At 39.5% G+C, this 288358-nt stretch overlaps 3 protein-coding genes and 1 long non-coding RNA gene across 10 annotated transcripts in view; 2 read left to right on the forward strand and 2 right to left on the reverse strand.

The window, feature by feature from the left end:
* CCN3 (cellular communication network factor 3) overlaps positions 1–1598 on the forward strand; it is a 6974-nt gene extending 5376 nt beyond the window's left edge. Inside the window, exon 5 of the mRNA XM_002929527.4 lies at positions 796–1598. Within this exon, the coding sequence (XP_002929573.1) occupies positions 796–1092 (297 nt within the window). The 3' untranslated portion in view covers positions 1093–1598. The remainder of the gene's footprint in view (positions 1–795) is intronic.
* A 50888-nt stretch (positions 1599–52486) lies between these two features.
* LOC109491302 lies at positions 52487–79235 on the forward strand. The gene is made up of 3 exons (XR_002144646.2): positions 52487–52594; positions 52787–52954; positions 79209–79235. It is a non-coding gene; the product is annotated as an uncharacterized LOC109491302 (long non-coding RNA).
* Positions 73696–218225, reverse strand: ENPP2 (ectonucleotide pyrophosphatase/phosphodiesterase 2). 5 transcript variants are annotated; one of them, XM_034668560.1, is made up of 26 exons: positions 218205–218225; positions 150706–150808; positions 140371–140526; positions 136697–136822; positions 134634–134694; positions 132584–132681; positions 132279–132358; positions 131150–131269; positions 122935–122990; positions 117773–117838; positions 117016–117088; positions 110309–110417; positions 107387–107512; positions 103712–103743; positions 102890–103017; positions 100747–100834; positions 100493–100580; positions 99186–99370; positions 96745–96796; positions 87449–87523; positions 86007–86143; positions 84883–85018; positions 84136–84213; positions 81077–81209; positions 78852–79008; positions 73696–74294 (listed from the first exon to the last, which is right to left on the reverse strand). In XM_034668560.1, the coding sequence occupies exons 1-26, from the start codon at positions 218208–218210 to the stop codon at positions 74124–74126; spliced, it is 2640 nt and encodes an 879-aa protein (XP_034524451.1). In that variant the 5' UTR covers positions 218211–218225; the 3' UTR covers positions 73696–74123. The 5 variants fall into 5 exon arrangements, with proteins under 5 accessions (XP_034524451.1, XP_019665777.2, XP_002929571.2 ...); XM_019810218.2 differs by lacking the exon at positions 218205–218225 and adding an exon at positions 183644–183846; XM_002929525.4 differs by lacking the exon at positions 218205–218225 and adding an exon at positions 151024–151158.
* An 8746-nt stretch (positions 218226–226971) lies between these two features.
* The window catches only part of TAF2 (TATA-box binding protein associated factor 2), a 90976-nt gene continuing 29589 nt past the window's right edge, over positions 226972–288358 (reverse strand). The window contains exons 6-28 of one of the 3 annotated variants that reach the window (XM_034668557.1): positions 287076–287307; positions 284757–284941; positions 283383–283496; positions 282147–282246; positions 280462–280547; positions 277718–277853; positions 276524–276678; positions 275729–275843; positions 275055–275164; positions 273209–273274; positions 271780–272032; positions 270247–270387; positions 267035–267145; positions 262684–262877; positions 261901–262040; positions 259101–259170; positions 252534–252643; positions 243159–243388; positions 241718–241873; positions 241127–241232; positions 238412–238534; positions 229308–229463; positions 228341–228433 (exon numbers count right to left, since the gene is read on the reverse strand). In XM_034668557.1, coding sequence (XP_034524448.1) covers positions 229342–229463; positions 238412–238534; positions 241127–241232; positions 241718–241873; positions 243159–243388; positions 252534–252643; positions 259101–259170; positions 261901–262040; positions 262684–262877; positions 267035–267145; positions 270247–270387; positions 271780–272032; positions 273209–273274; positions 275055–275164; positions 275729–275843; positions 276524–276678; positions 277718–277853; positions 280462–280547; positions 282147–282246; positions 283383–283496; positions 284757–284941; positions 287076–287307 — 3055 coding nt within the window. In that variant the 3' untranslated portion in view covers positions 228341–228433; positions 229308–229341. Of the gene's footprint in view, positions 228434–229307; positions 229464–238411; positions 238535–241126; positions 241233–241717; positions 241874–243158; positions 243389–252533; positions 252644–259100; positions 259171–261900; positions 262041–262683; positions 262878–267034; positions 267146–270246; positions 270388–271779; positions 272033–273208; positions 273275–275054; positions 275165–275728; positions 275844–276523; positions 276679–277717; positions 277854–280461; positions 280548–282146; positions 282247–283382; positions 283497–284756; positions 284942–287075; positions 287308–288358 lie in introns of all 3 variants that reach the window. The other 2 variants (XM_034668556.1, XM_034668558.1) reach the window with 2 other exon arrangements.

Consider the following 288358-nt stretch of genomic DNA (forward strand, 5'->3'; position numbering starts at 1 on the left):
TGTGAGGGTCTCTCATCAACCATTATTAATGGCATATTGAATAAATTCTCCATTTACCCTGCCTTCATGGAAAATAACCTTAAATCCTATTGTCTTAGATATTCCTGATGTTATAGTATAATAAAAGGCATGGGCCTTGGTCAGACATTCAATAACTAGAAGTTTCTGGTGACTTTAGGCCTTTGAGACTCCATTTACTCATCTGTAAAACTTGCACAGTTGTTCCTTCCATGAATAATTGATCCTTGTAGGAGTGAATGTTGTTAATAGTGTTAATTGAGTTAATGTTTGAAAAGTATTTGAAACATTAGGAGGTGTGCAATGCTACCAGGTATATTCCCTTCCTCTTTATAATGCCTAAGAATGCATTGTTCCAGTGCCTTGAAAAAATAACTTTCTTTATATACACTTTCAACCTCATTCTTATCGCCACAAGGTCTAAAGACCGTTGTGTACCATTAGGCATGGTTTCCACATTCTAGGCAGGAAAGACAATGAATGCAGGAAGCAATAAAGAGCTGTACCTGTCTGAAGAGCAAAGGGTTTCCCAGAATCCCTTGGTTTATGTATCATTGGCCAGAACTTGATCATAAAGCCATTCCAAGCTCCCAGATATTCTGGAGAAGCAAATACTAGTAGCTGACCAAATTGCCCGAACGCAATAATGTCATGTTAGCAAAGAAGAAAGAACAATGGATAGGGGGTAGGCAGCTAGCAATTTATTCCATATCCCTAAAATGGTCCCTCGGAGGAATGGTAGCCATTCCATGAATCTCTCATTTTCTCCTTTCTTAGAAAGGAAAGAAGTGTCTCCGCACCACAAAGTCACTGAAAGCCATCCACTTGCAGTTCAAGAACTGCACCAGCCTGCACACCTACAAGCCGAGGTTCTGTGGTGTCTGTAGTGATGGCCGATGCTGCACCCCCCACAACACCAAAACCATCCAGGTGGAGTTCCAGTGCTCCCCAGGGCAGATCATCAAGAAACCAGTGATGGTCATCGGGACCTGCACCTGTCACAGCAACTGTCCTCATAACCATGAGACCTTCCTCCAAGAGTTAAAACCAAACACCAGCAGAGGGGAAATGTAACATGTAATCCTTGAGACGCATACGTACAGAGGCAAACTGTAGCTACCCACCATCAAATGAATATAAGAAAAATTAGGAAGAATTATTATTTTACCCCTGAGTCCTATGTATTTTCTGTGGTCATATGAGGTCAGTTATATCTGTCTTTTTTTTTTTAAATGAAAGATATGATTAACTGTAAACTTGAAATCAAGGTAAGCTCAGGATAGTACTTAGGGATGACTTACTTTTCTGTGGTATTGACTACAAATGAAAATTTGTATAAATTCGAGAAATCAGCTACATGTTTTACTGTGTAGACTATCACATTACACTCATCTTATTCTGTTATACACTACTGCCATATCAAGAAAATGTCACTGTCATGAATGTCACAGTGAAGTTCAATATCACACTGAACATATTGTCATATGAATATTTTGCCACATAGTGAGGTTTGACTTGAGTCTCTGTTGACCTCTCTTTTTGAATGGCTCAACGCTGAACTCCCAAGTTCAAGGTGTGAGGAAATGTGTAGCTCTTCAGTTTGAAATCCAGAAACGATTAGTCTTCTGTTGCGTTGCACACTAGGAAACAAGCTGTATCTACAGGAATGGAATGTTTGTTAGTTAAGTGAACTGGTGTGATAAACTTGCTCTATTGCAGACAAGTTGACTCCTTTCCAAAGAAAGAAGCTAAAGAGAAAACTCCCCCCTAACATAGAGATGACTAGGCCTCTGAGCCCTCATACATTTTTATATGCCGGAGGCTTTGGGGGCTCACTGCTTTTTCATCCAGAAGAAGCAGAACATATCAGCAGAGATTTTCTTCATCTTACTGATGAGTAAACTGGGGCCCAAAGCACCTGATTACAACCTTCAATGACTTTCAAGTGTGCTGGTAATAGATTTTAAGAAAGAAGAACAAAATCAACATGACTGTGGTGGTAAAATAGCACAGATTTTATGGGAGTTCAGAATTATTGTAGACATGCCCAAAACTTATCCTTGAGCCCTAATTATGCAAACTCATGAACAAGATATATGTGTATACATATGTGTATCTAATTTGTCAGGCTATAAGATAGGCTGCAAACGTAAATGTATACATTCTTTTAATGTCACCACGTGTTCAGCTTTTCTCTTTTAAAGTATTTATATATAAGTTATACATTTTTTTAAATATTCTTTTTACTTTCTGTACTTGTGAGACATCACTAAATAAACATGATTTTATCAATGTGTGACTGCCATTATTTATGTGCTTATGAGTTGCTTACTGAAAATATAAACAATGGATGGATCTAGAGGGTATAATGCTAAGTGAAAGAAGTCAGACAGGAAAGACAAATGCCATATGGTTTCACTCATATGTGGAATTTAAGAAACAAAATGAAGAAAAAAAGACAAACGAAAGAAAGCAGACTCTTAAATACAGAGAACAAACTGGTGGTTTTCAGTGGGGAGCTGAGCAGGGAGTGGGTGAAATAGAGAGAGGCGAGTAAGAGTACACTTCTCTTGATGAGCACTGAGTAATGTACAGAATTGCTGTCTCATTATATAGTACACCTGAAAATAATATACCACTATATGTTAATTATACTTCCATATAAAAAAGGAAAATAGAAATAAAATTAAAATATACAAATTAAATCAGACACCAAGCAATAGCATCTATTGAAAGCAAAGCAGATATTTTTAGATGAGCTTACAATTTCTTATCAGAAGAGAAACAAAAGACAGTTCTGAGTTAGGTGATCTCTATTGCCAAGGTCTCAGATAGTCTCCACACTGTTTACTCAAGCCAACATCTTGAGCCCTGATATGTTTTCCTGGACAACCAGCTAGACACATCTATTTATTAAAAACTGAATGTGGGCCAAGCAAAACGTGCCTCCCAGGCTTCAAATTGCTCTCCATCCTCCCAGTTACCCAGCTTAAACCACCACCATTATCTTGATCAACCTACTTTTACTATGTGCCTAGAAAAGCATATTTCTGGCAATGCACAGCCGAGCAGTGAACAGGGCTGCCATATGGGCAGTGTGAGGGTCAAAGTTAATATAATCTTTATGTTAAAGTTTCTGACTGATGCGGTAGGTCTATAGTTCTTGCACAGTTTAAAAAAAAATCTTATCTCCCACTTCATTTCCCCTACGTGCAGCCTCCTGCCCAGCCCATGTATTTAACAAGTTTCTATTTGTCCCTTAAGATTAATTGGAAAGCCAATTTGATTTCTAGAGTTTAATCAAAGGACATTGTTAAGGACAGCTAACATTTATTGCACACTTTTTTGTGCTGAGCACATTACCCTCATTAACAGCATTTAATTTGCCCAATAGCCCTGTGAAGTAAGCACTCCTCCCCATTTTACACATGAGGAAACTTAAAAATTTTTAAACAAATGGTTAAAAGAAACCAGTGGATCCAGGACTCAAATCAAAGTCCTTTTGTTTCTAATTTAGGCTATCACGGGAATCCATGCAAAGACAATCTCTCTGTGAGGCTGTTCAGTCCAATATTGTCCACAATGGCAAAGCGGGAACATCCAAAGGTCCAATGATGTATATTTGGCTAGATAAATCCCAGTACAGCCATTATGATGAAGAGCAAAGCGATCTTTAAAATGAAAATATAAGAAAATACTTACCTCCCACAAAAAGTATAGAACTGTGAAAAAAAAAGGGGATTCGTCTTTGTTCAAAAGTATCTGTGAACACAAATGTAAAGAGAACTAGGAGACAATATACACTAAAATATTATAGTGTTATGCTAAGTTGGGCCTTTTTGTTGTTTGTGATTTCTTTACCTTTTTTCTTTTCTATTCTTTTCTTTTTAACTGAGAACATACTACCTATAAAGCAGGGAGGATAAAAGGGTAAGGCTAAATTCAAGTATCACTTCAAGCAAAGTTGCCCTCATACCTCTGCTCATTCATGTTGAGTTGGCTGCCCCTTCCAGCATCCGAAACACTTGCTAATTCATTCCTTTTGTTCATTCAAAAAACACTTACTGACCGCTTCTGGGTGTCTAGCATTGTTTTAAATTCTGAGAAAATAAAACAATAAAATAAACAAGTCACCTCTCCTTCCTGGAATTTATACTCTCTCTGTTGGCATTAGCAGGCAAAAAGCAAGTAAATGATCAATGAAGAAGAATATCAAATAATGATAAATAAACCCGATGAAGATCATCAAAACAGGGCAATCTAATAGAGAATTTCTTGGTGGCCAACTGAGCTGGAGGTGGTCAAGGAAGAAGAGGTCACATTTCATCTTAGATCTGAATGACCAGGATTAGGAGAAAGAATCTTCTGGGCAGAAGTAACAGCTAATGCAAAAAACCTAGTGTCAGGAATAAGCTTGGAACTTCATTAGAGAAGATCTGCATGGCTTGAGTGTGAAAGGGGAGGTGGGAATGACGGAGGGCTTGCCCCACAGTACTTTACAACCCATACTTCAAATTCCATTACATTAAGCATCTTGAGGCCAACATCTTAATCTTCTTTGTATCTGCCCCAGTATCTGGCACACAGTAAGACTTCACTATATACCTGTTGAATGAATGAATGAATGAATGAATGAATGAATGAATAAACAAATGAATGGATAAAATGAATGAATGGACAACAGATAGAACGTTCTTTGAAATCAACGTCAGGCTTTTAAACTATCATTTTCGTTATCACTGTCACTTGGAGAGCAATTCCCCCACTTTCAGGCCCACACAAACACACACACATGCATGCATGCAGTCCTGAAATGATAACTAAAGACATTTGAAACAATGTGATCTGATCTATAAATATCTGTTAGGTCCAGAATGTTCTAGGACTATGGCAAGGAAAGCAATATTTACTGAGCAGGGCTGAGGGCTGCACAAAGTGTGCAGGTTTGGGAGTTATTCAAGCCTAGATTTGAATACCAGGCCTACTCTTTCCCAGCTGTGGGATATTGAGCAATTTGTACATACTCTCTGAGCCTCAGTTTCCACACCTATAAGAGGAGACCATAATGTTGGTAGAGTGACCAACCACCTTCTTTTGTCCGGAACTGAGAAGATTTCTGGGACTCGGAACTTTCAGTAAGATCGGACAGTCCCAAGAAAACGGGGCCACATTGGTTACCTTAAGTATCAACTACACATTGTTGTAAGATAATATGTGTTCATAAGCACTTGACTGTGCCAGACACATAGTAGGCCAGCAAATGACAGCTATTATAATAAGTATCCAGTAGAGCCAAGCTCTGCCCCTTATTCTCTGCTTGTCATGTTCAAAGGTAGACATTACTGACCTCATTTTTACAGGGAAATATGGAGAGTATAAAGGAAGCTAATTGCCTATTAAGGACACAGTAAATGAAGGAGCTGGGGTTCAAACTCAGGGTCTGCCTGAGCTCAGAGCCAAAGCTCTTTCCTTTCCTCAGAGCCACAGCCATGAGGCCAAGTATATTTTCAGCAACCAAAACAATTCCAACAGTTTTCATTTTTGTGCTATTTTCCCAAACTATAAATGTTCTCTTTTAGAAACAGCATTGCAAAGTAGTGAGATTGTTGAGATCGTTCTGTGAATGTGAAATTTTGAAAGCACTTAATTGCTTTTTAGTGATAAGGCACAGTCCATTGAAAATTATTTGGGACTTTTTCTTCCACTTCACAAGGATTCAGTTCAAGAATGTGGCAAGGACGCCTTTACACAAGGAAATAATTTGTCACATACATATCTGTGCTTGATGAGATTATCAATAGAACTTTCAACTGGATTTTTCTTCTAGGATCTTCCTGTAGGTACACATTGTCATGCTTCTGCATGACGGGTTTCAATCCAAAATGCTCAATATCATAAATCAAATTATCAAAACAGTATGTCCTTCTGGCTGTGTGCTATCGAGCTCAGTTTGAAGATTCATTATTGTTGGAAACGTATTCATCTTAAGCACACTGCATGGTTCTCGCTGGCAGTGCTATGCTGTCTGGACCACAGAGGGTTCACCAAATTCAATTACCACTTCAATAACACTACTGGCACTTGCTGAACTCTGAATAATGACAAATTCTCTGTAGCCAGCCAGCTGAGGACTGTGAATTACTGTTACATTAAGCCAGCTGTTCTGGGATAATGAAGAGGTACAAAGGGTAAGGATGTCACTGTTGTACCATTCTTCCTAAAGGATGTGTATCTCTCCTTAGGACAAGAAATTGGAAGTCTGAATTTCAGCCCGGGGAGCTCTACAAAAGAAGACATAGTTCCGTTCAAATGGCAGAATTTCACAGAATGAACTGACCACCGGTTCTACTGGAAGGAGCCTGGAAATAAATGTTTTATAATCCAAGAAGAGGTTGTTGCTTGGACTTATATTTTATTAGCAAAATCTGAGAAGCAGGCTTTGCTTGTAGCAGAGGTTCAGAAGTCTGGAAGAGGTTACAAAGTTCTTTGTGTGGGTTAAATAAGGGTCAGTCTGCTCCAAACGGACCCAGATTTGTCCTGCTGAAGCAAGGCCACCCACTAGATCCTTGGAGGACCTTGGCCAGTAAATGCAAATTCTAGTTCCTCTAAAAATTTCTAAATTTCAGCAGTGAGAATCTTCCCTGATACTTTGCAGAGTATCTCAGGTCCCAGAAAAAAAAAGGACAAAGACTAAAAGTGTCCTGTTGTGTAGGCCCTGTCAGCTCCCCAAACTCCATATCCTTGTTCAAGAATCTACTTTAAGATCATCTTCTCTGAGAAGACTTCTTCACTGGCACCCTTTTCCCGCCACCAGAACTAACCAAGCCCTCCTTTGTGCTCACCTGCTTCTTGTAATAATTGCTATCACAGCAGCTATAACACCCCACCTCTGTTATTAGTTTTCAAGTCTGTCCTCCACTAGACTCCAAGCTCCATGAGGGCAGAGACCTTGTCTGGTTTTCTCACCACTGCTTCTCACTGTGCTCCTCACACTTTTCCGTCACATTACTCCAAGCAGCTAAGCATAACAAACACCTACAGTAGAAATCCAGCATTTCAGGCCAAAGTTTCTGTGGCATGCTACATTTTTCAATTAAAAATTCAGGTATGTTATACGCAAGTAATGAATCATGGAACTTTACATCAAAAACTAGAGATGTACTGTATGGTGACTAACATAATATAATAAAAATTATTATTAAAAAAGTAAATAAAAAATAAAAGTCAAAAAAATTCAGGTAAATCTTGACTTCTCTTTACTATATCCATGTTTGTTAAGTATAAAAAAATAGCATTTAAAATTTCTAATTGGGTAGTGCATTCAACTTTTCCAATCCAAATCTTCAAGTAAAATTGATGCCCCTGAATGATGTACAATGTCTACACTGAAGTTTCATATCTTCTTGCGTACTTCACATAGTCAAATTAGCAGTAACAACAATAATTTCCAATTTTATCTCATTTTGGATGCCATCAATTGTAAGATGTATTATTAATTCACATAGCAAAAAGAAAATAAAAATTATGCCAATTCACTTAGGACACACCATCAATTGTGAGATTTATCTCACTTTCATAAATATGAAATATGTTAAATGTTGATTGTAGATTATATGCAATTTAAAAAGAAGATTTTTTTATAAGGGACAAAGTAGAGGAAAGAGAGAAATAATATTTACAAGATTATTTAGTACCAGGCAATAAGCAAAGTGCTTTACATAAATTAGCACATTTACTTTAGTCCTTATAAAAATCCTATGAGTTGGGTACTGTTACGTCTCAAAATTACAGATGAGGAAAACAAAGCTCTGGGGAGATAAATAGCTTACACAGGATCATAAACCTATTATGTGACAAAACCTGGATCTAAACCCTCATATTCAGCATCCAGAATTTACACATTTAATCCCTCTGTGTTATTGTCTATCCTCTGGGAGTTACATATGGTCCAGTTGAGGAAGTAGGTAGTCCATGTTCAAAAGAGTCAAATGGATGAAGAGTTATTACTAAGCTCTGAGAATCTGTGCTCTGGATACTGGTCACCCTAAGGAACTTCCCTGACAGAAGGAAATGGGGGACATATACAGCTCTTTGTGAAAAAAACGCACTGAATTTGGGTAACAATTCTGAGACCAAGAACTGTCAGGCATGTGGTCCTGAGCTTTTCACCAACCACTGGAATGAAGGCAAGAGTTTCTTCTTTTATGTGTTAATAAATTAAGTAATTAATCAATTCAACAAGTATGGATTCTTCATCTACCACTTTCCAAGTAATGTCTTGGAAGTGGGAATAAAGCAGAGAACAAGGCAAATACAGTGCTTGCCCTCAGGATGCTTATACTCTTTCTGGGGGTGTGTTAGTTTTTCCTCAGACCTCAGTTTTTCATATTAAATTATCAAGTCTTTCTAGCCTTTCCTCTTCTGCTTGCCATTTTGACTAATTTTGTGACCATGAGTTCCCTAGAGCTCAGTCCCATATTGGGTGCCCCGCAAATTCCAGAAAGGATTCAGAGAAAGTAATGTCCCAACACTGAGTCTGAAGCGGTCCAGACCCCTGTTCTTACATAAGCCAGTTTCTCATCTGAAGCCTGTTTAGAAGGGAGTCTCTCATGCCTACTAACCATATACCTGGGAGATTTCATGACAAAGAGAGATAAGAGTTTCAGAGGTCTCCCTGTAAGCCCTAATTCATTAAGAGAACTACCTATCCTCCAAGCCTATGTCTAATAGTTTGTTCAGAGGGATCATGTGATCTTTTTTCCCTTTGGCAGAAGGGCTCAAGTTTTATTGTGTCCAGACTCTTCTTGTTGATATGTCATCTACCTGGATGTCCTTCTTTTATTAGCTTCACCTTTTGAAATCTAATCTATCATTAAAGGCCCATAACAAAATGCTATCTACTAAATTTTTCCCAATTTCTCTTCAGGCCTCCCTTATCACATTCCTCTTCAGCCAAGGCAAAAACATAGTAGCAGAACATATTGGAAGACACTGAACTTGGAAAAAACCATGTTCTACTTGTGTGGCTTCTGGACTTCTATGTCCACAAAACAAGGATATTGAATTCCCCAACTTCTGTGGTCCCACCCATATTGACTTATAGAGTAACTACTGTGTGCCATGCACTTACACACATCATCTTTACAACCTAATATTTCTTCATAACAGTGCTACAAGAAGAGTACTATTGCTCTATTTTATAGATGAGACGGGTAAGGACTCAAACCCAGTGGCACCCGGCTGTGGAGGCCAGACTGCCTGCAGAATGACTTACCACCAGTCCCAAAGAGCTTGAAATGCCCTTCCTCCTTCTTTTCTCTTTTATTATAACGGGCATTCTGAAGGCTGAACTCATTGCAATAAAAGCACTTCTGGTTTCTGGATTAGAAAATAACAACCATAGCCTTCAGATTTATTCTGGTTTCTCTAGGCACTGTGGTAATGAAATGAGCAATGCAAATATTAATTAAAACTGTATTTATACAACATCCCTCAAAGTGATAGAGATATGAAGAAGTCAACCAAGAAACCAGCTATAAAACTACATCCTACCAACCTTACAGCCAAAGTAAACTTGAGCAAGAGGAACAAAGCTGGAGGTATCACAAACCCAGATTTCAAGATATACTGCAAAGCTATATAGTCAAAAGAGTATGGTATTGGCACAAAAACGGACACATAGATCAATGGAACAGAATAGAAAGCCCAGAAATAAAGCAGCACTTATATGGACAATTAATCTACAATGGTGAAGACAAGAATATACAATGGAGAAAAAACAATCTTTTTAATAAATGGTGTTGGAAAAACCGGACAACTACATGCAAAAGAATGAAACTGGACCACTTCCTTATACCACACACAAAAATAAATTCAAAATGAATTGAAGACCTACATGGGAGACCTGAAACTCCTAGAAGAAAACAGAAGCAGTAAGCTCTTTGATATTGGCCTTAGCAACATTTTCCTAGATATGTCTCCTCAGGCAAAGGAAACAAAACCAAAAATAAACTATTGGGACTCCACCAAAATAAAAAGCTTCTACACAGTGAAGGAAACCATCAACAAAATGAAAAGGCAACCTACTGAATGGGGAAAGATGTTTACAAATGACATGCCTGATAAAGCGTTAATATCCAAAATTTATAAAGAATTTATACAACTCAACACCAAAAAACCCACAAATTTTCCAATTTAAAAAATGGGCAGAAGACCTGAATAACCTTTTTTCCAAGAAAGACAAAGATGGCCAACACACACATGAAAGGATGCTGAAAATCACTAATCATCAGAGAAAAGCAAATCATAGCCAAAATGAGATATCACCTTACATCTGTCAGAAGGACTAGAATCAAAAAGACAAGAGATAACAAGTGTTGGCCAGGATGCAGAGAAAAAGGAAACCTTGTGCACTGTTGGTGATGCACACTGATACAACCACTGTGGAAAATAGTATGGAGGTTCCTCAAAAAATTGAAAAATACAATTACCATATAATACATATACCATATAATTACCATATAATCTAGTAATTCCACTACTGGGTATTTACCCAAAGAAAACAAAAACACTAATCTGAAAAGATATATGCACCCCTATATTTATTGCAGCATTATTTGTAATAGACAAGATACAAAAGCAACCCAAGTGTCCACTGAAAATGAATGGATAAAGAAGATGTGATACATATATGTATAATGGAGTATTACTCAGTCATAAAAAATAATGAGATCTTGCCATTTGCAACAGCATGGATGGACCTAGAGGGTATTATGCTAAGTGAAATAAGTCAGACAGAGAAAGACAAATAGCATATGATTTCACTTATATGTGGAATCTAAAAAATACAGCAAATAAACAGAGAACAAACTGTTCTCTTTGTTAAATGCAGAGAAAAAACTGGAGATTGCCAGAGGGAAGGTGGGGGGGGGTGGTGAGTGAAATAGATAAAAGGGATTAAGAAGTACAAACTACCAGTAATAAAATAATATCATGGAGATGTAAAGCACAACACAGGGAATAAAGTCAATAATATTGTAATAATGTCATATGGTGATGGACGGTGACTATATCATGATGAGCACTGAGTAATGTAAGAATTGTTGAATCAAGACATGTACACCTGAAACTAATAGAACATTGTACATTAATTATACTTCAATTAAAAAAACAGTTTTTATTTTTTTTTTCATAAATAGCTATAAAAACAAACTATACCAACCAATCAATGAATTTGACTTGTTTTTTTAAGGGGACCGCTTGCTTTGTCAGGCTGCTCAAATAAAGTATCAAGGTGCATCTATAAAATACAAAGCTTCATAGACAGAATCATCGAATTCGATGATTTTTTGAAATGAATGATTTCATTCAAACAATTTGTAACCCAAGTTACTCACTAGTTAACACACCTTCAATATATTGAAAACAATTCATCCATTTGGTAGGCCTTCACTGACATTTTTTTATAATAATTTTTTATTATATTATGTTAGTCACCATACAGTACATCCCTAGTTTTTGATGTAAAGTTCCATGATTCATTACTTGCGTATAACACCCAGTGCACCACGCAATACGTGCCCTCCTTAATACCCATCATCATACCCATTCACTGACATTTTTAAATCAATCTATACTATATATCTAAGAAAAATGCATTAATTAGTTAATACTTTTGCTTAACTGAAGCTTGGGATTGTCTAAGGTCTGACTATATACCTCTTGTCATATTGGATTGTTCATCACAGATACATCTTACAATGTTGGACACGGATTCTTTAACAGAACAGCTGAACTTCAAACCACACCAGGCGGTTTCATGCAATACAGATTTCTCAGACTTGGAACAAAAGTAAAGTACGAGTACTATTTCCTAAAAGCTCTGCTGTTTAGTGGGCACCTTTTTCTTCCAAGACTTTGTATGGATTTACACATTTCTTCAATCCTACATAAGTTAACTGTGGATTTACAAGGGCCTCAAATTTCATAAGCTGCATACCATTATTTTCTTTTAGTTTTGTGCCTTTCTCTTCTTTGATGAGTGAATAGCTTAGAAAATGTCCAGAGAATATATTTTGTGGCATTCTGATGGCGGGAGTGACATTATTTGACTTGGGTGTCCCCTGAACTCTGCAGTCTCACTCTGAAATATATAGTAACAGCCAAGACCCCCTGACTTTTGCTATGGGCCCCCACCCCCACCCTGGCTGGCTAGGTGTATGTAGCGTGTTGTACAGGGGCAGTAAACCCGGACGCAAATGTGCTCTTATTGATTATATAGAGCTCTTGTAGGCACTTGGCCAAATTTTAAACTATTTATGATTTGTGACTTCTATAGAATAAAAGCCTATTTAGCTGTTCTTTGCCATTTCAGACTCCTCTGCTAGTTACATAATTTGCTTTTAAGGGGGAGTTGATACATCACAACTCATGAGGAACCTCCTAGAGGAATAGTAAAAGGGTGCTGATTTGTTTCCAAGCTTTTATGCTTGCCTCCCTCTCTTCTCTCTCTCCAACTTACCAGTTTCTTGCTTTATTTTCTTCAAAAGATTTTTGGAAAGTACAAGCACTCCTTAGTCCATTGGTCCACTGGGATGACAGTGAGTAGTAACATCTGCTCTGTGTGCCCACTGATGACCTCTTTTCTAGGCTAAACCATCAAACTGCCTTTATTGAGTTTAGGAAACTATCTTTGGCATCATCCCTAAACTTAAGAGGTGGAAAGCAAACACAGGATAAATCTCTACGTAAGCACAACTAAGAAAAAGCCTTTATCCATCCATAATAGAGTCCACTGAGCTGCCTCATGCTCAATCTGAAATTATGATAGCCATGATTATGGGTCATAGATAACATTTTATGGGCTGTATTTAACCCTCTTCACTCCTCTATGAAATATCAAGCAATAATTCTGCACAAGATGGGTACTCAATAAATGTTGGATAAAAAAAAGAAAAAATTGATGAGAGGATGGAAGAATCATTAGAGAGATTAGATGAATGGATAAAGTTATTAATTGATGAGCAAACAAGTAGATAAGCAAACAAATAGAACTGAAACCTATGACTGTCAATCTCTGACCCTTGAAATAAAAACAATTTACCTTTATAAAATTGATGCTAAAATTCTGGAAAGTCCCATCAGTGATGATCTCAGGAATCTGTCCAAGGTTCACACCTGCCACACCTACTGCTCCATGCTCCCCTTCCTAGTTCACAGCAAAGCTCCTTTTAGTTATATGCCTTAGTTTGCACTGTTCCTGTTGATTCTTGTCCCTAGCCATAACCTGGCCCAATTTCTGATGTGTGTCCTCCAAACATGCTCTCCCTAAATTTGCCTTTTCTGTCTCTTTGAGCCTGGCCAGCAATGTTGGCCTGCTATCCCCCAACCTATCCATCAAGGCAAGACATAGGAATTGGATAGTTTACTTAAACCATTAGACTTAACACCAGCACAGTCTTAAATGATATTGTTGATTTCCTTTGTCCTTGCCTGAAAAACAAAAGACTCTAACACCATTGTGTTTTAAAGATCCTTCTTGGCCACCAGACACCTAATTTTTATCAGGACTAAGGCCATAGTGGCTTAAAGAAGGTACCACTCTCTTCAACTCTAGGGGGGAAATGTCTGTAAAAATAATCTGTAAATTCTTAATTCCCACTTGGTGTAAGTTATTATTAGGGATCATTAACTGTCTATACAACTCTAAGACATTTGAATATAAATTCAAATTTTTCATCATCCAGATGCTTGAAATTTGAAAAAGCCCATTTGGCATTCTATCCCCAACCCTCTGGATGATTAATGGAGCAATAAGGAGGGAAAGTCAATGTTTGTCATCTTGTAGACATTTTCCCTATAAAGTTTAAGTACCTTAACTGTGCTGCAAACAGAAAAGGAAATATCACAGCTAAGCTTCAAAATTTTTGACCATATGCAAAAATGGTCAAGCAATGTGAGTCATTTAGCTAAAAGAATCAATGACCACTAGCAGATAAGACAATTATCTTGGTTTTGGTTATGTTTCTGTGCTTTGTGGAAGATCATATCAAATGTGTTAGAGTGTAACTCCTGTTACAAGTATTCTTTATGGTGGTGAGAAGATGAGGTGTCACCAATAATACCTCTCTATCTTCATTCAGTTTAACAAGACAATAGTTACTAAGCAATCGGTGTAGGTAACATCATTCTCATGAAGGTGATATGCAAAATGCCCTATGATTTTGATGTTTGGAATCCCCAAATTTAATTCCATGAAGACATGATCTATCATTATGTGAGAATTAATTAACCTAACATTTATTGAGCACATGTGAGACTCAAACACAGCAAGAACCTCCTTCTCTGTTGCAGAAGATACTCATTGCTAACCTATGTAGGGTACTCAGTTCAGTTTTATTTTCTCTCCACCTTGGAAGGAACTTTCCTGCTATTATTACCAGATTCTGGGCCTCCTACCTGCTGCCATTATGCCAACACTCATAAAAGCTTCATTTGGGGGGCGCCTGGGTGGCACAGCGGTTAAGCGTCTGCCTTCGGCTCAGGGCGTGATCCCAGAGTCCTGGGATTGANATCAGGCTCCTCTGCTATGAGCCTGCTTCTTCCTCTCCCACTCCCCCCTGCTTGTGTTCCCTCTCTCGCTGGCTGTCTCTATCTCTGTCAAATGAATAAACAAAATCTTTAAAAAAAAAAAAGCTTCATTTGGTAATCTAGGGTAAAGTGAGGGATGAGATAGAGGAAATGCGTTCTCCCAATTAAATTACCACACGTGTCCACAGTATGAGTGGGAAACTAATACCTTGTCTTCCCTGAAAGCCACCTTACCTTTCTTCCTTATACCAAATATTTACTAGGCTATGATGGAAACATACAAAGGGATAGGTAGAGTAGATCTCAAAAGAAGAGTACAGGGTAATAAAGGAGAGGTTAATTTTGTCCAATTTGGGCATTCCTGTGTGCCTCACTAGCAAAGGAAATCTTTGAAAGTGCTCCAAATGAATTCTTTATATTTCCTTAATATTCCTTATTTTTTTCACATAACATTCTCTCAAGCCCTCTACTCCAAAGTCCAGGATGTTTTCTCAGATAACTCCACCCCTTCCCAATAAAGTCCCTTTAGGGCTACTTTTACAAACTCAAGCGCCTGAGGAATTAGCCTGAGGCTGATAGAGTCCTACCCAACTCGACCTGTTTGAGTTGAGTGTAGAGCTGGATCAGAGTCCTGTGAATGAGGCAAAAAATGAATGTTCTGAGTTTCACCTTTCATCCTCAAGAGATTCAACTGATATCCTCAGGAGTTAACCTAAGAAGGGAGAGTATCTCAGGGCAAGGATTGATTTTTCCTCAAAAACAAAACAAGCTCAAACCAAAAGGAAAAAAAAAAGTCTATTGTGATACATGAAAACCGATATATTTCCTTTCAGCATGACTTTGACCTCCCTTTGTGGAAACAATGACCGTGGAATTATTGAGGGAGGAGCCTTGGGTTCTTAGGTCTGATATATGCTCCTCCATCCTAATGAGATAGCTCCAACTTTAATTAGATTGGTTCTCATTCCAAATTATCCTTACATACATTATCTCATTCAACTCTCGTAACTACTCACTGAGGTACTGATTTTTTTGCCCATTTTACTTGCTAAGATCCCTTGGAGTTCTAGTGTTCTCACATTTTAGTTAATGATGCTGGCATTTGAAAGAAAAATATGCAGTCTGTAAGCGCAGAAGAAATAACTTATAATAAGTTCATTTGAACCATCAGTCATGTTTCCCACAAATGAGGTAAGCTTTTAATTGCCTAACTTTTCCAAAGGAATAATAAAGAATCTTGCTGGTTTTGTGGCTTATGGCCTTTTCTGGAAAGCTCTTAAACAGTATCCATTAGAGAACTTGGAGAAGACAATCTTCATTAAATGGATGTTACCCCATAGTCATACATAGGCTGACTGTGAATATGCCTATTTCTCTGTATTGCAAGGCATAGCAAAATACATTCTACAACACTACTCTTACAGACTTTATAAATCATAACCCATTTTGCAGATGACAGATCTAGCCAAGAAAGAGAAAGAAGTAAGGGTGAGATTTCTATTCTCCCTGAATCATGCTTCGTTCCAATTTATCCTCAATATCAGAGAAGGATAACCGATGCTATTTGGATGAACTCATTTAAACACGTCAAACTCTTTCCACACAAATTAATTAGGGCATGTCAGCTACACTGGTGGCAAAGCCATCTTGTTTTAAATCTGCAAGAAGTAATATACAAAGTAGGATTACAACTGCACAATCTTTAGCATGACATACATAAAATCAATATTTCAAGCTCCTTTGGGAGGTACAGCCCAACATGCTGCTAATGAATCGTCATAATGACCTCAGCCAGCCCCTCCTGTCCAGTGGGGAAATGGGATTACTCAGCCTTCAAGGAGGGACTCAAAGACTGGGCAGTTCACAGGGGCTGTGGACAGGCAGATGGTTTTCCAGAAGACAAATATCAGATGTACAAGTTTCCTAGATGCCATGCCATTATCAGTCCCAGCTGCTCCAAACTCAGCCAGCCAAACTCAGTCATTTGAAAACCTTTGGGGACAGCAAAGCAGGGACATGTTCTGAGACCATCCTGAATGACTTCTCACTAAACAAGAGATCTCAAGAGCCTGACTTCTAAATATTCCATACAGAAAGAGACCTCAAAATTTCCTATGGGAGATCTTCTCTTATTTCTCACTGAATGAAAGCAGTTCCTGTTTCGTGATCTCTCTGGGTTTATCATCAATGTTTTAATTTCTGAATTTCTTAACTTTGCAAAAAACTGAAGTTCTCTTTTGCGATGTGAACAATCTAGAATCTCCAAAATTTCTCCCATTAGTGTTTTGAAACTCGAGCTCTGCTTGAGAATGCTGTAAGAATAATCTGAAAAATATGTATGTATGGTTAAGCATTGACTAGCACAATGTTTTCAACTGAGGATAATTTTGCTCCCCGGGAGATGTTTGGTAATATCTGAAGACATTTTTGATCCTAATAACTGGGGTGCTGCTACTGGCATCTAGTGGATAGAGGCCAACGATGCTTCTCAACACCCTGCAATGCACAAGACAGCCCACACAGCAAGGAATTTCCACCCAAAAATGTCAATGACACCGCTGTTAGAAAGCCTTGCACTAGCATAATGACAAAAGCTTAAGTTTAATCAATGACAAAACACAAATTCAACCACAGGTTAAAAACTCCCTCAGACCGTGGTGCAGGAGGCAAAGAAAAAGGCAGGCTAATTATTCCAACGTCGACTAATAAGAAATCTCTGAAAGGAGGTGTTGCAGAAACCACTTCTGTGAAAAGAGCAAGCAAGCCAAAAAATGCATGTGGCCTTACAGTTGGCCATGAGAACACAGTGTAAAACAGTACATTCCAGGGATAACTGGAAAAGAGAATTGATACCCGAACAGATTTCCCCCTTGTGACATATGCTAGCTGACTTAAGGACCCCTAAGTCCCCAAAGTGTTAATTTCCAGAAAAACCGAAAAAGGAGTTAAGATAAACATCAGCTGTGAGTTGTTCTTAAGCCACAAAGAGGGATCTTGAAATATATTTTTCATTCATTTTCTCTCCGTCTCTCCCTATGTGAGAAACATGGCACGCACAATTGGCGCCTATATTATCCTTTGGCCAATACTTTATCCCAGTTGCCTTAGCAACTGTCAATATTTGTCTGGTATGTCACAGTCCCAGTTGGCTGATGTCTGGTTCCACATTTACTTGTAAAGTTTAGGGAAGAGAGACACCCAGTGGTCTAAATTAACTGAGCTGCTGAAAATCATCTCCCGCTTCATTTTATTTTCACTTGAGAGATGTTTATTAATTCTTAAATCTGATCCTTTTTTAATGATCAACAATCCCCACAGTTAAACTTGTGGAAACAATAGAAGAACAGAGGTTGGAACACTTGCTTTTTCTATAAAGGATGAAACAGTAAATATTGTAGGCTTTGTGGGTGATGTGGTCTCTGTTGCAATTACTCAGCTCTGCCATTGTAGCACAAAAGCAGCCTTAGACAACATATAAACAAATAAGCATATCTGTATTACACTACAATTTTATTTACAAAAGCAGGCAGCAGACCAGATTTGGCCCAAAAGCAATAGTTTACCAACCCTGCAAAGGAAGATAGTATTTCTATCCTCTTTCAATCTGTACAAGCAACAGTCACCTCCACCCACTCCCTAAACTTCAAGACACTTGAAAGAATCACTACAAAAAGAAACAACATCAACATTTAATCAGTAACATTGGTACAACTATTTATTGCATGTGTACTGTGTTCTGGTCACTGTTCTAAATACCAAGGTAACAGCAAGACAGTCAAAAATCCCTGTCATTGTGGAGCTTACATTTACAGTCAGTAATATAATCTATAAAATAAAATGTCTTGTATGGGAAATGATAGGAAGTGCTACATAGAACTTTTCAAAGGGAAATCAGGTAAGAAATATTGTGTGGAAGAAGTATTACAGGATGATTTGTGTCCCCCAGAGACATAGACTGAAGTCTTAACCTCTGGTACCTGTAAACGTGATCTTATTTGGAAATAGGTTCATCTCAAATGAAAGCAAGTTAAGATGAGGTCATTTGGGTGGGCTCCCATCCAATATGACAGGTGACCTTATAAGGAGAGAAAATGCTATGTGAAGACAGAGACACACTGGGAGGACCATCAGTGATGACAGAGGCAGATACTGGAGTGATGCAGCTGCCAGCCAAGGCATACCATGGCTTGCCTGCCACCACCTGAGCTAGGAATAGACAGAAAGGATTCTACCCGGAGTCTCCAAAGAAGCGAGGCCCTCATGACAACCTCATATGAGACACCTAGCCTCCAAAACTTTGAAAGAATACATTCCTGTTGTTTTAAGCCACACAGTTTGTGATACTTTAGTACAGTAGCCCTAAGAAACCCATACAGGAAGGAAGGGACTCACCATAGGGAAAAGGGTGGTAAGGAAAAGCTTCAGTGAGAAGATGAAGGAGTGACTCACAAGGATAACTGTGTGATGGGAACCCAAACAGAAGAAATAGCAGTATGAAGGCCCTGAGAACACAAGGATGCCCTTGTGCCCTTGTGGGCAGAGTGAACAATGAGGAGAAAAGGAGGCGGTCACATCAGAGGAGTAAAGGAAGAAAATAATAGCAGGTCTGTAGGTCACTGCATGGAGTTTGGGTTTTATGCTGAGATATGATATTAGAGAATTTTGAACAGAAGAGTGACATATGCTATGACTCATTTGTGAAAAAGATTGCTTTGGATGTTCTGTTGAGAGTACATCCTGTGGAAGCAAAGGCCTATTACGAGGATACCACAGGTATCCTGGTGAGAGATACATGCGGAAGCAGTGGAGGAGGGGAGGAGTGTAGGGTTTGCTGTTAGAACAGGATCTGATGATGTATTGGATGATGAGAGACAATGAACCTCAAAGTTTATCAAGGTGTTTGTTTCCTCCAAACTGTAGTTGGTACTTATGATGGGGAACATTGGGTAAGAACAATTTTTTTGTGTGGGAGTAGGTCAAAAGTTCACTTCCGGACATGTTATGATTGGGATGCCTTCGGTTAAATAGATATATGAGTCTGAAGCTCAGGGGAAAATTCTAGGATAAAGATCTAAATGTAGGTGTAGGTAATACATAAGTGGTGTTTAAAGCCAAAAGACCAGATGAGATTAACAAGAGAATAAGTGTAGATGGGTAGAGAAGAAGAGAGTTCAAAGGATTGATCCCTAGGGCGCTGCAACGCTAACTGGGGAGATGAAGAGGAACGAGTTAAGGACACTAAGAAGAAGCTACTAGAAAGATAAGAAGAGACAAGAAAGACAAGAAGAGAACCATGTGAGGTCCAGGAAGACAAGTGAAGAAAGAAGGATATGATAAGATGTGTGAAATGCTATTAGTTTAAGTATAATGAGCATTGAGAAGTGCTGTGTTCAGCTGGATTTATCAGTGTGGAGGTCACAAATACGACGAACATGTAATTTATCATCCAAATCAAGGCACTTTGAGAGTGAAAAATTATTCCTGGAGAACAGGCAGAGGCCAGGACTGTCTGTACAAACTGAGACGTGAGTCACCCAAGTCATGGAAATATTGATAAGAGAAGTTTCATGGATGTGATGGGTGTGATGGGGTGATTGCCTGAATGGATTGGGTTCAATAGAGAATGGGTGGAGATAAATCAGAGATAGCGATTCCAGATAACATTTCAGGGAGCTAGCAAAAAAATGAAATAAAGAGAATGATATTGGGTAAAGAGGTTATTTTGTTTTGTATTTTTTTTAATACGGAAGGCATTATAGAATTTCTATGTGCTGATGGTAATGAACTAGAGAAAGAGGGAAAAAATTCCCTTAATCAGGGGTTGGAGGAAGAGAATTGCTAGAACTATGGCATCTAAGAAACAAGCAGAAGAACTGGCCTTAGATACATATATAGACATTTTATCCATAATAACGGGAGGCAAGGCAGAGAAAGTAAGCACAAATTAAGGCAGATGGATAGATAGTGTGGTGAGAATTTTTTTAACTTCTCTCATTGCCTAAAATTTCCCACCCTGGTGAAAGTGAAGAGGGGCCAATAAGAAGGAGGAGATGGGTGTAGGGTGGTGGAGCACAGTAATACAACAGGGTGAGTGGTTGCTCTCCAGCTAAGACTGGGTGGATTCGATAAGGCACCATCCGTTGCGCTGGGGGTATGGTCGACCCAATTCGAGGCAATCCATGAACTATATGTGGGAAAGCACTGATTTCCCAAGAACAACTGGACTGAAGTAATACTCAATAAAGGTGAATGAATGTTAGCAAGACAAGCTTAATAGGCCATACGTTCAGGTCCTAGCTCCTCCATTTATTATCTATGTTAAGTTTGAACAAGTTCCTTAAACTCTTTGGGCCTTTGTATTCTCATACACAAAATGCAGATCATCATATCTACCTCACCAGTGAATGAGATAGCTGTATGTACAAACGTCAAATACCATTCTTTTCATAAGGTATTTTGAATTTGGAGGATTGCTTAATTCTGTTGCTTTATAATGACAATAACAATTACTATCATCATCATTATTATAAAGCAACAGAATAGGTGATGTTTTAAATTCAGAAGCTATGGAAAACAGTATTATGATTAATTCATAGTCAAATTATGAAACTATGTTACGATAATAGCATACTGTATTATCATTATTATTATGCCTCCAAAATATTAGGCCACGGTCTATAACCTGAGCTTTTTTATCTCAAATTCCAGTTAATGTCAGAGAAATGTGTGAGAAATGTTCATAAAATATTTGCATTCTGTAAGAAGGCTACATTTTGAAGAAAATATAGAATATAATTCTTTTTATCATTCTGAGGCCAGGATGAGGGAGATGATTGCCTTTCTTACCAAGGAAAGTGTTCAAATTTAAGACAGAGGGCTAAAGTCTATGACCTCTAATAGTCTTCTAACTCTAAGCTTCTATATTCAAGCCTACTCAGGTTTATTCAAATCGATGGCTTATCAGTTCTGCACAAATTACTCCCTGGATCAAGCACCGCTGTAACTCAGTCACCAGATCCTTCTTGTCTGCAGATACAAATGAAGTGACCTTTTCATCCATAATCAAAGTTTCTGTTCTTGACCTTCAACTACATTTGCAGAATCCTTCACTCACACACACACACACACACACCCACACCCACCCCCAGATTTTTCCCTCAAGCATTTTGAGAATTCTCCAAAATAAGTGTTTGTGTATCCCCACGTTCAATCTGTTAGCTACTGACACCATTTGAAAATCCTCAATATTCTTTCTACCTGGCTCTGATTTCCTTGAGTCAATACTTGTCCATAAAATTGCTTGAACTAGGTTTTCCATTGTCGTTGTCAACAACCATCCTGAGAATATGAATGTAATAGCCAAGGAAGCTGTCTCTGGAAGCTCCGAAACTGGTCAGGTTGGAAGAGTCAAAGAGGTACTGGGTTCTGAGAGGGGATGGGAAATGGACTTAGTGGTTAAGAGTAAGGACTTTGATGTCAAGCATACCTGTGTTCAAATCCTACTCTAGCTTTGTAAGCTTGGTCAAGTCCCTTATTCTCTCTGATCCTCAGCTTATTTTTCTGCAAAATGAAAATTTAATAGACCTCTCTCCTAGGTTTATTAAGAGAGTTATATATGATAATATATGTAATGTTGGGACCATGGACAAAATAGAGCAGCTTTCATCCTCACCTATGCTCCTGACATTAGATAGTTCTGGGATGCAATCTACATTACATAACTGCTACATTGGGCTGTCTTAAATACACCCAACATGCACACTCACGAACCAGACCAAAGCCAATCACAGAGGTCTATAAGTAGGTTTGAGAGTTACTCTGACCCAGTGTCCTTTCCATTCATTTCACACACTGGCTTCAGAATGTCTTCATCTTGTTTGGCTTCATACTTTGGCCTCTTTCCTTTGTCTGGATGCTTTTGAGGAACGGTGAAAAAGTTTAATCCTTTCCTTAGTCCACTCATCTTTACTACGTTCAAAATACAGTTTGAGTTGTCACCTGTCTCTGCATTGCCTCCAGCCTGGCTCATAGCAGAAGCAACTCTTGCCTGAACTATCCAAAGGGTTTCTGACACATCTTCCCATTTCTTCTCTAACCCTGCTCTCTTGTTTTCGTAACAAAGCATGCAAATTGTCCAACTCCTCTGTCCATCTAACAGTTTACCATTATATTTTAAATATAATCCAAATTAATTACCATAGGGTGGAGAAGACAATTCAGCTTGCTATCTATGGAATCTGTTCTCCTCTACAGTAACAGAGTTGTAAAAGAGATGCAGCTGCCTAGCCAGGGATAGTGACCCCTTGTACCTGCACGTGGCCTTATGTGTTAGTCATCTAATGAAGCATAGCAAATTATCTTCAAATCTAGTGGCTTAAAAACATGCATATTTTTAATTTTTGCCGAGTTTCTGTGGATCCGGAATTCAGGAGCAATTGAGCTGCAGGGTATTTCATACTTCATTTCATGCAGTCCAAATCTTGGACAGGGCTGCAGCCATCTGAAGGTTTGATTGGGACTGTTGGCAGAAAGCCTCACTTCCTTGTTATCTGATGGCCAGAGGATTTACTTCTTTGCCATGTGGATTTCTTTACAAGTGAGTGTCCTCATAAGATGGCAACTGGCTTCCCATAGAACAAGTGATCCAAGGAAGAAAGCAAGCAGGAATCCACAGTGCCTTTTATAACCTAGTCTTTGAAGACACTATTAATTCCATTCTTTTCCACTCATTAGATGTGATTCCTAAATCAACCACATTCAAAGCATGGGGAATTACCTCATAGATATAACACCACTCTAGACCTCTCTCTCTTGAGCTCCAGACTCATATTTCCAAATGCCTGGTAAAAGCTCCCTCAACATGTATTGTAGATGTCTCATACTGAACCTATTCCCAAATAAATTCACTGTCCTTGTTATCATTGGCCTCTGCCCAAGTCTGCTTCTCTCTTTATATATTTTCCTCTGGGTTAATAATATTTTATCCGTGCAGACAGGTAATATCTTCCACTGTTCTTCTCCCCTCCTACATTCAGTTGGTCACCAATCCTGTCCAAGTGTATAACAAATTCTCTCTGGAATTATTGTCCTGCTCTCCATCACTACTCAATTCTGCCAACGTTCTGGATAGAAACCTTATAATTTCTTTACTGGATTGTTACAACAGATTTGTACTACTAAGGCCCCTCCAAACCCTCCTCCACACTAATACCAGAGATCTTTCACTAAAACCGGAATCTGATCACTGTCCAGATTAAAATCTATCTGTGATCTTCCATTTCTAACACATAAACCCAAATTCCGTCATATGCTGCACATGTTTTTGCATTATTTGACTCCTGTACTCATCTCCTTCCAATACTTTCTGCCAGAGCCTCACATGTAGCCCAGGTGCAAGCCACTACCAGAAAGTGCCTGAGAAGGTGGTACCTTTTGCCTCTCCAAGCTTTTGTACCATGCCGTTCACCTGCCTGGAATGCCCTTCTCCTACTGCTTCACTTGAGAGAGGCACACCTACCCTTCAAAGCATGAATCAAAGATCAATTCCTCTTTAGACCATCCTCAATCTACTCTCTTTCCTCTCTTTGGATTTTGTGCAAACCCATATTATTGAATTTGTTTCAGTGAGTAAGAGCTTTTATTTATGTCTGTATCCTCACAATACTCTGGTCTTTTTGGAAGCAGGGATCATGAGTAATTCAACTTGCTGGCTGTCAAAGAGCAAAAGTCCATATGTTGGTGGGGAAAGAAAGATTTTAGCATGTCAAATTGTTTTTTAAAGGGGGATAGTTTTTATTTCTTCAGCAATTGAAATGTTTTATAGAGAAAGGAAGAATTTTTAGATTTCTGCATAGGCAGTTTTGACTTAAAAATATTAAAGCTATCTGTTAACTAACTAGAATTTAACTAAAAACTTGAAACATGAAAGAAAATATTATAGTCTTTGCATTTCAGAATACCCAACACATCTGTTTGTTGACTACAATTCTTTTCTTTGCTCTGGCAGAAAATGGCCAGCAGGGAGCATTATAGTTACATATACTTTGTACAATTTCTAGTGATTTACTTTAGGGCAAAAATCAGTTTTGATAATGAAAACTTCTTTTAGGTCCCAATTTGTTTAGCTATTTGTGGTTTTTCAAAGAAAATCAGCATGTAAACTTCCTAACCCTTACCTCCATTCTTCATGCCACTCAGAAATCTTTCCACAAACAGTCATATTTGGAATATTTCCAATGAAGAAAATCCCCATTTTTCTCTAACTCTAGCAAACTCTTTATTAAATAAACATCTCCAAATCTCCAACTATATGCAGGTAATTTAATAGAAAATATGGAAGGTAGAAAATTTCAACCAACTTTTATTAGAGGCAAGCCCCTGTACTGGAGTATAAAGGTACAAAAAAAGTAAGAGGCAGTACATATCTACATTCAACAAAAAAAGATAAAAGATAAACAGCTGTTTACATTTTAAAGAGGTGAGTAATATAATAGAAGAATATATATGCAAAAAAGGCAACAAAGAACTGTGTTGAATCCATTAGAGTTGGCCAAGCTTAGGGGAGGGGAAAGCCAGTTTAGAATTTAAAAGGACAGGCATGAATTTCTACTATTTAAGGCCAATTTAAAAAAAAATTAATTCTGCATATAAATGTGCTTTCAAAATGAATGAAGAAAAGGAAATTTCCAAGACTGCCTTTAAAGAATAATAAAAGAGAAATGTAGAATAGCTTCGAACTAGTTGAGGGACAAATAAGTAAAGACAAAAGCTAAGGTTGCCTTAAGGATATATTTTCAACGCAGGTCAGAAAACTAGCTTTTAAGTCAAGGATGCCCACTCTCGCCACTATTATTCAACATAGTACTAGAAGTCCTTGCAACTGCAATCAGATGACAAAAAGGGGTCAAATGTATCCAAATCGGCAAAGAAGAAGTCAAAATGTCTCTTTGCAGATGACATGATACTCTATATGGAAAACCCAAAAGAATCCACTCCCAAACTATTAAAAGTTATAGAACAATTCAGTAATGTGGCAGGTTACAAAATCAATGCCCAGAAATCAGTTGCATTTCTATACACGAATAACGAGACTGAAGAAAGAGAAATTAGGGAATCCATCCCATTTACAATAACACCAAAAACCATACGTTACCTTGGAATTAACTTAACCAGAGACGTAAAGGACCTATATGCTAGAAACTATAGATCACTTTTGAAAGATATTGAGGAAGACATAAAAAGATGGAAAAATATTCCATGCTCATGGATTGGAAGAATTAACATAGTTAAAATGTCCATACTACCCAGAGCAATCTACACTTTCAATGCTATCCCGATCAAAATACCGAGGACATTTTTCAAAGAACTGGAACAAATAGTCCTTAAATTTGTATGGAACCAGAAAAGGCCCCGAATCTCCAAGGAACTGTTGAAAAGGAAAAACAAAGCTGGGGGCATCACAATGCCGGATTTCGAGCTGTACTACAAAGCTGTGATCACAAAGACAGCATGGTACTGGCACAAAAACAGACACATCGACCAATGGAACAGAATAGAGAACCCAGAAATGGACCCTCGGCTCTTTGGGCAACTAATCTTTGATAAAGCAGGAAAAAACATCCGGTGGAAAAAAGACAGTCTCTTCAATAAATGGTGCTGGGAAAATTGGACAGCTACATGCAAAAGAATGAAACTTGACCACTCTCTCACACCATACACAAAAATAAACTCCAAATGGATGAAAGACCTCAATGTGAGACAGGAATCCATCAAAATTCTAGAGGAGAACATAGGCAACAACTTCTATGACATCGGCCAGAGCAACCTTTTTCACGACACATCTCCAAAGGCAAGAGAAATAAAAGATAAAATGAACTTATGGGACTTTATCAGGATAAAGAGCTTCTGCACAGCCAAGGAAACAGTCAAAAAAACTAAGAGACAGCCCACGGAATGGGAGAATATATTTGCAAAGGACACCACAGATAAAGGACTGGTATCCAAGATCTACAAAGAACTTCTCAAACTCAATACACGAGAAACAAATAAACAAATCATAAAATGGGCAGAAGATATGAACAGACACTTTTCCAATGAAGACATACAAATGGCTAACAGACACATGAAAAAATGTTCAAAATCATTAGCCATCAGGGAAATTCAAATCAAAACCACACTGAGATACCACCTTACGCCAGTTAGAATGGCAAAGATAGACAAGGCAAGAAACAACAATTGTTGGAGAGGATGTGGAGAAAGGGGATCCCTCCTACATTGTTGGTGGGAATGCAAGTTGGTACAGCCACTCTGGAAAACAGTGTGGAGGTCCCTTAAAAAGTTAAAAATTGAACTACCCTATGACCCAGCCATTGCACTACTGGGTGTTTACCCCAAAGATACAGACGTAGTAAAGAGAAGGGCCATATGCACCCCAATGTTCATAGCTGCATTGTCCACAATAGCCAAATCATGGAAGGAGCCGAGATGCCCTTCAACAGATGACTGGATTAAGAAGCCTGTGGTCCATATATACAATGGAATATTACTCAGCTATCAGAAAGAACAAATTCTCAACATTTGCTGCAACATGGACGAGACTGGAGTAGATAATGCTAAGTGAAATAAGTCAAGCAGAGAAAGACAGTTATCATATGATTTCTCTCATCTATGGAACATAAGAACCAGGATGATCGGTAGGGGAAGAAAGGGATAAAGAAAGGGGGGGTAATCAGAAGGGGGAATGAAACATGAAAGACTATGGACTATGAGAAACAAACTGAGGACTTCAGAGGGGAGGGGGGTGGGGGAATGGGATAGACTGGTGATGGGTGGTAAGGAGGGCACGTATTGCATGGTGCACTGGGTGTTATACGCAACTAATGGAACATTGAACTTTACATCGGAATCTGGGGATGTACTGTATGGTGACTAACATAATATAATAAAAAATCATTTAAAAAAAAAAAGAAAACTAGCTTTGCAGCAGGAGGGTTCCAAGGATGGAGATAAACTTTAGACCCTACTTACCAATGACCGTGGAAGATCCCAAGTGGGAACTGACTTTTGCAGTCGAGCAGAAGCAAATACAAATCATCTCTGGAGGGTAGCACCCTTCATTTCCACAAATTCAAAGCAGCCCCTATATGATATGATAATCAAAGGTCACCAAGCACAGATTAGCCACCATGAATGAAAGCTACCAATGATAACTAACAATTTAGATCTCCTAAGACTTTGGAGCACAGAACTATCAGGCCTAGAATATAGAATAGCTTAGATATAAACTGTTTAAATAAATTACAGCTTGGTGTGAATCCAATAAAGCATGTCTGAATCTGTATGCTGAAAACCATACAATGAACGGAAAGACATACAAATTGAAAGACTCAACATAGTACAGATGTCGATTATCACCACATTGATAGAAAGTTTTAATGTAATTGCTATCAAAATCTGTGCAAGATTTTTTTATAGCTATAAACAGATTACTCAAAAAGTTATATAGTAAGGCAAAGGAAATAGAATAGCTAAAACAATTTTGAAAACCAAAAATAGTATTTGCTATAAAGCTCCAGTAATCAAGACTAGGTGGTACTGGCAGAGAAGTAAGTATATAGAACTAATTTTTTACAAAAGTGCAAAAAGCAATTAAATGGAGGAAAGATAGCCTTTTTAATAATGGCGCTGGGCCAAGTGGACATTAACAGACAAAAAGATAAACCTTGGCCTAAACCTCACACCTTAAAAAAGAAATTAACACAAAATGGATCACAAACTTAGATGTAAATGTAAAATGATGAAACTTTTAGAAAACTGTACCAGAAAATCTTCAAGATGAAAAGCTGACTTGACACTAAAAGCATGACCCATAAAAAGAAAAACTGACAAACTGGGTTTTTTCCAAATTAAAAACATTTGCTTTGCAAAAGATCCTGACAAGAGGATGACAAGACAATCTATATAGTGATATAAAATATTTGCAAACCACAAATTTGACCCAGAAGTATTATCTAGAATATATAAGGAAACTCAAAAAACTCAACATTAAAAAGCAAGCAATTCAATTAGGAGTTAGGCAAAAGACATGAAAAGACACTTTGCCAAAGAGAGCATACAGTTGGAAAAGAAGCAGCTGTTCAACATTAGCCATAAGGGAAATGTAAATTAAAACCACAGAGGGATCTTGCTACACTCCTTTCAGAATGACTCATAAAAAGTAGTGACACCACCAAATGCTGGCGATGCAGAGAAACTGGATCACTCAGACATGGCTGGGTGGAAGCAGTCAATCTGGAAAATCATGTGGAATTTGTTTTAAATATTAAATACGTAACAATCATACAGCCTATAATTGCACTTCTGCTCATTTATCCCAAAGATGTGAAAGCATATTCACATGAAAACCTGCACACACGTGTTCATAGAAGCTTTATAGACACTACTAAAAGTAATGCACTATTTACTCAATGGGATGCTACTAAGAAATAAGGGAACTGTTCTGCAAGTTCTTGGTAGTAGATACATGATTTTATGTGTTTTTAAAAACTCATAAAACTATACCTCACAAAGAGTGAATTTTACCATACACAAAATTTAAAAACTCAACCAGGATAATGAAGAGAAACCAAGATGAAATGCAGAGTGTAACACAGAAATCTAACTTTACTACAGATGAAGGACATCACTCAACTGGAGCAGATGGGGAAGAAATGAGCTGACCTAAATAACTTTGTAAAAAAGCATTTGGGGCTGAAAGGACGCATCTGTTAAAAAAAAAAAAAGTGTTTTGACTATATGCTATACGTTAAAGACAAAAAGCGTATGCAAACATTTTACTCTAGTTGGAGAATTTGTTTTTCATGGGAATATGGACAAACATTCTAAAAGTACTTTACATGTATGCTAGGAATGAACAATTTCTTGAATAAGTTGTAGCTAATGAGAGCCTGGTTTCTCACTGTTGGAATGCCGCTGGATTGGGGTCAGACATACAGCGTGACCTCATGTTGTTCTGATGTGTGTGTTTATATTAGGATCCATATAGCCACCTGTACTAAGTACATACAGATAGATAGACACAAAAATAAATATAGATATAAGTGTATACATGGGTTAGTAGAAACACATGCATTTCCTGGATGTTAATAGGGTTTATAGGAACTCTTTGTAATCTTATTGCCACTTTTCTGTAAGCCTAGATTATTAAAAAAAAAAAAATTTAAAGAATAAGTTACCCAAATTTACAATTAAATGTGGGGCGCCTGGGTGGCTCAGTCGATTTGGCATCTGACTTTTGATTTGGGCTCAAGTCATGATCTCAGGGTCATGAGATTGGGCCCCACGTGGGGCTCCATGCTCAGCAGGGAGTCCACTTGAGATTCCCTCCCTCTGCCTCTGCCCCTCCCCACACGCTCTCCTTCTTTCTCTCTCTCTCTAAAATAAATAAATAAAACTTTAAAAAGACTTACAATTAAATGTTATATTAACAATGAAAAAGAATAATAATGAAATACTGATAGACGCAAAAAAAAGGGTGAATTTCCAAAAATTTGTCCTGAGCAAAAGAAGCTGGACCTAAAAGGACACACTGTACGACTCCAGCTATATGAACTTCAAGAATAGGCAAAAGTAATGGTGATAGAAATCTCATTAGCAATTTCCCCTAGACTGAGTGAAAATGACCATGAAAGGATAAGAGGGAACTTTCTGGGCTAGTGGAAATATCCATTATCTTAACTGGAGTGATGTTTATATGGGTGTTTACATATGTAAAATCTCATCAAACTGTATTTTCAAAGGTGCATATATTGTATATAAATTATACCTCAATAAAGTTGCTTCTAAAAAAAGATTATAGGATGGAAAATGAGTAACAAAGAAATACTGATAAACTATATGGGACGTAAATAAAATAACATTAACCTGATCAAGGAAAAGATCCAGGGATAAGCTCAGGTCTGTTTAAAGGTTTGAAAATAGCTATAACTTTCAAATTGACCCTAAACTTCTAAACACTGAGAATGGAAAATGTTCTAAATTTTCAGGAAGCAAGGGTAAAAGCAGTCTGTTCCCACACCTCCAGCTAGTGCTGGCCTCCATGTATATCTGAGATTAATTTACAGCTATTGAAGCTCAGATAAATGATCAGTGCTCATGGCACTGGCACCAAGCAGGAGCTAACTTTGAAGTTTGTGCCATTTCCTGTCTTTGTTTAGAAGCACCCAGGCCAAACACTGCTGTGTTATCCAGAGTCTGTGAAACTGACCTGAAATGAGACTGGGCAGTACACTCAAAGAGTTAATCCAAGCACACCCCAGTATGGCCATCATCCACACCTCCAACCCCAAAAAAGGAGCCCCCAGGGAGCTGCCAAGTCCAGGAAGCCACGGACAGAGAAAAATCTAGCTGAGAAAACTACGAAGAAAAGACATGGAAAAAGTTGGCATTGAGAGCTTTTGCTTGGACCATTAGTATCGTCGGTGTAGACGGGGGAAGAGATGAATCTGACATGGAGAAAGGATCCAGGGTTTAGGTGTCAGAATGGCCAAAAACTAGAAAACACATAATTTTTTTAAAAGATTTTATTTATTTATTTATTTATTTATTTATTTATTTATTTATTTGAGAGAGAGAGAGAGAGAGCACAAGCAGTGGGGCAAGGGCAGAGGGAGAGGGAGAAGCAGAGTCCCTGCTGATCATGACCTGAGCTATAAGCCGACGTTTAACGGACAGAGCAACCCAGGAGCCCCTGGAAAACACCATTATTTAAACTATCCAGGATTTAGTTTCCTCATCTGAAAAAAAAAAAAAAATGAGCATATGTATGTCATAAGGTGAACCCACATTATGTTAGTAGCCCTGCCTGGAAGTCTATGGAGTACAATGAATCTAGGCTAGGGTTCTCATGCCTCCTAATCCAATGATTTGATTTAAATGAGTTTGATCTATACATATATGTCTAACTGATGCACACACAAACACGCACAGGCATGTCTATGACATTTTATTCATAATTGCCAAAACTCCGAAGCAACCAAGATGTCCTTCGGTTTGCAAATGGATAAAGTGAACAACTGTGGTACATCCAGACAAGGGACTCTTATTTAGGGCTGGTATTCAGCTGGGGCAGCGGTGGCTCAGTCGGTTAAGCTTCCAACCCTTGATTTCAGCTCAGGTCATGATCTCAGGGGCACGAGGTGGAGCCCCTGGTCAGCTCAGTGGGGGGTCTGCTTGAGATTCTTGATCTCCCTCTGCCTCTCCCTCACAGCTTATGCTCTTTCCTCTCTCTCTCTCTAAAATAAATAAAATCTTAAAAAAAAAAAAAGAAAAGAAATGGGTTATCAAGCCATGAAAATACATGGGGGAAACTTAAATGTATAATCTAAGTGAGGGAATCCAAACTGAAAAAGCTAAATACTGTATGATTCCAGCTATATGACATTCTGGAAAAGACAAAACTGTGGAGACAGTAAAACTAGTAAGTGTTGCCAGAGATTGGAATGGGAAGAGAGATGAATGGCCCAGAACACAGAGTATTTTTAGGGCAATGAAAGTACTCTGCATGAAACCACAATGATGGCTTTTCCAGACTCAGGGAATGTACGGCACCAGGTTCATCGATTGTAACAAAAGTCATCATCTGGTGGGGAGTATAATGGGGAAAATTGTGTGCATGTAGGGCAGGGGGTGTATCTCTGTACCTCTCCTCAATTTTACTGTGAACCTAAAAATGCTCTAAAAAAATAAAGTTATATGTGTGTGTGTATATATATATATATATATAGTTTTTTTATTTTGGAAAATCACAAACTTACAGAAAAACGGCAAATATAGTACAAAGAACTTTTTTAATGAACCATTTCAGATTCAGTTGCAAGTATGACGCTCCACCCTGCCAAGGGGGCATATTCTACAGACAGGGACGTCTATATGACCACAGGGCAGCCATCAAAATCAAGAGGGCATGACCCCTTCCTACCATCACTCTTCTGGCCTCATTTAACCTTTACTGTTTGTCCCAATAAGATCGTCTCTGCTGAAAGGAATTACTTATTTCATTAGTTATCAAGTCTCTTTGAGACTCCTTCAATTTTACGCTTCTCTGCTTTTTTTCTTGACCTCAACTTCTCGGTTTTTTCTCTTGGCTTTTATAGCCTTGCCTTTCTTTTGAAGATTACAGGCAAATCACTTTGTATAATATCCCTCAATTTGGGTCTGTCTAATAATGGATCCTCATGATTAGATTCAACTTACCCACCTTAGGCAGGGATATCACAAATGTGATGTTGAGAGTTTTTCATTGCATCTAATCAAGTAGCACATGATTTCCATTTGTCCCCTAGTGATGGTGTTCCCCTTATCCCTTATTTGGAATGGTGTCTTCCAGGCTTCTCTGCTGTTAAGTAATTCTTTTCCTTTGAAAATAATAGATATTTGGGGGGAAGGTGGTTTGAAAACTATGTAAATGTCCCATTCCTCAGCAAACCTTCAATTCATTCATGTATTCATTTATATATATTTATATATATGTATTTATATGGAATCTAACTCCTTCTTTTACTTGAATTCAGCCATTACCACCTATTTATGCAAGTATATACATTACCACTCATTACCATCTTGATCCCACCACCCTGAGATCATGAACTAAGCCGAAATCAAGAGTCAGTCACTTAATCAGCTGAGCCTCCTGGGCGCACCCAAACTCAACTTTTTATGGATCCATGTGTTCCCAGGAGGAAGCACTTCAGACTGGCTGCTCCTTTCTTTGAGGAGCCTCCATCCCCACTTCAGCATCTCCTTGCTTCCTTACAAAAGATTTTCTAGTTCTAGGCTCACGTTGCATTTTCCCTGCTCCAGACTTGGAATCAGCCATTTCTCTGAGAAGTCCTGGTTCTTTTTAGTGGAGAACAAAATTTAGAAGCCAAGATCTAGGTGCTAGGTATGCTTCCTGCTACAGGGATGTCCCTACTCCCAGGCCTTCTGAATGAACAGAAATGAAGAATGGATACACACACACCCACACACACACATTGTATTTCTATATACTTATATATTGAATGCCATGAGTTCACAATTATACTTCAAGTCGAGTTCAACACCATCAAGTTAATTTGGATATTCTTCCTTTCCATATTTGTTAACTCCTTTTTCTGACAGAGAAAATTCTTGCTCCCATTATATTTACTGACATGATTAATCCCATTTTATGTAACAAATTTTCCATCTTCTCAGCAACCCCTCTCTCAGATATTGCCCCATCACTTGGAGTCCCCATAGGTCACTCCACCTTGGGATGTCCTTCTCATTCCGCCCCATGCATGGATAGACTCCCCCACCCAAGCAGACAACACTATCTCTCCGTTTGGATGCTTTTGGGCCACACTTTGATAAGTTTCATTAAGATTTCAGTATCCAGCCTGAGTTAGGTTGGAGGTGGGGGTGGGGGTGGGGGATAAGAGGGGTGTTGGCATTTGTAACAGTTGACATTTTTAGCATGAAATCAACCCGAACAGAGCTCCTAAGCTATGCGAACACCAGCTATAAAAAGTCATGATGGATATTGCTGATTCCACTCTCAATCCCGGACCAAATCATGGGCTTCTCTGCTTTCTTCTTCCTTTAGGGAACACCGGTCACTTAGAAAAATGGGACACGAAATTTACATTTCAATTTGCAATTCAATTAAAGTAATAATAGCAGCCAAGGAACACATTTCCTGCTACCCTTGCCAGGTTTTATCAGTGGCCTAAGACCAGACCACCCACTACATGTATTGACTTTCTGCTTCCGTGAAAAATAGAAAATTCTTAGTACTCTTTATTTTATTTTTATTGAAATATAGTTGACATGCAATGTTATATTAGTTTCCATTGTACAATATAGTGATTCAACAATTCCATACATTACACAGTGCTCAGCACACTAAGTGTAGTAGCCGTCGTCAGTCACTGTACAACATTATCACAATATTATTGACTATATTCCCTAAGCTGTACTTTTCATCCCTATGGCTTATTTATTAGTACTCTTTTATTAAAAGGCACACAAAATCAACTTTTTTTTAGAGAGAGAGTGCAAGTGGGGGAGGGGCAGAAGAGGGAGAGAGAGAATCTTTTTTTTTTTTTAAAGATTTTATTTATTTATTCAACAGAGATAGAGACAGCCAGCGAGAGAGGGAACACAAGCAGGGGGAGTGGGAGAGGAAGAAACAGGCTCATAGCGGAGGAGCCTGATGTGGGGTTCTATCCCATAATGCCGGGATCATGCCCTGAGCCGAAAGCAGACACTTAACCCCTGCACCACCCAGGCGCCCTGAGAGAGAGAGAGAATCTTAAGCAGGCCCCATCCTCAGCGCAGAGCCCAACATGGGGCTCCATCCCACCACCCTGAGATCATGACCTGAGCCAAAATCAAGAGTGGTATGCTTAATCAACTGAGTCCCCTGGAAGCCCCCCAAATCAACTTTGTATGGGCCCCATTTGCTGTATTTCCTAAGTAACAGTCCTGTGTACGGAAATGAAAGAGTGGTGTCTGTCTGCCCCTGGTCATTGGTAAGACGCTCCTAGACACCCCACAACTAGAGAAGTGTCTGAAGATGCCAGCAAATATGTCACAAGAACCAAGCGGGCAAGGAGCAGGAGCTGAGAGGAAAGCACAAAGCAAAATAACCAAAGCCCGAGGTGGGGGTGGGTGGAAATGGGGGGGTGGACAGCAGACAGTGGATGACACACGTTCCAGGACCATCGGCTCACCCATCTGTGCGGCTCACTGGGCCAGTCTTCCCCCTCTCCTCAGTAGCTGAGCCCCTCATCCCTATGAGCATTTTGCCAACACACCAACATTTCTAAGCCTCTTCCAAGTTTAAAAATCTCTCCCTTCACCATGTATAGTCCTTTCATTATCAGTCTTTATCTCTTATCCACCTTACAGCCAAACTATCTTTAAAAGGGTATTCGGACTCCTCGTGCCACTTCCTCACCTCCATTCACTCTCCTCAGTGTTCGGCCAGCTTCTTCCCCCACCATCCCCAAAGTTGCCATTGCCAAGGTCAATTCTGACCACGCTGAGGCTAAATCCAATAGGCAAATATTTGTCATTCTGCACAGGTTAGCCTTTCAACAGCATTTAGCTCCGTGCAGCGCCTCCTCCTTCAGTCTTTCCGCAGGGGTTTAGCAGAGCATCGCCAGCCCTGGTCCTACTACCTCGATGGCTGCTTCCTTTCGATGCCTCCGCTTTGACCTACCATCCCCAGCTGCTGTGTTCACCAGGTGCCGTCCTCCATCCTCTCTGTGACCGCAGGTCTTCCCTCCCCTGCCTGTATGAAGCCAAATCCGCACCTCCTGCCTGGGGCTCGCTCCTCCAGCCCCGTCCTCCAGAAAACACTGCCAGTGTGAATCTCTGCCTGTTCGCCTCAAACTCAGCCTGTCCGAAACTGCACCCCTGAGCTTCAAACACAGCACAACCTCTCTGGCACCTCTTCTCTTCTTTCAGGGCACCATCGACTGGGTCCCCCAAGCCAGGAACCTGGGATTCTTGCCAAACTCATCCCCCTCTCTCCCCTTTCTCATCAAGCCCCACTGAGGTGACCTGCTAAATATCATGTCGATCTCTCTTCTGGATTTCTGTTGCCACTGGTATCATTCATTATGTCTCTCTCAAATCCCTGAAAGAGCCTCTAAAGAAACACCAAACTTACCCACTTTTGCCCTTTTTCCATCAGCATAGTCTTTCTAAACCACACATCTGATTCTGTGAATCCTCTGCTTAAACTTGTTCAAAATAAAGGGCGAAATCCTTAGCAGGATGTTCAAGGCCCTTTGTGATCTGAAACCGACTTAGTTCTCAAGCTTCATTCCTCAGTACCCCCTAACTTGCATGCAGCCATCATTTCCTCTAAATACGTCCAAATCCGCCAGCAAATCCTGCCCCATGCACGCCCCTGACTTTGGACGTGCAGTCTCCTTAGCCAAGACCTCACGATCCACTCCCTCTCCTTCTCACCAGCCAGGACTGTGCAGACACAGTTCACACCCCCACCACCTCCTCTGGAAAGCCTCTCTGGACTTCCTATACGGGGATTAGTGCCTGCCTCTGCTCACACAGCATCTGGACCTTCCCTACCATAACACCCATCAAACTGGGGTAGGATCACTATTCTTTTTTTTTTTAAGATAAAAAGTTTATTGAATACACTGCAAGGGAGCAGCAGGCAGGACAGCAAAGGACCACTATCCTTCTTATCTGTCTCCCCTTGGAGGTCACAAAATGATTTCTCTCACACTGTACCCAACTTATATATGTGTTTTATTTTTAACCAAACAATGCTTTAAAAGAACACTTTAGATGAGTTGATAACATTAAAAATCCGGAGATTTTCCATAATTTTTTTTAGAAATGGGATTTTTAGTATTTCTTAAAACATCCGGCCAGACTGTTCCACCCTCCTGAACAGCAACAATGTTCCGTAGTTGAGTTGCGGATGCCCCTTCACATAGAGGAATTGCTCTCCCAAATCCCATAGCCCCCACATGACTTTCTTCCCTCACTGACCCTACCTGCCTGGGCTCTGTGTAGGCATTGGACTATGTAATCTCCCCAACAGCCTGTGTGCTCCCTAAGAACAGGGATGGCATTTTATGTATTTTTCTATCCTTAGTGCAACTTAATAATCTTCCTAGGTTTGCTCCCACTTACCACGGGGGGCCCAACAGAGCCCTCAGCATTCAGTGGGCACTAACTAAATGCTGCTGCTCGCTCAAACCACCGCCCCATGGAAGTGACCAAGATGTCTGGGCCTGGGCCTCCAAACATGCTGGCCAAGGGGGCAAGAGGGTGGAGCTGGGGCCATGGCGGAGGACCGTAAGAAAGAAAGATGGCAGCGAACGCATTCCTGCTGCTGTGGCTCGGGCGTCCCACTCCAGGAACACTGGGTGTTTGGTGAATGAAAGGTTGCCCCCCAGCTTCTAAACACAATCTGGCAAAGGAAAACAAACCTAACTCTCTGAGGAGATGACATTTTTCTTTCTCTTTGGAGAACAGACCAAGTTCGACGATCAGTTTCCTCAAAGAGCTGAAGTTTTGGTTGTTTGGTTTTTGTTTGTTTGTTTATTTAGTAACTGTTTCATGCTGAATCTGTAACAGCAATCCGTCTTATTCCATTGCCAAGTTAGTCTGTATTACTGAAGAGTAAGACTCCAGGCTGTGGCTTTCTGGGAGGAAAAAAAAACCCCAATTCCTAAGAATAACAGAGTAACGGTTGAAGGGGAGCAGATGTGATGACACAGGTGTTCCACATCACCAACCGTACAGCCCAGGTGAGTGTGTGGTTCTCTACAGCAGCCCCGGCGTGAACGAGTCAGCAGTTGCCCCCTGTTTGTCTAAGGGGCGGCTCGCTCAACCCTGAGCTGCAAATGCATCGAAGCCTTAATTCCAAAATGAGGACGCTCTTTGTCCCTTGTCCCTTGGTCAGCTGGGCCAGGTGAAACTTATTTTACACTTCTTATTCTTTATCACACCCAACACACACAAGCACATTCTTTCTTTCCCCAGCTGAGAACATTGGCAGTTTCAGATTTATGCCCTATCCTTGCAGAGTTGCCTCTCCTTCTTTGTTTTCCTTATGGTTCAGAGATAGAGATTTGGGGTAAGTACAGCACAGTTATTTCCTCTTTTAGGCAATGTTGTATTAATGGCATGAGTTTTGAGGTCAGGGAGAACCATGTTCATATCTTGGTGGCAACACTTCCTGGGTGACCTAATTCTCATCACTGAATTTCACATCCTAAATTACATATGATACGTCAGTTTGGTAGAATATTGCACATTAGACAGAAAAGTATGAGAATTACGAAATGGGAAAAGTATTTACAATACTATATGACCACAAAAGTTCTCTCATTATTAGTAAAACTAGCGTTCATAGAACGTTTTTTAATTTACAAAGTCCTTTACACATAGTTTATCTAAATGAGGTAGTAAATAATACCACATACTGATCTTAATAGGGGGATACTATCGTCAATTTTATATGACAGATCAAGAAACCCAAACTGCCAATAGTTAGGCAACTCGTCAAGAGTCATACACTTAAGAAATAACAGAATTCAGATTTGGCTTCTGGAATCCATGTGATAGCTTTCATCTTAAAGATAGTTTTAAAAGTAAAACAATAGGGACGCCTGGATGGCTCAGTCCTTTAAGAATCTGACTTTTCATTTCAGCTCAGGTCATGATCTCAGGGTTGTGAGCTCCAGCCCAGTGCCGGTGTCCAGGGCTGGACATGGAGCCTGCTTAAGATTCTCTCTCTCTCTAAAGAAATAAAAATTAAAGTATAAAAGTCAAAAAATAATATAATATAACATCATTACAGAAAGTCTGGAAGATTCAGAGAAATTATCTCATGTCCCTTACTGTTAAAAAAAAAAATGTTTTCTCTCGCTGACGTCTCATCCACCCCATTTATTTCATAGAGCAGAAGACTGTTCTGCTATTCCCCCGCCACTATCTAACAATCCTCCCTGGGTAAATTCATGCCATCTTCATGAACCATTCTCTTCCTTTTGGGCATCTATCAACCCCAAAATTTTAACTCATTTTTATTAAGGGATACATATTTTTTATGTGGTGATAGTGTGATGAGAGTTGGACAATGTTCTGTGAATCTGGCTTATGATTTCTTTGTTATCCCATTGTCTGCCAAGATATCATCATGTACACATATGCAGACCTAACCCTTGCCCGTTTCTTCGAACTTTGGTGACGGCATGCTACTCCACTGTAGTCATGCACATTCAAGGCTACTATTTCTTGAAATAAATTCTCTTTTGGAATCGTTCCATTTTTAAATGGTGGAAAACTCGGAGCCTATGGAGTCAACAACTGAGTTCAATCCTTAAGTCTACCACTTACCAATATTATGACATGGGAAAATCAGTTAATAATTGTTATCCTCAGTTTGCACATGCAAATTGGGAGATGATTATAATTAATATTTGATCCTTAATGGATCAGTTTGAACTTACATTCAGTGATAGGATTTCTGTATCTTGAATGAATCTCAGTATGGTCCAGTCTCAACTAAATGTAGTAATCAAAGCAACAGTCCAATTATAAAAACCATTACTAATATGATTCAGTGAATTATATTCATCTCTTAGAGAAAATTTAGTTAACAATGCAAGGCAATTTTTTAAGTCCCCTTTCCTCTTTTTTATTCTCCCAACCTATAACTATTTCAAAAAAAGGGTCTCTCTCTCCCTTTTTCTCCCTCCCTCCTGCCATTTTGCCAGATTTTTCTTTCTCCTTCCCATATTGCTCTTAGCTCTTTAAAATGCACTTTGGCCTAGCTTCACTGATATTTTCTTTTGAGTTTCACTGGCTGCCTGACCTATCCCTCAGATTCTCCACAACAAAGGAGAGTTTGAAGAATTACTCTTTTCCATTTCCTTCCACCCCTCCAGGCCTGTCTGTCTCTTCTTATTTTCTTAAGTATGCCTTAAAAAAAAAAAAAAGAACCAGATCGACCAGGATAAAACTATCCCCACTGGGCAGGGGAAGGGGTAGAATTGATGAGCTCATACAGAATTTTGGATGTATGGGGTAGAGAAAGAAAAAGTTGGAGAAATATATATATGCCCTAAGGGAGGGACTTCCTAAACTTTAATTATCCATTTTAAAGGTAGCAAACTGTGAAATTGCCCTCTCTGTCCCTAGTGTCACATCTTGACAGCTCTTCTTGCTCTGTGCTCACTGTGACCACAGGCACTCACTTCTTCCTATTTTCCCATATTTTAACCTTCTCCTGGCTTCACTGGTCTCCTAAAATGCCCTCTCCCTAGAACCTTAGAATCCTTATTCCTTCAAGTTTTCATTTCTCTTTCTTGTTAAATCCAAGATCAAGATGCTCCTGGGCTCCATTCTCTCTCTCTCTCTTTTTTTTTTTTTAGAAAATTGTGGTAAGAACACATAATATGAGATCTACCCTGTTAAATTTTTAAGTGTATAGTACAATATTGTTATCCATAAACACAATGATGTACAGATAGCAGATTTCTACAACTTATTCATCTTGCATTACTGAAACTTTTACCTGTTAAACAAAAACTCTCTATGTCCCCCTGCCTCCAGCCCATGGCAACCACCATTCCCCTTTGTGTTTCTATGAGTTTGACTATTTTTAGATACCTCACATAATTTGAAACAACCTAAATCCATTGACAGGTGAATGGATAAAGAAAATGTGTGTGGGGGTGGGGATGGGTTTATTCAACCATAAAAAAGAAGGAAGTCCTGCTACACGCAATAACATGGATGAACATTGAAAACATTTTGGTAAGTGGAATAAGCTAGGTTCCATTCTTATAGCTGGCCTGCGAGTGCAGAAATTTCATGGAGAAGTCTTATTTGTCTTTGTGTAACCATACATAGAAGGCACTTAATAGTGTTGAACGCATACATGATGGGATGAATGAATTTGACTCTACTAAAATTCCTACCACCAGACCTGTACTAGAGGTTGCCTGATCGATGAGAGTATTTGTACTCATTGACAACCAATTCCTTATTCAATGTCCATAGCAACTGTTTCAACCCTTTTATGTATCCCTCCATCCTATGCCATTTCCCCACCACTATCAACCCTCTTTTTGCCAACCTATTCTCTCCTCTGAAGGTGAGAAGAATCTTTGCACATCAACATTTGAGGCTGTGCTTCAGAATCCCCAGCTATACACTGGGTTTTCTGCTGATAGAAACTTCTTCCAAATCACATTATTGTGATGAAGTCCACACTTTTTTCCTACTGAATGTCTAAAAAATATTTTGAACCACATGGAACAGTTTTTAAACCCAATGTTTTCTCACGAATGTCTTCATTCCTCTTCAAGTTACCAGCCTCCAGAACTTGCCTTATGAGAAACCAAAGAAAGAAGAAAGAAAAATCTATGCAAATATGTCAACCTGTTTAGTCTGTTTAGTCTTTCCTTCTAGAAGCCTACCAATTTCAAAAACAGGCTCATCCACATCAAGAAATCTCACACATTCTTTCTGGGTTTTAGATAACCTCTACTTTCCTAACAAACTGTAGATGGGTAGAAGTAAAATGGCATTCACAGAGAGGCACAGAGGTATCAACCCTGCAGAGGTCATTCCTTTAAACAAATAAGAGACTGATTTCCTTTGGGTGAAAGGTGGCTGGTAATCAAACACATTCCCTGGGGCCGTGGCAGAAGGGAGGAATTCTGAAATGACTCAAGATAGAAAAAGACACTTAGGCAGTTTCTGCAAGAATTGTCAAAAGATTTTAAGGGTAATTATTTTATCTTGGGCCCTTTGTTAAGTATCTAAGGTCTGGATCTCTAGAAGCAGGAATTGAGGTGGCCAATAAATGTGATTTATAGGAGGAACACTCTTCAGGAAGAACCTCTAAGGAAGCAAGGAAAGAAGAAAGAATGTTGAGATAAAGTCTAGTCTTGGCCTTACCCACAGTGGCCCCCTAGAACATAAATTGTATCTCAGAGAGTAATCCCCCATGAAAGCCAAGGTCAATCTTTTGTACTGCCATATCCATCAGTCATTGGCTCCAGTGGTATGTACCCTTCTGGTCTAGGTGGCTTTCCTTGTCTGGGAAGGGGGCAGGCAGTTGTGAGATGTTTACAGTGCATACTCACAGTAGTTGGGAATGAGAACAAGGAGAACAGAAACTAATGTGTCTGGACCAGCTCTGTCAGTCTGTAATCTTCCCAAGCCTATTATAGCCTCATTCAACAAATAAGTAAACTGAAGTTCAGAAGAGTTAGGTAAATAGTCTAAGATGATTAAAGTGGTTGCAGTAGCCGAACTGACCTTCTAGAAAGTTCCAGAATCAATCTCCTCTCTAGATTTTAGGACCCAACTCAGTCATTGGCAGACCTCTGAATAGACAAAGATGAAAATACCCTTTAAGAGTCCATTTTTTCCTAATTCACATCTCAGAGGTAACTGAAACTTCCTGCATTAAAGAGATGAGAATGCCACAGTCCCACAAATAGGTTGTAACTCTACTGAATGAATATTTTCATGCTAAAATCCTTTAAATTGGAAGTTTACAAAATTAGTCTGACTTCCCCTGGGGTTGAGCACTGATTTAATGCCTATCAATAATAATTATATTAATGCCCTCAACAGGTTTCTGAATCCATTCAGGCTGTCATAACAAAATACTATGGACTGGGTAACTCATAAACAACAGAAATTTCTTTCTCACAATTCTGGAAGCTGGGAAGTCCAAGATCAGGGCACTGGCAGATTCAGTATCCACTGGGAATCTGCTTCCTGGTTCATAGACATCCTTCTTGCTATGTCCTCACATGGTAGAAGGACCCAGGAAGCTCTCTGTGGCCTCTTTCATAAGGACATTAATCCCATTCATAAGCTCTCCACCCTCATAACTTAATTACCTCCCAAAGGCCCCCCTCCAAATACATTGGGGATTAGGTTTCAACATCTGAATATTGAGGGGACACAAATGTTCAGTCTATAGCAATTGGCAAAGCTTTGTTGACTGATTTCTATCAGTGAAGCATTATGCTAAGCCACCACACACATTGTTTCATTAATTTTCACAGTCATCCTATGAGATAGGTTCTAACATTATCCCCATTTTATCAATGAAGAAACTAAAGCCCAGAGAGATTGAGTTTTCAAAAGTAACAAATAGTGGGAAAGTCAATTAGCAAGAGTAGCAAAAAATCCATTGAAAATTGCAACCACCTTGATTGTCTATCTATCTCAGAGTCTGAGCAGAAATGTAGACTTTCTTTGCTTTTTCTACTAGGTTTTTAGAAGGCACCACCTTTGTTTGCTGCTCTGGGAGGTATTAGAGCAGAAGTAACTATCTCTAACTATCAAACCCCTGAATCCTTCTGTTCTTACACGCCTATATTTTTGCATTCTATTATCAACCTTGTCCAACTTAGCTTTTTATAGATCTAGACTCTACTGAGGTTAGCCAGATGGTTAACATGAACTCCATGTTCATCGCTGACTGCAATCACACAGTGTTCCAAAAGGCTAGACATGAAATTTGCCAAACCAGATGAATGTGGGCTATGTCTAGAACTGGTGTTACTCCTACCATATTCTCTTGGTCAAAGCAGTTGCAGGACACTGTCAGATTCACCGGGCAGAAAACTTAATTCCACCCTTTGTTGGGGGGCTTAGATTGCAAGGTCATGTTGCATGTGGGATGGGACTTGTTGTTGTGCCATTTTGAGAAACTATAATCTGCTACAGTTATTATTATACATATGAAGTTAAATGACTTGCTAAAGGCCACAGACATGGTAGGTGATGGAACCCTACTTCAGACACAAGCACAAAATCCCTGCACTCTACTGACGATGCATGGCTCTGGCACTTAATTTACACAGTACAATGCAAACATCTCTTTACCTGCCTCTCTCTTCCAGGAGACCGTGACCTCCCGTGTCTAATTCCTCTTTATATTCTTCCTGGTGTCTGGTACAAATCCTGTCACGGAGTTCTTTTGCCGAGATACTAATTGAATCATATAATGTCACTCATCATCAGTCCCACCAAGCTAGGATGAAATTCTTTTCTGGGATGACTTGTTTTCTAGCCCTTCTGGGTATAATGCTCCTAACAAGAAAGGGATTCCAGAAGCAAGCAACCAGTCATCCCTTTGCAAGTCACAGTGGAGCGCAGATATGACCCCATACTGAAGAGTTTGTAGTATTTTTATTTGTTCTTATTGCAAATGTTGATCATAAAAATAAAGAGCTAAAAAAAAAATGGACCCTTTGCTGAAAAAAACCCCAAAAAACAGCTTTGCAAACTACTTTAGTTCCATGTGTATAATATTATACTTTAAAGTAACATTTACCTTTTTCACTCAATTCCTGAACTCTAAGAGTTGCACTATATGCTACCATATGCTGTATGTTCTATGTTGTTCCATCTTGCTCAGAGGCCAAAAAGGCTGACCATTGTCAACAGTATCTTTGAGTTTCCTTTCTCTTCAGTTAGTATCAGCCAATGGGAAGCAGCAGCAGGAGAGGAAATGACAGGAAAAGAATGAGGTTAGGACAGTTACCCCCTAGAACTCTTTCCTGGCAGGCCATGGGTAGGTAGGGGCCAGGTTCCTCTGTTGAAGCCACTTCACTGTTCTAGACAGTCAGCCTTCTCCTGCTATAGCCCCTTCTCCGGGTTCAAGTATTGGCTCCCACTCCTCCCATTCTACCAGCTTACACTGTCTGCCTCAGTGCTGCCTGGAAGGTGAACTAAGAATTTCAAATCTATTCAGTTAAGTAAAGGCGGAATCGGCATGCAAATAGGATTAAAGTTGTTTAAAATAGTGTAACTAACTTTCTTGTACGTAAGTATTTCTCTCAATGACCAAAAAATCAAATAGTGCTGACTGGTTGACGGTGTCTTGCTCCTGCCTCCTGAAGGAGACGGTGCAGCGGTGTGCTTAGCCTCCATCGGACCTGCCCCCCTTTACTACGAAACAACCACTTACCTCCAAAGAACACCATTTCCAGCATGGCTAAGGCACCAGCTACGCATCCAATCCGGAACCAACTACGCATCCAATCCGGAACCAACTACTGCAGGAAGAGATATGGAATTATATCCACCGACTTAAGCCAGTCTGGACCCACTCTTGGAGCTGGTAGGGTCAACCTCTTCCAGTTCACGCGGCAACCACGGTTGAATCATGGATGTACTCATGTCTAAACTGATCATAGTTATGCAAAGGACTTCGGTTAGATGATGGAGAGAAGATTCCCTTTTTCTTTCCCAGATGTAAACAAGAAAGATTTGGCTTGAATTGCTGCCAGCCAGTTTAAACCATGAGAGGACATTATAATGATGTTAAACCCTTGGAAGGCAAAACGGAACAAGAAAAAGAAACCGATGCCTTGGTTCCATCATTGAGCACTGGATCAAACCCAGACTGGACTTTACAAAAGTTACTTAAATTAATACATTTTCTTTATGTTTACAACAACTTGAGTTTATTTTTCTGCTATGTGCAACCAAAAACATCCTAAAAAGTACCCCCTATACACACATACCATCTGTATGGGCCAGATCTTTTAAAAACATCAAAGTTGTATTCCCTGCCCCCCCCATAATGTTGAGAAAATCTGGCATTTTCTAAAGTACCTTAAAGAACGTGTCCCACTCAAGGGAAGCAATGAAGAAACAAAATCTGACCTGAAGAAGGAAGTGAAAAAGAACCAAAACCTGAACCATAAAGACGATGATGGTTTTTCTTAGGCTGACATCGTCAGAGGGCATTACAACAGCAGGGATGTGCTCTATGCCAGTTTTATATTTTACTCACTCAGACCCTGTTTCCTGGCATCTGCTTTTCTCAGAAGTAGGAAAGGCCACAGACAGAGTTCTTGGTATGTCGTAAAACTCCTCAGCAGGGCAGGTCCTTGTCTCCACTGCTAATAAGCATCACAGCCCTCAGCCAGCAACACCGTTCTGTGTGAGGGGAAGTCTGTGTTTGTTAAACTCATCTTCCCTTTGGCTTCCCGGGTTACTAAGTTTCACCCCACGTTTGGTCTGAAAAAGCACACAGACACCTCCAAGCTCGCCCAGAAGGCTTGGAGACCACGGCTTGGCGGAAAGGCTGGAACCTGGAGACGGTTTGGCAACTTCTCAGCAAGCGAGCACCTTCAGCGGCTTCTAGGTGGAGACAGTTTGGCTTAATGCGATGAGTGGAGTCTCTGGAGCCAAACACTCCTGGGTTTGAATACAGCCTTTGCTTCTTACTAGTTCTGGGACAGTGGACACATTTCTTAACCCATGAGTACTTCACACCCTCATCTGTAAGTGGAGATGATAATAATACCCACCTCCTGGGGTTGTATGGCTTTGGCAAAGTGATCTCCCTACATTTCTTAACATGGTGCCTAGCAGGTGGTGAGGACTCAAGAAATATTGGCTATAAAAATTGGGGGAGGGGCGCCTGGGTGGTGCAGTCAGTTAAGCATCACACTCTTGGTTACGGCTCAGGTCATGACCTCAGGGCGGTGAGAGCCCCACTGGGCTCCATGCTCAGTGGGAAATCTGCTTAAGACCCCCTCTCCCTCTGTCTTACCCCACCCCCCGCTCGAGTGCACATGTGCACATGCTCTCTCTTTCTCTCTCAAATAAATAAATAAGTCTTTTTTTTTTAAAGTAGGGAAGTGGAAATAATAATAGAAATCTCCAGATCCACTGAAATGGTTAATAATCTGGGTAAGAGTGACTTTCAGATGAGTAACAAAAAAATAGGGAGTACAGATGTTTAAGAAGTATTACCCAGACCTCCTCATAAGAAGTCTCTACTGACATTTTCTTGCCTCATCCTTTGCCAATTCTTCCACATTATCAATAATGAATTTGCCTATTCCATATGTGAACAATCAGACCAGGGCAAAACCTTTCAGGAACTTCCCTCCTCCATCAATAAGCTGAAATTGCTTTTCCAGTGCCCAAACACACACACACACACACACACGCACGCATGCACACACGCACGCACATGCACACAGAGTCAGCAGTTTATTGAAGTATATTTTGTGCATGACAGTGAGTAAAGAGAAAAAAGAAACTATTACTTAAGATCAAACATTGTTTTCAAGTCTAGGTTAACATTCCTGGAAAATCCATCTACAGTATTTTTCAAGCAGGTTAAAATCTCTGAGCTGTGATCAAATAGTGTGCCAAGAATATGGTTAGACAGAAAGGCTTGGAAAACTGGAAAGGAAGATTTGTTTCCAAATAAAAAGTACAGCACAGTCACAGCTGGTACTCTGGCATGAAGAGCTCTGTGGGTGAGACCATGCCCTGGGGAGACATAAATCAGTTTTGAGCCTGGGGCCAGATCACTATCAGGGTGCTACTTGGTTCTTCTCTCAAGGAGGACTCACTCTTCTCTCCTTCCTCAATTTTTAAGGACTAGCTTCCTTATGGTGCTTTTGCTCCCATGGGAGTTCGGTAAAATTGTCAAATTTGAACCAATAAAGATGGCACATCTATGCCCTGTTACTTAGTTTTGCTTTTTCTGCCTTAGTTCAGACTTTGATTCCCATGACAAATGCTGTCCCCAAAATCCTATGAATTGGATGTACCCTCCACATGAAGATAGGCTTCTATGTCATCCAGGAGCTTTTTCAGAAAAAGCTAGACAGCTAGACGGTAGGGCTGAGAAGGCTTAGTCTTCCAAGAGGCATCACAGAAAGGAACTAGGTTTCAGATTTGGTATACAGGACAGATCTTACTGAGTAGTGATTTATGCTAGAACCTGACCAGTCCTCCCCTACCTGGCAACCCAAATGTGCCTCCAGTCCTAGGTTTTTGCTTCAACAACATAATTTTTAAAAAGTACAGCACGCAATTTAAAATGAAACACAAGAATTTGACTCCTGATTCTCCGTTTGCTGGCTGTGTAATTTGGGTTGGAAAGGTTACGTTCTCTGTCAGTTTCATCAACTATGAAATAGAAATCATAAGAATGGCCTCATAGCATAGTAGACATCAAATGAGAGAGGGGAGGTCATTCTCCGTTGCAAAACCAAACAAAATAAGCACAGCTAACATTGAGATGGTCATGATTATTACTCGGTACACTTCCAATTTCTAACATTTTCCCTTTGAGAATAGCACTTTATCCACACTGATTATGTGCACTGTAACGTGAATGAAGAATCAAAGTAAGGGGTAAAGAGGTGACTGAAGAAGGACTCTAACATACAAAAATGTGAGACTACACCAAGAAAGCAGAGAAGGGGGTGCCTGGGTGGTTCAGTTGTTTAAGCGGCAGACTCTTGGTTTCAGTTCAGGTCATGATCTCAGGGTTGTGAGATAGAGCCTCACATTGGGCTCTGCTTTAGATTCTTTCCCCCTCCCTCTCCCTTCCCTTCTGCCTCTCCCCCTGCTCGCACGTGTGCGCATGTACTCTTCTTTTTTCTCTTTCTCTCTCTCAAATAAATACATACATACATAAAATCTTAAAAAAAACCAAAAACAAAAACAAAAACAAAAAAAATCCAAGTGCCTTTGGAAGCTTAACATACATCTTCTTCTCTTCAAAACTTTTCCATGAAGTACTAGGTTAGCTCTCTTTTCCCCAACAGAGAAATGTAAAAGATATGAACTTGCAGCCAATAAAATTAGTATTTATTGAGCGGCTACTAAGTGCCAAGCACTGTCACAGATGTTAGGGTTATAACACACAGACTTGTCAACTGACCATCAAGCTGACTCATGTTGGTGGTCGACACCATCTAGAAAAGATGGCCCAGGACAAAGCCCCAAGGTACTCCCCTATTTAAGAATTGGGGATGTGTAAGAAACTTGAGGAAGAGAGTGAAGAGACGTCTGCGGAGAAGCAAAAGTTGGTGGGAAGAGATGGGATCCAGAACAGGAGTGGCCATTCAACTTAGGTAAGAGAACGGTAGCCTCTCTGTTTACAAAAGGAATCACTCCATTTTTCAGCAAGTATGTATTAGCACTTACACTAACCTAGCCCAGTTCTTCAATTCAGTTATCAAAAGACAGTGTTTCCCAGGAAATAGACTCTGAGATGGAGATCTGCATGCAGGAGGCTTTTTAAGGTGTGTAAGATCAACACCTGATAAAGGGAGAAGGTTGGGAGAAGCAGGGTTGGACAGAGACAGAGGTCAAGCTACAATGCATGGCCAGTGACAGCCTCATCAAACCTCACAGGGAGCCCTGGAGTTAGAATGGCCCTTCAGACTTGTCTCCAGCAGGGCTGAGATAGCCACATCCACCAGTCCTTGGCAAGGTGGCTCTCTACCAATGAGGCCATCACTAAAGGGGCTGACAGCTGAAGGTCATCCATCAACAGCACTCCCACCATCTCAGGGAACAAATCCTTCATTGATGGAGAATTGGGGGAGACACATCACAGTGCTCACCCCACAAACAGTACAGTTTTCTGCTTCCTAGAGTTCATGATCTCCCTGGAAGTACAGAAGGGAAACAACTGGTCCAGCAGATGGCAGCATTATGACTATGGTTGGCCAGCCTGGATTAAAAGATTTTGTTGGATCAGGGTTCTTGGATCCAAAGGACCAAAATGGACTCTGGTTACCTAAAGCATAAAAGGATTTATGGAAGGGCATGAATTCATTCAGAAAATGGATGGGACACCCCAAGAAACAAGCTCAAAAATGGGCAGGAATATTGGGACAGCTGGGTGGCTCAGTCAGTTAAGCGTCCACCTTTGGCTCAGGTCATGATCCCAGGGTCCTGGGATCAAGTCCCGCATTGGGCTCCTTTCCCAGTGGGAAGCCTCTTTGTCCCTCTGCCTGAGCCTCCCCCTGCTTGTGCACTCACTCTCTCTCTGTCAAATAAATAAATAAAATCTTTTTTTAAAAAAAAATGGGCAGAAATAGCAAAGAGAGGATCTCAACCACATTTCTGCCACAGAAGTAGCCTGGAATTGGGGGCCACTTCTGATGCCAGTGCACAATCTGGGCCACCACCTCTGCCTCTGCAATAGATTCTGACCTGTTCCCTGCCACTCTGAATCACTGGCTCCAAATGCAGAGACCCAGGCAGAAGCAACTGTTTGGCCAAGTGTAGTAGGTGTCCATCCTCTAGCTGCCAGCATTGAGGATGTGGGAACATATGGCCTGTCAGCTTCCTTAGCAGGAGGTGAGGTTCTATCTCACACCTCAACTTATGAGAAGGAGTATCATCAAAAGCGAGAGGATCAGATACTAAACTGATTTGAAAAAAATATGCAAAGAACAAAGACCTGACTATCACCTTGGCTCCCCACTTGTGAGAAGTGGTAAATGAGTCATGCAGATGTCAGGGTCTACCCACCCACATATGAAAGGGAGACAGATAACGGGCTGATAAAGCAAAACAAAACAGAGACAGAAACCCTACACACCAGACCATCTCTTGGTGAGGAGTTAATGAGATTTATGCAGATGGCGGGCCCAGCTGCACAGATGGGGTGCTGACAGAAGACTTCACTCTCAACCAAGTAATGGAAATGCACTCAGAAAAGCAAGGTCGAGGCCCAGGCAGAAGGTGGAGAGTGGAGAGGAGAACTAAAGCTCAGAGAGTGGGCCAACCCCCATGGCCCACAACCCCCGCCCCCAGCACAACACTGGCAACAACCCTAATTCCAAGTTCTTTTCAACAGTAAGGGGTGGACCCTTAAAATACGGTCACATTTGGCCAAGACCAAGTAGGGGCTCTGTCTCTGAGTTGAAAGCTTTCTGTTCCAGCAAATGAGTGGGGCTGGAGAAGGCGACAGTAGGAAGATAAATGACCCAGGAAGAGCCTTGAATAGCTTTCTTCTCTTTATCTCCATCTCCTTCAGAGCCCTCCCCCAAATAAAAAGCAAGCAACGTTTCTTTACTGCCAACAATGCTAAACCTGTGCTAAGTATTTTTGCAAATATTCTCCTTTAAAATCTTGCTGAGAACCTGTGATCCTCATTTTCCCCAACGCAGGAGCTGAATGTCATAAGTGTTAAACAACTGTCCTGACTCTTACAGAGTCAGGATGCAAATCTAGTCTACCCAAAGACAGCGTGTGTTCCTTTCCTATCAGTTAGACTCTCTCTCATCCCTTCCTTTATTCCAGAGCCTTCATTCCTCATGTGACTCTGACGGCACTTCATCCTTCTTAGAGTCATTCTTCTCAAACTGGAATTTATACTCTTATAATGTTTAAGGTTTTTTTAGGTCACAGACTTAGCATAAAGCACATTCCTACAATGACAATTTTACTTGAGGATTTTGCAGGGCTGGGGTAGCAGGCTGGGGGATGGTGGAAGTTTGAGTAGTTTAATTGGCGAATGTTTAAAATATTTTCTCACTTAAACAAACACAAGTGCATTTAAGATATAAATATTTAAGGGGCGCCTGGGTGGCTCAGTTGGTTAAGGGTCTGCTTTTGGCTTATGTCATGATCCGGACTCCTGGGATCAAGCTCCACATTGGGCTCCCTGCTCAGAGGGGAGTCTGCTTTTTCCTCTTCCTCTTCCTCTGCCCTTCCCCCCACTCATGCTCTCTTTCTCTCAAATAAATAAAATCTTTTTAAAATATATAAATATTTCAGACAAAATAGGTGATGTCACAGAAATCTCAAGCTACCTTGGACTACCTGCAGATCTGTCTGATATGTGTTCGCTCCTCTGTCATTTTGCATATATTAATAGCAACTTCTAAGAAATACTAGTAATGAAGAGAAGACCTGGGGAAAATTCAGTTAGGCTTGCCACCACCTCCTGAGCCCTCCTGTGTGTCAGTCTAGGGGCTTCATGCTGGAGGTTCCCTAGCTTAAAGAAGGTGGCTCTCTGATGAACATTCAAAACAGCCGGGGCGCTGGGGAAACTCCCCAGGCTGCCAGCCTTTGGGAAGAGTGGAAACTGCTTGAGACAAAGGAGTGAGTCAGAGGCCCAGCAGCATAAAGGAAGAATAATTAAATGAAATGGAGCAAAGGAAAACTTTGGCTTGGGGTTGGGAAAATTTCCAAGTAGTAAGAACTGTTCAGTGGCCGGCTCATGGAGGAGGGAAACGAGGAGTCCCCCAACACTTGGCTCATCGAACTCCTTGGAGCTAAGGCAGCCTCATCCACAGGGAGCCATCTGTACTGGGTCCGGAAGGGCAAGATGGCCAAGCAGGTCATTTTCAGCTCTTGTTTCTGTGACTCTATGGAACAGGGGTGATTCAAACCGTATGTCTTTAAAACCACTCTTCATCTCAGTGGCTTGGTTGTTTGGGTTCTTTTAAGGTACACGTGACAAAGGCCCTTGTGACAAAACAAAGCGCTCTCACAAACAGAGTTTGTTTCAAACCTAACTCCCTGATCTTCTCTTCCCCATGCATGTAAAGTACTGTGCTTTCTTTTAGAACTCATTCCAGGGTAAACTGGATTGATGTTGTGCTTTATGTAAACCGTGAGGCCAAAGAACAGAAGAATATGAAAGATCCCACACTGGGTAGGATCAAATTTCAGGGCAGCCTGGGGTTCTGAATCTGACAGTGGTACCCAGGGACCTGTGGTAAAAAGGGAAAAAAAAAACACAACACACTGGTTGTTGTTAACCTCAAAAGGGCAGGGATGAGCTCTGAGCAGACAAACATGCCTATCTTGTGGGCGACGTTTCATGGATGTTTTGCTCCATCTCTAGTGAAAACAGCCTGGGCTGAAGAATCAGACAAAACTGGGTTCTGACGCACCCTGTCACATAGAAAAAGAGACTTTGACGAGTGACTTTATCTTCTCTGAGCCTCATCTATGAAATGAACACAAGTTAAACCGATCCGGGAGCACGGCTGAGAGAATGAAATGAGAAGAGGTACGTAGAGCATCGAGAGCGGTCGCTGGCATAGAGCCGGGGCCCAGTGAATTTTGACAAGCAAAGTAATGGCCGTTCTGTCTACAACTCTCCTCAGACTGTGGGTTTTCTCAGTTCCTGGTAGTTGAGTTGTAGATGTGATCCGAGCCATTACTATAATCACATGCCTTTAATGAATGGCTTCTCACCTTACCCAGAGAAACCTGCTGCCTTCTCAGTCAGAAGCTGTCTGAGTCTTTGTCTGCTTAGGCTGCTATAGCAGAATATCATACACTGGGTAGCTTAATCAACAATTATTTATTTCTCATAGTTCTAGAGGTGAGAAAGTCCAAGATCGAGGTGCTGGCTGGCTAGCTTGTTTCCTGGTGAGGGCCCTTTCCCGGTGTGTAGATGGCCATCCTCTGGCTGTGTCCCACATGGTGGAGAGAGAGAGAGAGAGCTCTCTCACGTCTCTTCTTAAAAGGGCACTAATCTCATTCATGAGGGCTTCACCCTTATGACCTAGTGACCTCCCAAAGGTCCCACCTCAAATACCAACAGAAGTTAGGGCTTGAACATTTGAATTTGGGGTGTGGGGGGAGGGGGACACAAACATTCAGTCCATAGCAGAAGGGAATATTAGTGTTTTGCTGAAAGAGCCCCAACTTTAACCTACAAAGGAAACTCTGTTCTGTTCATTTTTGGTCCCTAGGATGGTCTCTACAGCTCAGACTTCCTTTCTCAGCCCCTTCCTGGATCCTAAGGGATTAACTATCCAGGACCTTTCAGGTGCTATGAATTAACTTGTCCCTTTTATGGATTAACTGAAACAAACATAACACTCTCTAACATCATCTGCCTTTTATATAAGAGGAGATGTATTATTCACCTGTCGCAATGAGGATGTGGTAAGAGTTAAGAAGAAATGTGTAAGAGTTTGTGGTTGCCTTGACAGCCTGATGGGGTCTGCCAAGCAACCTCTTTTCTTGCCATTGCTATGGTTTTCATAAATCTGACCTATAAATTTGAGAATGCATCTAAGTGAGAGAATTAGGGGATTGCTTTGATGAGAAATTCAATGGCTCTCAACTTCCTGACTAGAGTATCCAACACATTTCGTTGTGTCTGCCAGTTTTATAGCTGTGGCAGAAATGGAAAGATGGCCCTGGGCCCCTCACTTGGTGACCAGTCCTAGTCTATGTTACAGCTGCTCTTCGATTCACCGGTAATCACTCGTAAACAAAATCAGGTTTCATTCATTTTTAGGGAGTGGGGGTATCTGAGATGTAGTCCTGCAAACACAAAATGTCCCAGTGTCACATATAAACAGGGAAAACAGAGAATAAAGACTACAAGGAACAGAGTTTCTGTCATTTATACTCGCTGGTCTATCATTGAGGCATTTCCTTCACTGCAAAGCCCCAGGCTGCTTAGGGCAAAGAACAGGGAAGCGTTTTCATGCGAGGGTCTCAGTAGTGCAGAAGTGCTCATTCCCTTCTATCTCCAGCTACCTTGCACTGATCTGCCTTAGATAGAGTTCAAGTGCCTGAACTACTCAACCCCATTAGGTATCTGTACTCCTAGGACTTACGAGTGCCCAGGGTCCTGCCTAGAGATAATCTGCCTAGAACACCACCCTTCTAGGCGGAATGTTCCTTAGCCTCCAAATTCTTGCTATAATGACACTGGACTTGTGAGTTTGCCACAGTCTGCAGAAACTATTGTTAACTGACCATGCTACTTGCATCATTCCCTCAACATTTAAAGCTTGATGCTAGAGAATCTCATTGGCTACACATGGGTCACAGGTCACTGCCCCAGCTCTGAGCTAAGGAAAGGATGGTCCACCCGTTTCAGTTCTGTAGAGAGAATCACCCCCCTCCTCTCTCAGGACTTTCCCCCAAAATAAGAACGACATTCTTAGATTCCAAGCATCCAAAATGACTAATGTTCATCAAGATTTAATTTTTTTAAATTTACTTTTCTATCCCATGCATTCTAGGAGCAAACCTTACAGACAAAATTCAATGAGGATGGTAGAGAGAGGACAAAGGGAGAGTTGGCTTTCCCTTGCAAGAGTTAGGGAGTTAGTCACAAAGGCTTCCAGCAAGCTTGGAAAGGGGGGCACTGTTTCAAGTGAACATGAAGGCTCACTTCAATTATACCAAATTCTGCAACATATTTCCATTCTAATATAGGAGTCTCTTCTTATTTCATTGTCCCAGTTTTAGGAGAAGTCTAATAAAATTTCGAATTGAATTGATTGTAATTTGTCAAACCACAGAATGAAATTGGTTTTTGACCCTTTCAGTCCTAAGCCTCCAAGAGATAAGGTATTCTTTATTCATAGTCATAGAAAATTCCTCTCTTTCAGGTTGTTCATTGAGCCAAGAATGTAGGAACTTGAATTGGTCAATCTTTTCAAAGCTATCTAGTGTCATTAGAATTAGTCACCCCGTGATGTTTAGTCCCCATTTGCCCATCCTGATCTACACTTCATTTTTTTCCCTCTTTGCTCTTTGACACAGAAAAGTGATCGTGTACTGTATCAATGAGGTGACCTTAACTTTACGGCTTCAGGTTGGGTCTGGACAATGAAATGCATGAGGGGGAAAATCAGACGAAGACATGGGGCAGTTTATTTCCCGACCCCCAACCTGCCAGACCCTGAGTTAGCAGTGGCTGGATTCTTCTACCAAAGTCCATAGTTCCTATCAGAAAACCTTACAGCTACAGCTCCAACTATCCTTCTTTCTAGGTTCTAGGAATTGCACCTTGCTCTTTCAGGCATAGGGGGCAGTAAGGGATCTTGTAGTTCAAATCCCTAAGATTCTTGTTGATTTTTCTTAGCCCTGCCCACAATATTGTACATAAGCCCTCTGTTAAACTCTCCTCAAAAATCCCGCTTGAGTGTACCATCTCTTTCCTGCTGAGATCCCAAATAATACCCACCCCAACCCATAGTTCTCAAATTCCTGTGGGTCTTTATTCCATTGTAGGGCATCAAACTACCCAGTCTACCAAATTCTTGCCTTTAATGTACATTTCATTCCAGATCACCAGGGATAGTAACTTCATTGGCAGATTCCCAACTGTGTGCCATGAACTTCCAGATTATCATCCCTGAATTCAAACTGAACGTTGACTGCTTTTAATTCTAATTGATTCAGATTGCCCCATATTTGTCACACTTTCCTAAGATACACCTGCATGTACTCATACCAGTATCTGCACTCGTCAGGATTCTTGTTTATAAATGACAGAAGGTAACACTGAATAACTTAAGCAAAAATAGTAATTTACTGGAAGAAAATTGACACAGAATTGACAGGAAAACTGGAAAATGATGTTCCAAAGAAAATAAAATGAGACAAAACAATCAGAACACCATCACCTCTACCCCTGATGTCGCTGCCATACTCACTGTCATCATAGATGGCACCAATGCCCCTGGACTTGAACCCTTCTACCATTGACTACTCAAATCCACTGCAGCCGTCCCAATAACCTGTAACTTCATGGCAGTTCTTTCATTAGTCCATTGGCCCCAACATTTTCACATCAGCCACAGATCAACCCTGGTACCCTTCTTGGACTCAGAGCTCCATTGCCTTTCCTGTCACCTCATTTTTGTTCATTTCTTTTCCTTTAAGGCATTCTAACATAAGACAATTTATTCTATTCTTTTTCTCTGACAATAGAGTGAAATATAGCCTGAGTAGGTATTTGTAAATCAGGTGTTCATAAATTCATTATTCCTATCTAATTATTTAGATTTCTTTTTTAGATCCATTCAGTATTCAAATGTCAGAATAAATGTCTGTTCTCATACAAAAGGCTTATTCAAATATTTGTGTCACACTAGGCTTTCAACTTTTTCAATAGTTTGTGACACTGTTATATCAAGTTACCTTGGCAGGCAAACATTACTTCATTCTTAGTTTTTGCTATGTAAAAAATTTGAGGACATATCTTCTTACTTCTTGATTCCAGGAAGAATCATTTAAAATGCCTCTCTAGGGGCGCCTGGGTGGCACGGCGGTTAAGCATCTGCCTTTGGCTCAGGGCATGATCCCGGCGTTATGGGATCGAGCCCCATATCAGGCTCCTCCACTATGAGCCTGCTTCTTCCTCTCCCACTCCCCCTGCTTGTATTCCCTTTCTCGCTGTCTGTCTCTATCTCTGTCGCATAAATGAATAACAAACTCTTTAAAAAATATATAAAAAATAAAAAAAATAAAATAAAATGCCTCTCTAGGATATAAAAAGGTAAGGTGAGTGGACACTATTAAATGGAATAATTTGAGGATATTTGCCAAAACACTTCCCCTCCTGATACTCTGTTATATCAAAGACATTGCTGTGATTAGGTTGGAAGGTTTGCACAGAGCTTAAGGAACTTTTAGATACACAGGTGGCAGAGGTTTCATCAACTTCCATTCTGATATTCAACATTAAACCCTCTTTGATAGATTACAATGATGTCAACCTAAGTCCACCAAAGCCTTTAAAAGGGGGCTCACAATGAAGAAAGATGGAGTCTGGACTTAAGATTTAGGTTCAAAGCCAAGGTCTACTGCTCATAGGAAGAGCACTGATTTTTGCTGATGTCAAATTCTTCCTGATCCAAGAGCCATTGTGAGAACAGTGAAAATAGAGTCTTCCCACGAGAATAAACCAAAGAGCTATAACAATTGTAAATTCTTTAGCAGCAGATCACAATGGGGGTTCAGATTGTTCTCTCTTGGAAAATTCATTGCGACAGGTACAGGAGTCTAGACCAGCAACGCCATTCTGCTGAAGCAACTTGAGATGCAACTAATTTGAATATCAAAAAAAATTAAAGAAGGAGCTTCATTTATACCATTAAGCTGCTAAGGCAGATCATCTTTGTTAAATGAAACTTCTACCCATAAAAGATTTCCATCACAGTCGCTTCTTATTCTTTATAGAGACCCTCTGTCTTGGGAGGAGATGCCTGGAATATATATGATAAGGTGATACACATTTGGACTAGTGGATTGGTAAGGCCACCACTGTGCTGACAGGCAGATACACCAAAGTTCAAACCTTGAAGAGCAAAGTCATTGTCTTTTGTGCCTTTCTATCCTCATTATGACTGCTTGCCTAAATCTGTCATATGGACATTATCTGCTGCAAAGACTGAATTGTCATTTGTTCGATGAGTATATTTTAAAGTTTTACCATGTGAGTCCTCATGGTTAAGTATAATAAGCACGAGGCTGGGAATGAGTAGACCAAGTTGTTTCCCAGACCTCATAAACATTTAATTATCTGTGCAAATATGGACAAACAAATTACTCTCTTTAAACCTAGTCCTCATCTGTAAAACCCATAAAATGGAAAAGGCAAGGCCATTCTTGACTACAACCCAGGTTACTATGAAGATCAAATGGGATAATGCATGTGACATTACATTGCAAATTGGATTAAACAATGTATAAATGTGAGAGATGACCTAATTCATCCCCAAATTTTAACTGGTGAATTTGGAATTGGCAAGTACTCATTTGAAATAATATTTCTCAGAGGAGTTTGGGGCCTCTTGATCATCAGTTCCCCAGGGCTTTTAGAAAGAGTCACAAGGCTAACCCTCCACCACCATGCTCAGAGTATGAAAAGCCCATTTAGCTGTCATCCCCTGCTCTTGGCAGACTTTCAGGGAATGCCAGCAAAAAGTCTGAAATTGGAACGGCAACCCACCAAGTACATCCAAATCTTTCATCAAACTATGCCTAGTTTAGAAGCAATATTATGTTAACATTACCCCCACCGTGGATTATTTCTAATGAAACCAATCTGCCAAGGTGAAATGAGACCATGGGTTACGGAGAAGCATAATTGGATTGACCTGAAAACTGAGTTTAAAAGTAAATATCCTTTCAGTTAAAGATGAGCAGAAAGATTCCAGAAAATATCAAGACCTCTGACTCCTTTAAATCTGTGGCCTGTCCCTTAGACCAAAATATAATCAAATCTTTTAAGGTTTCTGAACGTAATTAGAATAGAAATTTGCAATTCGGCTTATTGAGTCAGAGTCGCCTGATGGCTAAGCTCTCCTAATTGCAGGCTAGCAAACTTCAAAGGCAGTGCCAGCTCTTTCGAGCTAGCGTGGTGCCATTCAGGATGTGGAAGATACCAAGGCAGCCTTTAAGTCAACCCTGGAATTGACATCGTTTCCTTCCTCTCCTTCATTGCTGCATCATCTGCTTCCCTTTGTAGCTACCTCCTGCTAGCGCCCAGCATTTTCTAGACACCATAAGGGTTCCAGGAATATACAGGTGATTAAGAGATAAGCCTTGGCATTGATCTGCTCTCATTCCAGTCAACTCCCATGCTCATTCTTTAAGTCTCCAGGTCAAATACCTCCTCAATGATGCTTACCCTCCGTCACCCAGAAAGACTTAAAATTTCCTTCTTTATGATTTAAATGCTCTTTGAACATAAGCCCATTCCAATATTTATGTTGTGTTCATTACAATTGTTAATTTACATAGTTCCTTGAAATCAATAACCAAGTCTTTCCATCTTTGTACCATGAGACACCACATAATATCTGGCACAAAATAGGTATTAAAAATATTTGTTGAGGGGCGCCTGGGTGGCTCAGCCATTAAGCATCTGCCTGCGGCTCAGGTCATGATCCCAGGGTCCTGGGATTGAGCCCCAAATCAGACTCCCTGCTCGGCGGGAAGCCTGCTTCTCCCTCTCGCATTCCTCTTGCTTCTGTTCCCTCTCTTGCTGTCTCTTTCTGTCAAATAAATAAATAAAATCTTTAAAAAATATATATTTGTTGAATAAATCACTCCCCCATCCAATTATTCCCCAGTCACAAAACATTCATTTCTACCTCATGGTGGTTTTGCTTCCCAAGTCCCTTTTCTTTACTGCTGTCAGTGACCAACTTTGGCCCTCTGTCACCTTTTACTGTATCTATTCCAAGTACATTTCTCATATACTCTTCTTACATACCTCAGATTCATGTCTGTCCTACAGAATTATTGAAAGTACGTGTTTCAATCATCTTACTTCATTCATTAAATATTCTCTCCCAATTAGACAGTAAAAAGATATGGTCTAATTTGCATTCTCCAATCAACTTCTGCCCTGTCCTACCAAATTCCCTGTGATCCTAAATATGCATGTTTGATGTCTCTATGGCCTTGTTCATATGTCCCTTAATCTTAGTGGACCTTTCTACCCATGTTGAAAACCCAACCTACCTTTAATAATTTAGCTTGAAGATCCCACAAAAATCACCAAGCACAGGCTAGTAAGAAACTCTTCTTTCAAACTTACTGAAGTAACTTGCCATAATCAAATCTAAATTCAGAACTAGAACTAATATTGAAGGCTCCTAACTCCAGACCTTTTTATACTGGCCCTGTTGCCTTGCCTATAAACACGATCTCCAAATGATGTGTAGTTCAATGTGGAACACTTCTGAGAGTTAAAGAAGGCATGATGAACAATCACACTGTTATTAATCACACCCAGACAACAAGCATAAATCAGGACCTAGGTCAACCTACATCGAAGCCTCCTTAAGCTATGGCAAAATTTCATGGTCCCTGTTTAACAAAAAGCTCTATATTATCTAGGTTTTTCTCCTAATGACAGCCCATGGGATAATTAAGATGATTTGAGCCTTTAAAAAGTTATGTTGTGTTCTGCTTCCCTATTTTAAAACAATGATAACAATAGACACACGCACACATGCACACACAGGGTGCTTTGAATAAAGCTGTTTCCCTAGTAACTGCACAAGCTATTGTATACCAGGTATTTCTTGGGTTCTAGAGTCAGATACACCCATGTTAGTGTACACAATTGTATCACTTATTCTGTAAGCCTCACAATGAAGACAATGGGGCCTAATAGGACTTCTGGTTCATTCATTCTACAAATACTTGTTGTGTGCTTAACAAATTTGAGATAGTGGGCTGGATACTGGGGATACAATGCTGAGCAATCCACCGTGTTCCGTTACAGTCTAGTCAGACAGACAGGTATGAAGCCCAAATGAATGTGTTATCCCAAGCCACACTAATGCTGCGATACTACACTACCACATAAGAAAAGACTCTGATCCATATTGTGAGGTCATGAAATGCTTAAGGACATGATGTTTATCTTGTGAGCTTAAGAGTAAATGCAAACGAACAAGGCAGAAGAGGAAAGGAAGTTTTTTCCAGGAACAGGGAATAGCATGTGCAAAAGCCCTGTGTCTATGTGGAACCCAACCTAATCAAGAAACACAAGAAGGGCCCATGTGACAGAAGCACACAAAGTGAGGAAAGAAATGGTAGGTATTGGAGCTGTAGAGGGTGGCAGGGACCGGTACCAAAAAAAAAAAAAAATGACTCTGTTGGTCATATTAAAGGTCTCTGTTTTTTGGCAAAGAACAATGTAATATTAAAGACTTTTAAGTAGATAGTTGACACATGGAAGAGGAAGGAGAAGACTGGTACCCATAATTAGATTTGTGTTTGGAAAGGTCACTCCTGTTGTTGCATGAATTATGGGTTAGAAGAGGACCACAACACATGCAGGGAGACCAAATAGGAAGATCTTACTGTAACTCTGGGAAGCAGCAAGGGTTAAACAAGCATGGGATGAAGGCAGACAAAGTGCCAGAAAGAAAAAGAAAGAGGGGTAAAATTGACAGGTTTAGTGATAGTGGAGTAGATCAAAGATAATGGCAAAATTGACTCAACTTTCTGCCATTCTTTGAAATATCAAACACTACCAAAAAAGTGGGCTTAGGGAAATTTTATACATTGTCTTGGGTATCCTGAGTCTAAGGTGGCCTTGAAACATGTGGGTGGTGATATTGAATAGAAATGTGGATATAGGGGAGTCTGGGTGGCTCCATTGGTTAAGCATCTGCCTTCAGCTCAGGTCATGATCATGCTTAGCAGGGAGTCTGCTTCTCCCTCTCCCTCCACCCCTCCCACCCCAGCTTGTGCTCTATCTCTCAAATAAATAAATAAATAAAATCTATTTTTAAAAAGAAATTTTGATATACAAGTGAAAGGCTCTGAGGTAAGAGCTGGACTAGAGACTAAGTGGGAGGCTGTCCTTGGTTACATGCTAAAGGAAGCCACATAATCAATGAGATTCCTCAAAGAAAAGATAAAGAAGAAGAAAAAAGAAGAGGGGGTGCCTCAGATCAAGTCTTGAGAAAATTTAATATTTAATGGCAGGTTAGAAAAGCAACATGCAGGGCACCTGGGTGACTCAGTTGATTAAGCATCTGCCTTTGGCTCATATCATGATCTCAGAGTCCAAGGATGGAACCCTGTGTCAGGCTCCCTGCTGAGCAGGGAGTCTGCTTCTCCCTCTCTCTTTGCCCCTCTCCATGCACTCATGCTCTCTCTCTCAAATAAATAAGTAAAATCTTAAAAAAAAAAAAAGCAACATACTACAAAGAGAAAGAAGACTCAGCCAAAGATGAAGGAGGCAGTCCAAGAAGGTGTGGCATTTCAGAATGATGGTGAAGGAGACAGGCCGTGGTATCAAATACTGCTGAGGGGTCAAGAAAATGTGAACTAAAAAGTGGCCATTGGATTAAGTAGCATAAAGATCATTAGTGGACTTAGCGAGCTATGTCTGAGGAGTGAGAGGACAGAAGCCAGGTGCAGGGTACAGAGGAAATGGAGGCCCCAAGTGTAGACAGGTTTTTTTTTTTTTGAGAAGTTTGGCTCTGAAAATTGGAAAGGATTAGACCATTGGAAGAAAAATAGTAAGAAGAAGCTGTAAGAGAAGACATGTATAATATAAAAGGAATTTTAATTTAATTTAATTTTTTTTGCAGGTTGAAGAGAGTTAAACATGTTTAACTATTTATGAAAAGATCTCATTGTGGGGATTCTTTAGTGTAAAGTCTCTGTGAAGACGGAAGAATGCAGAATCTAAAGCACAAGGGGAGGGTTTGACCTTAGGAGGAGGGACACCCCAATAATGTAACTGGAAGTAAAGTTGGGTTCTGCTATTGGGCAGGTACAGATTTGCTAATCTGAGTTTAAAGATATTCCAATCTGATGGTTTCAACTGCCACTGAAAGTAAGAGAAGGAATCAAAAGCTCAGAGCAAAGGGGCTTGAAACATGCTCAAATGTTGGGGCAGTGTGATGGTGGTCGTTGTAGAAGGTCGTTAAGAGTTGATGGGCCAGATGGAGGGCCTATATGAGGAATGATCATGAATGTTGTGACTCCACTATGTCCCTGTCATGTGGCTTTCTCCAGGATCACCACACTGCTCAGACATAGACCTGGAAAAGCAGAAGTAAGGTTCGGATTTTGCCATATCAATGTGAGACAACGGCAGGTGATCAAGAAAGTAGGAAGGGGAGAGGAGCAAGTCTGAGGACTGTCACTGAAGCTCTCTTTTTACATGTAGGTGTTACAGGCACTGACTAGCCCTTTTCCCAGTATCCCAGAGTTGCAATGAAGGCCAAAAGCTGAGGCCCCAATTACCACTTGTAAGCCACATTCTAAAGGGAGTGTCTACCACTGGCTGCCAACAACTGGGACCAGGCTCTTGTCTCCCTCCCTTTCCCTACCTCTACCACCAGGACTTACTAAGAGAGATAGAACAGACCCTAAGACCATGGGACCTCGTTCCTAAAACACCCATCACTACCACCAAACATACACAAACATCTACACACACCTCATCATTCTTGAAAAGAATGAATGGGTGAGGTGTACACTTTCTGGAGGTTGCAGAAGTGGTCAGGAAGTTATGGTCTTTGCTCAAGAACATTAAAAAAAAAAGAAGAGAGTCATAGAAAGTGACTTCACCCCTCCCCCATGAGTTATCTCCACTTCAACACATCAGTTACATCAGCCATACCTGTGACCTGTAACATGCAGGTAGCATGAGTTCACATGAAACAAGTGTTACATAGGGAACTGTGTGCTTTGTTGAAAAGCCCCATCCATTGTTTTTTTTCCCTTTCTTGGGCTTGTGTCCCTCTCTCATGCTTCTGAGTCAATAATTGTGTTTTCTTACTTCCCAAACTCAGCAAGTGGAGCAGAGATATGGGCCAAGGGGTGGAAACGTCTAGCAAGATTCTCTCTTACAGCTGCTTTTCATCTGCAGCTCACATTTGCCCAGATTAACCAAGTGACGGATGCTCTCCCCACCTTTCCCTTTGCCAGGGTGGTGGGACAGAAGGTGACGCTGGTCCCCTTTTGTCGTAAGGGAATTGAAGCTTCACTTCACAGACAGCATCTTGGTCCTTGGAGGCACAGGAGGTGTTACCTTTGGAAGACTTATGCTCAATATTTTCTGACTGCTAGTACGTCACCCCACTCCTGGATCTAAGGGGACATGGCACCTCTCCCGGGCTCAGAAAAGAACAAGGGATTACTGCCAATATTTCAGTCCCACTGGTGTGATGAGATCTCACCTTAGTGCAAATCCATCACTGAGCTCCAAAGCAGTGACTTCCTCTCCCTTTTCCAAAACCAACACTCGACTATTTGATGAGTCATTGGTTCCCTGACATTTGTAGAATACGCTTGAACTGCTCCCAGCGGGAGGAAAATTATACTGTGATCATACCGCACTCTCACTCTCCTTTGCCTTCCCTTCTTCTCCAGCCTCTACAAATGAGGAATCTACAAGCTTCACAGTCAGAGCCCCTGGAGCCCCTGGAGCCCCTGGAGCTCCTCTCATCTAATTCAGCTGAATGAGCTGGTCTGTGGGTTTACAAAAAAGAAATGAACTAGTTCTCTCACCAGCTTCACACAGGATCTGGACACTCAAGTTTATCCTTATACCTGAGAAATCTCAGAAGGAATATGATTGAACCAATTGCTAGATTAGTATGGGTTATGTGTTTGTTCATTGCTGCACTTGAAGGGTGTAGGAGGCCAGGTTAGAGTCAAAGACCAGTAGGCACTGACGAGGGAGCCAGGCACTGGGAGGGAGTTAGTAGGAGAGTATGATTGTGACCAGGAAATAGATGAGATGAATTAATGGAGGTGGAAGTGTGGCGAAAAGAAGTTGAAACAAGAGCTTTGAGATGAAGCAGCTAATGATGGTAGAGGTGAAAAGGGGCTATGTCACTAAGACTGTTTTCTGAGTCTGGGATTGATTCATATACCTTAATCTGGAGAAGGCCAAAACAACCAGCTCCTATGTGAGTCTGAACTCTTTCAATTATGTGTCAAATTCAAGCCCAAACTAACTGAAGTAAAAAAGATGTTTGTTGGCCCATGTTACTAGAAAGGTTAGTTGTAATGCCTACCTAACATGCTTGGCTTAGGCAGGGACCCAGGTTGTTTCTCTTTACCTCGCTCTCTGTCTACTATAACACACCATACCTGGACTAGTCTTCTCTCCAGGGAAAAACAAGAATATCTCGATCCAGCTTTGCACCCTCCAGGGTTCAAGTCTAGTAGGAAAGAGAATCTCCTTTCTGGACGTTTCAGCCAAAGTCCCACTGTGTCTCATTGGTCCTGATTAGGTCACATGCCACTCAGAACTACACTGTGCCCAGGAAAAAACAAATCAAAATTGGTCAGATCTGAGTAACATGACCATAATACTGGAGTGGATCCTTATCACTCAAATTGCATGAACTCAGAGAGGGATAAACAAAAGTGGTATCTTAGAAGGAGATTGCAGTGCTGCTACTCAAAGGGGTAGGGGTGGATCCCAGCAGCCAAAGCCACTGCAAATGTTCCTCACAGGTTACTGAGTCTTTGTGATAATCTCTATATTCTGATAGCTTCAAAGATCAACAAAATAAGAGTCAATTAGATAGTCTGACTTATGTGACAGTTTAAATTGTTTGGATTTTGTGTGTGTGTGTTTACAGTAGACATTGCTAATCTTCATGCCACCTTTATCTCCATTATCTAATAGAATTCTTATAATGATCCCCTGAGGTGGGTGCTTCATTAACCCAATTTTACAGATAGGAAAGTGAGGTTTGGTGAAGTTAAGGGACTGTTGCAAGTTCTCATTGCTAATAAGTAGACAAGTCAATATTCTCAACCAGGCCAACCTAAGCTAGAGATCATGCTTGAAAGTTAAAAATCATAAAATCTGGCCCAGCACTTTCTCTTTAGAGATTCTTAAGAGAAAATCCCTGGAGGACAAAATGTTTTGCCTATAGTCAGGTAGGGAAAATGTGTAAAAGAATCTATCCAATTTAAAATCACATATTAAGAGCTATGGTGCCCAGCTCACTGCTAAGAATCCCTTGCATTTATTTTGTCTCAAAGTTAAAGGAAAGCAAAAACTTGACTGCAAAGACAAAATGTCACTGGGTTCTAGAATTTAGTCCATCTCGCTGGGTGAGTGAAGTCTCTCCAAACAGCCAACCAGGGAAGAAGAAATACAAAAGGAGTAGGGGTCAAAAGGGAAGTGTGAGGAGAGATGAATATTGAAATGCCCATCATTGGCAATGGCCATGGGCAGCAAAAATCTAAAAGCAATTTATGTTTTACATATTTGGTTAAGTAAGGTAATTTGAGGGTCGCCTGGGTGGTACAGTCGTTAAGTGTCTGCCTTCGGCTCAGGGCATGATCCCAGCGTTCTCGGATCGAGCCCCACATCAGGGCTCCTCCGCTAGGAGCCTGCTTCTTCCTCTCCCACTCTGCCTGCTTGTGTTCTCTCTCTCACTGGCTGTCTGCCTCTGCCAAGTAAATGGATAAAAATCTTAAAAAAAAAAAAGTAAGGTAATTTGATGTTCTTCTATCCTTATGAAAATCATTTAAAACTCCTTGTTCTTAGGCATTCATTCATCCTGGGACCTTTATCAAGTTCTAAGTGGACAGTAGGAATACATCAATACATAATGGAGATTTTTTTATTTAAATTCAACTAGCCAACCTACAGAACATCACTAGTAATGGAGATTATGATCCAAATAGCCCCCAGCCAGAGAGAAACCAGTGGCAAACAACTCAATAAAAATTGACAAGATAAATGTCATCTCTTACTTGGATAGATTGTGATGGAAACACAAAGATGGGAATATATAATCTTGACTTTGGAACAAACTATTGGTAAAGGTTATATAAAAAATTCTACATTTAAATTGAGTAGACAAAACAAAATTAAAAAAAAAACAAATTAAGTAGACAAAGATTCAGAGATTAGGGGTGGAGCGGGATGTAGAGTTTAGAAACTCAAAATTAAAAAATTCTGATCATTGAATTAGGCTAGAGAGATCATCCAATTTGCTTTCCTTTTATGTTTGAGACAAGGCACGTAACTCCAAAAGTTAGTGGCAGCATAAGATGAGAACCCTGGTTTTCAAATTCGTGATTTAACCTGGGACTTACCTTGCTCCTGATTCGTTGAATCAGACATAATACTCGGTGCTGTATATTCATTATCTCTAGTTTTCACGATATTCAAAGAGGTACCTATGACCATCCCTATGTTACAAATGAGGTGGCCACAATGTGAGAAACACGTCAGAGAACCAGCACATGGTGGAGTCCAGACCTGAACCCACATCTGATTTCAAAGCCATACGGTCTTTCCTCATGTTGCCATTTCAAGCTGTTTATGCGAAAGGGGACAGTGGAGAGGCTGGACTCATTTGACCAAGTGGGCAACTGAGTTTCAGTGAAGTAGGGGAACAGGACAGAAGAAAAAAAGAAAAAACAAAAAAACCCAAAAAAAACCCAGAAATGGCTGGGGTGTTTTCATGGCCCAGAGTGGATGTTATCAACATGGAAAAGAAACAGCTCTCATTTCAGGATGCCAGAGGTCGTGAGTAAGTTGCCAGCCTCGAGATTACCATTAGATCTTCATCTCAGCCCAGTTTTTCACCTATAATGAGATTATCTCAGAGCGTGAAGAGAGAATAAGTTTCGTGAGTCACTCATCTATCACTTGATGATAATGAGACCAAGCTAGGTACTATGCAAAGTGCTCTGAATAGATAACGAGACAGCCACTTTGGAGATGCGGGAGATAAAGAGATTACAGTACAACACTGGTTGAAGTTACTACCGCATGGCAAAAAAAAGCCCTATGGAAGGAAAGAGATAAAAGATTATTGAAGATTATTAAATGAGTTATTTAAAATGGCAATGCTTTTCCAAAGGCAAACTAGAACAGAAATGTAAAATAATGTAAACCAGCTCTTCATGGTTTGCCCAAGACTTTCCTGGTTTTAGTACTGACAGGCCTTCAATCCAAGACATCTGGTCACCCTACATGGAGGGTGGTCAAAGTCAAATGCCTAAAGACAAGCAAAGTAAATTAATGTAATAAGGCAAGTTGGAGAAAAACAAATGTACAAACACAATAAAAAATGGAACTTGTACTCCACCTAGAGTGGAAAGAACAATGGGAAAGGTGGTGATCCAAAGCAGCAGTTAGGAACTATCCAGCCAGTCACCTGTTTCTATCTGGCCAAAAAACTAAGAACAGTGAAAATTTTTCATGGTCGGGAAAAAACCCAAAGAACAATATTTCTCGATGCATGAAAATGAAATGAAATTCAAATTTCAGTGTCCAGAATAAAATTTAGTGGAACAAAGCAAAGGTCTTTCATTGATGTAGTGCCCATGGCTCCTTTTACACTACGATGGCAGAAATGAATAATTAGAGACTGGATGGCAAAACCTTTTATGGAAAATATTTATTTGCCAACCCCTGTTCTAGAGAATGATTGCCCTAAGGGCAGCCAAATAGGCTTCCACTGATTGTTGACAGAAACAATAGTTTACAAGGACTAACTAAAAAATTCTTAACATTTTAAGAGAAGTCAAACAGCTGGATTTTTAAGTGAAATTTATTGATTTTCAAATTTGGCATCTAACTCATTTTTTAAAAAATATCCCATGGATACAACGAAGCAATCTGTGCTTTGTGTCCAGCCTTCAGGCTACCATTTTGCAAAGTGTAATGTACATAGTGTGTTCCATGCTAACACTTACCCCAAGATGTAATTCTAGTAGTTCCTTAATTTGAAGGCAAATCTACTACCCCTGACTCTATCAATTGCTTTCAATTTCAAATTTGTTTGCCTTGCAACTCCTTTACCCATTAGTGCCTTTCCAGGATTATGAAATCTTCTCAACAGCCCGTAAAGTTTTTTCCCATCCCAAATAGAAGCAAATCCTCCCTCAACTCTACCCCAGACTGCACTATTGTCTATTTATCCTATTTCTTATTTCTTCAAAGAGTAGTCTCTCCTCACTGCCTGCAGTATACTCTTCCATTCTCTCCTCAACCCAGTGCAATTCCGTGGTTTTTCAGGCCACTTCATTGAATGTGCTTCCAGGAAGGTCAAGTTCCTTGACCACCGTCTTTCAAAATTCAATGGATGCTTTCAAATTCCCATATAACTGCTCTCTGGCATTTGATGTCACTGACCACTTTCTTCATTTTGAAAGTGTCTTTCTCCTTGGGTTTCATAATACCCACTGTTTCCTACTTCTGAGGCTGCTCTTTCCATGTTTTCTTTTTTCCTAACTTGATTTTGTTCAACTAGTATTTATTGAACACCTGGCACATAGCAAGCATGGTGCTAAGCATTTCCCAAATGTAGCTGTCATATATCTCACTGCTCAAGAAGTAAAACTTTATTTCCCTAAAATAAATTTCATTTCTAATTTGTGTATCCAGCTTACATGGCTTAGTCATGTTTTCATTCAGTCTTCCTTGAGGTTCCCATCATCCCCCCCAGGGTCATACCAGAATCTAATAAATGAAAAATGATATGAGAAGTTCAATTGGCATGCATGTCTTCACTGTGCATGTGTCTAGGGCCTTTGAGGTTTGCTGATCTCCTGTTTCTAAGTTCTGGCCAGGACCCCCAGGGCCTAGGGTCCCAACTCCCCAAAAGTATCACATAGCACATCCTGGAGTGTAACCACATGCTCAGACCCACAGACTTCTCTCCAATTCTGAATCTGAGGGAAGGATTCCCACCCTCCCCCCGGCACTCTAAAGGCTATTTCTTTTCACTTCTTCAGTGGATTCCTCTTTCACAAAAGACATGAAATCCATTCATTTCAGACTGCTTCTGCTTCCCAACCCTACTCTGCAAAAAGACCCAAAGCCAAGAAAATACTTTAAAAGGGTATGTCTGCCTTGGTGGGAAATGGAGATAAAAATGAACGGAAAAATTTACCAAATTATGTTTCAGCGAGATTTCCTGCCATGATTCTTACACCAACTCTGAGAAATAGGTGTAATTATCACTGTTTTACAGATGAAAGCATTTAGAGTTTATGTTGCCCAATACCATGTAAGTGCAAATCTCCAGCTTTAAAAAGAAAAAATGATTGTATTATTTGTTTGAGAGAGAGTGCAAGTGGGGGAAAGGGCAGAGGGAGAAGGAGAAAATCTCAAGCGGTCTCCCCAGTCAGCGCAGAGATCCCACTTGGGGCTTGCCATCTCTACCCTGAGATCATGACCTGAGCCTTTGTGGGAGGAACTACCCAAGGCAGGGAAGGAGCCACCTGAAGGAATTCAAGGGAGCAGGGCCCAGTGTCACACAAGTACTGGAGTTCTGCCTGCTCCCAATAGCCAGAGTGCAAAATTTCATAGGGCAGGGGCATCATTTCCGTTTTTATATTCCAGCCAAAACTGAATATCCCTGCCAAGAGGGGTCAAGAACATGTGCTTCCTAGAAATGCAGCCCAAACAGGAACTTCCGCCACTCTTGGTGGGGCCTCCAGCAATGCTCTATTTACCCCAGGCTACAAACTCGAACATCTAAATCTGGTTCCTCACTGTCCCATACAGTCCCTCTGCTCAGAGCCATGGGAGAATTCCCATTGCCTCTACCACTTCCCACCCACAAGGCAGCCCGGTCCTGACTCAGCAGACATAGTGAGAGACAGTTGAAGTGAGAAAAATCCAAACAGGAGGAATCATCTGGACTTCACCATAGCCACCCTCTTCCCAACCGCCACAAGGAATAATGGGCACTGGATTTGGGGGCTGTGGCTCGTGGGCAGTATACAAACCCAACTGGCCCCAAACATTACTTTTGTTCAGAGATTTTTTTTTTTTTTTTAAAGTCAACTCTCCTAAAAACAATTCGGAATGTTTTTGCTCTTGGGAAACTATGTGGCTGCTTTCCTGGTTTACACTATTTACAATGAGCTCATTTTAGAGAGGCAATTTCTGAATCCATCCGCTAGCACAGGACCACCATGCTAGCGAGCCATTGGCAACTTGCTCAATGAAAGCATGAATGGACTAAGGGCTCAATATAAAAAATAACAAATACCCAACTTAAAATAGTCTTTCAGGCCTCATTTTAATAGAGCCCCTGTCCATTCAGGGACTTTTGTAAATAACCCCACAATTAATGACATGTGTTTATCGGCAAAGCCACTCACCTGAAATACAGAGTGGTTGATGTTCTCTCTGGGGATGAAGTTTATTTATGAGAAAGAAAGATTTGACCTAAGGATAAAAATAGAGCAGCAGTACTCAACTAAATTTGCAATTGCTCACCCAAAAAGCCTTGAGTATAACCTATTTTGAGAAGAGTTCAATTTGAGGTGATCTAGAAATCTAGCTAAGCAAGGAGATTGCAACTATTGCAATTAACAAAAGCCAGAATTGACCCTTCTCTTATAATGTTACTGTTGGGAAACAGCATTAGGGACCTTACGAGGTATCAGGTGTATTTTCTGCGGAATTCCGGTTAGAGCACACTATGTAATTATTGCATATCTATGTCAATCTGCTGAAATCGTAAATCAGATTCTATCACACCTCTGCTTGACACTTATTTCCCACTGCACTTAGAACCGAATCCAAATGCCTCAGTGGGCTTCTAAGGATCTACTCGCCTGGTCCTTATCAACCTTGCCACTATGCTCAGATACACCTGTCTCCTTTCAGATCCTCACACGTTTCAAGACCTTTCCCACCCCCAGTCCTTGGCCATGCTCTTCTCTCAGTCCCTGTGCCTCTCATCCTCCAAGTCTCGGTTGTAATGTCATCTACAAGGCTCTTCTCTTTCTAGCCCCTTGTCCCTCTGCACCTAATTCCTTCACAGCACATACCACACTCATGACATCTGAGACCACATCTATCTTTTTACAGTGTTATCCCCAGTAGCAAGTAAATGTACCGGGATGTAGCAAGTGATCAATACATCATTATTGACTATTAAACAAACAATGAGGGGCACCTGGGTGGCTCAGTTGTTAAGCGTCTACCTTCGGCCCAGGTCGTGATCCCAGGGTCCTGGGATAGAGCCCCACCTCAGACCCCCTGCTCTGCTGGGAGCCTACTTCTTCCTCTCCCACTCCCCCTGCTTGTGTTCCCTCTCTCACTGGCTGTCTCTCTCTCTCTGTCAAATAAATAAATAAATAAAATCTTAAAAAAATAATGAATAATGAGCCATATTCCAGTTCATTTCTACCGTACTTTCATACTAGCCCAAACTACAAGGCCCAATGCACACATTATTCCCCATTGCCGTCCTCATTTTTCTCTTTTCCATAAAATCTTCCCTGAGCTCCTCATTTTTCAGTGTTTAGACACAAGGCATATGAAGGGCCAGAGACGTGCCTGGAACATAGTGGGTGCTCAGTAAATCCAACAGTCTTTAGAATCGTGTTCACTTCTTCCCGGGGATTCCAACAGCTGGTTTCCAATCATCACTTTTTTTTCTTACCACTTTTGTGATGTTTCCCACATCCCAGTAAAATCTCTCCTACTTCTGTTGTAATGTGTTTTTTATTTGACACAGTGTCTTCCTTCTTAAACAAATTTATTTTTATTTTATTTTTTTTTAAAGATTTTTATTTATTTATTTGACAGAGATAGAGACAACCAGCGAGAGAGGGAACACAAGCAGGGGGAGTGGGAGAGGAAGAAGCAGGCTCCTAGCAGAAGAGACTGATGTGGGGCTCGATCCCGTAACGCCGGGATCACGCCCTGAGCCCAAGGCAGACGCTTAACCGCTGTGCCACCCAGGCGCCCCAACAAATTTATTTTTAAAGGGAACTTTATAGAAATTAAACACCCATTTCACTGGCCATAAAAGAGGCAACTGTAAAAATTAACGTAATGAAAACAAAGCAATATGCTGGCCTTTTTTTTTTTAAAGGGGGATTAGTAACTATTAGAGATAGAGGACACTAATGTGATCCTTTCTCTAAGACACAATCAGAAGAACTGAAAATCTCTGAATGACTTCCTCATTCTGTCCTTCATTACTTAAAACTGTGTCCATCTACCATCACCCCACCCACCATTCAGACCCCTGTCATATTGTATTATTACTAACACTTTTCACTTGGTGTTTATTATTTTCTACCTGAATGGGTTAATTACACTTTTACAGCTAAACCCCATCCCACTGTCTTCTCTTTCTACCCTCCATAGTTCTTAGGTTGACCTTATACGGAATATATGCCTAAGACAGTCTCAGTTGAGTTTAATACTTAGGGCTTTGAACCAACTTATCAAAAGAACCTACTCTTCCAAAAGTCAAAATATTTTTAAAAGAGATTGGTGAGAGAGGGTATTCAGGAGGTCTTGTTCCTCTGGTCCTCTGCCCTCCCGATTTCCCAGAGATGTGTACCTAAACTATTTCATCCAGGCCACTGTGGTTGAATATCATGGATGTTCCTTTGACTATATGCATTCTATTCAGCGATGAAGAGGGCTCAATACAAAAAAAAAAAAAAAAAAAAAAAAAAAAAAACCATACCTTTCATGCATGAATATACCAGAAGCAAATACTCACATTTGTAAGTGAAACGAAGGCCAAATAAACCAGAAAAAAACTGAATGTGTGATTTATTATACTTAGGATTGGTCTATAAGGCTTAAATATATCTGTCATAATTAACAGTAAATGAATGCAACTTTACAAAATCAGTATTTCGATACAGTACAGGAGTAAATGTGGCAACTGTGCATTGGAAAATTAATATTTCCTCAATGCAAATATCAAATTTGCAGCACCATTTAGAAGCGTCCACTAAAAAGCAAGCTGCAGTATTTATTACAAGCTCTACTCAAAACACAAGACTACCTAAATCAAGCATTAGAGGCAAACAGTGGAGTCATTCAGGAGTACTATGTCAGATTTGGTACAGGATTAAAATACTAACATTTTTTTTAATGTCCGGGTTTCAAATTAATAAATACAAAAACAATATAAAAATATACACCAGTTGATAAGACTGCGCTGCAGATGATGAGAGAGTTAGATCTCACTCTCATATGTATGCAGGTATGTCTTTAGTGTCAGAATTTCTGGATAGCTGCGGCTCGTCTTCCGGAAGAAATCCAGACTGGTGAGCTGTTCGATGTCCCGCACGCGAGCTGTATGCATCTTTATGAGTTCTTCCACCCACTGTGACTCGTCCTCTGAGCTCTGCAGTGGAAACAGGATACAATCAGAGCCAGACTTTCCCAGAGAGGTTCTCCAAACGGTCAGTTTGCTTCAAGTCCGCAAATGAGCCCGCCCTCCATACCCCTGCACCCAGAGCCAGTGTGTCTGATTCCTTCCTGGCCTCCCTGGCTGCTCTACCACATTCCTGTTGGGAACGTGCCACGAATACCTGCCCTCGGCTGTAAACGTTTTCAACAGCAATTAGCTGTACCAAATAAATGAGACATGTGGTGTGAAAGGGCATTTGACTCAATAGGTTTTCAGAGCATAAATCAAAACTACAAAAACCAAAGGCCCTGGAGAACTCAGCAATGTATTTCTTTACCCGCTGCTGTCAAACTGCAAGGGGGAGCACAGAGCAGAAGTCATTTGGAATGTTCTTCTGGCTCCTAAGGAAAGTGAAGAGCTCATGCCCAACGCATAAAATGTCATGCGTGTGTTCCCGGTCTTTCGGAAGAACCCGCAATATCAAGTACGTCGTCTATCAAATTGCAATGAATTGAAATTTGAATAATGAGTTCAATTGAAAGCAGCTCAGTAGCTACACCTGGAGTTTTGGAGCCCAAGGGGCTGGAATTGCGGCTTTATGACTTTCTGGATAGGAGACCTTGGCCAAGCTACTTAACCTCTCTAGGCTTTCTCCATTGGTTCACAAGGAAAATAATACTTACTTCAGCAGCTCCCCAGACAGTAGAAAGAAAAATAGAAGAGAAAAGGGGGGGACAAAAGATAAGGAAACAAAGTCATGGAAAAAAGAAAGGAAACTTCTTTCTGTCTTAGCTACTTGCCACGATGGCCTCATTGGCACAAATTCCAATGAAAGACATCCAGATGTCTTATGTGTATCTAAGTGTGAAACTAAAAATAATCCAAGAGGAGTAGTCCTTTACATTTTAAAAATATCTTTTTTCACTTTTGTGGGAAGTCGAGAGAAAGAATGAGATCTGAGAGCCCTGAGAATTCTGGGGGAAATGCCTACCTTCATCAGCAGACCTGAGGCAGGAGGGCCTTTGCAAATAATTTCATTCCCAAATGCCCCCAGAATTGGCATGGCTCCCAAGAGCCATTCTACAAGTTGAAGGGTGGCTGTGTGTCTGAGGGCTGAGTATGTTCAGAAATGCCCTCGCCCAGCTCCTTCACCGCTCGTGGTCTCAATGAACTCCCCACCAAAGCCCGAGAACCTGCAAAGGGTTTTCTCGGAAAGCTCCAACCCACACAGACCTGGACAGGGAGCTACAGCAGCTTCTGCCGGTGCTAAATATGTACCACGAGGGTGTTGGCTCAGGCAACTGATGCCTGGCCATCCCGGGCAAAATGAAGAAATAGGAAGAAATTGCTTTGCCGGCTGGGGAAGTAAGGATTTTAACCCTCCATGCCCCACCCTCCTAACCCAAGCTAACCAAGTTCTCCGCGATTCACAGGAAGAGACAGACCTAAATATAACTCTGCCCACAACGGTGCTGACCGATCCTCCTGTGACCATATAATTAACGAAGTAGGAGGTCTCCAAATGGATCGGGACCCCCTCAGAGTAAGCAGAGTACGCACAAAGCTATATTTTGGGAGAATTTTCATATTCAACTCTTTGATTTTTTTAGGGGTCTAATTTTTCTTTTGTCAATGCAGTCATTTGAATGTACAGACAAAGGGGTTAAATTTTAAATAGTGGCCAGCTGGGATTATAAGAATTCAAAGAAAAAAACTGTCTTTTGCTATTTCTTTCCTTGGGAAGTAATTTGCCAATTTCATTTGAAGGACATTTTCTTCTGGTTCTCACATGCGAGAATCTCGCCTGCCACTAGTCATTAGGAAACACTGGCCACGCAACACGGGACGAAAATATCTTCTGCCTGACGCAAGCTGGCAATCCACAAAGTCTTTGGTGGGGGAGACTCTGGTGTGAAACGCAAAACTAATAACATGCAAATACAAGTTCACGCTCACCAAGGGAAGGGAAGGAAACACTTTATAAATAATTTAGAAGATGAATGCAAACAAAAAAGCCCACCCAACAACTTGCTTATTGTCTTTCTTGCTACGGACATTTACTTTTCACCGGTCTTTTCCTCCTGATTTTCTCCTAAGTTTGTGAATTCAAGCCCCAGCAGTTATAAAGTGACCTTCAAAGCAAGGACAGGTGTCTGTGTAGGCAGAAGAAGACACATGCTCACCATGAACCCTACCAGAAATACCTCTAAGTTCTAAGCAGAGTCAGGAGCCAAAGAGGGGAGGAAGACCTGTGAGGACATCTGTGGATTTCCTTTGTCAGTTCTACAATCTGGGATGACTGAAGAATGCCTTTGAACTGACTTTCCCATCACCAAATTCCCCTACTGACAGAGAAACTTGAACATATACTCCCCAGGAATCGAGGTGCACCTTAAGTGGCCTACTACCAGGCTGGAATGTCTTTGTAGTCTTCTGTCTTAAAAATGCATGGCAATTTAGAATTTCACTCCATAATATATGGGTTAAGATTTTTTGCAAAAATTTTCACCTCCCCATAAGTTTTTAGTAAAACCGAAGTCCAAAAAAAAGTATATCATGCTTTACAGAGGCATTACATCTCCCGGCTACACCACTGGCTACTCTCATGGTTATGAATAATCAAAATGGAGAAGGTCAAGCCAATAAGTTGATGACAGCCTGCCTTTCACTTGCAGTTCCCCTGCTTCTCCACCTCCCATCAAATTATTGACAAGATCTGATTGATCCTTCAGTATAATACTGCTGCCTCCTACCCTCTTTTTTTAAATTTCCAAGACTATCACCTCCTTTCCGGTTCTGTAACCTCAGTCCTGTGAATCTTGCCAAAGCACTTTGAGTGCCATGCTTGACTCCTTCCAGCTTAAATTTATCTCCCTAAAGCAGAGCCCCAAATGCTGCTCTTATGAGTCAGCATTTTCCATGGCTACCTAATGCCTGTGCGATTGGAAAAGTTTCTAAGGTCCCAAGGTTCTGCTACGGAAATCTGATAAACTTTAAAGAGGATGGGCTTTTGAAGTCAGAAGCCTTGAATCTAAAGTTCTGCTCTCCTACTAACTAACCGGGTGACAATGTACTTTTCCTTTATTACCTAGAGTTTTCAAAACAGTTAATAAAACAGGAGTAGGGGAAAGAACATACATGCCTGCCTAGTAGAGTAAAGCGATGGTTAGAAATAATCTGTATGCAGGACCTGCACGGTTCTGGGCAGGCAACACGGACTCAGAAAATAGTGGCAATTATTACCTCTGCCACTAGGGCTACTATTACTATGACTTTTATTTTGAATCTTTTAAACCTTATGTCCCACTGTTACCCTCATTCCCAACATTCTGGTCAAGCTTCATTAGCTTTCTTGGCCATATTTCAAATTTCCGTTTTTCCCCCTGTATTGCTTTCCTGTATTCACCCACAGCTGAAGCCACAGACCAATAGCTACCTTGCCCATGAAGCCAATAATCTCCAGCGAAGCGATTTTTAATTCAAGTAAGCCAGCGTGTAGTACATCATTAGTTCTTGAAGTAGCATTCAATGAATCATTAGTTGAGTATAACACCCAGTGCTCATTCTTACGGCTTTTTGCCTTTTGTAGCAGTTTCTGCACCTGTTGGATTCGCTGGAGCCCACGGCAGACCCCTAGAGTAGGAAGTATGTTTAACAGACTGCTCTTTCTCCCAGAGCGCCTTACTCAATTTAGGAACTGGGTAGGACGTGTGAGTAAAACCCTCTTTGGTAGACTATATACATCCCTGCTCCTTCTATTCTATAAAGCAAAACCATGGGGACTATTACTTCTAAAACCAACCTTGGAGCACAGCTTTTCTAACACATTGAAGAGATCTGGGGAAGTGATGAGATCTGTGTAGGCAAAATGCGTACAGGGCCAGGAGCCCAGTGCCTCGCTCCAATACCTGCCCAGGGCTTTCTCATGACGCCTTCCTGCTCCACGGACAAGTCATCTGTGCTATTTGAGAATGGGGTGACCTGTCACAACTGCCCTCATAACTTGTAGCAGGTGAAAACTATGATTTATAAAGTATATATGCCTGTGTGTGTGTATCTTTAAAAAAAGTTTTTATTATAGACATTTTCAAACATCCACAAAAGTCGAGCCTAATATAAAGAACCCCTGTGAATTCTTACCTAGTTCCAACAATTATCACAATGTTGCTCCTTTTTTCCTTTACCAAGTATATCTCTTGCAAAACCAAAAACATTTGGGCACTTTGATCACTTGACAAAATCGAACACATAATGAGAACTACAATAAATAAATAAATAAATACACACACACACACACACACACACACACACACACACACACACACACCCCATGCTCCTCTTCCGCACACCCTTACACTGAAAATTAAAAAGCCATTCAAACACAAAGTTCCCAGGTGATAAGCAAAGTTTTGTTTGGGTCTTTTCTTCTTTCTACTTGGCTACACCGTATAGTCCAAATGGCTCATAACAAACGTGTAAGAGTTTACCAGTGGGAATTTAAATTACAAAACAAAGATGACTCGTGTTAAAGGACTCTGTCCTTGAACTCACGTTGCAGCTCTCCTCATTGTCTGGTCTGTGAGGCAGGATAAAGGAGGAGACGGAGAGGGGGCCGTCACACTTGTCGGCGGGCTGGGTGAAATCCAGGCAGCTGGTGGCGATGCTGTAGTAGTGAGTTGGTACGGGGACAGCACTGCCCTCCACGTACCTGCAGCGGCAGGGAGAAGTAGGATGACCGTCGAGGTAGTCGCTTTCTTTTGCAAATGGTGACCAATGAGTATCACCCAAGTCACTAAAATTAATTCCCATTCAACTGAACCATTTTCCACGTCTAAGCACTAGCCTACTTCTGTATTTTGAACATAATGCTTTTCTGCCTGAAATCGCCTCTTTCTCTTGACCTGACAGAGTGAAAATGATATTCCAGGTAATGAACACAGCTTGAACCAAGACTGAGAGGCGGGACATGATGAAGAGATCAAGACAGCAGAAAGTAAGGCTGGAAGAGTCAATAAAAATCCATAATGTGGAGCGCCTGGCGGGGGCTCAGTCCATTAAGCGTCTGCCTTCGGCTCAGGTCATGATCCCAGTGTCGTGGGATTGAGCCCCATCTTGAGCTCCCTGCCCTGCCTCTCCTCCCCGCTTATGCTTTCTCTCTCTCCCTCTCTCTCTAACAAATAAATAAAATCTTTTTTTAAAAAAAAAGCCATAATTTGGTGGCTTCTGAGGGCCAAGTTGTGGGACTTGGGCATTATTGTTTAGGGAGTAAGACCTCATTGAAAGTTTCTGTGCAAGGAAGAGTCATCATGAGATCCCATGTTTCAGGAAGATAGCTTGCACAGAATTGTGTGAAGTGGACCTGAGGGAGAGACCTGGAGCTAGGGGAATAATAAGCCCTTTCAAACCACAATGAGATGGGGACTTGGTACGGAGGACTCATTTACTCAAGGAAATACTAAGGACTGATGAGTCAGTGACGAACTTAGAAATTAAAAAAAAAAATCTTTTCCAGTAAATTGAAGTACAGAAACTCATAATTCCCTACCTGGTTTTCTATTATCTTAATTTTAATCATTTTCAAAATATACAAATGAAATGATAACTTAATTCTGGTGAAAAAATATAATAATGATCAGCAATAAATAAATGTACAATTAAGATGAAATGTCTCTTATGGATGACGAAAAAGGAGTAAGATGACTCCTATTTTATTAATTATATATATGAAAAAGATAGCTTTTTATTCCTAATTATCTATAAAGCACAATTAAACCTTCTCATATTTTGTTCCACTCTCTGTTTCATGCACGTATAAAATTAAATGACTTCTAATGAGTGGCTGGCTCTGTTGGTTAAGCAATCGACTTTTGATTTCAGCTCAGGTCATGACCTCAGGGTCCTGAGATCAAGCCCCATGGTGGGCTCCCTGATCAGTGGGGAGTCTGCTTCAGGATTTTCTCTCTCCCTCTGCTCCACCCATCATGTGCTCTTTCTCTCTAATAAATAAATAAATCTTAAAAAAAAAATGACTTCTTATGAATTTGTTGTATTTGTATCTTCTTGTTTTCCCCACCAAACTTTAAGTTCCTTCTGAGCAAGTATGCCTTATCCTTTTTATCTCTGCAACAGTATCATGAAGAAGGACAGAAACAACTAGATTTGACCAAGTCTATATGGAATTTCCTATGAAGATATACTGATCCCCGGGAACCTTAGTGGCTCAGTTGGTTAAGCATCTGCGTTTAGCTCAGGTCATGATCTCAGGGTCCTGGGATCAAACCCTGTGTCGGGCTCCCTGCTTAGTGGGGAGCCTGGTTCTCCCTCTCCCTTCACCCCGCCCCCTCTGCTTGTGCTCTGTCTCTTGCTTTCTCTTTCTCGAATAAAGTCTTAAAAAAAAAAAAAAAGACATACTGATCCAGAAAATCTAAGTGATTCCAAAAGCCCCACCCCCAAAAAAATGGAGATGAAGGAAAATTATCGTCTTTCCACTGAAGAGCTATTAAAGAATAAATGACAAATTTTTAAAAAATTTTTTGGTACATTTCTCACATGGAATGAAAAAGTGCATTTATTTACCACAAAACTCCATTCCATTCCAACCACCATTACCACGTTTAATCAAAGGTCCAAAAGCACTGAAGAAATCACAAGGAGATTCAAAGAGCAAAAGATTTCAGGGATATCAGCTCTTCTTGAGCGTGTAAATATTTGAAAAAGAGCCCTGAGTGAACTCTTAGAATTTAAAAGCACACACTGAGTAGAAATGACAAACTTACTGTTTGATTTTGTCCTGTGTGTCATGTAAGCCATCATAGTCATAGTCAAAAATTGGTCCACTTATCACATTAACTCCATTTCTTTCTGAAGCGTATTTCTTCACCAATACCCTTTGGAAATAATTCCAGATTCCTGTGGGGGGAAAAATCCATTCTTCATGAACAAAAACTCCTTGCAGTGGTCAAATTCTCGTTAGGATGCATCCTATGAGCCAAATGTCCCAAGCCAAGAGACAATAGAGCTGTTGCAATTCTTGAAAAGAATTCGCCCTGAAGTACAAGCTGTGTGTGTGTCGTTTATGAACCAGCGAAGAAAAAGTTCAGAGACACTGGTGGGGGAGTTTAGCTCACCTAGCCCAATAAGTCAGGGAAGGGTTCCTCACTGACATGGCTCCTGAGCTGAGATCTGAAGGATAAGTGGGTGTTTTCTAGGCAAAGGGATGGAAACACAACAGGCAAGGGGAGCCATGTGTGCATAGGAGGAAGTACAGTGTTTGTGAGGAACTGAAGAAAGGTCTTAGTCTACCTTTTCCTCCTTCGTGATCTCATAGACATGCTTATTTCCAAGTTCGTGTCTCTAGCCCTGACACTACCAAGGAGCTCCAGACATGTTTTCCAACCAGGCATTTCATGGTCCTCTTGAATACCTAATAATCATGGCTAGCAAAAAATTATCCCAAGAGAATCCTTGGTCTTCGTTCCCAACCCTGCTCTAACTCCCAGCTCCTCCGTCGGTTAATGGCACTCGCTCACTCACATGTTCAAGTCCAAATCCTAGGAGTCATTCCTGACGTGGCTCCTTCTTTCATATGCATGTGAACAAGCCCCGCCAGGGTTACCTGCGGCATCCTCTCCCACCATCCAAATCTGACCACCTCTCACCGTCTTCACTGCATCCAACCTGTCTCAGCTACTATCTTCTGTGCAAGGAACTACGGCAGAAGACTACGTCCCAGGTCCCAGTGAGAAACTCTTACTTCGCCACAGCCCATTAAGGTTTAACTTAACTACACTCTACTCTACATGGGGGGTTGTGAGGTTCGGGGTGCTATCACTTCTTATCTCCCCTTATTAAAAAGCACTTGGCTGTTTTTCTCACGGTGCTTCTACTGTTCTTTATACCTTCTGATACTCTACTCTGAACGAGAAAGACAGAGCAGCCTACCAGAGCCAAAATGCCACAGATATTTGTAGGAGAGAAAGGAGGACAGTGGGAGAGAAGTTTAAATGTGAAGCATAAAAACTGGAAAGGCAGAGAGGGAAAGAAGTAACAATGAGAACAGTCAAAAGGCCAAACCCACAGACATGTGGCATGTGAAAACACCATTCCCCTAGGGAAGAACAGCGGGCCCTCTGTGAAAGGCCTCTTGCCATGCCAGCCTCAGGGTGGTACCGTGTGTCTCCTTTATTACTGCTTGGTCAAAAAAGCATTAGTACAGAATAAAGAAATCCAGGAAACCTCGATTTGTGGAAATTAAATGAAGATGCATTCCATGTAATATTACGACAAATGTATCTATGTGGGAATCTGAAACATTTCTCAATCGGGCCTAAGAAAAAAACCAGGAAATCTCCTTTTAAAAGCTTACTTTAATTTTCACTCATAAGCAAGGGAGTCTACCTTCGAATAAACCTTCATTTACTAACTAGGACATCAAATAAACATTTTTTTTTTTTCCCTCTAAACTATGTTGGTCATTTGACCGATGTCAAGCTGGGGAAGCTTGCCACTGTTGATGACACTCCACAATCACGTGCTCGGATTCTGAGACTTTATTTCAGCCCCAAGAGTCCTGTAACACAGCCAGCACTCCTTTGCCAAGTGGAAGTAGGTAAAGATGCTTCCTTTTCCTACCTTTCCCATAAGCATATAAGTCTCTTCACTGTAAAGGGAGGTAAAAGTTATTCCAGAATGCTTTCTCTATCTTTGAATACATGGATGGATGGATGGATGGATGGATGGATGGATGGATGGATGGGCAAATGACTGAATTCTTTGTAATCAGAAATAGAAAATGGATTATTCTGGCCATTGGACAATTAAGTCATAAATCCATATAAGCCAAAGAAGTCATGCAATCAAATCTCATAATTTTAAAAATGAGAGGTTAAATGACATTTTTATGATTACATAACTAGTGGTCATACTCTGGGGACTAGAACTCAGTTTTGGGGGCAGGGCTCACTGGGCCTATACCATTCATAGCATCACTATTATCCACAAATATTTATGTCATATACGAAGAAATTATGGGTGTTCAAAGAAACTAAAATAATTTGCAAAGCCCTAAGACCATCTGAATTTAATACTCTCATGATTCAGAAAACCCTTTAAGCTCTTTCTGGGTTTCAAGGTCAACATTTAGAATACATCATCACCATCTACCCTAAAGGAGAGAAGGGCTAGTGGCTTTTAATTTAACATTCAATAAATAGATACAGGTATTGTTAAATGTCAGGTGGCCTCCAAAGCACAAAGAAGACCCTTCTTACACCAACACAATGAACACTGAAACAGAAGGAACGCCAGTTTAGAAGCAAAATACAAACTTGGTTTAGTACAGTTTCTGTCATTTATGAATCGGGTCATTTCTTGTGACTTTCATTTTTCAATTACAAGCAAGGGACAAACAACCTATCAACCTCCCTCACAGATTCATATTTTGGATTAATGGTAGAGAATTTACATGAAAGTTCTTCAAAAATTGGGGCACTTGGGTGGCTCAGTTGGGTGCTTGGGTGTATGCCTTTAGCTCAGGTTATGATCTCAGGGTCCTGGGATTAAGCTTGCTGCATCTGGCCCCCTGCTCAGCAGGGAGTCTGCTTCTTCCTCTCCCCTCTGCCCCTCCCCCTGACTTGTGCGCTCACATGCTCTCTCTCTCTCTCAAATAAATAAATAAAATCTTAAAAAAAAGAAAGTTCTTAAAAAAATATAAAAGCTAAACACGTGAAAGATAATATTATTATCAAAATTAATATACAGGTAGAAGAGGTAAGTGGTAAATTTAGAAATATTTCTTTTCATAAGGAATAGTTTACTAGGTAAATATCAGACTTACGTTTGAAAGCAGGGTACATTGGAACCATATTGGTTACAAGGAATGCATCATATTTAGCTTCCGGTGAAGAGCTCAGATCTAAACATTAGGCAAACAAATAGTGTCCATTACTTACCAAAATCTACATCAATGAAAAATCAATCTTCTAAGATGGTCCAAACAGCATGAAGTGCATGGTGAATGGATCTACTCCTTCATTTCTACTCGTTCCCTACTTGATTTAGCATTTCCTCCTTCCCCTCCTACCCAACCCCCTTTCTTCACCAAGAGCTCTCTCCCCAAAATTTTTACAATGCTTTTTCTTCCTACCTAGTCTTGGGTCAACTAAGTATTATGTACAAGAATTCCTTGATTTTACTAGCTTAATTTGGACTTTAAAAATGTCATCAAGCTACTGAGAAATAATAAAAGAGCTTCCCATATTCTTAAGCAATCACCTGTATAGTATTTAAAACATTAATGTCTTAATGATACACTTTTCACTTTCAGATTCCCATTTAATGATGTAAGAGGGCACACTGTATTCCCTTGTACTTCAGAATTCTCCTGGAGAACAGGATTTGTGAAAGGTGATCTCTCTTCTGACTGATTTTTGGGAAGGATCCCACAGAAGTTCACCTCTTCAATCTCTTGAGAGCCTCTCTTGAAGAAAACCTGAAGACCACTGAAATCCTAATGGATTTCAGTCCAGATTCCAGAAAATAACATCCCTCTAGAATGGTCAGATCCCGACATTCTGTAACTTACAAGGAGGGAAGAGGAATCCATAGGACATCTGTTTATCATTTTTGTAGGCCAAACAGCTTTGACTGAAACTCGGAGACACACGGACATCAGGCCGGACGCAGTTGGTCAGGTACTCAGGGACGCTGGAGACCTCGGCCTGCATGTGAGTCAGAGATAGTTAGGAATGCCGTCGCAAAGACCATGCTAACGCAACGGGGCAATATGGAAGCCAGGCTGCTCTGTGATGACCAGCCAGAGCCCAAACCCCTCTAGCTTTTACTATAGCTCATACTGATATCCTGACTCCAAAAACAAAGCCTCAGTTTTAAATACAGTAACCCAGGAATTTTCCAAGTCCTGTATTTTTTAATGGCAGAACTCTTTTATCAAAGTCTTAAGGAAAACAATGATACAAAAAGCAGAAATTGCACTGTTGAAATAATGGATAGGATTTCATGGGAGACAGCTTAAAAATAACACTAAGAAATAATTTAGACGGGTCGTCTACAAAAAGAGAGAATGCGCATACAGCTGTGTACCAAGGCGTGCGCACGTGCACACGGGACAACCGGACAGGAGGCTGGGTTTGCAGCCCTGGATGTATTCACTTGTAATCGGAAATCAAACACATGCCTCAACTGCCAAATATATTTTTCTTATTCCAGATATAAATACACCTATCTCATCTTCACAAAAACTGAAACCCCAGTGTAAAATCTTTATTAAAAAACAGGATGTGGACAGTCAGGGAGGCTGTGCAGGGGTGGGGCCGGGGGGTATATGGGAGCTCTCTGGCCCTACTCAATTTTGCTGTGAACCTAAAACTGCCCTCAAAAAATAAAGTCTACTAAAACAAACAGCCAAATCTGGGTGGCTTCAGGAACTATTGGGCCACGGCAAGCAGAGAAAAAGCATTAGTAAACCCCCTTTGCTGTGTGAATAATTTAACATATTCCCATGAATGTTATCAGAACATTGAATAGAGTCTAGTTCAAAATATCTTGCAATCTATTCAATGTAAGATTTCTTTCACCACGAAAAATTAAAATCTTTTCTAAGACAAATTTCCTTTAAGCAAGCAATCACGACATTAAAGCAAGGAATGCAATCGCATGAAGAATATAAAACCCAACTTTTTCAATGACCTGTTTGGAAATAGTGTATGATGTCCAGAGTGGCATTAGGAATATTTCACTATAACCACTTTCAAAGTCAGTGTGATATAAGATATCATATCTAGTCCGATAAAGTACCGCGGGCCGTCCATAGAGGAGATGTCTCTCTAGGAAAGAGAACATAAACTGTGTTAAACACACATTAAACTTTACAACAAATGTGAAAGAAATATTGGAAGAGTCAAGTTGTCCAAAATTTGCTTGCTTACTTATTAATAGTGTAGTTCCTTCTTCTTAATTTAATCAAGTTAGTTTTCCTAACACTTTGTGGTTTATCTGACCACCTAAGCATGGGCCAAAGTTTATAAGAAAGTATAATGTAAAGGCCGTATTTGTTTTAACGCTTTAGTTGTAAAAAATTTTAATCTGTATAGGAAGGAAATACATAAATATTGAAATGATTCACCTGAATGGCAAGTCTATAGGATTGATTTTCATAAAATTCCTTCATTTGACCCCTGAAAAGGCTCATCAAATTAACCAATGACTTAATTAAGAGGAAGGCACTCTTTGATCATTATTTGCAAACTGCAACTCAAATAATGCATTATTCAGCATAAACAGTGAGTAGTAATGAGCATTTAAAGTAAGCAGCTTTGTCACATGGAGGAAAACTCTTTAGGTAAGAACTTAAAGGAACATGTATAGATAAAATAAGTGGGCATTCAAGAGGGTCCTTTAACTACAGAAGAGGGGGCATCATCAGATACTGAAGAACTCAGTTAAGACCCGAGAATGTGGACCTCTAAGAGAAAACTCTCCTCTTAAGCGGGGGAAGAAAAGGTCTGAAACCTTACTCTTTTAAGAAGAAGCGATGGGAGTTTAGTGTGCAAACCTTCATTCCACACCCACAATTAATGTCTAGAGCTTGAGCTGCCCGTTTTGGACAGGCTAAAGTCAGAACTTCCATAGATTCTTGGAAATTGGGGTCCTACAGACCAAAATATTTAGAGATTGAGGTTTAGGCAATTCACAATTCCCTAAGTGATAGTCAAAAAAATTTTTATGATTATTTTTATTAGAGAAAAATCAGTTCTGGCAATCACTTATTAAATTATGTATACATGTTGCTTTAATTAAAGTATTACCATTCTATGCAAGTAACAGAGAAAACCCTTGTAGAATATTTTGCAAGACTTTCCCAAGTAGAACTGCTGATTTGAGGCAAAGTGACCCACACGGCTATCACAAAAGCCTGTTCTGGGTCATTTGGCTTCTTCAGCATTGCAGTAAATAGAGAAGCCTTGTTTAAGCTGCCAAATTTGGGGACCCACCCTAAGAATTAGAACATTATATGATAACCTTATATAAATGAAATATAATGAACAAATAAAAAGCCAGCAAATCATAACAGTAGTACTTGGGGGGGGCAGTTAACTAAGTCAGACTTTCCTTCAAAACTCAGACCAAACCTTTTCTAGGTTCAAAATTTCCATTAACGTTTTCCTTGTTTTCACTTTTGTTGCCTCTGAATTTCCTGGTTTCAGCTGGAAGCAGAAGTATCAAAATTCTTTGAGAAGCTATTCTCTTTTTATCATTCAAGTTTTAATGCTTACCAAACACATTCCTCCAAATTCAAATGCAAACCTAGCATCCAATTTATTCCATTAAGAGACAACAAAACAGCAGCCACGTTTTTCCTTGCAACATCCCTCCTAAAAGCAGCCACCAACAATAGCCTTGGGCAACCTAAAGATTCCACCAAATCTCTCCAGTCCTCATTGACTTCTGCAAAGGCTGGTTTATTTAGAACACTCTGCTCATTATCATCCTTAGCAACTCCATGCTGACTCCTTTTCTTTCTACCAGGAATGGCTTCTCCAACAGTCCTGTCACCCATCTCCCTTCAAATTTTTCATGAGTGTATTCTCCCTCATCCAACATTTACTGAGTACCTTTTTGTGCCAGGCCTTGGGCTATATATATATATTTTTTTTTTAAGATTTTACTTATTTATTTGACAGAGACAGCCAGCGAGAGAGGGAACACAAGCAAGGGGAGTGGGAGAGGAAGAAGCAGGCTCCTAGCCGAGGAATCTGATGTGGGGCTCAATCCCAGAACGCTGGGATCATGCCCTGAGCCGAATGCAGAATGCAGACGCTTAACGACTTCGCCACCCAGGCGCCCCAAGGCCTTGGGCTATAGTAGAGAGATACTGGGGAAAGATAATTATGCGAGAGTTCTTACTGATGTAGGAAAGATGTTAGGGTTCAGAGCCGAAGGCCAAAAAAGAATTCTTGAGACATCTTTGGTGCAAAAAGGTGGTTTTATTAAAGCATGGGGGCAGGAAGAAAGAGCTGCCCTGGGGTCATGAAGAGTGGCCCCAATTATATACTTTCAAGTTGGGAGGGGGTTAGGGATAGCATAAATCTCTAAGGAATTTGGAAGCAAGGTTTCCAGGACCTTGAGGGGGCTAGCTGTTGTTAGGAAAAGGTCATTTACCTAATAAAACCTGAGTCATGAGACCCTTCAGATGTATATCAGTGGGTCATATGCTTGGGGGATGATGGCCAACATGTATCTTGGGGGAGTAGAGATAAAGGAAGTTTCCAAAGGAATTTTTATATGTTAAAGTGGACTTACAGGATCCTGTGGGTCAGGCTAAGATTGCCTTTTGCCTTTAGCAAAGTATTAACTTGGAAGCAGCTGAGTTCCTAGAGGAATGTCACTCTGCCTGTTTCAAGGACTTGTCAATGGGCTATAAGTAATAAGGAAATTTAATTTTTCTTTTGCCTTTGTTTCCTACATCATTACCTTCGAAAAGTTCACAGTTCAATGGGAGAGATCAACATGGCACAAATAACTCAAGTGCAATATGGTAGGCACGATATCAGAGATACCTGCAGAGTGCAATGGGAACACAGACCATGACGAATGCCATGGATGGGGACGAGGTGGCATCAGTACAGTCCTTAAAAAAGGCAGGGAGCTAAGCCAGGTGGACCCCAGCCTCATTTATGCCTGCTGCCCTGGCATAATTGTTAACAGAGCCCCTTTCCACACTCAAATGTGGATGACAGATGCTCACAGAGTCCAGCCCCCCATGGAAAAGAAATGAAGGAGACAGGGACAAAAGGGAAAGAGACATCTTAAGATTCACTTTCTTCTGAAAGATTTCCCCAGTTAAGCTTCTCCATCTCTATCCACTCTTCTGCTCTGAACGCATAGACATGTGCACTTCAGGGGCACCTGGGAGGCTCTGTTGGTTAATGGTCTGCGTCTGGCTCAGGTCATGATCTCAGGGTCTGGGCTGGAGCCCTGCATCTGGCCCTCTGCTCAGCAGGCAGTCTTCTTCTCCCTCTCTCTCTTCCCCTCCCCCCACTTGTGCATGCATCGAGCTTGCTCTCTCTCTCTCTCAAATAATTAAATAAAATCTTTTAAAAAAAAATAAAAAAAGAAATGTGCACTTCATAGCTCTTCAGAAATACGCACTTCATCATAGCTCCCAAGCTAAGCACAATTGCTGTTTTGGGCACATAGCCGAAGCACAAATATATCATTATGTGACTTTTTCTTAACTGTTAACTGGGCATATATGCCACGAAGAAAAAACAATACAGTGGTTTTGACAGTTTCCTAAAATCCAACCAATTTCCCCAGTTAACCCAAAGAATTTACCCGGGTCTTCCTAAGGCATAATTGTTTCATCTAAGAAAGATTTGAAATAATCTTTGCAGTAAGAAACACAAATTTAATGGTCCAGAATCAAAATTTAGATTTTCCTTTTTCAGTTTGTCAGCATATCAAAGAACCACTGATTCTTGGTCTGCCTGACTCTGCTACTCTTTGTGACATCTTGGGCAAACCATCCATTGCATTTCTGTTTAGCAAAGAGTTCCTGCTTGAGCCATAAAAGTGTACTTGAATCTCAGGTTCTGGACACATAAGCTCTTCCTTTTGAGACCAGCCACCCCAGAGATGAGCCTGCAAACCTCTACTTTCAAAATATGTTCCTCGTGATTTCTTGATATGAGTCCAAGTGTACTCCATGTCTTCTCAGGCTGGGTTCCTGCTCCATGGGATTCCAGACACAGTCTTCATTCCATACCCCAGTTCCCTGTTTACAGTAGTCTCTGGTATTTTGGGTACATGCCAAGGTTCTCCTCCAGATACCACATTTGGCAAAATACTGTGAGGCAAATCTTTTTAAGTGGCACAGACTTCTCAAGACTCATTCTTTTGTCTTCCAAAATTTGGTCATCCAGACGTTGAGTTTGTATTTCTTTCCTCTTCTCAGCTTCCTGATTCATATTCCCACAGATTAGCTGGCTGACTTGAGAGCCACATGAAAATCTCTCTTTTTTGGTCTTTTTTTTTAAACCATTCACTCCCACATAATATGCCGTTGAATTTTACCACATAATCTCTACCCAAGTTCTTTCCTTTTCCTTCATCCTTTCTCCTCCTTTCCCTTGCAAGTGCTGATATCATTTATTGCCATGTCAACCTCCTCTGAGATTTGATTCAATGACTGTTAATGTCCTGTTCTCTCTTATCTTAACCCTTGAGACACTATGCTGTAATTCATCAACCAGCTAAATCTCATGATAAAATAATAATTTAATGAGGATAGAGATTTTCTCTGTTTTATTCATCATTGTATCTCTACCTCTAACAATACCAAATGCATAATATCTATTTGGTAAATACTTGTTGAATAAATGGATGGTTGTATTCGTTATTTAAAACACTGCACTTTATGACTCTCAAGAATTGACTTTCTACATACGACCGGCCTGATACAACCCCGAGAGATACACTAGACTGATCAATATCATCTTCATTTTACAATGAAGCAGCTGGAGGTTCATGATTTGTACAAGATAATTCAGCTACAGAGCAGTACCCAGAATCTAGGCCTCTGTCCTCCTGGTCCATCATTCTTCTTTAGCATTTTGGGCAGTCTCCAAGTGCATGCTAACTGCTGGGTTACCTAAGGGAGGGCATACTGGAATGAAGATCCAACTACTCCCAGGCATGAGTTCTGCCTGAGTCATGCTTGGCGAGAAGCTAATAAGAACAGCCATGTGTCTTGAAAAAGAAAAGCAAAGCTGGAGGCATCACACTTCTGGACTTCAAGTTATACTCAAAGCTGTAGTCATTAAAATAGTATGGTACTGGCACAAAAATAGACACACGGATCAATGGAACAGAGCAGAAAACCCAGAAATGAACCCACAACTACATGGCCAATTAATCTTCAACAAAGCAGGAAAGAGTATCCAATGGAAAAAGTCTCTTTAACAAATGGTGCTGGGAAAACTAGACAGCAACTTACAAAAGAATGAAACTGGACCACTTTCTGTCACCATATACAAAAATAAATTCAAAATGGATTAAAGATCTAAGTGTGAGACAGGAAACCATTAAAATCCTTGAGGAGAACACAGGCAGTAACCTCTTTGACATCACCTGTTGCAACACTTTTCTAGATATGTCTCCTGAGGCAAGGAAAACAAAAGCAAAAACAAAATATTGGGACTTCATCAAAATAAAAAGCTCTGCACAACAAAGGAAACAATCAACAAAACTAAAAGGCAACCTAAGGAATGGGAGAAGATATCTGCAAATGACATATCTGGTAAAGGGCTAGTATCCAAAATATATAAAGAACTTACACAACTCAACACCCAAAAGACAATTCAAATAAAAATGGGAAGAATACATGAATAGATATTTTTCCAAAGAAGACACACAGATGGACAAGAGACACATCAAAAGATGCTCAATGTCACTGGTCATCAGGGAAATGCAAATCAAAACTACAATGAGATATCACCTCATACCTATCAGGACCTATCAGGTCCTATCAGAGTGGCTAAAATCAACAACACAAGAAACAGGTGTTGGTGAGGATGTAGAGAAAAAGGAACCCTCATGCACTGTTGGTGGGAACGCACACTGGTGCAGCCACTCCAGAAAACAGTATTGAGTTTACTCAGAAAGTTAAAAATAGAACTACCCCAAGACCCAGCAATTGCACTACTAGGTATTTACCCAAAGAATACAAAAATACTAATTCAAAGGGATACACGCACCCCAATGTTTAAAGCAGCATTACCTACAATAGCCAAATTATGGAAAGAGCCCAAATGTCCATTGACTGATGAGTGGATAAAAAAGATAGAGTGTGTGTGTGTGTGTGTGTATATATATATAATCAAACATTACTCACCCACCAAAAGTAATGAAATCTAGCCATTTGCAACAACACAGATAGAGCTAGAGAGTATTATGCTGAACAAAAAGTCATTCAGAGAAAGATAAATGCCATATGGTTTCACTCATATGTGGAATTTAAGGAACAAAACAAATGATCATAGGGCAAAAAAAGAGAGAGACAAAGCAAGAAACAGACTCTTAACTATAGAAAACAAATGACGGTCACCAGAGGGGAGGTGGATGGGGAGATGTGTTGAATAGGTGACGGGGATTAAGGAGAACGCTTGTGATAAGCACCAGGTGTTGTATGGAAGTATTGAATTACTAAATTGTACACCTGAAACTAATATTACACTGTATGTTAATTAACTGCAATTTAAATAAATTGAAATAAATCAATTAATTTTTAAAGAAAGAATAGCAATTTGTATCAAAGCATCCAGTACTTCAGAAACAACTTCTAAACCCTGATAAGCACAGAGATGCTCTTGATATTTTCTCTTCATATCAACCCTCAGAATAAGAAGCATTTACAGAGAAAAGCACAAGGGCTTTAGTGCCGCATAGAACGGGAGTCAAATCTCATCTCAGCTTTTGAAAGTTCTGTGATTCTATAACTTAATCTCCCAAAGCTTCATATCTCACTGGCACATTGCACTGGTTAGAGACAAATAGGTAAAGCACCCAGCTCAGTCTTGACCCAAAGTGGTTGTAGTTTAACTGCAGTGATTTTGTAAATGGCATATGCCCTACTTCAATAGCACTAGGAATATTAAAATTCAGTGACTGTTCCATCTAATTCATCTTGAATCTTACTATAAATCATAAAGAATTATACTATTTATTGATTTTTTCAAAATCTTCCTCAACACACACATAAGGATACACACAGAGAAACACAAGCATATCTCCTTCTTTCTCTAGCATAGCTAACATCTCCAGAAATAAAAATTAGAAAGATCTCAGCATTGAAAAGAGCTACATAGAAGATTCCCTGCTAGTATAGTCCCTTCCTGCTTTAAACTTCACAAGAGTTATTAGTGTTTCAGTCATTTTTCTATCCAAACTAACTTCTTATTATATGTGATAAAGGGTCCAATATATTCGGTGTTAAAATGATTTTTAATTCCTTTCTTCATGAAGATGATAGTGAATGTTAACCTAGCAAAATATAAAACATTTTTATACCAATGTAAATAGAGGAAAGACTAAGGTAAAAATAAATAGTCTAACCATTCTTAAAGTGAAAAATTATACCTGGCTATGGTGCCCAAATCGCTTGCTATGAGATACTTAAAATTTTCCATTTGTTCATTCATTCATATATTGACTCAATGGCTCAAAGAAATAAGTTTTCATTGCACAGCAAATTTGCTAAGACGTGAAATATATGTGATTTGGAAACAACAACAGTCATGCAATTAAAATCCAGAATTCACCACAAATCTAGAAATAGTAAGGCTTAAGCAAGCTGTTTAGATACCAATTTTGAAGGTCATGTATTTTTTCCTCCTCATTTTAGTGAAAGACTCGATCCTATAACAGTTTGAATATTTATAGCAAAATACTGCCCAAGATTAATTTACTAGACCTCACGTATCCCCTGGGTTGTTTCACTACCGTGATGTACAACTTGTACAGATTATGCATGCAGGGGTTTGTGGCATATGACATTGACATAGCCACACATGAGGGTAACAAATGGAATGTGCCCAGCACGTGGTTTCTTATGAAAAAAAATCAGCTATCGATAGGTGTTTTAAAAACAAACAAACGAGGGATTAAAAAAAAAAACTAGAAATAAAAATAATACAATTTTACATGTGTATAGAATTTTAGGTCTACAAAATGCCTTAAAAGGCTCAATATATATTCAAAGATATCCAGAAGGGAGAAGTCATCATCTGAACATAGCCTGCGCATGCACTTACACGCACAGCGACTCAAATTCATGCAGCTCTGCTCTAGCGGAGCAGACATGCTGTATTTCAAGTGGGAGATGAAATTTATGACCCAGGAAACACCACAAAGACCGGAGATAACTCTGACCAAGAAAACGTCACTTGGTGGCTTCATAAATGACTGAGATAGGACCCTTAAGGAGATAGCCAATGACCAAGAGACGGAGATACAGGAAGACAGGGAAGGGAATACAGAGGCTTACACATTACCCAGAATCTACACAAGGAAATGCTTTGCACATAATAAGACAACGGTATATAATTATTTTTATTCCGTGTAATAGTTCTAAAGTCTCTCTTGCACCATTAAAAACTCTCCCACTAGGTCAGGAGCAGACCAAAAAGACAGGCTACCGTGATCCTCCCCTAATATTTTCTGTCACCATTGTGATGCCCATATGCAGGAAACTATCAGCGACACAGCTGACGGAAGCAAATGATGTCTCAGAGAAACCAGTGCCCAGTCCAGAGTAGGCACTCAACTCACACCTGTGAAGGTCTAGTTCAATGAAAACATATCAACGTTAAGCCTCAGTGATGTGAAATCATCTCGAAATAAGACACTTTCAGGGGCGCCTGGGTGGCACAGCGGTTAAGTGTCTGCCTTTGGCTCAGGGCGTGATCCCGGCGTTATGGGATCGAGCCCCACATCAGGCCCCTCCGCTATGAGACTGCTTCTTCCTCTCCCACTCCCCCTGCTTGTGTTCCCTCTCTCGCTGGCTGTCTCTGTCTCTGTCGAATAAATAAATAAAATCTTTTAAAAAAAGAAAGAAATAAGACACTTCCGTTCACCTGTGAGCAGAGCAATGGGGAGGAACAGTCACTAACTACAGCTCCTTCCAGCCCTGAAAGTCGGCGCTTCGCCTAGAAGATGCTTCTTATTTTCACGCTCCGAAGTTTGAGACTACTGTTTGTGCTGAGCTGTGCGATTGAGTTTGTCACACGAGCGCATTGCCATCAAGTTAAATGCAGGATTTTTTTCCAAAATGGAAATGCCTTAGTATCATGAATAGCCAGAGCCTGAACCAGCAAAAACACAAGAGTCCATTAGAAGTTATCATAATTAACTATTTTATTAGTGCCCTTCTCCCTGCTCGTGCTCTGTGTCTCTGTCCCTCTCTCTCAAATAAATAAATAAATAAATAAAATCTTTTTTAAAAAAAAAAAGGGAAAATAAGGGGCACCTGGGTGGCTCAGTCGGTTTAGCGTCCGACTCTTCATTTTTGCTCAGGTCATGATCTCCGGGTTCTGAGATCAAGCCCAGAGTGAGGCTCTGTGCTGGGCATGGAGTCCACTTAAGATTCTCTCCCTCCTTCTGCCCCTCCCCCAAGCTCTCACACTCTCTCTTTAAAAAAAAAAAAAAGGAAAATAAGTCAACTAAATAAAATCTACTGGTTTCCTTGTCCTTTACTTAACCTGGCTGAAAACAACACATATGATGAATGGGGCCCTATAACAAGCTGATAACTCAAATAATGCTCTCGGCAGAATCTGACAACGTGCATCTTTGCTGCCTGACTTGGAGCCTCTGTGTTTGAGTTCTGTCTGCTTTGTAATATACTTCTCGTCATTCCTTTGCTGCAGCAAGATGCTAGCCCATCTCCCTCGCCTTCTATTTTCTTCTCATTTTCTGGAATTTCAAAACCAGAAGGAAGAGCTTGTGAGGTAGACTGCATTATTGTTCCTTCTTCCTGACTGCCCTTCCGTAAAGGAGTATATACGACCACCCATTGGCATGTGTCTTGCAGGACAGCATCCCTGTGGAAAGAAGACTTCCCTACTCCATTGGTTCCAAGTGCTCTGAAATCAGTCAACCGGGAATGGTGATGACAAATGCCTCATAAAAGCAGGAGCCCTGAGAGCCACTGCATGGTCCTGCTGTTCCTCTCTCCCCTCTGCCAGCAGAAGGGCATGCCCCAGCTAGGGGCTGTTCCTTCAGCCTGCATCCCAGAATAAAGAGAACCTACAGCCACACTTGGCCTATGGTCAATACCAAAACGTGAGCAAGAAATGCAGCTTTCTTGGTACAAACCACTGAGACTCTCTTCTTTAGTCACAAGCTTGTAAAAGTTGACGAACACACGCAGGTTATCATTGCACGTTGTACTTGTGTACATACAATAAGAGGAGAATAGGTTAGAGGGCTCAAGATGATCCTTATGTAAAGAGGAAGTTCCAATTTGGTTCCTTCGGTGCATCTCTCCCCACAATATATCCATTGCCTCTCCAGGTACGTAAGCTTCCTCACAGGTACCGGCTGCTACTATTTATAACTGTGACTTCCAGTCCCTTCATAGAAGTCCCCATCAGATCACAGTGGTATGACTTTTTTCTTCAGAGAGCCTAAAAGCTACTGAGAAACAAAAAAGCTAATGGAATTTTTCTGGCTATTAAAAGCTGGCATCTTGCATAGCCTAAAATAAACCAATACCCTTTGCCAGATGGATATGAAAATCATGTCACAACCCAAATCTTCATTTTAAAAAATATTGTGCTTACACTATGAAGTAAATAAGAAGTCTCTTCAATTTCTGAAAACTAAAAACAAAAACTTATCTGATTGTTTTTCCCCATCAACTCCTCACCTTCTGTAGACCCTTTTATATGAAGGCGTCTGTTGAGTTCATCCAATTTGTTCTTCATGTGTGAAAACCAGAAAAGGAAAGGAGAAAAAAAAAAAAAAAGCAAATCAGAAATGTCCTGTCTTTCCTGCAAGCTTCTTTCTACTTGGCATCTTGTAAATTCAAAACAGGATCCTAAATTCCCTAAGTTCTGCAGAGGAATTACTATTTGATCTCAAATTGACATTCCAGGTTCCACCTGCTAGGACATCTATGGTCACGAGCCCCTTCTTTAATCTCTCCAGGACTTTGTTTCCTTTCCCTCAAACTGTGGATAATCACAGAAGCAAGTTCCAAACTAGCTGGTAAGAATGGTTCTTTGGGCACATAGATCTGTAAACTAGTTAGAATGCTACCTCAATATCTCAGATTAATCCTAGGTACGCTAAAGTGATTCCCAAACTAATTAGTGAAAACACTTTTCCCAAGGTTGGGAAGTAATGGCTCGGCAACTCTCTCCTTTACCGTATGTCCTACAGACACTCTAGCCTACGTGCGCATGAACACCGGCCATAATGTCTACCGCGGCATTGTTCGGAGGAGCTAACCACTAGATAAATCTCAAAAATACAATGACCAAAATAATTGCAGGATACATAGAGTGTAACGGTATTTACATACAAATGTATAATATGCAAAACCATACCATAGGTTAGTTTAGAGGACTATTTTAAAGATTAACTAATATATTATGTAAGAGATACACACGTATGGAGCAAAAGTTGAGCGACCTGCCTGGCAATTACCTACACTAAGTTCAAGATACTTAATTACCTTTGGGGTAGGAATGAAGTGGGATTGGCAGAGAGAGTGTACGCATAGAGCTTCCACTGAATCTGTAACATTTTTGCCTCGTGATGTGTGTATTGTGGTATTTATTTTATTAATCTGTATACCTTCTCAGGATGTCTGGATTTTTTTTTTTTTAAGAAAAAGAATGCAGTCTTTTGGAGAAACCCATAGACAAAATAAAGATAATCCAGAATTTGTCTAAAATGGTTTCAGATAACAAATCCAAAATATTTCTTGTTTTCCAGAAGAAAGGTAACTCAGAAAGCAGGATACAACTACAAGATTCCTCTAAAGTTATATTTGGAATCTACCTCAAAGGCCACTTCCTGTTGACCTTGGCAATGCACGCCTCCAGCTGAGGTCTGAGAAATTACCTGCCTGAGAGTAATTAGCTTTGTTGGCTCTTGTCAGGAGCAAGAGTAGGAAGGAGAAATAAAAGGGGTTGGGGGAAGAAGAGCAAACTGAATTCCTCCGGTGGTGAGCTTTTCCCATCCTGTGGCTCCCAGGCCCCTAGGAATCCTGGAAGGTAGCAAAGAGTAGAAGGGGACAGGGCAGGCAGGAGAACTATGTGCCATTTTTTCAAGGTCTAATCGAAGGTTCACACATTTACCCATAATAAAACCACACATGCAAAAATAACAGATTTTTCTTTTTTTTTTTTTTTTTTGCTTTCTGTTGGAATCACATCAACTAAGTGTGGGAACACTGATTATTTCTTGCTGTCAGAGCACTGATTGGTAACTATAAAGGTCTTCGATCAATATAAAATTCAATAAGCAAATTATCGCTTAACACTTGCAGTTTGGTGTTCAACAACTGTCCAAACACAGCGTGCTGGGTGGTGTTCTATTAGCACCACCCTCCTCCCCATCCATGCTGCACCCTCCTCTCCCCTGCTCTGCACCCTGGGAGACTGACCTCTAGGGACTATACCAAAGAGCCAGCTTGCCCTCCAGCTCCCTGCTGGCCCCCACCAATGCAAGGCACCAGCGGGAATTAGAGGAGAGATGACAGAGGGTATTCACTCCCCCAGGTTCCTCCCACCTACCAAGTCCCATAATTCCTCCCTATACAGTTCTCTCACTATGTTCTAGTCCCTTTATTGTTCGGGCCTAGGACTGACACCCTGCTAGCCCCCAGGTGCTATACCATCCCTCACTGCCTTGCCTCTACCCTGCCCTGCCTGTGTAAAGAGCCCTCTCAGTAAACAGGATTCACATAATCCCTTTCAACTCTCTTTAAAAATCTTTTGCACATAGGCCATCTGTTTCCTATTGGGACCATGACAGATAGATACACGATCCAGGTTGAAAAAAAGAAAAAGCCTTTGGTTGGGAATTGTGACTCTCCAGAGCAGCATCAGGAATTCTCCCTTTTTGTCCCTTGTTCTCTGTACCTATGCTACCCAAAATGGTAGCCACGGCCACATATCGCTCTTTCGATTTAAAGTAATTAAACAAAATTTAAATTTTCATTTCGAGTGCTTAAAGACCTTATCTGGCCAGAGGCCAGCACCGATATAGACCATTCACATCATCACGGAAAGTTCTAATGGACAGCGCTGCTCGGCACCCAACAAGCTCCTCCATGATAAACATAAAGGTTATTTCTACCTTCAGTTCTACTTTTTCATCACAGTTACAGCCCAGGTCAAAGTCAGACTGAAGGTACATAATCCCTGGATAGTTAGGTCTGGTAACTTCCTCTGGCATGGTTGGCCTGAAGGTATTAGTGCGCAGGAGATGATTCAAACTTCCATGGGTCCCGTTATTAGGAGCTGGCTTCAAGCCCAGGAGATCTGGTGAGAAGAAAGAAACGAAGCCAGGTGCTTTATAAATATTTTTTGATGAGATACAGTAAGAGTCAAAACCATTTACATTCCAAGGGTCTGAAAACTCTGAACACAAATCCCAACTGGACAAAGCCAAAATTAGTTGTAGGCACTCCTATCTTAGTTCCTGAACCATGCTAGCCCGACCGTGACTTGCCACAGCTTTCTGAAATAGCTACGGTCATTACCCAACCATAGAGAAAGACATTCCCTAAAAGAAAGAGGGAATGAATGGGGCCCTGCCTAGCTACTTCTTATGTCTGTGACCGCTACAGGGACTACCAGCGTCAGAGTCAATGCCTTTCTACGGAGGTGAGACTTTTTATCCCACCTTTTGAAATGAGACTTATAATCAATAAATAACCTCTCGCCTGCCCTCTAATGCACTCCACAAAAGTATGGGGAGAAGAGGAGGCTTTGGCCTGGTGCCTTGAAAGGCTGCTGTGAAATGAACAGGCTGATTTCATAGCAAGTGAACGGTTGCCAAGCGGGCACACAGTGACTCGCCTAAGCTGAGAGGCAGGACAGGAGAGAGCTAGCAGCCAAGATGGGAAAAGAACCCAGGAGACCCGACTTTCAGACTCCCCCTCTAACCACCAGACTGGCACTCCCTTACTAAATAGGAAAAGTTGTCCTCATTCAGCAACTAGAAGCTCAAGGAAGAAAAATAATTAGGAGCACATAAATAGCTGGCCAGGATGCAAGCTGGCAACGTTTTAACTGGGCTGCAACACGAGAGATGGAGGTGGGAGAAAGCTCCGTGAGGAACTCTTCTTGCTTCACCGGGTCTCTGACCAGTGGTGTCAAACTGTAATGTGATGTGAGATCAGCCAGAGGCTTCCAACAGCAACACTATGAAAACGCCCCATTAGTCAACTGTTAAAGGAAGACAAAGAAGCCTTAGAAGGGGATGACATTCTGTCCTTCAAACCAATGGGCACGTTACCACCATTTTTTTTTTTTTTTTTTTTTTTGCAGAGAGGCGAAGTGGTCCTAGAAAACAGACACCTCAGTTCTTTCTCTGACCCTGAGGAAGTTCATATGATAACTCAGATTGCTCCATCGGCTTTGATTAAATAAGTGACTTACCACACATCACATTGTAAAGTTCAATGTTTTCAAATGGAGGCACTTTAGTCTTGTACTTAAACGTTGGGCCATAACCTACAAAAACAGTCTTTCAAAAGAAAAGAAAATAAACAAAAACAATTAGACATTGCTAATATCCAGTAGCAACCCTTCCCCTGTTTATGAATATTGTACAGCTTCACTCACGCCCCTCTTCTCTGGCGCTTCCGAGAATCACTAAAATACATTTTCCACTCACAGGTCTGTGTTCGTACCTGCATGCTGTTGACTTTGTTATCAAATCCATGGTCTCCCTGGAAAAAACATTTTCCTGATGGTTTCTTATATACATCCAAAGGTTTCCTACATCGAAATAATTGTAGGATTAGTCAGGATTTCTCATGAAATCCCTCATAAAAAGCCAATTTGGGCACAGAAAATCTCTCTAAGAAGTGGATAGTACAAGCATATTTGTCTCTATTTCAATTGTGTCATTCCTGCAGTGTTGAAAAGATGATACTATTCATTTTCCCCAAGTGGCTTTATTTTGACAATTGGCCCAGGACAAGAGGGGACCTCTGAACAGAAGTCAGGTACCCTCCTTGTATCTCACGCTTGCACTGAGCAAAGCATTTGTCACAGGTAATGTTCTGTCTCCTGTGTGCTTCACTAGCTCCAAAACTGTAGGAGTCTCCACTCTGGGGCCATGTTTGTTTGGGATATAGGAGTGAACAATGCCAAGCCCATACTAGGTGCTTTTTAAACATGGGATCCTTCATCAATGAATGGAGATCTGTATTTTATAAAAATGCACACAAATTTACCTATCAGTAGAATACAGCTAGAGAATATAACTGAGTGGTAAACCTAACATATAATAGTGACATATTTCACAAAAGCCCAGACTCACCTAGACAACATCTCTACTTAGAAATCGAAAGTGAAAACATTGCTCTCTAGGCAATAAAACCACTTGGCCTTCCTGCTGTGACAGGAAGATGCCTTTTGCTTAAGTGTCACGTAGCACTTTTCCAAAAACACTTTCACGTTTATTAATACAAATTTTCCCATGGGTCCCATTTCTATGGATCCTTATAAGTACTTACAAGGTCTACTGCCCTGAACTAAAGTGCTTGGTGCAAAACAAATTAAACATTCGGGGCCCCTCTATTAGGAAAAGTACTTTCTGCCTGGGATAATAAGATCTGTGCATATGATAACTCAACAATGCAATTAAAAAGATTAAAAGATTTAATGATGATTAAAATACCTGGCTTTGGTCTCCGCTAATTTGGTCAACTGTCACCATCTCTTGCTTCTACTCAGCTCCCAGTTTTCCTTCATATGGACCTACCAGCTGTGCCGAATTTGCTCTCTCTTCCAAGCTACCGCATATGTAAAAGGCCCTCCAGAGGACACAGTCAGCCAAGCCCATGTCATTCACATCTTTGTAACTATTCCATGAAGACATCCCATGTCCATTCTAAGTGATTTCAATAATTTCTGGTCTTCATACAACTCTCTTCATAATCTTACATATTTAATGCTGTGTAGCACCCTAATAATTACAGTGGGATATTTATGTAGTTGTCACATGTGTCTCGCCGGGTGTTTCATACTGATGTGAGTTTCTAGAGAACTGCCATCTTCTCGTCATCTTTGCTCCCTTGTAAACTCATTGAAATACCCAACTGCTCTGCAGTAGTTCAATTATTACCACAAACCAACTCACGAAGCTTTTCTTAAGGAGAAAGTCAGAGCAAGAGTGAACGGAAAAGGGCTTCTGCCGGGTCTGTTTGAGAATGGGTAAACTTTTAATGATTAATTCTTTGAAAGTGCTTAGAATTTCCGGACACATTCGACACCAGAGTCAAGAGCAAGAAACAGCCTCTTAAATATTGGAAAGCCCTTTATAGTTCAAAAGAAGGCAAACATCTGAAATATTCAAGGCAGTATAAAACGTGCCCACAGTAACAGAAGTGTTAAGATGAACAACATTTTCTAAACTCCTCTACAAACGTTGTTACAGGGTAAGTCTTGTCAACCCAGACCAAATCAGTCCAGGTGTGGTAAGTCAATGTCCCAGGCGTACTTCTGACCTACTCAAGTAATAAGAATAGAGGCTAAGATGTAAATTTAAAAAATGAAAGGAGAGAGAAAAAGAGAGAGAGACCACACAGAGATGCATTGAGAGACTTCAAAGAGACACCAAGAGGCTGGGATCCAGAAAACAGAGATGTGTGGGCTCAGCACTAATTGCTTATCTAGCATAAAGAGTCTTTGCAAATGGTGGGATTTCCAACTGCGATTTCCTTTTTTTTTTCTCTCTCTTTTGATGGCTAAGGACCTTATAGCACTCCAGTTGCCAAAGAGGTGGTTATGAAGATCAAAAACAGTCCCTGCCAACCCCCAAGTCACCTTGCAACGTGCCATCTGCGGTCCACCAGTAAATGGATGTCCTCAATTCTTCTGTTGTTGGCGTAGTGCAAGCGTTTGGGAAGGTGTTGTTTCATGTAAGGCTTAAAGTGCTGATCTGGTTTTTTACACTGAAATAGAAATGGAAATTGGACTTTATATGGACTATTTTCTAGAAAAAGCCCTAGATATTCTCTCTCTAGAAAGTCAAAGGCAGGTTTAAGCCAAACAAAAGGCTGGTTAGTGAATAAATAGAATTTATTCTATCCCCCTACCAAATAATGCAAGCTGAAAATGACTAGGTTCAAAGGGGATTTGATAACTTGGTAGATGACATGGAAGGTTATCAGAGGGTAGTTAGGAATTTTCAGGATACATTCCTGACTTGTGAGACTATCACTAAGAGCAACTCAAACTCTCAAGCCTTTTCCAACTACTTCAAGTCAAGGGATGGGAGGTGGGGTGGGAAGGGAGGAGGACGCACACTTGGGCCTGGGTGATTACATCCTGCATGGGGGGGACGATGAAACAGGGTGATGGGCAGATCCGGTTCAGAGAGCGTAAGGATTTGTTTACTCATGAATGAGTACTTTTCAGTTCTAATGGAAAGATCAAATATTCTCAGTTTGTATCACTGCCAAGACCATTAGGGAGCCTGCAGCTGTCCACAGTTTTGAAGTTTTGAAAATTCTTAGAGAAACAAATATATGGGATTGCAGGGCAGTAAGTAAAATGTCCCTCCCGCTGCACAGGGAAGGGGAACCTAGCAAGTGAGTGTGTGGAAGCTAGTCTGAGGGCAGAGGCCGGGTGACCTGCAATACTTACTGTGAGATTAGCAATAATGGCCTTAGGGTCATCTGTTCAAAGAGAGAGGGAGAACAATTTCAAAAGAGATGGCTATAATCACTGAGAGAAATAATTTTTACAGCAAAAGACTCAATTCTTTCTCTCCCCCCCCCAGAAGAGCTATCACTTTAGGCTTTGTTTAAAACATATGCAAAATTGGGGTACCTGGGTGACTCAGTCGGTTAAGCATGTGACTCTTGGTTTTGGCTCAGGTCATGATCTCAGGGTCCGGGGATCAAGACCTGCGTCAGGCTCCCCACTCAGTGGGGAGTCTGTTTGTCTCCCTCTCCCTCCCCCTGCTCTCTCTCTCTCTCTCTCAAATAAATAAATAAATAAATAAATCTTTAAAAAGATTGCATGTGAGTATTTAATATTTTGGTCAGTGAATTGGAGCTATGCAAATGGAAATACTCCTGTGGTAAAGTTCCCTGCTAGATCTGGTTCTCCTCTTCTGGAAGGGAATTCCTCCTCCCAGGGCACAAGGATAATGCTAGATAAACATCTTTAAGTTCCCCCAAACTGTCCCTCTGGATCTTGGCTTTAGTTTGTTTGCAATTTGACATCAGGAACCAAACTGGACACTTGGGGCTTTTAGCTTAACTTCCTATTTATCTGCAGATCTTGGAAACAAGTTATCATCCACTTTAAGATGAAACTTCTAGTCCATTGAGTTCTTTTTCTCTACGGGGAGTTTTGTTTTCTCAGGAACACCACAGGTCTAATTCCTCAGGTAGCCATCCCTCCCCAGCCACAGACACACACACAGATGCGCCTCCTTTATTTTCACTACGAGCGAACAAAAGATATTTCAGTCAGTGCCCTGGACGAGCTAAAAGCAAAACTATGTAAATGATGGCTGTACATAAACTGTGGACAGGATTATATTATCTGAAGGCCCCCTTTGGCGGGGGGTGGAGAGAAACAGCAGATTGTAGGTTGGCTGGATTTTGTTTTGTTTTCAAAAAATTTGCTTTAGTGTGTCATTATGGAATCAGCAGAAGAGGAAAGCAGGGTACAGAAGACATAGCAACCCTCGTGAAGCAGTCCTCCCTGAAATTTAACTGTCAGAGGAGTAGGTCATGTCTATGTCATTTCCTGCTGTATCCCCAGGGCCTCGTTCATACCATGCGCTCAATAAGAATTTGTTAATAAATACAAATAAATATTTGTTCTTATTTGTTGAAAATGCACGACTAAGCTTACCTTATAATGTAAGTACACACTCTACAAAGACAGTTTTCAGAATCTTGGTTCTAAAGCTATGCAATCCAAAGCTAAAATGTGGATCCCATTCTACTTCAATTGGGGCTAAATTTTAGGTGCATCTTTTTTTTTTTTAAGATTGTATGTATTTATTTGAGAGAGAGAGTACAAGCTGGGGNGGGGGGGGGGGGGGGGCGGTGTGAGCAGAGGGAAAGGAAGAAACAGGCTCCCCACTGAGCAGGGAGCCTGATGCAGGTAGGGCTCGATCCCAGGACCCTGGGATCATAATCTGAGACGAAGGCAGACACTTAACTGACTGAGCCATCCGGGTGTCCCTCAGTTGAATCTTTTAAAGGAAAGCAAGTGAGTCACAATGGTAGCAACAATGGTCAACCCAAATTGTGTCCCTATCATGTGCGAGACACTTTCTCTCTGGTCCTTCACACAACTACTCTGAGAGGCAGGTGCTATTCAAATCCTCACTAAGCCAATGGGCATTTAGAAGAGGGGAGCTAGCCCACTGGGACTCTAGCAATCTCATTGAGCATGCCATGCTTCGAAACTCTACGCTCCATGGACTCATAAACAACAGTCCTCAAAGGGACCCCACTGGGGAAGTTCATGTTCTTTGCTAATGAAGAAAAATAAATAGCACGGGCCAATCTTGTGCTCAGATAAATCCCAGAGAACGACTGGAAATTAACAAATGCCCAAGTCCATGCTTATGACACCAACCCTTCAGTTCTGAAGTTCTCAGGCCTCTCCTGCTGACAGCTCCCACTTTGTAGGAGGGGCAGAGGTCCCCAGCATAGGCTGGTGCTTAAGAACTGGTCAATCTGGGTTCCCATCTCAGCTCTCCCACTTCCTAGCTCTCATCCTCCTAGTCAGTGATTTCACCTCTCTCTGGGCCTTGATTTCCACTGTCTACAAAGGGGATAGTAAAACTTGGCATACAGAGTTATTAGAAGGATTAAAGAAGACTGTGTGCATATTTAGCTGAAATAGTGATATGACCAACGCCATCACCGTAGCTAACATTTATACAACTCTGACTACGTGCTAAACACTAATCAATGTGATATGCAGATAATCCCTCGTCAATCTTTCCAACAATCCTTATTTTATAGATAAGGAAACCAAGGCATGGAGTGTTTAAGTAGCTTGCCCAAAGTCATAGAGGGACCACCTGGCAGAGCTGGGATTTGAACCAGACACCCTACCACCATTGTCTGTGTTGCTCACCACCCCCTCCACTGACTCTCACCAAAGGAAATCACGTGTCTGCAAGTGTTTGTAAGGTATGAAATATTTAATTATTGGTAGTTATTATTTCATTGGTCCCAAGAAAGTTTTCCTTTTCCCCTAAAACAGCCTCCCCATTACATTTACTGATGTCTGAAGGACCTTTCAAAATAGACAAAACCTTTCTTGCCTAAGCCCTAAAATGCAAATACTAAATCAAGAAGTACCCTGGTGACTTGTGTCCCCTCTCTGGCCAGGGCCTGCCTGTCTCAAGTGAGCAGAGGAGCAGGCAGGACACGAAGGACTGAAAGGGTATGAGGAGAAGCAGCAGAAACACTGATCATTTGTTTATTTTACAACGTTGCCTGGAGCTGACCTTGGAACAGTTCCCGTTCGTGTTGACTCAGGAACGCAGTTTGGGAAAAACTTAATTTTCCAAAGCTTTACACTTGTGCCAATGGTTTCTTATCCCCAAGGCTAAAACCTCTAAAAGATTTTCTTCTCCCCAAATTGCAGCATGTCTCCAACAAAACTGTGGATTTCTCAGAGGCTAGGTGGACACCTCTTAAAACATCTTAGCCCATAAATAAAGGCTCTTGTCAGTAGCATATCATAACCTGAATGTGTACAATGTAAGTGATAAGACTGTCCTATTCATATCTAATCTTCCAGAATAGCCACCAATTCCCAAGGGTATAATAGTTCTCCTGTGTTCTGTCAATCACATTCATAAAGGTGAAGAGTCCCCTTCAACTGGGCTCCTAGGGACATTCAGGCTCTGAGTGTGGTTCTGCCAGCCCTGTCCTACACTCCCCAGCTTCAACTAAAGAGTAAGCCTGAACCTCTTGTTGAAACATTCCTCTCTTGTAAAAGAAGCTTATGGTTATACGCATGTCTCAAATTAAGTGTATTTTCCACATAAAGAAAACAAGGGCAAATATTTACATAATGCTACCATGTGCCAGGACCCACTCTAAGGGATATACACAGATTTGTTTTCACAACACGAAGCCGTAGCCATTATTATCATCCCATTTTTCAGACGAAAAAAATTGAGGCTTAGAGTTTACATGATGTGTTCAAGGCCACTCAGCTAAGAAGTAGCAAAATTAGGATTTTTACCCAAGTGCTCCAGCTTCAGAGGAAAAGCCCTTACGTACTCTACTATACCACCATTCTGACAACTTAGTATTTTAGGAATCAACTTACATTTAGCATTATTGCTAAATTTGGACCGAATTCTTCCTAGAGTTCCAGGCACTAACGTAATGTCATCTACGTTAGTCAGGTAATTGCTCAAGAACTCCGTTCTGTCGCATGTGACATCTTCCATCCCTGAGGGGAGAAAAAGAAGTGTTTTCAGGCAATTGTAAACTTAAAATCTTAACACAGACACTAAAGATAACATCCAGGCATCTCCTTAATTCTTTTGTAACAACTTAATGTGAGGATTCCTCTCCTTTGAGATGTCTTAACTTGACTTTAAAATTTTTAATGCTTCTTTATATCACCTTTTCATCGGGTTTTGATTTAGTCACATCATTTCGCAGTGCTAGAAGATTGAAAATGCATCATCTCAATGATCATCTTAAGTCATTCAGCAAGAACAGCAAGACAAAGGAAGTTACTATGATCTTTCTTTTTAAGCTATTTAGTCATTATGAAAAAGATCTACTCTAAAAAAATAAAAATAAAAAAGAATCCTAGATTCCTTCAAACTCTTCCCAGCTGGGGGTGGTGTAAATAACTGGAATATATAGTTCTCTGTCTCTTTTGTAAAATGTCATTTTCCAATTCTCTCTCTCTCTAATATATCTCCTGACTTGAGTACATAATCACCAGTCCTCACTCTGTCTCCACTGGTGGCCTTGGATGTTACTGACAAAACAATACTGGCAACAAGAGATGAGAAAGAAAAAAAAAATGTCAGCCCCAATGACCACCCAAACTGAAAAACAAAATATTGCTGAAAACAAGTTGTAAACAATGTAATCAGTCAAAACTGAAGGCTAGCGACTAGAACACAAAAAGGGTCTAGGTAGGGAATTTTTTTAACCAACAAGTATTCCCCCCCCATGCAAGATTCGTTTCCTGCCCCTAACAAAAAAAAAAAAAAGTCTTTATCAATGTTATAAATAGATAACTAAATAAACAATACAAACTCAGATATCAGAATAACAGACTATGGAGGCTGGTCATTTTGAAATTTCTGAGATGGCATGAAACTGTGAAGGTTTAATATGCAGCTTTGCACAATCCAATAGATAGATGCCCTCTAAGGGTGGGCGGTGGGGGGGGATAAGGGATTCTGTAAAGGACGTCCTAAGGTTTTGGAATAAAGAAATATAACCCAGGGTGGCACAGACCTGATAAAATCCAAATTATATTCCCTTCTGGGATTCCCAGATCAAGACACCCCATCTCTTTTTCAATACAAATTGGAATGAAGAAAGACAAAAATATATCCCAAGATAGCACAAAGGGTATATAACTTGTCTTTTAACCTTTAAACTCTCGGAAAGAAAAAGTCAAACAATGAACAGCTACTATGTTTTAGCACACTGTTAACTCAGGAAGAGGAAGTCTCCAAATCTGTATTAGTGGAAGACTAGAAGGACCCCCCATTGGTTACATGTCTAGGAAGTCACTTCTGCCGCCCCAGGGATAGACCATCTCTCTTGATCTCAAAGACCACATGTGAAGTGCTTCTCAAGCATCATCGCCTCTCATCCTCCAGACCAACTCTCTGTAGATGGTGTTAGGGTTCTCATTCTACATATGAGGAGGTTGCATCCCACGGCTCATAAGTGGCACAGTGCAATTTGAACTCCATTGAAATACATCCTTACTCCAAAGCCCAGGTTCTGAAACGCTAGACCATACTACCTTTCAAAAAAGGGATGCTATGGCTTCCCACAGCCAAAGCAATCTACTCATCTCAGTAGCCTGCACCTGGTAAGACAAGGTTTTAATATATCTAAAACCTTTACACTGCTCTAGCATATGACCTGCTGGGACTGATCCACTTCTTAGACACCAGACTCCAGTCAATGAGCGAATGCTCTTGACACATCTGGGCAACTTAAATTGAATCAGCTGTGTCCCATGCTCCAGAATCTCTGTCTTATCTGTAGCTTCCACCAAGTCAAACCCATGGAGCATGATTTTGCAGTGGGTCGCACTTAGCCCCTGCCAAAGAGCAGGTTAGTCCCACAACTATTTTTTTTAATTTCTCCTAGATTTCCTAGAACATTCTGGAAAAAAAAAACTACAGGCCCAAAGCAGACCTTTGACTAGGGAGACTTGCCTGCCTTTCTTAACAGAGCTATCAAAGAGTCTATCAATTTTTTCCTCCCAAACCCTGTCCTAGAAGGGAATGTAAGACTGCATTCCAGGGTCACTCTTTCAATCTGATAGTTCTAGAGTGGAGGAGGCATTCTCTAGAACTCAGGGAGCACAGCTAGGAAATAAGAATGCCCTCTGAGGACCCTCTTCCAGCTCTCCAATATCTAATGCTTATGATGTTCAAAAAAGTGGTCATGAATTTTTCTACTTCATACGGTGCTTTAGAAAAACTCAGCTTCTTCCTCTCCATTTCTGTAACTGAACAGGGTCTTAAATTCCTGGTTTGGGTCTTAAATTCCCTCAGTGCATACAGGGATATCATTTTACTTATACATCTCATCTTTGATAAGAATCCTATCCTCCTTATCATATTTAGATTTATTTTTTTAGCCACATAAACTCTGTAGGCTCCTTTAGGGGAGATGTCACTAACAGAGATGAGATAGTAGGACCTGATATGTCACATTCTCGGAGGAAGTAATTAATACCACAGGCAAATTGTCTGCCACACTTTAGTAAGAGATAGAATTTTGTGGAAAGACCTTCTTTCTTGCAAAGAAAAGGAAGACACAGAAAGTCCCTGGTTTTGATCAAAATGGTCCGGGGTCATCTCAGGTCATCTCATACTTCTGAGTCATGCCCTGATTTCTTTCCCTACCCTGAAGAAAGAGGGAAGGAGGTGAAGAACACAATCTGGGATTCTGAGGGCACGGGTTCCTCCCCCAACACGATCAGAAACATGATCTGTGTAGCTGTCCTATTAGCAAAGAGAAAACAAAACTTTACCATGGTCTCCAACAAAGATGACATTGACACAGCGATGCAGCTTCAGCTGTTTCAGTCCATCCATTAATTGCCCCACTGTTTTGTCAATTTCCCTCAGAGGATTTGTCATCTGGAAAAAGGAGCAAATTAGTCCCTGCAGGTATTTTTTTTTCCTCTCAGTTTGTCATAGATCTTCTATCCCTAGAACATTCTGGAAAGAAAACTTCAGGCCCAGAGGCAGAGCTTTGTCGAGGGAGATTTGCCTGCCACCCTCAATGGAAATCTGTTCTGAGCACTTTTATTTGTATTATTTCAGGAACATAAGACCTCTCCTCATCCAATCCTTTCAAAATTCTGATACAAAAATATCAGAAATATTAAGGGCAATTCTTTTCTTTTTTAGAGATAAAATGACCTTTCGAAAATGTAACAATGTTATTTAAATCCAAGAATTTTGAGAGTGAGCAGAAAGTCAGATGGATAGTTTAAGCCTCTTGTTCGCTAGGTAAAATCACATCAGGTTTTGAACCATGGTGAGAAGATGGAGGCTAAGTGAATCAAAAGAAGTTCTGAGGTAAAATGATACACTTCCACTGGATGCTAAACCAGAATATCATTAATACAATGGAATCCATCTAATGTTTTGAAGAACTTAACTGCCAATGCCTGAGAACAATAGATTCTTGATAGAAGAATCTCTTCTAAGAAAAAAGCTACTGCTTCTCAATTTAATCCCTTTCAAGCTGATTTTGAGTAAAAGAAGAAGCTACGAGAGTCCTAACTTCACAAGAAGTGAACCATTGGGCTTGTTCTAGATTTCTTACCCAGCCTAAGGAAACACAAAAACTCAGGTCTCTGAAAAAATTTCCAAAGATGAAGAAACAAAATCCATCTCTCATGTTCTTGCTTCCAGTGGAAGCTTCTAGTAGCACGAACGCTCCAACACACTAGAGTCTTCCCCTCTCACTGTCATCTCTGCACAATGGAAAGGTTTCCAAGAAACATCTCATCACACAAACACTTGACAGTACTTCGCATGAATGTTACAACTTAGCTGCAGTCACACACATACACACAAGAAGGCTGGTAAGAACAGCAGGGTCTTGCATATCATGTTTTAGATTTCAGACATATAATATTATCTTCCATTAGCATCTTCTCAGATGCCTCAAGACCTTTCCTCATATCATGTCCTCGGTAAAATCAGGTGTAAGCTTGTTTTTCTTCCTGACAGGAGTCAGTATTTCAAACTCTGTCCCAAGGAGTAAGTCACAAGGGGAAGTCTCAGGAGGATAAATGCAAACAGCATCTGAAGGGCTAATACGTGTGGGACTAACAGGTATTTGCTTCTGAGAAAAGCAGGCTCTCCTCTAAGACCTTCACCTCGACAAAAAAATACCAAATGCGCAATATATGTCAATCCTTGGCAATGACTTATTTTCACCAGCCAACTCAGCTGATATCCAAGACCTTCTTCTCAGTGATTAGTTCAGATAGTCAGAAGCAAGAAAGCGCCTTGGAGGTATCTGAAGGTTTTAAGAGAAGTGACAACCTACAGCCTGTTCTGAATATACTGAAAAGAGTAAACGTCACTCATCTCTCTATGAGAAAATACCCACAATTCCAACTATGCATTGTTTTCTCTTTCTTTCTTGTCTATAACCTAAGACCTTTTCTGAACTCTGAAGGTAGAGGCTCCTAATATAAGCCAATTTTCTGTTGGGTTCTCATTTACATTGTCTTTGAAGAATCCCCTCACTGCTTTTCTAGATTGTTCTCAAGAACCAAGGCTACAAAGCACTGTAACAGATTCCATGAATTAGGGCAAGCAAATCCAACAGCCGTCCTCACATTCATTCAAGCCTAAACATTAATACCAGTTGTAGGGCAGCTAACTCTAAAGAAAGTAGAAGGTTCTTTTTTCCTGTCTTGCTGAAAGTTCAGGAGGTCTCCACATTAACATTAACCTCTGAAGTACCAGATTCTTCTGGACTCAAAGCCAAGGATGACACGACCAGAGTTCTTCTGAAACTTATTCAGCTGATTTTCAAAGCAAAGCACTGAAGGAAACCTTCGACTCAGACCTGCCCGCCGCAAAGCTTTGGAACAATAGATAAACTTACTTTGTCCTGACGAGTTTCCGCAGCATAATGATCCATCCTATGTAATTTTCTTCTTCTTTTCTTTGGAGGAGCAACTGGTCTTTCCTGTCTCCTCTTAGGGGTAACCTTCCTCTTAGGTCTCTTAGCCGGAGTAAGAGGTGAGCCATAACTACTCTCCTGTACTGGCGGATAGAGATGTCTGGACTCAGAAGTCGTCTGTCCCTCTGGGTCAGATCATAAAGCTCACACTTTGCCATCTGGGGTCAGCAGAGCCTTAGTTAGAAAAACGAAGGCTCTTTATGTGAGAAAAAGTAGGTATGAGGAATGATTCAGGGGACTCTACAGAGAGAAGCCTCCTAAGTCCGTTTTGACGCTGCCGTCACAGTTTCTTCACCAAGAGCAAGAATATAGTTTAAGAGAATCTAGTCATGTGGGTGTCTCTTGGGCTGAGGAACCTGCTGGGGGTTACACCTGAAGGTGACATACAGTCCTGCATTCCACAACTCCTGCATTAGGGAGAGACTGGTCCCTGGTTACGAAAAGCTCTCCATTTTTAAAGTACTAGAAGAAAACCAAATAGAACACTAGCCATTTGGTCATTTCAAGGTGACAACGGGGTTCATGCAGGGGGCTCCAATGCAGAATCTGCTGGATGTCTGTTCATACCACCAAAGTATATCGAAGCAAGAGTCACCCTGATTGGCAAGAATTAGGGGAAAAAATATTTAAACCAAGGATGGAGTGAAACATAAATAATAAGCAATCCACCTTGGTCATGAAAAGTAAGTACCTCCTTAGTACTTATACAAAATGGGGCTTCCAGCAGGAGAGAGAACTTCTCACTGATAATTTAGGTTTTCAGTACAGAGGAACTTTAAGCCAAGAGATAACCATAAATAAAACTGTCTTTTAAAAAAATTATCTTGTAAAATTAGTTAAAATACAAAAAGTCATCAAGATCTCTTCATCTTGGTCTACATATGAAGAAAGAATCTACGTGCTTATACTCTTCCTATCAGATAACCCCCTTCTTGGGGGGACGGACTGCCAGCACTATGCATCCTGTTATGAAAATCTAGAGAGTAGTAAAGGCTGACACACAAGCTGAATAAGGAAGATAACCTTTTGGGACTTCCAAACGCTAGAGAAAACCAGGCCCCTGATTTGCCGATGGTGCAAAGGTGAATTAAATCAGCAAGCCCTGAGGTCTCCCTAGCTGAGTCTCTCTCGGTGGGACTGCTCCAAGAATCATTCAGATGCAGGAAGGGGCGGGAGGAGAAACAATGTTAGTGAATCCCAAAAGGAGGCCATCTGCCATGCCAGGTCACTGTTTCCAAAGCAAGCGACTGCATAGACACTGCCATTTCTACCTCATCCTCGCTCTCCAGCAGAGCGATGAAAAGACCCAGCCCCATGGACTCCGGTTTGGTTTGGTTTCTTAAATGCGTCTAGTTTCAGGCAGTTCTCCATGAGAAGAGAAGCAAAAGAAAAAGAGGGTTTCCCAGTTCATGGTCACGGAACACAGTTCAGCTCGCGCTCGTCGGCCCATCAGACACTCGGCCATTCGCAAGAGGCCTCAACATTCAGAAGACTCCACAAGCGGGCCCTGCTGGTTGCAGCGGGTTAGAGCAGCAGGAGGGACAGAATTTAGCCAAGATGAGTTTTCATCCAGGGATTGCATCGCATGTAGTTCCTTCTTTGAATGTTAGAGGTAGACGAAAGCTAAGTTTTCACTGACCAGCCGTACTATAGTCTGACTTTAGAAGACTTAGCCTGAGGTTATTAGGAGGATGGGAGGTAGAGGGGCAAATTTCCCTGCTTTTCAGAAGGATACTTTGCCATCTGAAGGTAGTCACTAGCCAGCCAAAGCTCTGCCTCTAGGCCTGAAACAGCAGCCGACCGAGGAATCACAGAGAAAGCGTAGAAGGTCAAAGAGGAAAAGATTGTGCCAATAATCAAAAGCAAGCATGTTTCCGAACATTCACCATTACACGATGAAACCAGGAGCAATACACCATTTCTTGAAGCTATTAGCCCAATGTTTGGTCATCTCATTTAATAGCCTTTGAGAATCGTCCTGAAAAAAGTATACTCGGGTATTAAGCAAGTAAAACACACAGTTCAACTGCGTTGTAGCTTGTAACATTCTGCCAGAGCGAATTTTTTCAATTAAACTTCAAATGCAAGGTATTTCTCATTAGATGTAAATGATGACATGTTACTGATTTTATAAATAGTATTTCGGTTCGTAAAGCCTTTATACACATACCACATGTATATATTGATAGAAACCAATTAGTTGACTACAGAAGAGAGATTTTGCTGCCTTGTTTTGGTTTCCTTTTTTTTTCAAGGGTAAACAGTTTTGCTTTTCATTCAGTAAAAATAAGATTCCTAGAACCAAATGAAAAATAGTTGAAATCTGAAAATACTCCTTGCCTTACCGGAAGAAAGTGGCCAGGTTATCAGGTTATCATAACTGAAGAAACATTCCAAGATATCTAATTAAGAGTGTTTTACCCAGTGGATACATGAGAATATCCCAGTTTACAAGAAGTATTAATACTAGAGAGAACATAGCATGAATACTTCCAAGTCTTAATTAAAAAATTCTAGAGGGAAAAAAAAAGCTCTATACTTCCGAGCAACCCTGAGCACAGCACCATCATTACAACAAATTCAAGCATCCTATATTATGTTCCATTTATCACGGCTCAGTACTTAAAAAAATAAACTCTCCAGTTTTTTCTTGATTAAAAGGCACACACATACACTTTCAAGTATGTAATTACAATTGAACTATACGTATTAGAAATCCAGAGATGTTTGTGGATCAAGAAGCCTTATTGCTGAGCTGTATAACTTTTAAAGAACTGAGGGTCTTGCGAGTTCCTCCTATTTATATTGCAAAAACCCAACTTCTGACTTAAAAAAAACTTCTGTCTGAATTGAACATAGTCATTTACCTAATCACTCTGCGTATCTCCTGGAAGTTTCAAGGGCTCCATGGGAAGAACCCTGGCCCAGGAGCTCTTAGAGTCTAGCCTCCAAGTCCACTTAACCACCAGGTGACCTAAGCCACCCCACACCTGTTTAGGCACCAGCCTCTGGCTCTTAAAAAAAATGGCTATACCAACCTCTAGCCTGTCTATGCCATAGAGTCTTTTAGGGGATATTATTATCCAAGTGAAGCACAACTTTTAAATAAGGCACATGGAACTGCTTAGGATTTTTTTTTAACATTTTAATAAAATGTGGTTCTTTTGGTTCACTTTAGATTAATCTCAAAGAAAGTCATCCTAAAGATAAAACAGCCATGCTTGCGCTGGCAAGAGTAAGATTTGTGTTTCATGCAGATGTTTATCTCATTTTATCATTTGTGTTTCATAATCGTGCAACACTCGTTAAACATCAAAGGGATAGGAAAAAGAGCATCAGACTTCTATAACTGCAATGATTTAAGGCAAACTAAGAATGCTTTCACAAAGCCATTACTTTCCGGTGTTTGAAAAAATCACGGAATTGATGTTAAAACATTCAAAAATACTTAGGTATTTTTCGTGTATTTGGTATTTACTGCCTTTGGCTAGATATGCTGCATTTTGCTCAAAAATATTTAAACCAAGACACACTTCTCTGTATTTCCTACTCAGTCTTATGCTGAACACAGTGAACGTCATTATCCCCAACGGTGCTGTCAGCCTGTTAGAGAATGGGAGGCAGTTTCCAACAGCAGAGTTTTTGAAATGATTTCTCCTCCCAAATCAAGTTAGAGTATGTTGATGTAGACCTCACCACTCTAGTTAGAATGAGAGATGGAAAACATTCTAGATTTGTAAATCCCATCCTGCTTTAAAGTGATCTATGCTGCAGTACTGGGAAGATTTCTATCTCCAGATGACTGACGAACATCATAAAATACAGTCATCCTTTTCCCACCTCTGAATTTGAAATTATACTGGATATTGTCTAACAAACAGATGGCTTTCAACCAACATTCCTCACTGTTTGTAAAAGGCCATTACATTGCTCTGCTAAATAGATTCATTCAGTCGTGCATTTCTCTTAATTAGGAATTAATTTCCTTTTTGGGAGTGATGAATATGTTCACAGTCTTCACTGTGGTGATGGTTCCACAGGTATATATATCTATGTCAAAATTTATCAAGTAAAAAAGTGTTCAATGCTAGAACATATGCCAGGTTGATTGTCTCTGCTAAGGCTGTTAGAGCAACTTAGCTGACCCATCCTCTCGGAACTGCATAATTATTTTAAGTGAGCTGAAATTCAGTTGGAGCATTTTGTGTTGCAGGTTTCAGCTCCAGATGCCTTTCCATTCCTATCCCAGGGATGGCAAACGCCAACCCTTTCTAATCCTGTGCCTTCTGACTGATGCCTTCAGGGCATACACCCCTCCTATGAACACCAAGGTTAGGGTATGTTTGAATAGCAACTCAATCTAAACCTGCAAGAGAAACAGGTATGTTTAAGATTTTTAGTCTTGCAATTGTTTGGCTATGTATAAACCTTGCAGATGCAAATACCCAAGAGACTTTGTACAAATCCCGAATCTAGTCAGTAGCCCCCAGGCACAGGTTCTCCTCAGGCAGGTGATAAGCTACTAACCTCAGGGCCAAAAGGGCCATACTTGTGTCCAGAGAAATCAGGTTGCTCAGAATAGAAGGCATAGACCGAAGGCCTACGGGAAAATTGGAAGGTTCAGAATCTCCCTCAAACCACATATAAGAAAGAATATCAAGTAATCCTACACATTGAGAAAAACTCCTCTCAAATCAAGTTAAGTAATTTCCCAACCACTGTTCGTCTTAACGTGGAAAATATCTCTTTCTTGTTTCTTGGGGGCGGGGGGAGGGCGGATTCTATTCTTTCCACATTCACCACCCCCCACACTACCCCCACCGTGCTAACTGCCTGGTACCCCCTTCAGGGAGCAAACGTCACAAAGGATTATCTGAACACATACTCAGGTCTTTGATCCTCGAGATAATAGAGCCCAGTGAAAAGTCACACAGACCATGCAGTCTGTAGCCTGAAAGAACATCTCCATTAGAGTGAGAAGTCAGTCTGACTGCTTCCGCAGTCCTTGGAATGTTGCTGCTGGTTCGCTTATCCAGGCCAGGAACTTGCTGGAGCTCGCGGTAGCAGCCAGGATGAACAGCTGTACTAATCCCTGGCACTGAGTGGGGCCCTGTGACCTATGTCCCTCGTGTCCTTCTTAGGGAAGTAACGCTAAGGCTGAGAACCACAAAACTTAGTAGTACCACACCTTGACCGGGCCCATCGAGTCTTCACCCAGGTCTAACCTAGGCTGGAAACGTACTGAAAAAAGAAGAGGGAAAGCTGGGGGCATGGAAACAAATACCTTTCGTCGTCTGGCAGGGTGAGCCATTGCAGGATGGTTAATATTCTCCGCTCATGAGGGATGACCCTGTGGGGATGTAGCAGGCAAAGCATGACATGAGGTCGCAGTTCCACAAACTCCAGCCCAGCCCAAGGGCTCTCTATTTACTGCCATCTGTTTTCACTTCATTGTCGTACAAGGCCCTCTTTCGAATTAGAGTTTAAACTTCCGCTGCATTTGCAACACGTCGTATTGCTCAACCTCTGCTGTAGAAGATGAGACTGGAAACTCTGATTCACAGTCAAGTGAGGAACCTGCCCTGTTGATCAGAGACTCTGCTGCAGGCAGAAAGGACCCTGGGCTCAGAGGCACCGCCATTTAGTGAGTAAAGCCATTAGCTGTGGCCACAGGGGGACCAGGACTTATACCCCCATCTGCATCTTGCTGGTGGTGTGACCTCTCTTGACCTCCATGCCACTTTGACCTCTCTGGGCCTCAGTTTACTTATCAGCAAAAGTAAGATAATAGCAAAACACACTGCACACAGCTTGATTATGAGGATAAAATGAGACAAGACAAGGGGTGCCTGGGTGGCTTGGTCGGTTAAGTGTCTGCCTTCAGCTCAGGTCCATGATCTCAGGGTCTTGGGATTGAGCCCCGTATCGGGCTCCCTGCTCATCAGGGAGTCTGCTTCTCCCTCTTCCCTCTTCTCCTCCCCCTTCTCATGCACTTTCTCCCTCTTTCTCAAGTAAGTAAATAAAATCTTTTTTTAAAAAATGAGACAACACAGGCAAAGGGCATGTACGGTGCTAAGTACATAGTATATTCCAAAAAACCTTTTTTTTATTAATGATCATGAGTTATCATTCTATCTCTAAAGACCTATATGACTTTAGAAATGTTATTTTATCTGAAACTTTACATTCTTCCTCCATAAAATAAGGGGTTAGGAAAGGTAGTCTTGAAATTCTCTTCTAGCTCTATAAAAATCTATCAAGAATAGGCACATGTAATTATGAGACTGACAAAAAGGGTATAATCTTCATTCACAATGACTTTTGTGTTTAAGTCTCATTCCTCTGTTGAAATATAATTACCCGAAATCTGGCACGAGCTTTAAGAGCTCTCAGCTAACATGATCGCACTGTAGCCCGGGGTGAGTTTCATTAAGATGCTCACAAGCAGGGCGATGCTTTTATTTATGGGGAGATTTGCTTATTCTTTCCTAACAAGGAGCACACCATGCTTTTCTGCTCCCCCATCTGAGACCAGGCCTTAGGGCTTGTTTATGATGAACTCAAACTAAAGCCCAAGTTTAACTGTGGTTGGTAGAGATTACTGTGGCCAAGAGTGAACCCTAGTATAAATTACGTCCCCTGGGTGATAACGATGTGTCAGTGTAGGTTCACCAGTGGTGACACACGTACCACTCTGGTGGGGGACACTGATAACGGGGAGGCTGTGCATGTGTGGGGACAGGGGGTACGTGAGGATTCTCTGTGCCAACCACTCAAATCGCTGTGAACCTTAAACTGCTCTAAAAAATAAACTCCATTGAAAACTTACTATGGGATGCTGGTGGGCCATTTAAACTTTTACTGTCAGTGGATGTGAACCAGGGCAAGCCAGGAGAAAGAAGAATCTTCAGAGCCATGGGAGAAGCCTAGAGTTGGCAGGAGCTCTAATCAAGGAGCTCTTCCCCCATGCCCCACCCCCGCCAGCCACCCCCACCCACTCTTATAGATTGGAGATTTGTCATTCCTCTGGCCCCCTCTCAGTCTAGAGCTATCCAACCAGCCCAGAAAATCATATTTACTATAAAATGAGTCCTAACTGAAGCAAAATCCAATGCTCTTGAATACATGGGACCCTGTTTATTATATCCTAATTGAATTAGAAATAGGCAGAGCAAAGCCAAGTTAATCACTTCAGGTATTTAATTCATCAGCCTCAGAAATCCCCTGTATCTGAACAAAATAATTACATATTTAGAATTCTTTCCTAACTTAGAAAAAAGCAAATGCTGTCACCTTTCCATTTTACCTCACTTCATACCTACCTACAAGCTGCATTATATTATGTAACTGGTGTTAAGTCACACAATGGACTCTGATGGACTTGCTTGATGCCAATGGAAAAATAGAAGCTGATAGAATTTGTGTCGACTTAGAACACACATCTTCTAACGCCTCTGTTGGACACGGTGCTTGTCTAGCCGTGGGCGGGAAATAAAAGCATCCTCTCCGAGGCCAGAAGGCTTGGGGTTGAATCCTGACTCCAACATGTGTTGGTGATGAGACTGCCAAGTTACCTAACCTTTAACTGCCTCTATAAAATGAGGATAATAATACTTCCTATCGCGTAAGGTCATTGTAAGGATTAAAAGAGAGAATACACGTAAAGCCCTTTGGATAGTGCCCGGCACATGGAGTTTAGAGAAATGTTTGCTTTTGTCATTATGCGCTGGATTCACAGCTCCACAGAGACGACACACTCATTCATGAAATATTTGTTAAACATATATTACTTTCGAGGCTTTTGTGTGAATGTAAATGAAGATACAGAATACTTCTACTAAAAAGACCCTTACAGACGAGTCACCATTCTCTGCTTAGAACAATAAGCAGGTGACTGTCACTTTCTGGGCAGGGGCTGAGTGTGTGTGTGTGGTAAGAACCAGAGAGGGGAACTGTAGAGGCCTGAGTATCCTTCCTAAGTATGACCCTGGACACAACACTTCACCTCTCTCAGCCACGTGTTCCAATCTTGCCAATGAGGAGTTGAACAAAGTAGTCTCTAACTTTCCTAGGAGTTCTAGCTTATCTTTATGAAATTAACCCAGGAACCAAAAGGACATGGCCCCTAGCCATTAGTTTTTAAAATACGATGCAGAGATAGCACAAACAGACGCGGCCACAGAACAGAGTGTGTCCGAATAGAAAGGGCAATGCCGGTCATGCTGCTGTCTTCACCATCACTGTTTGATAGAGAACTTGTTGTGAGCCCAAGTCAGTCAGATATGGTCAGAAAAAGAAAAGGAAGAATAAAAAAGGAGGAATGGAAAATGAAGGATTAGATGAAGTATTTAATGTTAAAGGGGAACAAATATCGTCTTTGTATGGTCAATGTTGAAACAGATGATTAGAAATTTAAAAATTAGAAAGCAAATTAAATTAGAAAACAAATACTATTCATCTGTTACTTTCTATGTACTAAGCACCCTTCTATGCTCTTTAAAGATATTAACCCATGCTATCTTCACAACACCCTATGATAAAGATGCTGTCACCGCCATTTAAAGATGAGGACATTAATGTATTGAGAGATTTAATCACTTGTCCAGAGTCAGCAATCTATGGAGTGGCAGGGCTGGGATTCGAATCAATCTACACACTCATACCTACAGGGAATTACCGCCTTTGAGCATAAATTGACACACACAAAAATGTAATGGGGCATCAGCTGAGGATTACTTTGGACCCTGGTTTGTTTTGTTTATTTGTTTAGTTATAAAAAGATTAAAAAAAGAGAGAGAGATAAAAGCTAAATCCAAGTCACTCCCAGAATATAGAGATAAAAGAACAACAGCCTGAGAAGCAAACCAAAACTGAAGACATCTTCAGAGCGCACAAAAGCTACCTTCGTGTAAGTAGCTTGAACTGGGTGGAGAAAATTGCCATCAAAACCAGAACACTGGGCCTTTTCAATGAAGCTTGGCAGCAGTTTCGGGGGGTAAGGGTGGGGACTAAGTATTAATTATGTCATTGGCCATTAATTATGTCCATTCTGCCAAGCAAATATGTCGTGGGGCAGAAAAAATCATTTCTGTAAGCATCCATGACAGTCAAGGGTTACAAAAATGTTATGCATCAGATTAAATTGGTAGATCAACATGTCATTTACATGTCATTTCTAACAATACCCACACTTAATTCTCAACTCAGAAAACCCCTTTTAAANTAGGGGAAGAAAGGGATAAAGAAAAGGGGGGTAATCAGAAGGGGGAATGAAACATGAGAGACTATGGACTATGAGAAACAAACTGAAGACTTCAGAGGGGAGGGGGTGGGGGAAGGGGATAGACTGGTGATGGGTAGTAAGGAGGGCACGTATTGCATGGTGCACTGGGTGTTATACGCAACGAATGAAGCATCAAACTTTACATCAGAATCAGGGGATGTACTGTATGGTGATTAACATAATATAATAAAATAAAATTAATTAAAAAAAAAAAAGGTGGGAAAAGGAGGCTTTTACAGGGTCATTCATTCTGTCTTCCCTTCAAATCACCAAACCCAATTTCAATTTAGTCCTTCAAATCTGAAAAAGCCACTTTTATTCCCGAATTTGGAGAATATAGATGGTCCCATCTGGATTAATTTGAACCTGTGATTGCTCTCAGCACACTACTATTATAGAATAGCCAGATTTTTGTTAAGGCGTAAGAGGTAAATATGGAAACAGCTTTAGGTGGTTAAAAAAAAAAAAAGATGGAAAGAATATCTCAGTGGGAACAAAATCCCCATGAAAGTTGAAACAGATTCCTTTTCTTACTAAGGAGCCTTAAAAATAATCAACATGTTGACACTTTTATTAGGTAAGGTTCACCTTAAGACTGTTTTATGAACATTAACTACAAATCTCCCCATTACCTCTGTGGGGAAGAGAAGTAGTTCCACTCTTCTTACTAAGGAAATCCTAGAGTTCAGTGGAAAATGGAGTGGAAACAGAGGCTTCCCCTTGTCTCCTGTCTGGAATTTCCAATCTCTAGACCACTACATCAGCTGCCTGAGACCACACTAGACTTTTAATGTTGTGAACAAAAATAAATATAGCATGTTGTAATATATTTACAGAAAATGATAATGCAAACCACAGCAATAAATAGGCTAAGAGTAATATACATTCCCTAGGTGGTAAGTTACCAAAACCAGGGACAGAAGAATCTTAAGGATGACAAGAAGAAGAGAAAATCTTCTTTACATTTCTTTTAAGAAAAGATGGAGGAAAAAGAGAAGACCTCTAAAAAAAAAAAATACTTGGAAGATTATTTTCAATCTTCAAATATTCAAAAGCTCAAGTTCTTTTATATTTAACTGAAGTAAAATCAAATTGAGCTCATGTTTCATAAGCTAAATCATAATTGCAGTTTTACAAACATTGACAAAATAAAGATAACTTACACCGACCAGAAGAATGTCCCAGCTTTCACCCCTTGCTTGGTGGCTGTAATCCATAGCTAATGAGGAAAATATAAGAGGCTTATAATGTGTTCTGAGTTTTGGTCAAAGAAGAAAAAGTTTTTAAAAATGTATTAGATCAGATATCTTATACTTTACCCACACCCCACCATAAATTTCACATCATTTGCAATCATTCTCTTTTCACATCTGGAAGTCAGAATCATTATTTCCATAAATGTCATTCAATACATTCTCTGCAAAAGCTTTCAAAAGCTCTGCTAGGATTCTAGTGGCATTTTAAACTCTTGTTTCATCTCAAAAGTCTGTTCTGTACCTGTCGTTTCTGATCATTGTTTTGAACATTTCACTTATATGACGGAATTCTGCTCATCAAAGGACCCAGGAGTGGACCATATGTTTCCTGTACTATTGCAAGCCTACAGAGGAGAACCCCAATTTGGCACACAGATGCCAGAATCTTGGAACCTAGCTTTGTCTTGTTTTGTTTTAAACTAGGTGAATGAAAAGGGCAGGGGAAAAAAAGCTGTTTTTTATTCTGCATTTTCCCATGCATCTTTTATTTAGCCTTTCAGTAAATGAAATTTTAGGAATAAGCTCCTGGGATAAGTTACGTGAACCAAGCATTTCATTGAGGCTTTTAAAATACTCTTTCCAGCGCATGCTGTTGGAAGGCAGAAGATACAGCGGTTAAGAACCTGAGCTCTGCAACGGGATAGCTGGATTTTAAGCCTGGCCTCTGTCACTCACCAACTGTGCAGTCCTCCAGTAAGTTCCTTAAGCTCTCTGGGCTTCAGTTTCTTTTAAAATGTAGATAATATTACCTAGCACATGGGATTATTCTAAGCTTTAATGAGTTAAGACATTTAAAGTCCTTAAAGCAATGTCTTAGCATTTGGTGAACACTGGATCAATTTTAATCTTAATTATTATGGAATGGAAATAAATATAATCCAGTTATTCTAGGAACATTAAAAACAGCTTAGGATGGCCAGTGTCCCACTGAACATAAGTCTGTAAGAAGAACTTCCCCCCACCCCTCAGGAGGCAAACAGGAAGAAATGTGGCTCATTTGTTAAAAGACCCAAGCAAAAGTGGTCTAGGAATTGCAGCCAGCCCCTTTTCTGGTTTCATTGTATCCAGACTTTCAGAGTATCTTACAGACTCCAGTGAAAACCTCTGGTTTTTGAGGAAAGGGGAAATTGGGAGGTGTGGGCCCTCCATGAGGTTGGCCATGTTTTCAGAAGGGCCTGGGACATCCGGCCTGGGAGAATTCTGCGGAGTCCCAAACCCCTGCGGAGGGACTGAAGATCTCCAGCCTCTCAAAATCATAGCTGTTGCAGCTGGCAAGTAAGGGATGGGCCGGAAAGCATGGAGAGCCCTCTGAGATTGGAGGAGGTATGAGCTGTCTAGTGACTGTCAGCATGGGGGAGGTGGTGCCCTTGTCCCATAGGGATGGGTCGTAGAGATAAGGATCTCAGATTGCTCTGAGGGCCCTTCCAGTGTTTGGTTCAGAGCATCCTTCTGTTTTACGGACAAACTCTGGCATGCTGGGAGTCCCCAGGCCAACCAGGATTCAAAATATGTCCATTCATTCATTTTTCTTTTCCTTGGTGATCACATGTTTGAAAGAGTTAGAAAAAAACGCCCTTTAGTTTATGAATTGTTGATCTGTAAATCAATTCATTTGGGAGTGGAAGAATCCTTGGCCATTTCTTAATATCAAAATTTATGCAGGTTTCTCTTTTGAAGGTCTACATTTGAAGATGCAATCATGCAAAGTCTCCTATATTGCATATACGATATATGCGTTGTTTCAGCCAACTCTTAATGGAGGGCAACTAGTACACCACCATCTCCCCAGACAAAGAGCATTGGGAATATTCTGTTTCATTGATTTATATATCTCTTCTTATGTTTCCTCATCGATTTCTATAGTAGTCACAGCTGGTTCCACATCTCCCAGTATCATATTTAAATGCTGATCATAAGCATGTAATCTGCCTCGAAGCTCTTATCATTTCTCATTTTCAAATCAATTGGCTCATCCAGGCTGAGCCTGATGAGATCCAGGGACTCTTCTAGAGCGTTGGTAGTTTGTTGCTGGTCCACGTGGTCTGCCAAGTCTCAAACCCTGCACCCTATCCCACTTCTCCAGAGAGAACGCGAGCCCACCCTCCACCCACCCCAACTGCCCCTGGAAACGTGAAAATGCAATGCCAGGGAAGCAGAAAGAAATCTCATTGCAGAGTTTGCATTGGTCATTTGAAACTGGGGCAGATCTTCAGGGGGAGGGGTAGGCTGGGCCTATCAGGCAAGGGCGTGTCCAGGCCTGGGGGTGCCCTTTCTTGTTGCAACACCTCCACTGTCAAGAAGATGCACCCAAAACTAAGCGCTGGGCATCCCACAGCTGACTCAAAACCACATCGGATCCCTGAGGGACCAGTTTCTTCTATACATGTATACGTATTTAAGATTGATTTATTTATTATAGAGAGAGAGAAGACGGGAGCAGAGGGACAGAGAGAATCTCAAGCAGACTTCCCCCTGAGCTTGGAGACCACACCTGCCTGCTGGATCCCGCAACCCCGAGATCATGACCTGAGCTAAATCACAAGTCGGATGCTTAATGGACTGAGTCACCCAGGCGCCCCAACCGTTTCTTATATTAAGTGATCTATTTCCATACTTATTTTAATTTCAGAGACTCAAACTTAGTGTATTTGTAGCCAAACAACGTCATACCAAATCTAGTGCCTTGATGTTTACAAAGAAGTTGTACTAGGCAATATTTGGAGTTATGAAATGTAAGATTAATCTGGGGTTTTTCTAATGGAAATTTTTTAATGCAATTTGTCAAATGATGAGCCTGCACTTTCAAAAGTTATGTTGTGGAATTATGCTGATGTTGGCAAGATCTGGGCAACAAGGAAGCCCCATGGGTAACTTTTAGCTCAGTAATGTTTACAGGAAAAGATCACCAGAAGGGGTCTTTGAAATGGTATAAGGAAAGGGCATGGGGAGAAAGGGGAGCCAATGGCAAAGTCAGGGTCATGTGCTCTTTATACTTTGCTGTACTTCCCCAGATTTTTACAGTGACAATAAACATCTTTGTAATCAGAAAAAAATTAGCCAACTGTAAAACGCAACCGAACCATGAGGACAATTAAGAGGTGGTTAAAAAAAAAAAAAAGTTCTTTCTGGAGCACCTTGGTGGCTCAGTCGGTTGAGCATCTGACCCTTGATTTTGGCTCAGGTCATGATCTCAGGGTCCTGGGATCCAGCCCCATGTCAGGCTCTGCGATCAGCAGGGAGTCTGCTTGAGGATTCTTTCTCCCTCTCCCTCTGCTCCTTTCCTCACCCCTCCAACCCTCTCTCTCTCTCTCAAATAAATAAATGAATCTTTTTAAAAAATCTACTTCTCAAAAAAAAAAAGAAGCAAAAACATTCTTCCTGCTTTTTGGTACAAGTCATATTGACCATATTTTCTAAAAGAAAAGTGGGGGCATGGTCAGAAAAGTGCAAAAAGTGAACAAATGACAGAATCTTTAAAATTAAAAACATTTAGGGGCGCCTGGGTGGCTCAGTCATTAAGCGTCTGCTTTCGGCCCAGGGCGTGATCCCGGCGTTGTGGGATCGAGCCCCACATCAGGCTCCTCCGCTGGGAGCCTGCTTCTTCCTCTCCCACTCCCCCTGCTTGTGTTCCCTCTCTCGCTGGCTGTCTCTCTCTCTGTCAAATAAATAAATAAAATCTTAAAAAAAAATTAAAAACATTTAAAAATCTCAAACAAAAGAACCCTAGCAGTAAGGAGCCATTCTGTCAAGGTTTAGCAAATGGTAGGAGGTTGAAGCATGACGTTCTTAAGTTAAATCAGATCATAAGTAGCCCTAAACGTTCCTTGCAGGTCGTATGTATATATTATATTTCTGAACTCAGAAGTTAAATCTAGTAATTACAGAGAAAAAAGTCACGAAAACATTGGTCCAAAAACAAAAACAAAAAAAACCAAAAAAAACAAAAAAAAAAGAAAAGAAAAGTGAAAACAAGCTTCTGGGGCTATTAGAAAGAGAGAGAGAAGTTTCTAGTTCCTTGTTAATTCAGAGAAATGGGAATCTGTATTTCTCTGAATTTGAATGTAATATAAATTTCCTCAAAGATTGGTGAAACAGGACAACAAAAATAACCTGACAAGACACTAGATTTGGTTTCCCCACCTTTAATGCCAGTATTTCTCCATTACTCTGCTTTATCTAGAGGCTGACTTCAACATTTATGTCTTAGATACTACATTGGGAAGAGGGGAAAAGGGGGAAATTATTGTACCTATTTGACATGTTATCAGGAATTTAAAAAAAAAAAGCTTTCTCACTGGAATCAGAAGGATTTAAATGCGAAATCCAACCCTTTCTCACATTAAATAAAGTATGCTGCTGAGGGAGAAGGGGAGAGGTTTTGAAAAAGAAAATAAGCCAGAAAACATTTTTCAAAAACATGAGCTACTATTGTAGTCTTTCTAGCAGTTCTTTGCAGGGAAATGATTCCTTTGCATTCAAAAGCACAGAGCCAGGATAAATAGAATTCTGGGAGACCAGAGGGAGGGGTGGGGCTGTCGCATTAGCGGCAGGAAATCACTTACTGAGATTCAAGCTAAGAAATGAGGATTGGGGTTGCTGCAGAATAGACTGTGGACGGGTGTGGCTCTTTGCAGGTGGTTAGCGCCTGAAGAAGGGAACTGATAAAGTACAGGAAAAATGTACAGGCGAACACATCTCAGATATGGTGCAGAACAGTTCAATCCAAGACACAGGAGTGGGACAGCTCGAGGCGTCAGGCTGTGGATTACAGCCTGAGAATAAAGAGATTCTACCCCCATCAGGCCCACAGTCTGAAGCGGGTATGTGAATAATTTCAAAAATATATGGTCAAATTTATGACAGAAAAAATAGCAAAACCCAAAGGAGGGTCCCTGAGCTTAGCCAGGGCTGGTGGAGCTTAGTGACAACCTGGTGACAGATTCTTCAACTGAAATTTGAAAGATGAATAAGAGTCTAGCAGCAAAGCGGCCAGGTGAGCAGGTACAGCACCCTAAGTGCAGGGCAGAGTCCTTCCGAAGGACATTAAGATGCAGTAAAACGAGGGAGGAAAAACCCCAGATTTATAGCGATCTATGGAAAAGAAACAACAGAATAAATAAAAAGTAAAATTTTCCTGAGAAGAAAGCAAAACCTCCCACCGGCAGGATAATAACATAGGCAGGAAGAGAGGTAAGCAGTGACTTGCACTTTCCATCAAGCCAGTCCTTTTGGCCAGGGATTTCACGCCTGTTCTAACATCATCCTTCTTCTCTTTGCAGCCTCTTTCTCGAACATGCCATCGTTCCTGCATTTTCACACTATGGTAATTCACGAGGATGGTCTCAGGACCAACTCACTGTGTCCCCACTACTGGCAGAAACAGCTACGGACCAAGCCTCTTGAGTAATAAGAACATACTTGCTCCTCCAATTAACGCCTTGCTTTGGAAACTGGCTTTAGAGGACTTGCATCGTGGTGGGTGATGGACTTCCTTCTCCAATCTCTGTGTTTCGTGGGCCCTTTGGAGTTACATTCACTCTCCACTTCACTGAGTCCAGATTTAAACCGAACTGGGAATTTCCCCCTGAGATATCTTACTATCAGAAATTGCAGGATTATAGCAGAGAGATTTTTCAAAGAAACAAACATGCTTAAGAAACTTCAGTAAAAGTACGGAACATACTGTTGTAATGAGAACAAATTAAGTATAATTTCAAAGCAACAACAACAACAACAAAAGGAATCCCATTAAAATAGGCATGAGAAATGCAGCATCATAAAGTGAATGACAACTTTTAACAGCACATTGTAAGATTAACAAATTAAAAGCAGCCCCGAGTTTGCTAAGATGGCTATATCCATGTTACCAAAGGGAGAAAAAAAATAATAGAAATTATTTTTGGAAGCCTAACAGTGAGATTCAAATTTTCAGATGGATGATATACAAATGCCCCATCCCATGTATTAAATTTTAAAGGAGGATTCGAGTGGTTCTTATTTACCATTTACTCTGACTCCTTTATTATTTAGCCAAATGTCTTGCATGGTTTCATCAGTCAGTAAAAATAAGGTGAGTTTAATTTCATTACCTAAGATTTTTATAAATATTTTCTCTATCCCAATTATTTTTTTCACTGGTGATTTTGTAAAATGTATAAGCCTATCAGAGGATGGGATAAATGCTTGAGAAATATTTATTAAGGCTCATCTTTTCTCATAATATTGATAGTTGCTTATATTCTTATTCTTAAATCCTTACAGTTTCTGTCCGTGTTCTTTTGATACACCGAATTTCAATAATAAGTATGTTTTAAAATTATAGCTACTATGGCCCTTGAAATTTTTATGGTGTCCCCTTATTCAAGAAGATAAAAGTACCAATCAGTTACACTGTAAATCTTCATCAACACTAGGAAAATACTAAACTTGGTCAAATCTGTCAACGTTGCGAGTTAGTCAGGAAATAAGCAAACAGAATTGAGAAAGACTGCCCTGCACTGGGCAGCATTCCCTCTGCTCTGTTTCTGTAGAAGTTAATGACTGTGGGACTCATCTTCTGAGTCATGCCAACCCAGAGCGAGACTAGTGTCAACACTTGGGGTAAGGTGATCCAGTTTGATAAAATTGCTATTTATCTCTATCTCCTTTGTGGTTCCTCAGGCGGGTTTGCGTCCATGACAAAATTAATACAAAGAACCAACTAGCAACGGCTTGACAGGACCCTCATTTCAGTCATTTTATTTACACATAAAATGTCCCTCTATCATAAACTTTGTGAAATCCACCCTGTAAACAAATTTCACTATGCTCACAACTTAGGTCATCACAGACTTCTGGGAGTCCAGCCTGAATAAAGACGGCAGAATCAGAACCTCCACTATAAAGAAACACTCTACAGACATACAAGGCGTCTTCCACTATTTATTTTTTTAAAAAATGAGAAGCCCATGTTTAACTTTGCATACTGATTTGTTAGGCATGAATATATTTTTGTAATCACAAATGACTCTTTATCGAAGAGCAATAGTATTTTTTTCTGACTTGATATTCTCTAGCTTGCCCACAGATTGGAGCAAATCTTTCCAGGTATGGGATGGTTCAGGGATGGCAGATTCGTGGATGGGTGCAGACACTGTCACGGCAGCTACATAGAGGTCTCAGCCGTCCATCCTAACCAGTACTCCAGGGAGCCACGGCCCCCGGTCAGAGCTGACGTCAGGTGGGACCATTTGCCGTCTGTCCTCTACGTGTTTCTCATCAGCTGTGTATACTGGGCTGTGCTCCTGCAGGGATCCCGGCCCTTCTACCCAGGGGGGTGTGCCCTTGGTTCAATCTGCACATTTGACAACCATGGTTTCACGTTGCCGTTTTGCTCATGAATGACCAAATCAAGTTGCTTAACCTTGCACACAGTCATAGGAAAAATATGATGTAGAAAGCCACCTACATCCTTTTTTACTTTCTGCCCATCCATTAGATCTGAAGTAAACAGGATGAGTTCTTTCAAAGTATTAATTTGCTGGTCTGAAATGAAGGTAGGGTTCCTCTTACATGTAACTTCCAGAAATTTCAAAAAGTGGATTAAACAAAGGAATTCATGGATTTCCCGTGGGTTTCGTTGAGCCCCTTTTATCAGCAAGTTTCCCTGTCTCTGTTCATATGGTACTGGGGCTAAAACTTGGGGGTAGTCCTAGTCATTCACTTCTCTTTTTCATTGTACCCCTAAGTCTACTAAACCAGTATGATCTGACTGTATATTCTTTCCTCAAAATGTTTCTGGCATTCACCCTCTGTCACCACTGTCTAATGAACACATTCATCATCTCACACATTTATAATCATAATCTCACCTACACATACACACACATATATATACACATACAAACAAATGAACATGCAAACATATACATATTATTTACATATATACATAGATATTATGTGTACAGATGTGTGTATATATATATATATATATATACACACAATATATATACACACACACAACACTAAAGGACAGAAACATTGCCAAGTATGAGGAAATTACATGCATCTATTTTGCAGGTAAAAATTGGGGATGAAATGTTGCAGTGCGCAGACACACATACACAAAAAATGCAAAACTTACCGGTTGACCTCCCCACCACCTATGATTAAATTTCTCTCGCCCTCGAAGATGGAAAGTGGCATCAAACACAGGATCATACATTGAATTGCCAATAATTCCATGTGATTCTGGATACAGCCCCTTTGTGGAAAAGCAAATTTACTGTTAAAATACAAATATGATGATCTGTACATATTAGTTCTATCATAAATTCTCTTATCATAGGAGGTTTTATAGCAATATTTAATTTCCAAATTTATATAAGATATATATAGACGTTATGTGTGTCTGAGCAAACATGAATATTATCTATGGATTCATCATAAGCTATCCGAGAGACTTAACATGATGATAAGAAATTTAATATTTGGGTCTTTTTAACTTTTGCAATTTAATAAGATGACAATAATTTTTATTACGATAAATTAATCTGGAGATTGAAATTTACTTATGTGCCTCCAAAGAAGCTTCCGTTTACAAATACACCTTTCCTTTTCCCTAAGTTCTACTTCTACCCCAGGACCCCTCAAATTCATAATAATAATAAAATAAACAAACAAATTACGTTTTTAAAGAAGAAAGCAAGGTGGAATTGGGAGTATCTAAAAACTAAAACAAAGCAGCCCTGAAGTCAATATTTTTATTTGAAAATTCAGAAAATAAACAACAGACCCTGTGGTATCTGAGAGGAGTTTAAAAGTTTAATATATGTGTTCAAACAGAACTTCACCTGAAAAAACTTCAAAGTTACAGTGAAGTTCAGTCCCCCCCAGAGTCGTAAAAGACACTTACTGCGAACAGCTCATGCAGACAAGATAGAAAACAGACAGATTTTCTTTGAACACTGAAAAACATGCTTCTTAAAATCTCCCTTTAAGTCATTTCAGGATGAAATCTACATCCACACCCTTTGAATCTACATCATTTGAAAAAATACTTCCAGGGGCTCCTGGGTGGCTCAGTCAGTTAAGCATCTGCCTTGGCTCATGTCATTATCTCAGCATCCTGGGATCAAGTCCCATGTCGGGTTCCATGCTCAGTGGGGAACCTGCTTCTCCCTCTTGCTCTGCCCCTCCCCGCCCCACTCATGCTCCCTCTCTCTCTCTCAAATGAATAAATAAAATCTTAAAAAAAAAAGAAAAATACTTACAGTGGCCAAAGTGTATAAGTTAGGGAAAGTTTTTGTTGGGTACACGGGCCTCATGTAGGGAGAGTGTGTGCCGCACGACCCTAGGAACAGAATTGCAGACATTAGAGCAAGAGAACCAACAGGAGTCCCTTCACGTATAGGAATCCACTTTAGAAACTATCACAGACTTGTGTTACTGACACTTCCGTATTTCAAGTAACAGAATACATTTAAAGCCACATGTCCATAGCTCTCAAAGCCCATAACTAAGCGTGTACTGTGCAGATCATGGATACGGATGAGAATACAGTATGAAAAGGACTTACTTAGCTTTTCAATGTTAGGCATGACCTTGCTGCCTTTCTTCATGTATGATGCACGGAAACCATCCACAGAAAAGATGATTAATGGAGGGCGAACAAACCTTAAACAGTAACATAGTAAGCTTTAGAAAACGTACTGCTACAAAGTTTCCATTGTGCCTAGTCATTCTCACAACTGGAACCAGGAATTTCCAAGATGAAACTTCAAGTGAGGATATCGGTACAAGCTGCCAGCCACGTAGCATTTGTGACGACCGAAGTCCAGAGTTAAATGACCAAGGTCATAAAATGGCCAGGGAAGGGACTGGACTCCAGTTTTCCCCTAATGTACTTTATCCACTGCCACCTCTCACATTGTAAACAAGGTTCTTCCCAGAGTATAAAGTTGTTATATTTGCCTGGAATAGGTTCTCTCCGATTTGCTACCTGGAAAACTCCTATTCATTCCTAAAAACCCACCTCAGGGTTTCCTCTTGTGTAATGTTAGCTGCTCACACTTCTGAATTCCTTTAAGATGTTAATCATACCTTTTTTGTCATTCATATACATATTACATCATTTTGATGCACAGTTTACAACTTATTCATCTTTCTATTTTGTGGACCTATAGTAGGGCTTCAATAAATGCTTAGCAAATACATGAATGAATGGGTGAATGAAGTAAATGAGTATGAAATTTATAGCAGAGGCGCTCCTGTCCCTAAAACTTATAAAAGAATTCTTTTAAGTTTAAATCATAAAATAACTTTAAAAATAATTAAAATTGATGAAGATCCATTTAACTAGGACAGGATCTGATGAAATAGGTCCTTTGTTATAGTCTAAGGATAGAATTGGCTGGTCAGACTCAAGAATACTAAACTGTGTGCAAAAACTTTTTTCTGATAATGCAGCAAGCACAGGCTTGAGTTTATTTGAAGCCACATAATAAATAAGGCATATTTCAGATGAGTCACAGATAAAGCACTTAGAATAATACTGTCGAAGAGTTCTTCATTGTCATGACCATTATCACGTATCAGGGCTTCGACTGCTAGACTGCTTTTTCCACAAAAATAACCGAACACATTTAAAACAGTCAGAAACTATGGCCATTTCATTCAGAAAGTCCAAAGAAGTTCAAGTGGTTCATTAAAGCCAAAAAAGGATATGAAAATAAAGACAATATCGAAATACTTGGATTTTGTGTCACGGGCCGTGCTGCCTAAAAACAAAAGTCCACTTGAACGAATACATGAATGAAAACACACTTGTTGAAAATTTATTTTCTGCCAGGCATTTTAAGGGTCCATGAATTTTCAACAGTTTCCTGGAAGGCGTAATGAGTGCCTTATGCTGGTTACACTTGAGCTGCGGGGTGTCACCCAGGTCTGGCTGCACCCCAGCAAAGCAGCGTTCAGTAGTTTGTCAAGTTCCTGCAGCATCTGGTAGGAGTTACCAGCTTGGATGGTGTTTTTTGAGAAGTTCTATAGTCCTCCTCCCCCCACCCCCAAAAGAGGCAAAAGCAGCCTTTCAGGAAAAAAGGCGGAAAAAAAAAATCAATGCCAGAAATGTTTCTTTCCTTCTCCGGCGATATTTAGATACACTTTGTAAAATCTTCAGCTACGGTGAGGTATAGAGGATATTCAGTCTTCAATATGTGCAGAGACAATAAGAGAAAAGGTTTTAAAAACTCACTACTTCCGGGCGCCTGGGTGGCTCGGTCGTTAAGTGTCGGGCTTCAGCTCAGGTCACGATCCCGGGGTCCTGGGATCGAGTCCCTCGTCAGGCTCCTTGCTCAGCAAGGAGTCTGCTTCTCCCTCTTCCTCCGCCCCTCCCCCCTCTCTCAAATAAATAAATGAAATCTTAAAAAAAATAAACAAATAAAAACTCACTACTTCAAGATATGCATTCTAGCTTTTGACGGATTAATCACTTACGAGTAGTCGAGTATAAGTTTGCCTGTATAAAAGGGTCTCAGCTTTACACTGCTTGTCACCATTTACCCATCCAGATCCTGGGATACTTTATTGACTACTATGTAAACTTCATCATATTTATAAAATGCACTTACCCTGCAGGGCACTCTGGGGTCTTTATTTCCTCACAGTTGTCATCTACCCAGTGTGTCTCTCCTAGGAGGGAAAGTGGGTAAATTCACTTGTGAATCTAATCGTCAATGGCAGCCAGAGCCCCAAAGATGGCAACCCCAGGCCCCGTGTCTTGTTGGATACTTGTTGCTTATGGGACACCATCTAAACAGAAACTCTGAAATAAAGTCTAGTGTTGGTTTGGCTTACGAAAGTACACCCATACATAATGGGAAAGCTAATATTTAATAGCCCCAAGTGGTGTTTATGCGAGCCTTCTGAGCCTAAATGGTTTGTAGATAAAAACACCAGTGGCGTCAGTGAACAAAATTTCATGTTTGTTTCCCTCCAGAAATAAACTGTTTGGTCATTAGATGGAACATTCTTTTCTCCACCACCGAACATCTCAAAGCCATAGAAAGTATGGCACAACTTCCCTTTAGTGGAGGGGAAAGGCTTAGAATACTCAGGGGTGATAGATGGAAGATTGCAAGAGAGAGATGATTTGCCAGTGGATCTGTGTATAGCCTGTGGATTTAGGAATAAAAACCAATGCTTTCACTTTTATCTTCCTCCAAGGTCCAAAAGCTACCCTGAGCTACCCCAACAAGAATGGAGAACAGAAAAGAGCTCAGGTTTAAAAACAAAGAAACACAAAAACGAGGCTTCTTAGGAGAAAATGAGAATTATCAAAAAGCATTTGCTTTACATGGTCCTAAGGCAAATCAACATCACGTGTCTTGACCGTATTGGAAATCTCCCTTGTCAACAAGAATCTGACTGCTGACAATGGGGTAGGTTAGTAACATGCTCCTTAAAGTGGGGGAAACTTGACCACATATTTAGCAACCCAGGGCTCACACATGGGCCTCACAGAAGTACTGCAACTAGAATTTTTCACCAGGAAAAGCCAGTGTTGAATGGTTCAATGACAAGGGACACCTCGGACTTTTCCTGTATTTTCTCTTCTAATAGCCTTGGTGGCTTATTGTTACATTTACTACATGGGGAAATAAAGAGGAAAAGGAACAAAATTCTCAATCCATTGTATACTTTATCAAATGTTACAGTAATTGTTTGGGCAGGGGAAATTTTCCAAATTCAGGATTAATGGAATACCTTCCTGCCACACACTGAACATTAAACACGTTTCAGAACGGATTTGCCTATTCCCCGAAATCTTTTAATGGAAATGCTTCTTAAACATTCCATGTCACAGCTTGGAAGAAGGACTTAATTTGGACAATAAAGTGACTTGCAAAGTTCACATAAAAAGTCTTGAATCTTTCCATTAACCTCTACAAGAGGGTGCTATGGTAACTTCAACTCCTTAAAGACAGAAACGTCATCTTTTATATTTTCGTCAGTCCACCGTTAGTCTTAGAGTATTTACTCTTAGAATAAAACCATCATATTCTGCAATCGACCACACAAAGTGAACAGATATGCGTGTATAGCTTTGGGGTATAATAGGAGTGACGGGTGCCCAGATCCTCTTTACCAGCTAGTAAACCCATCTTCAGGCTGCTGCTAGTGCCCTAGTTTACAGCTTACATCCAGTGGCTACAAAAGCCATGCCTCCCTGCCTCAGGGGTAAGAATGCTGCAATTTACCTTCCAGTAAAACAGGCCAAGGTGAGACTTCCCCTAAAACCACGTCCCTGCTGGCCGCCCCCCTGCCCCAGCCTCCCTTGGTCCCTTACATGGTTTTCCTACAGAGCATTCCCTCAACACATTCCATGTATGGAATTCTGTCTCAGGCTCTGCTTTTAGAAAACCTGATCTAAGACCAAGACAGGAACTTTAGAAATCTCTTCATTATTATGATTCTACCCATTCTGGAATTTGGGGTGATTTCATTGTTATTTCAGATCAGTGAAAGGCAGGGAAGCAAAACTAAGAAAGAAGCATGAGAAATTAAAAAACACAACTCCTTCCCTCCTCCCCAACCCATATCCAAGGTGTGACAGCCACAACATCCAAGATTCCTTGGAGCATCTCCAGTTTTTATTCTTTTAAAGCTCTAGCCAACCCGCGGAAACAGGTACCTTTGCAAACCACTTGGTAATTGGTACAGCAGTCTCCCCTGGCCAAGCAGTCCTCCGAGCAGTGACAAGCATTGTCTTCATTTCTTACTTCTCCGCATCTGTCCTTAGTACACTCCCAGCCGCCAGCTGAAATCGGCACAATAAAACACTTTCACTGCTTCTCACAGACCAAATGAAAGAGGCCACAATTGCTTACAAGCGTTGCCAACAAAAAGAGCTAAAATCCCACATCATTTAATCTGCTTGTGAAATTAGAGTTGGCCTGAGGCCTAGATGATATTTGGAGGACTTACAAATAGGTTGAATTCCTAATTTTTCAAATCAGAGTACGAAGCCAAACATAATTGGGCTCCTTTGGAAAAATGGAACCCTTACCATTTGTACACTGTACTAAAAAAAAAAAAACAAACCAGTAAAATGTATGGTATGTAAGGTTTGTGATAGGAGTTTCTACCATCACAGGCACAGTCACCACAGCTGGGCTCTTTTATTTCCCAAAGTAGCTTTACCTGAATTTAATTAGCTTGATTTAAATAAAAATGATACTGCAACCAAATCCTCACCTGCCAGAAGTTGCAACTGAAGGGTCAAGTCCTACACAGATAGGTAGAGTTTAAAGGGATATGAAAAACACTCACAGGTCCAATTATTGACCAAAATGTGGCCCTGTCTACAGTGAGAGGTCAGAGCCCCTCCTCTCCAGGAGGCCAGGAGATGGGTTACAGATTTCTGTCTGAACATACTTGAATGAGAGCTCATGGTTTAACTCTATCAACAGGAAATATTTAGAAAATTAATATTTTCATTTAAAAGAGAGTGCTATCTTTTTTTGCTTGCCTTTTCATCCACTAGACTGTAAGCTCCATAGCAGGAAAAAAAAAATCACACCTTTCTTTTCACCATTATGTCTTCAGTGCCTGAGACTGTGCCTGGCACATGCTAGGTGTTGCATGAACATTCGTTCAATCTACTTGCAAATTACCATGAAAATAAAATATGACTCTTAAAATTCAGGATTGATGTGCTGAGAAACTTCATAATTAATTCAATTATCCAATAAATATTTCCATTATGTTTTCCATGTTCTAGGTGCTGGGGAGGTCACGAAGAACAGGAAAGACAAGATAGGACATCTTCATGGAGCTTATATTCCAATTGGGAAAGATAGACCACAAGCAAGTAGACCAGTAGAACAAGATAATTTCAGCTCGTGCTAAGTGCTATGAAGGAAATAACACGATGGTACTGATAGAGAGTGACAGGTGGAACAGGGATGCTATTTGATATAGAATGGTCAAGAAAGCCCTCTCTGGGCTAAGGACACTTGAGGTCTTCATTTCTTAAAATACGTCATAAGTGGAAGACAGTGTTTACAAAAAAAGCAACACTATTAAGAAGCTAAATTTATCGAGGAACTACTGGCTTCATGTAAGAATGGAATTTTAAAAAGCCAGGGTTCAGAGTGAACTACAAGCAAGGTAGGAGTCAGTCAGCTGTATAATTTTGAAAGCAAACACAGAAATAAACAGAAAGAAAAAACAATATTTAACTTTATGGAATAATAAGAAAGTTAGCTATCGGATCAGATAAAGAGATTTTTTAAAATGAGACTATATATTTTAAAAGTGAGAATGTGTTGAAAATGGAGTGGTGAAAGCTCTTGAGCCCTTTGAGAGGAATATAAACTTTGAGACGTGTTAATTTTGTAATATATATTTAAAATTTAAAAATGTACACTTTGATTCAAAATCCCACTCCTAGGAATTTCTTAAGGAAAACAGACAAAAATATGAATACGCATGAACCACATTCATTGATACATTGTTCATAATAGCAACCATTGGGGAAAATCTATATGATGATCAGTTATCCAATGAAGCAGGTTTCACCTGTTCAATGGCATACAATGTAGGCGTTCAAAAGGATGGTGTGTAAAGACATATATATATACATCCCCTCCCAGGCATATATATATATATATACACACACACACACTCGTATAAATACACATACACACACATATAGTAGTTAGGGTCTACACTGAAACATTGTGTTTATCTCCAGAAAGTGGCTTGTACTATCACAGTAGGATCTCAGAGACTTTTGTTTTCTCCTTCAACCTTTTGTTATTATCTGATATTTGATTCTTCCACATTTGGCATACGTTAGCTTGGTACACAGGAAAATAAAGTACTTCAAAACTGTTATTATCGTCCATATTTATTACACCTGGAAAGAGAGGCATGAACGACATTCAGAGTGAGCTAAGCTGGAGTGAAGACACCCACTAAACTTTGCAAGGAGCTCTAAGATCAGGAATCCGGACCCGCTGAGATGACATGTCAGAGGCCAGATGCTCTTGGCGCAGAGGAAACGAGCATCGGTTAGGTCCCCGGTGCCAAGCAGTCACAGGCTGCTGGTTTGAAATACTGCTTTAGAGCCAGAGAACTGTACTAGAACATCTGTTCCATCCATATGTTCAGTTTACAAGGTTCTCAGCATTTAAGTTTGCAGACCAACAACTAAGGAACCTGGGAGAAGTTCCAAAAGAAAGTAACAAGAAAAAAAATGGCTACATGTTTGGAAAATGTATTATACAGAAAACAGCCTAATAAAACTTTTCTTGTTCAGGGGTGGGGAGTGACGGTAAGCAAACAAACCAGAACCAGTTAAGGTTGCTGGCGTTGGTTTTCATATGAATCAAGGGTCATTTCTTTAGTAAAGGAGAATAATGTCTCTGTTTCTAATGATATCATTAGAAAGATAAGGCTAATATCAATGATAATAAGAGTCATATTTTTAAAAGAATTGTCTAAACCATAAAAGTCCAAAAGCAAGTAATAACTTGGCAGGGAAGTTGTCGAATCCCTGCATTTAGTGATTATAACAGGGTTGACGGGCATCTTTCTCAGAGTTTGCATACGATTGCCCAGAAGCATGCTGGATAGCTTACAAGGTATTTCCAGAGTCCTGCCTAAAGCATCAGGCTTTGGAAACAGAGCAGGTGGGGTGGCAAATGTCTACAAAGGTGCTTCTTCTCAACTCAAGTGTATTCATTCTGAAGTCTGTATATTCTATTGATGGTTCCAGTATAGAAGACATGGAAAGAAAGGCCAGGATGACTGATAGGAATATTTTAGAGCTACCCTGAGCATGTGACCCCAAGTAGAATGCCATAACAACTTTCTACCGCACAGAGAATGGGGAATTACATCAGAGTAGGCCAATAGTTATTATATGATAAGATGAAATAACACAAATGCTGTACACTGAGCAGGCAAGCAAAAATAAAAAGGAATTAAAATCGAAAGAGAAAACTAAAATTAAGAACGTTCACAGTTTTAGCCCATGTGCCTTAGCAGTGAACGTGGGAATTGACAGCAAGAGACAGATGATGAAGATGAAAAAAACCAAAAAACAAAAAAACCCAGGCCATAATTACTTCCAAAACCAGTAAATACTGACTGCAGTCACGAAGAACCTTCCTTGCGTAGGCCTGGTATGCAAACAACAGTCACATGGGGTATACTCATAATACAATTGATAATCATTCAAGAAACAAAACTAACCCACAGAGTTTGGTTTGACCCAAGCAGGGTGGCAATGTCAGGCAGAGTAACAGTGAGGGCCTTTCGCCATCCAATCAAGTCTCCAGAGGACTCAAATTTACCCACCTGTCTTCAAACAAAGCTCGTCAAAATCATGGCAGCAACTGCTGTAGCTCTTACATAGATTATCACAACGACAATCAGGGGGTCCAACCTCTTGAAGTTCAAAGCATCTGCCTTTGCATGATCCAGAGGTGTTGGTCCAGGGGGAGTCCGATAACACTGCAAGATACAAGAAGCAATGGCAATGGGATTGGGAGATGGGTCATGTCATCATGGAGAGGGGGCTGGGGGGGGGACCAGAGAGTGGTGACACGGTCAGGCTCAAGCTGAGCAGCCTAGCGCTGTCACCTGCTGGCTATGGACCCTGGGCAGGTCGCTAAACCTTCTGTGCCAGTTTCCTCATCTGTAAAGTGGGGGGATTAACGAAAGTAACTGGAGATTATAACGAGAATTCAAGGAAACAATCCATGCAGAACACTCAGCAGTCTGCCAGACACAGAAAGTGCAATGAATGTTGGCTGTCGGTTTTATTTTACTGTTTACAAGTATTATTACTACAAATCTGGGAGGGTGAGTGTCTCTGCCAATAGAGAAGAGAACATTGACGTATACACTTACAAACAAGAGTTCGTTTCCCTCTTTGAAAATCCATAACTTTTTGTAAGGAGATTTGAACCTAAATGTTCTGAGAACAGTCTGAATATAGGGACTGAAATGGAAGACTTGCAAGATCTCTTCCAGCCATTCAATCTACACCCAAAACAGAGCTACACAAACACAAACACCACAGTCTCAGCTTGTAAAAAACAAATCCTCTTTAGTTTCAATGATACGTCCGTATATCTAGAAATCTCAAGAATCAACTAAAAATTTGGGGGAAAAACCAGTGAGACAAAAATTCTACATATTTGTATGATATAAGCAATTAAGTTCAAAATTCAATGGAAGTCCCATTCATCATAGTGCCTAAAAGATACGATATCTAGGAATAAATTCCATAAGACTTGTGTAGGACCTACCTGAGGAACACATTAAAACTCTACCAAAGATGTTTTGAAAGATTTTATTAAATGGAAAGATACACCATCTTGGAGATGAAGATAATTAATATTATAAAAATATCAGTTCTTCCTCAATAAACTTAAAGATTCAATGCAACCACAGTAAAAACATAAAGAGGAATTTTTTTAAACTGGGGAGGATATTAAAAGTTTATAAAAAATGAATATACGAAATGAAAAACACTGGAAAGGAAGAGTAATTTGGTGAAGACTAGATAGTAAAGTATATTCTGAAGTTAAATAATTAAAACAGTTTGTACCAGGAAATAAGTAGATCAGTGCTGGAGGTAGGGATGGGAAATAGAGCCAAATATATGAGAATTTATTTATAATGAAAGCAATCGGAGAAAGAAAGGAGGATTAAACAGGGGGTGAAGGAAAGATTAATTAGTAGGTAGTGCTGGAAGAACTGGCTGACTGGAAAAATTTAAGCTGTATCCTCATCCTAGCTTACAAAATTATTAATTTCTGATGAATGGAAAGTGTAAGCAGTGTCCTACCTGTTGCTAGGAATGAAAATTTTTGTAAAATAGAACACAACTTGGAAATGCATATGAATCCTTCACCCAGAAATTCCATTACTGGGAATTCCCCTCTCGTGTATATTTGCAAAAGTTTGCCAAGACATATGTACAAGAATCACCGTATCCCTAAATGGAATATTGCCCAGCCCTTAAAAAGAAGGACTCAGATCTGGATGTAGGCTAATATGGAAAGATCTTAAAATATATTAACATGTTTTTTTAGAGAGCAAAGTGACAGAACAGTCCGATGGTATTAAATATTATATATTATATTTTGTGTCAAAAATAGAGGTAAAGAGAGCAATAAGGATATGAATAAATGTAAAAATAAAAACAGAGCCAGAGAAGAAAGAGAGAGGGCAGAGGCATTGAGAAAACGTACAGGTATCAATAACCTTCCTCCCCCCTCCCCACAGGAAACTCTTTACAGGAATTATATCGGAATAAAATGACTGAGAAAGAGAGAAGCAGAGGGATTTTTTTTTTTACCTTTCTATCTATAGTTTGAAATTTCCACAATTTTATAAATGTCTTGTCTCCTTACATCTCTCTCTCTCTCATACACACACACACACAGCTGTGTGTATGTATGAAGTATATATNCGGAATAAAATGACTGAGAAAGAGAGAAGCAGAGGGATTTTTTTTTTACCTTTCTATCTATAGTTTGAAATTTCCACAATTTTATAAATGTCTTGTTTCCTTACATCTCTCTCTCTCTCATACACACACACACACACACACACACACAGCTGTGTGTATGTATGAAGTATATATTATATAATATATATTATATATAAATAGCTTTACAAATGTTATTGATGACATGCTACGTATAATCTTATTTCCTTATTTATATTTATGAATTTCTCATTTTCTTTCAATTGGCATGCATTACTTTTAAAAACAAGCAAACATAAGACGCAGGTGGGGAACAGAAGTTAAATAACATTTCCAGGTTCACTGAAGCCATTTATCTGAACATCCCGTTTATCCCTCAGTCCTTTGTCCTTTTAAAAGTCAGAGTCACCCAATCCCAGGCTTTATGGCATCGGATCAGTTCAAGTAAAGCAAACAGATTCACTAGACCATGAGATGTGAAACGCTTGTGCATGGTTGATTCTGGGATGTTGAAATACATACAAACCACACCAGCTCAGTTTAGGAAATAATGTCAGGTTTCCAATGCAGTGCCTTACCTGTGGTTCAAAAACCACATTTTTCTATTGACTTTGGCCAACCTATGAACAGTCATGCTGGGCCATAAGAAACTGTGGGGGGAGGAGGGGTTGAGATGTGCAAAAAGTAAAAATAGAGAAAGCCCTATAGTAAAAAAAAAAAAAAGACAAAAATGCTTATAATTGAATTATTCCTTCTTTTAGAGGTACCACCTAGACAGTAGCCATCTAATAAATTCTGAGCAGAATTCATTCCCATGAGCTACATACATAAATATGCTCACCTATGCTTATTGCTGAGATAATGCGAACAGGTCCAAAGGCACACTGTTCACAGTAATTGACTTGTCCTGTCTTCTCTTCTTTATGGTGTCCAGCCTGCATTTGAAATATTCCTCCAATCATGCCCTTTGCTTTTCCTTCATCACAATCTCTTCCCTATTTCTCTCTTTAGTTTCAAAATATCTGGGTGGATTTTTAGCCATTTTAAACCTTTCTTCATCCATGCTAGTTACGTGATTTTTACGATATTCTTACAGCATTGATTATTCTCTGTCTGTATCCCCCACTTTGTTTTTGAAAATAATTGAATCTCACTCAATAGCTTCCTCCCTAATGAAAATCTTCTTTGCCAAACCTTAAACGGAAGACAGCTTCGTTAAGGAAGAGTTGCAAACACACAGATCATAAAAAGTGTTGGACTCAAGGTTTACCAACAGCTTACAAGTAAGAGTAAATTCTGAAATATGGACTAGGGACACATATGTCAAATTCATTCTTGGCTGGCTTGGACTCAGCTGATAATGCAGTGAGAGAAATAGGAAGATGAATTGATCCTTGTAGTTCTTCCAATCCAATAATCTTAAGAATTTGAACTTCGGCACCTCTTTTAATCAAATCAGGTGAAAGAGTCGAATCACATTCCCTTTGCCTTTCCAGGGCCTATCCCACCCCCGCCATCTTTCATAATAAGCTCTAATCCCCACACTTTCATAGCCCTGCAATCATCTGCCACATCTGGTTCTTTCATTCCATGCCCATGTCTCATGTCCTTCCCCCCACACCAGCCTGAGGACAGATTTTAGGTCTTCAATTTTTATTGGAAAATTTTAACCTGGTTTCATATACATAGATTCTCTGACTTATATGTCTAAATTCTAAAATCTGAAAAGCTTTCCTTTACCTGACGTAAATCAGGAGAACATCAATCTGACCCCTGGGGTTCTATAATTTATTCAACAGTGTGATGAAAACTGCAGGATCAGTGAACTTGCGGTGTCTCAAAATTACTGAGACTCCCATAAAAGCTCAGAGCCAACAAGGAAGACAAAAGACAAAAACAAACACCTCAAAAGGATCAAAAATGTGTGATAAGTATGGAGGTTTAGAATTTCATACAAGGCATTTGCCAGTACTTTTATGAAATTCAAATTCTATTGCTGCCTTCTTAATTACATATTTAAATAATGTTATTTTGCTTAAAGACACAACTCCATTCCAGAATCTTAAAAAAAAACTCTTAGAGTCTATATAGACACATTCTCTTAAAATAGGGACTTCAAATTTTAAAACATGTGTAAATGTACATATATGACAGGCATAAGAAAGTACTATAAATTTCTTACTTTTCACAGAAGCATTTCATGATTTAAAAAACACTAACATAAAAAACATGATTTATTACACTCAAATTCATGATTCTGATAGAAACAAGTGAAATTATTTCCCTTAATTAAGTAAAATCTTATTTCTAAAACATTCCATCGGGGCGCCTGGGTGACTCGGTTGAACATCTGACCCTTGATTTCAACTCAGGTCATGATCTTGGGGTCATGAGATCAAGCTCCACATTGGGCTCCACGTTCAGTGCAGAATCTGTTTGAGATTCTCTCTTTCCCTCTTCCTCTGCCCCTCCCCTCCACCCACTCTCTAAATAAATAAATAAATAAATAAATAAATAAATAAATAAAATCTTTCTAAAAAGATAAAATAAAAAAAAACATTCCATCTTACCACACATACAGAAGCGGTATCATAGAATTCTGGTGCCATTTATATGGGGGAAAACTACTGGTAATTTAATAGGCCATCAGAAAGAACGTAATTCATGACAAGAGTTGTGACCTAAACATGAGTTCATCCTAGACTCCCAATCCTATTTTCCTCTAAATCCCTCTGCAAAATGGAAATTTTCAGATTTGGATGATGATCCATGAGGGAAGCAGTACTTAAGTTTGAAAACCTTTAGCTTCCTAAATAAAGCTGGAAGACTCTCTCTTCTCCGCTTTGCATGGTGGCCCTGGGTGCAGGGTTTGAGATATGGCGCCCTATCTGTCCCTCCCATTCTCTGTGGTCCTTAGTCCGAGTGCTTCCTGAAAGTGAGAGGAAAGCCTTGCAATGGGTTGTGGGCTGTGGTTATGCCGCCTCCTGTTTAAGAGCACTGACACAGAACTGGTTCTGCTCTGTCTGCCTGCCCTGTCTGAAGTAGAAACCACAGGGAAAGGAGGCGGTCAATATGGACGACATTCAAGATGCTGACCAACTCTCGCATTTAATGCCATCTTATGCCTCTTCTGGGGTACATGATTCATCCTTTCTGGTCATACTTTCTTGTACTGCAGTTGCCATGTGTTCTTGATGCTATTGACCTCATCCCATAGCAAGCACCGCTTGCATACAGCCTCCATGTCAGTATCTCCGCTTCCTAAAGACATCAGTTCCTATAAATACCCACTGCGTTGGCACCGCTGTTCTCTCCTCTCCGTCAGATTCTGGACCAGCTCTTGTGGACAACCTTTCCTGTAAATAGGTCAACCTGGGAACTTTTCAGACACCTGCACTTTTAAAGCATTTATAAACACAACATCCTCACGTAGAAAGATCTCGTAAACTAGAAAAAAACAAAACACAGATTTCTATGCGACGTAAATAATATAGATTAACTTTAATTCAATTTTTTTTAAAAAAAGATTGTATTTATTTATTTGACACAGAGAGACACAGCCAGCGAGAGAGGAAACACAAAAGGGGGAGTGGGAGAGGAAGAAGCAGGCTCCCAGCAGTGCAGGGAGCCCGATGCGGGGCTCAATCCCAGGACCCTGGGATCACGCCCTGGGAGGAAGACAGACACTTAACAACTGAGCCACCCAGGCACCCCATTAACTCAACTTTTAAACCCCTCCAGCAGCATTTATGATGGTAGTCAGTACAGTATGTCTGAATGGTTTGCAAATCTGCCCCCAAACAACGAAATGTTGTCATCGAAATCACAGGTATTGGCAACTTGAAAAGGTAAAAATTTAGACACTGGCTTTTAAACATAAGTGAAGATAAATTAGATGTATCATCATATACTTAACACCTTATATTCTCATCAACCCTAATATGGCATTTTGTTTTCAAAAACTTTTTCCGATAAAAAGGCAACATTATCCCTGTTTTCCTGGTTGGAAAATCAGAACCCTCAGGCTAATCTGAGCTAGCAAGGGCCTGGCTAAAATTTTAGATCATCTGAATATAACTACAGTACTGTTTTTATTCACAAAGGATTTTTCAAATTCTGTACATACACTATGAATTTGATGAAGACATGATTTGGAAAGGTTTCTTAGTTCGAGAATCTATGTGGATATCTACTGAGGACTGAGATTTCTGGTTCTGGAGACGAGATAGAGGATTCTGTACGGTTCTAAGATGAATGAAAAATCCCTACTCCAGAGCTCCATTTAACAAAGCCCTGAAAGACCTGTGCCCTCCTTAGATGATACTTCAGACAGTTTTATTCCATTTACTTAAAACACCCACTGACTTGGGGCACCTGAGTGGCTCAGTCAGTTAAGCATCCAACTCTTGATTTCAGTTCAGGTCATGATCTCAGTGTTGTGAGATCAAGTCCCGTGCTGGGCTCTATCCCGGGTGTGGAGCCTGCTTAAGGTTCTCCCTCTCCCTCTGACCCCCCTCCTTGTCTCTCTCTCTCAATAAAGAAAGAAAGAAAGAAACACCCCTAACTCTACATTATATTTAACATCAAGCCCCATAATGTGATCTTAGTCATGACAGTTTTCCTTCCAGAATCATGGCTGTTGTATTTGTCAGCTTTGCAGTTTCCTGCACGCTACTCTTCCATCATCAAGACAGTTTTTTATTGCAGAATGAGATCCTCAAATTTATCGGATGAACACCAACCTTCTCATTCCTCTTACCATTGTTGTTTTCTCTGCGATTCACAAAGACTCACTTTACTCATAAAGCTGTGAGAGACACTCCTCCTTTTATATTTACCCACGAATTTCATTCACATTCACACCCCTTTAAGCTTTGGAGCCACTAAAAATGATGACAGTTGGTTGGGGCTTTCAAGTCTCTATTAACTGGTTATTCACAAGCTCACAAACTTCCCTGTGTCTTCCAAGTATTATGCTGCTTATATTTCAGAGGATATCCCATTTCCATCTGGAGACTGAAAGGGAATCTATCGCAGACTTCAGTAAAATCGCCTTCACTCTCACACCACAAACGTACACATACACACATATACACAAGTGCGTGCACACACACCTGTATACACATAAATTCCCTTGCAATCTTAAAGGGAAATCAAGCTGGCTACACCAGTTGTGTGCAACAAAGATGTCACACTCATGCCACTTTTTATTTACCTTTTCTTTGAAAATGTATTCCAGTCATCTCATGCACCTGATTGCCCATTATATTTACCCAATAGAACTATAATTAGCTCTGTTCGTTTCATATCTCCTAATAAATCTAAGGATCTCTTCTCATCTGACAGAAGAAATCCTATTCTACCATTACTTCCAATAGATCACTAGGTCCTAACAATAAATCCAGCGAACAAGTGTGCTCGTTAGTTAATTATAACAGTCTGCTTGCACTGCCACAGCCTTGAAACTCACACCCCAGTCCATAGTACAGTGAGGGTCTGTCCCGTGCGTAGAAGATTCTCACCTATTGCTGAGGACTCTAAGGAACTACGTTTACTAAGCGAGAAGGGGAATCGGATTCTTAGTATCGTCATGTGGGCAAGCTAGCAGCTTGTGGGCCCACTCCTGGTTCTTCCCAATGCATCCTAGAAGGAATTTCTTTTCTGTTTCATAGTCATATAGTACCTCAGCCAAAACTGATTCTTTTCTTAATGAATGTGTAAAATCAAGTCACTCATTATTTTCAAAGTTGGCTCTTTTTGGGAAACATGAAGGTTCTGGACTAACAACCAGGATCCATAGAATTTTGCTGTGTGGCCTTGGGCAAGTCATTTGTGACGTCTGTGTCCTTAGCTATATAACGAGAAGCAGGCCTAGATGATGTCTAATTTTCCTTCTGGATTAAAAAAGAAAAGCTCATGATTCCATCTATTCTGTTTTATTCACTCTTGAATTTGTGTGCACTCTACTGGAGAACTTGAAAAGCATAGGACGGATTTGTTCATCCTTAAATCTATTTTGTGTATAATTATCTCCATATGCTGTAAGAAACAGCTATAAGAGCTATTGAGTCTATGTGACTTCTGTAAAAATAAAACAATCTATATGATAACGTATACATCTAAGTGATCTTAAATATAGTACAGAATATTTGCTTCTTGAATTTTTTAATTAAATCATTGATTATTTTAGGCCTTTATGGTATCTCCTAAAATGATTTTTTAAGTGGAAATTCTACCTTTATGAAGCTTAGTTGGGATGCAATGCCCTTTAAGTCTCAGTTTTAGGATTTAGGTATGCCCAAACACTTTTTATTTGTGATTTTTCTATTGCTGTAGTTTGCCAGGTTTTTAGGTACTAATGGTTGATATCTCCTGAATAAAGACCAGAGACATACTTTGGAAACTGGATGAGAGCAGAGTGCAGAGAGTTTAGTCATGTTCATCTTTTTGAATGTTACATGTGCCTAGAAAGGGCCTCCCTCAAATAATGCACATCTTTCAGCAAGGCCTTTGCATCAGAAAACATCGGCTGAACTTTTATGTATGTATTAGGGCAAGATACTAAAAGGAAAGGCAGCCATACGAACTTTCAACAATGCTTCCATGTCCCAAAGGAATCCTGGGAAGCTCAGTGCCTCCAGACTGTTTGACCAACGGGAACACAAAGGTATCAATACATGGCTAGCTTCAGACTGACCAGAGCAAGATCTCCCATTCAAAAGAAAGTACCTCGTTTTGGCTGAGGTACTATATGACTATGAAACAGAAAAGAAATTCCTTCTAGGATGCATTGGGAAGAACCAGGAGTGGGCCCACAAGCTGCTAGCTTGCCCACATGACGATACTAAGAATCCGATCCCTCTTCCAGTCTGGGCAGTTACAGTCAGTGATAATGGGAATTATACTTGTCTAGAACAAAAAAAAGAGATCTTTGAAGAGAGCATTTGTTACCAATAAACACCGGATTCTCCAGCCCAGTGATCTCCTCTCCTCTCCCTCGACAATAGAAGACAACTCACTTTGTCCATTTGGCTCCCTAGGGGTGCAATTTTTATGATGTATTTTCTCACTTTTCACCCCAACCACACCCCACTTTGACTCACTAAACTACTTCTAATATGATTCTTTCAACCTTCTGGCTTGACTCAAAAGCAACTTACTTGATGCGTGGAAGACCTAGTATTCCATCAATATATGTATCATGACTTGGTTAATAAAAGTTCATGCTGGCTCAGCAGAGACAGGTGATTGTCTTTTAGATCAGATGGGTCAAAAAATACAGAGAAATTCAAAATCCCCAGGAAGGCAGACAAACATGCTGAGATGTCAGAGAAAGTCAAGAAAATATTGCCCCCTAGAGTACCCATTACTTAATATGTAATTTTTATTTATAAAACCATCAGCAGCTCCAATTTCCAGGAAATTAACCAACTCATTACTTAAGACCTGGTCAGTTAAGCCCCCTCGGTGTGCACAAGGAGCTCCTTTATAAGAATTCCCACACTGCTTATGGTGCAGTGTATTGTAAAAGGAAACTCTTTCACTTTGGTTCTATTAGTTAAGTCAAGGTACACTATTAAAACTTACCTTTCCTTAGGCCAAAAGAGAAAACGGGGTGTAAGTCAATCCTGTATGTAAGCTCTTCAAAGCACCTCCTCTCTTCTACATTTTTCCAATTTTAGGTAAATCTTAATCTCATCTCATAGTCCTAAATTCTGAAGTTTCAGAAAGACAGTTCACTGCTTTTTTTCACTGTCACTCCTATTTTTCTTTTCTTTCTTCTTTTTTTGTGTGTGTATCAGAAATTTCTGGAGACAAATACTACCTCTTATATCATGGGACAGTAAATCAAATTCATATGTCCCCAATATTAAATCAGCACCTGTTCCTACCACTTCTCTCTTAGCCTTGTCTGTTAACAAGAGTTTTAATTTTATCTTAACATTTATAAGTTCCAGAGCACAAAGACTGAAATAGCCTTTCTCATGGAGCGAGCATACATGTTCTCATAATTAAAACCACATTCTCTCACCTGATTTATACACAGAGCTATTTTTACTCCGAGGAAATCGAGGACTCCTCTAGTTATCCTGCAAGACTATCTTAAGGTGCATTTCTTTAGGAGCTTATATTGATGATCCAGTGCCTAAGAGTTTAAAAGGACTGACAGTGCAAACAGTCACTACACTTACCTGTAGGAGGGCCTTCATCCCATCCTTCTGCCCTCTTAATTCGATTTGCTGTGAACCCTAAGCAGATATTGACTCCCACAGCGAAAGTGAACAGGGATATTACCTAGGGGAATAAAGAGATGGAGGTGTCAAGCTCATTAGTCAGATGGCATGAAGGCAATTCAAAGGACTTCAACATCACCACCCCATCCTACAACTTCCAAAATGCACCGGAAAGAGCTATCTTCATTTTTAAAACAAAAAGAAAAATCCAAAATCAGGAACTGTTTCTGAACATCAAGTCCTTCCCCCTCGCTGCGATGCCATCATCTCTCCTACCTGATAGGACCGGAACCGGCTTCTCCTGGCCATGGCAGAGGGTTCTTGGAAAGCCTTTTGCTGTGTGCTCTCTTTTGCCTACACTGAATGCACTGCTTTTTGGGGCTCTGAGTTCAGTCTATTAACTACAAGTAATCCCACCTGGGAGGTTGACAGCCTTCTCTGATTTGTCCGGAGCTTGATTTCATCACGATGGGTTCACAAATGGCAGCTCTGAGCCTAAGAGGCTTGAAACATCCCTCTCCTTCTCTCCACCCCCTTATCGGTCCCGCCCCTAACACACACACACACACACACATACGCACGCACGCGCGCGCACACACACACACACACACACTTTCATGTGGTTTCCTCTGGTAACATGAGGGTTTCTTATGTTGCTGTGGCCAATAACAGTGCATGTTCATTTTCCTTCCCTCACAAAAACATGGTTTTTAAAAAAGAAACCAAATGTATTTGATCCGATAAAAATGAAACAGAGCTGTAAAAAGGTTTCCACCAGCTTTAAGCTTTTAAGGTTTACAGTGTAGTTATTCAATGTAGTCAACCTCACGACTTTATTTTTTTTAAACAAGGAAAGGTTTATAATTTATAAACCTAACAACTTTTCCTGTCTTTCCCATTTATTTATTTTTTCTGGCAGTTTAAATGACCCTGTCCCTACTGCCACATTCTCAGCTACTCCCGACTACTCAAATATTTCTCACGATAAAATCTCCCAAGATTGTAACTAACACAAGAGATAGCATTATTTTTCCTCGTGTTGTTGTTAGCGTTTAGAGAAGTAACTTTTATCAAAATACTGGGAATGCCAGCTAAGCAGCAGAGAGTCCTTCTGCCCTGTGAGGAAGGACAAAATAACTTCAGCCTGTCTCTTCTTCCTGAGGGGGGAGAGACGGATGGGGGGAGGGGCTGGATGGGGACGCTTTATTAGTGATTGAATTTAGGAAGGAAATCTCAACGGCAGCAAGAAGTTAGCTTTAAACATTGTTTTCCCTGATTATTTCCCAGTTGCATTGTCCTCTAGCCCCCAAATGCTGTCCTTTAAGGCTGTTGTAAATGTTAAAAGTTTCTTAACAAAGCATTTGGCAACCAGGAGGCTTCTAAAAGAAATCAAGGTTTCTAAATCTGAAAGTTATTTAAATATCGTCTGCTTTTAGGATTCAAAGGAGGGAAGAAGGCTTGCCTTTGGTTTCCCTTGCACCAGGCCCAGGGACCATCCATCTCGCGCTGAGCATATGTGCGTGCGTAAACAAAACAGCACTTACATGCAACAAATTACTAACGGGGCAATGGCTCGGCTCAAATCAAACGTGATAGCACAAAAGCAAGACCTTGTTTATAGCAGATTGCACAGTAGGCCTGGGTTTCATTATATATTCTAGAATTCAGTAACAGCTAATGGAGAAAAAGAAAACCCACTGCCAAACTTTAAGTCGCCTTTCTTGAATCCTTTCAACTTTGTACTCTTGCAGAGATGGCAGGCTTATGGATTTTTCTACAGAAGTCCCTTGCTTTAGCTTCTGTGCCATACTGAAATGATTTGGAGTTGGGTATTTCACAAGGCTTATGAAAGATGTTAACCCCATGTAAGAGCCTTCTACTCTTTATGTTCAATTTCAAGATGCAGAATTGCTTTCACAGCAGAAAACTATCCACCGAAAAGGAAAAGATCAAGGCAAACCTGCGATTGCCTTGCATTGTATGCCAACACTGTTCCACATGTTCCCCAAAACCCTGCTTCCCCTTCTCTCTAACCTCCCTGGCCCTTGCCAACAACTTTAGATTCTGTCTGACATTTGATTGTAGAAACGCAGCTTGAGGATAATGAAGGCTCCCCTTGGGGGAAAAAAAAATAGAAGCTGAACATCATCCATTAATTTTGACATTCAGCGTAGCTGTGCAGGGGAAAAAGCCGTAAGTGTAATAGTCGCGCCATAACTGGCTTCTGTACAGCACTTGCTACCAATTATCAAAGAGGATTGAGCTCAGGCATTATTTCCGTCAACCGTTCTGTCAAGGAGCTTTGTCTTCAGGTCATTGTGCACACGGAACTCATTAAAACACACATATTCACAAATGCATACGTGCACACACACATCCCCGCATACACACAAACACACACACACACACCATCTAACCACAGTTAAACAGAATTTTATTACAAGACATCATGATGAATTAACTCTCAGAGGGATGACTGAAGTCCCTACAAAACACAATTACCTTCCATTAACTATAACTGAGAAAACTAAAAAAATCTGGAAATGCGTACCATAGGTCTAGAAACTCAACTAAGTGACTGGAATGTGGCCCCAGACCTTCTGTAAACACAACCCAATTAAGAAAGTCTACCAGATCGGGAGTTTAAGATTTTGAAATAATGTCACCCATGGTTGGGTCAGTAAACAAGAAAGGGTATGAGAAAGACTAAAATTAACTTCCAGAATGGCTTATTAATCCAGCCACATGTCAGAGAACACTGCCCCCTGGCAGAAGAAAACCCAGAACTGTAACAAATCTTGCGACAGCCTCAGGCCTTAGAAATCATTCTGTGGTTTTCAAGCTTTATTGGGTGTAAGAATCACCCCAGGAGCTTGTTTAAAATGTGGATGCTTGTGGCCTACTCCCCAAGATTTGGATTCAATAGGTCTAGGGGGCAGGGCAAAGAAAGGAGGATTCTAGAGGCCAGACAAGAATTTCACAATAGGTCATTCTGATACAAGTAACATAAGGAGCACATTGAGAGAAACAGAGCATTGGAATAAATTACCCTGAGTGAATTTGTTTATGTCCTGCATGTTGAATTGCTTGGTCTAATTCATAATGTAATCTTAATATATTATTAAGAGCATTCACTATTAATTGGACATGGAAGTCAAGATCTCTTAGTGACACACCATGGCAGTTCCTCCATGGGAATCATCTCCAAACTGGAAGCAGCAGAACAGTATTTTTTTTACTTTGCTGGTGGCACAAAGCAGCAGTGTGCGTGTTGCCTGATTGCAATACAGTAGTTGCTTTTATACTAACTAACGCACAGTCTATCTTTCATGAAATAGTTCTGTGAATCCTTGTTCCCAAGACCTGATTAAGGTAAGAGGGCTTGAGGTTCGCAGTGAGATTGGAAAGATACATAATTGAAGGTTGTCATTCTTGTCCCCTGCGGTAATTACGAAATTTTCATGAACCAATTCAAATTTTATCTATATCCAGTTGCTCATGATGCAGGATTAACTGCATAATGGTGTCTTGACTCGACTTAACACTATTCCCAGAATACTTCTTGAGACGCTGGTGTTACGCCATTACTGATCACCTGATTTCTCAGTGGTATCACTCAGCAGTAAAAACAGCACATACACTAAGAAAGTAAGAAAAGAGCACCCACATGTATTCTATTCTCCCTAGTTTATTTTAAAACTCTTTGAGCTGAGTCTTGTTTTTAAATTGTGCTGTGGTTGCCGGCTATTAGAAAATTCAGAAGAACAAGACAGCAGTCTTTGTGAAAGGGGTTTACCAATCTAAATTGAGCAAGAAATTATGTTGGCTAATGGAGGAGCAAGCTGGCTCAATTGCTCCCACAAGTCAGGACTGCAGATGTATATAAAGTAGACACCACTTAAGATTCTAAACCACAGATGCAAGGTTTTATGGGTAATCTATGGCCCCAGGAGATTCTCTGGTGGAGAAATAACATACAGCTATTCAAATGCAAACAGGACTTGTGTTATTACTTATTACACAATTGACAGCTGAAATCAACACTGGCACATCTTTCAATGACTACAATTTATATAGTAAACTTCAATGCATGCACAACATTTATTTTCAGTGGAATCTAAGTATATGTGCCCCATCGCTGCACCAGAACAATCTCTATCCTCTAAGAATATTCATTCATTGCACAAATATTCATTAGGTCCCACTGTGTGCCAAGCACTGTTCTGGGCCCTAGTACTGTATGCGGAGCTAAACCAAGTAAAGCCCCCTGCCCTCCATATCAATCAAATAGACACAGAAATAAAAGTAAAATTGCAACTGGTTAAGTGTAGAAATGTAGAGATAAATGTTGCTTTGAGAACTTATAATTCCTGATTGATCTCGTCAGGAGGGTCACGGAAGACTTCGTGGACTATCAGTGGAGCTGAGATGTGCAAGGTAGGTGGGAGTAACGAGGTTAAGAGAGGAGAAGATTCTAGACAGAGCCAAGAGGATGTGCAAAGGTTCTGTGCAGGGTAGAGGGGAAGCACACCCAACGTATGAAAAGACAGCTGGTCTGACGAGAGTAGCAAGAGCAAACGTGAGCGTGGTATGAAATGAGCGAGGGATTAGTAGGGGCCAGCTCAGGTGGGGCTTCATCTGTCACGTGGGGTGCTAATATCTTTGCTCTACAAGCGATGGAAAGCCTTAAAAGGGCTTACGCAGGTGATAGTTTACTCAGATTTTGCAGGATGAATCCCTGTAGTGTATATGAAGTGGAGGGAGTCAAGAACGGATATGGTGAATCAGCTGGGAGATGATGGCGTCATCCAGCAGGAAGCTAGTGATGCCTGGCACCAAGCAGGCCATAGTGGTGCACAGGGAAGACTGGGAGAGTCAGAGGAAAGACCCATTAATGAACTGGGTAAGGAGTGAGGGGGCAGGAAGGTGTGAAGTATGACTCCTGAGCTAATGAAATTGGAATTGGATTGTGATGACCAAATACATACTCAGTAAGATCACTCCTTCCATTTTAATTGGATTATAAAACAGACATGGAGGCATGTACCCACTTGCTAACACTCTAGAATTAGTTCAAATGAAGGGATATGGCTAATAGCTTTAACACATTTGTCAGTAGTTTCAAAAATCACCTAAGTGATTTAAAAATCACTTTAGCTCCTCTGAAAGCTGCCTGCTCAATTTCCAGGCACGTGGACAAAGTCGTTAACAGTTGCTAGATGGCTCCCTGCGCATGTGAGAGCTCATGTGAGTTTTCGTGCACGCGTCTGCTTTGTACAGAGCAAGGAGGAACGCACGGCACGGATGGCTGCGTAGGTGACTGCAGAAGAGCCATCCACCACAGAGCTGAAGGCTCACCCTTTGCCTTCCCATCTCTCACCCCTGCAGGCTGCGAAGCTACTGGCCATTCCACTTGCAGATGAAGAAATGGAAGCTCCCAGAATAAGTGACATCTCCAAGCCAGGTCCAGGAACCAGGTCTCCTAAGCCAGCTTTGTCCCCTTCCCACTCTAGTATGACGTCCCTATGTTACACCACAGGAGGGCCTTGAGTTGACACGTGCAGAACGCAGCTGCCCAGACAACCAACATGCCTTCCAACTTCACTCCTCGTGAAAACCTGCTGCAATCCATCGGTCTCTTCTTCCTTATCAGACACCATGTCTACAGGTTCTAGTTACTGATTCCTGCTACATCCTTTCTCAGAGCTGGCTGAGCAGTTACTAATATCTAAATTGACATCCGATGTGAATATTTTAGATTCTCCCCTCATCTTCATTCTTTGGGACACACGTGGGCAGTTTTTCTCACAACCAATGGCTCTAGCTGTTTACACCCTCCACCCCCTTCAAACACCCTTTCTTTGAGACCTCTCCTTTTTTAATATAAGATTTATTTATTTATTTGAAATAGAGTGAGAGCACAAGCAGGAGGAGCAGAGGGAGAGGGAGAGAGAATCTCAAGCAGACTCCACGCTGAGTGCAGAGCCCGATGCAGAGGCTCAATCTCATGTCCCTGAGGTCACCATGTGAGCTGAAACCAAGAGTCAGCCACTTAACCAATTGTGCCCCCCTCCCGGGAGCCCCGAGGCCTCTTAATTCATTCCCATTCATTGCCCAGAGAGCCCAGCATAGAATGCAAATCTCATGATTTTCCTCCCAATCTCAAAACCTTCAGTGGCTCCCTATCATGGCAGTTTTCCAAGTATGATCCCTGGGCCAGCAGAGTCAGAATCACCTAGGAACTTGATACAAATGAAAATCCTTAGGTCCTACCTTAGATCTACCCAATCAGAAACTCAGGGGGTGGGGTGAGTAGAGCCCAGAATCTATGTTAACAAGCCCACCGGGTGACTCTGTTGCAAGTTTGAGAACCACTGACCTAAAGCATAAAATCCAAACTCCTTGGCAAGGCAAATAGGATTCTAAATCCAAAAGTAAGTTCCCTGGATTCAGATCCCAGCTGTACTACTGTTTACCTGTGAGACCTTACATTACCCTTCGGCCAACTGCTTCTCCATCCTAAGACTCCATTTTCTCATCTGTATCCAGATCATAGGATTCTTAAGAGTATTACATGGAATAATCTGTGTGAATTGCCTAGCTCAATGCCCGCCACAGAAGAATGTTTAGTAAATGGTAAATTTTTTAATTAAAGAAATATTTGCTGTGCCTTAATTAAGTTATGCCTCTCACACATCCATTCTTAAATATATGTTGTTGTTTTGGCCTAGAATGCCCTTCTCCACCAAATCTCCCTGGTAAACTCCAACATATTCAGAAATTCAGGTCAGGTGTCACTCCTCTGTGAAACCCTCCTGATTTTTCCTCTCCTTTACAGAGCAATGGATGCCTCCGCTCTGCTCCCTTATTGTCTATCAATCCCTTTTTAGGCCTCTCTGTCCCTTGTGATCTCTTTGAATTCAGGGACCCATCATCCTTGCACTCCACAGAGCTTTGCATCTCTCCTGGGACATAATAGGCAGACAATAAATGTTTGTTGAAGGAAGTACTTGGTATTAAGAAATTTCAATTGGAACTTCAGTTGAACTTCAATTCTTGCTCTCTTGCTATACTAGCTGGGTCACTTCAGGCCCATGTTTCTGCATCTGTAAAGCAGGATTATTGGGTGAATTTGGTGATCTGTAAACTTTTTTAAGCATTAAAACCTTATTTTCAAATAAAATCTCAAAATGAATACCAACATCTAAATTTGGAGCAGCTCTACTTTAAAGTGGGCGGTGGGGCGGGGGGGGCGGGAGCAAGGATTCTGTCCCCCCAGCCACCTCCCCTTCTCCAAGTCCAAGCTAATTTCCACACATCTCCTCATGCTATTCCTCGGTTCTGAAGTCCTCTTCTTTCCATGGGGCTCATCCAAATCTTAGTCAACTCATAGCCTTTTCCAAGGCTATGGATTATTAACAAAAATAATATGAGTTCTTATAACACAGGGTTGATATGAAGAGCAACTGACAAAATGCATGGTAAGCAAGTAGCTCATTGCTTGAAACATAGAAAACGTGCAAATATTAGCCATTATTATGTACAGGAGGCTAAAGACTACATCTGTTATCATGTTCTCAGCACTCAGCAAAGAGCTGAGCACATAAGAGGTGCTTAGTAGTGACACAGGTCCTAGGAAAATTCCTTTACTTTTAGAGAGATTATAAGTAGATTCAAGTTGGAAATGTTACAAACCAGCCTTGTCACATTCTCTGCAACCTCAAGAGAAAATGAGCAGCATTTATTTGGCAAAGGGTGAGGTGATTCTGGGGACAACTTTGAAGACATGAGTTTGAATTACGATGACAAAGACCCTCCATTTGGATTGGAAAGCCCCAAGAATTTGAGCTTCTACTCAAGAAATTTGTTTGAACACAAACCTCAAAGGAAGTTTATGCTTGCTACTGGAACGGCATCATCACAGGCTTAGCAGCGCAATGGGACCCTCTTGGAGAGGAAGCAAAACTGCTATTTCTGTGATTCCCCTTGCAAGCAAACAAGAGCTAGTGACAGCCAAGAAACTAGGAACAGAAGGGAATTTCCTCTGCCCGAGAAAAGACTTCTATGAAAAATTTACAGCGAACACCATACTTAATGGTGAAAGACTGAATGCTTTCTCCCTAAGATCCAGAACAAGACAAGGATGTCTTCTCTCACCACTTCTGTTCAACACTGCACTTCTAGCCAGAGCAATTGGGCAAGAAAACAAAACAAAAGGCATTCCAATTGGAAAGGAACAAATACAGCTATCTCCATTCACAGACAATACAAACTTGTATATGGAAATCTTAATGAATCTATTTTAGTAACTATTAGAATAAATAAATTCTGGAAGGTTGCACAATACAAGCTAAATATTTTTAAAAGTCAGTTGTGTTTCCGTACACTAGCAATGGACAATCTAAAATGAAATTAAGAAAACAATAGCACTTACAATGATATCAAAAGCATAAACTACAATGAATCATTTTAACAAAAGAAGTATTGGATTTGTACACTGGAAACTACAGAGTGTCATTGTAATACATTATGGAAGACCTAAATAAATCTATGAACATCTATGTTCATAGATTGGATGACATTATTGTCAAGATGGCAAGGAGGTGGAACAGGTGGTCCACAGCATGGGAGAAAATATTTGCAAATCATACATCTAATAAGGGCCTAGCACCCAGAAAATATAAAGAACTCTTGCAACTCAGCAGTAAAAAAAAAACATAATCTACATTTTTTAATGGGTTGGAATAGACATTTCTAGAAAGAAGATAAATAAATGGACAATAAGTACATGAAAAGATGTTCAACAGCATTAGTCATTAGTCAAATAGAAATCAAAACAACAATAAAATACCACTTCACATCCACTAGGATGGCTAAAACTAAAAACATACAATAACAAGTGTTGGAAAGGGTATGAAAAAAATTGGTACCCTCATATATTATTGATAGGATTGGAAAACAGTTTGGAAAACAGTTTGGCAGTTCCTCAAAATGTTAAATATAGAGTTGCCATATGATCCAGCAATTCCACTCCTAGGTATACCCTAGAGAAATGAAAACATATGCCCACATAAAACTTTGTACACAAATGTTTGCAGCAGAATTATCAACTGATGAATGGATAAACTAAATTAAGTATATCAGTACAATTAAATATTATTCAGCAATAGAAGGGAATGAAGTCCCAATACATGTTATAACATGAATGAACTTTGAAAAAATCAAGTGAAAAAAGCCAAACACAAAGGCCACATATTGTATTATTTCATTTATACGAAACATCTACAATAGACAAATCCATAAAGAAAGAAAGTAGATTAGTGGCTGTAAGGTGATGTTAGAGTGACTGCCTTGGGTATGAAGTTTTGTTTGGGGGTGATGAAAATATTCTAAAATTACATAGAAGTGATGTTTGCACATCTTCACAAGAGTAATAAAAGCCACTGAAATGTACAGTTTAAAAGGGTAGATTCAAGGGCGCACGGCCTGGGTCCCAGTAAATAATTCGGGCTCTGGACAACCCCGCAACCTCTCCTCATCAGAATGACGAGAAGGAGAAGCACCCCCCCCCGCCCAGCAAAGAAAAGACAGTGAGTCTGTGGCCTCTGCCACAGAAATAATGGATATGGATGTAACCAAATTATCAGAAATGGAACTCAGAGTAACAATGGTCAAAATGATGAGTAGACTTGAAAAAAGTATTAACGAAAATGTTACTGAGAATATAGAATCCCTAAGGGCAGAAATGAGAGCGAATCTGACAGAAATTAAAAATTCTATGAGCCAAATGCAGGCAAAACTAGAGGCTCTGATGACCACGGTCACCGAAGCAGAGGAACGTATTAGCGAATTGGAGGATGGGTTAGTAGAGGAAAAAACGAAAATAGAAGCTTGACTTAGAAAAATCCACGCCCACGAATGAAGGTTACAGGAGATTACTGACTCAATGAAATGATCCAATGTCAGAATCATCGGCATCCCCGAGGGGGTGGAGAAAAACAGAGGTCTAGAAGAGATATTTGAACAAATTGTAGCTGAAAACTTCCCTAATCTAGCGAGGGAAACAAACATTCCTGTCCAAGAGGCAGAGAGGACCCCTCCCAAGCTCAACCATGACAAACCTACGCCATATCACATCATAGTGCAATTCGCAAATATTAGATCCAAGGATACAGCATTGAAAGCGGCCAGGGCAAAGAAATTTCTCACGTACCAAGGCAAAGATATCAGAATTATGTCAGACCTCTCTACACAGACCTGGAATGAGAGAAAGGGTTGGGGGGGGGCATTTTTAAAGCTCTTTCAGAGAAAAACATGCAGCCAAGGATCCTTTATCCAGCAAGGCTGTCATTCAGGATTGATGGAGAAATAAAGACGTTCCAGAATCGCCAGTCATTAATCAATTTCGTAACCACGAAACCAGCCCTACAGGAGATATTAAGGGGGGTTCTATAAAGGTAAAAAGGCCCCAAGAGTGATACAGAACAGAAAGTCACAATCGATAGAAACAAAGACTTTACTGGCAACATGGCATCATTAAAATTCTATCTCTCAGTTCTCAGTGCCAATGTTAACAGTTTAAACGTTCCCATAAAATGACACGGGGTTGCAGATTGGATAAAAAGAAATGACCCATCCATTTGCTGTCTACGAGAGACTCATTTTGAACTCAAAGATGCATTCAGACTTAGAGTAAGGGGATGGAGTACCATCTTTCACGCAAACGGACCTCAAAAGAAAGCTGGGGTAGCAATTCTCATATCAGATAGACTGGATTTTAAACTAGAGGCCATAGAGAGAGATACAGAAGGGCACTATATTATTCTTAAAGGAAGTATTCAACAAGTGGATATGACAATTATTAATATATATGCCCCCAACAGGGGAGCAGCAAGATACACAAGCCAACTCTTAACCAAAATAAAGAGACATATAGATAAGAACACAGTAATAGTAGGGGACCTCAACACCCCACTATCAGAAATAGACAGAACACCCTGGCAAAAACTAAGCAAAGAATCAAAGGCTTTGAATGCCATACTCGACGAGTTGGACCTCATAGATATATATAGAACACTACACCCCAGAACCAAAGAATACTCATTCTATTCAAATGCCCATGGAACATTCTCAAGAATAGATCATGCTCTGGGACACAAAACAGGTNATGACTGAAAAGGGAGAGGTCACGACCAGCACCATTGAAATTGCAAGGATTATTAGAAACTTTTATCAACAGCTATATGCCAAAAAACTAAACAATCTGGAAGAGATGGAGGCCTTCCTGGAAACCTATAAACTACCAAGACTGAAACAGGAAGAAATAGATTTCTTAAATAGGCCAATTAACTATGAAGAAATTGAGTCAGTGATAAACAACCTTCCAAATAATAAAACTCCAGGCCCAGACGGTTTTCCTGGGGAATTCTACCAAACATTCAAAGAAGAAATAATACCTATTCTCCTAAAGCTATTTCAAAAAATAGAAACAGAAGGAAAGCTACCAAACTCATTCTATGAGGCTAATATTACCTTGATCCCCAAACCAGGCAAAGACCCCCTCAAAAAGGAGAATTACAGACCGATTTCTCTAATGAATATGGATGCCAAAATCCTCAACAAGATCCTTGCTAATAGAATCCAACAGTACATTAAAAGGATTATCCATCATGACCAAGTGGGATTCATACCTGGGATGCAAGCATGGTTCAACACTCGCAAATCAATCAATGTGATACATCATATCAACAAGAAAAGACTCAAGAACCATATGATCCTCTCAATTGATGCAGAAAAAGCATTTGACAAAATACAGCATCCTTTCCTGATTAAAACCCTTCAGAGTGTAGGAATAGAGGGTACATTTCTCAATCTCATAAAAGCCATCTATGAAAAGCCTACTGCAAGCATTATTCTCAATGGGGAAAAGCTGGAAGCCTTTCCCTTAAGATCAGGAACACGACAAGGATGCCCACTCTCGCCACTATTATTCAACATAGTACTAGAAGTCCTTGCAACAGCAATCAGAAGACAAAAAGGGATCAAAGGTATCCAAATCGGCAAAGAAGAAGTCAAACTGTCTCTCTTTGCAGATGACATGATACTCTATATGGAAAACCCAAAGGAATCCACTCCCAAACTATTAGAAGTTATAGAACAATTCAGTAAGGTGGCAGGATACAAAATCAATGCCCAGAAATCAGTTGCATTTCTATACACGAATAACGAGACTGAAGAAAGAGAAATTAGGGAATCCATCCCATTTACAATAACACCAAAAACCATACGTTACCTTGGAATTAACTTAACCAGAGACGTAAAGGACCTATATCCTAGAAACTATAGATCACTTTTGAAAGATATTGAGGAAGACATAAAAAGATGGAAAAATATTCCATGCTCATGGATTGGTAGAATTAACATAGTTAAAATGTCCATTCTACCCAGAGCAATCTACACTTTCAATGCTATCCCGATCAAAATACCGAGGACATTTTTCAAAGAACTGGAACAAATAGTCCTTAAATTTGTATGGAACCAGAAAAGGCCCCGAATCTCCAAGGAACTGTTGAAAAGGAAAAACAAAGCTGGGGGCATCACAATGCCGGATTTCGAGCTGTACTACAAAGCTGTGATCACAAAGACAGCATGGTACTGGCACAAAAACAGACACATCGACCAATGGAACAGAATAGAGAACCCAGAAATGGACCCTCGGCTCTTTGGGCAACTAATCTTTGATAAAGCAGGAAAAAACATCCGGTGGAAAAAAGACAGTCTCTTCAATAAATGGTGCTGGGAAAATTGGACAGCTACATGCAAAAGAATGAAACTTGACCACTCTCTCACACCATACACAAAAATAAACTCCAAATGGATGAAAGACCTCGATGTGAGCCAGGAATCCATCAAAATTCTAGAGGAGAACATAGGCAGCAACTTCTATGACATCGGCCAGAGCAACCTTTTTCACGACACATCGCCAAAGGCAAGAGAAATAAAAGATAAAATGAACTTATGGGACTTTATCAGGATAAAGAGCTTCTGCACAGCCAAGGAAACAGTCAAAAAAACTAAGAGACAGCCCACGGAATGGGAGAATATATTTGCAAAGGACACCACAGATAAAGGACTGGTATCCAAGATCTACAAAGAACTTCTCAAACTCAATACACGAGAAACAAATAAACAAATCATAAAATGGGCAGAAGATATGAACAGACACTTTTCCAATGAAGACATACAAATGGCTAACAGACACATGAAAAAATGTTCAAAATCATTAGCCATCAGGGAAATTCAAATCAAAACCACACTGAGATACCACCTTACACCAGTTAGAAAGGCAAAAATAGACAAGGCAAGAAACAACAATTGCTGGAGAGGATGTGGAGAAAGGGGATACCTCGTACATTGTTGGTGGGAATGCAAGCTGGTACAGCCACTCTGGAAAACAGTGTGGAGGTCCCTTAAAAAGTTAAAAATTGAGCTACCCTATGATCCAGCCANCACTACTGGGTGTTTACCCCAAAGATACAGACGTAGTAAAGAGGAGGGCCATATGCACCCCAATGTTCATAGCAGCATAGTCCACAATAGGTAAATCGTGGAAGGAGCCAAGATGCCCTTCAACAGATGACTGGATTAAGAAGCTGTGGTCCATATATACAATGGAATATTACTCAGCTATCAGAAAGAACGAATTCTCAACATTTGCTGCAACATGGACGGCACTGGAGGAGATAATGCTAAGTGAAATAAGTCAAGCAGAGAAAGACAATTATCATATGATTTCTCTCATCTATGGAACATAAGAACTAGGATGATCGGTAGGGGAAGAAAGGGATAAAGAAAAGGGGGGTAATCAGAAGGGGGAATGAAACATGAGAGACTATGGACTATGAGAAACAAACTGAGGGCCTCAGAGGGGAGGGGAGTGGGGGATTGGGATAGACTGGTGATGGGTAGTAAGGAGGGCACATATTGCATGGTGCACTGGGTGTTATACGCAACTAATGAAGCATCAAACTTTACATCGGAAACTGGGGATGTACTGTATGGTGACTAACATAATACAATAAAAAATCATTAAAAAAATAAATAAAAGGGTAGGTTTGTATGGTTTATGAATTATATCTCAAAAAATGCTGCTTAAAAAAAAGAGAGAGCTAGTGAGATTATCCCTGCAGTGAAGCAAATTCCAAAGCATCTGGACCCACAGGAAAGGAACATTAACCCTGACCTTCAGCTCTCAGGTCAGTGCCCTTCCAAGCTGTGTACAGAGTCACCTCAGTTACCCTCCAAACCTTTCAATTAACAGGGACTGAAGCATTTGAGTCGTGGTGTGGACCTATTTTAACCAGCCCCTATGTGTGATGAAACCCTTTACGTTCCTAAAAATAGGAGGATCTCTTTCAGAGTACTTCGGGGCCTCTGCCGTAGTACTTTAATCAAGTTTCCTATTTCCTTTTTACTTTAAAATAAAATGAAAACCCAGTTCTCGCCTACAGATCTCAAGGGGCTTGAATCTTAATGGCAACAAACTGTAATCAGAATTTGTGGGACAGTTGTGGGAATTCAATAACAATGTTGGAACAACATGGATGGGCCTTGAGGACATTATGCTCAGTAAAATAAGTCAGACAGAAAAGACAAACACGGAATGAACTTACTTAATGGGTAGAAGCTAAAAAGCTCATAGACCCAGAGGCAGGGGACAATGAGTGGGCAAAATGGGTGAAGGGGGTCAAAAGGTTACAAACTTCTAGATATAAAATAGTCATGGGGATGTAATGTACAGCATGGTGACTATAATTAATAATACTGTATTGCATATTTGAAAGTCACTAAAAGAGAAGATCATAAAAGTTCTCAAGAAAAAGAATTCTTGGGGCGCCTGGGTGGCACAGCGGTTGAGCGTCTGCCTTCGGCTCAGGGCGTGATCCTGGCGTTGTGGGATTGAGCCCCACATCAGGCTCCTCCGCTGTGGGCCTGCTTCTTCCTCTCCCACTCCCCCTGCTTGTGTTCCCTCTCTCGCTGGCTGTCTCTATCTCTGTCAAATGAGTGGATAAAATCTTTAAAAAAAAAAAAAGAAAAGAAAAAGAATTCTTTTTAGCCATGTTTGCTGACAGATATTAACTAAACTTATTGTGGTGATCATTTTGCAATACATACCAATATAGAATCATTCTGTTGGACACCTGAAACTATATAATGTTATATGTCAATTACACTTCGATTTAAAAAAATGCCTTGCATTTGAAGAACACTTCTTTAAAAAGAAAAAAAAAAAAAGCCCTGTGAGAAGAACCAAGGCTCACTCACTCTTCGTACTCTGTGATCAGGAAAACTGAAAGGCTGCTTATAGGCAAAGTCACAGAGCTAATGTATCTGTGACTGGGAGAGATCATGACAGCTCAGGGTGGAGGGAAAGGGAAAACAAGTATGCATGAATGGTACCACACCTGGCATGGACCAGACACTCCATAAGTGGTAGCTAATAATTTCCTAGTGCCTGCTCTTTGCCAGACAACATACTAGAGACATCTATATACACATGTATTGCTTTATTTAACCTTCTTTAAAACTTTCACAGTATTATCGTTGTCAATATATGAGAAAACAACCTCAAATATACCAGGCAACCTTCCCACGTCCAAGGACCTATTAAGTGGGGGAGTCCTCTTTCCTCCATGATTTCCTAATGAGGATTATAAAACTGGCAAGATCTAAAAGGAATGGGAATGTTAACTCTTTGCTGGGAGAAACATGAGTCTATTAAGAGTAGAGAATCTGATAAATGTTTGGTAAGTCTTAATACTTGATAATGCCTCCTAATTCAGAACATATCAGAAACCACAGATTAACTTCTATTCTATGCTGATGTAGTTCTCACCCCAAAAAAAGAATCTGTTGGTAATGAGGAAGTGACTGATCAGAACCATGGGCATCATCGCCATGTCATTTCAAGGCTGGTAGGAGATCAGATAGAAGGCGGGTCATTGTCAGGCAATTGCCCTCAACTTTGAGAAACCAAAGTTTTACAAATTCATATAATACTGATTCAAGGCAGAGTTCATGAGCACTCACTACAACATAGGCTAATGGTTATCAAAAGCATACTCTGTCCCAGGACTATCAGGGGTATTGAGAGAAAAAGCATGTTTTAACTGGGAAATGTGGAAGTCAACAGTTCGTTAAGCATGCTCTGGTGAGTTCTGTCATAGAGGTATGCAATGGGTATGTGGGGGGGATGCTGAGAATTGGCTCACTCAAGCTCTGTTCCACTCTACTACCAGGGAGCCCTCTTGTCTTGCAGATTTTTTATTGGATGCCTTATAGATATAATTTATATATTCTGCCAGTTATACTCCTGAGATTATCTTTCTGCACAGGATATTTGAATAGCAGAATGGAGACAAGATCCATCTTCCTGCCCCTTTAGGTGTTTCTCTGATAGCAATTTTTGTAAAACAGAGCTGGGAGTTTTTGTTACCTGCAGGTTCTATAGAAGTCCACGCTTGACCACAGCTCTCAATGACCTCATTATATCCTGGGTTCCTTCAGTAGACAATTACTGCCCAATCCAGGAGAGAAAAGCTCAGCTGAGCCTGGCACAGCCTGGACTCCCATCTGGATTGGGTTCACTTTGGATGTCTCATTTTAATAGGTCTACATGGGCTGCCTGGGTGGCTCAGTTGGTTAAGCAACTGCTTTTGGCTTAGGTCATGATCCTGGAGTCCTGAGATCAAGCCCTACATCAGGCTCCCTGCTTGGCAGAGAGTCTGTTTCTCCCTCTGACCCTCCCCCCTCTCATACTCTCTTTCATTCTCTCTCTCTCAAATAAATAAAATCTTTTAAAAAAAAGTTTTAGTAAGTCACTACTTGAGAAAGGCATGACTAGGATGATGAGGAGTCCATGTTACCCAACCCACTCATTAATTCACTTATTCATTTGTTTACTTATTCACCAAACTTTTATTGAGTACCTAGTATGCATCAGGCATTCAGGATGCACCGTGAACAGAACAAAGCCTCTGCCTCAAGATCCCACACTCTAGTGAGAGAAGAAATGTATTATAATGCCAGATAGTTGATAAGTGATAAGGAAAACAAAGCCGAGCAAGAGAACAGAGAGTAAAGGGAGCAACTATTTTCAGTTGAATGGTAATGAAGGTCTCTCTGCAGAGATGACATCTGAACAAAAATCTAAAGTGAGGGAAGAACCAGGTGTGTCTTGGAAGGAATAGCAAGTGGGGAGGCCCTAAGGTAGCAGCAGCCCAGTCCATATAGGAAGGCCAGTACTGGGGGGAGTAGAGCGGGAGGAACAATCCCAGATGATCTCAAAGAGGCTACTGGGTACTCGTTCATGCAAGACCTCACAGGTCACGGTGGAGCATTTGTGTTTCATTTTGGGTGTGATGAGAAGCTACTGGTGGGGAGGCATTTCAATCAGGCAGTGACATGATCTGATTTGTTTCAAAAGGCTCATCCAACTGGTCTTTAGAGAATGGATATTTCATGAGCTCCCCGATGGCCAATAGTTGAAGAGCCTATGCAGCCTGGGTGCCTTGCACGAATGACAGAAGCAGCTGGGTGTGGTTGTCTCTCTCAAATACTCTAAGGGCAATACAAGACATATGAGTTTTATTTTGTGTACCACCTCAGGCAAAACTAGAAGTTACAGAGAAGCAAGTTTCACCTCATAAGAAGCACTTTCTAGCAATCAGTACTCCCAGGGTTCTCTTACAAAAAATGAACTCACGGGCACTATTCATGAACAGGCTGTTAAGGCTGTTAAGGAATTATGGTAACGTATTGAAATTCAGAGGAAGATGGGCTACACAATATTTTACATCCTCCGACCCTAGGCTTCTATTACCTTCCTCTCTTCTTCAAACTGTCTTAGGGTGGGGCTCCTGGGTAACATCTGACTCTTGATTTCAGCTCAGGTCATGATCTCAGGATTGTGGGATCGAGCCCCACATGGGGCTCTTTGCTCAGTGGGGAGTCTGCTTGAGATTCTCTCTCCCTCTCCCTCTGCCCCCTCCCCCTCAAACAAACAAACAAACAAACAAACAGATCTTTAAAAAAATAAACTCTTAGGGAGCTGAGTTTTCTCTCTGTAATGACCAGAAAATAACTACTCAAATTAAATTAAATAACCAGAATTCACTTTTATTTTTTCTGGATAAATCAAAAGGAAAGGTAAGGATCCTTATACACACTTTGTTCTTACTATTTCATCTCCTGAAGGAAATGTACATATAGTAATAGGCATATAATTGGCATGCACAATTTAATTTATGTAAATGAAAGAGAACACTGGTCAGGGCTGGGCTAAACAAAGGAGAAACGTCTTTCACAAAACCATTTGATGGACTTAAGCAAGAGATGAAGCAATCTACTCTGGGTAGATCTAAAAGACAGGCATAAAATGAGCTGACCTTACACCGCCTCTCCTAGCCTTATAGGCCTCTTATAAGCCTTTGTAAACAGAGAGCCACTGCAAAGTTGAAATACAATGACCTCAGCTTGCCACTAGAGTATTATGCAAGAGAATGCAGACGTTCTGGACCTTACATCGTCCCACTAAACTTCTGTGGCTCTAATGAGAGATGTTATACAACTTGTTAATTACTAAAATCCTCGGCTGTCGGGCTTAGTTAGAGTCATAGCTCAGATGCTCACTAGCTGTGTGGCCTGAGTTAGGAAACCTCGCTAGACCTCTGCTTCCAAATATGTAAAACGGGAGTGTTACCAACACCTCCCTCACAGAGTTGTTATGGGGATTAAGTAAAAAGGTCCTTGTGGTATTAATTGTTAATAATAACAGCTACCATCTATTGAGCACATAGAATATGCCAGACATTGCACAGAGATTCTCTCAACAGTCTTGCAAAGTACATATTGGTTTCTCTTCTTGACAGAGGCTCACAGAAGTTTAAGTAATTTGCCCAAGTTCTTGCAAATTCATTCAAACTCTGGTCTGCCTAACCAGAGTCTAGCTTCTGAGGACTTCTATTATAGTCCACTATGTTATGATTCATTTAGTTTATTACTTTTTAAAAAAAAAAAAGTCATCCAATCTCACATGTAGAGGGCAGTTGAGGAGTTTTTCTCTTAGTGCCTTTCAGAGTTCAAATACAGGGGCACCTGGGTGGCTCAGTCAGTTAAGCATCAGACTCTTGATTTCGGCTCAGGTCCTATCTCAGGGTCTTGGGATGGAGCCCTGTGTTGGGCTCCGTGCTCATCGTGGAGTCTGCTTGAGATTCTCTCTCTCTCCCTCTTCCTCTGACCCTCCCCCCCCACTCTCTCTCCTCAAATAAATAAACAAATCTTTAAAAAAAAAAAAAAGAAAAGAAAAGAGTTCAGACACAGAACTGACTCTGTAAAGAACAGTTTCTCATTTTGGCCCCAACTGCAGGTTGGAGCCATTCTACCAGTGCATTCTTTTTGTGTCCCCTCACCGAGCAGCTGGTTCTGCACACCTTCAAGGTTTGGAGCTGGCTGAGCTCAATCACAGCCTCGTAGCCGCTGGCCTCAGGTGATAGAGCACTTTGCAAAAGATGCTATTTTCTCCTTTTCCCAGTCTTCTCTCCCTTTCTGCTGCTGTTTCCCCTTCTTCCTGAGAATTGACAAAAATTCTCTAACTCTTCTTTTTGCAGTTAATCTCATGTGACCTTACTATTGACAATGACCCAGTTGTTTTACCCAATGACAACACAGTTGATGAGATGTCAGTGCTAAGGACAAAGATCGCCGCCTGACGGAGCTGGCAGCAAATTTCCTGTATTGGTTCCTCTCACTGCACAACACATTCTGATCATAATAATGGCACTGAGCACAGTAACCCCTACCGGGAGTCAACCACGAGCCAAACATTTAACATAGGGTTTAGCACGCATTCACTCAGTCATCCTTTTATGCAGCAAATACTGTTTCAGGCAGAAAAGACACAGCAATGAACAAAAGAACCCAAATGCCTGCTCATGGAGCTTACATTTTGTTGGAGGGAAAAGATGTAAAATATACAAATATGTCAATTAGTGATAAGAGGTATGGGTAAAGAATAAAACAGGGTGGTGGGAACGTTGAGAACCATAGTTAGCCCTTTAACCACACAAATAAAGCCATTAGGATTATCCTACTTTACAGATGAAGAGTTTGAATAATTTGCCAAAAGTCATCCAGTGTTAAAACAAGAATCTGCCATATTCTGATAATGACAATAATAGCTATAACAACGGTTATAATAATTACCATCTACCATTACATTACATATGTAGTGACCTTATGTAATCGCATGAAGTAAAGAATCCTATTTTATGAGTCAAGAACCAAGACTCAGAGAGATGAAATAATTAGCTCACAGCTACACAGGAAGTGGTGGGGAAAGGATTTACACCCCGTCTGAATGGCTCAAAGTCCCTGATCTTTCCACCACACCTTGCCCCATCTGTTGTGTTTGTTCTGTCCGAAATTCTCACTGAACTGAAAGTTTCTGAGGACAGGGACTACCTCTCCACCATTCCTGAAAGTTCTCCAGCATCTGGTACAGAAAGTCTCGAACCTTCTGCATCTGGACCAGCCGAATTCCCAGACAGACAGAAAGATGGCTGCCCCCTCTAATATTCAGACCATCTCAGCCTTGCTTGGCAGCGGGTGCCGGTGTGTAATTAGCACGGTGGGCAATATTACCCTTGAGCCCCAGAGTGCCAAGTGACAGCAGAGTTCACGGTGCAGTGGCAACCTGCTGGCATCAGCCCAACCTCTCGGAAATAGCTGCATTTCCAGGCGGACTTGTGTCCTGCATTGCCTCGTTGGCCTCTTTCTTAGGCTGCTGTTTGTTTAGGAATAAAAGGCATAAACAAGTGGGATGCTCATGGCCTGCATTTTAATGAGGGCCCATCCTATGGACTCAAGGAGGCATTGTGATGAATTTGAAGGGTATGCCGACTCTCTGCATCACGTCAACTCCAGCCTAACAATGCTTGCCTCAGCACTCGCAGCAGTGCTGCTCACAGCTGTGCTTTGCACTCACACGCACATTGTGGCTGACCCCTCGTCGATGACCAGACTGGGTGAATGAATGAATGATTTTCCTTCGTGCGGTTCAAGTTGCTTCATGGGAATACAACACGGCTAAATGGAAACATTTTGAGAGCAAGTATGATTCTTTTCTGGTAAAGATTTAGGGAAAAGTGGACAGTTCTTAGAGTCAGGCTTGAACCTAGGTTCGAACTCCAGTGCTGCCACTTTCTACCTGGATGAATGTGGAAACAAACACATCAGACTCATCTGCTCTCGTGAGCCTTCAGTTCGCAGCTCAGAGAGCCCTTGACCGTGTTGCTTGCTCCCTGGTCCCCCCTCACCTTTTTGTCTTGCAATACTTACCCTAACTCCTGGCATGTGTGTCTCTCCCACTGGACTGTAAGCTCCAGAATATTAGCGAGTCTATGCCCCTTCCCTGTTATCTCCAGAGCCTAGCATGGTGCCTGGCACACAGAGACATTTAATTAATATTGGTTGAATAAATTAACAAAGGAAGAAGATGGTGGAGAAAGAGGAAGGAAATGGTAACCTGAGTGTGGAGGGTTCAGACAGGAGAAAACAGATCAGGCATGTGTCCTGCAGCTGTACTCTCTGTGAAATGGCAGCAGGGTTGGCTGGGGCCTTCACCTTCTGTCCTTCCCCAGCCTGGCCCCCAAGGCCAGAGTTCTCAAGAATTCTCTAGATTCTAGCAGAGCACGAAGCCTCAACCTTAGAAAAATAATGCCACTTTCTTGTCCCTGTTCTCACACACCCAAGACATGCTGGGGAAATTGCAAACCCCTGCTGCTGATGTCCACACACACCGCCTCCCTTGAACAAAGCCTCTGGGGCCTCGGCCGTGTCTTTAGTCAGTTCACATTGACTAGCCACTCAAGCGTTTGTATACAACGTCAAAAATTTTTCCAGGCTTTTCAAGCCTGCCACTCTCATCCCTTTCAGGGAACAACTTGATCCCCTATCTCCTCAAAACATCAAGGCTATTCTAATACGCTTCACATGTTCTACATATAAATTTTATTCCTAGTGATTCCATACAGAAAAATTCACTTTGGAGGGTGAGAGTACTGGTAAAAACTGGGTTTGTTTTTTTTTTCTTCCTTGTTTTTGCCTAAGGATCAAATTATAGATTGAGGTGTTTCTTAGGAAAATTGCTTGTCTTGTGTTATTTAGGAAGGTCGTTCTCTGGCAGGCTGACTACATTTTTAGTCAATTTAGAGCCACTGGGAGTGGATGTGAAGACTATAAATAATCAGGGGTAATAGTAATAAGGGGTTTAGGATCCAGCGAGCCCTGGATGAACATCCTGTAACATCTCACAACATGCCTTCCCAAGGCAACGTGGCCAGCCAAGGATGAACAGACATGCTCAGGCCAAAGACATCTGTCACAGAGAGGTCGGAAGAGCATCTTTCCTAGCTGTCATCCAACAAGCAGGGGCCGCCGTGCTCTGTAGGCTTCCTGGTTGAGGTGTTCTGTCTACCAGCCATGGCAGATGTCCCCAACTTCCCCCAAACTCTTTTCTAACCCCTAGTTTGAAATAATAGTGATTTGTGCTAAAAATAACAAATGTCATGTGGACTACATGTCCTGTTCTCTTCTAATTTCTTCTTAGACATCATCTCATTTAACCTGAGTAACAATCACACCTATAGGTACTACTGTCATCTGTAATTTATGAGGGCAGAAACAGAGGTACAGAGGATTGGAGCGGTAGAGAAGGGGTTTAAACAGATCCTGAGCACTGAACCACTATGCATCCCGTCTGCCTTGTCTTGGAGATGGATGGCATTTAATAAGAAATAATAAATCAGTTTCCCCATTGTTAAGCCCACTTAGGACAAATGTAATCTACAATCAGCCTTCAAATTAGCTGTAGAAAGAGCAGAAGTTTTGGAATTCAACAGAACTTGGTTTGAATTCTAAGAGCTGTAAGAAGCCCCAGTCGCTTCACGCCTAAGGCACTGGCCTCCTAAGAGCTGTGAGACCTTGCTGAGTTATTTACCCTTCACTTTTTCTCATTCTAAAGAAGATGAGAATAACAGTAACTCCTTCAAAGGTGGTTTTGACAGGTGCAGGCAAACTTTTTCTGTAAAGGGCCAGATCATAAATATCTTAGGTCTTGCACGCCCACGCAGTGATCCGTATCATAACTACTCAACTTGCTATTGTAGCTGAAAGCACACACAGACTCTACAGAAACAAAGGGGGTTGGCTGGGTTCCAATAAAAGTTTGTTTACAAAACAGGCAGCAACCAGATTTGGCCTACAGGCTATAATTTGCCAAACTCTGGTTTTGAAGATTACACGAGATAATGTATGTGCTTTGCATGATCCCTAGCATACAACAAGTCATCAAAAAAGATAGTATAATTATGGTTTCAGCGTGAGATGACCAGTGCTTTCAAGTCAGGTCAAAAAAATCCCAACCGAAATCAAGCAGATTTAACATTGTCAGGAACCTCTGAAGCCTTACTTGGGTAAATGTATAACTTTCATAGACTTTTTGGAAATATTGAAAAATTATCAACACTCTACCCCTAATATTACTCTATAGGTAGGGCTGCCGGAGACAATCGTCTTTTAGTATTTTCAATATTGAGGACACACTTACACTAAAAAGGTAATCATTGATTATTTGAAGTTGGTATTCAACTGGGGAATCCTGGGGTTTCCTGGTGTTATTGTGGCCTGTTTTGTTTTGCTTCTCTGTTTCTTCCTAAATCTGACAAACTTACCTATGGACCTCTATGATTCCACAATTTGGAAGCCACTGGTTTTGTCCCACAACAGGAATAACCCAACACAAGCAACATTCTGTTCCTTCAGGGAGGAAAAGAATTACATTCTTATGGAATTATCCCCAAGGTTCAAAACTAATAAGTCCCCTGGGTAGAAGCCACTGAAACACTATGAGACAACCAGAGCTCTGCGCTCACGGGTGCCAAGAACAAGCTTAGGTCACCCAAGGAAAAAGTGCAATAATCTTGCATTTGTTCCTGCTGATTAAAGTCAAGCAGCTTCTGGAAACTGTGAGGCACCCCTCATGTCACTCTGTTGAATTAATATCTGAGCAGTATTAATGATGGAAAAACCCAATTATATCCAACACGTCCAAAGTTTTGCAATTGGATTTGTCAGCAATCAAACTGTGTACTGCAAGCCCAGTTTGTCAGTAAACAAAGCTTCCAAGTGGAGAAGAAGTATTCTTTACACATAAACACGGGCGCTGAAATTCCTGATAAATATTTGATAATGAAGATGTGGGAGGAGTAGGTGCCTTCAGGCATCAGATATCCTCCAACAAGTAGGATTATAAAATCTTTCTCAGGGGATTTAGTAAAAAATGAGAGAGAGAGAGAGAGACCGAGAAATGTGGCTCAGCATGCCACAACCCATGTGTTTTCAGACATTAAAGACATGCCCATGAAGGTGAAAGTAATGAAGTATTAGTATTTCGTATTAAAAGGTCTACGTTTGAGTTTCAGCTCTACCACTTCTAACCTGTGCAACCTGGAATCTCTCAGAACCCCCGATTCCTATCCCTAAAACAGAGATACAAGAATTATCATCTCTTATGCTTTGGTCAGGGTCAAAGGAGATTGTGAATATGGAAATGCTTTGCTAGCTGGGAACAGCAATACACTGTCATCGTCATTCCTATGAATAACAGTAGAATCTCTGATGACTGAAGAGGAAAAAATGTCTTTAGTGTTACCAGGTGAAACCATGCCGGGGAATTAAGCACTTCTGAAATCTGTATTAATTTAAGTTTGTATTAAGCCATAACAAAGTATCACGTACTGAACGGCTTAAGTAACAGAAATTTATTGACTTACAGTGCTGGAGGCTGGAAGTCCAAAATCAAGGTGTCGGCAGGGTTGGTTCCCTCTAAGGGCTGTGAGGGAGGGATCTGTTCCAAGGTTCTCTTCTTGGCTTTGTAGATGGCCAAATTCTCCCTGTGTTTCTCCCCATCCTCTTACCTCTGTGTGTATCTCTGTCAAATTTCCCTTTTATATAAGGACACCAGTCCTATTGGATTAGGACCCACCCTGATGACCTTACATCACTTTGATTAGCTCTGTGAAGACCCCGTGATGGTTAGTTTTATGTGCCTGTTTGATTGGGCTAAGGGATGACCTAGTAGTTAGCTAAAAATTTCTGGGTATGTCTATGAGGGTGTTTCTGGAAAGGATTAGCATTTGAGTCAGTTGAGTAAAGATCACCCTCACCAATGCATCATGCAATCCACTGAGGTCCTGAATAGAACAAAAAGGTTGAGGAAGGACAAATTTGCTCTTTTTGCTTAAGCTGGGACATCCATCTTCTTCTGCCCTCATAGATCTATGCTCCTGATTCTCACACCTTTGGACTTAGACTGGGACTTAAACTATCAGCCTCCCATTCTTTGGACTCAAACTAAATTACACCACCAGTTTTCTTGATTCTCCAGCTTGCAGACAACAGATCTTGGGACCTCTTGGCCTCCATAATCATGTAAGCCAATTCTTACCTCGAAATAAGGTCACACTCTGAGGCACTTGGGGTTAGGACTTCAACTGGGAGGTGAGGGAGAGACACAATTTAATGCATGACAACATCTTTCATTAATTTTGTTAAGAAGTCACCAAACTGATTCACGGTGTTTCCTAATCAAGGCCTGCTTCTCAGATGAAAACATTTCATTCTACAATGGAGACCTACCTATTTGCTGAGTGTCTAAGATGATGATAAATTATTTACTTCAGGATAAAGATCTAAAGCCATGGCCACATACCTTCTCTAGACAACAAAACATTAGGTAGTGTCCTTTTTATAGAATTACCTTTATCCTCTAACATACATGTCATCATTTTTCCTTATATTTAGCTTGGGAATAAAAATTTGTCACACTGATACAGAGATGTGGAAGTTTTTAGATTTCAAACTCAGTTCTTTAAGAAACATATTTATTGGCTATCAGTCACTTCTGCATCAAGCTTACTGACTGTTGACACATTTCCAAATCAGATGCTTTCATTAAATTTAAAAAAAACTAGTAAGTATAAACACACATATAAATAAAAAATCTTATATATTATACATCTATATAACATGGAATAGGAATGAAGTTTTTAAAAGTGAAATTAGGGGCGCCTGGATGACTCCATTGGTCAAGTGTTTGACTTGATTTTGGCTCAGGTCATGATCTCAAGGTCATGATCTCAGGTTCATGAGATCAAGTCCCATGCCAGGCTCCACACTCAGTGGGGAGTCGACTGGAGATTCTTTCTCTCCCTCTCCTGCCCCTGCCCCACACTCGTGCTTTCTCTCTCTAAAGTAAATAAGTAAATCTTTTTTAAAATTTTAAAAATTAAAAAATAAAAGTAAAATTAAACTTTTTTTTTAAATTCTTACCTTCTTAGCAACTCAGTATCCTTATTTTTGTTATAAAATGTCTTGTCATTTTAGAAATTATAAATGTTCCACATAGAACAGATATATGGGTGCATGGGCATCTGTCTCAGGGGGTAACCATAACATTATTTGTACCATCAAAAAAGTAGAAACAGCCTGATGTCCACCAAGAGGAGTTTGTTAAACAAATCATGAGACAGCAGAATGGAACACAATGCACGCGTTGAAAATCATGTTTTTGAAAAAGATATAATGTCATGGGGTAATACTCTTGGTATGTTGTTAAGTGAAAAACGGGTTACAGAAGGGTTCTCATGATTCTGATTTTAAGACTACTTGCGCATAAAAGTATAGGCAGATATTCACCCATGTGTTAATATGCTTATCTCCAGGTACTGAGATTGTAGACAATTTTTTGTTTCTTTTGGGTACTTTCCTTATTTAACTTTTTCCTGCAAAATGCGTGTACCCCTTATAAAATGAAAATATGACTTTTTTTAATAAATGGAAATTTCCTTCTGAAAGGTTCTTGCCTTAGACCTAGCACCATTTTTAACCATAGGGTTACTGTATGTTTCATAGATGTTGGTACTGGACTTCTAGGGGCTAATAGAAGGAGAAAATAAGTATAAAAATAATTATGTACTCAACACTATAATGCAGTCTAGGACGCTAAAGGAAGCCCTGATGAAGGACTCAGCATTTGATTTAGGTCAGGCCTTGATGACAAAGTATCTTCTCAATGAGGTAAATCAGTTGGACAGAGGAGGGGTGTTCTTGACATAGGAAAGGGCAAAAGTAAACAAACATGCAGCAACAAGCCGAGTCTCCTCTGAAACTAACAAATGGTTCAGTATGCTTCATTCCTAGCGCTTCTAACAGGATGCCAGGGGACCAGGCAGGAATATTAAGTTAGGGGGATGAATAGTCAGAAAATTTATTGTTCAAACCAAGACCCTTCAGCAGTGAAAGTGGGAATTCTCAAGAGCTACCAGGAGACAGCAGGCCTGCACTAGGACTGCTCAGGGAAACCAGGACCTATGGGCACCCTACAAAGGCCCGGATCACACCGGCCCTTAAATGCCAGGCTGAGATACTGGAACTTTACATGCAGAATCCTGGAATCTCAGAGTTGGAAGGAAATGTCAGTGCCCACCCAGCCTGGCCTCCTCTCTTCCTGCTTCTCCAACTCTTCCAAGAATAGTTACCAAGTGTTTGTTTTTGTTCAAATATCTCTGTGACAAAATGCTCATTGCTTGGAAGAGCTGTTAGAAAACTCCTTCTTGTATTAAAGTGAAATTTACCTCCCTGTGTCTCCCACCCCTTTGGCCCAGCTCTGTCACCTCAGAGAGACAAGCACAATGCTAATCTCCCTTCCACATGAGAGTGAAAGATGGGAAGACAGACATCAGAGCCCTCTAGGTCTTCCCCTTGGCAGGGAGAGGTCCTGCAGCCACCTTCCTACAGCTTTCCCACAGGTGGTCTCTATTTGCTTTGTATCTCCCCGTGAGCTTAATTGTTCTACTCTTGTCCTCTTCCCTCTACCATGGGGGTTGGGGTCACCATCCTCTTTTGTTTATGTCACCACAACACCTCCCCTCACCAACCTCCCTCCAGCCCAGTGTCCATTCTGCAGCCAGAATGATCTTTCCAAAACTTAAAACTGGTTGGGACCCTGCCCTGCTCATAACCTTAATGATTCCCTTAATGAATCTCTCCTAGGGATCAATTACAGCTCCGCCACATGAAGGTCTGGGCCCTACCACCACTCTCTCTCTTCTTTCTCATCCCCTCATCTCTCTGCTCTCCCCACACCCACCCCCATTTCAGTTCAGCCTACTAAAGGCACTGTCACCTACGTTTGGAACTCTCTTCCCTCCACCACCTGCACCTTGAGAATCCTAACTCAGCCTTTTGGACTCAGTTTAAATAGCACTTCCTCTAAGAAGTCTACCCTGGTCCCACTAAGTCTGCATTAAATATTCCTTGTTAAGTAGTTCCATAGGGACATAAGCTTCCCCTACTAAAGCAAGTATAACATTGAATTTAGATCAGCTGCTTATTCTTCTAATACCTTTGCTATATTGTGAACTCCATGAAAGCAAGTCTAACTTTTTTAGCACCATTATCATTAGCATCTGGCACAATGATTGGTACATAATAAATGCTTTAAAAATGCTAATGGGTTAACATGTATCAACCAGAACTAGATATAATTGATATGGTCTGCACAATACAGAGGAGAATGACTGTCACCTTCCATGATCTATATTCTATACCTTTTAAAATAAAACCTAACATTATTTTAGAGGATACCACTCACTATTGATTTTATTGTCAGTTTAAACTCCTAAACCTTAATTGTATGAAGTCATGACTTTTATCTTAAACTTTCCCTCTGTCACTTCCTGCCCCTGCCTCTTTGCCCCTCCTCTCTTCCCCTCTCTTTATCCCTTTTCCTCTCTCTACTCACTTCCCCACACTTCTCCTTCTCACACAGATACACCCAATGCTTTGCAATTGACTTTTATGACCTATGCACAATACATTTTATATCTATTTCTGCATACTTTCCCACAATGCAAAAAGCCAAAATAGACTATAAATGATTAATAGTTTTTGTGCTCCTAATCCTTACGCCTTTTTCTAAGTAAGTATGATTGATGTATTATGCCTTCATGGATGTCAATGATATTGAATAAAAGAGGGATAAGAACAGAGCCCAGAGCATACCACCAAAGACATCCACCTGTTAATCCAATAGCCTTTAACAAACACATTGAACCAGGTAGTAATTTAGCCCACATGCATCCTCTAATCCAAGAATATTGTAAGATCTGGGCCCTTCCTGAAGTCAAGGTTTTGAACTGATTGGTGATAATTAGGTATAACCCTATTCCAGGTGCTTTATTTTAGTTAAAATTCCCAACACCCATTATCCCTTTTTAATAGATAATCCAACTGTGATTCAGAGAGAAAGTCACACACTAGTGAGCACCAGAGCAGGAATGTGAGCCCAGGTCCTGTGACCCCAGGTTCAATACCACACATTACACTGGGATCCTCTCAAAAGAGAAAATATGCTTAATTGGATGTATGCTGGCTCCTACTAATCACCACCTACCCTCCCAAATATCTGCCGAATGAATTAATCCTTTGACTAGAGATTCTTTTTTTTTTTTTTTTAACCTTTGACTAGAGATTCTTAACCTGAGGTTCATGTCAACTCAAAGGAATCCAAGAGTGGACTTGTATGAACTTCCTGAAAGTTTACAGAAAGTGCCCTGTGCTGCATCTTGTCCATTTTTACTGAGAAGAGTAATGTCCATCCAGATCTTGAAAGAACTATGGCTCCAAACAAGAACAACTTGCAATTTCAATAACTCTCTATCGAACCTAACCATCACTCACCTCCGTCTAGAGTTTCAGACGCACATACTTCTCTTTTTGGAAAACCAAAGCTGCATTTTCTCCTCTCTAGTCTCCCAAAACCTCTACCACACTCGAGCCACCCTTAGAGATCTCCTCTGCTGGTCCCTTCCGAGGTCTTGCAGACCTGGTATCAGATGATACCAGCTTGTGTCTTTGGTAGCAGCTTAATCAAAAGGCTCTCCTAGAAGCCCACCTATCTTCCCTATGGCCCTCTTCCCCTGCTGGCTTCCAGCTGCAAAGGACTCCTTCACCTTCACAGAGCCAAAGCAAACCTGCAAATGGCTTTTCCTGCAGCTCTTCCAGGTCTTCAACAAGGTTAGGTAGGTGCAGGGAGTAATCAGAGAAGCTCATGAGTTGAGATGTGGACTGGAGAGTGAGCTGGGAGACTTGGGGGAAAGTCTAAACCATTCTTTTGTTAAAAAGGTGAAGACCATGCCTTTTCCTGATAATCATGGTTGACCTTTGCTCTTCATCCTTTACCATACTGTATTTATAGATTGTATCTCTCTCATCCTATTCAATGCCTGAACATAATAGCCATTGACAAGAATGGCACAAGAATTCACACAAATTCACTGAGCATCCCAGTTGGGTCCAGGTAATAGGCTCTAAGGATGTTAAGACAAAAAGGGCTGATCCCTGCCCTTGAGGCGTTCCCGGGCCAGTAGGAGACAGACAAATAAATAGATATGTGCAAGAAGGAATGGCAAATGCTCTGACAGAAGGAATAAAGTAAGCTCTGGAAGAATATGGGAGGGCCACCTAACCCATTCCGGAGGATAGGGAGCAGATGGTCTGGGTAGTTTCCAAGAGAAAGTAGCTCTCAGCTGAGTCTTCAAGGAAAAATAGAGACATAGACCCAAGAGAAGGGCAAGGAGAAAAGTCATGTTTCATAAATAGCTTAATATGCCTAAATTTGCAAACAATGTGCATAAAATGTGGAGAGGAAGGAAAGGATAAGAGATGAAATTGCAGGGCAGGGTAAAATGCCAGTCGTGGAGAAGCTGTGCACACTGGCACAACATGGAAAAAAAAGAGGAATCTACTGAAGGCTTTTTAGAAAAGATCTGTATGAGATTTACATTTTAGAAAGATCATTGGACAGTGTGTTGGGTGACAAGATAGAGGGCGTGGGATGGGTAGGACTGGCCCATGAGTGGGAAACTTTGACTCGAATGGAATGTGGAGAGGTACTGACTTCAACTAAGACAATGGCAGGTAAGATGGAGACGCAGGGATGTGTGTGAACTGTATGAAGCGGGTAGAAGAGAGACTTGGTGCAGTAGAAACTCGGGGACTGATTAGGGGTGAATGAAAGAGAGAAAGTTACTTAGGATGATGCTGCAGTGTGTGGCTTGGACCCGGGGCATGCCATGTGAGTCGTGGCGAATGGGAGAAGAGGAGCAGGCCTAGGAGGAAGAGGGAGAAGACAAGTTCAGTTTAGAACACGGTGATCTAAAGGTGCTCCCCAGGACATCAAAGTGGAGATGTTTCATGTAAAATGTTGGTATTTATGAGAAAGATCAGAATAAGTGGCAGATTTGTATGTAATGGTTGCAGCCTTGGGAGCAGATGAGATTTCCCAGGGGACGAAAAGGGAAGTGAATCGAGGATTCTCTGCTGAAGGGGAGACTTTTAAAGGCCTTAAATCGGCACTGAGAAATTCAGAGGGAATCCAGGACAGAGTCAGGAGATAAAGAGGGGGTGGGGGAGGGGACGACCAAGGGTACAAAACGACACAGAGAAGCCAGAGAAAGCTGAACTTGCTCTCGGGTTCAGAGAGGTCTCTGGTGGCCCTGACCAAGCTCTGCCTGCAGAAGCCAGGGTAGATGCCACCCAAAGGGGTGTGAAGCCGTCCCTGGGTCCTGAGGGAGTGGAGACAGCCAGTGTCACCCACTCTCAAAAAGTTTGGTGGGAAGGTGGAGGACAAAATGGAGATGGGGAAGAGCGGAAGCTCCGTTAACATGTAACCAGCTGAGTGTGGAGAACCTCGTATCCTCCATGGATCTGAGCATGAGATAAATACATCAACAAATACCACCGCCGGCTTCCCTCTCTGTCCTGCTGAGCGCTAGAAAGGCTTTTGTTTTCACTCCCTTTATCAGTGAGAAATGGCTCTGGGCTTAACCTGTTAAAATGAAACCAGAGTGTGGCAGGGCAGCAGTGGAAACCCTTTGACCCACCACTTGCGCCTGCACACCGGCTGTGCCCACTGCCCCTTCCCATCCTCCCCACCTGCTCTGTTTGCCCTGGGAGATTTCCAAGTGCAGATCAAAAGCACCCCTACTCAGTGGAGACCCCGGACTCCCTCAACGCTTATCCAAAATTAGCCAGATCCATTTGAAAGACTTGTTCAAATAGTTAAGTACAAAGGGCCGAGAGAGACTGGCTTGCCCGCTGTGTGCACGCCAATCAAATCTTTCCTTTGTGGAGCCCAGGAGGGGTCCCGGCCGTGCGGAAGGGGCTCCCTCCATCTGCAAGATGATTCTCTTTCCTTTGGACACAAGTGTAGGATCCCAGGGAACATGACTGAAACAGATGGCTTTAAAAATCCCCATCCTTCCTGCAAAGCCCTTGTGCAACAGGTAATAAACAAAACGCGGAGCCGCCCGCGGCCCTGGGAGGAGACGGCTCACAGCACCCTGAGCCTGCCAGTGCCCGGGGGAGCTCCCGCTGGGCACGGGTTCGGGCCCTTGGGCGAACGGAGACTCGTCCACGACCCCTCTCCGCAAGTCCCACCGGCTCGTTTTCCAGAAACGAGATACACGGTATTTACAAACCCACACATTTCTCTGGCAACGAAAACTCGAAACGAGTTCAGCTCTGCATCTTGCGCGCCTGGAAATTGCTCCAGCTGAGTGCACGGGAACGCAGCCCAACAGGGACCGTTTTCCGGCAAATCCGGAGGCCCTTTGCAAGGTTTCCCGGGCGGACGGCACAGCAGCTTGGACTCGGGAGCCCCAGCAATGGAGGACGGGGAGAGAAAGAGAGAGAGAGAGAGAGGCGCCTACCGTACCCGATCGGCGCGGCGGGTCATGCTGCGGGCGTCTGGGCGTCTGGTCCGGCCCCGGCGCTGCGGACGCGGCCTCTGCTGCGGGCCGGCGGACCTGTGAGCTCTGCCCCGGGACGGCTGCCCCGGGCTGCTCTTGTTTGCACTGGGCCGTTTGCTTTTGGGATTTCTCCAATGCAGATGTAGTCAGGGGGCCGCTGTCCCGGGGGACAATGATTCCATTGGAAGCTGGCCTTTGACAAGACTCACACATGACCTTTGACTAAAATGGCTTTGGGGAAGGAAAGTGTCCGGAGGCTGAAGATGGGGGCATCCAGGGCAGCCATCCACATTCCCACCCCCAACAGTGCCAAGTTAATTTTTCATCCCGTAATCTTTCAAGGAGAGTCTCCACGAGGTTTGATTTGCCATTCTCCTTCATTCCATAGGATTCTTCCCCTGCTTCCAAAAGGGTTTTGCTGCACCAGTTTCCTGCCCTGCTGCTGCTGAGTTCCCCGAATTAGCCCCTCCAGGTTAAACCCGGACAGAGATATACTGGATAAGTTCCTCTAACATTTTCGGGAATAATACCACCATTTCCCCCCTCCTTTAGAGCATGCTACAGTTTACAAAGCGCTTTTCACAATCCCGCTGTCATTTGGCCTCTCAAACAATGCCGGGGAGCCTATTACTACCATCTTACATAGAAAGAAACAGAAGCTCCAGAAAAGTAGGGTATTTGCCCAATCACCCCACCAGAAAGTGAAATCTCAGTCCTCTAAATTGGCAGCCTGGCCACTTCCACAAAGTACCCACCTCCCTGCCGGGCGACCCACAGCTCGAAGTCAATTATAAACACACACACTGTAACACACAATTATAACATGCTACCGTAGTAGTGGCTGCAGCTATTTAATTTTTGAATTACGCAAGTGTTAGAAATTGCTATAATATAATAGCTGTTTTGGTTCATGATATCCACAGATGTCTCAAATCTATTGAGTACATTTTAATTGTCTGATTTTTCCCTTTAGCCGCTGCTAAAAGGAGGCTATGGGAACCAGCCTGGCCACTCTAAGGTATGGGTACAAACCATGGGTTCCTTAGGCTGCTACAACAGTCCATCACCAGTGATGGTCAGGGCCTGTTCCCCTCTCTTTTCTGGGTCCTTCCTTCCAGATGATGAAAGGGGACAGGGGTGTGGGATTGTCAGCAAAGCCCTGAACAAGGAGTCAGTATCCCACAATTTTATTGTGTGGAGAACAGCAATGATGGTCTATAGAGCTGCCCAGGAGACATCCAGTGTGTCGGGTGGTATCGCTCTCATTTTTTTCTTCAGCTTAGGGAAGGGGAGAGGGGGTGATACTCACACTCATTCTGGAAGGACTGTAAGAAGTCAGCCAGGAGAAGAAGAGGAGGAAGGACATCCCTTGAGCCAAATACCACCTACAAAAGCCGTCCCGGTGCCCTGGGCAACTGAAAATAATTCCTGCAGGCAGACAAGCTCGGTGTGGGAGGCTGAGCCTGGAGAGGAGGGTGTGGGTTTGGACTCTGACCAGCCTCCTGTATCACTCTAGAGAACCTGGACATCATCCTGCAATGCTGAATGGGTTAATACAGCTGGTCTGGGTTATCAGCGCTCATGAAAAGGATACAAGTCATATGTTGTTCCACAACAAGAAAAAAAGATCTATCAACCTAGCTTGGACGTTATGGACATTAGCTTCCTCAGACACGTGTGGTTCTTCCTCCTCGCTACAAAAACAGAAGCGAGCTATTTGACCTCAGTGAGCCTCAGTTTTCTCATTAGTAAAATGGGGGTTATGGTATCTGCTAGGAGGATGAAATAAAATTATGTAGGTAAAACCTTTCACTTTTCTTTTGAGACACAGTAGCACTCAATAAAAGGTCGCTCTTGTTCCATTAGAGTACTTGGATGTGCGCCGTGCCTACCTCGGAGCAACAAGGAGGAAACAAGGACAAAACAAGGAGCTTCGTCCCTACCAGTTCTCTCATTCCCTTCTCTCCACCACACTCTTGACCTTTGACTCATGAAGGTTTGTCCTTTGTTCTCTCCCCTTGTTATCTCTCAGCTCTTCGATGTGACTTCCTTAATGACCCAGTCTAGACTTTAATATCAGTTTCAATCTCTCGCTCCTTCCAAACTCGGAGTTTGTTCGTTTCCTTGTCCTAAACCACTGCTATACCCATCTATCTGCAACCCCCCCGAGATGCAGTTATCTGCTAGCGCTACACGTCACCACACAGCCATGTCCACTGGAACCACCATTTACGCATGCTCCGCAGCCTCGCCTGGGTACCCACGCCCACACCCACACTTGTGATCTTTCCAAATGTCCCTGACCATCCTATCTCTCCAATTACACAAAGTCACCCTTCCCACCTCCTCAGAACTCTGAGCTCACTGCCACCTGGCTCCCTTTGAGCAAACAACCTCCTCTCCCCTGACAGAACCCTGTAGAGATCAGGAGGGAAGGCTACTTCCTGTCTCTGCACTAGGAATCGTATTTCCTGCCCCAGCTCCTTCCCTCCCACCTCAGAGGTGCCCCTCCTTCTGTGTGCTTTGGAATCCCCCTCTTCCCATTTCCTCTGGAACATTCTTTGATCAACCATCACCCTATCTTTCAGTTTCTTCTCTACTGATTTCATTAGTTCATTTATTCGATAAACATTTATAAAACAACTATAACATGCAGTCAGCACCTTTGATTCTGGGCATAAAAGGATAAATAAAACACTATAAGCTATAAACACGTTCAAGTCTCTTCCATACAATGAACTCCTTTTTCCTAATGTGGCTGGAATATGTGCCTGTTCCCTATAATGACAGCAACAATGAACACACACACATACACATACCCACAACAAACACACTTGCCACCTGCCTGGAACATACTTCTCATGAATCTTCGAAGGCCAGTTTTCCCTTCAGAACCCAGTTTAAAGTCACCTCAAAGAGACCATCCTTGACTGGCCAATCTAAAGAACCATCCTCTCCCTCACTGTTGGCTGTTAATCTTAATTTACTTCATATCATTTATTTCACATTTTAATGAGAGACTCCTCTGTTTGCTTGCTTGTCTATTTTCTGTTCCTTCCACTAGTCTGAATGCCTATGAGGTCTGGGACTCTTTTATTCACTGCTGTATTCCCAGTGTCTAGGGTGTACCTAGTAGGTTCTCGGAAAACCTTTGTTGAATATAAACTCCCAAGTGCCAGGACCATCTTTGCTCTTTTTTTTTTTTCCATCTCCATTATACAGCCTACTGGTTTCCAGAGCTGACTGCAAATAGAATTCCCTGAGGAGCTTTGAAAAATTCTGATCCCCAAAGCACCCTAAGACCAGTTACTCTGGGGCGAGACCCAGCTATCAGTTCTTGTAAGTTTTCCAAGCAATTCTAAAAGCCAACCCTGATACCACTGACCTAACTTCTGCCTTATACATAGGTGAGGCTCCATAAAGAAATGAATGGATGAATGAATGATTCAAAAAATGGTGTCACTTAGCTCCTGCTTATCTTGCAATCCTCTTCTTCCTGGTCTTTCCACACAATGGACTGTTATCCAGGCACACAAACCAAAAGACACTCACCTGTGCTTTCATTTCTCCAAGCTTTTGCATGCTGCTATTTCTTCCTAGACCACCTCCCCTACGCCATCTTGGCTATCTTTCACTGGTCTCCCTGGTAAGGCCTAGGTTTGGACTCAATACCACACCCTCTCCCAGGTCACCCCAGTGTGCCCACAGAGCTCTGAGCCTCCTCTCTCCTTGCATTTATATCTGTGAGAGAAGGCTTGCTATTGTGTCAGGACCCTTCTTGGCGAGAGACGGTGGGGAGGCTCCTTGTCTCCTCATGTGTAGCAGACTCCCATCCAGAGATGGCACTCCACAGATACTGTGGAATGAATTCACAGATTAACAGATCAACACATGGATGAATTTTTGAAGAGATAACCCTATGTTTATTTTCTGGTTTTTGTTTTTGATTTTTGTTATTTAAGAGCTGTATTGAGTTATAAATCACATAACACACAATTCCTCAATTTAAATTGTACAACTTAATGGTTTTCCAGATATTCACAGAATTATTCTAGAATTGATATTTCTGGAATATTGTTATTACTCCAGGATGAAACCTCATATCCATTAAGTCACCATCCCAACCCTGGTTGTCTCCCCAGCTTCCCAACCCTAGGTAACCAGTAACCTATTTTCTGTCTCTATAGATTTGCCTACTCTGGACACTTCATATAAATGGAATCACCTAATAACTTTTGGTTTGTGTGTGTGTGTGGCTGGCATCTACTTCCACTTTTGAAGACATTTTTGGCCACAAGCATCCCTTTCACATTGAGTTAATATGACAGAATACAGACTCTGGAAGACATCTTGGAGGACAAACCAAGGCAGTATTTCTTGGACCCTATTACACAGCAATCTGGTAAATTATCCCAATTCCTGAGCTGGGAGAAAGGAGATAGAGAAGCTAAGCTACACCTGCTACCACAGAAGAAAAGGAAAGGGGACAGATCCCAGGATGGCTCAGCTGTGCCTCACCAGCCCTGACTGAACTGCCCCATTGGGGCAGGACCTTCCGTGCCATAAAGACTCCATCTTGAGGGCAAATGGCCTAGGTCAGACTTGAGCTTTGCCAGGCATTAGCTAAAACTCTTCATTCGCTGCCGCCTCATCTCTAAAAAGGAGGATAAAAATGATTCTTGTCTTATAAGCACCACATCATGGTATTGTTATCGGAGGAAATGAGGGGATGCGTATCAAGTGCATAGCACTGCACCTGAGACATTATCAATGCCTGATAAATATTTATGCTGCTGTAGCTCTTGAAATTTGGCCATAACGGTTTATATATCATTCTTCTAAGTAAAATTTAATGTGGAAAGAGGGCTCTGGTGCTTTAAAACATAATGCAAGCCACTATTCTAAGAAAATTTCATACACCATGCACATACGCACTGCCAGATGGTCACCTGCATCCTGCTTGATGAGAGTGGGGGACAATGGCAAGATTTAGCTGAAGCTGAAGAGGAATTATTCATGGGGAGTGGGGGAGGTAGTGGGTTAGGTCCATTCCTGGCATAAGAAGCTGACGGAAATAACCTCGTTCTTCCCACCAAATGTACACTGGTTCCGCTAGCAAGCGGGGTTATAGGCTCCATGGACCTGAGGGACTGAAGTCCACACCCATTTCTTTCTTTCTTTTCCTTCTACTGTTCTTACATACATACCTGCCTGTGGCAGCCTCTGCTAAGCCCTCCTGGGGTGTCTTTTCAGTACATCTCATATCAGCACTTGGTGGCTGACCCTTGGTGGGCTATCTCATGATCAGACACAATCATCAGCAGCAAGTAGACACAGGCTTTACCGATTTTGCTACCAGCTGGTCTGACACTTATCCTTCCAGCTCCCAGGGCAGCTGTAAGCATCAAGCGTCTTGGTAGACCCTTGTCTGATCCACTGCTTTGAATGGTCTTCCCTGCACATCCGGCCAAACTCCATTCGGATTCTACTCAACTGTCTCTTTCTTGCCTTCCTCCCCTCTGTGATCTCACAGTCCCCTGGACGTGCCTGTGGGATGGCTCTCTAGCTCCAGTTATCACCTGGATAGATGACTGTGAACAGCTAAAGCACAAGGACATTTTTCATTTATCTTTGTGTTCCCCATGAATATCCCTGGGCCAAGCACACAACGGACATTCCTCTTATTTGAAAGATAGATATTGACAGCCTACTGGGTGTTGATACTTCAAAATGCCAATATTCATAGAAGCTTGGGATTTTCACCCTGAAAGGAATTTTGAGACAAGGAGGCCCGGCTAAGTGTGCCAGTGCCTGAGTAGGGAAAATTTTGGAGCTGGTATTCAATTCTCTCAACACCTTGCTTTTTTATGATAGTCCCCCCCCCTTTAGTTAAAATAACAGATTTTTAATGTGTTTAGGAAACTAGGAGAAAATATGAATGATTATTTTGTTCATTAATGGTTTTTTGAATTCAAGAACTAGCCCTGAAAGCACCCCTGAGTTGGTGACTGAGGATATGAACACAGACCAACCCAAATCTGCAGTATAGCTAATGCCACTAAGGTCTGACTCTGTGCTTCTCACACCCCCGCCCTGCTAGCTCACATCTCACCCACGCCAGGCCAACCACGGGCCTGTAAAAATTTAACTTGATGTGATTGCACAACCGTGAAAGCCCAAATTGCTTTTTGAGGTAATGAATGAGATTCTTTAATTGCCTCGTGAAAATGTTTCCAGTGGGAGGAAATACAGAACAAGTTGTCACAAACATAAATGTCCCTGTCAGGCTCCGGTGAGGTTATTATACTATCAAAAGACGTAGGGGGCACTGATTTGGGGCCAGCTTCGGAGACAAACAGAATCTTGTTCTGTTTCTCTTCCTACTTCTTTGTTGAATTTCTATTGTTAAGAATCCTTTTGGAGGTGATGGATAGGTTTATTACTTTGACTGGTGTATGCATATGTCCAAACTCACCAAATCATATCCATTAGATATGTACAGGTTTTTTATATCAGTTATAAACTGATATAAACTCAATAGAGTTTTTTCTTTTTTTAAAGAAACTATTTTTTCATGGAGTTGAAATCATGGTCCAGCAAGCCCAGCATTCTGTGTCTCTCAGAAAGGCAGACTTTTGGTAAGAAGGAGCAAGACTATAATTCCCACCTAGCTCCTTGAAGGCTGCTGCTGAGTTTCTCTTAATGACTCATGATGGTACTAATTCCAGTGAATGCCACGACTTTAGGTTAGGCCACCATCATCTCTTAGCTGGATCACTGAGGAAGTCTCCTTGACTCCCAGTTTGAAGTCTTCTAACTTATCTTCCATGCTACAGCCAGAGTGAGGGTCTGAAAATTCTAACCTGACCACTTAATTCCTCTGCTGAATACCCTGCAGGGTTTCCCATTGTCCTGAAGATAAAGGGTCAACTCCTTAATATAATTTAGCAATAATCTGGTCAAAGTGCCGTCTATAGACAAAAGTGCTGCCCATAGCTAAGGAGTTGAGTGAGCTAGAGCCCAGTCCGTGTTCCACATGCTAAGCCATGAGCCCCGGCACTGTCCCACCTCCGCCTAAGACTGAGGAAGGATTAGAGGTGTCCCCTGGAGGGCCTATTACTTCCTGCTGTAGACGCGTATCTAATCATCCCCACATCTGCTTCTATCCTAACCTCGGGCACTATAATCCCACCATATTAGCATCTCAAAATTTCCCTCTGTCTTGCTTCTGACCCTTTGTCCATGTTTTCCACACTTGAATTTCTCTTCATTCTTCTTTTTGTCTAGATAAGTCACATTTCCTTTCTGCTCTCCACTTCGACATCACCTTCCCCGAGCCTCCTTGGACTGTGTTAAGTGCCCCTAATACATGTTCTCAAAACACCCTGTGTTATTTCATAACAGAGCACTCATTCTACAGTCTTATAATTGCCTATTTATCTGCCTTTCCTTGAGAGCACAGACTGTATCATAGTATTCTGTAAACTCCTTGTCTAGGTATTCAGTAGTTATCTGTTGATCAAAGAAGTGAATGAATAAATGGATGGATGCATAAATATGTTACAAAAAAAAAAACCCTTGAACTCATGTTTCCAATAAACATCACATTTTGACTGAAAGAGTTCCAAAACTTATTACTTTGTCTTCAATCTATTTTTTTCTGCCTTCACAGAATGCACTTGAAAGGATGGCTCTCTAGGAATTGGGAATTCATTTTAGTTCATCCAAAACCACAGCTTCCCCATTTTACAGAGCTTTGGGTGTTTCCAAGTGAAAAGATGGTCTTTATACAGTGTCTTCACTTATGAGTTCTGCCTACCCTCCCTACCTTGGCACCCAAGGCAATGCAGTAGAAGGCCTTGGAAGGCCTTGAAAATATTGGCACTCATCCTGTGGGTGACAGTGAGTTCATGAAGTGTTTTAAGCAGGGGAGTGACATATCATACTTGTGTTTTCAGTAACTGCTTGAGCAGGGAGCTGAGAGAGAAAGCTACTAGAACAGTCAAGGCAAGAGATGAAGTCCTGAACCAGAGAAGGGATCATGGCAATGGACCGGAGGATGCAAAATCAAGAAATCTTTAGGAGAAAAAATATCTCTTGGATTTGATTAATTATGGTTGTAAATGAGGGAGAAGAATCATGGATGATTCCAGCATTTTGAGCTTCAGCAACTGGGTTGCTGCTGGTGTCATGACCTGAACTTGGTACTGTGAAGATAGTGAGTTCACTTTAAGATGTGTTCAGTTTAAACTATGGACTTTCATACAAAACCAAGGTAGAAACCATCTCTGTATACCCAGTTTCCCGCATATCTTATACATGGTAGGTACTCAAAACGTTTCTTTGAATTGAAGGTGCAATACATCCGACACACAGAATTCTCAATATCTAACTTCAACTGTGTGTTTTGTCAAATTCGAAGCAAAGACCCATCTAACCATACTGCTCTATATTAACAGAATATAACATGCATCCATATGACAAGCTCAGAAATTTCAACCCCCTGGAAAGTGTGACTAAGAGATTTTACTGCAACAATAATTTTCACAAAGTGGTGGAAGGAGTCAGGAAAGAGGATATTATAGCAACCACAGATAGGTCCCGGGCTACACTTGGCTTGCAATTTCACTACAAATTTCAGAGAAACCATAAAAGATTCGAGTGAAATCTGGTTGGTTGATTAGAAACATGTGAAGGAACACCAAACAGGCACGTGGTTCATATTTCCTACTCTGAAGTTGGCCAAGTATTAATCATCATCCTCCCTGTGTTATTCCAGAAAACAGAATCACTCCAGCTGGCCTTTTGGAAGGACAGGACCTGGGTCAGGAGAACATCCACAAATCTGGGACGTGCAGAGAGAAAGAATTAGCAAATAAATGCCATGCTGAACTTTCTCCATCTGCCTCAACACTATTCCTTACCTTACCCTCCACACCCCTGCCCTCAGGCCAGTCCACACTCACCTCCATATGACAGAGGAAGAGAGACTTGGGGATAGAGCCTCTCAATGAGAACACTGTTACTTCATCCTGAATCCCCCTCCCTCCCCAGCACACAGATTCCAGAATGGAACAGGCACAGGCTTGGGAGCCAGAAAGTCCCAAATTTGAAACCAAACTCCACCATTTACTTTGGTTGATTTACCCAAACTCTTTGAGCCTCAGATTTCTTCATTTGCAAAACAAGGCTAATAAGACCTACTTTGAAGGGTGGAGACCAAACAAGGTAATTTATGTAAAACACAGACATGGGTGTGATATCAGCAAACATGTATTTGGAGCCTTCCTGTCCCTTCCTTCTGTATGATGACCTGCCCAAGCAAATGTGAAGCCCAAACTGTCCTTGAACACACATCCCACTCACGGGAGTCTCAGAGGAATGGTTCCACTTTACACAGCAACTGGAGACCTTATTGAGGTGCTGTGCAGAAGATCAGTTTCATCTAGTCCTCTTGGGACTCATAGAGCAGGTGAGAGGACAACAAATCTGGCCTCCCTCCGATGAAAGTCTTATGAGAGCAAGGAGGACAGACAAGCTCATTTGGGGTCTCAACAGTCAGGTCAGACCTCAGAGATGAGACCTCATTTGAACTGGGCTTTAATGGATGAGTAACATTTCCTGGGATAGAACCAGAGACTTCATACAAAAGTGGTAAATGAATAAAGACACTTCAGGTCATGATGTGCTCAAGAAACAATAACTGGTTAGCTATGGCTAGAGGAGAGGCAAAGGAAAGAAATGCTCGGAGATGAGAAGGACAAGTTCAACTGGGTTAGTTTGTTAAGTGTTTTTACCATGATGGGCGGAGCTTCTGGACTGAATCCTATAAATAATGCAGACACGTTAAAGAGATCTGAAAATTTCTCTTTTGCGTCTTATTGTATTTTGGTTTTAGCATTTTTCTATTCTCACTATGAAAACCAAACATATACTAAAAAGTATTCAAACAGTACAAAACAATATAATAAAAAATGAATCTGTCTTCATCCCACACTACTGTGTCTACTCCTTATTCTCTTTCCTTTCATGTAAATACATATAAATACTTTCTCTTTCCATATAACTACTCTTATAAATTTGCCTGTGAGCGAATACTTACACACCGTATTGTATGTACTTCTTTCCTGTTTTGCAATGTATTGTGGAGATCTTTATGGTTCAGCATATATAATTTCACCTCCTATTTTTTTAAAGATTGTACGTACGTACGTACGGAGAGTGAGCACGAGCAGGGGAGGGGGAGGGGCAAAGGGAGAGGGCGAGTATCTCAAGCAGACTCTGTGCTGAGCCTGGAGCCTGGGGCTGGGGTTGACCCTGAGATCATACCTGAGCCAAAATCAAGAGTCGGATGCTCAACCTGGGGGACTGAGCCACCCAGACGCTCCTCACCTCATTTTTTAAAATAACAGCAGGTATTCCACACTTCAGTTTGTGCATATCTTTTATTTAACTGATCCTCAGCTGGTGGATATTTTAGCTGTTCCCAACTGTTTATTATTACGAACAAGGCTGCAATCCACCATCATATCTTTGGAAGTATGTGAGAATATTCCTGTAGGAAAAAAAAAAAAACCCACTAAAAGCAGAATCGCTGGGTCAAAAGGTATGTGCTTTTAAAATCTGAGAGCTGTTTTCAACTTGCCCATTAGAGAAAGTATCTATTTAGACTCCCATCACCAGAGTATGACTGTGTCTGTTTCCACATATCCTTGACATTACTCCGTTATCAAACTTTTAAATCTTGGCCACTCTAGTAAGTTAACCTTTTTTAATTTACTGTTTTGACTTATAATTCTTTCACTGAGTGAAGATGAGCAACTGCTCGTGTGTTCATAAACCATTTGTACTTCTTTCTCTGGGAATGGGTTTTTCTTTTCCTTGCCAATTTTTCTATTAGTTTGTGGTCTTTTCCTTGCTGATTTATAAGAGCTCTTTATATATTAGGAAAACAGGCAAATTGACCATGATTTTGTTTATGGCTTCTGGGCTCTATCCAGTTCTTAGAAATGTCTCTTCCACTCCAATATTATTTTAAAATCCACCCACGTTTTCTTTCATACTTTTATGACTTCCATTTTATGTTTACAATTTTGATCAATAAAGAGTTCATTTTGCTACAAGGTATCGGATATGGATTTCATTTTGTTATCCGTCCTCTGTGCCTTTCTTTTAATAGATGATTTTATCTCCATTTAAAAATATTGGCAATAGACGTGCTTGTTCTTAGTCCCCTTCCCTTAGTTATGTTTTCTATTTTTAATGTTTCCTTTGTTTTCTAATTTTTACTACATGGTCTGTTTTATCTTCTTTGATATATCTGCTTTTCTTTTTTTCCTTTTTCTTTCTGGAGAACTATGGGATGAAAGAACAAGGAGGTCCGCCTGGCACACATATGAAGCCTCACATATGTGAGAAGTGTTGTGTATGTGTGTCCGGTTATATACAGCAGATGGCTCTGATGGGATTGCCATCTACCATCTCTACTGTACCCTCCCCTCTGAGAATTCTTGTAAAGATGGCACGCCTGCAGGATTCTCTCTTGGCTCTGCTTCTCATGACACTTCCCAGTGCAGAGCAAGGATTTGGACACTTTCCTAGGCTACCCACAACCCCACAAAATGTTGTTGCAGGCACAACTGGCTCTTCAACAATGTGCTGCCTCTTTCTGGAGACCACTGTGGAAAAGTAGATTTACTCTAAGTGTCTTCCCTCAGTTAGATCCAACTGTTACTGTGTTCAGCAATTACTTTTCAGAGCTTGGGCTTGTAAGTATTTTCTAACTTACTTGAAGACAAAACTTTCTTTTCTTTTTTTCAGTTGGTTTTAGAAGACAGAGCTGGGGTAGTAAGAGCTTTATTGCCCTGTTTTAGGCAGAATTTCTCCAGTGAAGATAATAAAGCAGGAGAGAATATATTGATATAAAACTATGATTTTGACAGACAGACTAGAGCAGGGAAGAGAAGGGAGGCAGGGAAACGGGTTAGAAAGCTAGCATGATCATTGACAATGGAAGAGGTAAAGCTAATCTGGACTAGGGTGGCATGGGGAGGAAGAAAGTCTGGGAGAAATCCTACAGGCCAATCAACAGGACTTTGTAGCTGATTAGAAAGGATGGTTAAAGAAAGGTAACTTGGTAGATGGCCATGCATTAGCTGATAGAGGAAATCTAGCAGAGGGAAGAGTTCATGCTTGCATATGTTGAAGTTGCTGGGACATTCAGAGGAAAATACAAAGCAGGCTGTTGGAAACCAAGGTTTGGGAAAGAGGGCAGTGGGTGTGGATTCAGACGTCTCCAGTAGATTAAAAGCTGTGGTGGCTGGAGCCATGAAATAGATTAACTTGCCGAGAAAGACAGGATGAAGTAAGAGGGTGAAGATAGACACTGGAGAACACCAGTCTTTCAGGGGCTGGTGCAGAATGCTGTGCCAGCCACGGATAGAATTGGATAGAAGTAAGAAGAAAACAAGAGATGATGGCATTGTGCAAAACAATGAAAGAGAGTGCCGAGAAAGGAGGTATGCTCAGCAGTGTCACATGTTGAGAAGGACTAGGAGACAAGCACTAAAAATTGCCCACTGAATTTGGTAATTGGTGAGAGCAATTTGGGGGGCAAGGAAGGCAAGTGGAGGGGAAGATGGTAAACTAATATTAAGTACCTAATTCCTAGCAGGCAATCCACTGGTGTTTTGCATATGTCATTCCAGTTAATCTCTGCAAAAATCTCCCAGAAGAGGAAACAGGAGCTAACAAACATTAAGTAACTCTTGCACCATCAAGAAGAAGCCAAGGAGGCAGCTTGATTTACACCCAAATCCTGCAGTCAAAGCACGATCCTGTTTCCACTATGTTAAATTTCAAGTCAGATTACGGAAAATTAATAAATGCCTGTAGCCTAAAAAAATGTAATGTGTTTCAGAGCATCATTTCCTAGTGATTTCTATTAGAAAATTATTGCTGGATTCCTTTTACAAATTCTGGCTGTCATGCAAAAGGCGCTCAGGACTGTGTTGGTACGATGCTAGCGTACCGGGCTCCCTGCAGATCACCCAGACTGCATTGGCCTCATTCCTGGCAATGGTGAGAGTCCAGAAAATGTTAACAAGCTAATAGAGGTCACAAAATTAGTGTCCAAAGAAAGGCAACAAGGCAAATATCCTTATGTTTTCCCTGCCCATTCTTTAGCAGAAATTTCTCCATCCTGAGTTTTGTAGAATTTCCAACTATGTCATAGAATGATGAATACACAAACTTTCTTGACCTGTGAGCTTTTGTTGTAATTCTTCTTTCTCAGGGTGTCACCTGTCTTGGATTCTGTCTCTCCTACAGTGCTCTTTGGTGCTTAATGCAGTGCCTGACACATAGCAATGAATGTTTGTTCTCCTGAGGGTTGTTTTTTTGTTTTTTGTTTTTGTTTTTGTTTCAAGCTGAGGTCACTGCAGGTGGTTCTATAACCCACTTGCGTGTCTTAAAAAAAGTATAAAGACATCAAGGCTGGAGCACATAATTGGTACTCAACTTCATTGCTCAACTAATTCACAACCAATCAACAAAAGAAATTGGCTGGAAGGGGTTCCAGCAACTTTATAGTTTTCCTCCATATGGGAAAATGATGTTTAATGGACATACTTCATAATGGGAACATATTTAAGGATTCTGGAATTCCTCTATGCCGTTTCTATCCAGAGCACCTAGCCCCTAAACACACAGAATCCTACAAGGAATGGCATTTCCCATGGGGCCACAGGGTCAGGACCCATATATACAGAATATTCACAGAAACAATTCCACATGCCAACGTCATCAGAAGGCAAGAACAACTCCTTGGTTTGGCACTCCGGTGACTGAATTTGTAATGCTTCTTCCCGTCATCTTCCAGCTGACGGGAGGATGATGAAATCCTCACATCTTTTACTAGATGTGGTTTTGGGTTTACATTTTCTCAAAGAGGAAATTAATAAGAAAAAATGACAATAAACACCATCATTTATTGCATGTTGCACATGTGCCAGGACTGTGGCTTCATTCTTCCAACAATCCTATGAGTTAAGTTTCTTAACCAAAGTCACACATATGTAGTAATTGGCAAAGCCAGGGTTCAATCAAATCTGTTTCTTACTAAATCTATAATCTTTATCATGAGACTAAAGACTACTGGCCCCCATTAAAAAAAAAAAAAGCAAACAAAGAAACAAAAACCTGAAATATCACAGTGAAACTTTCCTTTCAATAGGTTGGAGTTGTGTCAGATCTTACCAATTTTCTTCCTGATCTTCTCTCTTTAGTACTGGAATTCCTATATAGGTGGGCCTGTGGCCCCCAGGAGAAAAAGACTACATTTCCCAGACTCCTTTGCAGCTAGCTCTGGCCAGGACTGAATTTTGGCTATTGTGATATAAGCAGAAGTGGTGTGTGTAATTTCTTGGAAGTATTCTTAAAGGGAGAGGGCGCATCATTCTTCATCACTTCCCTCCTTCCTATTTGCTAGAATTTACATGTAATCATTAGATTTCTCACAGCCATTTTGGAATGGAAGCCATATTCCACAGTTTATAAGAAAGAATTGTGTCTTGATCACTTGCACCATGGAGCGCTGGCTACTGACTACAGACATCTTGAATGTGGGGTAGAAATACATTTCTACTTAAGCTACTGCCTTTATTTCCTGTTTCTCACAGTTGGGTCTAAGTCCAACCAATGTAGGAGTCTTACGATATCTTGTTCATTATGATACCTTTTTTTTTTAAAGATTTTATTTATTTATTTGACAGAGACAGCCAGTGAGAGTGGGAACACAAGCAGGGGGAGTGGGAGAGGAAGAAGCAGGCTCCTAGTGGAGGCGCCTGATGTGGGGCTCGATCCCAGAACGCTGGGATCATGCCCTGAGCCAAAGGCAGATGCTTAACGACTGCGCCACCCAGGCGCCCCGTTCATTATGATATCTTTTATTGTTGTTGAATGTAAGTTCATTAAGTTAAACTGGTATTGGGCATGCTAAGTATTATAGATAACAGTGATTAAGATACAGTCTTGCTTCAAGAAGGTTTCAATTTGTGAATGGGAAGAGGAGACATGTCCACCAGACTACAATAAAAGGAATACCTGGTATGTGAGTTAGTTCTATGCGTAATGTATTTTTAGGTATGTTTTGAAGTATTTATACCTAGTTTCCCCACACTGACAAGGAAGAGAGCACAAAATAATTTTTTCTGTCTTGTTTTGTTTTTGGTTCTTGCTTACTAGCAGGTAGTCAATAGTTTGACCAATTGAAAAATATATTCTTCAAAGGATCCACTGCACTTAAATAAACGTGGAACTTTGTCCATTTCTTTGTTGGAATCTCTAACCCTGTACTATCATCCGCCTTCTGTACAAAAGGAAGATAAAGATTATAAGAAGGGGGGCGCCTGGGTGGCACAGCGGTTAAGCGTCTGCCTTCGGCTCAGGGCGTGATCCCGGCGTTATGGGGAGTCCCAAACCCCATGCTTCCTTTCCTTACTGTAAGATAAGGACTTGGGGTCCCTTTCACTAGTTTTGTGCAGAGGATACACTCAGAATGTGCTGGGAGAAATCCTAGAGGAGTGTTCTCAGAACTTGGAGAATAAAGATGTAGGTTGGTTCCAGTTCCTAGATTCAATTCCATGTGACCTCAACAGATTGTTTCACCTTTCTGGGCCACAAGGTCCTTAATTAATAATAATAAATTAATTAATGGTAACAAGAGGGGTTGCTTCAATGGTCTCCAAGGTCTCATCTAGCACAAATGCTCTGTGACACTACGGCTAGAACAAGACCTAAGTAGGGAGATGGGGAACATTGAATTCAGTTGGGTTGAATTCTGATTCTTCCACTAATTCACAGGATAACTTTAAGAGAGAGAAAGAGGCAAAGTCTGCTAACCTCAGGTTCTTCCCTATAAGTTACAGAAGATGAACAAGATAGATGTTTTATAATATTCCTCAAGTTCAACTATTCTGTGAATTCTTTATGCAAAATTGTTTTCTTCGTGGAAAAAAACAAATTAGCAACATTATTAAATGTAAAATCAATAGGTGGCACTATTCAAAATAACCCCAAACTGTTCCATGCACAAAGTAAAGATTTTTTTTTTTTAAGTTACCACACTGTGATAATAACAAAATTGGCTCAGGGATGGAATTTTGCAGTATCTTTCATCATTTCACACAGGCACTTAAAGGTCATGACTAAGGTCAGAAATGAAAATGTCCTCTATGGGAACAGAAGTGCCTTTAACAAGCATAGAGGTTCCTGTTGATATGCATAACGAACAATCTTAACGTCATGTTGTTCCCCTTGATCCCAAGTCAAAACGTTTCCTCTTATCCAAGTCCACTGGAAGAAAATTATGCGGCATCATTTATCCCTTCTTTTCACACCCTTGAAATCCTCCTTTATAGTAGATTTCAGCCTAAGGCCGGCAAAGTCTGTTTTTTCCTCTTCAGAGCTTGCACATTGTGTACACACTGCCAGAGCAAGACACTCTACGTCAGCTCGAGGCTGTAACTAAGGACTTAGTAAACAAAACAGGGCTGGTTAACATAGCTTAGTGCCAAAAAAATTGAAAAATTACTATCTTCATCAAACAATAAAATCCTGAGTAAATGGAAAACTTTAACGCTTTGGATTTTTCAAGCTGGTTTTCATTTTGTTGAGGAACATAGATTTACTTACCTATTAAAGGTAAACTTTAATAAAATAAACACCCCCGAGCTTCTCCCCTTCCTGTGTCGAGGCTGAGGGTTTGAAGCTCCATGTTAATGGGCTGAACTGTGTCTTTCAAAATTCGTACGTTGAAGCCCTAACCCCTAGTGCCTCAGAAGGTGACTGTGTTTGGAAACAGGACTTTTAAAGAGATAACAAAAGTAAAATGAGGTCATGAGGGTGAGCCCTAGTCCAATCTGATTGGTGTTCTTATAAGAAGAGATTAGGGCACAGGCAACACACAGGAAGCTAGGAAGCCAGAGGAGAAGGGGGCCATTTGCAAGCCAAAGGGAGAGTTTTAGAAAGAAAACAACACTGTTGACACCTTGATCCTGGACTATTAGCCTCTAGAACTGTGCGAAAATAAATTTCTGTGGTGTAAGCCACCTGGTCTGTGGTACTTTGTAATGGCCGTCCTAACACACTAATACACTTTGCATTTTCTATCTCAGATTTTATTACACAAACGGTGAGACTCTAGGGTCTCTCAGAGCTTGGCACATTGCCTTGGACATCACAAACACTCCACTTATTTTTCAAACAAATTAACTAATTCATTTTAAAGTGGAATCACCACTCACCTAGACCTTCCATGCTTCATTCTCTGTGAGGTGATACATGGCAATGAAAAGACCGGCTGTTTCTGCTTTCATCCTCCTCTCCCTTCCCCTCAATCTCTGGCCAGCTCCTGCACTTGAGTTCTTGCTCTGTCTGTGATGAGAGCCAACCGTCTTCTTCTATTGCCTTCATTCGTGTTTGGGGTTCCGCCGGCTAGATAAACTGCTACCCAAAAGTCGGGATGTGATCTGAGCCTCCTGAGCTGACAAGATGCTGGCAGAGTGAAGGGAATTGAAGGGCCAGCATTCAAGGCCTAAGGAAACTGAAACTGATCCACTCTGAGAGTTGAGGGGCTGATAGGGAAAATCATCTAGCTACCTGGGGCCATATTTGCCCATTCTATGTCTTCTCTTTAGGTTTTATGGAGTTGAAAATTTACTTGCACTCTTCCTTCCGGTCCACCCAAATGGGGAGGGCCTCCATCACAACATTTCTTTTGAGGTATTCTTCCCTTCCCACGTTGCATCTCAGCTATTTATGAACATGTCTCTACGGGACTGTGGAGGTGTGTGAAAGCAGGGTATCACTTTAATCTTTGCATGGAGTGCCTGGCCCCCAAAGGGACCAATAGAGTTGCTGTTGTTGTGGTTGTTTATATGAATGAACATCTCCAAAATATGTCAACCACTCATTCAACCAATTATCTATTAAGTGCATCATCAGTGCTGGCACTGTGCCAGATACAGTGATCTAGAAGTGTCATCGAGGAACTTCAGAGCACATGAAAGTACCATTAAGTGAAAGGCACTGATATGATGTGAAGTGTGCTGCAATGTGTGTGCAGTGTTAATGGGAATGCAGCAAAATGAAAAACTAGACAATACAAGGGCAAGGGCTCCCCTCTTCCTCCCTACCTATCCCAGCTGTCCTTCAGCTTCATTACTCCAGTGGTATTTGACTCGTTACAGAGAGCATGGATTCATCTTATAAATGTTTGTAAGTCCAATTGTCTGAACTTTTAAAAAGCCCAGCTTAAGTTTTATCCCCTTGGGGAAACCCTTGATGACACCAGGATTATGTTATCCCTCTGTCTTCCTTATAGTCTTTATCATTGATTCAGCACTGACTCCAAGACCACCTAAAGGGATACTTCTCTTATTCACTTGAACTTCGACTTTGCACCATGCATTGCTTGTGTTTTTTACACCTGCTTAGAGACTGCGAGCTTCCTGAAGCAGACACCATGTATACTCATAGAATGTTAGAAACTCAATGAACTTAATGGTTATTTGCTCCAACTCCATCTTTTCCAGGTGAGAAAACCCAGAGGCAAGGACACTGACACTTGCCCATATGAACATACAGAGTTAGTAAAAGAAGAAAACTAAAAGGCAAAGCCAAAATGATTTGAAATGGTTATTAGGAGGCTGACAGTCCTGACCTATTTTTTCCAAGGGCCAACATATTTTGGAGGTTTTTGTTTCTTTCCTCTACTATCCTCTCTCTCTTGAACCTGGTCCTTATAAAATGAAATACAGGGATATTTTGTCCCTAATTATCATCCTTCTGTGTGGGCACATAGCAAAATGCTGTAGCTACAAGCTTAGGGTTGTGTCAACTCCACAGACTTTGGAATCAGATGGTCTGGGTTCCTATCACATATTTTCAACTGCTTTTTGTTGTTCTTGTTAACTTTGGACATCTCCAAGCCTCAGTTTTCTATCTATAAAATAAAAATTCAGCAGCTACCTGTTTTGATCTCTTAACAAGATCGGACTTCTAAAGCATTGGTATGCTTGGGACAAAGAACACACTCTTTACAACTGTTACGAAATTAGATGCAGAGCTTTTGATAGCATCTTGACTTGATGAACATGACAAGTAGAGGTAAAAATGATAAGAAAGTTCACGACGTGTAAAGTCATCATTAAACTCTTTGTACGCAGTTACACAATTCAAACCTCAGCATTCATATAGTACTACTTTTCTAAAAAAAATTTTTTTTAAAGATACAAAAATCCTGCCTTTCCAACCAGAAACGAAGACCACTAGAGATGCCCCTTCACTTAGTTAAACTAGTTCTCTCAGAAAATTCTTCAGGGAGGGCATTTGTTTGTGTTTGCAAGATTGGAGGACAGGCATTCAAGGTGAAAGCCATTATTCGTTGTGTTTAATGCCCTTTCCACTCAATACAAAAACAGGAATCAATTAATTTCCTTCAGACATCAACCAGTCAAGTCTGACTGGCAGCATCAGAGGTTTCTAAGGACTTTCTTTTGTAAATGATGTCATTAAGAGCCTTGTGAGTTTCCTTCCTCCCTGGCACGTGTCCTTCTTAATAGTAGAACATTCAATTTACTGCTCTTTTTCTTTCCTGATGGGTAAATAAAAATTTATGGTAAAAGTATGGAAAACAACCCCCATTACAGTTTTCCTTCAGCTCTGCCAAAACAAAACAAAACAAAACAAAGCAAAGTGTTGCCACAGAACTTAAGGAATACATATACCAGGAAAGGGATTGAATGAGTTTCTGAGTTAGAGCAGATTGTGTCAAAGCTCACTGGAGAACTTTTTGCCATGTACTGAGTATCTTGTAAGAAGCTGCTAAATGCCTTTTCTCTCCTCCTTGAAAGTCCAAACAAAACAATCCAGATACGCTCACAGTGGTAGTCTACTGAACACAATGGGGATCAAAGGACATGTGTATTTCTACCTGGGAGTTAATGTAGAATAAGGAGTGGTTGTAGAAGGGACAAGAAAGGGCATCCTCCCCTCTGTTCCCGCCTTTCCATTTCCACCAGTTAGTGCATGCACCCCCACGTGTTAGAGACTTACAGCAGGATGTGCCCCAGCAACGTGGTGGGGTACAGATGAATTTCGTCTTCAGGAGCAATCACGTTAGGCAAATCTATCATATATTTGGCTGCTTAAAACTTCACGTGGTTCACTCCCAGGGACTCTCCACCAAGGCAGGACTCAAACAAAACTATGATAAAATTACCCTAAGGGTTTGCTAAACACACAGATGCCCAGATCTTGCCCCTGGATACTGATTTGGTGGGCCAAAAAAAATCTGAATTCTTAGGGCACCTGGGTGGCTCTGTCGGTTAAGTGTCTGCCTTTGGCTCAGGTCATGATCCTGGGGTCCTGGTATCAAGCCCGGCATCAGGCTCCCTGCTCAGTTGGGAGCTTGCTTCTCCCTCTCCCTTACCCTTCCCCCACTCATGCTATCACTCTCAAGTAAATAAATAAAATCTTAAGAAAAAAAAAAGAAATCTGAATTCTTAATAAGTAGGCCAGGTGGAATTGTGATATAGGTGCTCAGAACGTACTTACTGAAAGACTTCCCAGGATAGTCTGTTAGGCACCATGTCCTCCTCTTTCAAAACTCATGAGCCCCAAGTCCTCATCCCCACTCTCAACTTGTTGTCTCATTGGAAATCAGCAGCCTGACACAGAAAAGGGCATAATAGCTGGAAAAATCCTCTCCCAGAAATGTTATCTATTTTAATGAGGGAGAGAGGTCGGTTGGTTTAAAAAAAAAAACTACCTTCACATAAAGGACAGTTGGACACCCAAGGCAATTAGGAGCATTTCGGCACGCGAAGGAAGGGGACAGTCTGGGGCTGAGCTGAGTAGTCAGGGGGGTACCTGCTCATAAGTCACCGCAGGTGCAGCCCTGTCTAGCAGAACAGAAGAACCCAGAAAGCCCATGTCCAGCTCTGTCCGGTGAGCCCAGGGCTGGTGATCCTACCGGGCAGTCTGGTCCACCATAACCCCGAGCGAGCCACTGTGCTTGGCCCTTTGGCATTTCTACCTATCTATCCCTGAATCTGAAATTTCTCTTTCTTCATTCTCATAGTTTCTCAGGAGACCTGAGGCCACACCACAGCTGACTCCCACTCTACGTTCTACCCACCAGAGTCCTGAATCACACCTGCTTTGTTTGGGATCACCAGTTACCAATTTCTTTTGCCGTTGTATTTTATGTTGCACTTTTCCAGTGCAGAATGTCACTGATCTCTAGAAAGCCCTGGAAAGTGAAGATGATATCCTCAATTCTTTGTGGCACTTGCCTCCCAGCACTTGCCACATGGTAAGAAAATGACTGGATTGCTCCCCCTGAACTGGAGACACCTAGTGCATACATTGTTGATGCAGGATGTCCAAATGTGATTCATTATTTTTGCTAATCAAGGCCATTAAGAGAGTAAGGCATGGCAATTCTGGTGCTCAGAGCACCCGCTAATGAATTCCCAGACCCCGGGCTAAGTATGCAACACCCACGATGCAGTCTAAATTTCCTAACTGCCCTGTTCTGAGTGGGAGATGTTATTATGCCCATTTAATAGACGAAGAAAGAAGGGTTCAGAGAGATTTAAGTGATTGATGAAGCCTCACACCTGTAAAGCAGATAGCTGGGATTTGTGCTTCTGACTTCATACTCTTAAGCACACTGAAAATTCTTTAATTAAAAGTGATTCCTTCGCAAGTACCAATGTCCTGAATTGATGGAGTGGGCACTCTATAAAAGCATGTTCCTTGAAGTCCCGCAAACCCACCCTATGCAGATATGTCAGGCACAACATTTCCCCAGAACTGTGAATATAATTTAATCAAAACCATACTGTACCCAAACAGCCAACAGACATTCGTAAAGTGTTTAACACTCCAGAGAAGGGTAGACTGCAACATAAAACCTAACCAAGCAACAAGCTTAAAATTGCATTTGCAAACTTCATTCTTTTTTCAGCCAGAGACAGGCTGGTTTTTAATTCCAGGGCGTTAGTTCAAATCTGTTCTAGATTTGAACTGACGGAAAATTGTTCCTCCTGACAGCCCTTCAGCAGTCCGGGCTCACTCTCAGTAAACTGGTGCTCCCAGGGGGCAGAGTGGCCTGCACACAGACTGACTGCCCCTGGCCTTTGCCGAAACCCATGGCAGAGCTGGGGAAACCTGAGGAAAAGATCAGCTTCCATTAACAACATTCCCTAAGGGGACCCCATGCTTAAGGCAAAACAGCTGCTCCTGAGAAACAACGTCAGGCTCACGGGAAGCTCATGTCCTGCCACGGACTATGCCTTGATTCATCTCTTTATCCAGCTCCCCCTCTTTTTCCAATCCTCTTCTTTGTGATGTCTTACCGGCAATGTCCTCACAGGTGTACCAAAGGGACCAGAAGTCCCGGTGGCAGATTTCCTCAATAGCAAATCTCAGGATGATGGGGAACCTTCTCGCTTTGCACCAAGTTAGCTGTGTGGGACCCTATCCGAGAGCAACATGAACAGCGATGTTTATTGAGTACTCAACGTGGCAGGTGTCCTGGGCCAAGAGCTTCCTGTGGGGGTGTATTTGAGGTAATGAAGGCTTACAGAAGTGATTTCCAAGATCATGCATCTAGCAAACGGTGGTCCCACAGTACAAGCTACCTGAATCGGACTCCAAAATCCAAGCTCTACGTCCCCAATCTCTACAACCTCCCAAACCACCGCCCCTCTATGAGCGAGCCTCATGTGAAAAATGGGCAAGTTAAACCAATTTGAGATTGTCGAAGGCCGAAACAGAGTCCATAACCTCCATGGTGGGAGGTTATTTGTTTCTTTGCTTTGTCATTGTTTGCCAGAATTTTTCTAAATTTTGAATCTGAATGCCTTCAGTCAGAACGTTGTCGTTCCTGTCTTCCCACTTTAGGCCCCACTCTTGGCCTGCTACCCACTTGTCTTCTGAAGGCATGTGAGTTTTCAATCCCTGAAGAGTCTGTAAAAATTTCCTTAGCTTGATCATCGTATGATCTCTACATGGCTGACCGTATCCAGCCATGGAAGCAAGGTGGGTGTGATGTAGAAACCAGTAAAGTTGGAGAGGCACGGAAATTAACTGAGGGCTCTGTGATGAGATATGGAGTTTGGGCTTCCATGAGGAATGGCAAACACTATTCACGGGAAGGGCCAGTTCTGATCTGTTCTTAGAATGTGAGTGGAATAGTGTGTCGAGGACTCTGAGGCTGCACCCTGACTCAGCACAGTGTCAAGATTCATTCATAAATTGTTATTTAGCCACAGAACACCTTCTTTGAACAAAAGCTTTAAAGACTCCATTAATACAAAGATAAAAGCGGAATTGCTCAGATCCCAAGCAGAGATGGGGAGCCTGAAACACATGCTACTGGTTTCCTTTAATTCCTATAATTACTGACCTACTACTTTCATAGAGATCCTGTGGCTCTTTAGAGAATAATTTAAAAATTATTGAGGAAAATGTTCTCCAGGGTTCTTTTATGCTCTTGCTTTGATTCCCTGAGACATCGAGAGCTTTTGTAGAAACTCAGAAGCATCCACAAAGAAAAAGAGAGGCTTTAGCTTTAATTCATTGAATCATCCTTAACAGAGTGCCAAAAACCTCAGGCAAAGACAGGTTTCCATTTCCACTGTTCCACAAATGTCTATGTGGTGAGCCAGACCACCTGTGCAGTCCAAGCTGTCATTATCTCACCTGGACGTACTGCACCTGTGTCCTAGAGGCCTCTCTGTTCACGCGGGGCTCCCACAGTCTCTTCTCCATATACACAGAGAATGGGCCTTCTAAATGTAACTCACTTCACCACCCAGCACTTTGCAGTGGCTTCACCTTTGATTGAGAACAAATTTCCAAGTGCTTATCACGAGCTACAAGCTCCTACATGTACTCCCTGACGGCCTCTTCACTCATTTTTCCTCACTTACTCTGCTCTTAGAGCAACGGTTCTTAAAGTGTAGTTCCTGACACACTTTCAGGGGTCTGGAGGTCACAATTATTTTTATTCTAATACTAAGATGTTGTTTTCATGCCTGTTTTGTCACAGGCGTACACGGAGCAAATACTTTCTTGATTTAATTTCAGATTCCACATTGTAGCTACCCTATAAAAGACTACCACTTGTTGAGTTTTGATGTACAGTTAACCCTAGAACAATACATGGGTTAGGGGCACTGACCCCTGTGTATAACTTCGACTCCCCCCAAAACATAACTACTAATAGCCTACTGTTGACTAGAAGTCTTACCCATAAGCAGTCAATTAACACATATTTTCTATGTTATATGCATTAATGTACAGTATTCTTACAATAAAGTAGGCTAGAGAAAAGAAAATGTTGTTAAGGAAATTATAAGGAGTTACTAAAACAAATAAATAAATAAACTTAAAAAAAAAAAAAAAGGGAGTGCCTGGCTGGCTCAGTTAGAAGAGCATGTGATTCTAGATCTCAGGGTCGTGAGTTCGAGTCGCATGTTGGGCATAGAGTTTACTAAAAAAATAAATAAACAAACATAAAAATTTAAAGAAAAAATTATAAGGAGGAGAAAATACATTTAAAGCACTGTACTGTATTTATTGGAAAAAATCCACGTATAAGTGGACCCACACAGTGTTGTTCAAGGGTCAAGTATAGTATCAAAGAAGAATAACTGCAAATATCTAAAAGGTTATTAAAATACTTCCATTTTCCAACCATGTATCTGTGTGAGGCCAGATTTTCTTCATACACTAAAATCAAAACACTACAACAGATTGGATGCAGAAGCAGCTGTGAGAATCCAGCTGTCCTCTAGCAAGCCAGACATTGAAGAGATTAGCAAAAATGCAAAACAATGTTACCCTTCTCATTATTTTTTGTTTCGGAAAACAGTTATTTTTCATAAAATTATTATTTATATCAGCATGTGATAGGTTTATTATTGTAATTTTAAACGAATCAATGAATATTTTTAAATCTTCTGTTTTAACTTCTAATATGTCAAATATAGATAGAATCCATGTAACCAAAGCTCTCAAGGGTCCTCATTAATTTTTAGGAATGCAATGGGGTCCTGAGACCAAAAAGCTTGAGAACAACTACTCTAAACTCACTGGACTTCCCACTGTTCCTTCCTGTGCCAAAAAGAGATTTACTCTAAGGAATTGGCTCATGTGAATTCCAAGTTCAATATCTTGAGGACAGCAAGCTGGAGACCCAGGAGAGATGATGGGGTATGTTCCAGTCTGAGACTAGAGGCAAGAGAAAACTGATGTCCCAGCTAGAAGATAGCCTGGCAAAAAGAGTTCTTTCTTACTTTATTCAGGTCTTCAACAGATTGGACGAGGCCCACCCACATTAGGGAGGACAATCTGCTTTACTCAGTCTACTGATTCAAATGTCAATAGTCAATCTCAATCAGAAACACCCCCACAGACACACGCAGACATAATGTTTAACCAAATACCTGGGCATCTAGCCCAATCCAGTTGACACATAAAATTAACCATCACACCTTCTTTTAATTTGGGTCACTGCTCAAATATTATTTTATCAGAGAGTGGTCCCTCTATACTGCCCTATGTAAAATAATATTAGCACTCCAATATCCCTTCTATCTCTTTAACCATGCTTCTTCATTTTTTCTTAGCCTGTTTTACCATTTATAAATTATATGCTTATTCTTTTATTTCTCCTTCTCCAACTACAATGTAAGCTTCTTAGTCTATTGAACAGTTTGATTCCCTGTTGCATCCCCAGTGCCAGAACTGGCACATAGTAGGTCTCAATAAATATTTGTTGACTAGACGAATAACTACATCACACTATCTGTATAGACTTAAGATCGTAAGTAAGGTTGGGATGCCTGGGTGGCTCAGTTGGTTAAGAGTCTGCCTTCGGCTCAGGTCATGATCTCAGGGTTCTGGGATAGAGTCCTGCGTCAGCCTCCTTGCTCAGCGGGGAGCCTGCTTCTCCCTCTGCCTGCCACTACCCCTGCTTGTGCTCTCTCTCTCTCTGACAAATAAATAAATAAGTAAATTCTTTTTTAAAAAAGATCATAATTAAGGTTTGAGGAAGCACAGTTACTAGGGAGGAAGTACCGAATTGCCCTGATGTGAATTGTGATGTGTTTGTATCAAACATGGTGCTTTAAGCAAGGGAGATAATTATTTCTCTTTCACCTAAAAGTTTGGAAATAGGCAGTTCAGTGAATGTTTGGCAGCTCTGCTTTTCAAAGTCCTCAGAGATTCTATGGCATGGACCTTTCTTCTTGGTCCAATCTGGCAGGTAGAGAGCTGGCCATCATATCTTAATTCCAAAAGACAGGAAGGAAAAAAGTAAAGCAAAGTGTGCATAACTATTTTTAAAGAAAGATTTTCAGAAGCTGTTACACAGCAATCCTACATACATTCATTTGCCAGATTTCATCAAATGGCTACACCTGGTTGCAAGTGAGCCTAAGAATATGCCTTTATTCAGGTGGACACATACATAGCTAACATTGGGGGTGGTTACTTAAAGAGAAAGAGAGGAATAGATATTGAGGGACCATTAGCAGTCTCTGCTACAGGTAGCCACTGTTTTAGCCAGCCCTCTTCTTCTGGTAAAGGAACTCCTTTTTTATTAAGAAACTTCCCCACCCTATGCCATTTCTTGTGGCCCTGGTAATATGGTCTATACAGTACTTCCTCTATCAGATGTGGGAATGTAACTCAGGCTGGATGAGTCATCACAGTGTATCCTCAGCTCATTGATAGGTCAAGAGATGAGCACATGACCCTGGCAAGGTCTGGGATGGGCAGAATGGCCAGTTAGAACTTTAAGATGTATACATAAATGGTGGAAGAGAAAAGCTTTTTTTGCCCTGGGATTCCTAACCTGGGAATTAGTGAATCGGGGGCTACTGATATCCATTTCACCTCAGCTACATATAACTTCTTATCTGTAATAGGAGGAAATGAAGCCAATACACAAAAGCCAGCAGATCCATAGGGTAGAGAGATGGCATCATTTCAGTTCTTTGATCCAAGTGTGCCTGAAGCCTGGCATCTCAGTTCCTTCTTTTCTTAAGTTGGTTTTTGTTGGATATCTGTCCCTTTCATTTGAAATTCCTGACTGAAATGTGTGTTATTGGCATGATTTCTTTAAAATTATTCTAAAATGTTATTTACTATTTACTATTTAATAATGACTGATTTCTGATGTGAAATGGAGAGAGAGTGTGTATGTTTCTGCCTCAAACACATATTTTTGAAGTCTGGGTTGCCTCCTTTGAAAACTCCCCCTGAACAAGCTTTCCTTTCCATTTTCCCTGCCCACCCCTGCCTGTCTGATGCTCTCTTCTTTGTCACATAGCATCTGGCTTCCATCTAACACAATACCATACTGCATTAAAATTACTTGTTTCCAGCACAAACTGTCCCTTGAGATGACCATTTCCTTAATGACAAGGGACTATCCTATCTTTTTCACCTTCATATCTTCATTTTCCCAGAACTTACCTCACTACTGGGCATATAGTAATGCTTATATTAAACCTACTGCTGGGGCGCCTGGGTGGCACAGCGGTTAAGCGTCTGCCTTCGGCTCAGGGCGTGATCCCAGCGTTATGGGATCGAGCCCCACATCAGGCTCCTCCACTGTGAGCCTGCTTCTTCCTCTCCTACTCCCCCTGCTTGTGTTCCCTCTCTCGCTGGCTGTCTCAATCTCTGTCAAATAAATAAATAAAATCTTTAAAAAAAAAAAAACCTACTGCTGCAAATATGTACCCACAACTTACTATCACAACTTTGTGGTAGAGAGTCTAAATTACTCTTCCATTTCCTTTGGAATGTATAAGTCAAATAAATCAAGTCACCTTGAGAGTGGAAAATACAAAACTAAAGTAATAAATTATATCACAATCACTGTTCAGCTGACTCAGTGAGAATAAAATTCTCAAAAATGGAATTGCTGAAAGGTTTCTAAGCAAAACCACCCTAAAACAGCAGACCAATGCCTTTAATTTTAAATAAATCTCAACAAGGATCAAATCATTGGAATATACTTTCACAGATAAAGCTTGATTTATAATTGTGAAATTGATAATGCATTAAAGGATTTTTTAAAAAATTCTGATTCATTTTTGCATAAAAATGGTTTGAGGTCAGTAAATTTCCAGTAGTTTCTCTCCTTGAGGTGAAAAGCAAGGTCTGATGCAATCACAGAGCCCAAGCAACCAATTATTCCAATTGGCCACATTTCAGTGTCAAAAAATAAGTGTGCCTTTTGGGACACAAGTAGATATTAAATCAACTATGAATTTTTCCAGTTTACAAAAGAGGAAAAAATGCAATTTAAAGCATTGTAAGTGCAAGCATTTGCAGGGACTGTAGGGGACTATTTTGAATTTACTCACATCCTTAACATCCATTATGCCCCCTCCCACTCCTCACCTTTCTTTTTATCATCTGGTGTCATTTCCTTACTTCAATACACCTTGTTCTCATCCGCTTCCATTGTGCTTACGTAAGATATATCACACTTCTATATGTTTTAGGCCCAACAGTATAATTATATACATATTGTTTTATACCACTGAGTTTTAAAACAGGGAGGAGAAAGGAAGAGAAATATACATTTATATTGCCTTTTATAATTATATAATTACCATTCCCAGTGCTGTTTTTTCTCAAGGGTTCATATTACCATCTGCAGTCATATGCCTTTATCCTAAAGAATCTCCTTTATTATTTTTAGTAAGGTGGGCCTGCTAGCAACAAATTCTTTCAGGTTTTATCTGGAAATGTCTGTATTTGGCTTTCATTTGTGAAGGCTAGCTTTGCAAGACATAAGATTCTTGACTGGTGTTTTTTTCCCCTTCAATACTGCAAATATGTCGTTCCACTGCCTTCTATCCTCCATTGTTTCTGAGAAGTCAGATATTGGTCTTAGCAGCAGGATTCATTTATATATGATGAGCTCCTTTTCTCCTGCTGCTTTCAAAATTTTCTCTTTGCCTTTGTATTTCAATATTTTTACTGTGATGTGTCCCTTAGAAGATCTCTTTTTGTTTATCCTGTTTGCAATTCACTGAGTTTTTCAGATGGGTATATGGATTTTCATCAAACTTGAAATGTTTTCAATCTTTTTTTTTTTTTTTTTGAAGGGGGGCACATCACTTTCTGCTCCTTTCTGCCTCTCTTTTCTTTTTCTGGTACTCCCATTACATGTATATTGATATGCATAACAGTGTTCCAAATTGCTCTGAGGTTCTGTTCATTTTTCTTCATTCTTTTTGTTTTCTGTCCCTTGGTTTGCCAAGTTTCTATCAATCTAACTTCCACTTCACTAATTCTTCCAAATTTGTTGATTCCTCTAGTAAATTTTTCATTTCAATTATACTTTCCAACTCCAGAGTTTCCATCTGGTTATTTTTAAAATAATTTCTCTTTATTGATATTCTTTGTTTGCTGAGATAGTGTCATCATAGCTTCCTTTACTTCCTTAAGTATGGTTTCTTTAGCTCTTTGAACATATTTATAACAGCTGCTTTGAAATCTTTGTCCACTAAATTTGACAACTAGCTTCCCTCATAGTTTCTGTTGCCTGCTTTTCTTCTATGTATGAGTCACACTTTCCTGTTTCTTTCCATGTCTCTTTTTTCTTTTAATGGGACAATTTAGGTAAAGTACAGCAGCAATTCTGGGTAATGATTTCTCTCCTCTCTTTCTGGGCTTTTGTGTGAGCATGCACACTTATTTATTTGTTTAGTCATTTGCAGATACTATTCTAATGAAATGTAATTCCCTTCTGTTTCTGACAGTATGAAGCCTCAGCATACACCCAGTCATCCTGGAATGACTGGTTTTAGCACGGGTTTCTTTGACCTTCTCTTTCCCTGACTTCTCTGTTGTCTGTCTCTTTTTTGTATCACACTCAGCTGTTAGGCTTCATTAATTGCATGTGATTTTTCTCTTCTTTTTGACAATGTCCTGGGACATAAATTGCTCCTCAGTTTGATCTAATTAAATGCAGGCAGGGGGTAATTGGGGGCTAGTCTTTGAAACTTTTTTCTCACATCAGCAGGGGGGCTCTTAGAAGGTATATGTTTTCCTGATTCTTTCTAGTAAAGTAGCTGGCCTACAGTTTAGCTTGATGCTCAGAACTACCAGACCCTCTTAATTTCTTTCTACCAAATCTTCATTGTTTTAGAGAATGCCCTTAGGTTTGAACTTCCCCTTATTCTGTTTCAAATAAAGTCAGTTCCTTTGGGGGTGAGCTTCAGAGCTCTCTATTCTTTCTGGCTGCATCACACCCTGCTGAGCAAAATCTCTGAGCCACTGATTCAGGTGCTGGCCAGTGACGGGGACCTCCTTCTCTTGGAGTGCCACCTCTACTTTATAAGCAGAGACCTGGGGAGAGGTAGTAGCCTCTGTCCTTCTCAGTTTGCCTCTCCTGGCATGGAATCTTCACCCTATGAGTTAGCTGGGGTGAGGATAATCAGGGACCCATTATTCTCAGACTACCCTAAAGCCTCCACCCTATGAGTGGATGGAGGAGAGGAGTACCCAACCCATGGATGCACTCACTGAGAACTTAGTCTCTGTAACTTGAAGTTGTACATGATTAGAAATGTTGGTCTGTTGCCCCTGGTAAAACATTGTGTCCCTTGATTGGGAACTGAGGGGAATGGCAGCTCTGTCTTTTTGGCCGCACCTGCCTAGAGTGGAGCTTCTATCAAGCTCAGCTAGCAAGGAGAAGATAGGAAGGAAGGGGTGATGATTCAAGTGCCACTGGTTTTCACTGATCTTACATATTTAGTGGATTTTGCTGAATAAATATGTCTCTGTTTGCTGTACACTCTTAGGACCATTTCCAGAGACTTTAAATAGTTGTGTTTTATTTTTTTATTAAATCACTTTCCCTAGTTATGTTTGTTTCACTGGAAAATAGGTCTGCCAATCTCTTCACACGTTTCCAGAAGTTTTAGCCCCTTTTAAAAAAATAGAATTCCATAAGCTAACATTATAATTGCTAGCTTTTGTTGTCATTGCTGACTTTGATTTTTAAGCTGTAAAAATAATTGCTAGTAAGGTAGAGAGATGCTATTTTTTCCTGATCAAGTCGACTCGATTCCTCTCAAATTAACTTACATGCAAATCTGAAAACAGAAGTGGGAAAAGGGAAGCAAGTGGGAACAACATTTTATAATTTGTCACTAAAAGTATACAATGTTTTTTCTTTTTAGTTTTAAAAGGCAAACACCAAGACTAAAGTGAATTTATAGTTTATGAAGGAAATCAAGCATGTAGGTACCGGCTACCAAGCTGAGACACCCATTTTTCTTCTGATCCTACTATATTTTAATATGGGTAAGTCACTGGGAATCCACAAATGAATTGCTGCATCTACTCTATGACAATCTTGTTTTCAACATGGCCTCACTAACTGGAACCACTTTTAGTAAGGTACATGTGAATTAATAAAATTGTTATTGTCATAAAAGCTAACATTTGTTGAGTGCTTATTCCAACCCTTTAACAACTGTTTTAAATTTATTATTCCAATTAATTCTAATAACATTACTATGAGGCAATTTGGATTATTACTGTCCCCATCTTATAGATGAAGCAGCTAAGGCACACAGAGGTTAAGTTACTTGCCTAATATCACACAGTTTATCAATCAGTGGTGAGGCTAGATTTGAACCATGGCAGACTAGTTTCTAGAACTCTACTGAAACTTTGTACTATACCAATACTTATTTCGTTTCATTACCAAAGAGGCAGATAGTAACCTCTGAAGAGTGGTGCTTAGGAAAATTTCTCTAAGAGAATTATTCATTCACTTATTCAACAAACTCTCTCAGCATGTATTATAGCTATGAAGCTGGATTGTTCAATTAAGCATGGAGACTAAATACCAACGTTTTAGGATAAAAGTTGACTCCTCTCAGAATGGAAAATAACTTCATGAGAATCAAAACCCAAGAGTTACACTGTTAAGCAATAGCTGTGATTATGGGAACAGTCTTAAGATTTTAATGAGCATGTACTACAAGCCAGGCACCATGTTAAGCTAAAATGCTTTATGTAAGTAAATTTCATGTCCTTCCTCCAAAAACCACAATTAGTTAAGAGCTCAGGCTGTAAGTCAGCCTTGTAGGGTCTGAATTCCACTTCCATCAGAGACTAGCTGTGTAAATCAGATGTATTATTTAACATATCTGGGCCTCAGTTTTCTTACCTGGAGACTGAAGATAATAATACTTTGTAGCAGGTAGGAATGTATTCAACTGCAGGTAAAGAAATATCTGGTAATAGTGGCTTAAACAAATTGGGGTCTATTCTTCCACATTACTGAAAGCCTGAAAACAAGAGACTGCTGATGTTTTAGCATTTCCACAATGTCAGGGCTGGCATCTGTGATGCTTTCAGCCTTTTCTTTAGGAGCACAAGCTAGCTCCTGCAGTTCCAGACATTGTGACAGTATTTAGGGCAGAAAGAGAACAGAAGGGGGGCCAGCCACAAGGGTTCTCTTTGATCTGTAAAACTAAGGCAGAACTAGCAGATTTCTGCTTGTGTCTCTATGGCCAGAAACCTGTCCTATATGGTCACTAGAGCTGCAAGTGAAGTTTGAAAAGCAAATATGTAGGAGATACATTGTCACCCACACAAAATCGGGGTTCTATAAGCAAGGGAGGGGAGAATGAGTATTATGGGATGAGCACCTAAACAAGGGTCTGCACACTACTGCTTCACGGGTGGGAGAATTGAGAGAATTTATGCTGCAAACTTAACACAGTCTTGGGTCCTCATCTAGGGCCAATAGATGTTAGCTATTTTACTTGCAAATGAAGAGGTTAAACAGCCTACTTCAAATCATAGTTTCTATACAAGAGAGACAAGATATAAAGGCAGCCTTGTGGACTCCAAAGCCGATGCAGTAACAAATAGATAAAGGGGATCAACGGTGCATTTATCGCAATGAGCACTGAGAAATGTATAGAATTGTTGAATCATTATATTGTATGCCTGAAGCTAATATAACACTGTATGGTAATTACATTTCAATTTAAAATAAAGTCATTAGGGCAACTGGGTAGAGGCATTTAAAGGGTCCTTTTCCTCCTGAACTCCTTTTTGTGCTCTACTTAATATTCAAGGTTTTTTCCTCCATAGATATGCTAAGGTATGCCTCAGCTGGAGCCCCTGCAGTAATCAGTGGAACAAGAAGTGAAGTAGCCAGCTCTTGGGTTAAGTCTTCTGAATCACCAGGCAGCTACCTAAGATGCTGCAGAAAGACATCTGCATTGAACAAAAAAACTCTTGAATTTAATAGAAAAAATTGCCATGAAGCTCAATTGTTTGATTAAGTATGGAAGCCAAATACTGACCTTTTAGGATAGTTGGCTCCTCTCAGAATGGAAAACAACTGCATGAGAATCAAAACCTGATGTGTAAAGTGTCCCCTCAAAGCAAGATATTCAAAAGATGTTAGAAGCCTTAGCCAGGAAAATAGACATCTCTACTCTTCAGTCACAAAAACTTACCATTATGAATTAAAACCACGATATTGAAGATGATGCCTCCCCTACCGCATGAAAGACTTGGTTCCGTATTTGTAAGGTGTAAGGAACACGTGAGGTCTGGTGACCTCATACATAATAACTCCACACATATAATTACTGTGTACAGAGGTGTGTGGAGAGCAGATTTTTAATCAATGCCAGGAAAAGCCTGTATTGCATTAATAGAAAATGTAGAACACATGGTTCCAAGTCTGTTTGCTTAACCATAAAATGAGCGGAGTATTGCTGACTTTACTGCTTCCCATAGGGTGAAAGAGCAGAAGATAAGTTTCGTGAAGACACAATCTACGTCCACAGAGCACTCACGCAATGCATGTTGTTCTTGAGGAATGCAAGGATGATCAACTTTGACCTTGCCAAGTAGGAACGTGACACTGACAGTCATAGCAACAATCAACCACCCACACAACAAACCATCTACCACTGCCTTCATCATTTCATAAAGGGACGTTTTAAACACCACACTACTAGGATGGACATACTTATTCTCAAAGCAAAAGTCAGTACTTTCCATGGAATGAGTTTTACGAAAGTCTTACCGCTTCCTCCAAATTTTTCTTGTTTGACATGCACAACTTAACATTTAGGTCACAGAGTCCATCCCGGCATTGTTTTCTCGGATGGACTTTCTGGACACTGGGTTTCAAGGACAATCTCTGGTGTAGGATTACAGGCAGGGCCCAGGAGTTTCAGGATGCAAGCAATTAAAAATCTGTACTAGGAAATTTTTACAGTGTTTATCTGTAATTGGAGCAGAGAATTTGGCAAGGCTTCCCCTATGTGCCTCATGGTCTGCCTTAAAGTACCTCAATGGTTTGTTTAGACTCCAGGGTCAAGTACCTGACATATTTATTTTAACTCTATTACTAGAACCTAGATACCTTGAAGGCAGGGGACTTACATACATCCAATGATATCTTCTGACTTGGGGTGAGCTTGATGATTGTGTATTCTGTAAAAGTTCTAAAAGCCCATCATAACGGCTGATGGAATGTCACCGTGAGCTGGTCTGGGGGAAAAGTTGGGTCCATCCAAAGAGCTAAGAAAAGAGAAAACTGTTTACTGTCAACTGAAAACTTTCATGTTCACATACCTAACTACATGACATCTCATGCATAAGTCTGAGCATACGCAGATGGTCTGAGGCTGAAATATAAGTTGTCTCTAGAAAATTCAAATAAAACAAATCAAGGTTATCCATATTTAAAAACTGAAATAAGGACTTTATAACCTAGACTTTCTTACACCCATGTGACCTTCTCTAGATATTTATGGTATAATGGTAATGGAATTATCACAGGAGATTGGCAGCAGGCAGGAAACTTTGAGACAGTCTTATCCAGTCTTCTCATTTTTCAAGGAAACTGACTGACCCCAGTGAGGTTGGGTGATTAATCTGAGGCCATCACAAGAGACACTCATGAAGAAGTTGGGACATAAAACTCAGGTTTCCTGTTTTCCAGAACCATGATCTCTCCACAGTATTACTGACTCTCTGGCTGATAAAAATACCTTCTGCTTTCATTTTCAATTCAATAAAAACAGCCCATGGTTAGTGCCAAGAGTGACTCGCAGTGGCATTAGATAGTTAAGGGACAATAAGCATCATAAACAGGATAATGACATGACCTCCGCCCTCAGTGAGTCATAATCAAACGGGAAGGACTTCACACACCCAAGTAACATGTTTTTGGGGTAAAAGTTTATCTTGAGAAATAATAAAATTTTTAAATTTTTCAACCCACATAATTTGCTGAGTCCTTTCCTCTTTCCTACTATATTCCTAATATCTAACACGTGCATGTTACACAGAATATCTGGTATAGGTAACTAGATATGCCTGCTGAAAAGAAAGTCCTCTAGTGTTTATGTCTCAGTGTTTGAAAGTAGGAATGAAATAACATACTTTATGCAATTCTTTTTACAAAACTCTGTATATCAATCTATACCCTGGCATCCAAAACTTATAACTGTAACACCAATCAAATTAAGAATACACATCAGTGTTACCCTAATCAATGATCCAAACAAATACCATCATAGTAAAAGCACTGAAGGATACAACTAAACCTAAAAAATTATATGAGCACTCTATGAGTTACTCAGGCAATGAGAAATGAGTGAAAGAAGTAATTCTGAGTGGTGTGATCTTTGAGGACAGGGACTGTCTTGTTGATTCTATTATCATAGTCCTAGAACATGGAAAAATAATGGGCATTCAAAAATATTGTATGCACGAGTGAAAGAAAAGAAAGATGGGAGGGATGGAAGGATGGACAGATAGAGGTTGGTTGATTAGAACCTGAAAAATGCAAGTATCAGAGGAAGTATTTTAGTGGAGTCTCAACAGATACAACTTCCTTAGGCAGGAAAAACTCTGTAGAAAAGGGGAAAGCATTCCAGGCAGGAAAAGGTAGGGTCTTGCTTATTTATAGCCATGCAGGCTGCCCACTGCCCTACTCCTACTCATGCACTCCAGCCACCCCCAGGAGGAAAAAGACCCTAAAGTGTACTGCATCTTGCTGGATGTCTGCTAAACATATTTATAGCTCGTCAATTAGGATTAGCTTGGCTCACTAAATTCTTCTTTAAGAAGATAATTTGGGTAGAGGTGGTGGTAGAAATAAGAGACAGTTCAAGAAATGACAGATCTGGGTTAAAACTTTGTTGCTTCCACTTACTTAGCTGCATAAACTAAATGCAGGCTCAGTGAGGGCAAAGATTGTGTCCCTTTTGTTCATGAATTTATCTCAGTGCCTAGCACATAGAAGGTACCTACAAAATAGTGGATGATAAATTTTAATCATACTATGCACTTAAAGAGTTTCCTCATCTGTAAAAAAAGGATACTGCCAATCATTTCACATGGTGCAATGAGTACGAAACAAGAAAAAGCACATGTGGTATGTAACACTGTGCCAGGCTCATGGGAGATGCTTAATGAGGAACTGTGATTAGAAACAATAAGGCTTTTTCTTGAATGGGAATTTTCATCTAATTTTAATTAGAGATTTGTAATAATCTTCTCTCTTGTAAGCTGAGAGGCTGTAATGAGAGTCTGTAGCGAACAGTTAGTCTGAGAATTCTCAAATCCCATAGTACCAACTCCCAGGGGAGCACTGAAGATAGGCCAGGAGTTTGATTGTTCCAATGACTGGACCTGGTTAGTACCCTGGGACCAGAATGTCGGATGTTCAGTAATTTGTGGGACAGTCCTACACAAAATACCCCAGCCACCCCATCGTGCTCCTACTGAGAAGCACAGTGTAATCTTGAGAGGTAATGAAGTACACCTGTTTCCTGCCATCTTTCGCTTTAAAACACTATGTATACAACTTTATGAAAAGTATTTGCAAGTGAAATTACACTTATCCCTATTATATTGTCTCACATGTACACAAAGAAATATCAGGTTCTATCACAGTATAAGATAAATTCAGTTAAAATGTTGTAATTATTTTTTATGATTGCATGGAGGAAAGAAGCTCTCATGAAATAGTCAATCAAACAAAATACATGGCACTAAAAGCAGAAAACGTGTTTGCAAAAGACATTAAGGATTTTTATCTTGTCAAAGAAGCAACCAAGACTTTTCTTAAGAGAATGAAAGAAAGCCACTTTGAAGAACTCTTATTTCCCTCCTTCCATGTATTGTCTCCTTCAGGCCCTGTATTCCACATAGAGAACATCTGTGTCCCATTAAGATTTTAGTTCCCCTGCTGAGCAACAGTCTTGCCAGTCTCAAGCCTAAGTTTTGCTTATTCCTTTGCAAAGAGGAAGACAGAGGAACAATGATAAAAGAGCAAGGCACCGAAGAGGGACAAAGAGCTCAAAAGCGTAAGGTCAAAGATCTGGACTAGGGACCTTCCAAGTAGAGGGCTTGTGTACTCCAAAGAGCATACCAGAGACAGAAGACTGACTAGAGCCTCTACTTACATTTATCTATCTACATACAAATGAACATTGAGATCGTCTCCTGATCCTGTGTCAGACAATGTTGTGACGTATTTCATAGCATCAACGAACTGGGGACAGTGGCATCTTCACTCATTCCTCTATCTTGACATATTGCAGTTTATATGTGTCCAGTTAAATGGACTTATGGGTTATATTACCCGATTTTAACTAAACCAGACACCACAAAGTAGACAATGGTCTTTCAAAGATTTCTACAAAACACACTGGATTGAAGACAATACCAATCATGCAAGCACATGCAAACAACTGAAAAGAGCTAAGCTAATGCTTGCTTCATAGCATGAGCTCTACCAAAGCCACACCACAAGACAGAAACACGAGGACCAGTTGCCTGAGTCAGCGCGGTCCAATAGGACTGATGAAAATATCCTAGAGTGGTGCTGTCCAACATGGTAGCCACCACCCAAATAAAGTTATTAAACTCGAAATGTAGCTAGTGACACTGAGAAACTAAGTTTTTATTTTTTAAACTTAATTTAAATTTAAATTGCCATGTGTGGCTAGTGGCTACTATCCTGGACAGTACAAGTCTAAGTGGTAACAAATAGAGCCAAGTTCTTAGGTTTGAATCCAAATGCTGCCACTTACAAGCTGTGTGACCTTTACCTTAACTCTTCCATGCTTCAATTTCTTCATCATAATCATACTGTTTATGTCATATAGTTGCTGTTAAGATTAAGTTAGTTAATGCATTAGAAGTACCTAGAATATTGCACAATATATAGGACATTTTTATTAGCCCCTAATCAGATTGGAGAAGAGAAAAAGAAATTATTAATTTGAAATACAAATTGACAAATGCTTATTACTAATGAACCTTGAATAAAGTTTATATTGGGTTTTAAGATATTAAATAGTATGAAGGTATCACAAACTTCAGGACATTTACAAATAATTTATTTCATCTTTATCCTTCCTTGTATAATTTTATGATGAATATGGTAGCTATTAATCCAACTATATAAACTATATAATTACTGTAAATGTGAATGACATTAAATACACCAATGAAAAGACAAAGATTGTCAGCACAGATTTAAAAACTACCACCCAAGACCAAACTGTTATGTATTAATACATACTTTATAAATATACACACGAGATATGTGCACTCTTTTTTTTTTTTTTTTAAACTAATGAAGTAAACAACCAAAATGTTTAGAGGTTACTGGGCTAACCCAAGAGAAATGTTTATTTTAGCAAAAACAAACAAACAAAAACAGTGCTGGGTGTATCACCATTCAGTTACTATGTTTAAGTCATGTTGGTAGAGTTTAAAAAAATGTTTTTAAGGACCATTGTTTGCCAAGAAACTTTAAAAGCCACAATACTCTGATGAACAAAGGAGGTTCTCAATAATTACATTTTGTTTTATTAAATGGTACGGATATTCTTTCTTTTTTTTTTTTTTAAAGATTTTATTTATTTATTCGACAGAGATAGAGACAGCCAGTGAGAGAGGGAACACAAGCAGGGGGAGTGGGAGAGGAAGAAGCAGGCTCATAGCAGAGGAGCCTGATGTGGGGCTCGATGCCACAACGCCGGGATCACACCCTAAGCCGAAGGCAGACGCCCAACCACTGTGCCACCCAGGCGCCCCAAAACGGTCTGGATATTCTTAAGTAAGGTCTGACCTGTAAGGAACAATAAATTCTAATAATTGGTTGAGAAATAATTGGTTGAGAAACCTCTATTTCAGTGATCAAATAGTCCAAATAGTATAAATACCAGGGTAACATTAAAAATCACACATACAAAATAGCATTATCCAAAATTATAGTAGGTGTTCCTTAGATTTTCATAGAAGTGACAGAAGAAAGTTCCACAGTCAGGTAAGTTTGGAGAAAATATGGTGTTTAACAGGTTTCTTTACTACAGAAATTCTTTGAACTTGTGAGAGGCCTCCGATGGTTAAGTGAAACTCTAAGAGGGAATATGCAGTTTCTCAATCATCTCCAATCATAAAATCCTTTTTTTTTTTTTTACAATATCTAATTAGAGTAAAAAAAAATCTCCTTTTTTAAGGCTAGCCCCTCAACCTGCGCTTCTCTTCTTCTAAGAACTTCTTTTATATTTCTGCTCCTAAACTTTACAGTTGTCACCCTTTGGGTCTTTATCATTGCTCCCTTTGACCTCTCTCCAAATATTCCTCTGTTAAAAGTGTGTACATTTTCTTCTAAAATCCTGAGGTGAGGAAAATGAATTTTTATCTCTCTTCAAAAAGTAAATAATTTAGGTTATAAAAATGATCAAAATACACGCTCATAGCCTAGAAGGATTACAATTCTAAGAGCACCTCTTCGTTTATCGCAAGGATTCGCACATACCCTTCTTCCAGTTTCCCATTAAGGTTGAACATCACCAAACTAAGAAACTGACACCGGTGCGTTAATGAAACTCCAGAATGTACTTGGATTTCACTAGCTTTTTCACTAATGTTCTTCTTCTGTTGCAGGATCTGATCCAGGAAAACTCACTGCATTGTTGTCATGTCTCCCTCATCTCCTCTGGTGGGAGTCTCTCTGTCATTCGTTTTTCATAAATTTAATGGCTTTGAGGAGCAACCGTAGGAATTTTATAGTGTTCCTCAGTTGGGTCTGTCTGATGTTTTTCTCATGATTATCCAGATAGACTGGCATTGTGGGGTTTTATACCCACAGAGGTGCCTTTCTCATCACATCATACTAATGAGCATATTAACATACTTACCACTAGTGCCGTTTACCATGGTCACTTGGTTAATGAGGCATCTGTCAGCTTTAACTGGAAAGTTCCTATTTTCCCCTTCCATACTCTGTCCTTTGAAAGTGAGTCACAAAGTCCAGCTTACACTCAAAGGCAGGATGCCAGAAGTCGAGACCTTTGAAAGAAGGACAGTCCCACTTGGGCTGGAGCACATTGGTTGTGAAGAAATTTCATTTATTTAGAGTAAAAGTTTGGAAACATAAAGAGATGTATTAGAAGAGGAACACGGGGGAACCAAGTAGCTTTCCAGCTATTTATCAGACAAGGATTTCAATGGAAGGATGATACTTTCATCAAAATGTCTTTTTCAGGGCTTTGTAAGACTTTGGTAGTAAGGTAGCTTCTTCATTCTCTCCTTGATAATCACCCAAAAGAAATAAGGAGACGAGAAATAAATATTGTAAACTTCAACTTCAAAGAAGGTGAAGAAATGTGAAACACAAATCCATAACCTGTGAGACAGAGGGTGCGAAGCACGATGCAAGATGATCAAAGACAGCTGCCATTCCAGCAGCTCTAAGGCCAAGTCAGCATGAAGTCAGACAAAAAAATAAATTAGAAAACTGAATTTACAAACCATGAGACAAGAGGTAATAAAATTATCATCATTTACAGATATGGATGCTTTTCAACGTGACTGGGCCAAGGGATGCCCACATAGCTGGTTAAACATTATTTTTGGGTGTGTCTGTAAGGGTGTTTCAGGAAGAGATTAGCATTTGAATTGGTGGAATGAGTAAAGCAGACAGCCCCTTGGCATTGTGGATGGGCCTCAACAGAACAACAGGCATAGGAAGGCTGAGTCCCCTCTCTGTCTGACAGAGAGCGGGGACAGGGATCTACTGCCCTAATGTCTTGGTTCTCAGGACTTCAGATCCAGACTGGAATCTATACTGTAGGCTCTCTTGCTCTCAGGCCTTTGGCCTACACCACTAGCTTTGCTGGGTCTCCAGCATGCTGACAGCAGACCGTCCAACTTCTCAGCCTCCAAAACTGTCAATACCTTATAAGAAACACACATATATTTCTCGAGAACCCTGATTAATGCAGTAGGTAAGCACAAAATCAGCATAAAATAACCTTATAATGAGAAGACATCATTCATAGAATACCAAACATAAACTACCCTATAATGAAGTTAAAAAGAAATACTGTTCTAATAGATAGGACTATTGACATCACTAATACAAATCAACATCAAGATACCAATTCTAAGTTAACTCTTAACACACAAACAATACCAACTACGAAAACAATTTCATGGAGAGACTAAAAAGCCTGATTCTAGTATTTATGTAGAAAAAGAAATCTACAAAAAGGCAAAATTACAGGGATGGAAAATCTGCCAGTGGAGGGCAGGGATTGGGTGGTGGAGCTGACTACAGAGGGGCAGCACGAGTGAATTCTGCAGTGATGAAACTGGTGGTTGGAGATACAAGCCCAACCATTTGTCGAACCCATAAAAACGTACGTAAGAAGTGAGTTTTACTGTATGTAAATTAGTAAGTCAACAAGAAAAAGAAAATAACCCACAGGAACAGCAAAAAAGATTATGAAAAGTGATAAAGGGAGACTAGCTCTACCATATCAAAACAGCGGGTGCTGCAATATCTCATCAGCATAGTACTGGCAGATGAGCAGACGGATCCACAAAACCAGCCGCCAAGTCCAGAAACGGACCCCAACAATAAGGGAATTTAATACAACACCTGAAATCCAGAGAGAAAAGACAGGAGCTCTATTTTGTTTTAACTTGTTTTTTTTTTGTAAACTCTACATCCAATGTGGGGCTCAAACTCATAACCCCAAGACCAAGAGTCACTTGCTCGAACGAATAAACCAGTCAGACACCCCAAAAAGATGGAGTTTTAAATACATAGTGTTGGGTAGCATTCTGGAAGGGGAAAAAAAGAAAAAAGGCTGGGTCTCTACCTCCCATATTCTATCAAAATAAATTCCAGATGGATTCTAGTTGGACAGAAACCTAAAAACACAAAACTTTAAAACCAATAAAAAAAAATGGGAGAATTCTTTTATAATCATGGAATAAGAAAGACCTTTGTTAGTATGACACAAAATGTGTAGTCATAAAAGGTAAACTATATCAAAATTAAAAATTTCTACAAATTATCATTTGTTAAAAAAATGTCCCTACTGTATAGATGTATGTACAGACTAGCTCTGGAAAGACACACGTAATACTGTCAACAGTGACTGTTTCTGGGGAAGGAGACTGGGGAGACTTACACTAGAACTCTGTGTTGTTTGTGTGTAATTACATATTTCAAAAATATGAATAATTCTTGTGTTGTCTGCTCCTAACCATCAGCTGAAAAAACTGAAAGCTTGCCACAAAAAAAAAACGTGCCTCCCAAGAAACATCCAATATAAATATCCAATTTAGAAATGACATAGGTAAGATACAGTTCCTCGTACAATCCTGGATATACAAGTCGTCCTTAAGTTATATAGGTAGCTATTATTTGTCACCATCTTCCTACAACACTAATAGTTATTTTGAAATATATCCTTACTATTTTCAAAGTTGGGAATTCTATATATGGTATCATACTACATACTGTAACACAAAATAATCCATTTTCCAAAAATAATTTCAGTGGGCCAACACTGAATTTATCGGAATCTTGAAATAACTGTTGTTTAGGCCCTTCAACATCTGATCACATTCCCTTTTGCACTTAGACTCCAAGTCAACTGCACTGCTTTACAACTCTTGAACATCCCCTTGCTTTCCTCCATACTTTTGACACGTTTCTTCTACTGAGAGAACTTTCCCCATCTCTATTGAAATCATTCTCCCTAGCAAGGCCAGCTCAAATCCTGCCTATCCCCAAGGCTTGCAGAGAGCTTTGTGGACAGGTACATTATATACATACAGGAGAAGAAGGGTAACAAAGATATAAAAAGATACAAAGGTAGAATGGTCAATTTAAAAAGTTATTTATTAAACAAGTTAAACACAACTAAAAGTATATTTAAAAGTCCAACATTATTGGATCCCTTTGAAACATCTATTCCGGAAGAAATACTTTGTCAAATTAATGGTAAGAGAAACGATAAAAATAGAACAGGTATAAAAAACATTTTAAACAAACAAACAATAAAGCACATGGCAAACTCAGAAATAAAAACAAAAACACACAAACTATTTAAGTATGAAACCAAAATGTTTCATATATTTTTAAATGTTTCTGGTATATGCACATGAGGGCTGACTTGTCTATGACTGAGTTAGTAAACACCATATAAACACCTTTTTAAGGTATCAGACTTTGTGTTATACAGAAATAATTTTAGATTATGTGTTAGGTGTGTAAACTGTCCAAATTTAGCAAACATATTCTATATATGAACATATTCACTTATACTTAATGAAAAAAAGAACTTATAATTTAAACATCTTGATTTGAGAACTGTGAATTTGAGAATTCTATTAAATTCCAACATCATAATCCCCAAATGCACTATCAAAAACACTATCCAAAAACATTTTTTTTTAAAAAGAGCTGCTTCTGGAAATTTCAGTATTTCAGGGCAAAAGAAAATACCATGTATTCCTGTTCACAAATTCTGATGTTTAGGCTCTACGGTTAACACAAACAATACTGTGTAATACAGAAGATTCCTATAGAAAAGCCTCGGTCTTTTCTCAGTAGTTCCAAATAGTGTTATATAATATTTCACTGGAAATAGTAGTTTCACCACAAATCTGGCAGTAGCTTGTTTAAAACATAACTTTGCCCCATAATATCCATCAAAGACTTTAAAACATAATTGATTTTGGCAGTACACATGAAGACCATGATGTGAATGGGAATTGCCAGTGGATATGAGGGCCTTTATGAAGTTTGGTGTGAGTGTGTGTGTGTGAGTGTGTGTGTTTGTGTTCTAAGAAGGAAATGGGATGAAATGGTTTATTCAGAACTATAAAACATTTTTCTAACTAAATCTCAATTGCATAAATAACATAAATCAAATGTTTAGAACTTACATGGATTCTGAATTTCTATGAGAAAGGCAACTATTTTTTTGTCTGTTTCCTTTTATCTTTCCTTACAGAGGACAAAGCTTTAGTTATATATATTCTTCTGGACACTGAAGGAAAGTCTCCTTTGTCCCCTTCTCAGTCTGAAAGAGAAGGAGAACGAATAGACCTGCCACTGGCAGGGCTGGAGAAAGTGAAAGGCTCTTTGTCCTTCTCTTTACTATCATGCTTGTGCTTGTGCTTATGCTTATGTTTGTGCTTCTTTTTCTTCTTCTTGTGCTCATGGTGATGGTGGTGATGGTGGTCGCTGTGTTTGGAGGATGCAGATTCCTTAGTAAACACTGAGAGTGGAGCTGTTGCAACTGGATGCATACTCATCTCCAAAGGTGATTGTTCTTTACCTTCAAGATTAAAAACACCCAAATGAATTCCTGTTCATAACAAGGAAAGTGAAATGAAAGTAAGAGGGAGTTGACTGACAGTATAGAAAAGAGGGACTCATAAGTATTTAACACGTCCATGGAAATAATTAGGAATGGGAGAAGTATCTAAATAAGACATTCCATTAGTCACACACAGATGAAGAGTTCACCATTGTGACCAGGAAATGGAATATTTCAATTCTTACAGTTTATACCAATTACGACATATACCAGTGTGTTACCAAACCATCTTTTAAAAGTTAGCATTTATGTTTTAAAGTGCTATGAAATGATAATAATGATTACATGTGGATAAGTTAAGACCCACATTCATCCTTCAACTGCAGCTCCTTCAACTACAGCTTGACTCTAAGGTACTGGGCAGGGCAATGGCAGTACTTTATCTTTGCCACCCGAAGAACCACTTACACACACAGAAGCATGTTATATGCTAGTTACTGATAATGACAGCATAGCAAAAATCACATTTCGATAGTTCCTTAAGGTAATTTCTTGGGAATAGATACGCAAAAGTGAACTCTTGAAGTAGATTCGGTGCACTTAAGAAAACCAGAAAAGGCAGTGAATCTACAAAGGAAACTCTACTTAAAGACAAGAGTAGTGAGAAAAGAAAAGAAAAGAAAAGAAAAGAAAAGAAAAGAAAAGAAAAGAAAAGAAAAGAAAAGAAAAGAAAAGAAAAAAGGAACAAAGAAAGAAAGAAAAAGAAAGAAAGAAATAGGAGATCTGTGCTCTTGAACAGATTCTGCTGTTAACCTTCAGCATGCATTTTCTTTCTTTTTATCTCACCTAAAAAAAAAAAATCAAATATTTCAGAAAGTTCTTTCCACTTAACCTTCTATCAGTTCAGGAACCTACAGCAGTAGTCCTCAGACTCTAGTATACAACAATTTCTTGCTTCCTCCTGATGCTGCAATCCTTGGGCCACACACCAAGGAAGACGTCTCTCTGTAGGACTCTGGACTGATGGTACTGCTATACATGCAGCCAGCTAAGAAAGAAAGCCCAAGGATCATGTTAGATACCCGCCTTTCTAAATCTGGGTGGTTACCAAATCTCGTTGGTTCTCACGCACAAATATCTCTTTCATCTGCCCCTATGCTGTCTGCAGCTGTATGAATTCAGAGGACCTCACCTCATCTGGACAGTGTACTAGTCTCCCGTGAACTGGTTCCTAGGCATCAACTGTCTTATACTCAAATCCATATTTTACACGGCTGCCCAGAAGCTGATTTTGCCCCACGCAGGTCATCTGGCAATATGTGAAGACATCTTTGTTGTCACACCTGGGGTAGGACTGGAGGAGGAAGAGATATGGGCCTCCCAAGGGTAGAGCCTAGGGATGCAGACACCACACCATGCAAAGGACAGCTCCTACAAAAAATTCTCATGCCCAAAATGTTAACAGTGTGTAGGCTGGAAGACCCTGCTGCGTAGTGATCGTCCTAAAAACAAAGCTACCCGTAATCATCTGCTTAAAAACTCAGCTGGTTCTAAAAACAACAAAAACAACAACAAAAAACCACTCGATTCTACCAACAGAATAAAAGCCAAACTCCTTGGACTTAATTAAATGCAGCAGTTTCTGAAAATACAGGTTTTATGCAAACTAGCTAAAAAACCAAGCTTTCCACTAAAATGGACTTTTAAAGTAAATTCTCAGCACTAATTTTGATCCAAACTAGCCCCAAACCATGCTTCTTACCAAAACAGACACCACCACAGAAGTTCTCTAAAAATCAGTTTCAGCAGTGATTTCACTGACAGTTTACAATCTGTCCTGAAACTACCATTCCAGCCTTGTGTTCCCCTATCACCTTCTATGCACTCAAGGGTAGCCCGTCATTAACTGTGAATTTGTAAATGCTTCTTCCTATGCTTGAAATGCCCTTCCCTTATTTGTCTGACTCACAAATTCACTTAACAAGTAACAGGAACTATATGGGAACTGAGGGAAATAGTGATGAACTGGACAGATCTCAGTCCTCCTGCCATTTACAAACTAGCTGAGAAGAAAAGATCTGAATAAGTACAAGCAAATAATAAAAAGACGAAACCCAGAGTGAACCAGAAGACAACAGGAGACTTAAATTAGTGGGGGGGGATGAGAGGCAAACTTCTGCAAGGAAGTAATGTTTAAACGGTAACCTAAAGTACACAAAAGGGAAGGAAGAAACATTTTAGGCTCTTTAATAATTTAAAACTCAGCTCAAATGTCATTTCTTTAAGAAGTGTTCCCCAAACTGCCCAAGAAGAATTCATTCTTTCATGTTCCCACAACATAATACAGAAAGAAAATTACAGCACAGAGAACTTAAGTGACTTGCCCAAGGTGGCACCGGCCTGTGTCCAGCGTCTGTGCTCCTAACGGCTCCGCCCAGCCGCACGCAGCCCAGTGCACCCTGCAGCACAGCTTTTTGTCTGTGAGTCTCTTTCATTCCACTTGGAGCATCTTGACAACAGGCAGCTCGTCTCTTTCATCTTTGTGTCCCAGTGTGTCACCCGGTATCCAGCACCCTGTCCATCTCACCTCCCTACCCCTGCCGAAGCTTGCTAAACGAATGAATGAATTCATACAACAGAAATATCTCGTTCTGTTTCTTTTAGAGAGGATGTCCGGTGAATTTAGTCCAACTAAATGCAATCTGAAGGTCACAAATTTTGAAGGGAGAGGGATAAGCACAGACACTATTATAGACCATTCATTCAACTAGTACTGGCTGGCTACTGTACTTTTGTGTCAGGCACTGTTCCAATATTTCAGGACAAATGAATAAATCAAAATTCTTGTCCTCACAGCTTATTCATATTTTACTACTACAGAATTATAGTTTTATATTCATGATATTTTGGTAAAGATAACACTAATAATGATGCATTAGCTAATTACAGAGATTATTTACATACAGAGCAAGTTTAGGGCTCTGTATCTTTTGCAATAATTGGTACCAAGACAGTATTTGGAAAAATTTTGAGAGATATCTGAATTAGAGTATCAGCCAAATACACCACTGTAAGATTTTAATTTAGATTTTAAATAAATTCCGTGAGTATGTTTCCAATTCTACAAATACGAGAAAATAGGTCCATACACCTAACAGGATACAGAGCCAAGTGATAAGGAGAATTGATAAGTAACTTTAAAGTCTCATGAACAAATCCCTTCAGATCCTACCTCATGATTTAGTCAGTGTACAACAACAGACTGTGAGCTTTCCAATTGGCTGTCTGCACTACTGAGAGTCTGAGGTGCTCTTCTGCACTGAGAGAAGTTTCATCATCCTAAACACCTGCCAAACTACTTGGATTGCAGAAAAACCAATAATTACATTGGAAACTGTACTTCCTACCAGAGGCAACTGCCAAATGGACAACCAAGTGTACTTGGGTACACTCTTTTCCAAAGAATACTTATAACCACTTCAAAATCCAATCTCTTGTCTAGTGGTCTTATACTTAGCATTAAAGATATACTGATTATAAATCTTGCATGTCTCTTGATTTGTATTCAGTCTATTAATAAGATGGATTAGCTGGATCCAAAGATAAAGGTTCTAGGAACAGGGCTCCTAGGACAAATGACTGATTTTGAGCTGGGCAGAATATTTACAAGATGGGGGCGCCTGGGTGGCACAGCGGTTAAGCGTCTGCCTTCGGCTCAGGGCGTGATCCCGGCGTTACAGGATCGAGCCCCACATCAGGCTCCTCCGCTATGAGCCTGCTTCTTCCTCTCCCACTCCCCCTGCTTGTGTTCCCTCTCTCGCTGGCTGTCTCTATCTCTGTCCAATAAATAAATAAAATCTTAAAAAAAAAAAAAAAAAAAAAAAAAAAAAAAAAAAGAATATTTACAAGATGAACCTGAAATATCTGGTATAATTGCAAGGAAGTTAAATTCTTCTCAATAGACCCAAGAGTCAACTTCTAAGAGGTTCTCATGGTCCAAAGATGGGACAATTTGAATAATGATAAGAACAATAACTAATGGACTGGAAATAATTAGTCACCATTGGAGGATGCTAGTTAGCCAACTCATTATTTGGGAAATTTCTGAATAAAAAGAGAAGCCATTATCTTTCTCCTCCTGTATAATTTATACCACTGGGTTATAATAGATGAGAGGGACTTTCTTTATAGAAATAAGCCAGTTTATAAAAATGGAAAGATGAATTAGAATATCACCATCTTGCAGGCCACCTGGGTGGCTCAGTTCATTGAATGTCTGACTCTTGATTTTGGCTCAGATCATGATCTCAGGGTTGTGAGATCAAGCCCCACATCAGGTTCCACGATCAGCAGGGAGTCTGTTTGAGATTCTCTCTCTCCTTCTGTCCCTCCCTCCCCCTGCTCACAGGTGCACACACCCTCTCTAAATAAATAAATAAATAAATAAATAAATAAATAAATAAAATCTTAAAAAAAAAAAAAGAATATCACCATCTTGCAACCCTTAGTGAAATAATGGATTTAGGCCTGAAACTTCTTAGAGGCTAATCTCATAAAAGAGTCAACTCTTAATCATGGGAAACAAACTGAGGGGTGCTGGAGGGAAGGTGGGTGGAGGGACGGGGTAACTGGGTGATAGGCATTAAGGATGGCATGTGATGTAATGGGCCCTGGATATTATATAAGACTGATGAATCACTGAACTCTACATCTGAACTAATAATATGTTAATTAATTGAATTTAAGTCAACCAGACATTGTATGTTTCCAGATGGAAGAACACAACACCACCTATAAACCTGAATACAATTAAGCTTCTATATCCAACTACAAGTTTACAGGAAATAAAGAGGACTCTAACACGTTAATTATACCATGGTGTAGAATTAACAAAACACAGACTTGAAAACTACAGATTAAAACCCTGGTTTCTTTAACAAATACATTATAAAAGGAAGGAAAGAAAAAGGTAAACTTGAAACTTAAATCTAAAAAGATGTAAAGGACATATCAGCCAACTGCAATGTGTAGACCTTATGTGGATAATGATTCAAAAAATAAAGTGCTAAAAATAAATATTAGAATAATGGCATAAGTCAAATGAAACTTAGTGACTGGATATTTAAAAATATGAAAAAAATTAATTTTTTAAAGTATAAGAATGTTACTGTGGTTATGACTTTTTAAAGTCCTCATCTTTTAGAGATATTTACTGAGTAGTTCATGAATAAAGTGATGATACGTGGGATTTGTTTCAAAATAGTTCATAAGGGTGGAAATGGTTAAGGATATAGATTACACAAGACTGACCATGAGCTGATCACTGCAGAAGCTGAGTAATGGATACACGGCAGTTCCTTATAGTATAAGGTCTGACTCCTTCACAGTTTTCCATAATAAAGTGTTTTTCAAAAAGGAGAAGTTAAGGCAGTTTGACACTATCCATGAAAATATTAAATGCCCATATTCTGTGATTTAGAACATTCGTTTCTAGAAATCTATCCCACAAATGTGTTCATGCATATGTGCAAAGACCTTTGCATATACAAAAATATTCACCAGAATAGTGTTTGCAACAGAACATCTGATAAAACCTCATGTTACTCTATCACCACCAGCAGCACCCTTTAGCTCTTAAGTTTTCACTTACTATAGACAATATATATTTCTGAGGTTATTTGAGAGAGAGAACATGTGCATGTTGGGGGGGCAGAGGGAAAGGGAGAGAGAATCTCAAGCAGACTTCCTGCTGAGCCAGACAACGCAGGGCTCAACCTCGCAACCCTGAGATCATGACCTGAGGCAAAATCAAGAGTCAGACACTTAACCCACTGAGCCACCCAGGCCCCAGACAAAATACATTTTTTTGTTTGCCTAATCTCTCTCCTTCCTGGATACTTTTACCAGGTCTAAGCCAAGGTGATAAGAAAGTACAATTTCCTTCCCATGTGGAATTGTATTAACAGTCAGATTTGGGACACACAGGACTTAACTTTCACACTAGCATGAGGTCAGGTTTAGAATCTCTACTGAGAGGGGCGCCTGGGTGGCACAGTGGTTAAGCGTCTGCCTTTGGCTCAGGGCATGATCCCAGCGTTCTGGGATCGAGCCCCACATCAGGCTCCTCCACTGTGAGCCTGCTTCTTCCTCTCCCGCTCCCCCTGCTTGTGTTCCCTCTCTCGCTGGCTGTCTGTCTCTATCTCTGTCAAATAAACAAATAAAATCTTACAAAAAAAAAAAAAAAGAATCTCTACTGAGAAAAATGCATGTATTACCATCCCCATGGCACATTTACACATATAATTTCACATATCATTTCAGGGGTCTACAGATTCCTGGGAACTTGAGGCCCACCCAAGGTAAGGCACCACTCATTTTAAAGCTAAAGAAAGCCCTTTTAGTGACCTGAAATATATGTCTCTATGATAGATAGCACATAATATCAAAAAAAGATATATATAATTCAGAATGCTGTATTTTCCTATTTCATGTGATATGAAAAGAACAAAACAAACGCTCCGTTCTGTTGTTCTATCCAGCATAAAAGCTTTCCTAGAGATCTAGTAAAATACACTACGGATAAGGATTTTAGCTGCAGTCAATTTAACAAATGCAAAATAAACCAAAGAGGTACTTAATATAAGGCTAATGTGGAAGCTTCTCAGCCCATCTGATTAAAGTGTTAGTAACAGTCAATAACCTGCTAATTCTCTTAAATTCATTCACATTAGGTAAATGTTTAAACTTAACACAAAACCTGCAGTTTTTATTAGGAAAAGTGTGAAGTCTGGTCTTTGGATTCTTTAGATCACTATAAGAAATAAAGGGTAAAATTATATTAAAATTTAAGTAAAAAAAAATCAAAGTCTGTTTTTCATATTAGAGTTTCAAAAGAAAGAACTAGTACTCTCAAGATTATATATATAGTGGGAGAGATTTCATGCCCTAGAACAGTGCTTTTCTGACTTATGCAAGAAGGTGTTACATAACACAGCAGCCCTAGCTAAGCAAAACTGTAGGAACTCTCCTTCTTTTCTTCCCCACAGAAACCACTAGGGATTTCCCTCTGCCCCTGTGCCTGTCACTCCTTCTCTGTGCTTCATCACCACAAGCCTTGTAGCAACTTGGGAGACAGGCTGCATCAGGCAGCTGGGCAGCTGCAGTGGTGGACAGGACATGGGAGGCTGTAGGGCCTTCCCCCAAATGGCTTAACCTACCACACATATCATCCCTAAAATATTCTTCTATCATACGCAAGGAAAGAGAAAACTGGAGGGAAAAAAGAACAAAAAGGAAACTATGACCTGTCCACTACTTAACAGTTTCCACTTCTTCTTTATTTTACCTATACACCCATTCGTTTTCTATCCACTCCCCCCCAAACCAGATGATATCTGCAACATATTACAGTTCTCAATTATCATCTGCTTTGTTGGTTCTAAGGGAGCCATCTCAGAATTCACCTCGCCTCAAAGAAAGGAAACAGGGCTCCCAATCTCAAAAGCCTTGGACTGAACGAGATAGCATAAATGAATAAGCACAATTCCAAGCATACCACAAAATGGAAGGCATATCCCTGCCTAAGAGGACCTCTTTTTCAAGAGAAGCTGGAAATCCAGATTTTTATGTATAATTTCTTTTTAGTAAACTACTTCAAAAATTTTTGCAAGACTTCTATAGACCAAGTAAAAGATGCCTCAGTTGGATGTGCTGAATAAGGCTCCAAACAAGGCTCATTTGTGAACGCTAATCTAGAATCCCCTAGAGAATTAACCTCACACTGGTTCTATGCCTCCTCTCCTCAGCCCTCCACTCACAGCCTCAGGCCAGGCTAGCCACCACCACAAGAGACCCTGGCTCCTTCTGGGAGGCAGCAAGAGAGGAAGTGCCTGTTTTACTGTGAACTTTGAGTTAGGCTGAAGTTGTGCTTCTGACATTCCAAAAGATGGAGCTCTAAGTGCCCCTTCTCTCAAAAACATTGTTACACACAACAGCTAGATTTGATACTTTTATTCTTCATGTATGGTATAAATTAAAAGGGATTTTAACTTTGTTGACTAGCTTGAGTTACCTATCAAATGTAATGATGTGTTTATGGGAAAACCACGTTTAGAATTCCAAAATAAATACATATACAAATCATCTTCTGGAACACTACCATTTGTAAAATGAAGGTTTTCTAAATTCTAATAATATCACTACTGAATTTGAAGACTTGCTCACTGGACACAGGGTGTCGAATAGCATAAACACATTTAAAGAAAATTATGAAGGCACATTAAAAATACATTCACAATTAAGTTTTACAGATTAGTCCAAATAATATACTGGTATACATTTTGCCTCATGACATAAAAAGATCCTAGCAACCAAAGCTAAAATTTTAATACTTTCCTATTCCCCACCATTAGCCCTGTATCTCCTCCCCAGTCTCCCCACATGATGTCGTGAGAACTAAAAAACTGTACAGAGAGATTCCACAAAAAAGTAGATGAGTTTTTTAAAGCAATATGGTACTATGACAAAGGCATATTAGTGGGCACAAACAGGTGTTAACTCTGTAGGTTAGTGTGCTACAACACCAAAAAAAAAAAAAAATTCAGATTCTTTTCTACCATAGGAATTCATTCAATAGGCAGAAGCAGCACTCTCAAACTATATCAAGAGGTCTGAAATACTCTGAGCTTCATCGCTTTTAAAAATGTGGGAAATTTTTCATGTCTAGTAAAATTTTAATAAGTTTAATGGTAATAAAACAAAATTACACCAAAATAAACAATGAAACCAAGAGAATACAAAACTGGCAAGGCCAAGAAATGTGAAAATTCATTTTTCAAAGTAAGTGATAAGGTCTCCAGCTGATTTCTTTCTGAAATAAATTCTCTACGAATCTATCACAGTAAATGCGTAGAGCAGCGCGCAGAGAGATATAAGAAAGCAACAGTCTGGGGTCTCAATACCAAAATATTCTCAGATGCTGCTTTGGTTTGAATTAATCACAGTTGATCCTTAAGCTCTTCAAATCTATGAACAGTTACACTTTTGTTTATATGATAAAAACATGGTTTATATAAGCAAAATCGATCTGTTTGAATCTTAAAATCTGACCAATGATTTCTGGAAAAACTATTCCTTAAAAATGATTTTGCTTATGTACCTTGTTTTTCACTCCCTGTTCCTCCAAAACTTGAGGACTGACTCTTTGCTCAACAGCACTGAATGCTTACTCGTTAATTAGATTACAATCTTTTTTTTTTTGTAAGCAACTAAGAACGGAGTAAGAAGACAATGTAAAATGAAATAGGTAACAAACACATCTGAACTATTCTTCATAAACTTAAGCCCAATTAGTATTTAATAACTGAAAAGACAGAACATCTTAGTTTTCTAGTATGGTATCTAGTCTTCAGGATTACCATGGATGACCAATCGTAAAACTTTAAGGGGGAGAGGGGAAGGAGAAGTGGTTGACTTTTGCATTTTGTAAAAGTACGAAAGGTACAGATTTGACGGTGTCTACTGAAGTTGGCATTTTTAATGTTATAATATTCTAAGAAAAATCACTGCAAGAAAAGAGCAACAATGGGTATTTTTAAATGGCATAATGAGGGATGGTTTTCTCCCCCTTTCTACTCTTTTCTCATTTTCAAGTTTCATAAAATAGGAATGCACTATTTTCAAATAGTAAAAAGTCTAGTTTAAAATATTCTTAGGGGTGCCTGGGTGGCTCAGTCGGTTAAATGACCAACTCAGCTTAGATCTTGATCTCAAGGTCGTGAGTTCAAGCCCTGCGTTGGGCTCCATGCTGGGTGCACAGCCTACTTAAAACTAAATAAATAAAATATTCTTTATGTTAGATAATACAAAGTCAATGTGTTGCAAGAAAAGCAAGTCCCTATATCTATATTTCTCATGTATTTTTTTAAGTCAATAAACTTTACAAAGTTTGCAGATTTGTTCTTGAGCAAAATATAATAATATTAATAATAATTTCACCTGTTCCCTTCCGTGCGAGTTCCATACTCCACTGAGGTTTTGTGGTTGGTATGCCATCACAGCCCGATGAGTGCTGGGGTATTAAAGAAGATCGGGAGCTAGCTGGCCGATATTTAGAGAGCCCTAAAACGCCAAAGAAGAGGGAAAAGAGGTTTTATTTCTTGGTTTACCAAAAGAAGAAAAAAGCCTGACATGTTTTTATAAGTTAACCTTAAAACCAGAAGCAGTTCAACAGAATTCTAATAATAAAAAGAATACTACTAACTACTAAAGAGCCCATTTGATTTTAATCCTTTGTCATGGTTCCTATATGCTTAAGTCTAAGAACAACACACCTTCAAGAAAGACAGTGACGTGTGACTGGCCTGCTAAATATATAAACTGGATTCTATATTTGAGGTAGAAACCATATTTTATATTATATATGTGAAATTTTGCATATAGTAAAGTTCCCCTGCTCCCCTGAAAATTTGTTAATAAATTCCATTATAATACTTACTCAACAAATAGGTCAAAATAACGTAGGGGTTACAGAAGATATTTCAAACAGGAATTTAATGGCATAAAGTGAACAGCATTATAGGAGCTATCAGGAGACCTAGGTTCTGATTCCAAATCATCAACAAATTAGGTAATTCAGGTGAGACATTTAAATCATTGTGTCTCAATTCCTTCATTTGTCACATGGAAAAGTTCTAAGGTCAGTCTAGCCCTGAGTTAGCTATTACGTGAGTGTGTCATTTAGGGCAAGGGATCTAATCTCTCTCTCTTAAGTTTATTTATCTGTAAAATGGACTGAAAAGATAAATAATTGTTAAGATCTCTTACGATTAGAAAAGCCAAAGAATTCATGACCTTTCAGTTTTCAAATGTATTTTAGGCTCATAGTCTACCTGAAGCCAGTTCTCAAATTCTACTAGCTTATCCTAGATTACTAAATAGTGACAAATAATTTAGGTCTCAAAACCAAAATTTAATAAAAAGCAGACCAAGGTGGGTAAGGGGGACTTTGCACAGATATAGCAAGTTTAAAAGAAAGGAAAAAAGAAAAAAATAATTCAAAAACACAACCAGTATGGGGTATAAATAATCTCTTTTTTTCTAATAAAAAGAAAACAAGAACAATACCCAGGGGGAAAAAAAAGAGAAGAAAAGAAAAACAGTCATATTCCCAATAAAAAATGCATTATAAGGTAAACTGGAGGGTGCCTGGCTGGCTCAGTCAGTAAAGCATGTGACTCTTGATCTTGGTATCATGAGTTCAAGCCCACGCTGGGCATAGAGATTACTTTAAAAAAACTAAACTTGATTTATCATTTATAAATAATAAGTATCTTCTAAGTTATCACACTGGTTATAAAACAGTACTATGCATATAATAATGATAAAGGATAAATGAAAATTAATAAATTATACCTTACATATCAACAGGAATGAACTTTAGAAGCATAATATTGACTGAAAAAAGTCATATTGGTATCATACCATTTTCATAAAATTAAAAAAAAGTGCAAGGAAATCCTGTATTTATGTGGTACACTATGAAGAAAAGCAACAGAATGATTAAGAAAAAGTAAAAAAGGAAACTGAAGATAGTATTTACTTGTAGTGCAAAAGCAGGTGAATAGAACCAGGAGAGGCACAGAGGGAATGACCCTGGCATGGAGCCTAAGACACAAGTTAGAATGGGGAGCAGGTTCACTGATATTTATTTTATTATTATATTTCACACCTTACATGCAAGTTGCATCAATGCTTTATCTCTGAAAATTATAAAATGGTGGTGACATAAACTAGATATTAACTCTTCAAAAGCATATTATGGCACAATATATCAAGAACTGTGAAAATCTTCTTAAGGTAAGTATCTCATAATACAGTTAAAATTAATCTTTTCACCAATAACATATTTTCGGAAATTTAGCCTAAGAATATAATTTGACAAAAAAGAAACAAAAGCTTTTGTATGAAGATATTCAGTGCAGAATTACCTGTAACAAAAAAAAAAAACAAAAAAACTTGAAACAACCTAAATACCTACCAACAAGAAAAAATAAGGTATATTATAGTCTATCAACTCAATACTGTCTCAGGTACTATTTGCAAAAGGAAAGATTATGATATGTTTGAGAGATACATGCAAAAATCTATGATATAATAATATGTGAAACAGGCAGGCAAAAAGAGAAAGTGGTATTGTGGGAGGCATTAACTTCAGTCAGAGTTTAAAATTATGGTTACATTATTAAATAGAAAACAGACCTGGGGGCACCTGGGTGGCTCAATTGGTTGAGCGTCTGCCTTCAGCTTGGGTCATGATCCCGGGGTCCTGGGATCGAGTCCCATGAAAACAGATCTAGTATTTTATTTTGAGGTTAAGTCCACTACCAAAAAAAAAAAAAAAGGAAAACAAACAAACAAACAAAAACCCTTAAAGCTACTGGTAGGAATCTGTTGAATGAATTAAAAAAAAAAAAAAACAAATCCAGAAGCATGCCAAATATTTAAAAAGGACCAAGATAAAACACAATTTTAAAAAATCCATTAAAAAATTTTATTCCTTTGCTAATATGCATTATAATCTGATACAATCTAGTATTTTATACTAGCTACTTATAAACTTTATAGTTGTTCACTTGTAAATAAAGCAACAGAACAGCAGTACCATGAGAGAACTCTCTTCATCACCTCCTGACTGCTGCACACGAATCTTACCTGGAGTCGACGGCCTTTCAAGCATGTTCAAATGATGGGAAATAAATGCCTGGCTATCATGAACAGTGTCCATGTCAATTTCCTCCTCATCTTGAGAATTTGAAAACTAAAACACATACACAAAACAAAGGAGAAAAAGAGCAATTACATCGCTTTACATTTGGATCTTAGCTCTTAGGAAAGGTAGCAGAGAGGCCACAGAACATACCCCCACATCTTAAAAGGAAAAGTAGTCTTTTTCTCAAAAAGTACTAAGAGTAAGAAAAGATTAAATGGTCCAGCCTCCAAAAGAAGCTGAATGGATGTTATTGGAAATGAAATAGCAACTAAAATCTACTCCTGTGTTGTGGGGAGAGGGAGTGAGCCATAGTAGACTACACACACATAGTTCCTCCCCCAAACAGAGAAGAAGTATGTGATAATAGAAGTTAAATAATCAGATGGAAGATCTTAAATGGACATTTGGGTTCTTTTATGATTCAGTCTGCCCCATCTGTTCCTGCTAAGGAAAAACCATTGGAAGTATCAAAAAGATTTACAAAAAGGTGAATATCCTACACTATTAATACAGGTTTAACCTGTATTTCTTACTCTGATTTTGAGTTTGACTTTACTGCTATCCTCATTCTTCTCCAGTATTTGACCAGGTTCTAGTGGGGACCCCAGTGGTGTATCAGCCTTCCTCTTCACTCCCTGATGATGAGCTGACATATTACATGAGGCTTCCTTGGCAAGGTGATCATCTTCCTGCGGCAATATTCAAGATCAAAATTAGATTTCTGAAGACAAGTAGCTCATATTATAGCTGAACACTACTAGCTACAGCAACCATGCAGATTAGAACATGCCCAGTGCCTAAAAATTATCAGCAATGGGCTTAAAATAAACTTCACCTTTTCCTGTCTGCTGGTCTTTTTTGGGGGAGGTAGGAGGAACTTCTAGGGCTTTCCCAAAAGAATGTATCTTTTAGTATCATTTTTTCTTCTCCTGAAGACTCCAAGAATGAATGTAAGTTAACATATATGGGCAAGAATTAGAAACATATTTATTTCTACAAGTTTGTAAATATTCAGATTTGAAAGAGCACATTAATGAGACTCTACTATTCCTATGGAAAGATCATCTTACTTCTTCATAACCCAAACTCTAGGATACATTTCAAATTTACAACAAATAAGTACAGCTATATTCCAGAAAATCTAGGTGAATAAACAAATTTAAAGTAATTATCACTAACTAGCATAAAGAGAATCTCAGTTTTCAAGTGTCAAAACACCAGTAGGGAATTGCCAGGCAAGTAATCTGGTCTAAATATTGGCGAAAAATGAAGCAGGAATTATTGGGGACATTTTGTTATTAATATGAAAATCACTTCTGGAAAACTTTCTTTGAATTACAGTAAAATGATTGTTATGTATCTTAAAGGTCTTTCTACAAAAAGTCTGGTAATTTTCTAATGCATAGCTAGAAATAAAAGCTTTTAAAAGGCAAACACAGACAAACATACATAAATAAAAATGTAATGCATCATCTCCTCCCACATCAGCAGCTTACTCATTTACCTGACCATTCACTGTTATTTATTTAATTCGACAAGCATTTGCCAGGCACTTATCATATGCTTAGAATTGTGCTAGGTATGACACAGTAGGGGTGGGGGGAAGTCAGGGCCCCTGTGTGTGACTTAACCTCAAAACAGTTTGCCAACAGCATATACAGACCAGATTAAATTCTTCATTTCAATTTTCGACTACTCAAGGAAGAAATTCAACACTCAAGCACAAAAACACCATGTCAGGACACAAGGGGTAAATGGACTGGCAGCACATCATCTGTCACGTGCAGCTATATAGCTTGTCAGGAGCACATTCTAAACTGTAAAGTGCTAAACTACTGTCAGCTAGCTGGGTTTTTTAAGTGGCACATGAAACTCTTAGTGGCTTTAAAATTCACCAGTCAAAAAAAGCAATTCTCTTCTCTAGATAGCTCTATATAATAAAACTGCATCTTCTGTAATGCATATGATTCTTACAGGGTTCTGAAATCCAACTAGCTGTGCGTGACTACTTGGATTAATCGCAGCTTCTTGGTTGCCTGTTATGGCCTCTGGAATTATGGTCGGATTCAAGACAGCTTTTTTCTCTTTTAGATTAAGAACCAACCCAAGCTCTGGTAAGGGCAAGCAGGAAGGTCTACTGAGGCCAAAAAGTGTGAAGTACAAGTCCACAGCACCACACCGTAACCTCCAGTCATGTGAAGTTCCTAAGAAGTAAATAATAAAGAAATAAGTCAGTATGTACATTTATCCATAAATTTTTTTTTAAAGATTTTATTTATTTATTTGACAGAGACAGCCAGCGAGGGAGGAAACACAAGCAGGGGGAGTGGGAGAGGAAGAAGCAGGCTCATAGCGGAGGAGCCTGACGTGGGGCTCGATCCCATAACACCGGGATCACGCCCTGAGCCGAAGGCAGACGCTTAACCACTGTGCCACCCAGGCGCCCCTATCCATAAATTTTTTAACTGCTCCAGAACCTATGCAGAGGGAAAGGTTTATGATGTCAAGGGGCCATCTAATGACCCAGGCCCACTGGCAAACCCTCTACTCTAAAGATGTATCTTTTTTTTTTTTTTTAAAGATTTTATTTATTTATTTGACAGAGATAGACACAGCCAGCGAGAGAGGGAACATAAGCAGGGGGAGTGGGAGAGGAAGAAGCAGGCTCATAGCGGAAGAGCCTGATGTGGGGCTCGATCCCATAACGCCGGGATCACGCCCTGAGCCGAAGGCAGATGCTTAACCGCTGTGCCACCCAGGCGCCCCTAAAGATGTATCTTAACATAGATACTTAGAAATTGTAATGGAAGCAGTAAATGCTTTCTTTAAAAAAAAAAAAAAGATTTATTTATTTATATGAGAGAGAGAGCATGCACATGTACGTAGGGGGGGGGGGGGGAAAGGGAGAGACAGCACCTCAAGCTGAGTGCAGAGCCCATGTGGGGTTTGATCTCATGACCCTAAGATCACAACCTGAGCTGAAATCAAGAGTCGGAGGCTTAACCAACTGAACCGCCCAGGCGCCCCTGGAAGCAGTAAATGTCAGTGAATGAACTAACGAGTTTTGTAATTAGAAAAAATATTATCATTATACCATTCTTTTTTTTTTTTTAAGATTTATTTTAGAGAGGAAGAGAGAGAGTGCTAGTGACTGCGTGAGGGGCAGAGGGAGAGAAGCGGACCCCCTACTGAGTGTGGAGCCTGATCAGGGGCTCCATCTCAGGACCCTGAGATTGTGACCTGAGCTGAAAGCAAGAGTAAGATGCTTAACCAACTGAGCCACCCAGGCACCCCCATTACACTGTTCTTCTTGGCAAATTAATATTAGACATCTACTAAAAATTTAATATTCCCAAAACAGTATTTTTTCTGGCCCTAAATCTTCCTTTTGATTCCTTCTTGGTAACTACTCCACATTCATTCATTCTGTGTTCATCTTCCCTGATTTTCTTCTTGAATAGCACTCCATGAGCCCTTATGAACCGTACCATTTGAAACAAATTCTCCTGCCAAATTTATTACTTTCAGGTTTTAAATATGGTAAGAAACCCTACAACTACTTAAAAAAACATGATTCAAAACTTATTACTGAGGAGGAGGAAAATGTGTTGCTAAACGCCTTTATATTTGTGTTGCTCTACTAGGTATTTGTTTAAAAAATAAAAATTAAAGGAAAAAGCAAACCCTAGAGATAGCAACAGGTGGTAAAACACATACTGACCAGAAGAAGACTGACTGTGTAGAAATTTGGTTTAAAGTAGTTGAGAGACTAGAGGCAAGTTCTTTCAGTTTCTCTGATGAATCCCAAGTCTTTTTTATCTCCAAAATAAGGGTCTTGATCTTAGATTATACCTTATCCCATATCAATAGCAGATCAGAGAGCAAATCAATACCAGAGTTCTTTCTTACTTTCCCTTTTCCCCAACAGAGCACTCCAGGTAGATACTGACATCAAATGGAATAGACTGACAGGACGAAATCTGTCATCTAGGGTTAGAGAACTGCTATGGTTTCTAGGTAGAATTTAAAATAAATGAAAAGTAACATGTAAATTCTTCTGGGTAAGAAAAATCCTACACATACTTAATTTTGTTCAAGAACTGTGATTTCAAAAGAGGACCATAATGTTTAAAAAGGAGAAACAAAAGAGAAAAGTTGCTACAGCAAATTTTAGGCAGCATAAATATTAAGCTTTGTGGTTTTCAACAAATATTAGAATAAGTAAATAAAGTGCCATCAATCAAGTAGTGATTCTGAGGAGACTTATCCCAACAGGTAAGTAAATATGATATAAATTTTATGCAAAGGAAATTCATATGGGAACAATTATAATTTCACAGAGTTCAGACGATACACTACACTGTATTAGGCACCTTTTATGCCATGAAACCGCTATCGTCAATCCTATTTGAGACATCTTCAACTTTGTTACTGTGTGATACGGTAACAGATATATAGCACTGCTAAAAGCAAAAGAAAGGTAAGAGCTCCTAAGGAGGATGAGGTTTTGTCATAAAAACTACACAGAAACTAGACATGGAAAGAACAATACAGCCTGAAAAGTAAGGATTTTATGCTGGAAATCCACTTCCTTCCCTGGAATATGCAGATCTGGACACTTCCATGGCCCAACATTTCTTAATTTTTTGTAGGCATCCCTTATTCTCCCCCTCAAAGCATTTTACACAGGTAGGTTCCACAAAGGACAAGTTACAGATTCCTGCGTCTTTTATTACAAAGTCTGGATGGGCTCAAACCTCTGAGGGAAGGGAAGGAATCCTGCCAGGGCAGCCAGCTCTATCTGCTCAGGGGCGTTGCAAGAAAAGGAGTGAACCTCAGGCATTTATTTTATCAGTAAAGAAAACTGGAACAGTTTAGGGTACATTTACACTGGAAGAAAACTTGGCCTTGAAGATCGATATCACCTAATTACATCTGCTGCAAATAACCATCCTGAACTATGTCGCAGATGACATCAAAACCAGTCAGGCAATTGACTGTGGATTCCTCAAGTTTTTAAAAAAAACTATTAGCAAATGAAAAACGTACACTTTGATGAACTAGGGTGTTTTGTTTTCTTAGAAGTCAGCTTAAAGATAATTAGGCAGCACAGTGAAGGCTGCTAAATGCACAGAACACCTAGAAAAATAATTCTGATACTTTTTATTTCTATGTAGGCTTTTTGGTTTGTTTTTGTTTTAAGATTTTATCTATTTCAGACAGAGAGGGAGAGGGAGGGAGAGCATGTGAATGGGCACAAGACTGAGGTGGGGGGGCTAGAGGAAAAGGGAGAGTCCCCACTGAGCAGGGAGCCCATGTGGGGCTTGATCTCAGGACCCTGAGATCATGCCTGAGCCAAAGGTAGACACTTAACCGACTGAGCAACCCAGGTGTCCCATGGTTTGTTTTGTTTTGTTTTTTGAAGATTTTGGTAGATGTTCAATTTGGATGGAGGAATGAATATTGTTTTGTTCTTGAGGGAAACTACTGATAGTGTTTCTTCCCTCAAAAAACTGATTTTTAAGTATTAAAATGTAGGGCTGATAAGAAGGAGCTAAAAAATGAAGAGAAGTACTTCCTATAAAATTACAAAAGAAAAAAAAATCAAATTACATTTCAAAATCCTGGAACAAAGTCTTAAAATGGTCGTATTATTTACAGTGCAATTAAGTTGAATGGCATAGTGGGGAAAACACCTCTGCTAAATTACCAGTCTGCTCTGTGATCTTGGGCAAGTCAGGTGCCTGGGCCCTAAAATGCGAACACAGATCTGAAATGATGCTTCAGATCCCCTCAGGTCAAAAATTCTATGATTTCAAATCAATCAATCCATCACTGAGAGGCCCTGAAACATCTTCTGATTTCTACCCTCAGTTATAGCATTTCTAGCTTAAATGGCCCCAATCACTTAAGAGGCAAGGAATGCTTATATGAAAACTACAACAGGCATTATTCTCTCCTCTCAGGTCAATGTTGTCCATCCTGTCCTCACTAGCAGTTATACTTTGTTTCCCACCTTGCTTACTTGAAACAGAACTCTCATGAAGAAAGCAGGAAACCCAGTATTGATGTTCTCTACTCAAATCACAAAGTATCTAAAGACAAACCCCCAAAATAGCAAATCTGATACTAAAAAGATCATCTCTTCATTTTTGAAGTAATTGCTAGTAAAGCTCATCAAGCCAAAAAACTGCTTAGAGCTCATTTTGAAATTGAAAGCCACTGTTTCCAGGACATTTTTCAATAAACCCAGCACTTCTTATAGATGACAGAAACTTGGAAATCTGAACAGAGTCTTGTCAGGCAAATAACAACTGCCATAGGGCAGTTCTGTCCTGATCTCTCTATGCATATTACACTAAGTACAAACATTTCACTCATATCCGTGTGTGTGTACACATATGTAATTTCCTACAAAAACTGTATTAATATGTTTTCATTTTCTTGACCATTCTTCTTCCTAAAAAGTTTTTGGTGGGAGAAAACCAGAAGGCAAGAACTTTGAAATCTTTTTTTTTTTTTTTTAAGAACTTTGAAATCATCTGACGTTAATATCAAATTTGCCTATTTTCTTACTCTGAAATGTGGCAAATTCCACCAAACTGAATTAGAAGTTGTCTTTCATTCTACCCCCTAGAGTTAGGCCAAACACTATAAAGTATGACGTAAGCAGCCATCAATGTCCTGAGCAATTTCATAAATGCTTGCACGTCATCCTTACAGTAATGTGCCAAACACTGAAGAGCAACTTGGGAGTAATGCTAAGATTTCTTTCATAATGATACACAATCTTGTCAATGCAGGCCTCTATCTTGAGAAATGAAAAAACACTGTTAATCAGGTAAGACTTGAGAAAGTACTTACATTTTAAATAAAATGCAAAGCACCAATAAAAAACTCCAAGTCCAAAGTTCTTAATTTTTAAATGTATTTTTAAAAATTATTGTCATGTTGGTCTATAATCCAGTATCTTACATAAAGCCATAAAAGGTAGGATTCTCGTCTGTTCTGAATTTTAAGACATTTTTCTTTGGGAAAGGAAAATAATTTCTTTCACTGTGGAAAAAATACATATACACAGCTAACAGAAGAGAGCCAGGTCATAACTCCAAGGGTTCCCCATTGTATATAGGATAAAATGCAAACTCCTGAGGGACTTTCACTTTTGCATCCTAAACTATTTTTCCAGATAACACTATTTGTCAAACACCCTTTCAGAACTTGAGGCTTTCTTATGTAATTCTCTTACCTAAAATGTCTTTCTCCTGTGGCAAACACTTCCATTCCTTAAGAGCTAGCTCAAATGTCACCACCCCACAAACATTCTGCCGTTCCAGACAGGGTTCGTGGTTCTATTCTTCAGGTTGTTAAAGTACATTGCTCTTCTCTTAATTTCAGCAACTATCTATTTGTATTAAATTCCTATACACACAAAACAGAGTATAGTGGCATATTGGAGGTGCTCAAGAAGTAAATGGTGAATAAATAAATAGTTGAAGCTTTAAAAAGAACTGCCCATAGAGGCGCCTGGGTAGCGCAGTCGTTAAGCATCTGCCTTCGGCTCAGGGCGTGATCCCGGCATTCCGGGATCGAGTCCCACATCGGGCTCCTCGGCTGGGAGCCTGCTTCTTCCTCTCCCTCTCCCCTGCTGTGTTCCCTCTCTCGCTGGCTGTCTCTCTGTCACATAAATAAATAAAATCTTTAAAAAAATAAATAAATAAAAATAAAAAGAACTGCCCATAAACAATGAGATACTTCTAATTAAAAATAAACCTATTTATTTAAGATTCTTAAGCAACTAGGGACAAAGACCATATAATGTGAAAGAGGTTTCTCTTTAAAGATGTTTATTCCTTCTGAGGAGCATTATTCTTTAAAAGCTATATGGGAACTACAACAACATTTTGGCGGACAACCAAGGAAATGTGGATATGAGCTATATACTGGAGTACGGCATGTTGACACTGAGGATATGTAGGAGGATGTCCTTATTCTTAAGAATATATACTAAAGTATTTTGGGGAGAGTATCATGATGTAACTTACTTTCAAACAATTCAGGAAAAAAGAAAGAGGTATGTATACACAAAGAAAGGGAGGGAAAAGAAAGAAATATGGTAATAAGTTAACAACTAGGGAACCAAGATGAAAATACATGGTCATTCACTGCATTGTTCTTAAAATTTTTCTAAGCTTTGAAACTTTTAAAAACAAAATGTTGGGAAGAAAAAGTTATGTGGGAAAATTAAACTAAGGAATGGGGTAAGATATCTAATGTCTGTATGGATATGTACATATATAGCTGTGTATATGTGTGTTTTCAAAACAAAAACTGTTGGGATGATGCCAGAGTAGCAACCCAGAACTTAAGGTTGAGTGGAGCTAACCTAACACACCAGGCAGAGAGAAGAGACCAGGCAGTCCTGGGATCTCAATGGTAGAAATCTGGGAACTTTCCTTCTGCTATATAGCCATTAGGATGACTCAGTTTCCAAGAGCCGCTAGTTTCTTTACCTTTCAGCTCTAAATACCCTTAGTATTTTTCTAAAAAGACTATTATTAATATTCATTAATGATTTTTAATTTTAAAAGAACATGAATATAATTTCATAATTAGTTCATTTGTCTTACTCCCAAACTAATTTCAATTTTTGAAATCCTAACGCTATGCATCCTACCACAATTACTCTCTTATTGAGAAGTTTCTGAAACCAACTAAGCAAATGATTCTTCAAAAGCACCTGAGGACCACCTAAGATGATCTTTTCTTAACTGCTATGATACTGTCTCTCTATACTATTTCAAACGGGTTCAACAAATTTTATAACTATGCAAAGTCAACACATCTCAAATCCACTTTGGAATAGGATGGAAATAAATTAATATAATTAAATCCCTACTGTCTACAGTTTATTTGTTCTGCATATGTAAATCAAGACAATGTTTATCTCAAATGACCAGATGACCAAGGAGTCCCAATGGGGAGTGCGGGGCAGAGTTCAGTAGGATCTAGGGACTTAGATGATGTTCTAGCTCCTTTTGTTATAAGCCAATTCTCACTACCATTTCTTCAAAACAATCACAAGTAAGAAGATATATAGCAATGTGAAAAATTATCATGATAAAATGCTGTTTTAATACTTTCATTTCAACTACAACTATGTATTTTCCCCCTAAAGGCCAAATATACTTATATGTTAATAGTGGGGATATAATAAAATTATATATTTTCTGTTTTGGTTCAGATAAAACTGTAACATGATTATATTAACATCATTTTTAAAAAGAAACTTTAAAAATTATGGGGAGCCTGGCTGGCTCAGTTGGTGGAGCATAGGATCCTTCATCTTGGGAATGTGAGTTTGAGCCTTGCACTGGGAATAGAGATTACTTAAAAAATAAAACCTAAAAAAAAAAAAAAAAAAAAAAAATTGAACCAAAAAAAAAGGGATTTCTTAGATCTGATTCATTCATGTATCCCAAAGGTTCAGGAGTGGAAGGGAAATGAGCAATCCTCCAACAAATCTCCCCTAATGTCCAATGTCCTCTGATAACGTTAAAAAAACAAAGCAAAACAAGACACTATTCCCAACTATTCATGCCACTCCCACTGTTCATACTGCTTCCATTTATTTATAACTCTGAAGAGCTGAGCAATAAATTGTTTACAACTACAGATCTGTTTTGTTTAGAGAACTGCCATAGAGAATTCCAAATCAAAGCAACAACTGTACTTTATACTGAACACTACCAAAATTAAATACTAAAACATCAGAGCTTGAATTTATATAACCACAACTTTCCAATGGGTTTCAAATGTCTTACAGAAATTGTTCCATTAATCTTAAACACATATTTATTCCGTTCAAGAAATCTTCCCTAGAAGTGATGAGATTTTTTGTATTTCATTATGCTTATTCAAAGTTATAATCCATCCCAGTCATGGAATCATGCATTCTTGTTAAGAATATATTCAACACAGGATAGTTTGTGTCACATTTTAACTAATAAATGATCCTTTACAAGTTCCTGAACTTGTGTATTTATCCCCCGGATCTAAATGACAGTAATCATAACATCCTTCAAGGTACCACAAGTAGCAAAATATAAAACATTATGTAAACAGCAGCAAACATTCTTCTAGGGATTAGGGAAACCATTAGAAAAATAATTTAAGCTTTATCAGTAGAAACCGGTTTATGTGTTGTTTTCTGAATACTTTGAGGACAAGGGCCATATTACTATATTTCAATTTAATACCTGCTATGGTGCTTTTACTTGGGGTGTTGCGCTATGATTATGAAATTGAGGGACAGAGTTATACAATTACTTAACAACACAATGCCAGTAAATAAAATAATTTTTTTAAAAGAACCAGAACTTGGTATTTAGTTATGATTTAGTGAAGTGGCCACCAATGAAACAAGCAGGACAAGTTATTTTCTAATATTCTAGAGAGCAGATAAAGTAACATACATATTGGAATGAATAACAACTGCTCTCTCACCATCTATCTACCTGGCATAGTTTATCTTTAAGTAAAATAAATTCACCTTTTAATTGAATTTTAAACCAAAACCAGCATTACATTTCAACACATCAGAGCCATAAGGTAAATTTTTTAAAAATATATACAACTGGAAAAGACCAAAAATTCAATTAAATAAAAATAAACGACCTACAAAAAAGGAACTACAAACAGCTCAGAGAGATTAGAAGCATAATGATATCATTAGTCTGTTAGTTTAACAACATTTTGGGCATTTAATATGAACTAGATACTGTGCTTTACAGATAGTAACTCACTAAATTTTCAGTTTGCAGAGGCAGGCAGCATCGTCATCTCCATTTCATAACGGAGATACACAGGCTTAGACAAGTCACACCTCATAAATCATTCAGCTGGGACCAGACCCTCATCCAGCTGGTTCCGGAGCCTAGGCTATCCTGCCTCTTGACCTCATCCAAATACAGTGAATGCAAACTGTGCCCTGGGAAAGGCCACTAGGTAGTGAGGGAAAACAGATGAGAAGACATTTTTCAACTCTTTGTAATCTTCTGAAATAAAAATAACAAGTTAATACTTTGCAGGTCTATATTTATAGCTCCTTAGACATGTGGGATACTTCCACATAAATTAATATTTTTGTTTCCTCAACCACCTTGTGAGGCAAAGGGAGTGAATATATCCTTAGTCAATGTCACCACGCTCACCACTGTGAAGGCAGATGTGATTAAGTATCCTTCTTAAAAAAAAAAAGATAAAAAAATTAACCATAGTTTTTTAAGTACTGAAAACTTGTTGTAAAATGAAAATACTCCAATAATAAATTTTTTTTTTAATTCTTACCAGAATTCATAAGTTTCCAAAGTTGATCTACCAAGGCTTCATTGCATAATGGAGACTCCATGTTCTTAGTAAATGGTGGGTTCTTCGTCAACATGTTTAGAATCTTATGTCTGACAGATAAAGAAAAATCAAACTTTTGCTGACCATGAAATAAAAACATTTGAAAATTATCTGTAGTATCTCCTTCCTATTTTATCTTTTCTTAGATTTATCTTTGTGTTTAACTTCAAAAGACATTATTTCACACATCTTAAATATTTACTATTGTTTTTTCACTAGAAAGATTCTGGTGGGTTTGTTCTTTCTAAATTTACCATAGTGTATGAGGAGGTCCTTTAAAACCTGACTCTATGTATTCCTAACCAACCCTTCCCATTATATTTCTAAAATGAATATTTTATTCTCCTTGGAAAAATTTTTAAAGAAAGACTGGTCAGTAAATACAAAAATCTTAAAATGGGGCAAAAAAAAAATTACATATGGACCAAGAAGAAATCTACACTGAGGTAATAAAATGAATACAAGCTTCATTATTATAGTATATTTGTAAAGCATGGAAACGTGCAGAAGCATTTAAAATATGGAGACCAAAAAAAAAAAAAAAAGGTTTCCTCAAAATGAGCTGAAGTTTAGAGCAGTTAATTAGTAAACGTATCCTCATGTTGGGTAACAGTTAAAGTCTGCTACTGGGAGTTATCTCCTGTGAGAGGCTACCTTAACACTTCTGGAGTCTTCTAAAAATAGGGCAATCTCACCAAAACAAAATCTGAAAATGTCCAATGCTATGAGTAGGAGACACCAGAGAAAGAAGACAGAGAAACAAAAGAAAAAACAAGGGAGCTATGGCAGTAGTCTAACATTTAGTGTAGGGATAAGAACCAAGCCCAGGCCTAAGAGATTCAAGACCACAGAGTAATGGAATGCTTGGATATGGAGAAGAAACTTAGGTTGTAATTACAAATGAGATTAGCAAAATCTTAAAGGTGAACCCAAGGTAGTTTTTCTATTTAATTTTTGGTGGTAAGGCAGCAAACTGGATTTGTACTTGAAAAAGAGATGGGAGGAAAGTGGAACTACTAGGTTGCAGATTAAGATATTTAACCCCTTTTGGCTTCAATTTTATGTCTGTGAAAGTGAAAGAAGTGGACTCTTACTTTAATATCCTCTTGTGCTTTGATATTTTAAGACTGTATAAAAGACTACTGAAAAGCAATGAGAAGAAAAAGTGAAATGGAGTTATAGATGCAATTTACAGATAGGGACTATGAAAGAGGATACCGATCTTCATGGATATTTCATATGCATATTTTCGTACCCTTATAAATAAACACAATTCCTGTCCTTAAGGACCTCAAAATCTATCTGTAAGAATAGATCACTATTACAGGTAAACAATCTTTAACAATATGGATGAGTTTGTTCTTTAGAGCATGTTAATGTTGCTATACTTTTAGTTTGCATTAAGAAGAAAATTTAAGTTTCTATTTGGCTGCTTTCCCAGTTACCCCAAATACCGAAGTGGTAGGGCCCAACTAACAAAACTTTATGGTATTTACTCAGATCATTACAAACTCTTTAGAACTGTGCTAATGAACTGTAAAGAGTGAACAGAGGATATCTTTGAAATGATCACTAAAAGAGAAATAATGATCAGTACATGTATTACTATTATCAAATTAAACATTTCTTCAAAAATTTAGTTTTTCTCTAAAGTTCAGATGATAGAAGAAAGGATTTTACAAAGAAATATTTACAAATGACTAAACACCCAAAGTGATACTCGGAGGACATAAAGTTTAAGAGAAGACAATGAGAAGCTCATGCTTAATTTTACAGAGATTAAACATAAAAATTCGGAATAAGCATATGCTTCAGACAACTGGAACAGACCTAAAGCAAATCCTGAGAAAGTCATAAGTTTATAGGTTTGCTGCTGTTCACAGCAGGGAAAACATCATATTATTTCCCTAAACAGTTGAGAACTTTCTTGGTGGGCCAGTCCAACCTATTGCCAATCACGATCAATACGAAATTCAAATCAAAACCAGAAACATGCTCAAAATCTCTCATGAGAAAAAGCACAGGATGTATGTCTGTCTCTTGAGGGACTGATACACTGTAATCATATGTATGCTTCCTTCCAAAACCAGAATATAATTCCATGTCATCTTTAAAACAACTCTATTTTAAAGAATATAATTAATAGTTCTTCCTATCAATATAAAAAGTATATTCATGGATAAAAATGACTGGAAAGCAATAAAAATATTCAATGTTTCTGGTTAAAATAATTATAGGCTATTTTAAGTTTTCTTCTTAATATGATTTTTCATTTTTCCAAATTTACATGAGTATTAAAAAAAGTCATGCCCAGGGATGAATCACTAAATTCTACCCCTGAAATCAATACTATATTATATGTTAACTAACTTGAATTTAAATAAAATCTTGAAAAAAAGAAAAAGAAAAAAGTTATGTCTACTAAAAGGAAACTTTAATTTTCAAAAATGTAAATTTCATTTTAGTTAAAAAATAAGACACCTAGATTTAATTATTTATTTAAAAACTATGCACCTAGATTTTTTTTTCCTTTTTTAGATTATTTCTCTATCTTATCAGACATGTAAAACGAACAGCAAACTTCATGAAAAAAAGTGTTAGTAATCGGTCAGGTGATTATACAGGTTAACTAAAGTGCATTTATGTTCTTTAAATTCTCAAGATACCTTAACAAAAAACTAATGTATAATCTGAAAATCTTCTATTGAGAGAAAACTATACAAATAAAGTGGACAAGCCTATTACTATATTTAAAACATCAAGCCAACATGAAAAGCTGAGAACTTCCTCAACATTTCAAAATAAACACCTTAAAGCTTTTTTCTGTATACAGTTGTCAACATAGAGGTAAAATCACTTCTCTTTAATATATGAAGGAAGTTAAACATACATATGATTAGGAAAAAAGCCATGCATATGATCAGAGGAAAAAGAAAAAAAACTGCACCCAATCACTCATTTCACATGTATTGAACCAACTATATATAAGGCACCATGCTATGTTCAGACATACAGTGACAATGGGAAACACGGTCCCTGTCTTTTTGGAACTTACATTCCCGTGGGGGAGACAAAGATAATCAAATAGTTTCAGCTATAAAATTAATACTTATATATAGGAGGTATTTCTTTACTTAAGTATAGAACAATTGTAGGATTTTTATGGGCGACTATGACTTCAGGGATCTAGTACAGGGAATCAAGGAAGCATCCTGCAGAAATAATTTTCAAGTTTAACTCTAAAGCATCAAGGAATAAGTGCAGGTAATTTGGGGTTTTTTTTCCTCCAGACTTTAAGGTTTCACCCTAAAATTCTTCAGAACTTTATCTAACTCTACCAAAAGCAATAATTCCGATATATATAATAATAAACACAGAAAGAGAAAATCAACATATATTTTTAAAATTTAAGTCTTACTGGGGCGCCTGGGTGGCTTAGTCGGTTGAGCGTCCAACTCTTGGTTTCAGCTCAGGTCATGACCTCACGGGTCCTGAGAATGAGCCCTGCATCAGTCTCCACACTCAGCAGGGAGTCTGCTTGGTGATTCTCTTCCCCCGACCCTCCCCCAACTCCCTCTCTGTCTCTCTCTCAAATATATAAATATATCTTAAAAAAAAATTCAGTTCTCACTGAAGACCATTTATCATTAGGAATTTAAAAATTAACCAAGGGCCATAAAAATAAAATGCTTGTGTTTGGGGTAGGAGAGTAATGCCACTGATTTTAAGACAGATACCAACGTTTACCATCTTTTAAGACTAAGAATTCTATCCAATCAATAAAGCAGAATATGGCAGATCTGTATTGTAGTTACTTAATGAGTTAAAGAAAAAGTAATAGAAAAGACTGGTGTTTGTAGGGGGAAGAGGGGCAAAATCGGTGAGGCAGGTCAAAGAATACAAAACTACAATTACAGGTCATAGGGATGTGATGTACAACATGGTGACAATAGTTAATAATACTGTGTTGCATATTTGAAAGTTATTAAGAGAGTATATCTTAAAAGTTCTCATCATAAGAAAAAAAGTGTGCAACTATGTATGGTGATGGATTTTAACTGAACTTTTCATGGCGACAATTTCCCAATATATACTAATACTGAGTCACTGTGTTGTACACCTAAAACATAATGTTATATGTCAATTATACCTAAAAGAAAGAAAGAAAAGAAAAAGGGAGAAAGAGTAATGATGGGAACAAAGAGAAAAGGACAGAGTTCCTATTCAAAGTATTAAAAACAAAGAAGAAACACAAAAATATGGACAGATGTACCAAGATACTAAGAAATACACACATCCATTAACTGTTATGTAGTAACACTTCTATCCTCTGATGATTAACATTAAAGATTTTTGAAGATGAACTATGGGTTAGATGTTATTAAGTACAGAAGAAGAGGTTCCCTACTGAAGATATAAATGAATCACATCAATTAAGAAGAAAAATGTCAAATATAATCATGAACTATATCTTTAAATAAATTTTCAGTTCAGATTATAAATAACAGTGCTCTTGAAATTTAAATGTTATTAACAGTTCCGCAACAGAATTTCAAAAACAATCATTTAGACTGTACAGTATATAATTTAATATAGAAACTTCAGTTATTATATAGTATTACAATCTTCTAAAATGGTCTTCAAAACACAGTTCCATGTCTCAGAAATACATGACTTAATGTTAGTTCTGATGTTGTGAACTGAAAACATAAATGAATACATGATACACTTTGTTCATACTGTATTTATAATTTCTGTTCCTACTTGCTACCAGTAGGATCTTATAAACTTTCAAATTCATGAACTTTGTCAGGTAAGAGTTATGAAGCTGGTTTCCTGCCTCTTTTATCTGAATATGTACCTTAGAATGGATGATTATGAGATTTTCATCCATGTCAACCTCACCTTTAGTACACATCAATCACAAAGAAAAATTATTTAAAATACAATTTAGATCACAAATCAAGAACTATGAAATATTAACAGCAAAACTTTGTACAAAGATATGCTTATAATAGGCATCATTTAAAACACTGAAATGGGGGCACCTGGGTGGCTCAGTCGGTTAACTGCCTACCTTTGGCTCAGGTCATGATCTCAGGGTCCTGTGATCGAGCCCCGCAATGGGCTCCCTGCTCAGTGGGGTGTCTGCTTATCCTTCTCTCTCTGCCTCTCACCCTACTCATGCTCTCTCTCTCTCTTGCTCTGCCCTCTCTCTAATAAATAAAATCTTTAAAAAAAAAATAAAGATAAAAAAACACTGAAATGGTTAGAGCTGAAAGACAGACAGACAGACATAAAACACTAAAAAAAAAAGGTCACTTCACCAAGAACTCACTGCTACAACCAACCTGAGAAACTACCGGTAGTCAAAGACAATGTCTCTATTAGGGAACTGTAATCTCTTAATGTGGACTCCTCATGCCCAGATGCATTTCAGTAAGGTTAGAGAGCAGTTTGCCTGTATGCCTTTTTAGAAGAAAACAACTATCCGCCAACTTATGTGTAAAGCTGAGTAAGACAATTAATGTCTCTAGGTTTATGTTCTTGTTTCTAGCAGGCATGACTAGAAGTTACTTCCCACAATTCAAATTTTATTTTACAAAGTCATAATCCTAAAACAAATGAACAAAACTTTAAGTGTCTCATATATACAAAGAAAGGAAGACAGTTAAAGGTCAAAAATTTAAACCTATTCAAATACACTATGAACATCCTACTTTGCAAAAGGAAACAACAGAAGTGAAGAAGGAAATGAAGACTAGAAGAAATACAAAAACGAAAACTAAGTCAGGACTGGGACTTTCTTCAATTTTTCTTTACTTTCTAAATTTTAAATCTTACATTACACTTTTTAAATCCTAAGTTTATGGATTAAAAATTGAGATCTTTTTTTAGGAGATAGAAAAGAACAAATGGGATACACCAAGACACTTCTCTCCATGACTTTTAAAATAGACTGAATCAATCCATACAGATATTAGAAATTTGGATATATAAGGGATGTCCCATGTACACTACAAATTGTTATATAAGCTTTTCTTTAAGTTACAATAGAAGTTGTACATAAAATTGCAGGGAATAAACTTTGCTTATTAACAATGTATTTTTTAAAATGTCTTTCCAAAGGCATACACAATTTTTTAAAAGATTTATTTATTAGAGAGAGAAAAAGAGAGAGTGCATGCACGAATGTACAAGCTGGGGGTGGGGCAGAGGGAAAGGGAGAAGCAGACTCCCCACTGAGCAGGGAGTCTGATGCATGGGGCTCGATCCCAGGACCTTGAGATCATCACCTGAGCCCAAGGCAGATGCTTAACTGACTGAGCTACCCAGGTGCCCCAGCATACTTAATTTTTTAAAAAGCATCTTAAAAAGGACATTAATAAATGTATAACATATTCCTCTATTTTTAAAAATAATAAAAACTTGTTCCATGTATAATTTTCCAAAATTATTCAGTTTACTTTAGGACTTGCAAAATCAAAACATAGCACAAAAACTAACCTTACATAGGGTACAGGGTCATTCTGAATCATATTAAGCAGCCACTGCAGTTCTTCATAACTCCTGTCCACTGAAAATAAAAATAAAGAAATATATGTTTTTAACTATAACAAATGAAATAATGAGTGACAAGGAGAGATTTACACTTATATTTAGGGCTATGCCTTAGCTCTATTTCAAATCAGAGTTGAAGGCTGTTGGTAACTTACATTTTTTATGGATTAGGCCACTTTAAAAACTTCACTGGTATTGTGCTCCATATAGCCAAAACATAAAACAGGGCCAAGTGCCTATTTTTCACTAATGCTCAAATCAATGACAAATAGAACATAAAGCAAATTAGAATTTATAAAGAGCCCTAAATTAAAGATGAGTAACTCTAAATGGACAAACTATATTTAAATAAAATTGTGTTTCTAGATGCTTAAATCTTAAATTAATAGGAAAATGTGATACCCATTGGTTATCTCAACTATTGGTATCTCAACTATATTATCGTATACAATATGAAATACTGTTTTTACCCAACTGGTTTGTTTCACTTAAGACTAAAGAGCAGTCTTAACTTTTCAACGTAACATAACACAGTGCTATAAATATAAATGACCTGGATAAAATCACTCATTAGCAATTTCCACTCACCTTTTCAAGACCTTATGCTTTTATGATTTGAAAAGCTTTTTTATCAGAATTTTATTTCTGATATAGTCCATTTTTTCACTTTCTAATTATCCAGATATAAGGATAATACTGAAGCACCTCTCAGTTATACTTATTAACTTAGCATTCTTTTGGAAATCATAATATTAGCATTCTATTTCATTTCAGGTAAACTAATTCATGAAATCTTCCTATTTATGTGACAGTAAACATCATTCATGTATCTTGGGAAAGAAGATTGGGAATACTGGCATATTTGGTAAATTAAGGACATCTAGATGTCACAAATTGATAAAATGTCAGAACAAAACAGGAGTCTGATTTTCACCATTTCTTGAAAGAATTATTGTCACCCTCAATAAAAAGAACAAATGACAGTCCTTTCTGAACTTAGTCCAAGATACATAATATACACACTATTTTCTTACCCTTTTGTAATTTCTGACTACACACACACATACTTCTATTGAAATTTACCCAAAAAAATGATAAAAGATTTGAGATTTCCTCTAATATGTAAAAATCAACCAGTATCTATTAAAGAACTTCCCTCACTCATTCCTCTTTCCATAGTCAGAAGTATACTCTAACTTCTTTGTTCTTCCCATATTTTAGCACGATAATCTGAAATTCTATAAGTAAATCAAATTATATATTTCTTATATTTGCATATTATTTTTTTAAAGGTTTTATTTATTTGAGAGAGAGACAGAGCATGAGCAGGGGAGGGACAATGGGGGAAGGAGACTGGAAGCAGACTCCCTGCTGAGCAAGGAGCCTGACTTGGGCCTTGATCCCAACCTGAGATCACAACTTGAGCCCAAGTTAGATGCTCAACTGACTGAGCCACCCAGGTACCCCTGCATATTATAAAGAATTAGTTTTGAGGGGTGCTTGAGTGGTGCAGTCAGTTATGCCTCCGACTCTTGGTTTTGGCTCAGGTCATGGTCTCACGGTCGGGAGAACGAGCCTGCATGGCGCCCCTGCCCAGTGTGGAGTCTGCTCAGTGTGGACTCTGCTTAAGATGCTCTCTTCCTCTGCCCGCCCCCCCCACCTCCAGGGGTGCATGCTCCCTCTCTCTCTCAAATAAATCTTTTTTAAAAGAAGAATTATTTTTGAAGTTTGCATTAAATTTTATAACAATGTTATTAACAAATATTTAAGGTTAGTTCTTTTTTCTTTACAGGCACAGTCACTCATCACTAGGTCTTTCACTTCACACTTTCATCAATCTTGAGTTATTATTTCATTCACTTCCAGGTCAGCTGAAAATTCTTTGGGAATTTTGTTTTAAAGAATGTTACACAGGAGACGTACTTCTAAATCCTTAGGGCTACATGAGTGACAACCTGGCGAAAAAGAGAATAAAGGATCGCAATTTTCCCTAAACATTACATTAGCCGTTTGTTCACTGTCTTTTGAACTCTTCATATTCTGACGAAGTCACAGGCCACAGACCACATTATTCTTTTATCCTGTACAATAACTGAGTTCCGATATTCCTAGGAACTTGCATTTTTTTCCCTTAACCTTAACATTTTAAATTTTATCATACTCTAGCTTAAGAAGTTTCATTTTACTCTTCCAAAGCATTCTATTATTTTTTGGATTACTGCTTTTCTTCTACCTGCTCTATTCTTCTTGACTGAGTCTTAATATTTTCATCTCCTTATTTTTCTGCCTCGTATTTCTTTAAATGTTTTGAATATATAATATTCTCGTAGCCATTTTTTTGGTTTTATGTTTTTTTCAACTTCATGAAGCCTTTTCATTATAATCCCCCCTACTGAGGCTCCTGTGTACGTATCTCACTCTACTTTCACAGATAAAAAAATTTTTGAAAGGTACAAGATGTTTTCTTGAGTCCTCAGTTAGAAATTTCCCAAAACTCTTCTTCTAGTTTTAATAACATGTAATTAAAAGCTATGGAGTAATACGCTGACTTCTTAGAAAGACCGAAGATATCTCTATTTTTATTCTTTTTCCTCACTCATTCTTATACAAGTTCTACATTTACCAAAAATTCTTTCCAAAGAATTTAAAATTTAAATATCTATTTTGTTTGTAATAGGAAACCCCAATAACTAAGATGGCTTAAATATTTAGTAAACACTTTCTTCTAAAAGGATATAAGCATTACCTTTAGTATAATCAACAACTGCTTCCAAAGCTGCTATCCTAATGTCCACAAAGTGGCCATACTCTGCATAAGATTTAAAAAGAGCTGGGTCACTTGGCACATGTCCATTCTTCTGAAGCACTCGTATTGCTCTCAAACAACTAAGAAAAGAGTATTTACAGTTAAATATTTCTATAAAAATTCTTTGAATCAAACTTGTTTCCCAGGCATTAGGAATCAATATGTAACAGCAAACTGAAAAATTGATGTGATTTGAATCTTTTAATTTTGTAACATTAATTTTTTACAATGATTTAGTCAACAATATGGATGGAAAGTGAAAACTGATGATATCTGAACCACTGGATCAACTTTTTTTTTAGCAAACTCCTAAAGAAATAGAAGTTTTTGACAGCCATATACAAACAAGTTGATAGAAGTCATCTAAATAAGAAGCTTAACAATACAGAGATGTTTATACTATATCAAATGGGATAAAAAACATTTTGCCAACATCAAAAATAATGTTTATGAAGAACTTCTGATGACATGAGAAAGTGTTTATGATATAAGCAGAATACAAAAATTTACATATGTGATATATATCACACAATTAAAAATATATTTTGTTATAAGAGGAAGAATTTAGAAGGCCATTCTCCAAAATAGTAAAAATACATCTGTCGATACTACAATGATATAGGATTTTAATTTTCTCTTTTTACTTTAGTGTATTTCCTGATTTCCTATAATTACAATAATTTCTCTTATGATTATAATATAAGCAAGTAACTTTCATCAGACCTGACAGTGATGGTGTGCCTGTAACTTGGAAGAAGTTTTTCCATATTCAAAAACCTGGTGATTTCTTCAAGAATGAGTCGCACATCTGGATTTAAGTTGTCCAAAGTTCGAACTTCATTATTCACACTGACTGCAGGCGTAACAGAGTTGGCAAGGGCATCAATCATTTCAGCACGATAATAGTTATCTGAAAACTGAGCCAAAAATAATCAGAAGAAACAAAACTCACACTTGTATTCAAAAATTAATAAAATAAAATATTTATAACTTCAAAACATAATTTATCTGAAAACATAAGCAAGTTCTCTGATAATTACTTAACTATGTCTTTTGTGTAGTTGTACATTGGGAAAAAGAGTGACTCACTAATTAGTAATACATTAGCTTACTCTACTAGTATTTACTGCATGTAAGAGTAACCTAGCTAGATTCCTCTTAAAGGAAGGCCACACATCCTGCTGGTAACACAGAGCTTGAAATCAGCTATATAGCTCTATTTTCACATATAAATTTATAACCAAGGATCACCAGATATTTGAGGAAAGCATCAACATAAAAAAGGAAGACCAGAACAAACAAAAGGAAAAAAGCAACCTGTCAACAGAGTTTGCAGGGAAAAGAAAACTGATAAGGGGGAAGAAAATCCAAAAACTATCATGAACATAGTCCGAGAAATAACCAAAGGTATGCCTTCCAATTGCATAACATATTTTAAAAGAAAAAATATACAGAGATTCAGAATCAAAATTAAATTGGAATATAAAATTGAAAAAAGTTCCTGAAATTCTAAGCAAAAAGGAAGATATAAAGTAAAAAAAAGGAAACTAGAGAGCTGGTGTAGAAGACATAACATACAAAAAAGAGATCTAGCAAGAGGAGCTGAGGAAAGAGAGGGGACAACCATTCAAAACAATTTCTAAATCCATATCCCAGTCAACTCTCAGAGAAGCAATATATTATATTGAAAGGCAATCGAGGGTGGCTTGATTTAAACTCAGCAAATCAGATCCTCTAGCCTGGGAATTTGAACGTGGAGCAATTTATTTTATCACCAGTGATGGGAATATGGTATGGCAACACACACTGTCAGGGGACGGAGGGGGAGCACCTGCCCCCTGTGACTTCCATGGTGGAGGTTGAACCTCACACTGACAGTTACAATGACAGAATCCCCATGCATGCCGATGTTCAGATAATGGGCAGAAAAAAAATAAGGCACAAAATAACAAAATCAAAGAAAAAATACTCCACACATGTTCACTATGGACCAAGTTTTGTTTTCAAATCGTTTTCATGATTGCAAAATTAATCACTAAAACATTAGTGTCTAAGTCCTAATCCTTCCCTCTGAAGCCAGAGAAAACAATCACGGATATTTGTCAGGCTAATTTTGTTTTAATATTGTGGCATTTATCAACTCTTTCTTTTCCAGGTTCTAAGTCTTGTTTCCAATTTAGAAAGACCTTTTCCATTCAGAGATTATTCAAATTATGTTAATAGGCTTTCTTCAAATATTCTGATTGCTTCATTGTTACCTCTGATAACTACTTTGCCAACAAAGCAAGAGTCCATTTACCTTAACTGCTATTTCTGACCTAAATATTCAGATCACAGAATGAACTTTAAGCAATTAAGAATGAGATGAGGGGGTGGATGAAGTAGGAAAACCAAAAGATTTAACATTTATTCCTCAGACCACATCCAATTTTCACAGCTACTATAATCCTAACTGAACAAGCTAGATTGTCTGATCACCTCAAGGTTATAAGAGACAAGGAAAAAGAAATAATTTGCAGAACACATGTAAAGTAGGGGGTATTCAGTGTAGCGAAAATTCCTACAAAAATCAAAGCAAAAAAAACTGAAGGCATCAATATCAGTGTACTACAGCAAAGCCTGACTGATGTTTTTAACAATGATCCTTTGGAATCAGGGATAGTTAACCATGTTCTGTGCACTGTAATTAACAAAACAGAAATTTCATAAACACGATTAGAAATACATATATATGTATAAAAATCATATAAAATGGCTAATAACTAGGCTTAAAAGGGATTAAATTTTAGACTTCTTGAAAACTAACTTATCCAGAGTACTGAATTTCATGCTCTGCCCAATTAATGAGATGTTAAAAAATTTTTAAATATTTCTCAATGACTCCCAACCTTTTTTTTTTTTTTTTAAGATTTTATTTACTTATCTGACAGAGAGAGCGAGAGCGCACAAGCAGGGGGAGGAGTACAAGGAGAGGAGAAGCAGGCTCCCCGCTGAGCAGGGAGCTCCATGCAGGGCTCCATGCAGAGGAGCCCGATGCGGGGCTGGATCCCAGGGTCCTGGGATCATGACCTGAGCCAAAGGCAGACGCTTAACCATCTGAGCCACCCAGATGCCCCTGACTCCCAACTTCTTTTTGGCATTTCTACACATGTGACCTATTACCCTAAAGTAAATCTTTATTAGCTTCTATCTCCTCAAATGGAAATTGAGATAATAGTATCTATCTCATACATCTGATGAGAATCAGATTATTCATGTTTTGGTATAGGCCATGGAACACACAAAAAATAGCTTTTATTATTATTATTATTATTATATTTATTCTATCCTTAATATCTTCCAAGATTCGTATGCTAATCTTACAGCCACTAACTATAACACCTGATTAGCCTTCTTCTCAAAATTACAAGAAATTGAGTCTTACGTTGTTCTGCAAAAATAATGAAGTGTAAAATTTATTAATCTGTCAGTATGCACCTTACAAAATCATAAATGATGACATGGATGACAACATCATATAAAGTAGCATGGTATACTAAAAAGACCACCACATAGATGGGTGGTGACAGCTCACAGCACAATTCCCAGATTACACTTCCCATGTAATTTTAGACTCTCAACCTCTGTGTTTTGCTTTCATTTGTCAACTATAGAATAAGTAAGGTTTAAAGAAATTAAGGTACGTGAAATCACTTTGCAAAGTAGAAGTACTGTACTGGGGCTACCATGATTTAAATTATATAAGTACCTCCCCAAAACAAGAAAACTGACATAAACACATATGTACAAAGTATTTCCCCATTCCATCTGAATGTAATCTTGATTTGATATCATCTGAAATCCTAAACGTTTATCTTCAAATAAAAGAAATTCATGTGTAGAGGAAGAAAGGAACACTATAAAATGAAAGTCAAAACAAACCAGTAGACTAGAAGGAAAGACTCTTATAAAATTTAACAGTATTCAAAAATGGAAAGAAAAAGTCTATCAACTATGATGTGCTTTTAAAGCACTAATTTTTTAAGGACACTTTTTAGCTTAAGTCATTTGAATGTTATTCTACTGACTTGAGGAAAAATTGTTCTTCCTGATTTTCATTATTAATCACCATTTTTTAACAAACATACTTGTCACTTTTTCTTTACTGTTGTGATGCTTCATTAATTGTTCGTGAATTTGACTCATCCTCCATACTGGATACATGTGTCTTTATATGTTCTGTTCCTTCTTTCTGGAATAACACTGGGAAAATCCTATTCATCTTTATGACTCAGTTTGAAAGTCTCCACTTGTATACAAAACTACACCCAGTTTTTCTCTCTATACCCTTTGGAAGGCACTACTTTCTCTGAATTCCCCTAGAAAACTCTGTATACATATTTCCACTATGGATGACTGTTAACTGTTTACTTGTCTGATTTCCCCATTAGGTTGAATCTGTGAGGCTCCAGAATCAAACTGTGATATACAGCAATTGTTCAATAGATGTTTAATGAGTAAATGAAATTCTGGATGCCATCTACCAACTCCTCTTTCTGTTCAACACAGAACACCACCTAGCATAGCATATATTCTCAAAAACATTTGCTGATTGTTAGAATCACAAGATGAAATGATTTTTGAAGTATAGCACTCAATAGCTATGTGCTAAATACATTAATAAACGCACATTGCAGTAAAAAACAAAAAAAAAGTTAAATTCATTAATGAACAAATTCTCCCAAGAGGGAACTGGTTTCTGTGCATCACATGGTAAAAGAAAAAAGGAATTAAAACAATTGGGCTGTCAGACTTCACCAAAACAAGTTTTAGCTGGCTCCCTGAAATCTGATGTACTACTATTTCCACAGTACAACACGTACGAGGAACATTTAAAAAACAACTAATTTAAAAAACAAAACAACAACTAATCTTGGGTTGTTTTCCACTGGTTACTATAATAAATCATATTTGTATATTTCTATCTCTAGAAATTTCAAGTACCATGGACTCAACAATGATTTCACAGTCTAAATATTTCTTTAAAAACAAAATATCACTAGGTAGTTTTATCATATTCGTTAGAGTATCTTACCTTATTTTTTCTGTTGTCATTGTACTTGATTAAGTCTAAAATGAATGTTAAGACTTCTTTGGGACAAAGGTTGTGAACATCTCTCAATAAAGCCATTGCAACTGGCATAGTCTACAAAAACAAAAAAAACCAAAAAAACAAAAAACTTTACGCATATAATAACCTCTTTCGTTACTACAATTCATTTTAGTATCTGCAGAAAAGGGTTACTAGGGACTGACCAAGGTATCTGGATGGAGCTTAACCCCTCTACCCCTCTAATTCCCACCCCTTCTCACTGAGAACATGTGAAACATTGTAACAGAAGAACAGAGTAGCAAACCAAGAAGAGAGCAGTTTGTAGCCTTGTGTGCCTTTGTCTTCATTCGGTGGAGTAAAGTATATGTCACATAAATTATATAAACCCAGTTCTGTGTCTTACAGTAGAAAAGGAATGGGTTTTAACACTAGATAGACTATTCTCCTACTCTACTACCAAGATGAGTATTTTAGCTAGCTGCTTACTTAAGAGCCTTGTTTCCTCACAGCCATTTTTAGGATTAAATGATACAGTGGCTAGAACCATGTGACACACAGGAAAGAGATCAATCATCAGTCTGAGAGACACTGATTCCGCAGTACCACCCCACTCTCAACCTAAAGAAAAATGGTAAATTATCTAAAATCCAGCCTAACTTTCCCCTTTCCAGATTTTCACAGGCAATTTTCCTAAAGAAGTGGAAACCTGACTCACGCAGTGGTAAACTTTACCAGCAAAACCAAGCTATTTAAACTCAAGAAAGAACCACAGATGAAGTCATCACAATCCTCAGTACCCAGGGAGATTTGGACTATGCTCTCATCTGATTCAAAATAACAGTATCTTCTAAACTGGAGGACAAAGAGGAGGGTAGCTCCTTTGCTCGCATGAAGGAGCAGAAGCAATAGGACAGTCAATGTTGCAACAGTGTAACAAGAGACAGTGTTAGTGCTCTAAAAACTGAAGGAAAGGCTCTTTTCCACAGAAATAACCTGTCCTATGCCTGTTCTGCCCTTTTGGAACTCAAGTTTGACTTAGAGAGTCATCTTTTCTCTCTCTTTTCTGGCACTAAAAGTATTACATGAAAGAAACTGGTCTACAAGCATTAGTTTTCCAACTTTTTTGACCACAACCCATGGTAAGAAATATATTTACATCCCAATCTACACACACACAAATGTCATGTACACTAATTAAAAAATAAAACCAAGAACACTTTTATACCTATCCTTATAAGATGTGTTGCATTCTGATACTGCCTACTGTTTTATTTAAAAAACAAACAAACCAAAACTTACAAACTGATTTCATTCCCCTCACTAATGAGACACAGTTCCCAATATGAAACACAATCTAAGGTATACAGACACACAATGGCACAATGAAGGGGCCATACTGGGTAGACAACACAGAAATTAACTTGTTTCCATACCATGAATTAGTGAAATGGCAACAGAGAGCTGAGCAACAAGTACTAGAAAATGTTCAGTTCTTTAAAATGACAGGATCCCACCTAGACTTCTTTGATTACACCAATATTGGCTTTCCCCAAATGTGGCTCATCCTGAATCTGTTCTGCTGATGAAATTCACTATAATTATATCACGACTTCTACTCTCAGCAGGTGTCTCAGTGTTGCTGGGTAATCTTTTACTTCTTCCTCTACCATATATAAATCTCACCTTACCTAACATCCCCCTCAACATCTATCATTTCACCCACTTCCAATTCGCTTTCTACCTGCCTCAGAAAAAGGAATGTTCTTATCTTTACTAAAATTAACCTCCCAACTACGTCCCACCCACACCTAATATCTTCAGAATTTACTCCATCTTCTCTTTTTTATATTTACTTGCTCTTAACTTGAATTTTTCATCTCTCGCTGTCCACAGATTGCTTTCTCTGTGCCAAACATGGCTTCAAGTTTCTTCTTCCTTTATACAAAACAAACTGAGAATGTCCCTTTCTTAGCACTGCTTTATCCTCGACATGTCTTTCTCATACTCTTCAACACCAAAATCATTAAATAGTCTTTGTTAGTTTTTTCAACATCACTCTTCTTTCTAGTTTGATCTACTTAATCTGATCTCTGCCTTCATTAGGTATTTTTTTTTTAGAGAGGGATATATATATATATATATATAGAGAGAGAGAGAGAGAGAGAGAGAGAGAGAGAGAGAGAGAGAGAGAGAGAGAGANGAGAGAGAGAGAATCTTAAGTAGGCTCCATGCCCAGCACAAAGTCTGATGCAGGGCTCAATTTCATGACCCTGAGATCACAAACTGAGCCAAATCCAAGAGGTGGAAGCTTAACTGACTGAGCCACCCAGGCACCCCTGTCGTTATTATTATTATTATTATATTACTCAGAACATTTTACAAGTGATTTGCAAATTGCCCAAATGCTGAAAATCCTGCCATTCCCACATCCCTTAAAACAGTGACACCATCACACCACTGTGACTTCTATATTATCATTTATAAAAAATGTACTATATAATATAGTATAAAAACACTTCACATACTTATCTATTTGATTTTAAAAAAGATAAATTTTACAACTGAGTAACCCGAGGCTTACAGTATTATGAAACTTGTCCTCATACAAACTGCTAGTGAGAGCAGAGCTAGGTCTGAAACCAGAGGTGGGTACTGTACTTATCTGTCTCAGAAAGGCTGTCCACATTCTAGAAGGACTGCTATCAGAAGGACTCATCCATAACTCCAATCCACATGTAACCAACCAAAAAGTCAAATTATCCATTTCTGTTTACTTTAGAATAAATGTTGGTAGAGAGTTACTTACATATAGCTCATAAGCTCAATGAACAATCAATTAAAATTTGGGGACCATTTTTATTTTAAGATTTATTTATTTGCAAGAGAGAGAGAGAGAGGGAGAGAGCACTAGCGGGGTGAGGGGCAGAGGAAGCAGCAGACTCCCTGCTGAGCACAGAGCCTGATTCGGGGCTGGATCCCAGGACTGTGGGATCATGACCTGAGCCAAAGTCAGACACCTGACCAACTGAGCCACCAGGCACCCCCGGGGAACATTCTGAAGAACCAAAAACAGAAAAAGGCAAACTGTTTATAAAAAAGTAAACACACCTGTTATTTAAGTAGTCCCCAAGTTAAACTGAGATACACAGATAATGGCATCAAACAACTGTAACAAAGTAGAAAGTAAACTGTACCTTCTGTAGAAAATAGCTTTGAAAGCTCATAAAGTTGTTTGTTTTCACAATGTTTGGACAAGTTTTGCAACAAAACATTCTAGTAAAGAGTGACTTCATGGCTGGTGGTCCTGTCCATGTGCTCACCATTGAATTTGCAATCTGCAAATAATTAGAATTAAGTAATTTCCATCACCACTGAAAACATATTTTTAAATAAACAGCTTCTTAAAATACATTAATACAATTAGATTTGTTTTCAACAATTTTAATTCTCAGAAATTTAAAACATTTTAGCCTTTTACTACCATTTCCAAAAAAAATTAACTCACCCCCCCAAATTCTTATGTATACTTATAATTATTTTCTATAATTTCTAAGTTGGAGCATTCTTTTATGTTTTAAGAAAACATGTTTGCAAAAGCCTTCTATTCTAAATATTTAGGAAAATATAATTCTTTAAATTATCAAATAGAATCAGCACCATGGATTTTAAATAAGGTTTTAAAATCTACCCTAATTGAAAAATAAGCCAAGTACAGTGCTAACGTCTAAGTCTGCAAGAATGCTTTAGGAAAAAAAAACCATATCTTGCTACTGAAATTTTTAACATATACAGAAATTATGTCTGAAAAGAATGAATTTACAATTTTAAATAATAGTCTATAATTTCATGGACCTGCTAAGAATTTTGCATGCAAGAATCACAAAGATCTTTATAGGAGCAATGAAATTATATCCTTAGCAGATCATCTATCAGAGAATACCATGTTGTCCCTCACATACCTGAGTAGGATGTAGGAATGCAACTACTCAATAGTGACCATTAAAGACAAAACGAATCTAAACGATTACAATCTTTGGAGATGTTGGGCAAATAGGTTTTAGCAGTGAGGAGGGTAGGGGAGTCACCAAATGGGAATGAACCTATTATCAAGATGTTTTTTAAATACCTGGAACCCAGTATTTCTGGCCAAATTTTTGTCTGCATTTTTCTGGTTTTCATTTTTTCTACCTTCAGTTTTTTTGCATCTAAAGAAAAATATTTAGTTTTCTTAATAAATTAACTTTTCTAGCATATGAAATTATAGAACCTATCATTTTCAGTTATATATCACTAATACTGATTACTAAACCCAAACCAAATTGAAACAATCACCACAGCAGGATAGTTAAGATGAACTGATTTCCTATACTATAATGTAAACCAGCACTCAAACTAAGGGATTTCTCGCCAAAGACATTCTGTTCTTTAACAGTATGGTTTGGCAATTCAATAAAATGGTGAACAATCCTCTTTGAATTTAAAATATGACTTTCGGTTTGACAATTATAAACTTTTAACGCATTATCTATTTTCAGATCAAAACATTTTTCTTTCGAATCAGTCTTACTAAACACATTTGGAAAAAAGCTTTCAAGAGACCAGCTACCAACTAAAATTAAAGACTATGGTAAATGTTAATTCATTTTCAGAGTTTTTTTTGGTTTTTCTTTTCTTTTTTTTTTTAATATGCACTAGTTGTGTTTTCTTTCTACTATGCATCATCTCACCTTTGCGAGGCAGAAGCAAGCGGACATTCTCACTCGGTAGAAACACTGTTCTTGTTCTAATATGTCAGTGAGTGCAAGGCGAGATGCTGGCGTAGGGAACTTCTCCAAGGCCAGAATGGACTCCTGCTGTGCAACAACGTCTCTCTCATAGCGGAGCTGATACTGCCACATGAAATCAGCTTGCTCAAACTCCACTTTCCTCAGCACTGACATATCTGGGTCTATCCTTATCCACAGCAAGGGGGAATCAGCACTGAAAGAAAATAAAATTTTCTTTTTAATTTGTTTCAATTTTATATATTTATAAAATAAAAATGAAGCATTTATTAAACAGATTCTCTTCGCTATGTAATATTCAAGACTGCCTGAACTTTTACTATATTCATTTTTTTAATCACACTGACAACATTCTCATTATGTTTAATGTATTTCAACTTTCCCACAATAGCTAATCTTTATTAATCTTGCTTAAAAGATCCCTAAGGAGAAGACAGTTGTCACAAAGAAATTTCATCTGAAAATATTAATTTGGGGATTTTGATGTGTGATTATGTGATATGAATAAAAAGAATGAGATCAAATTTCTTCATTTCATGGCCTACAGCCTAACTGACTATGGCTATAAATGCCATCATTTCTTGGAATCAATCTGGGACTAAGAAATGAATTTATTTAACTAAATTAAATCGTTTAACTGATTTTTAATACTGTTTTATTAAATGTGGATTCATGATCATCTTTTTCAAATAGCAAGTTCTGAAATCATAGTTCAGAGGCATATCAATGAATTTATCCTCCCATTCTTGTCAAAGTAACTCACACAGTTTAAAACATCTAGTCTATGTCAATACCGTCAAAAGGACACTACCTGAAATACTACTTTAATTCACCAAATACTAGTGGGTGCTTACTAAAGGCAAAGCACTTGATATGGAAAAAGTATATAAACGGTATATAAATACCAGTAATATCTGGCAACCAAACTAGTAAAAAATTACAGATGTTTTATAAAAAAAATACACAGGTACAATATGCATGAGCAAAATAAAGTTTGAGCTACAGTATTTTTAAAAATAAAACACTGCCAATCAGAATATTACCACATAAAATTTAGAACAGTGATATTTAAATTGTATTTTGAAAGCACAGGGAGCCTCAAAGTCTTGTCCAAGAAGAATCTCTATCATCTGACAGCTCCCTAGAAATAGACTATCAGGACCCACTAGTCAAGTACTAGATCAGAAACTGCATTTTAAGAAGATCTGCAAGTGACTGACATGCACATTATAGCTCAGAAACACTGCATTTTTCGGGACTTTCAAAGTTTTAAAAGCAGCAGTTTCAACACATTTACATACTTTTAGATGTACATAACAAGACAAATGAGAATATATAATATTCTATCTCTAAACTCAAGTAACTGACTTACTCCATCGCAGAAAGATCCATGTCAACTTCTTCTCCATTCATCAGTGGAATTTTTTTCTTCTTATTCCTACATTTAGGGAAAAGTTAAGTTTACAAAGTGTGACATTTCCAATTCTGAAAGGAGATAAAGAACAGCTGAAGTTCAAAATAAAAATTTCAGGCAACATTGTAAGACAATTTGAGGAAGAAGGGATAGTGAATGTAATAGAATTTAAAGGGAATGAAGTCAATGATACTGAAATGTCTTCCTGATCAAAGCTTAACAAAAAGCAAAATTATGTAGCTAAATGACAGGTTAAAACATAGTTGTACTTCCAAGAACTGGTAAGCTGCAATTTTATGCAGAAAAGATCGATCTATCGACAAAGCCCTTATAAAAAAATTGAAAAAATAACCAGGCTGAAAAAATAACTGAAATGAGACATGAATAATTATGAACATGTGCTCTATGTGCAAGGAGCTGTCCCATATGAAATGAAGTATGTGTTAACTATAAAACATCTTAGTAGTATTAATTAACATGTGCAACTAATTAATATGAAAAAGATTTAGGATAAGCCCCCCTCCCCCAAAGCAATTGCTTCCATGCAAATTACTCTTGAATCATAAAATCTACTAAATATACACTAAAAACTTGGGTGACTACAAGTTAAAATAGGAACAGAGAACAGTCTTCCTCTGTTCCTCAACACCAAAGAACAAACTGTTACTACAGAGAAAAAACCCTGAGGAAACATTATGAAGAGTAGCAATCGGAGGTTCCCAATTTCCAAGGTAGACAGAACAAAAGGAAAGGGAAATTTCAGCCTGAACTAAGAATTTTTGCAGAAAAAAAAATGGTTTCAAGGAAATTTCAGAATCAAGTTTCTGAAGGCCATCAAAATCAAATGACATCCTCATCTGTCTGACACGACCTCAATGCAGTCATGAGTGTAAAACTTCTGTTCCTGAAGTTTTGATATTACTACATAATCCTCCAGCAAAGCACAAAAATGTTCCCATCTTTCACTATTCAGAATACATGCATTATAATGGCTAAGTTAAATAACAGCGGTAAAGAAAAAACATATTACATAGAAGATGAACAGCTGAACATTTTTTAAGGAAAATGACAATGTGTCTTTTGGAAAGACAACAAGAATGTTTTTTAAGGGGCGCCTGGCTGGCTCAGTTGGAAGAGCATGAAACTCCTGATCTCAGGATTGTGAGTTCGAGCTCCATGTTGGGTATAGGATTACTTAACATAAATAAATAAAGGGGCGCCTGGCTGGCTCAGCTGGAGGAGCATGTGACTCTTGATCTCAGGATTGCGAGTTCGAGCCCCGTGTTGAGTATAGCGATTACTTAGAATTAAAAAAAAAAAATGCTCTGTAAAGGAATGGTGATACAGAGAAAAGGAGAAAGACACAGTAAAGAAAATGCAGAAGCTTTTTATGACATACGTATTTAGCTCCTTCCTTTAAATTCAATGATCATTTCCCCAATATTTACTATAGATATTAATCCAATGAGACTAATAACAACAAACCTAAGCACTTTGCCTTGAATTTTTCGTGGCTGCAAAAAAATCAAACTTCTATTCTACCTCCCCCTGAGCCTACAAAATAAAGATTCTCAAACCTAAATTTTTAAATTAATTAATTCAAAGAATAAAAATGCTGTCAAGAACAGAAAGCAAATAAAGAATATTTGGTAATATCAACTTGAAATAGAAGGAAGAAAAAAAGGTACCAGATAACATGTTCTCTACTTGAAACTTAGGCATATATTAGGATTTCTATTTTGGCATTTTAATCTATGAGACTTTAATTATCAACTTCAGTTTAAAGTTATGATTCAATGCCTACCTTCTGCTTTTGGAATGACAGGGAATATCATGCTTAAGGCTGTTTTCTTCAATTTGCAACGTATGATTGAAGGATCCATCTAACTCCTGCACTGTCACTTTAAGGGGTCCCTTTAAAAAGAAACAGTGTTCAAAGATAATGCTAGAAAAATACCACATATGTATTTTTTTTTTAAGATTTTATTTATTTATTCGACAGAGATAGAGACAGCCAGCTAGAGAGGGAACACAAGCAGGGGGAGTGGGAGAGGAAGAAGCAGGCTCATAGCGGAGGAGCCTGATGAGGGGCTCTATCCCATAACGCCGGGATCACGCCCTGAGCCGAAGGCAGACGCTTAACCGCTGTGCCACCCAGGCGCCCCCACATATGTATTCTTATGTGTACAGGTATATATTTTAAGAAATAAAATAGTACTATAGAAGATGTGTATCTGGAGACAAAGAAAGGTAGTTGGTGCCAAAGGAGGGGAGAACTGGGATAATCTGTGTCCCCTGAAATCTCCAACATAACCTCTTCATTGACCCATCATTGACACTTGGTGTTTTCTCAATTTCAACCTTTGGAAACAAAATCTCATTATGAAACTTCTAACCAGCTCTCCACCCATCAACCCTTCCTATACTTGAAAATGGGAAGAAAGCAGTACAAAAGGCCATTTTGCAAAAAAATCTTACCACATATTTCTGAGTTCCAGGGGATGTATAATCTTGCTTTATTTCTAATTCCAAAACATTTCGCTTTCTATTAAATGCAAAACTTCCATAAAATTTTACCACTCCACTCTGGTCTCTGAAGAATTGTAAAGGAATTTCTGCATATTGAAATGAATATGTACTAAACAAAATAAATGACTCATTATCGTAGGTGATAACTTTCAAACGCATTCTCACCAGTTCAAGGCCTGAGAGCACACTTCAGGGTAAACCAGGTGGCAAAGTATTCAAAATTTTTGTGAAAAATGTTTTCCCAGATTTGAATAAAATTTCTGAAACATTAACAAATTTGTGTTTTGAAAGAAGCAAAACCACTCTATTGGGTTATTAATATAATAGTGCTTTGATATGAAAAAATGTAAAAATTGAAAAGTTCCCAGATACCACTTAAGTTGTGCCAACCCCTAACCACATCTAAAAGCCAGCAGACTACTGCATCTTACAAGTAATCCTGCAGGCCTGTCTGGTGGATTATTTTACCTCCACCACCATCAAGCCTATTGCTATACTCACACACTAAAAAGTAATTCAAAATATGCCAAATTTTGCAAGCATAAACATATGTGTGTGCATCTCAAAAGATTAATAGGTACCGTAGCAGGAATGATTTATGGTTCCTAGTTATTCCTACTATTATTTAGCGACTTAAATAGTCCTTCTCCTTTGGTCTCCCAAATCTTTCTTTTTCCTCCTTCCCCTGACACATATAACCTTATTCCCTTCTCCTCCTTGTTGAGCTGCTACCGAAAAGGATACACCCACTGCTTTATTAAAGGCTGGATGTCTTTGCCAGAAACATTTGAGATGGATTTCAAAAACCCAGATGTGGAAACCAACATCTGACTCCACATATGTGACTGGAACTTCTGTGATGAAGCAGTACTAGCCAAACTTAACAGTTTATTGAAAACCTGTAATAATGAAAGTGTCATTTAGTAACTTTGTATAACATAATATACATTGTTTTCAATTCTGTACTATACCCACTTTGCATTATGACTTTACTACAGTCAATTGCAAAGATAATAATTTCACATCTTACTATATAGGTGGATCTAGTGAAGGACTATTAGCAATAAAAGTATGCAAAGATTTAAACAGCTGGACTATAAAACTACTCTTCTTCAAAACATAATTCAAGTTTAATAATGTCCTGGCCAAACAATTAAAAAAACAAAAACACTGTTTTTAAGGATTATAATAACAATAATATATAATACCTATAATTTATAGTATCATGAGCTTTACAAAGAAACTAAACATTTAGCAAGTTGAGAACACTCATGAAGACTTATACAGCTCTAAAAAGTTTCTTTATGGACCATCTCTCATTAGTATTTCTCCACTCTAAAGGTAAAGGACAGAAAGATTAAAGAAACTTAATTTTAAGGCAAACATAAAATACTTTTAAAAAATCACTAAAAAGTTATTTTTCACTCACCTGTAAGAATGTTAACAGTGGGGGAAAAAATAGCTGAACATTTACAATACATCTTGTTTCTACTACCTCCATCACTATATTTCAACTATTTACACCAAAACTTGCTCAAAATATATGGCAGAATTTAATAGTAGCAAAAATAAACATCTTTCAGATAGGTTTTTTTTTTTTCCTATTGAAAACACTCTAAGTGGCAGTTCATCCTTAATATTTAAATAATGCTGAATACAAAATCATATGTACAACTAGGTTTTACTTTCATCCCCACATTCTAATTTTATATCCATGACAATCCAACATTAAATGGGTAAAGTACTGATACCCATTCTACATCTGAGGAAACACAAACAAAAAGCACAGGTTACTTAGTGAGGAAACAGCTCATTAGTAACAGAATTCCTGCTATAACCCCAGCTGCCCTGACTCCTATTCTACAGAATAGCATTCAGCTTATATATACAGAACATATCTTTCTTTACAACTGTTAAGTCCTTAATTTTAATACTTACTTGTAGCATGAATTCCATACTGATCCTATTTTCGATCAATCTCATCACAAGGTGAGCTTTACACTGAAACATAGTGTAGTATTCCCAAGAAAGCGTATGCGGATGCTTTATTGAAAAGTGTAGATGAGATGCCGGACTAAAAACATAAACAGCTATACTTAATAAAACAAACTGGGATTAAGTAAACAGTAAGTTTCATGGCCACATCATGATAATACAACTCAGTAATTTCTTAGGAAATTCTTTTGGTTTTTTTTTTAAAGATTTATTTATTTATTTATTTGACAGAGAGAGACAGCCATTGAGAGAGGGAACACAAGCAGGGGGAATGGGAGAGGAAGAAGCAGGCTCCTAGCAGAGGAGCCTGATGTGGGACTCGATCCCGGAACGCTGGGATCATGCCCTGAGCCGAAGGCAGACGCTTAACGACTCCGCCACCCAGGTGCCCCAGGAAATTCTAAGCTAGGAAACTTCTAAAAATAAATTTAACTGAAAGAAAATTATGAAGTTTCATGAAAAAACATAAAGAAAGATTTTAATAAAAACACATGCCAAGCTCCTAGATAGGTACAATGCCAATATTTTAGTGCTCTCCAAATTCATCATTATAATTACTGTAATTCTAACCAATATCCCAAGGTTAAACCATACACACACAAAAAAACATTCCAGGTGCATTACATATCAAGAACAATTATAAAAGTACTAGAAGAAAAGAAGGAAAAAAATTTCTTTTCCTAATTCTAGGGTGGGAAAAATCTTCCTAAAATAAAAAAATAAATAAAATCCAGGGGACAAAGACCAGACCGACTATGAAAAAATTTTAAATTCTGAAATGATGAAAGAGATCATCAGTAAATTAAAAGAAAGGTACAGTCTAGTAAAAAAAATTTATGACATATATGAACATTAAAGAAGCTTAAAATTTTTCACTATTTTAATAATGCTGTAGTGAATGTCTTTTTACACATGTGCACGTATTTCCGTATGGCAAATGTCTAGAAGTAGAATTTCTATATAACAACATGGCTAGAAATACAACTACTGAATCTGAAAATCATCTATTTTAAACGTTTGATTGGTACCAACAAATTACCCTTCAAAATCACTGTAACAAATTACACTCTCACAATTAATGTGTAAAGGTAGTCCTCACACTTCCTTAAAAATATGGCATATCAAAATTTAAAGTATTTGTCAATTTGACAGTTACACAGTAATATGTATATGACTGAACTACATTTGGTAATGCCATACATAAATAAAGGCACCAAAAAAAAAAAAAAAAAAAAAGGTCATGGCTATCTCCAAGAGGAATTGGTGGAAAGGAGGTATATTGTTTCTAGACCTTTTTTTGTCTTTAAAAATTAAACATACAAGAGCAAAATAAATGGGCAGAACCAAAGTAAAAGCATTTAGTGTAAATAATATTTACACACCATGGTAATGCTCTAATTATATGCAGGCAGTAAGGAGAAGAAAATGAAAGGAACTAGTATTTATGAAACTTGATCTCAAGAAATCCTCACAACCAACCTGGTTAAGGACTATCACTGTCATTTTACACATTAAAACACCTACACAGAAAGGTTATGTGATTTTCTCAGATCACAAAAATAATAACAAAAATCCAAGTTTGTCTAACTCCAAATTTCTATGCTACAACAAAGAAAAGGCTACTGGTTAAACAACTTCAAATTTCTTAACCTCTGTGGTGCTTTCAGACACTTGGGCAGCCTGGTTAATCCTATGGGTACTCTTTTGAGAAACTGCTTTCTTTCATATGCACAAAATAAAATATATAGAATTACAGAGAAAACCAATTATAATGAAATGCAGTTATAAAAATATTTTAAAATTATGATATACCAATATATGTGCTAGTTCATTAATGCATTAAATAACAAGATCTGACAGTGGTCTATTATAGTAATACTGAGGTGGTGATAAGTGCAGAGTGTTTCAAAATATCTGCTAACAATTTTAATGTGACAGGAAAAGATCTATGATTTCTACTGTTGACAAAGTCACAACATTGTCTGTTGCCTACATTCATAGTTAAGGAAAATATAAAATGTCAGCTGACAATTAGTGAAAATACAGAAAAACTTTCTCATCCATTTCAATCCATATTCCTTTAGGGAATCCATGGACACTAGAATAAACAACACTGCCTACTAATATCATTGTTTTGCTCTAAGTGGTTGTCTCCTTTACAGGGACTTGCTACACAACAGAAAGAAAGGGAAAGAAAGAAGAGATGGAAGGTAGAGAGAGAGGGAAGTAGAAGGAAAGAAGGGAAAAAGCCAAAGAGTAAGTAAGTGTTTAGGTAGGTGGCCATTCAGATAAACAGGTATAGGTAGGATGTCCTGAAGTTGAAATTATCTACTTAGACTTAAAAAAATAATTGGTGGTCCATAAGCAAAATACTTGTTTCCATTATTTTTAAACTTTCCTAAGAACAGTACAATATACTAGCATCTGGAAATTAACATGGAAAAGAGTAAAGCCTTATATTTTTTGAGAGTCTTTCTTTATGTTTAAATCCATTTGTAGCTATCACATGCAGTAAAAACAGTAAAGCAGGGAAAGGAGTAACGAGAGTATTACCAGTATTTGTGGCTTCAATATTATTACATCTATTATTTTGGCCTGTGTGGGCCTCAGTACACACCCCAAGTAATCCTGAAAGACTGAACCCGTAATACAAGGTTTATAATACCACCTCTGAATAACGAACATACTTATCCTTCTCTTTTCCTCCACCAAACATGGGATGCAGTAAAACTCCACCAGTCTTTAATTCATATGTCACTATTTTGTCTAGCTCCTAAAAAAGATAAAAATAGGAGTCAGTGAAAATTTCTTTACGTATCAAATTTTAGAACTGAACCGTGATTTCTCATTTCCTGGAATCAAAATGTAAATTTCTTAAAATAAATTAAATATATTAATAAAGTAGTTTATGTTCTTATAAACGAAGCAGACTACACAGCTGGCTCAATAATAGAGCCAAAAAGCCTTCTCTCCTTTGTGATTTCAGGGCTGGCCAGCAGCCTGCCAATTTTTCCTAATGGCTCTTCCCAGCCTTCTCTGACCTGTGTTCCAAGTTCATTTGTTCCTTCTCTGTATTTTGTTTCTGGTGGAGGACTGAGGCAAGTAAAAAGAAATGGAGATAATGTCAGGAATCTACGATTTTAACGCTTCCTCAGTATTCTCTAATATGATATAGATCAAAGTGAAAAAAAAAAGTGAAAAAAGACAACAGAACTGTGTTAGAAACTCAGTTTAAATAATATATAAGCAATATACAGAAGTGGTAAAAATCATAGTGAAGTAGTTAAAAACCAGGTTTGAATCCTGGCTCTACTATTTACTAGCTGTGTAACTTTGGCCAAATAATTAAACCTCTCTGTGCCTCAGTTTCCTCATCTGTAAAATGAGGGGTAATAACAGGGTAGTTAGGAAGATTAATATAGTTAATATCTGTAAAATGTTTATAGTAGTTCCTGAAACATTGTAAGTGCTATATGTTATTTTTTCTCTTCATTAATAGTTTTTGAAATGAAGAATGGACTCTTCCAGTTTAGATGTATAAATTCTTATATGGTTCCAAATGTTTGAAATCCTTTACAATTATCTTTTGGCTCACCTGAGTTTAGGTTTGGATGATGAAGATACGTAAAATGAGAAACGGGGAAGATGAAGGGGTCTATTTCATAAAGATATTAAAGGTCAAAATTTTTCCACTTGAGAAGGAAGGAGTTAAGCACGAGATGAGTAAAATGTATATGTACGTGAACAGAAAGGGCTAGGCAAAATACAGTTGATTTTCTTCTTTTTGGACAAATCCTTAAATAATAGGAAAAAGACGTGACAATGACAGAGAACATAAATGCACTGAAGGACTAGCCAGCATATAAGAAGCACTTACTAGGTACAAGGCACTATGCACATTACATGTATGATGTCTCATAATCCCCATCTACTCTCCTTATAAAGATGAGACTTAGAAAGATTAGCCAAAGTCACAAAGCTTGTAAATGTATGAGGCAGACTGAAAAGCAATCTGACTCCAGAAGCTGGGCTCTAAGTCTAAACAAATTTAGGAAGCACAGAGTTATATTATGAATGACTACTATAAGGAGCTTGGATATATCTAACAACTAATCTGATGTTGAAGGAGCTTAAATACTCTCTTGCTTATTAGCAAAAAAGTCTTTGGAAGTTAACACTGACAATGGAACTAGATAAAACAGACCATTAGTCTTTCTCAGTAAAGTGATTTTCATCTTACTGCGAAAAATTAGGCACTTACAAATGATGGTATTTTACAATTATGAAAAGGAAAGAACAAGTGACTTGTGAATCAGGAAGACTAACATGTCTTGTTGATTTCTAAATGGGTAATGGATCTGGCTGTTTTTACCTCTTTAATCCAATGGCGGTATTCATTAACACCAAAAGTTTTTTTCATCCAAAGTCCATAAATATAGCCAGAAATTCCCTTCAGTACCCATTCATCAGACCTACACAAAAAGTCAAAATATATTCTTTTAATCATAAAAATTCTCTTCATCATAAAAATTTTCAGATAAGGCCAAAGAGGATAACAGAACACATTATAGTGTGTACTTTTATGCATAATTTAAAAAATGAAAATAATTTTTTATAAAGTATTAACAAAATATTTGGTTTAACCACTTCCTCCCAATGCGTTCTACTTACCCATTCATTACACCTTCCTCACATCTGCTTTCCACTTATTTCAAGTAATGTCCCTATGTTTGCGCTGCTTCCCTTCTGGCCAACTCTGTCCATATTATCTGCCTCCAAGGAAATACTTGCCCAAAGCCAAGACTGTACTGCTCAATTTTTAAAGTTCATATTTGCCAATCCCATGCATAATTATCAATGGGATTCCAAGATCTAAAGTTTAATTACTTATTTTTGGTTTTTCAAAAGGAAAGGGAATTAACACCATTCATTCATCTATTCATTCATATACTTATCCATTCATTCATTTATTTATTCAAACATTTTGCCTACAGTGGTCCAGGCACTATTCTTCAGTGAAACTATATGATTGTGGAAAAATTACGAATCAAGAGGGACTTACCCTCTGCCAACAAAAAAGAAAAAGAAACCAACCAATATTCGTGTACTACATATAGCACAGAATGGTCACAAAAATAAATTATAATCTTAAGGGTGTTTCATGTATTTCTTCAAATTCATCTCAAGTTAATAAAAAAAATTAAGTGTTCTTATCTCTTACTTCTTTCAAGTATATTAGTACAAAGTTAAACACAAAAAGGAAAATCCCTAAATCACTATTACTATTGTAGAAGACTGTTATTTTGCCTTATACATGATCTTGAACATTACTAGTTACATTGAACATTGACATTAGAATTCTAACTACAGTTTTTTGCACATTCAAGGCCTTGTACCTACAGTATTCATTCAGTTTTCTAAGAAATTGCTGCTAACAAAATTCTTTTAAAAGTTATAGAACTACAGTGAATTGATAGACAAAAATTTGGGATGAAACTTATTATTTTTCTCTAAATATACAAAGAGAAAAGAAAATACAGGAAAAGAAAACAAAAACAAACTTTCCCAATTCTTTATCTCAGTGGTTATAAACTATGAAATTACTCACCAAGACATTCTGGATATGAAACATCCAAAAAACTGCTGTGCCAAGGACTGGGCTAAACACCTTCTAGTCAGAGGTGTCTCATCTATAATCATGGCACTATGTAACAGATTTGTGCTGGAATTTAAGAGATAGCTAATTATAACCAAGAAATAAACAATGATTCAATCAAAATAAAATAATCACTTTTAAAAATAAGGGAATTCAAGTTCAACATAAAAGAATAGAAACAGAACATTCTTCCAAAAGCTTTCACATCTTTTCAAAATTTAGGTGAAATCCGTAATCTTAACTAACTTTTGCCTAAAGCAAGGACTGTAATGTTTCCCATTGATTTCCGTGAAAAATATAAGTATCTTTTCATGGGGGAAAAGGAAATTATCACTAGCCTGAAACAGATATGTTCATCAGAAACTGATCCTCCTATGAAGGGCTCTTCTAATTTAAAAAACCTTTTCCCAATAATATTAATTTTTTTAAAAGATTTTATTTATTTATTTGAGAAAGAGAGTAAATGAGAGAGAGAGCACAAGCAGGGGCAGAGACTGAAGAAAAAGCAGACTCCCCGGCTGAGCAGGGAGCCCGATGTGGGGCTCAATTCCAGGACCCTGGGATCACGACCTGAGTCAAAGACAGACGCTTAACTGAGCCACCCAGGCGCCCCCCCCAATTTTTTTTTTTTTTTTAAGTAAGCTCTACACCCAATGTAGGGCTTAAACTCACAACCTCAAGAGTCACATGCTCTATCAACTGAGCCAGGCAGGAGCCCCTACGAATTTTTTGTCCTCCATTGTTTACTTTCAAATACACCAACCCATGAGATCTTTCTAACATATTCTGGAGACTACAAGGACAATATTATTATTCCCCTTTTACAGATGAGAAAATTTAGGCCCAGATAGGATAAAATGATTGAAGCTAAGGCATAAAATTTATAAATCTTGAACTTTCCAAGGAAATAAAGACGGTACTTAGCAGGAAGAGAAAGGGAAAAAATGAAGTTTTCTTTTATAACTGGCAAAGAAATTTCTGACAACATCGGTAAATTTTTAAATGATGCTACGAAAAAAATGCATTAGACATCTATTATATAACTTGTACGATTTTTTTAAATGCATAAGGGAAAGAGACTAAAAAAAATCTGTAAAACATCACTATCAGTTATATCTGGAAAAAAGTAATAGAAGTGTTTTGGGTCACTTGGAAATTTTATTTTTTACTCTTTTCTACATTTTGTATTTTAAAAACATTAGATGTTCTATAAAATCAACTATATTTAAATTAAAGGAAAAAAGTTTAAAACATATCTTAAAATTGATCACAAAATAACCTCATATCATTACCTTCATTTGGGCATTTCAAATCTTAAATACCAACCTAAAAATACTCATGGAAGCATAAGCAGCCACTTCAACATAAGCCTCATCAATGAATACAGTCTTAAAACAGGAGTATGGGTATCGACAAGTAAGAATTTCTTCATAAAATTCAAAAACTTCATGAAGATAGGATGTAGTATGTTTAAGCAATGGAAGAAGTTGAGGTAAACAAAAATGAGTAACCTGAGAATAAAAAGCAGGGAAGAAGATCATGTTACTAAATGTTACCTTTAGTATTTTAAATTTCCTAAATGTCTCAATTATAAGGAAAACTTCATATAAATCCTTTTAACAAATTCATGGCAATGAGGGAAAATGCTAGTGTGAAATTAGTGATTACTTTTACTGACCATGTTTACAAAATATTCACTGTACTTGGAAATTAAATTCATGATGGATTGTAAATCTGTGAAAAGTTTAGATCCAATGAAAATACAACTTTGTTCCAAATTAAAATGCCTTCTGCATAAGTACATAAAACAAGAAAGATTTAAATTTCCAAGGCTTATTGCAAATCCACCTTTGATTCACAAATATCTCACCTAGAGAACACTGTACTTGTCATAGTCCTATGCATCCCACCTTGGACATGGCCACTCAAATATAACATACCATCTCATCCCATATTATGACTCTGTGCCAAATGAATGGCATCAACAATGACAGAAATCACTCTGTTTAGAAGAACCTAGTAAGGTTTCATGTTGGAGATTAAATCCGGGCTAATCTTTTTGAATTGGACAAAAGTTTGATAGGAATGAAGAGGTAAAGAGGACATCCCAAACAAAGTCAAAGACAGAAATACAGTATGGTCAGGAAAATCTAAGTAACTATATCAAATATAAGAAACAGGAAAGTAATGGAGAAAAAAGGTGGAAAGGAAAATTAGGGCCAAATTCTAGAAGATCCTGAAAGTCATACTAAAGAGTTCTGATTGTTGCAGGACTGTGGAGGCAAGGAAAGTTTTTAATGTATGATAAAAATTATTCTTCTAACAGTGTTGGAACAGATTAGAGACTAACATACATGAGTGATGAGGATCTATGTATGATTAATGGTCAAGGGCCCAAAGTGCATCATAATTAGCACTTTTCTTGGTACACAAACAAAACCCAAAATACTATTCATCAAAAAAAGATTCACTTTTAGAAAAACTTACATGATAGCAAATCTGATAATGCAATAAAAACTATTTATCTGAGACAGAGAAAGACAAAGTAGGCTATAAGTATTCAAGAAAAATACTTCTTAACTATCATTTACCTTTCTCCCATCTAATGGCTTGGAGTGGGGAAAAAAATTCTTCCAAAATACAAAGTAGGTACTAATCAAATGCTGATTTTACAGCTAACCACTTACCAAAGATAATAAAATTCTCTGCCAATCTTATCAGCGAATATACTTTTAAGAGTCATTGTCAAGCCAGCAAAAGCAAAACCATTCATAAAATATCTTGAATATTTTCCACGAGTGACTTTATAAACCTTGTGAATTTCAGGAAAGCAAATGCAAGAACAGACTGAGGAGCTTCCTGACAGTCTAAACCTAACTGCTCTCAATTTTTGCTCGCATAACAGAAAGAAACACCACTGAGACGTACATGGTCACATGTATATCTTAGTTTTATACTAAGAAATAAAAATCTAAAATTGAAAATGTTAGGGACCAAGAGTAAATAAAAAGAGATTCATTCAAATGTTACTTTAAACAGGTACAAAAGTAGAGAGGTCAATAACCAAAACATCACTTCCTAAACACCAGAAGTCTCATCCTTAGGGAGGCCTAAAAGCATTAATTGGTCTGCCAATCAACATACGATTTATAGCAAATATGCGACAGAAGAAAACCGCAAGAAGCCTTCACAAGTGTGCTGACTAGAATTCTAAACTCGGCTTCAGCCTTATCTTTCTTTCTCTGTATATGCTGAAGTGAGGACAAATCTCGTTCTTTAATTTTGAAATTGTAATATTTCAGATTCCAGAGATGGGATTGTAACATTCATAAACATATGTCAAACAAAAAGATGGCACTAATACAGAGTAGTTACATAAATCAACTCATATTCTAATCAAGGTACACTTGAAACTCCTTTGGAACTCCAAGCTCTCTGTTGTAAAAAAAAATCTAAAACTTTAATGTAACATTTTGAAAGAAATTCATTCATGAATTCACATCATTAAATACATCAGATAAAGAATCCTTTCCTCTCTAGTGATATTCTGGATAACTGAAAGAAGAGTTAGGAAAAACTCAGTATTTCATTACTATCCTTCCTTTTATCAGGGGTGAAAGGCTGGAACAAGGAGCTATGACTTACCTCGTGCATATATGGATCTACAAGTATTTCAAAAGGTCCAATGGCCAAAGAGATATTTGATGCAGCTGTTGGGATGGTAAGCATGTAATGGAAGGTCTTCTTCCTCATATCATGGGTATACACTGTCTCCACCAAATCTCCATTGGAAACAGCCACCATTGCGGCATCTACTGTAAATTCTAATTTCCATGTACATAATTCAGAGTACGAATCAACACATGGGAACCAAAATCTAGAAAAAAAATCAACAGCATAAAAAAACAGTGAACGTGTAACCTACATTGTTTCTCCCACTTATAAGTTATTCTAACATTTATAGAATACATGCAAAAAGAAACTTCAGCTATTTGCCTATCGAAACTTTTTACTGTATAACTTGAAAGAATCTGATTAAAGATAGAAAGTTTTTGCCAAATATTATTTGGCAATATCAAGAAAATATATCATATGATACCGTCAGTTCAAAACCTTAAAAAAGAGTTAAGCAATTCTTAGCTATGAATTTTTAACTTAAAAGTTATTTTCACTTGCACATTCACAATGGTCAGTTTCTATGTAGTATTCATTTCCAGAAACTAAAAAAGTTCTGGTTAAAAGTTTTTAAACTAATTAAGTTTAAAAAAAACAATATTCAGAATCTGATCCGTAAGTCAGAGAATTGTTTTGGAGAACATGGTGCACTGTATTAATTCAAATAGTGGTAGTAAAGCCAGACATAAAATTTCTATACCACCTTCTATCAAGGTCAGGTTTTACTACCTGCCAGGGTATGTACCTGATACTGCAACACAAAGAAGTGTAAGACATCATCCTTGACTTGAAGGAGTTAATAATCTGAGGATTATTAATAACAATCTGAAGAGACTATGCATACTATAATATTTCAATAACATATAGTGAGCTATTGAGCCTGGGAATGAACTACAATTATATACAACAATGAAGGTAAATCTCACTACCATAGTGTTGAACAAAAAAAGCCGGACATAAAGAGCTATATGCATAACTTCCATTTACATAAAGTTCAAAAGCAGGTGTAATTAAGCTGCAGTATTTTAGAAATCAGAATAGCGGTTAACCTTGGGAAGGAGGACATTAGGTGAGCAAATAGTGAATGGAAATGGGTACGAGGGGGGATTCTACAATGCTGGTGATGAACTTTTTCTTGATGTGGGTGGAATTACATAGGTTTGTTCACTTGTGAAAATTCACTGAACTTTTACTTACAATTTGTGTAATTTTCTGTATGCTATTTTACTTCAGCATAAAGTTAAAAAATAAAG

The sequence above is a fragment of the Ailuropoda melanoleuca genome, chromosome 9 (assembly GCF_002007445.2).
Source record: "Ailuropoda melanoleuca isolate Jingjing chromosome 9, ASM200744v2, whole genome shotgun sequence".
Lineage (NCBI taxonomy): Eukaryota > Metazoa > Chordata > Mammalia > Carnivora > Ursidae > Ailuropoda > Ailuropoda melanoleuca.

Bases quoted from the DNA above. Each gene is read 5' to 3' on its own strand.
- ENPP2 (XM_002929524.4), bottom strand. From the start codon at position 151,056: ATGGCCAGGAGAAGCCGGTTCCGGTCCTATCAG. The intron at 131,270-132,278 runs GTAAGTATTTTT...TTTTCCACAAAG, and splicing joins ACTTATACACTTTGGCCACT to GGGCTGTATCCAGAATCACA. The intron at 100,835-102,889 runs GTGACTTGGGGG...ATTTCGATGTAG, and splicing joins CGCAGATGGCACGTTGCAAG to GAAACCTTTGGATGTATATA.